The sequence below is a fragment of the Salmo trutta genome, chromosome 29, assembly GCF_901001165.1.
Source record: "Salmo trutta chromosome 29, fSalTru1.1, whole genome shotgun sequence".
Lineage (NCBI taxonomy): Eukaryota > Metazoa > Chordata > Actinopteri > Salmoniformes > Salmonidae > Salmo > Salmo trutta.
In genome coordinates this window covers 35,718,500-35,971,321 of record NC_042985.1, presented here as the reverse complement: position 1 = coordinate 35,971,321, position 252,822 = coordinate 35,718,500, and the positions used below count along the sequence as shown (strand labels likewise).

The window sequence follows — 252,822 nt, the reverse complement described above, 5'->3', positions numbered from 1 at the left end:
TGCAAAAATGGTTCTGGAAGGTTCTCCCATCTCCACAGAGGAACTCTGGAGCTCTGTCAGAGTGACCATCAGGTTCTTGGTCACCTCCCTTCTCCCCTGATTGCTCTGTTTGGCCCGGACAGCCAGCTGTAGGAAGAGTCTTGGTTGTTCCGAACTTCTTCCATTTAAAAATGTTGGAGGCCACTGTGTTCTTGGATACTTTCAATGCTGCAGAAATGTTTTGGTACACTCTGTGCCTCGGCACAATCCTGTCTCGGAGCTCTACGGACAATTCCTTCAACCTCACAGCTTGGTTTTTGCTCTGATATGCACTGTCAACGTTGGGACCTTATATAATGTAGACAGGTGTGTGCCTTTCCAAATAATGCCCAATCAATTGAAACAGACTGCACCTGTGCTCAATTTCGCGTCTCATAGCAAATGGTCTGAATACTTATGTAAATAAGGTATTTCTGTTTTTAACCAGTTTTTGCTTTGTCATTATGAGTTATTGTGTGTAGATTTCTAAGTTAAAAAAAAGCATTTTAGAATAAGGCTGTAACGTAACAAAATGTGGAAAAAGTCAAGGGGTCTGAATACCTTCCGCAGACACTAAGTATGATTTATTTAGAACTGCTAAAATAGTGATTTTGTCAGATAGCACATGACCTTGCTGGAAAGCTTCACAATCTTCTCAAGTCTGTTCTTGTTGCACACGTTCAAATGACTAAACCAGGCCACCATAGAGAAAGAGTGAGTACATAAACACAACAGTAAGGAGAGATTGCTACTTTAAAACTTTTTTACTTCTCTCCACAACATTTGACTCTTTCATTACGCTATGTGTTCAGGTAAATGTAATATCTATGTTGAATGAGAGAACCCACTGACACGTGATTGAGTGTTTGGGCTGCCATCAAAGAGTTCACAGCAGCCGATATTACATCAGAAGTATTCACAAGGTGTTATTGTGGTCCCTTGCGGCTCAATTGGTGTAGCTTGCACTTGAAATGCAAAGGTTGAGGGGTTTAATTCCCACGGGGGACGAGTGCGAACTAATAAGTTTGCACTCACTTCTGTAAGTCGCTCTGGATAAGAGCTTCTGCTAAATTACTAAATGTCACACCCTGATATATTTCACATGTCTTGTGCTTGTCTCCACCCCGTTCCAGGTGTTGCACATTTTCCCCATTATCCCCTGTACCTTTATACATGTGTTTTCTGTTTGTCTGTTGCCAATTCGTCTTGTCTCGTCTGGCCTACCAGCGTGTTTTTTCCCGTAATCCTGTTCTCTCCAGTCCCTGTTTTCTAGGTTCTTCTGGTTTTGACCATTCTGCCTGCCCTGACCCTGAGCCTGCCTACTGTTCTGTACCTTACTGACTCTGCTCTGGATTACTGACCTCTGCCTGCCCTTGACCTGTTGTTTGACTGCCCCCTGTTTTGTCAATAAACACCTGCAATTCGAACTGTCTGCATCTGGGTCTTATCCTAAGTAGTGATACTAAAATGTTATTTGAGGGGACTTTTGGAGACTGCCAACATGTGATTTTGATTTAAAAAAATCAATTGTTCAATAAGAAAATTACAAAATAATCCATCAGTACATTTGTACACTTATAACACAACTGTCACACCTCAATGTATAGCTAATATTTCTGAATGTGAATAAATAGAATGAATAAAACCAGAAGAAAAATCTAACATTAAATATGAGGCTTCATTAATTGAATTACTTATATGCATCCTGAAAAGGAAGAATGACACACAGAGAAGGGGACACCTGTTTGGAAATTCTCAAGGTCATACATATTTAGCCATGATATGATGTCATGGTACAAAATGTTTACATGCACAACTCACACGTCATGTTTCACACACGTTTCAAGGATTTCCTACAGATCTCCCACCTGATTTGCAGCAACCTCGACTCAAGCCAAAATGTCCTGACCTGTCAGCATATTTTTGTGCCCGTATTCACTTATTTGGGGGTCCGTTATCTACTTGTATATGCCTGATGAAAGAGTATAAAAAACAAGCCTAGCTACTGCTATTTCACCCATTCCTTGTCAGAGCTCTGAGGTAAGCGCTGTGCTCAGTATTCGTACTGTATGTGTGTGAGCTGCAATGACTAACACTATAGCTGGTTTTAACGGTTTTCCCTTTGTGTTTGCATGTATCCTACAGTCCTTTTATCCTACAGCCAGGGTCTCCTGGCTCTGATGATGGTGTCCTCTGCCTGGGTTGAGAAACTGACTGAGGTGCGATGTAGTAGGGAGTTGTAGTTTCCAACAGGCCAGAATTCTACATATTTTAGCACAGGAAATGTGGTAATTAACTACAATGACCATAATCCATTGCGTGCCCGCTTAAACTTGTTTGGTCTTTGAGGAGCAGACTCGGAGACTGAGAGAAGAAAGAACAATAGATGGAGAGGCTTAGAAAGCAGTTGCTTCCTGAGCCTGAAAATGCCTGATCCATGTGATTGATAGTTGGTATTCCGCAGTCATATGAGTATGCTTATTTACTTTGAAGAACTACTGAAATTGTGATTTTGTCAGAAAGCATAGGCAGTAGTTGTGTAGAGATGAGATGACTTGGAATGAAATAATAAAGTCAACTAATGTGAATAAATTATGTTTAATAAGTGATAAATCAAATCAAATCAAATTGTATTGGTCACATACACATATTTAACAGATGTTATTGTGGTTGTAGCAAAATGCTTGTGTTCCTAGCTCCAAGAGTGCATTACTATCTAACAATTCACAACAATACACACAAATAAGATGGCGCCAACAGATGTGGCAGCTCTGCTTCTAGCTCCTAAGCAACTTTGCAGTATTTTGTTTCTTATATTAGTGTATAGGAGATGTTGTATCCACTGTGACTATTAAAACCTACCCAATGCATGTGCAGACCAGCTGGCTGCACACTGCCCTATCCAATCTGGATTTGTGTTCCATTATTAAAGTGAGCAGTGATTCCTTGTCTATGTATATAGAGCAGTAGTCTCTAATGTGCAGGGTTGAGTAGGGTGGGAGCTGGCAAGTGATGGCTATTTAACAGTCTGATGGCCTTGAGATAGAAGCTGTTTTTCAGTCTCTCGGTCCCACCTTTGATGCAGCTGTACTGACCTTGCCTTCTGGACGATATCGGGGTGAACAGGCTGTGGCTCGGGTGGTTGATGTCCTTGATTATCTTTTTGGCCTTCCTGTGACATCGGGGCTGTAGGTGTCCTGGAGGGCAGACAGTGTGCCCCATGTGATGCGTTGGGAGAGCCCTTCCCTCTGGAGAGCCCTTCGGTTGCGGGCGGTGCAGTTGCCATACCAGGCGGTGATACAGCCCGACAGGATGCTCTCAATTGTGCATCTATAAAAGTTTGTGAGGGTCTTCTTCACCACACTGTCTGTGTGGGTGGACCATTTCAGATTGTCAGTAATGTGTACGCAGAGGAACTTGAAGTTTTCCACCTTCTCCACTGCGGTCCCGTCAATGTGGATAGGGGTTTGCTCCCTCTGCTTTTTCCTGAAGTCCACCATCAGCTCCTTCGTTTTTTTTTTTACGTTTGACGTTGTTTTCTCTGCTACAGCACTGGTACAGGTGCATCAATTTCTACACCAACAGGCTCTTGAGCGGCTTCTATCCCCAAGCAATACGACTAATAAATAGATAACAAAATTGCAACACGGGTAGCATCTTTATTGATATTTTATTTAAATATTTGCACTGTCTTTATGCAAACTCACAGGGCTCTACAGTACATACTCACACACACTGTCACTCGAACACATACACAAACACCCACTCCATCACTTGCTCACTCACACATAATATGCACATACAATTTATACTGACTCTACAGACCCGCACACCCATTCACAGGCAAGCTGCTTCTACTCTGTTTATCTTAAATCTTGTTGCCTAGTCCTCTAACCCCCATACATACTGTATCTACCTCCATCACTCCAGTATCCATACACATGTAAATTTGGTATTGGAATTGACTTTTTAAATACTTCCTGTGTATAGTATATTTGCTTACTTACTTTATTGTGTATTTCATATTTCCTTGTGTGTTTTTTCCAAATAATACAGTGTTATTGACTGCGTTATTGGGTTTTAAGTTTGCAAGAAAATCATTTCCCTGTACTTGTACATGTGACATTAAAACCTATCCAGCAACTTCACACAGCCATTGAAGATGAGTGGGACAATATTCCACAGGCCACAATCAACAGGCCACAATCAACAACAATCAACTCTATGCAAAGGAGATGTGTCGCTCTGCATGAGGCAAATGTTGGTTACACCAGATACTGACTGGTTTTCTGATCCACGCCCCTACTTTTTTTTAAAAGGCTACTTCCTGAAAAGTGAAGCGCCACTTTCATACAGTATAGTGCCTCATATGGTTACCAGCTATGGGGCCCAATGTGGAAGAAAATGTAACTTTGTGATGTCTGAGATTAGTGTGGGAAACACTGGGCTAATGTTATTTGAGGGCCATCTCCGCAGATGAGAATAAAGTACAAAATCAATACAGTTATTTTGAGTTGCCTACTGCAGAATATTGCTTTGTTATTGGACAAATTCAGTATCCCCCCGTTTCACACAGTTTCAAACCGTTTTGTCAATACTGAACACAACTCTGTTCTCAATTGGTGCAGAAGGTGGTAGTGTTGGACCTAACAGATAACAATGTTTGATCATTAGTCTACAGGTGGGATACCCAGTTGGGAGACAGGATTTTCTCTATGGGGATTTTTTCTTAATCTTCAATAGTTATTATTATACTGTGCTCTATTCTAGATGTTCTGCTACTACACTGTAGGCTACATTTAATTTGTAGGCTACAATGACTCCACACATCATATGTCCCATAATCCAATCCGGACAGCAAGCACCGTAAACACTTAATTAACAGAAAAAGTAAAGGAGACTGAATTACTTGGTGTTACCTTAGATTATAGACTGTCACGGTGAAAACATTGATTCAATGGTTGTAAAGATAGAGAGTCTGTCCGTGATAAAGAGATGCTCTATTTTTTGACACCACACAATGCAAGTTCTGCTGGCTCTAGTTTTATCTTATCTTGGTTATTGTCCAGTCATAAGGTCAAGTGCTGCAAAGAAATACCTAGTTAAGCTACAGCCTGCCCAGAACAGAGCAGCACATCTGATTGTAGTCAGAGGGCTAATATTTATACTATTCATGCCAGTCTCTCTTGACTAAGAGTTGAGGAAAGACTGACCGGGTCACTTCTTGTTTTTTTATAAGAAACATGAATGTGTTGGAAATCCCAAATTGTTTGCATAGTCAACTTACACACAGCACTGACACAAAGCACTGACACGTACACCATACATGCCACCAGGGGTCTTTTCACAGCCCCCAGGTCCAGAACAAATGAAAGGAAACGTATAATACTATACAGAGTCATGAGTGCATGGAACTCCCTTCCTTCTTATATAGCGCAGGTGAACCGCAAACTTGTTTTAAAAAATATATATATAAATCAACACCTCACGGCACAACGCCTCTCCCCCATGTGACCTACTTGTGTGTATTTACTGACATGAATGTGTAACTGATAGATGCCCACACACTGCATGTTCATGTGTTTAAATGTATGTAAATTGTAAAGTCTTTTGTCTGTAATGTATTTTTGTTACATGTCGGACCCCAGTAAGACTAGCTGTTGCCATTGGCGTCGGCTAATGGGGATGCTAATTAATCAAATAAAAAATTAATAAGAAGGGCATTCTAATTGTGGCTTTGATGGGCTTGTGGTTATAAATAAAACATTAATAAATGTCTCAGAAACACAAGACAATGGAGAAGACACATGGACTGTTAGTTAGACATCAACAAGCAGGAAGGTAACACGTTTCAATTTGTTTTGCTCAGACACTCGAAACGAACTGATCACAATTAAATGTTTTTTTTTTGTGTGTGTTTGGGAATGTAGGTTGGAGTTGGGGCGGGATTTTGTGAAGGGGTCAAATGTACAACTATTTACTTCCAGTGGATGATTGATTGAAAACAATGAATAAAAGCCCTGTGATTTGATTAGTGTAACGGCCGTCGTAGGAAGTGGACCAAAATGCAGCGGGTACGTGAATGCTCATATTTACTTTATTACAAACACCACACAAAAACAACTAAACGAAAACACGATTGACAGCCAACAGTTCTGCAGGCTAAACATAGCAGTGCACGAATACAACTTCCCACAAAGGGACAGGTGGAAACAGGGCTACCTAAGTATGACTCTCAATCAGCAACAATGATGTACAGCTGTTCCTGATTGAGAGCCATACCAGGCCAACACAAAGAAATACACAACATAGAAAACCATAGAAATACAAAACAAGAACATTATTCAAAAACCCTGGAACACAAATCAAACACCCCTCTTACATAAATACATATCCCATTAAACCCCGAACCACATAAAACCAATACCCCCTGCCACGTCCTGACCAAAATACAATAACCAATAACCCCTTATACTGGTCAGGACGTGACAGTACCCCCCCCCCTCCCCCAAAGGTGCAGACCCCGGATGCACTTCACACAAAATAAACCCCCCAAACTAAAGGGAGGGAAGGTGGCTGCCGTCACCGACGGTTCCCGTGCTACACCCCCCCTCCCTAATCCTCCTACTGTGGAGGTGGCTCAGGCCTTAGTCCACCACCTAACCTGTCCAGCCCCGCAGAATACCTCTGGCTGAGGCACGTCGCTGTAGACCTCAGGCAGAAGGACGATTCTGGGAGCTCCGGACGGTAGGGCGACTCTGGGAGCTCCGGACTGTAGGCCGACTCTGGGAGCTCCGGACTGTAGGCCGACTCTGGGAGCTCCGGACTGTAGGCCGACTCTGGGAGCTCCGGACTGTAGGCCGACTCTGGGAGCTCCGGACTGTAGGCCGACTCTGGGAGCGCCGGACTGTAGGCCGACTCTGGGAGCGCCGGACTGTAGGCCGACTCTGGGAGCGCCGGACTGTAGGCCGACTCTGGGAGCGCCGGACTGTAGGCCGTCTCACTCGGTTCCGGACTGTGGGCCGTCTCACTCGGTTCCGGACTGTGGGCCGTCTCTAGACGGGGCACTGTCGTCGGACACTCTGGACGGGGCACTGTTTCCAGACACTCTGGACGGGGTACTGTTGCCGGAAGCTCTGGACGAGGCACTATTGCCGGAAGCTCTGGACGGGGTACTGTCGTCGGAAACTCTGGACGGGGACAGCGCACTGAAAGCCTGATGCGTGGGGTTGGTAGTGGAGGTACCAGACTGGAGACACGCACCCCAAGGCTAGTGCGAGGAGCAGGAACAGGACAAGTTGGACTGGACTGACGCACTGGAGGCCTGGTGCGTGGGGCTGGTACTGGAGATGCCAGACTGGATACATGCACCCCAAGGCTAGTGCGGGGAGCAGGAACAGGACGAGTTGGACTGGGCTGACGCACTGGAGGCCTGGTGCGTGGTGCTGGCTTTGGATGTGCGAGACTGGAATCACGCACCTCAGGGCTAGTGCGAGGAGCAGGAACAGGACGAGTTTGACTGAGCTGACGCACTGGAGGCCTGATGCGTGGTGCTGGCTTAGGAGACGCCAGAATGGATACACGCACCTCAGGGCTAGTGCGAGGAGCGGGAACAGGAAACACTGGGTCGTGAAGGCGCGCTGGCGGTTTTGAGCGCAGTACTGGCACCAGCCTTACTGGCTGGATGCCCGCTTCCCCCTGGCAAATGCGGGGCGCTGGCACGGCGCACACCGGCCTGTGAATGCTCGGCCTCGACGCCATGCACATCACCCCATAGCACGGGGCCTGACCAGTAACAAGTTGCCTCCGATAAGCACGGGGAGTTGGTTTGGGGCTTAACCCTGGCCCAGCCAAACTACCCATGTGCCCCCCCCAAAAATATTATTGGGGCTGCCTCTCATGCATCATACGTTGGGCCCGCTCTTTGTTCCACATTCGCCGTTCCTCCCTCACTGTCTCCACCTGTTTCCATGGCAGGGTCTTGTCCCCTGCCATTACCTCCTCCCATGTTCAAAATGTCCTCCACTCCCTTCTCTCCCTGGCCCAGGATCCTTCCTCTTCCTGGGCCCGCTGCTTGGTCCGTTGGTGGTGGGAAGTTCTGTAACGGCTGTCGTAGGAAGTGGACCAAAATGCAGCGGGTACGTGAATGCTCATATTTACTTTATTACAAACACCACACAAAAACAACAAAATGAAACCACGAATGACAGCCAACAGTTCTGCAGGCTAAACATAGCAGTGCACAAATACAACTTCCCACAAAGGGACAGGTGAAACAGGGCTACCTAAGTATGACTCTCAATCAGCAACAACGATGTACAGCTGTTCCTGATTGAGAGCCATACCAGGCCAACACAAAGAAATACACAACATAGAAAACCATAGAAATACAAAACAAGAACATTACCCAAAAACCCCGGAACACATAAATCAAACACCCCTCTTACATAAATACATATCCAATTAAACCTCGAACCACATAAAACAAATACCCCCTACCACATCCTGACCAAACTACAATAACCAATAACCCCTTATACCGGTCAGGACGTGACAATTAGATTGATGTTTTAGTTCCTTTGTGGAATTATTTTTAGCATCAAATAGGAGAGTTGCCATTCCTAATGTGTGTAGATGGGCAGATACATTTCCAACACAAATACAAGCAAGTAATGAAGATAGAAAAATAGCTTAAAGTATGCATTTTTTTATGACTATTACTTCATGTACAGTTCTGTTTAGTTTTTACATTGTATTTTCAACACTTTAGGTTTCACCTTTATTTTACTAATTAAACTAAACTTAACTGTGTCACGCCCTGATCTGTTTCACCTGTCCCTTTGATTGTCTCCACCCCCTCCAGGTGTCGCTTATTTTCCCCGAGAGTGCCTGGAATCAGGGTCTCTTCGATACTTTTCTTCACGGATTATCTGAGGAGGTAAAGGATGAGGTAGCTGCTCGGGAATTGCCGGTGGACCTCGACTCCCTTATCGCCCTAACGAGCCAACAAGACCTGGAAACCACCTTGAGATGCCTGGTCTCAACCAACCCCACTACCTGGAGCCGTCAACTGGTCTGGGTGGAGTATGCCCAGAACACCCTTTTCTGCCTCTGGACTCTCCCCTTTCGAGTGCTCCATGGGGTATCCGTCTCCACTCTTCCCAGAAAAAGAGCAGGAGGTCAGCGGACCCTCGGCCCAGATGTTTGTCCGCCGCTGTCGACGTACCTGGAGAAGAGCCAGGGCGGTTATTCTCAAGACCAACTCCAGGTATCGTCGACAAGCGGACCGTTGCCGGACCCCAGCTCCCCGCCACCGCATTGGGCAGAGGGTATGGCTTTCCACTCGGGACCTGCCCCTGCGGTTAGAGTCCTGCAAACTGTCTCCCCATTTCATTGGTCCTTTTCTCATCTCTAGAGTCCTTAGTTCCACTGCTGTCTTGTGTTACCCCATACCCTCCGTATCCACGCTACTTTCAATGTGTCCTTAATTAAGCCCGTGTCTCACTGACCTTTGTCTTCTGTTTCCAGGCCCATCCCTCCCCCAGGGTAATCGATGGCCTGCCAGCGTATACGGTGAGATGCCCCCTGAGGGTTCGACCACGGGGCAGGTGTTTCCAGTACCTGGTTGACTGGGAGGGTTATGGCCCGGATCTGGATTCCTGCTAAAGACATCTTGGACCCGGCACTCATCGCCAATTTCCTCCGCCGTCAGCCAGGTATGCACCCAGGTAGGACACCAAGTGGCATCCCTGGGGGGGGCAATACTGTCACGCCCTGATCTGTTTCACCTGTCCCTGTGATTTTCTCCACCCCCTCCAGGTATCGCTGATTTTCCCAGTGTATTTATCCCCGTTTCCTTTCTCTCTGTGCCAGTTCGTCTTGTATGTTTAGTCAATAATTACATTTACGTAATTTAGCAGACACTCTTATCCAGAGCGACTTACAAATTGGTGCATTCACCTTATGATATCCAGTGGAACAACCACTTTACAATAGTACATCTATATATTTTTTTGGGGGGGTGGGGAGGTTAGAAGGATTACTATATCCTATCCCAGGTATTCCTTAAAGAGGTGGGGTTTCAGGTGTCTACGGAAGGTGGTGATTGACTCCGCTGTCCTGGCGTCGTGAGGGAGCTTGTTCCACCATTGGGGTGCCAGAGCAGCGAACAGTTTTGACTGGGCTGAGCGGGAACTGTGCTTCCGCAGAGGTAGGGGGGCCAGCAGGCCAGAGGTGGATGAACGCAGTGCCCTTGTTTGGGTGTAGGGCCTGATCAGAGCCTGAAGATACGGAGGTGCCGTTCCCCTCACAGCTCCGTAGGCAAGCACCATGGTCTTGTAGCAGATGCGAGCTTCAACTGGAAGCCAGTGGAGTGTGCGGAGGAGCGGGGTGACGTGAGAGAACTTGGGAAGGTTGAACACCAGATGGGCTGCGGCGTTCTGGATGAGTTGTAGGGGTTTAATGGCACAGGCAGGGAGTCAAGTCAACCAGCGTGTTTCCCCCTGTACTCCGTTTCTATTTTCTTTTGCTAGTCTTTCTGGTTTTGACCACTGCCTGACCATCCTGCCTGCCCTTCGGTATCTATTGGACTGTACACAACCATTCTCTTGCCTACCCCTTTTTGGATTAATAAACATTGTAAGACTCCAACCATCTGCATCTGGGTCTCGCCTTGACAAACGGTTTTAATTTAGATTTCATGTGATCTTTAATGCATCTTCTATATTTTATTTGGTCTTTGATGTACCTTTGTACAAGATCAAGAGCATCTCGGGACAGTTACTGTCTGTGTTTTGTCTGGAGTTTCTTCATGTGAGTGTGCAAAGACACCAACATTGTGCAAATAACTGAAGACATTCACTTACATTTTGTAAAAAAAAAATGTTTGTCTCTCACATGGTAGAGGTTTGATATGATGACAACATAATGTGCTATCTTTTTCAGTCTGTGTTAACAAACTCCCATGGTCAGATAACATGCCTTATCAAGCGTAAAACATAACCTCCTAACATTATGCAACAGTTTCCATGAAAACAATACAGGAACAAAGCAAAAAGGTATTTCAACATTGATTTCATAACATAAACCACCTTTTGGGAGTTTGCTTAAGTCTCAACCTGCCACAGGCCATCTGTCATGTCTGCTTAACGTTCACTGATACGGTCACGGGTGTCGTATGAATTGGACCAAAATGCAGCGGGTACGTGAATGCTCATAATACTTTTATTAGAACATTTACACAAAACAAGAAAACGAACGACAGCTAAACAGTATTGCAGGCTAACCCTAGCAGTGCAAAAACAACTTCCCTCAAAAGACAGGTGAAAAAGGGCTACCTAAGTATGACTCCAATTTAGCAACAACGATGTACAGCTGTTCCTGATTGAGAGCCATACCAGGCCAACACAAATAAATACACAACGTAGAAAAAAAACAGAACAATGACCGACAACCCAAAACAAACACACCCCTGCCACGCCCTGACCGAACTACAATAACAAACAGCCCCTTTACTGGTCAGGACGTGACAGATACCTACGTAACCTGCAAACTAGACTGCAATAGAGTTTGTATATGTTAATGACCAAGTCCTTAAGTGACTATATAATGAAAACATATATAGCTGCCAGTAAAACAGGATCAACATATTTAATCACGTACAATGGCCAACTTCACTGCATCAAAACTACATCCCCATCAGCATCCTCAGGAACTCTGGTTCTTCTGTCCAAATATCAGACATGGGGCATATGGAATGTCCACCTGAGAAATCGGGTAGGTTACTATTCTGTCCTCTTACAAGTGAAAATAAAATGACACATCTCATTACTGTGTGACCTGAGTGCACTTATTCCTTTACACATGCACTTTAGTTTTCAATATTTGAGTTCAGTGGCATCTGTACGTTATTGTACAGTTGTATAGTATTTCACTTATTAATTACCAATGACATGTAGGCGTATGCAATATTATCACACTCACTGTACATCACAAAACCACACTCCCCCATGTTTGAGAAATTTTTGAAGCAAGACTTTGGTTGACATCTGATGCTTTTTTGAAATGTACCAATATTCTGAGGAACGACCGCATCTGTCTGCCTACAGTATAAAAACTGCACGTCTATCATGTTCACAACAGACTGATCCTGGGCATCCTGCAGTCATTCACCATGGCACCCGTCTTTGTGCTGACCATTTTCATCGCCGTTCTCTGCTCAGTTCAGGGCCGATCTACAGGGGTAAGTGTCTATCTGAGACTATTGGGAAAACCCTGTGCATGATGAATTATTTGCGTTTTAAACATTTTAACCTATTTTGTTGCATATTTCCTTCTGCTGTTGGCATACAGAAAGCTTCACTTGAAAGGAGTGAAGAGGACATGGAAATTGGTGTGTTCATCCTGTCTTTATAAACATTTAGTTGCTGACATTGTATTATGTATCTAAATATCATGTTCCATAAATTAAACCTGGTTTTATTAATCATTCATTGTTAGAATGTATATGACGTACAGTACCAGTCAAAAGTTTGGACACACCTACTCTTTCAAGGCTTTTTCTTCATTTGCACAATTTTCTACATTGTAGAATAATAGTGAAGACATCAAAACTATGAAATAACACATGGAATCATGTAGTAACCAAAAAGTGTTAAACAAATCAAAATATATTTGAGAATCTTCAAAGTAGCCAACCTTTGTCTTGATGACAGCTTTGCATACTCTTGGCATTCTCTCAACCAGCTTCATGAGGTCGTCACATGGAATGCATTTTGAAAAACTGGTGTGCCTTGTTAAATACATTTGTGGAATTTCTTTCTTAATGCGTTAGAGCCAATCAGTTGTGTTGTGACAAGGTAGGGGTGGTATACAGAAGATAGCCCTATTTGGTAAAAGACCAATTCCAATTAATGGCAAGAACAGCTCAAACAAGAAAAGAGAAATGACGAAGTTTCTTCAAGTGCAGTCGCAAACACCATCAAGCGCTATGATGAAACGGGCTCTCGTGAAGACCCCCACAGGAAAGGAAAACTCAGAGTTACCTATGCTGCAGTTAATTAGAGTTACCAGCCTGAGAAATTGCAGCCCAAATAAATGCTTCAGAGGTCAAGTAACAGAGGAGACTGCATGAAACAGGCCTTCATGGTTGAATTGCAGCAAAGAAACAACTACTAAGAGACCCCAATAAGAAGAGCCTTGCTTGGACCAAAAAGATGAGCAATGGACAATAGACCGGTGGAAATCTGTCCTTTGGTCTGAGTCCAAATTTGAGAATTTTGGTTCGAACCGCTGTGTCTTTGTGAGATGCAGAGAAGGTGAACGGATGATGTCTGCATGTGTGGTTCCCACCGTGAAGCATGGAGTAGGAGGTGTGATGGTGTGGGGGTGCTTTACTGGTGACACTGTCAGTTATTTATTTAGAATTCAAGGCACACTTAACCAGCATGGCTACCACAGCATTCTGCAGCAATACGCCATCCCATCTGGTTTGCGCTTAGTGGGACTCATTTGTTTTTCAACAGGACAATGACCCAACACACCTCCAGGCTGTGTAAGGGCTATTTGACTAAGAAGGAAAGTGATGGAGTGCTGCATCAGATGACCTGGCCTCCACAATCCCCCGACCTCAACCCATTTGAGATGGTTGGGATGAGAGTGAAGGAAAACCAACAAGTGCTTAGCGTTTGTGGGAACTCCTTCAAGACTGTTGCAAAAGCATTCCAGGTGAAGCTGGTTGAGAGAATGCCAAGCGTGTGCAAAGCTGTCAAGACAAAGTGTGGCTACTTCGAAGAATCTCAAGTATAAAATATGTTGAACAATCTTTTTGGTTACTACATGATCCCATATGTGTTATTTAATAGTTTTGATGTCATCACTATTATTTTACAATGTAGAAAAGAGAAAAATAAAAACACTTGAATGAGTGGCTGTGTCTAAACGTTTGACTGGTACAACATATTATCTTATTGTAATATTAGGGACACAGTTGCATTTAAGCAATTTTTTTTATCCCATTCCGCAGACAGCACCCGCACCAATAGCATTGAAGAGGAGGATTTTTCTGCTTCAACGCTCATTGAGAAGGCCAACAGAAATCTTGGTAAGGCAGCCTGTATATTCCTACCCTGCATTTAATGACACCGAGAATGAAACACAGATAATAACCTTCACTTGGTGTTGTTTTCTAGGGAAAAGACTTGACGAGCCACTAGTCATGTTTGGGGATATTGCAGTAAATACTGGGTTCATGAACGCTGACCCCTGCACAGCTCACACCTGCAAATGGCCGAAGTCCTCTAATGGGAACGTTTACGTGCCCTATGTGATCTCTAATCAATACTGTAAATATTTTCTTCTCTGAAATTATTTTCTTCTGAGCTTAATGGTTTGGTTTTACTATACTATATGAGTCTGTGTGTGCGTGTGTGTATTGAGTTTCTGACTTTCTTGTTGCTCCATTGAGCAGCGCCCCGGGAGAGGTCCGTTATTGAAGGTGGGCTGCAAACCTTTGCAGCATCAACCTGCGTCCGATTCTTTCCCCGAACCAATCAGAGGGACTTTGTGGACATCCAGTCTCTGTCAGGGTATGACCGCTGCACATTACGAGACCTGTTATACTTGTCTTCTGCCACTCTTATTTACTTAGTGTTTACATGACAATTTACTTTACTGTTATTGCTACAAAAAACAACACTTTATTACTTTTAGAAATGACCTTTATTTCTTCCGTATACACTCTTGTTTGTAGCTGTTACTCGTATGTTGGACGCCAGAAAAATGGCCAGGTGGTGTCTCTGAATAGGAACGGATGTGTCCATCTGTCTGTGGTGCAGCATGAACTGCTGCACGCCTTGGGCTTCAACCACGAGCATTCGCGCATTGACCGTGACAGCCATGTTCAAATCCTGACTCAGAACATTTTGCCTGGTTAGTGCTTTCTACATCCACAGATGCTGAATTTATAATATATATTTTTAAATAACTTTGTAGGTAAATAATAAATACTATTGTTTACAAGATATGTAAATATTATTCCTGCCCATTTTGAGTAAGACATATTAGTAAAACTTTAATAACTTGAATGTAAACTTTAGTGTACTACTATCTGATTATAATAATACATTAGTATTTCATTATTTGTAAACATGTAGAAACACTGACATGGATTTATAAGCTTTTCAATTAATAAGCATTTATAACATTCATAATAATCTGTAAAGCATTTCTTTATAAGCGTGACTTATTCATGAAAGTTATTATACTGTGTAAGAAAATGATTTATCATGCATTTTCCATCATAGGAATGGAATCCAATTTCGACAAGGTCGACACGATAAACTTGGGGACTCCATATGACTATAATTCTGTCATGCAATACTCAAGGTAAGTTGAGGACATAATGGAAAGGTTTTCTTTACTGCAATAACAGCTATAATGTTGTATGGCTAAAATAATTTGACCTTTCATAGTCTACTCATGTCATCCTTTAATTGCAATTGATGGTGTGCGAGCTTTCTGCCCAATGTTGTCTGGTTCCAGGTTTGCCTTCTCCAAGAACAATCAGCCCACCATTCTTCCAATCCCTGACAATAATGCAGTTATTGGCCAGGCAACTCAGATGAGCCCTATGGACATTCTGCGGATCAATCGTCTCTATAAATGCTGTAAGTGATTTTCTAAGGAGATCTGTTTATCATAACTGTTGTGATTATTATACCTGCCTGTATGCTTCACGATACCGTTGCTCAATCAATTTGAGATATTTGGGAATCTAGTATTTGAATTGAATTGAGTGATATTCTGTATTTATACTGTTATAAATTGGTGTACAGATTATTTTTTAAAGCCTTGAGCACCATCAACTCAAAAGGCAGAAATACAGCATGTCAATTCTAAAAATATTTTATTTTTCCCTTCTCTTTTATTAGGAAAGCAGGTGGACTGATTTGAAAAGTGCGACGGTAGAGCGTCTGCTGAGGATTGTAACTGCAGTTATAGCTTGCTTTTCAACTTTGAACATGAATATAAGAAACAAATGATAATTTATGCTGATAGAATGAATTGAGATGCAGATCTGTATCCGTATATCAGATCTGTTATGGCTTATCATAGATAGAACATTGGTATGGCAAAGCAAAGTACTGTAGTCTACTGAAACATTATCACAATAAACATGTGTAGCAACGTGTATTTGATAGCCCGTTCTACGTTTGTTATGGTTTATGTTTATTTTTCTGATTGCAAAGGGTACATTGATGGTGATTATCCTATAACGTGCACAGGTGTGCAAGTGGATTAGTGGGTAAAACAAAAACCTTCTGTATATTTTTAGGGGAGTTAACAAGGCTATCTCACCTAAGACTACAGTAATAACACATGTCCCAACTCCCACACGCACAGAATATCGTGTATTATACAGCAAATTTAACACTCTGTTACTTTTGCATTTTGGAAGTCTGAAACAACGACATGAGCTTAAAATCGTTGTAGAGTGAGTGTCCAGTAATACTTTACAACATGGTTCCATTTGTAAAAGGTTTATAAAGGGCGTATAATTAGGTTATTAATGATTATTTCAGCATTTGTAAATGCATTTTTTTGCATTATAAACCATTAATTAAGATGAACCTTTATATATTGTCATGCAACTTTATTTCTCACTTTTTGGTGTGATGCATTGGTGTTCTGTTCCATGAACAGAGGAGGATGGTTTTAATGATGTGTCTTGATCCACTTTTGATGCCCTGGTCAAATGTACATTATTCAATCATTCCTAATATATTACCTCTTACCAGATGATATAAACACAGGTAATACCTTTGATTGGTGAAACAGTGGAGGAGGTATCCTCTCACAACGTTGAATATTATTGTTATCACACCCACCACGCACTGACTGAATATGTTTAACAAAGTGTTGAATCTTCTCTCATGTGTGTCGCGATGATTACCCAATACTGCCTATAAGTACAGTATATCTAAGCTCTGAGTGAACTCTAAAATCATCTAGAAATGACTTACTCACATGTACCTAATAAGGTATATCTTATTTTAAAGTGACATACCTATGAATATTTATAACTGATTCATCAACATTTATAACTGCTAAAAGTATACCTTGTTTTAAAGTGGCAATCCACTGACCAGGAACAAATGAGTTACCAACATTTATAACTGCTGAAAATATATATTTAAAGAAAGTATAAACCTACTGACAATTTATTAAAGAGTTAGGTGGACTAATATTTATACCTTCTAAAAACATACTTTAAAAGGCAGTGGAAACCTTCTGCCAACTTGTGAATGAGTTGCAAATATTTATAACAGCATTTAATCTCCTCAAACAAGCAATACATAGTAAGAACAAAATGTAATTTAATAGAATGACACTTTGGGAAAACAATTTTAGCCTATCATTGGTATAGTGAGTAGCCTAGCTAATTCAGATAAACAGGGGGTTTGTTTTACTCCCCTTTTTAACATTACAAGTCAGAATATAAATTGGAAACAGATGAACTATTTAAAAATACAACATTAACATAGATGGTCCTCTTCTGTGTCTTTCTTGTCAAGCATTTTCCCATCCTGGAGTTTGAGACCTCATGGGAATTTAGCAATTTAGCAGACACTCTTGCTACACATAACTGTACTATCATCATTATCATGATTTATTCAATTTATGCTTAGCTAGTTATGTTATCCACTGCTAGCTAATAATAATAATAGCTAGCTAGTGTTTAACATTACTTGCTAACACTAATAGCTAGTTACCACAGATTAAAGGGGTTAGCTAATTATCACAATTTTTGCTAATACACTAGCTACTAATTAAGAGTCTGAGCGAAGAAAGCAGGCGATCATAAACAGTGCCTCTGGAAAGTATTCAGACCCCTTGACTTTTTCCACATTTTGTTATGTTACAGCCTTATTCTAAAATTGATTACATCGTTTTTTTCTCATCAATATACACAAAATACCCCATAATGACATCGCAAAAACAGGTTTTTAGTAATTTGAGCTAATTTATAAAAAAATGAAAACTGAAATAGCACATCTACATAAGTATTCAGACCCTCTGCTGAGTAATTTGTTAAAGCAGATCTTCTCAAGCTTTGTCAGGTTAGATGGGGGAGCATTGCTGCACATCTATTTTCAGGACTCTCCAGAGATGTTCGATTTGGTTTAAGTCCGGGCTTTGGCTTGGCTGCTCAAGGACATTCAGAGACTTGTCCCGATGCCACTCCTGCGTTGTCTTGGCTGTGTGCTTAGGGTCGTTGTCAGGTTGGAAGGTGAACCTTCACCCCAGTCGGAAGGCCTGAGCGCTCTGGAGCAGGTTTTTCTCTCTGTACTTTGCTCCGTTCATCTTTGCCTTAGTCCTGACTAGTCTGCAAAATGGTTCTGGAAGGTTCTCCCATCTCCACAGAGGAACTCTGGAGCTCTGTCAGAGTGACCATCAGGTTCTTGGTCACCTCCCTGAGCTAGGCCCTTGTCCCCTGATTTCTCTGTTTGGCCCGGACAGCCAGCTGTAGGAAGAGTCTTGGTGGTTCCAAACTTCTTCCATTTAAAAATGATGGAGGCCACTGTGTTCTTGGATACTTTCAATGCTGCAGAAATGTTTTGGTACCCTTCTGTGCCTCGGCACAATCCTGTCTCGGAGCTCTACGGACAATTCCTTCAACCTCATGGCTTTGTTTTTGCTCTGATATGCACTGTCAACTGTGGGACCTTATATACTGTAGACAGGTGTATGCCTTTCCAAATAATGTCCAATCAATTGAATTTACCACAGGTGGACTCCAATCAAGTTGTAGAAACAACTCAAGGATGATCAATGGAAACAGACTGCACCTGTGCTCAATTTCGAGTCTCATAGCAAATGGTCTGAATACTTATGTAAATAAGGTATTTCTGTTTTTAACCAGTTTTTGCTTTGTCATTATGAGTTATTGTGTGTAGATTTCTAAGATAAAAAAAAAATGCATTTTAGAATAAGGCTGTAACGTAACAAAATGTGGAAAATGTCAAGGGGTCTGAATACCTTCCGCAGACACTGTAAGTATGATTTATTTACTTTGAAGAACTGCTAAAATAGTGATTTTGTCAGACAGCACATGACCTTGCTGGAAACCTTCACAATCTTCTCCAGTCTGTTCTTGTTGCACACGTTCAAATGACTAAACCAGGCCACCATAGAGAAAGACTGAGTATATAAACACAACAGTAAGGAGAGATTGCTACTTTTTTTTTAACTTTTTTACTTTTCTGCACAACATTTGACTCTTTCATTACGCTATGTGTTCAGGTAAATGTAATATCTATGTTGAATGAGAGAACCCACTGACACGTGATTGAGTGTTTGGGCTGCCATCAAAGAGTTCACAGCAGCCGATATTACATCAGAAGTATTCACAAGGTGTTATTGTGGTCCCTTGCGGCTCAATTGGTGTAGCTTGCACTTGAAATGCAAAGGTTGAGGGGTTTAATTCCCACGGGGGACGAGTGCGAACTAATAAGTTTGCACTCACTTCTGTAAGTCGCTCTGGATAAGAGCTTCTGCTAAATTACTAAATGTCACCCCTGATATATTTCACCTGTCTTGTGCTTGTCTCCACCCCGTTCCAGGTGTTGCACATTTTCCCCATTATCCCCTGTACCTTTATACATGTGTTTTCTGTTTGTCTGTTGCCAATTCGTCTTGTCTCGTCTGGCCTACCAGCGTGTTTTTTCCCGTAATCCTGTTCTCTCCAGTCCCTGTTTTCTAGGTTCTTCTGGTTTTGACCATTCTGCCTGCCCTGACCCTGAGCCTGCCTACTGTTCTGTACCTTACTGACTCTGTTCTGGATTACTGACCTCTGCCTGCCCTTGACCTGTCGTTTGACTGCCCCCTGTTTTGTCAATAAACATCTGCAATTCGAACTGTCTGCATCTGGGTCTTATCCTAAGTAGTGATACTAAAATGTTATTTGAGGGGACTTTTGGAGACTGCCAACATGTGAATTCGATTTGTTTTCAAATTTGTTCAATAAGAAAATTACAAAATACTTATAACACAACTGTCACACCTCAATGTATACCTACTATTTCTGAATATGAACAAATGCAATGAATAAAACCAGAAGAAATAAAAATCTAACATTAAATATGAGGCTTCATTAATTGAATTACTTATATGCATCCTGAAAAGGAAGAATGACACACAGAGAAGGGGACACCTGTTTGGAAATCCTCAAGGTCATACATATTTAGCCATGATATGATGTCATGGTACAAAATGTTAACATACACAACTCACACGTCATGTTTCACACACGTTTCAAGGATTTCCTATAGAACTCCCACCTGATTTGCAGCAACCTCGACTCAAGTCAAAATGTCCTGACCTGTCAGCATATTTTTGTGCCCGTTTTCACTTATTTGGGGGTCCGTTATCTACTTGTATATGCCTGATGAAAGAGTATAAAAAACAAGCCTAACTACTGCCATTTCACCCATTCCTTGTCAGAGCTCTGAGGTAAGCGCTGTGCTCAGTATTCGTACTGTATGTGTATGAGCTGCAATGACTAACACTATAGCTGGTTTTAACGGTTTTCCCTTTGTGTTTGCATGTATCCTACAGTCCTTTTATCCTACAGCCAGGGTCTCCTGGCTCTGATGATGGTGTCCTCTGCCTGGGTTGAGAAACTGACTGAGGTGCGATGTAGTAGGGAGTTGTAGTTTCCAACAGGCCAGAATTCTACATATTTTAGCACAGGAAATGTGGTAATTAACTACAATGACCATAATCCATTGCGTGCCCGCTTAAACTTGTTTGGTCTTTGAGGAGCAGACTCGGAGACTGAGAGAAGAAAGAACAATAGATCGAGAGGGTTAGAAAGCAGTTGCTTGCTGAGCCTGAAAATGCCTGATCCATGTGATTGATAGTTGGTATTCCGCAGTCATATAAGTATGCTTATTTACTTTGAAGAACTACTCAAATTGTGATTTTGTCAGAAAGCATAGGCACTAGTTGTGTAGAGATGAGATGACTTGGAATTAAATAGTAAAGTAAACTAATGTGAATAAATTATGTTTAATAAGTGATAAATCAAATCAAATTGTATTGGTCACATACACATATTTAACAGATGTTATTGTGGTTGTAGCAAAATGCTTGTGTTCCTAGCTCCAAGAGTGTATTACTATCTAACAATTCACAACAATACACACAAGTAAGATGGCGCCAACAGATGTGGCAGCTCTGCTTCTAGCTCCTAAGCAACTTTGCAGTATTTTGTTTCTTATATTAGTGTATAGGAGATGTTGTATCCACTGTGACTATTAAAACCTACCCAATGCATGTGCAGACCAGCTGGCTGCACGCTGCCCTATCCAATCTGGATTTGTGTTCCATTATTAAAGTCAGCAGTGATTCCATATCTATGTATATAGAGCAGTAGTCTCTAAGGTGCAGGGTTGAGTAGGGTGGGAGCTGGCAAGTGATGGCAATTTAACGGTCTGATGGCCTTGAGATAGAAGCTGTTTTTCAGTCTCTCGGTCCCACCTTTGATGCAGCTGTACTGACCTTGCCTTCTGGACGATATCGGGGTGAACAGGCTGTGGCTCGGGTGGTTGATGTCCTTGATTATCTTTTTGGCCTTCCTGTGACATCGGGGCTAGAGGGCAGACAGTGTGCCCCATGTGATGCGTTGGGAGAGCCCTTCCCTCTGGAGAGCCCTTCGGTTGCTGGCGGTGCAGTTGCCATACCAGGCGGTGATACAGCCCGACAGGATGCTCTCAATTGTGCATCTATAAAGGTTTGTGAGGGTCTTCTTCACCACACTGTCTGTGTGGGTGGACCATTTCAGATTGTCAGTAATGTGTACGCAGAGGAACTTGAAGTTTTCCACCTTCTCCACTGCGGTCCCGTCAATGTGGATAGGGGTTTGCTCCCTCTGCTTTTTCCTGAAGTCAACCATCAGCTCCTTCATTTTTGTGACGTTGGGGGAGAGGTTATTTCCTGGCACCACTCCACCAGGGCCCTCACCTCCTCCCTGTAGTCTCTCGTCATTGTTGGTAATGGTTGTGTGGTCTACAAACTTGATTGAGTTGGAGGCGTGTGTGGCCACGCAGTCATAGCTGAATAGGGAGTACAGGAGGGGGCTGAGTGTGCACCCTTGTGGGGGCCTTGTGTTGAGGATCAGTGAAGTGGAGGTGTTGTTACCTCCATTCAACACCTGGGGGCAGCCTGTCAGGAAGTCTAGGACCCAGTTGCACAGGGCGGGTTTCAGACCCAGGGCCCCAAGCTTGTTGATGAGCTTGGAGGTACTATGGTGTTGAAGTTTGAGCTATAGTCAATGAACGCCATTCTTACATAGGTATTCCTCTTGTCCAGGCACAAGCATTTCACTACACTCGCATTAACATCTGCTAACCATGTGTATGTGACCAATAACATTTGATTTGATTTAATGCATAGTACATTTAAAGTAAAAAAAATGTTTACCCTACGTTCAAAGGTTAGATAACTAGTTAGCTACAGTGCTAATCCAAGAAGCTAGCGAAACGAATTGCATGGAAATTCTAGCATGTTGATGTTATCTAGCAAAGCTACCTAACCAGCAAACATGATATTCTTAGCTAGATAACTATATAATGCAAAAGATTATCTCATGCTAAATCGTCTAGCAACAACTTTTTAGGTTTTCACCTAATGCTAGCTAGCTAGCTAACGATTCCTAGCTAGCTAGGTAGTTTCTTTTGCACAATCTCTTCTGTCTGACCTTTACACACTTCTGTCCATCCTTTTACGACACACTGTCACTTCATGTCAGTGTCAACAAAATACTCGGCACGTTCCAGGCCGTCTTTTTTTCAAGTTTGTTTCACAGATGGGCAGATCACACAGATTCAGGGGAAATCCGCAAATACCAATAATATGGCTTGAAATCTTCAGATGAAGTCTTCATTCCTGGAATAAATAAGTGTACCAATGCAACATCAGAGTTTCAAACGTGGAGCAAGGCACATCATGGGAGTTGACCATTGGTCTGAAAACCAACCATTTCTGTTCCTGCAGAAGGCCGCAGTTCCCTGACAGTACTCCAGGGCACGTTCTCAGAGCTTGTGGGGAAACACCTTGCAGGCATATTCACGGTAATTTTCAATCTCTCCTTGTCCCAATCTGTAATATTTTGGGATGTGAGCACTCAGTTTGTTTGTTTGACCTGACGCAGATCAGTTTCTGATCTAAATGTTTTCATTAAAATGGTGAATTGCGAGCTTTAACAGTGTGCAGGCCTTAACGCGACAATCCCAGCCGCACTATACCCTCTCCCATTTGCATGCTCCTTCAACAGATCCCTAGACGACACGATCTCAATTGCTCTCCACACTGCTCTCACCCACCTAGATAAGAGGAATATCTATGTGAGTACGCTGTTCATTGACTACAGCTCAGTGTTCAACAACTTTATCCCCTCCAAGCTCGTCACCAAACTTAGGACACTGGGTCTGAACACCTCCCTCTGCAACTGAATCCTAGTTTCTTGACAGGCCAACCCCAGGTGGTGAGGGTAGGGAACATCACGTCCACACCGCTGACCCGTAACACAGGGGCTCCACAGGGGTGTGTGCTTAGTCCCCTCCTGTACTCCCTATTCAACCACAACTGTGTGGCCACGCACATCTCCAACACCATTATCAAGTTCGCTGACGATGCAACGGTGGTAGGCCTGATTACCGGCGGAAATGAGTCAGCCTACAGGGAGGAGATCAGGCCCTCTATATCAAACGGTGGAAAAGAAGGCCCAGATAATCGTCAAACACCCCAACCACCCAAGCCATAGACTGTTTTCTCTGCTACAGAACGGCAACAGGTACAGGTGCATCAATTTCTACACCAACAGGCTCTTGAACGGCTTCTATTCCCAAGCAATATGACTAATAAATAGCTAACAAAATTGCTACACGGACTTGCAGCTTTATTGATATTTTATTTAAATATTTGCACTGTCTTTATGCAAACTCACAGGGCTCTACAGTACATACTCACACACACTGTCACTCCAACACATACAAACACCCACTCCATCACTTGCTCACTCACACATAATATGCACATACAATTTATACTGACTCTACAGACCCGCACACCCATTCACAGGCAAGCTGCTTCTACTCTGTTTATCTTAAATCTCGTTGCCTCGTCCTCTAACCCCCATACATACTGTATCTACCTCCATCACTCCAGTATCCCTGCACATGTAAATTTGGTATTGGAACTGACTTAAATATTTCCTGTATATTTGCTTACTTACTTTATTGTGTATTTCATATTTCCTTGTGTGTTTTTTTTCTAATAATACAGTGTTATTGACTGCGTTGTTGGGTTTTCAGTTTGCAAGGAAATCATTTTACTGTACTTGTACATGTGACATTAAAACCTGTTTAGGATAGGGGGCAGTATTTTCACGGCCGGATGAAAAAACGTACCCGATTTAAACTGGTTAGTACTCTTGCCCAGAAACGAGAATATGCATATTATTAGTAGATTTGGATAGAAAACAATCGAAAGTTTCTAAAACTGTTTGAATGGTGTCTGTGAGTATAACAGAACTCACGTGGCAGGCAAAAACCTGAGACAATTCCAAGCAGGAAGTGGACTGTCTGAGAATTGTAGTTCTTCTTTTGATTCTCTATCGAAACTACAGTATCTGTGGGGTTACGTTGCACTTTCTAAGGCTTCCATTGGCTGTCTAAAGCCTTCAGAAAGCGGATTGAGCCGTCTCCTGTCTCTGGGCAGAGTATAGTAGCTCAGTTTCTCAGTGGTCTGCCTGGGGACAAAGAGATTGGATATGCGCATTCCCGCGAGCATACTGTTTTTTTCTTTTCCTCCTTGAATGAATACACTACAGTCCGGTTGGAATATTATCGCTATTTTACGAGAAAAATACCATAAAAATTGATTTTAAACAGCGTTTGACATGCTTCTAAGTACGGTAATGGAACATTTTGAATTTTTTGTCTCGAAATGTGCTCGCGCGTTACCCTTTGGATAGTGACCATAATGCACAAAGAAAACTGAGGTATTTGGACATAACTATGGATTATTTGGAACAAAAACAACATTTCTTGTGGAAGTAGCAGTCCTGGGAGTGCATTCTGACGAAGATCAGCAAAGATAATACAATATTTCTAATACTAATTCTGAGTTTAGTTTGCCCCGAACTTGGCGGGTGTCAAAATAGCTAGCCGTGATGGCTGAGCTATGTACTCAGAATGTTGAAAAATGTGCTTTCGCCGAAAAGCTATTTTAAAATCTGACGTAGCGATTGCATAAAGGAGTTCTGTATCTATAATTCATAAAATAATTGTTGTGTATTTTGTCAACGTTTATGATGAGTAATTTTGTAAATTCACCGGAAGTTTTTGGTGGGAATACATGTTCTGAACATCACACGCCAATGTAAAAAGCTGTTTTTGGATATAAATATGAACTTGATTGAACAAAACATACATGTATTGTATAACATAATGTCCTAGGAGTGTCATCTGATGAAGATCATCAAATGTTAGTGCTTCATTTAGCTGTGTTTGGGTTTTTGTGACATATATGCTTGCTTGGAAAATGGCTGTGTGATTATTTTGGTCTATGTACTCTCCTAACATAATCTAATGTTTTGCTTTCACTGTAAAGCCTTTTTGAAATCGGACATTGTGCTTAGATTAACAAGAGTCTTATCTTTAAAATGGTGTAAAATAGTCATATGTTTGAAAAATGGAAATTATTGCATTTTTGAGGTTTTTGTATTTTGCGCCACGCTGTTCCATTGGATATTGGCTAGGGCTTCCGCTGGCGGAACGCCTAGATGCAACCGGTTAAAACCTATCCAGCAACTTCACACAGCCATTGAAGATGAGTGGGACAATATTCCACAGGCCACAATCAACAGGCCACAATCAACAACAGTCAACTCTATGCAAAGGAGATGTGTCGCTCTGCATGAGGCAAATGTTGGTTACACCAGATACTGACTGGTTTTCTGATCCACGCCCCTACTTTTTTTTAAAGGCTACTTCCTGAAAATCGAAGCGCCACTTTCATACAGTATAGTGCCTCATATGGTTACCAGCTATGGGGCCGAATGCGGAAGAAAATGTACATTTGTGATGTCTGAGATTAGTGTGGGAAACACTGGGCTAATGTTATTTGAGGGCCATCTCTGCAGAGTACAAAAGTAAGTACAAAAGCAATAGTTATTTGGACAAATTCAGTATCCCCCCGTTTCACACAGTTTCAAACTTTCGTCAATACTGAACACAACTCTGTTCTCAATTGGTCCAGTAGGTGGTAGTGTTGGACCTAACAGATGACAATGTTTGCTCATTAGTCTACAGGTGGGATCCCCAGTTGGGAGACAGGATTTTCTCTATGGGGATTTTTTCTTAATCCTCAATAGTTGTTATTATACTGTGCTCTATTATTGATGTTCTGCTTCTACACTGTAGGCTACATTTAATTTGTAGGCTACAGTGACTCCACACATCATATGTCCCATAATCCAATCCGGACAGCAAGCACCGTAAACACTTAATTAACATAAAAAGTAAAGGAGACTGAATTACTTGGTGTTACCTTAGATTATAGACTGTCACGGTGAAAACATTGATTCAATGGTTGTAAAGATAGAGAGAAGTCTGTCCGTGATAAAGAGATGCTCTATTTTTTGACACCACACAATGCAAGTTCTCCCGGCTCTAGTTTTATCTTATCTTGATTATTGTCCACTCATTAAGGTCAAGTGCTGCAAAGAAAGACCTAGTTAAGATACAGCCTGCCCAGAACAGAGCGGCACATCTGATTGTAGTCAGAGGGCTAATATTTATACTATTCTTGCCAGTGTCTCTTGACTAAGAGTTGAGGAAAGACTGACCGGGTAACTTCTTGTTTTTTTATAAGAAACATGAATGTGTTGGAACGTGACAATTAGATTGATGTTTTAGTTCCTTTGTGGAATTATTGTTAGCATCAAATAGGATAGTTGCCGTTCCTAATGTGTGTAGATGGGCAGATACATTTCCAACACAAATACAAGCAAGTAATGAAGATAGAAAAATTGTTTAAAGTATGCATTTTTTAATGACTATTACTTCATGTACAGTTCTGTTTAGTTTTTACATTGTATTTTCAACACTTTAGGTTTCAGCTTTATTTTACTAATTAAACTAAACTTAACTGTGTCACGCCCTGATCTGTTTCACCTGTCCCTTTGATTGTCTCCACCCCCTCCAGGTGTCGCTGATTTTCCCCAGTGTATTTATCCCTGTTTCCTTTCTCTCCGTAACAGTTCCTCTTGTATGTTTAGTCAAGTCAACCAGCGTGTTTTCCCCCGTACTCCGTTTCTATTTTCTTTTGCTAGTCTTTCTGGTTTTGACCACTGCCTGACCATCCTGCCTGCCCTTCGGTATCTATTGGGCTCTGAACGGGTTTTGACCTTTCGCCTGTACACAACCATTCTCTTGCATTTACATTTACGTCATTTAGCAGACGCTCTTATCCAGAGCGACTTACAAATTGGTGTATTACCCTTATGATATCCAGTGGAACAACCACTTTACAATAGTACATCTATATCTTTTTTTGGGGGGGGGGGGGGTTAGAAGGATTACTATATCCTATCCCAGGTATTCCTTAAAAAGGTGGGGTTTCAGGTGTCTACGGAAGGTGGTGATTGACTCCGCTGTCCTGGCGTCGTGAGGGAGCTTGTTCCACCATTGGGGTGCCAGAGCAGCGAACAGTTTTGACTGGGCTGAGCGGGAACTGTGCTTCCTCAGAGGTAGGGGGGCCAGCAGGCCAGAGGTGGATGAACGCAGCGCCCTTGTTTGGGTGTACGGCATGATCAGAGCCTGAAGGTACGGAGGTGCCGTTCCCCTCACAGCTCCGTAGGCAAGCACCATGGTCTTGTAGCAGATGCGAGCTTCAACTGGAAGCCAGTGGAGTGTGCGGAGGAGCGGGGTGACGTGAGAGAACTGGGGAAGGTTGAACACCAGACGGGCTGCGGCGTTCTGGATGAGTTGTAGGGGTTTAATGGCACAAGCAGGGAGCCCAGCCAACAGCGAGTTGCAGTAGTCCAGATGGGAGATGACAAGTGCCTGGATTAGGACCTGCGCCGCCTCCTGTGTAAGGCAGGGTCGTACTCTGCGAATGTTGTATAGCATGAACCTACAGGATCGGGTCACCGCCTTGATGTTAGCTACCCCTTTTTGGATTAATAAACATTGTAAGACTCCAACCATCTGCATCTGGGTCTCGCCTTGACAAACTGTTTTAATTTAGATTTCATGTGATCTTTAATGCATCTTTTATATTTTATTTGATCTTTGATGTACCTTTGTACAAGATCAAGAGCATCTCGGGAAAGTTACTGTCTGTGTTTTGTCTGGAAGAGTTTCTTCATGTGAGTGTGCAAAGACACCAACATTGTGCAAATAACTGAAGACATTCACTTACATTTTGTAAAAAAAAAAAAATTATGTCTCTCACATGGTAGAGGTTTGATATGACGACAACATAATGTGCTATCTTTTTCAGTCTGTGTTAACAAACTCCCATGGTCAGATAACATGCCTTATCAAGCGTAAAACATAACCTCCTAACATTATGCAACAGTTTCCATGAAAACAATACAGGAACAAAGCAAAAAGGTATTTCAACATTGATTTCATAACATAAACCACCTTTTGGGAGTTTGCTTAAGTCTCAACCTGCCAAAGGCCATCTGTCATGTCTGCTTAACGTTCACTGATACTGTCACGGGTGTCGTATGAATTGGATCAAAATGCAGCGGGTACGTGAATGCTCATAATACTTTTATTAGAACATTTACACAAAACAAGAAAAGAAAACGAAAGACGAACGACAGCTAAACAGTATTGCAGGCTAACCCTAGCAGTGCAAAAACAACTTCCCTCAAAAGACAGGTGAAAAAGGGCTACCTAAGTATGACTCCAAATCAGCAACAACGATGTACAGCTGTTCCTGATTGAGAGCCATACCAGGCCAACACAAAGAAATACACAACGTAGAAAAAACATAGAAATACAAAACATAGAACAATACCCAAAAACCCCGACAACCCAAAACAAACACACCCCTGCCACGCCCTGACCAAACTACAATAACAAACAGCCCCTTTACTGGTCAGGACGTGACAGATACCTACGTAACCTGCAAACTAGACTGCAATAGAGTTTGTTTATGTTAATGACCAAGTCCTTAAGTGACTATATAATGAAAACGTATATAGCTGCCAGTAAAACAGGATCAACATATTTAATCACGTACAATGGCCAACTTCACTGCATCAAAACTACATCCCCATCAGCATCCTCAGGAACTCTGGTTCTTCTGTCCAAATATCAGACATGGGGCATATGGAATGTCCACCTGAGAAATCGGGTAGGTTACTATTCTGTCCTCTTACAAGTGAAAATAAAATGACATCTCATTACTGTGTGACCTGAGTGCACTTATTCCTTTACACATGCACTTTAGTTTTCAATATTTGAGTTCAGTGGCATCTGTACGTTATTGTACAGTTGTATAGTATTTCACTTATTAATTACCAATGACATGTAGGCGTATGCAATATTATCACACTCACTGTACATCACAAAACCACACTCCCCCATGTTTGAGAAATTTTTGAAGCAAGACTTTGGTTGACATCTGATGCTTTTTTGAAATGTACCAATATTCTGAGGAACGACCGCATCTGTCTGCCTACAGTATAAAAACTGCACGTCTATCATGTTCACAACAGACTGATCCTGGGCATCCTGCAGTCATTCACCATGGCACCTGTCTTTGTGCTGACCATTTTCATCGCCGTTCTCTGCTCAGTTCAGGGCCGATCTACAGGGGTAAGTGTCTATCTGAGACTACTGGGAAAACCCTGTGCATGATGAATTATTTGAGTTTTAAACATTTTAACCTATTTTGTTGCATATATCCTTCTGCTGTTGGCATACAGAAAGCTTCATTTGAAAGGAGTGAAGAGGACATGGAAATTGGTATGTTCATCCTGTCTTTATAAACATTTAGTTGCTGACATTGTATTATGTATCTAAATATCATGTTCCATAAATTAAACCTGGTTTTATTAATCATTCATTGTTAGAATGTATATGACGTACAGTACCAGTCAAAAGTTTGGACACACCTACTCTTTCAAGGCTTTTTCTTTATTTGCACAATTTTCTACATTGTAGAATAATAGTGAAGACATCAAAACTATGAAATAACACATGGAATCATGTAGTAACCAAAAAGGTGTTAAACAAATCAAAATATATTTGAGATTCTTGAAAGTAGCCACCCTTTGTCTTGATGACAGCTTTGCATACTCTTGGCATTCTCTCAACCAGCTTCATGAGGTCGTCACATGGAATGCAATTTGAAAAACTGGTGTGCCTTGTTAAATACATTTGTGGAATTTCTTTCTTAATGCGTTAGAGCCAATCAGTTGTGTTGTGACAAGGTAGGGGTGATATACAGAAGATAGCCCTATGTGGTAAAAGACCAATTCCAAATAATGGCAAGAACAGCTCAAACAAGAAAAGAGAAATGACGAAGTTTCTTCAAGTGCAGTCGCAAACACCATCAAGCGCTATGATGAAACGGGCTCTCGTGAAGACCCCCACAGGAAAGGAAAACTCAGAGTTACCTATGCTGCAGTTAATTAGAGTTACCAGCCTGAGAAATTGCAGCCCAAATAAATGCTTCAGAGGTCAAGTAACAGAGGAGACTGCGTGAATCAGTCCTTCATGGTTGAATTGCAGCAAAGAAACCACTACTAAAGGACACCAATAAGAAGAGACTTGCTTGGACCAAAAAGATGAGCAATGGACATTAGACCGGTGGAAATCTGTCCTTTGGTTTGAGTCCAAATTTGAGAATTTTGGTTCGAACCGCTGTGTCTTTGTGAGATGCAGAGAAGGTGAACGGATGATGTCTGCATGTGTGGTTCCCACCGTGAAGCATGGAGTAGGAGGTGTGATGGTGTGGGGGTGCTTTACTGGTGACACTGTCAGTTATTTATTTAGAATTCAAGGCACACTTAACCAGCATGGCTACCACAGCATTCTGCAGCAATACGCCATCCCATCTGGTTTGTGCTTAGTGGGACTAATTTGTTTTTCAACAGGACAATGACCCAACACACCTCCAGGCTGTGTAATGGCTATTTGACTAAGAAGGAAAGTGATGGAGTGCTGCATCAGATGACCTGGCCTCCACAATCCCCCGACCTCAACCCATTTGAGATGGTTGGGATGAGAGTGAAGGAAAACCAACAAGTGCTTAGCGTTTGTGGGAACTCCTTCAAGACTGTTGCAAAAGCATTCCAGGTGAAGCTGGTTGAGAGAATGCCAAGAGTGTGCAAAGCTGTCAAGACAAAGGGTGGCTACTTTGAAGAATCTCAAGTATAAAATATGTTGAACAATCTTTTTGGTTACTACAGGATCCCATATGTGTTATTTAATAGTTTTGATGTCATCACTATTATTTTACAAAATAAAAAAATAAAAACACTTGAATGAGTGGCTGTGTCTAAACGTTTGACTGGTACAATATATTATCTTATTGTAATATTAGTTATTAGGGACACAGTTGCATTTAAGCAATTTTTTTTATCCCATTCCGCAGACAGCACCCGCACCAATAGCATTGAAGAGGAGGATTTTTCTGCTTCAACGCTCATTGAGAAGGCCAACAGAAATCTTGGTAAGGCAGCCTGTATATTCCTACCCTGCATTTAATGACACCGAGAATGAAACACAGATAATAACCTTCACTTGGTGTTGTTTTCTAGGGAAAAGACTTGACGAGCCACTAGTCATGTTTGGGGACATTGCATTAAATACTGGGTTCATGAACGCTGACCCCTGCACAGCTCACACCTGCAAATGGCCGAAGTCCTCTAATGGGAACGTTTACGTGCCCTATGTGATCTCTAATCAATACTGTAAATATTTTCTTCTCTGAAATTATTTTCTTCTGAGCTTAATGGTTTGGTTTTACTATACTATATGAGTCTGTGTGTGTGCGTGTGTATATTGAGTTTCTGACTTTCTTGTTGCTCCATTGAGCAGCTCCCCGGGAGAGGTCCGTTATTGAAGGTGGGCTGCAAACCTTTGCTGCATCAACCTGCGTCCGATTCTTTCCCCGAACCAATCAGAGGGACTTTGTGGACATCCAGTCTTTGTCAGGGTATGACCGCTGCACATTACGAGACCTGTTATACTTGTCTTCTGCCACTCTTATTTACTTAGTGTTTATATGACAATTTACTTTACTGTTATTGCTACAAAAAACAACACTTTATTACTTTTAGAAATGACCTTTATGTCTTCCGTATACACTCTTGTTTGTAGCTGTTACTCGTATGTTGGACGCCAGCAAAATGGCCAGGTGGTGTCTCTGAATAGGAACGGATGTGTCCATCTGTCTGTGGTGCAGCATGAACTGCTGCACGCATTGGGCTTCAGACACGAGCATTCGCGCAGTGACCGTGACAGCCATGTTCAAATCCTGACTCAGAACATTTTGCCTGGTTAGTGCTTTCTACATCCACAGATGCTGAATTTATAATATATATTTTTAAATAACTTCGTAGGTAAATAATAAATACTATTGTTTACAAGATATGTAAATATTATTCCTGCCCATTTTGAGTAAGACATATTAGTAAAACTTTAATAACTTGAATGTAAACTTTAGTGTACTTCTATCTGATTATAATAATACATTAGTATTTCATTATTTGTAAACATGTAGAAATACTGACATGGATTTATAAGCTTTTCAATTAATAAGCATTTATAACATTCATAATAATCTGTAAAGCATTTCTTTATAAGCGTGACTTATTCATGAAAGTTATTATACTGTGTAAGAAAATGATTTATCATGCATTTTCCATCATAGGAAAGGAATCCAACTTCAACAAGATCAACACGATAAACCTGGGGACTCCATATGACTATAATTCTGTCATGCAATACTCAAGGTAAGTTGAGGACATAATGGAAAGGTTTTCTTTACTGCAATAACAGCTATAATGTTGTATGGCTAAAATAATTTGACCTTTCATAGTCTACTCATGTCATCCTTTAATTGCAATTGATGGCGTGCGAGCTTTCTGCCCAATGTTGTCCGGTTCCAGGTTTGCCTTCACCAAGAACAATCAGCCCACCATTCTTCCAATCCCTGACAATAATGCAGTTATTGGCCAGGCAACTCAGATGAGCCCTATGGACATTCTGCGGATCAATCGTCTCTATAAATGCTGTAAGTGATTTTCTAAGGAGATCTGTTTATCATAACTGCAAAGAATAAGAGTTGTGATTATTATACCTGCCTGTAAGCTTCACGATACTGTTGCTCAATCAATTTGAGATATTTGGGAATCTAGTATTTGAATTGAATTTAGTGATATTCTGTTTTTATACTGTTATAAATTGGTGAACAGATTATTTTTAAAAGCCTTGAGCACCATCAACTCAAAAGGCAGAAATACAGCATGTCAATTCTAATAATATTTTATTTTTCCCTTCTCTTTTATTAGGAAAGCAGGTGGACTGATTTGAAAAGTGCGAGGGTAGAGCATCTGCTGAGGATTGTAACTGCAGTTATAGCTTGCTTTTCAACTTTTAACATGAATTTAAGAAACAAATTATATTTTATGCTGATAGAATGAATTGAGATGCAGATCTGTATCCGTATATCAGATCTGTTATGGCTTATCATAGATAGAACATTGGTATGGCAAAGCAAAGTACTGTGGTCTACTGAAACATTATCACAATAAACATGTGTAGCAACGTGTATTTGATAGCCCGTTCTACGTTTGTTATGGTTTATGTTTATTTTTCTGATTGCAAAGGGTACATTGATGGTGATTATCATATAACGTGCACAGGTGTGCAAGTGGATTAGTGGGTAAAACTAAAACCTTCTGTATATTTTTAGGGGAGTTAACAAGGCTATCTCACCAAAGACTACAGTAATAACACATGTCCCAACTCCCACACGCACAGAATATCCTGTATTATACAGCAAATTTAACATTCTGTTACTTTTGCATTTTGGAAGTCTGAAACAACAACATGAGCTTAAAATCATTGTAGAGTGAGTGTCCAGTAATACTTTACAACATGGTTCCATTTGTAAAAGGTTTATAAAGGGCGTATAATTAGGTTATTAATGATTATTTCAGCATTTGTAAATGCATTTTTTTGCATTATAAACCATTAATTAAGATGAACCTTTATATATTGTCATACAACTTTATTTCTCACTTTTGGGTGTGATGCATTGGTGTTCTGTTCCATGAACAGAGGAGGATGGTTTTAATGATGTGTCTTGACCCACTTTTGATGCCCTGGTCAAATGTACATTATTCAGTCATTCCTAATATATTACCTCTTCCCAGATGATATAAACACAGGTAATACCTTTGATTGGTGAAACAGTGGAGGAGGTATCCTCTCACAACGTTGAATGTTATTGTTATCACACCCACCACGCACTGACTGAATATGTTTAACAAAGTGTTGAATCTTCTCTCATGTGTGTCGCGATGATTACCCAATACTGCCTATAAGTACAGTATATCTAAGCTCTGAGTGAACTCTAAAATCATCTAGAAATGACTTACTCACATGTACCCAATAAGGTATATCTTATTTTAAAGTGACATACCTATGAATATTTATAACTGATTCATCAACATTTATAACTGCTAAAAGTATACCTTGTTTTAAAGTGGCAATCCACTGACCAGGAACAAATGAGTTACCAACATTTATAACTGCTGAAAATATAAATTTAAAGAAAGTATAAACCTACTGACAATTTATTAAAGAGTTAGGTGGACCAATATTTATACCTTCTAAAAACATACTTTAAAAGGCAGTGGAAACCTTCTGCCAACTTGTGAACGAGTTGCAAATATTTATAACAGCATTTAATCTCCTCAAACAAGCAATACATAGTAAGAACAAAATGTAATTTAATAGAATGACATATTGGGAAAACAATTTTAGCCTATCATTGGTTTAGTGAGTAGCCTAGCTAATTCAGATAAACAGGGGGTTTGTTTTACTCCCCTTATTAACATTACAAGTCAGAATATAAATTGGAAACAGATTAACTATTTAAAAATACAACATTAACATAGGGTCTCATGGTCCTCTTCTGTGTCTTTCTTGTCAAGCATTTTCCCATCCTGGAGTCTGAGATCTTATGGGAATTTAGCAATTTAGCATAGACACTCTTGCTACACATAACTCTACTATCATCATTATCATGATTTATACAATTTATGCTTAGCTAGTTATGTTATCCACTGCTAGCTAATAATAATAATAGCTAGCTAGTGTTTAACATTACTTGCTAACACTAATAGCTAGTTACCACAGATTAAAGGGGTTAGCTAATTATCACAATTTTTGCTAATACACTAGCTACTAAGTAAGAGTCTGAGCGAAGAAAGCAGGCGATCATAAACAGTGCCTCTGGAAAGTATTCAGACCCCTTGACCTTTTCCACATTTTGTTATGTTACAGCCTTATTCTAAAATTGATTACATCGTTTTTTTCTCATCAATATACACAAAATACCCCATAATGACATCGCAAAAACAGGTTTTTAGTAATTTTAGCTAATTTATTAAAAAAATTCAAATTTAAATAGCACATCTACATAACTATTCAGACCCTCTACTGAGTAATTTGTTAAAGCAGATCTTCTCAAGCTTTGTCAGGTTAGATGGGGAGCATTGCTGCACATCTATTTTCAGGACTCTCCAGAGAAGTTTGATTTGGTTTACGTCCCGGCTTTGGCTTGGCCGCTCAAGGACATTCAGAGACTTGTCCCGATGCCACTCCTGCGTTGTCTTGGCTGTGTGCTTAGGGTCGTTGTCAGGTTGGAATGTGAACCTTCACCCCAGTCGGAAGTCCTGAGCGCTCTGGAGCAGGTTTTTCTCTCTGTACTTTGCTCCGTTCATCTTTGCCTTAGTCCTGACTAGTCTCCCAGTCCCTGCCACTGCAAAATGGTTCTGGAAGGTTCTCCCATCTCCACAGAGGAACTCTGGAGCTCTGTCAGAGTGACCATCAGGTTCTTGGTCACCTCCCTGAGCAAGGACCTTCTCCCCTGATTGCTCTGTTTGGCCCGGACAGCCAGCTGTAGGAAGAGTCTTGGTGGTTCCAAACTTCTTCCATTTAAAAATGATGGAGGCCACTGTGTTCTTGGATACTTTCAATGCTGCAGAAATGTTTTTGTACCCTTCTGTGCCTCGGCACAATCCTGTCTCGCAGCTCTACGGACAATTCCTTCAACCTCATGGATTGGTTTTTGCTCTGATATGCATTGTCAACTGTGGGACCTTATATACTGTAGACAGGTGTGTGCCTTTCCAAATAATGTCCAATCAATTGAATTTACCACAGATGGACTCCAATCAAGTTGTAGAAACAACTCAAGGATGATCAATGGAAACAGACTGCACCTGTGCTCAATTTCGAGTCTCATAGCAAATGGTCTGAATACTTATGTAAATAAGGTATTTCTGTTTTTAACCAGTTTTTGCTTTGTCATTATGAGTTATTGTGTGTAGATTTCTAAGATTAAAAAAAATGCATTTTAGAATAAGGCTGTAACGTAACAAAATGTGGAAAAAGTCAAGGGGTCTGAATACCTTCCGCAGACACTGTAAGTATGATTTATTTACTTTGAAGAAGTGCTAAAATAGTGATTTTGTCAGACAGCACATGACCTTGCTGGAAACCTTCACAATCTTCTCCAGTCTGTTCTTGTTGCACACGTTCAAATGACTAAACCAGGCCACCATAGAGAAAGACTGAGTATATAAACACAACAGTAAGGAGAGATTGCTACTTTTAGCCCCCATCCATACTATATAATCCCTATTACGATCTGCACAACATTTGACTCTTTCATTACGCTATGTGTTCAGGTAAATGTAATATCTATGTTGAATGAGAGAACCCACTGACACGTGATGGAGTGTTTGGGTTGACATCAAAGAGTTCACAGCAGCCGATATTACATCAGAAGTATTCACAAGGTATTATTGTGGTCCCTTGTGACTCAATTGGTGTAGCTTGCACTTGAAATGCAAAGGTTGAGGGGTTTAATTCCCACGGGGGACGAGTGCGAACTAATAAGTTTGCACTCACTTCTGTAAGTCGCTCTGGATAAGAGCTTCTGCTAAATTACTAAATGTCACCCCTGATATATTTCACCTGTCTTGTGCTTGTCTCCACCCCGTTCCAGGTGTTGCACATTTTCCCCATTATCCCCTGTACCTTTATACATGTGTTTTCTGTTTGTCTGTTGCCAATTCGTCTTGTCTCGTCTGGCCTACCAGCGTGTTTTTTCCCGTAATCCTGTTCTCTCCAGTCCCTGTTTTCTAGGTTCTTCTGGTTTTGACCATTCTGCCTGCCCTGACCCTGAGCCTGCCTACTGTTCTGTACCTTACTGACTCTGCTCTGGATTACTGACCTCTGCCTGCCCTGCCTGCATCTGGGTCTTATCCTAAGTAGTGATACTAAAATGTTATTTGAGGGAACTTTTGGAGACTGCCAACATGTGAATTCGATTTGTTTTCAAATTTGTTCAATAAGAAAATTACAAAATAATCCATCAGTACATTTGTACACTTATAACACAACTGTCACACCTCAATGTATACCTACTATTTCTGAATATGAACAAATGCAATGAATAAAACCAGAAGAAAAGTCTAACATTAAATTAGAGGCTTCATTAATTGAATTACTTATATGCATCCTGAAAAGGAAGAATGACACACAGAGAAGGGGACACCTGTTTGGAAATCCTCAAGGTCAAACATATTTAGCCATGATATGATGTCATGGTACAAAATGTTAACATACACAACTCACACGTCATGTTTCACACACGTTTCAAGGATTTCCTATAGATCTCCCACCTGATTTGCAGCAACCTCGACTCAAGTCAAAATGTTCTGACCTGTCAGCATATTTTTGTGCCCGTTTTCACTTATTTGGGGGTCCGTTATCTACTTGTATATGCCTGATGAAAGAGTATAAAAAACAAGCCTAACTACTGCCATTTCACCCATTCCTTGTTAGAGCTCTGAGGTAAGCGCTGTGCTCAGTATTCGTACTGTATGTGTGTGAGCTGCAATGACTAACACTATAGCTGGTTTTAACGGTTTTCCCTTTGTGTTTGTATTTATCCTACAGTCCTTTTATCCTACAGCCAGGGTCTCCTGGCTCTGATGATGGTGTCCTCTGCCTGGGTTGAGAAACTGACTGAGGTGAGTGACACAGGATACGGAGCAACCATGCCATAAGATCACTGATTTGCTAAACTCAATCGAACAGTGAACTCATATTCAAAGCAACACTGGGACCTACTGGGACCCCAGTAACATTGGGGCCTTAAAAATACTTCAAACAATAAATAGTGATGTGCAGTTTCTTTAGACACTAGTTGTGTAGAGATGAGACGACTTGGAATTAAATAATAAAGTCAACTAATGTGAATAAATTATGTTTAATAAGTGATAAATCAAATCAAATTGTATTGGTCACATACACATATTTAACAGATGTTATTGTGGTTGTAGCAAGATGCTTGTGTTCCTAGCTCCAAGAGTGCATTACTGTCTAACAATTCACAACAATACACACAAATAAGATGGCGCCAACAGATGTGGCAGCTCTGCTTCTAGCTCCTAAGCAACTTTGCAGTATTTTGTTTCTTATATTATTATCCCAGAACCTTTTTTGTGTGATTACATACAGCCGGAAAAAACTTTTAGATATCAGAGTGGCGGTAAATCACCAGCATTACAACCAGGAATACGAATTTCCCGAATTGGATCTTTTGTTCGTATCCCCCAGGGCAATTTAACTCATTACAGAGGTTGCTTTGAGGGCCGATACCACGACGGCCCTCAAAGAACTACACTGGACTTCATGCAAACTGGAAGCCACATATCCTGAGGCCGCATTTATTGTAGCTGGGGATTTTAACAAAGCAAATTTGAGGAAAACGGCACCGAAGTTCTACCAACACATTGACTGTAGTACTCGCGCTGGTAAAACATTGGACCACTGCTACTCAACTTTTCGAAATGCCTTCAAGGCCCTCCCCCTGCCCTCCCTTCAGCAAATCTGATCACGATTCCATTTTGACCCACCGTTCCAATAGGCAGAAACTCAAACAGGAAGTACCCGTGCTAAGGTCTATTCAACGCCGGTCTGACCAATTGTAATCCATGCTTCAAGATTCCCACGGGGGACCAGTATGGAGAAGAAGAAAAAAAATGTATTAAATGAAATGTATGCATTCACTACTGTAAGTGGCTCTGGATAAGAGCGTCTGCTAAATGACTAAAATGTAAATGTAAAATGGGTAGCCTCTGAGAATAACATTGACGAATACATGGATACGGTGACTGTGTTCATCAGGAAGTGTATAGGAGATGTTGTATCCACTGTAACTATTACAACCTACCCAATGCATGTGCAGACCAGCTGGCTGCACGCTGCCCTATCCAATCTGGATTTGTGTTCCATTATTAAAGTGAGCAGTGATTCCATGTCTATGTATATAGAGCAGTAGTCTCTAAGGTGCAGGGTTGAGTGGGGTGGGAGCTGGCAAGTGATGGCTATTTAACAGTCTGATGGCCTTGAGATAGAAGCTGTTTTTCAGTCTCTCGGTCCCAGCTTTGATGCAGCTGTACTGACCTTGCCTTCTGGACGATATCGGGGTGAACAGGCTGTGGCTCGGGTGGTTGATGTCCTTGATTATCTTTTTGGCCTTCCTGTGACATCGGGGCTGTAGGTGTCCTGGAGGGCAGACAGTGTGCCCCATGTGATGCGTTGGGAGAGCCCTTCCCTCTGGAGAGCCCTTCGGTTGCGGGCGGTGCAGTTGCCATACCAGGCGGTGATACAGCCCGACAGGATGCTCTCAATTGTGCATCTATAAAAGTTTGTGAGGGTCTTCTTCCCCACACTGTCTGTGTGGGTGGACCATTTCAGATTGTCAGTAATGTGTACGCAGAGGAACTTGAAGTTTTCCACCTTCTCCACTGCGGTCCCGTCAATGTGGATAGGGGTTTGCTCCCTCTGCTTTTTCCTGAAGTCCACCATCAGCTCCTTCGTTTTTTTTACGTTGGGGGAGACTGTTCTCTGCTACAGCACGGGTACAGGTGCATCAATTTCTACACCAACAGGCTCTTGAACGGCTTCTATCCCCAAGCAATACGACTAATAAATAGATAACAAAATTGCTACACGGGTAGCATCTTTATTGATATTTTATTTAAATATTTGCACTGTCTTTATGCAAACTCACAGGGCTCTACAGTACATACTCACACACACTGTCACTCTAACACATACACAAACACCCACTCCATCACTTGCTCACTCACACATAATATGCACATACAATTTATACTGACTCTACAGACCCGCACACCCATTCACAGGCAAGCTGCTTCTACTCTGTTTATCTTAAATCTTGTTGCCTAGTCCTCTAACCCCCATACATACTGTATATACCTCCATCACTCCAGTATCCCTGCACATGTAAATTTGGTATTGGAATTGACTTTTTAAATACTTCCTGTGTATAGTATATTTGCTTACTTACTTTATTGTGTATTTCATATTTCCTTGTGCGTTTTCTCCAAATAATACAGTGTTATTGACTGCGTTATTGGGTTTTAAGTTTGCAAGAAAATAATTTCCCTGTACTTGTACATGTGACATTAAAACCTATCCAGCAACTTCACACAGCCATTGAAGATGAGTGGGACAATATTCCACAGGCCACAATCAACAGGCCACAATCAACAACAATCAACTCTATGCAAAGGAGATGTGTCGCTCTGCATGAGGCAAATGTTGGTTACACCAGATACTGACTGGTTTTCTGATCCACGCCCCTACTTTTTTTTAAAAGGCTACTTCCTGAAAAGTGAAGCGCCACTTTCATACAGTATAGTGCCTCATATGGTTACCAGCTATGGGGCCCAATGTGGAAGAAAATGTAACTTTGTGATGTCTGAGATTAGTGTGGGAAACACTGGGCTAATGTTATTTGAGGGCCATCTCCGCAGATGAGAGTAAAGTACAAAATCAATACAGTTATTTTGGGTCGCCTACTGCAGAATATTGCTTTGTTATTGGACAAATTCAGTATCCCCCCGTTTCACACAGTTTCAAACCGTTTTGTCAATACTGAATACAACTCTGTTCTCAATTGGTCCAGTAGGTGGTAGTGTTGGACCTAACAGATGACAATGTTTGATCATTAGTCTACAGGTGGGATCCCCAGTTGGGAGACAGGATTTTCTCTATGGGGATTTTTTATTATTATACTGTGCTCTATTCTAGATGTTCTGCTTCTACACTGTAGGCTACATTTAATTTGTAGGCTACAATGACTCCACAAATCATATGTCCCATAATCCAATCCGGACAGTAGTCTCAGCAAGCACCGTAAACACTTAATTAACAGACAAAGTAAAGGAGACTGAATTACTTGGTGTTACCTTAGATTGTAGACTGTCACGGTGAAAACATTGATTCAATGGTTGTAAAGATAGAGAGTCTGTCCGTGATAAAGAGATGCTCTATTTTTTGACACCACACAACGCAAGTTCTGTCGGCTCTAGTTTTATTTTATCTTGATTATTGTCCAGTCGTAAGGTCAAGTGCTGCAAAGAAAGACCTAGTTAAGCTACAGCCTGCCCAGAACAGAGCGGCACATCTGATTGTAGTCAGAGGGCTAATATTTATACTATTCATGCCAGTCTCTCTTGACTAAGAGTTGAGCAAAGACTGACCGGTTCACTTCTTGTTTTTTTTATCAGAAACATGAATGTGTTGGAAATTCCAAATTGTTGGCATAGTCAACTTACACACAGCACTGACACACTTACACACAGCACTGACACGTACACCATACATGCCACCAGGGGTCTTTTCACAGCCCCCAGGTCCAGAACAAATTAAAGGAAACGTATAGTGTTATACAGAGCCATGAGTGCATGGAACTCCCTTCCTTCTTATATAGTGCAGGTGAACCGCAAACCTGTTTTAAAAAATATATATAAATCAACACCTCACGGCACAACGCCTCCCCCCCATGTGACCTACTTGTGTGTATTTACTGACATGAATGTGTAACTGATAGATGCCCACACACTGCATGTTCATGTTTTTAAATGTTTGTAAATTGTAAAGTCTTTTGTCTGTAATGTATTTTTTGTTTTATGTCGGACCCCAGTAAGACAAGCTGTTGCCATTGGCGTCGGCTAATGGGGATGCTAATTAATCAAATTAAAAAATTGATAATAAATTAAACAGAAGGGCATTCAAATTGTGGCTTTGATAGGCTTGTGGTTATAAATAAAACATTAATACATGGCTCAGAAACACAAGACAATGGAGAAGACACATGGATTGTTTTAGACATCAACAAGCAGGAAGGGAACAAGTTTCAATTAATTTTTGCTCAGACACTCGAAAAGAACTGCTCACAATTAAATGTTTTTTTTGTGTGTGTTTTGGGAATGTAGGTTGGAGTTGGGGAGGGATTTTGTGAAGGGGTAAAATGTACAACTATTTACTTCCAGTGGATTTTTGATTGAAAACAATGAATAAAAGCCATGTGATTTGATTATTAGGTTGATGTTTTAGTTCCTTTGTGGAATTATTGTTAGCATCAAATAGGATAGTTGCCATTCCTAATATGTGTAGTTGGGCAGATACATTTCCAACTGTCACGTCCTGACCATAGAAAGCTGTTATTTTCTATGGTAGAGTAGGTCAGGGCGTGACAGGGGGGTTTTCTAGTTTAGATTTTAAATGTTGTTATGTTCTAGTTTTTTATTTCTGTGTTGGGTTTTGTTTGGGATGATCTCCAATTAGAGGCAGCTGGTCATCGTTGTCTCTAATTGGAGATCATACTTAAGTAGGTGTTTTTCCCACAGATTCTTTTTGAGTTAGTGTATGTTTCACCTCTGCGTCACGGGTTGTTGTTGTTGTTGTTGTTGTTGTTGTTGTTGTTGTTGTTTGTTGTTTAGTTTTTTTGTATGTATTGCATAGTTACACAGTTTAATAAAGAAAATGTGGAACGATATACACGCTGCGCTTTGGTCCGCTCCTTCATCATCCTACGACAACCATGACACCAACACAAATACAAGCCAGTAATAAATATAGAAAAATAGCTTAAAGTATGCTTTTTTTTACTTCATGTACAGTTCTGTTTAGCTTTATTTTACTAATTAAACTAAACTTAACTGTGTCACGCCCTGATCTGTTTCACCTGTCCCTTTCATTGTTTCCACCCCCTCCAGGTGTCGCTTATTTTCCCCAGTGTATTTATCCCTGTGTTTCCTGTCTCTCTGTGCCAGTTTCGCTTGTATGTTTAGTCAAGTCAACCAGTGTGTTTTTCCCCTGTCCTCCTTTTCTATTTTCTTTTGCTAGTCTTCCTGGTTTTGACCACTGCCTGACTCTGGACTACTTTCCCACCTGCCTGATCATCCTGCCTGCCCTTCGGTACCTATTGGACTCTGAACTGGTTTTGACCTTTTGCCTGTACACAACCATTCTCTTGCCTACCCGTTTTTGGATTATTAAACATTGTAAGACTCCAAACATCTGCCTCCTGTGTCTGCATCTGGGTCTCACCTTGTGCCTTGATAGTACGAACGGGCCATGACAGACCCAGCAGACTTGGACCAGCTCCGCCACGTTGTCTCCATGCAGGGAGCCACCATTTGGAGACATGGGGAGTTGTTACAGGGCCTTTTGGAACGGCTCAGTTCCTTGACGGAACGCCATGGGTTAAAGGCTGTTATGGAGCAAATCAGGGAGTTGACTGAGGCTCCCTGCCACCTCTGAAAAAAAACATCACTCAGGCTCAGAAGGTAGGATATGCATATTATTAGTAGATTTGTATAGAAAACACTCTGAAGTTTCTAAAACTGTTTGAATGATGTCTGTGAGTATAACAGAACTCATATGGAAGGCAAAAACCTGATAAAAATATCACGGCGAAAATCAAAAAATTCTATATATGTTCGTAGAAATATGTCAAACGATGTATAGCATCAATCTTTAGGATGTTTTTAAACATAAATCTTCAGTAATATTCCAACCGGACAATTCCAATATCTTCAGAAAAGAAAAGGAACACAGCTAACTCTCACATAAGCGCGTGCCTCTGAGCTCATGTCATTTTCTCACTCATCTGACTCCAGGACCTCTTATTCTCTCCATATTCACAGTAGAAGCATGAAACAACGTTCTAAAGACTTGACATCTAGTGGAAGCCTTAGGAAGTGCAAAATGAACCCTAAGTCACTGTATACTGTATAGGCAATCACTTGAAAAACTACAAACCTCAGATTTCCACACTTCCTGGTTGGATTTTTCTCAGGTTTCTGCCTGCCCTATGAGTTCTGTTATACTCACAGACATCATTCAAACAGTTTTAGAAACGTCAGTGTCTTCTATCCAAATCTACTAATAATATGCATATCCTACCTTCCGAGCCTGAGTAGCAGGCAGTTTAATTTGGGCACGCCTTTCATCCGGACGTCAAAATACTGCCCCCTACCCTAGAGATGTTTTATGAAGTGTATCTTTAATTCTATGTATCTTATATCAACGTTTATGATGATTATTTCTGTAAATTGATGTGGCTCTCTGCAAAATCACTGGATGTTTTGGAGGCAAAACATTACTGAACATAACGCTCCAATGTAAACTGAGATTTTTGGATATAAATATGAACTTTATCGAACAAAACATACATGTATTGCGTAACATGAAGTCCTATGAGTGCCATCTGATGAAGATCATCAAAGGTTAGTGATTAATTTTATCTCTATTTCTGCTTTTTGTGACTCCTCTCTTTGGCTGGAAAATGGCTGTATGTTTTGTGACTAAGTGCTGACCTAACATAATCGTTTGGTGTGCTTTCGCTGTAAAGCCTTTTTGAAATCGGACACTGTGGTTGGAAAAACAAGAAGGTTATCTTTAAAATGGTGTATAATACATGTATGTTTGAGGAACTTTAATTGAGATTTCAGCTTGAATTTGGCGCCCTGCACTTTCACTGGCTGTTGTCAAATCAATCTCGTTAACGGGATTTGAGCCTCAAGAAGTTATGGAGCAAATCAGGGAGTTGACTGAGGCTCCCTGCCACCTTTGAAAAAACCCCATAACCCAATAATTTTCTTCCCTATCTGTGGTGAGTTTGTACAGCCTATCCAGGCTCCCCGAGAACCCCACTTACCACCTTCGGAGCGATATTCGGGGAATGCTGGTTGTCTTTGTCAGTGCTCGCTATTTTTTTAGCTACAGCCATCTGTTTCCTTTAGACCGATCAAAGATCGTGAATATTATTACGCTAATATCGGGAAGGGCACTCTCCTGGGCTAAGGCAATTTGGGAGCAACAATCTGCCATTTGTGGTCATCTGGAGGTATTCATGGCAGAGGTGAGAAAGGTATGAGTCTCCGGTATCCGGGAGAAAGGCGCCCAGTAAACTGCTTGACTTACATCAAAACTCCCGTAGTGTGGCAGACTACGAGGTTGATTTTTCACATGTTGGCTGCCGAGAGTGCCTGGAATCGGGGTCTCTTCAATACTTTTCTTCACGGATTATCTGAGGAGGTAAAGGATGAGCTAGCTGCTCAGGAATTGCAGGTGTACCTCGACTCCCTTATCGCCCTAACGAGCCAACAAGACCTGGAAACCACCTTGAGATGCTGGGGTCTCAACCAACCCCACTACCTGTAGCCGTCAACTGGTCTGGGTGGAGTATGCCCAGAACACCCTTCACTTTCCTGCCACGGGACTCTCCCCTTTGGAGTGCTCCATGTGGTATCCGTCTCCACTCTTCCCAGAAAAAGGGCAGGAGGTCAGCGGACCCTCGGCCAAGATGTTTGTCCGCCGCTGTCGACGTACCTGGAGAAGAGCCAGGGTGGTTATTCTCAAGACCAACTCCAGGTATCGTCGACAAGCGGACCGTTGCCGGACCCCAGCTCCCCGCCACCGCATTGGGCAGAGGGTATGGCTTTCCACTCGGGACCTGCCCCTGCGGTTAGAGTCCTGCAAACTGTCTCCCCATTTCATTGGTCCTTTTCTCATCTCTAGAGGCCTTAGTTCCACTGCTGTCTTGTGTTACCCCATACCCTCCGTATCCACGCTACTTTCCATGTGTCCAGAATTATGCCCGTGTCTCACTGACCTTTGTCTTCTGTTTCCAGGCCCATCCCTCCCCCAGGGTAATCGATGGCCTGCCAGCGTATACGGTGAGACGCCTCCTGAGGGTTCGACCATGGGGCAGGGGTTTCCAGTACCTGGTTGACTGGGAGGGTTATGGCCCGGAGGAGAGGTGCTGGGTTCCTGCTAAAGACATCTTGGACCCGGCACTCATCGCCAATTTCCTCCGCTGTCAGCCAGGTATGCGCCCAGGTAGGACACCAAGTGGTGTCCCTGGAGGGGTACTACTGTCACGCCCTGATCTGTTTCACCTGTCCCTGTGATTGTCTCCACCCCCTCCAGGTGTCGCTGATTTTCCCCAGTGTATTTATCCCTGTGTTTCCTGTCTCTCTGTGCCAGTTCCTCTTGTATGTTTAGTCAAATCAACCAACGTGTTTTTCCCCGTACTCCTTTTCTATTTTCTTTTGCTAGTCTTCCTGGTTTTGACCACTGCCTGACCATCCTGCCTGCCCTTAGGTATCTATTGGACTCTGAATGGGTTTTGACCTTGTCTGTACACAACCATTCTCTTGCCTACCCCTTTTTGGATTAATAAACATTGTAAGACTCCAACCATCTGCATCTGGGTCTCGCCTTGACAAACGGTTTTAATTTAGATTTCATGTGATTTTTAATGCATCTTCTATATTTTATTTGATCTTTGATGTACAAGATCAAGAGCTTCTCGGGACAGTTGCTGTCTGTGTTTTGTCTGGGAGTTTCTTCATGTGGATGTGCAATAACTGAAGACATTCACTTACATTTTGAAAAAACAAAAGGTCTGTCTCTCACATGGTAGAGGTTTGATATGATGACAACCTAATGTGCAATTCTGTTAACAAACTCCCATTTTTATTTTTTAACATTTTTATTTCACCTTTATTTAACCAGGTAGGCTAGTTGAGAACAAGTTCTCATTTGCAACTGCGACCTGGCCAAGATAAGGCGTAGCAATTTGACACATACAACAGCACAGAGTTACACATGGAATAAACAAACATACAGTCAATAATACATCAGAACAAAAGAAAACAAAAGTCTATATACAGTGAGTGCAAATGAGGTAAGTTAAGGCAATAAATAGGCCATGGTGGCGAAGTAATTTCTATAAAGCAATTAAACACTGGAATGATAGATGTGCAGAAGATGAATGTGCAAAGTAGAGATACTGGGGTGCAAAGGAGCAAGATAAATAAATAAATACAGTATGGGGATGAGGTAGATAGATAGAGCTGTTTACAGATGGGCTATGTACAGGTGCAGTGATCTGTGAGCTGCTCTGACAGCTGGTGCTTAAAGCTAGTGAGCGAGATATGAGTCTCCAGCTTCAGAGATTTTTGCAGTTCGTTCCAGTCATTGGCAGCAGAGAACTGGAAGGAAAGACGACCAAAGGAGGAATTGGCTTTGGGGGTGACCAGTGAGATATACCTGCTGGAGCACGTGCTACGAGTGGGTGCTGCTATGGTGACCAGTGAGCTGAGATAAGGCGGGGCTTTACCTAGCAGAGACTTGTAGATAACCTGTAGCCAGTGGGTTTGGCAACGAGTATGAAGCGAGGGCCAACCAACGAGAGCGTGGTCAGATAACATGTCTTTTCAGGCGTAAAACAACCTCTTAACATTATGCAACAGTTACCATGAAAACAATACAGGAACAAAGCAAAAAAGTTTTTCAACATTGATTTCATAACAAACCACCTTTTGGGAGTTTGCTTAAGTCTCAACCTGCCAAAGGCCATCTGTCATGTCTGCTTAACGTTCACTGATACATACGTAACCTGCAAACTAGACTGCAATAGAGTTTGTATATGTTAATGACCAAGTCCTTAAGTGACTATATAATGAAAACGTATATAGCTGCCAGTAAAACAGGATCAACATATTTAATCACGTACAATGGCCAACTTCACTGCATCAAAACTACATCCCCATCAGCATCCTCAGGAACTCTGGTTCTTCTGTCCAAATATCAGACATGGGGCATATGGAATGTCCACCTGAGAAATCGGGTAGGTTACTATTCTGTCCTCTTACAAGTGAAAATAAAATGACATCTCATTACTGTGTGACCTGAGTGCACTTATTCCTTTATGCATGCACTTTAGTTTTCAATATTTGAGTTCAGTGGCATCTGTACGTTATTGTACAGTTGTATAGTATTTAACTTATTAATTACCAATGACATGTAGGCATATGCAATATTATCACACTCACTGTACATCACAAAACCACACTCCCCCATGTTTGAGAAATTTTTGAAGCAAGACTTTGGTTGACAACTGCTGCTTTTTTTGAAATGTACCAATATTCTGAGGAACGACCGCATCTGTCTGCTTACAGTTTAAAAACTGCACGTCTATCATGTTCACAACAGACTGATCCTGGGCATCCTGCAGTCATTCACCATGGCACCTGTCTTTGTGCTGACCATTTTCATCGCCGTTCTCTGCTCAGTTCAGAGCCGATCTACAGGGGTAAGTGTCTATCTGAGACTATTGGGAAAACCCTGTGCATGATGAATTATTTGAGTTTTAAACATTTTAACCTATTTTGTTGCATATATCCTTCTGCTGTTGGCATACAGAAAGCTTCATTTGAAAGGAGTGAAGAGGACATGGAAATTGGTAGTGTGAAGAACTGCTAGTGAAGACATCAAAACTATGAAATAACACATGGAATCATGTAGTAACCAAAAAGTGTTAAACAAATCAAAATATATTTGAGATTCTTCAAAGTAGCCACCCTGTGTCTTGATGACAGCTTTATGTACTCTTGGCATTCTCTCAACCAGCTTCATGAGGTCGTCAGATGGAATGCATATCGAAAAACTGGTGTGCCTTGTTAAATACATTTGTGGAATTTCTTTCTTAATGCGTTAGAGCCAATCAGTTGTGTTGTGACAAGGTAGGGGTGGTATACAGAAGATAGCCCTATTTGGTAAAAGACCAATTCCAAATAATGGCAAGAACAGCTCAAATAAGAAAAGAGAAATGACAGTCCATCATTACTTTAAAACATGAAGGTCAGTGAAAATGGAAAATTTCAAGAACTTTGAAAGTTTCTTCAAGTGCAGTCGCAAACACCATCAAGCGCTATGATGAAACGGGCTCCCATGAGGAACCCCACTGGAAAGGAAAACGCAGAGTTACCTATGCTGCAGTTAATTAGAGTTACCAGCCTGAGAAATTGCAGCCCAAATAAATGCTTCAGAGTTCAAGTAACAGAGGATACTGCGTGAATCAGGCCTTCATGGTTGAATTGCAGCAAAGAAACCACTACTAAAGGACACCAATAAGAAGAGACTTGCTTGGACCAAAAAGATGACCAATGGACATTAGACCGGTGGAAATCTGTCCTTTGAGTCCAAATTTGAGAATTTTGGTTCCAACCGCCATGTCTTTGTGAGATGCAGAGAAGGTGAACGGATGATGTCCGCATGTGTGGTTCCCACCGTGAAGCATGGAGTAGGAGGTGTGATGGTGTGGGGGTGCTTTACTGGTGACACTGTCAGTTATTTATTTAGAATTCAAGGCAGACTTAACCAGCGTGGCTACCACAGCATTCCGCAGCAATACGCCATCCCATCTGGTTTGCGCTTAGTGGGACTAATTTGTTTTTCAACAGGACAATGACCCAACACACCTCCAGGCTGTGTAAGGGCTATTTGACTAAGAAGGAAAGTGATGGAGGGCTGCATCAGATGACCTGGCCTCCACAATCCCCCGGCCTCAACCCATTTGAGATGGCTTGGGATGAGTTGGACTGCAGAGTGAAGGAAAACCAACAAGTGCTTAGCGTTTGTGGGAACTCCTTCAAGACTGTTGCAAAAGCATTCCAGGTGAAGCTGGTTGAGAGAATGCCAAGAGTGTGCAATGCTGTCAAGACAAAGAGTGGCTACTTTGAAGAATCTCAAGTGTAAAATATGTTGAACAATCTTTTTGGTTACTACATGATCCCATATGTGTTATTAATAGTTTTGATGTCATAAATTATTTTAAAATGTAGAAAAGAGTAAAAATAAAAACACTTGATTGAGTAGCTGTGTCTAAATGTTTGACTGGTACAATATATCTTATTGTAATATTAGTTATTAGGGACACAGTTGCATTTAAGCTATTTTTTTTATCCCATTCCGCAGACAGCACCCGCACCAATAGCATTGAGGAGGAAGATTTTTCTGCTTCAACGCTCATTGAGAAGGCCAACAGAAATCTTGGTAAGGCAGCCTGTATATTCCTACTCTGCATTTAATGACACCGAGAATGAAACACAGATAATAACCTTCACTTGGTGTTGTTTTCTAGGGAAAAGACTTGACGAGCCACTAGTCATGTTTGGGGACATTGCAGTAAATACTGGGTTCATGAACGCTGACCCCTGCACAGCTCACACCTGCAAATGGCCGAAGTCCTCTGATGGGAACGTTTACGTGCCCTATGTGATCTCTAATCAATACTGTAAATATTTTTCTTCTCTGAAATGATTTTCTTCTGAGCCTAATGGTTTGGTTTTACTATACTATATGAGTCTGTGTGTGTGCGTGTGTGTATTGAGTTTCTGACTTTCTTGTTGCTCCATTGAGCAGGGTACTGGGAGAGGTCCGTTATTAAATGTGGGCTGCAAACATTTGCTGCATCAACCTGCGTCCGATTCTTTCCCCGAACCAATCAGAGGGACTTTGTGGACATCCAGTCTCTGTCAGGGTATGACCGCTGCACATTACGAGACCTGTTATACTTGTCTTCTGCCACTCTTACTTACTTAGTGTTTACATGACAATTTACTTTACCGTTACTGCTTCAAAAAAATAATACTTTATTACTTTTAGAAATGACCTTTATGTCTTCCGTATACACTCTTGTTTGTAGCTGTTTCTCGTATGTTGGACGCCAGAAAAATGGCCAGGTGCTGTCTCTGAATAGGAACGGATGTGTCCATCTGTCTGTGGTGCAGCATGAACTGCTGCACGCCTTGGGCTTCAGACACGAGCATTCGCGCAGTGACCGTGACAGCCATGTTCAAATCCTGACTCAGAACATTTTGCCTGGTTAGTGCTTTCTACATCCACAGATGCTGAATTTATAATATATATTTTTAAATAACTTCGTAGGTAAATAATAAATACTATTGTTTACAAGATATGTAAATATTATTCCTGCCCATTTTGAGTAAGACATATTAGTAAAACTTTAAGAACTTGAATGTAAACTTTAGTGTACTACTATCTGATTATAATAATACTTTAGTATTTCATTATTTGTAAACATATAGAAACACTGACATGGATTTATAAGCTTTTCAATTAATAAGCATTTACAACATTCATAATAACCTGTAAAGCATTTCTTTATAAGCGTGACTTATTCATGAAAGCTATTATACTGTGTAAGTGTTATAAGAATTTTATATCTTTATGATAATAATCAATAATCAATTCGCCTTGACTAATGCCCAAGGTTTGTAAGACAATGGGTTAAAATAATTAGGCAAGGACTCAGCTTTCTGCAAAAGGTTTCTGTGGCTTTATTCAGAGAACGTTCTGAGGTCAGGATAACAAAACAGTCATTATATAGTTCTTGCTTACTTACGCACATGCATTTACACACAATCCGTTGGTGACCTGCAACCACCATAAACTTCTCACACTGTTTATCACTATCCAGAGCTCAGCCTGTTCTTTTCCCTCAAGGTTAAGAACTCTTTGAAGCTTTTACTCCCTTGACCATCTGTCCCTCTATCTCTCTATACTAATTGTATACACACATTTCTTTCCCTCTCCAGTGGTTCCTGGACTTTCCGGAACTAATCAGACTAATCGATCCCTACATTGATCATTACATTGATTATTCATTAAACCTGCTGTATGACTAATAATTCATCATGGTTTATTGATTCATTTACATTTATTAGATAATTCTCTTATCAGTAAGAAAATGATTTATCATGCATTTTCAATCATAGGAAAGGAATCCAATTTCAACAAGATCAACACGATAAACCTGGGGACTCCATATGACTATAATTCTGTCATGCAATACTCAAGGTAAGTTGAGGACATAATGGATAGGTTTTCTTTACTGCAATAACAGCTATAATGTTGTATGGCTAAAATAATTTGACCTTTCATAGTCTACTCATGTCATCCTTTAATTGCAATTGATGGCATGCGAGCTTTCTGCCCAATGTTGTCTGGTTCCAGGTTTGCCTTCTCCAAGAACAATCAGCCCACCATTCTTCCAATCCCTGACAATAATGCAGTTATTGGCCAGGCAACTCAGATGAGCCCTATGGACATTCTGCGGATCAATCGTCTCTACAACTGCAGTAAGTGCCATTTTAAGAAGATCTGTTTATCATAACTGCAAAGAATAAGAGTTGTGATTATTATACCTGCCTGTAAACTTCACGATACTGTTGCTCAATCAATTTGAGATATTTGGGAATATAGTATTTGAATTGAATTGAGTGATATTCTGTATTTATACTGTTATAAATTGGTGTACAGATTATTTTTTAAAGCCTTGAGCACCATCAACTCAAAAGGCAGAAATACAGTATGTCAATTCTAATAATATTTTATTTTTCCCTTCTCTTTTATTAGGAAAGCAGGTGGACTGATTTGAAAAGTGCGACGGTAGAGCGTCTGCTGAGGATTGTAACTGCAGTTATAGCTTGCTTTTCAACTTTGAACATGAATATAAGAAACAAATGATATTTTATGCTGATAGAATGAATTGAGATGCAGATCTGTATCCGTATATCAGATCTGTTATGGCTTATCATAGATAGAACATTGGTATGGCAAAGCAAAGTACTGTGGTCTACTGAAACAGTATCACAATAAACGTGTAGCAATGTGTATTTGATAGCCCGTTCTACGTTTGTTATGGTTTATGTTTATTTTTCTGATTGCAAAGGGTACATTGATGGTGATTATCATATAACGTGCACAGGTGTGCAAGTGGATTAGTGGGTAAAACTAAAACCTTCTGTATATTTTTAGGGGCGTTAACAAGCTATCTCACCAAAGACTACAGTAATAACACATGTCCCAACTCCCACACGCACAGAATATCCTGTATTATACAGCAAATTTAACATTCTGTTACTTTTGCATTTTGGAAGTCTGAAACAACGACATGAGCTTAAAATCGTTGTAGAGTGAGTGTCCAGTAATACTTTACAACATGGTTCCATTTGTAAAAGGTTTATAAAGGGCGTATAATTAGGTTATTAATGATTATTTCATCATTTGTAAATGCATTTTTTGCATTATAAACCATTAATTAAGATGAACCTTTATATATTGTCATGCAACTTTATTTCTCACTTTTTGGTGTGATGCATTGGTGTTCTGTTCCATGAACAGATGAGGATGGTTTTAATGATGTGTCTTGACCCACTTTTGATGCCCTGGTCAAATGTACATTATTCAATCATTCCTAATATATTACCTCTTACCAGATGATATAAACACAGGTAATACCTTTGATTGGTGAAACAGTGGAGGAGGTATCCTCTCACAACATTGAATGTTATTGTTATCACACCCACCACGCACTGACTGAATATGTTTAACAAAGTGTTGAATCTTCTCTCCTGTGTGTCACGATGATTACCCAATACTGCCTATAAGTACAGTATATCTAAGCTCTGAGTGAACTCTAAAATCATCTAGAAATGACTTACTCACATGTACCCAATAAGGTATATCTTATTTTAAAGTGACATACCTATGAATATTTATAACTTATTCATCAACATTTATAACTGCTAAAAGTATACCTTGTTTTAAAGTGGCACTGACCAGGAACAAATGAGTTACCAACATTTATAACTGCTGAAAATATATATTTAAAGAAAGTATAAACCTACTGACAATTTATTAAAGAGTTAGGTGGACCAATATTTATACCTTCTAAAAACATACTTTAAAAGGCAGTGGAAACCTTCTGCCAATTTGTGAATGAGTTGCAAATATTTATAACAGCATTTAATCTTCTCAAACAAGCAATACATAGTAAGAACAAAATGTAATTTAATATAATGACACTTTGGGAAAACAATTTTAGCCTATCATTGGTATAGTGAGTAGCCTAGCTAATTCAGATAAACAGGGGGTTTGATTTACTCCCCTTTTTAACATGACAAGTCAGAATATAAATTGGAAACAGATTAACTATTTAAAAATACAACATTAACATAGGGTCTCATGGTCCTCTTCTGTGTCTTTCTTGTCAAGCATTTTCCCATCCTGGAGTCTGAGATCTTATGGGAATTTAGCAATTTAGCATAGACACTCTTGCTACACATAACTCCACTATCATCATTATCATGATTTATACAATTTATGCTTAGCTAGTTATGTTATCCACTGCTAGTTAATAATAATAATAGCTAGCTAGTGTTTAACATTACTTGCTAACACTAATAGCTAGTTACCACAGATTAAAGGGGTTAGCTAATTATCACCATTTTTGCTAATACACTAGCTACTAAGTAAGAGTCTGAGCGAAGAAAGCAGGCGATCATAAACAGTGCCTCTGGAAAGTATTCAGACCCCTTGACTTTTTCCACATTTTGTTATGTTACAGCCTTATTCTAAAATTGATTACATCGTTTTTTTTCTCATCAATATACACAAAATACCCCATAATGACATCGCAAAAACAGGTTTTTAGTAATTTTAGCTAATTTATGAAAGGTTTTTCTCTCTGTACTTTGCTCCGTTCATCTTTGCCTTAGTCCTGACTAGTCTGCAAAATGGTTCTGGAAGGTTCTCCCATCTCCACAGAGGAACTCTGGAGCTCTGTCAGAGTGACCATCAGGTTCTTGGTCACCTCCCTGAGCTAGGCCCTTGTCCCCTGATTTCTCTGTTTGGCCCGGACAGCCAGCTGTAGGAAGAGTCTTGGTGGTTCCAAACTTCTTCCATTTAAAAATGATGGAGGCCACTGTGTTCTTGGATACTTTCAATGCTGCAGAAATGTTTTGGTACCCTTCTGTGCCTCGGCACAATCCTGTCTCGGAGCTCTACGGACAATTCCTTCAACCTCATGGCTTTGTTTTTGCTCTGATATGCACTGTCAACTGTGGGACCTTATATACTGTAGACAGGTGTATGCCTTTCCAAATAATGTCCAATCAATTGAATTTACCACAGGTGGACTCCAATCAAGTTGTAGAAACAACTCAAGGATGATCAATGGAAACAGACTGCACCTGTGCTCAATTTCGAGTCTCATAGCAAATGGTCTGAATACTTATGTAAATAAGGTATTTCTGTTTTTAACCAGTTTTTGCTTTGTCATTATGAGTTATTGTGTGTAGATTTCTAAGATAAAAAAAAAATGCATTTTAGAATAAGGCTGTAACGTAACAAAATGTGGAAAATGTCAAGGGGTCTGAATACCTTCCGCAGACACTGTAAGTATGATTTATTTACTTTGAAGAACTGCTAAAATAGTGATTTTGTCAGACAGCACATGACCTTGCTGGAAACCTTCACAATCTTCTCCAGTCTGTTCTTGTTGCACACGTTCAAATGACTAAACCAGGCCACCATAGTCTTTCTCTGAGTATATAAACACAACAGTAAGGAGAGATTGCTACTTTTAGCCCCCATCCATACCATGTAATCCCTATTATGATCTGCACAACATTTGACTCTTTCATTACGCTATGTGTTCAGGTAAATGTAATATCTATGTTGAATGAGAGAACCCACTGACATGTGATTGAGTGTTTGGGCTGACAAAGAGTTCACAGCAGCCGATATTACATCAGAAGTATTCACAAGGTATTATTGTGGTCCCTTGTGACTCAATTGGTGTAGCTTGCACTTGAAATGCAAAGGTTGAGGGGTTTAATTCCCACGGGGGACGAGTGCGAACTAATAAGTTTGCACTCACTTCTGTAAGTCGCTCTGGATAAGAGCTTCTGCTAAATTACTAAATGTCACCCCTGATATATTTCACATGTCTTGTGCTTGTCTCCACCCCGTTCCAGGTGTTGCACATTTTCCCCATTATCCCCTGTACCTTTATACATGTGTTTTCTGTTTGTCTGTTGCCAATTCGTCTTGTCTCGTCTGGCCTACCAGCGTGTTTTTTCCCGTAATCCTGTTCTCTCCAGTCCCTGTTTTCTAGGTTCTTCTGGTTTTGACCATTCTGCCTGCCCTGACCCTGAGCCTGCCTACTGTTCTGTACCTTACTGACTCTGCTCTGGATTACTGACCTCTGCCTGCCCTTGACCTGTCGTTTGACTGCCCCCTGTTTTGTCAATAAACATCTGCAATTCGAACTGTCTGCATCTGGGTCTTATCCTAAGTAGTGATACTAAAATGTTATTTGAGGGGACTTTTGGAGACTGCCAACATGTGATTTTGATTTAAAAAAAATAATCCATCAGTACATTTGTACACTTATAACACAACTGTCACACCTCAATGTATACCTACTATTTCTGAATATGAACAAATGCAATGAATAAAACCAGAATAAAAATCTAACATTAAATATGAGGCTTCATTAATTGAATTACTTATATGCATCCTGAAAAGGAAGAATGACACACAGAGAAGGGGACACCTGTTTGGAAATCCTCAAGGTCATACATATTTAGCCATTATATGATGTCATGGTACAAAATGTTTACATGCACAACTCACACGTCATGTTTCACACACGTTTCAAGGATTTCCTACAGAACTCCCACCTGATTTGCAGCAACCTCGACTCAAGTCAAAATGTCCTGACCTGTCAGCATATTTTTGTGCCCGTATTCACTTATTTGGGGGTCCGTTATCTACTTGTATATGCCTGATGAACGAGTATAAAAAACAAGCCTAGCTACTGCCATTTCACCCATTCCTTGTTAGAGCTCTGAGGTAAGCGCTGTGCTCGGTATTCGTACTGTATGTGTGTGAGCTGCAGTGACTAACACTATAGCTGGTTTTAACGGTTTTCCCTTTGTGTTTGCATCAAATCAAATCAAATCAAATTTATTTATATAGCCCTTCGTACATCAGCTGAAATCTCAAAGTGCTGTACAGAAACCCAGCCTAAAACCCCAAACAGCAAGCAATGCATGTGAAAGAAGCACGGTGGCTGGGAAAAACTCCCTAGGAAAAACTCCTGAGAAAGGCCAAAAACCTAGGAAGAAACCTAGAGAGGAACCAGGCTATGAGGGGTGGCCAGTCCTCTTCTGGCTGTGCCGGGTGGATATTATAACAGAACATGGTCAAGATGTTAAAATGTTCGTAAATGACCAGCATGGTCAAATAATAATAATCATAGTAATTGTCGAGGGTGCAACAAGCACGTCCGGTGAACAGGTCAGGGTTCCGTAGCCGCAGGCAGAACAGTTGAAACTGGAGCAACAGCATGGCCAGGTGGACTGGGGACAGCAAGGAGTCATCATGCCAGGTAGTCCTAGGGCTCAGGTCCTCCGAGAGAAAGAAAGAAAGAAAGAAAGAGAGAATTAGAGAGAGCATATTTACATTCACACAGGACACCGGATAAGACAAGAGAATACTCCAGATGTAACAGACTGACCCTAGCCCCCCGACACATAAACTACTGCAGCATAAATACTGGAGGCTGAGACAGGAGGGATCAGAAGACCTGTGGCCCCATCCGATGATACCCCCGGACAGGGCCAAACAGGCAGGATATAACCCCACCCACTTTGCCAAAGCACAGCCCCCACACCACTAGAGGGATATCTACAACCACCAACTTACTTATGGACGGCATGGAAGAACACCAGTAAGTCAGTGACTCAGCCCCTGTAAAAGGGTTAGAGGCAGAGAATCCCAGTGGGAAGAGGGGAACCGACAAGGCAGAGACAGCAAGGGCGGTTCGTTGCTCCAGCCTTTCCGTTCACCTTCACACTCCTGGGCCAGACTATACTTAATCATAGGACCTACTGAAGAGATAAGTCTTCAGTAAAGACTTAAAGGTTGAGACTGAGTCTGCGTCTCTCACATGGGTAGGCAGACCATTCCATAAAAATGGAGCTCTATAGGAGAAAGCCCTACCTCCAGCCGTTTGCTTAGAAATTCTAGGGACAATTAGGAGGCCTGCGTCTTGTGACCGTAGCGTACGTGTAGGTATGTACGGCAGGACCAAATCGGAAAGATAGGTAGGAGCAAGCCCATGTAATGCTTTGTAGGTTAGCAGTAAAACCTTGAAATCAGCCCTTGCCTTAACAGGAAGCCAGTGTAGGGAAGCTAGCACTGGAGTAATATGATCAAATTTTTTGGTTCTAGTCAGGATTCTAGCAGCCGTATTTAGCACTAACTGAAGTTTGTTTAGTGCTTTATCCGGGTAGCCGGAAAGTAGAGCATTGCAGTAGTCGAGCCTAGAAGTAACAAAAGCATGGATTAATTTTTCTGCGTCATTTTTGGACAGAAAGTTTCTGATTTTTGCAATGTTACGTAGATGGAAAAAAGCTGTCCTTGAAGCAGTCTTGATATGTTCTTCAAAAGAGAGATCAGGGTCCAGAGTAACGCCGAGGTCCTTCACAGTTTTATTTGAGACGACTGTACAACCATCCAGATTAATTGTCAGATTCAACAGAAGATCTCTTTGTTTCTTGGGACCTAGGACAAGCATCTCTGTTTTGTCCGAGTTTAAAAGTAGAAAATTTGCAGCCATCCACTTCCTTATGTCTGAAACACAGGCTTCTAGCGAGGGCAATTTTGGGGCTTCACCATGTTTCATTGAAATGTACAGCTGTGTGTCGTCCGCATAGCAGTGAAATGTAACATTATGTTTTCGAATGACATCCCCAAGAGGTAAAATATATAGTGAAAACAATAGTGGTCCTAGAACGGAACCTTGAGGAACACCGAAATTTACAATTGATTTGTCAGAGGACGAACCATTCACAGAGACAAACTGATATCTTTCCGACAGATAAGATCTAAACCAGGCCAGAACTTGTCCATGTAGACCAATTTGGGTTTCCAATCTCTCCAAAAGAATGTGGTGATCGATGGTATCAAAAGCGGCACTAAGATCTAGGAGCATGAGGACAGATGCAGAGCCTCGGTCTGACGTCATTAAAAGGTCATTTACCACCTTCACAAGTGCAGTCTCAGTGCTATGATGGGGTCTAAAACCAGACTGAAGCGTTTCGTATACATTGTTTGTCTTCAGGAAGGCAGTGAGTTGCTGCGCAACAACTTTTTCTAAAATTTTTGAGAGGAATGGAAGATTCGATATAGGCCGATAGTTTTTTATAATTTCTGGGTCAAGATTCGGCTTTTTCAAGAGAGGCTTTATTACTGCCACTTTTAGTGAGCTTGGTACACATCCGGTGGATAGAGAGCCGTTTATTATGTTCAACATAGGAGGGCCAAGCACAGGAAGCAGCTCTTTCAGTAGTTTAGTTGGAATAGGGTCCAGTATGCAGCTTGAGGGTTTGGAGGCCATGATTATTTTCATCATTGTGTCAAGAGATATAGTACTAAAACACTTTAGTATCTCCCTTGAGCCAAGGTCCTGGCAGAGTTGTGCAGACTCTGGACAATGAAGCCCTGGAGGAATACCCAGATTTAAAGAGGAGTCCGTAATTTGCTTTCTAATGATCATGATCTTTTCCTCAAAAAAGTTCATAAATTTATTACTGCTGAAGTGAAAGCCATCCTCCATTTGCGAATGCTGCTTTTTAGTTAGCTTTGCGACAGTGTCAAAAAGAAATTTCGGATTGTTCTTATTTTCCTCAATTAAGTTGGAAAAATAGGATGATCGTGCAGCAGTGAGGGCTCTTCGATACTGCACGGTACTGTCTTTCCAAGCTAGTCGGAAGACTTCCAGTTTAGTGTGGCGCCATTTCCGTTCCAATTTTCTGGAAGCTTGCTTCAGAGCTCGTGTATTTTCTGTATACCAGGGAGCTAGTTTCTTATGACAGATGTTTTTAATTTTTAGGGGTGCAACTGCATCTAGGGTATTGCGCAAGGTTGAATTGAGTTCCTCGGTTAGGTGGTTAACTGATTCTTGTCCTCTGACGTCCTTGGGTAGGCAGAGGGAGTCTGGAAGGGCATCAAGGAATCTTTGGGTTGTCTGAGAATTTATAGCACGACTTTTAATCTTCCTTGGTTGGGGTCTGTATCCTACAGTCCTTTTATCCTACAGCCAGGGTCTCCTGGCTCTGATGCTGGTGTCCTCTGCCTGGGTTGAGAAACTGACTGAGGTGAGTGACACAGGATACGGAGCAACCATGCCATAAGATCACTGATTTGCTAAACTCAATCGAACAGTGAACGCATATTCAAAGCAACACTGACCTACTGGGACCCCAGTAACATTGGGACCTTAAAAATACTTCAAACAATAAATAGTGAGCTCCAAAAGTATTGTGACAGTAACTAATTTGTTGTTGTTTTGGCTCTGTACTCCTGCATTTTAGATTTGAAATTATACGACTATGAGGTTAAAGTGCAGACTGACAGCTTTAATGTGAGGGTATTTTCATCCATATCCCAAATATTATACCCCTAAGACAAGCTAACCTCTCACCATTGCAATAACGTGAGGTTAGCATTTTTGGGGGGTGTATGATATCTGTAACTTTCTCACTCATCATTATGCCCGATTCATTCAGGATTATCCGTAATCATGGTAGCCTCCTCATTAATATATTAATGTAGAAACATATTTTATGTCATTTTCGTCGTAAAAAGTGGACCAAAACGCAGAGGGTACATGAATGCTCATCTTCCTTATTTATTTGGAAAAACGTGAACACTTAACAAAAAAAATAAACAACGACAAAAACAGTCCTGTAAGGCTAACACAGCTATACACGGAAAAACTACCCACAAAACCCATGGAAAAAACACCCCTACTAAATAGGACCTTCAATTAGAGGCAATGAGGAACAGCTGCCTCCAATTGAAGGTCAACCCAATAAACTAAACATAGAAATAGAAGACCTAGAAAGAACATAGAAATATACTAACATAGAACATTAACCCAAAACCCCGAAACACATAAAAGAAACACCCCCTGCCACGCCCTGACCAAACTACAATAACAAATAACCCCCTTACTGGTCAGGACGTGACATTTTACTCTTATTTACAATAAAAGTAACTCCAAAATGACAGATACATTTCTGTTGGGTACAGAATAATTTGAAACACAACCATAACAAACAGCAAATGCATCCAACAAATGTGTAGAGTCACAAGCTTGATGTAGTCATTGTGTGCTAGGAATATGGGACCAAATACTTGGACATGATTTGGAAAGGAACACATCCCTCCACAGTTGACAGCAAATGTCAGAGGAAAAACCACGCCAAGAGGTTGAAGGAATTGTCCTCAGAGCACCAAGACAGGATTGTGTCAAGGAACAGATCTGGGGAAGGGTACCAAATCATTTATGCAGCATTGCATGTCCACAAGAACACAGTAGCCTCCATCATTTTTAAATGGAAGAAGTTCCTAGAACTGGCCGCCCGGCCAAACTGAGTAATTGGGGGAGAAGAGCCTTGGTCAGGGAAGTGACCAAGAACCCGATGTTCACTCTGACAGAGTTCCTCAATGGAGATGGGAGAACCTTCCACAAGGATAACCATCTCTGCAGCTATCCACCAATCAGGCCTTTATGGTATTGTCCAGACGGAAGTCACTCCTCAGTAAAAGGCATATGACAGCCTGCTTGGAGTTTGACAAAAGGCAACAAAAGGACTCAGACAATGAGAAACAACATTCTCTGGTCTGATGAAACCAAGATTGAACTCTTTGGCCTGAATGTCAAGATTGACGTCTGGAGGAATCCTGGCACCATCCCTACAGTGAAACTTGGTGGTGGCAGAATCATGTTGTGGGGATTTCTTTCAGCGGCAGGGACTGAGAGACTAGTCAGGATCAAGGGAAAGATGAACGGAGCAAAGTACAGAGAGATTCTTGATGAATACCTGCTCCAAAGTGCTGAGGATCTCAGACTGGTGCAAAGGTTCACCTTCCAACAGGACAACGACCCTAAGCACACAGCCAAGACAATGCAGGAGTGGCTTCGGGACATGTCTCTGAATGTCCTTGAGTGGCCCAGCCAGAGCCCGGAATTGAACCCGATCTAACATCTCTGGAGAGAGCTTAAAATAGCTGTGCCGCAATGCTCCCCATCAAACCTGACAGAGCTTGAGACAATATGCATGGAAGAATTGGAGAAACTTCCTAAATACAGGTGTTACAAGCTTGTAGCGTCACACCCTAGAAGACTCTAGGCCGTAATCAACATACATTTGCAAAAATGTCTAAAAACCAGTTTTTCCTTTGTCATTATGGTGTATTGTGTGTAGATTAGTGAAGGAAAAAAACAATTTAATGCATTTTAGAATAAGGCTGTAACGTAACAAAATGTGGAAAAAGTCAAGGGGTCTGAATACTTTCTGAATGCACTGTAAGTGAATTTGTTCCAATATTTTATGGTCTCTTAAAATTGGGGGACTATGCACAAAAAGTGATGTAATTTCTCAACAGTTCACCCAATATTTCCAAACGGGTAAGAACATAGTAAGAACACAATGTAATATAATAGAAAGATACATTGGGAAAACAATTTTAATTGCATTGTCTCAAAGTCGGTATTCTATCATTGGTATAGTGAGTATCCTACCTAATTCAGACACATGGGGGTGTCTTTTTCTCCCCTTTTTAAGATTACAATCAGAATACAATTGACAGCAAATGAACTATTTAAAAATACAACATTAAACCTATTAAGGTTTTTTTTCAATTTTTGCCTAAAATGACATACCCAAATCTAACTGCCTGTAGCTCAGGCCCTGAAGCAAGGATATACATTTTCTTGGTACCATTTGAAAGGAAACACTTTGAAGTTTGTGGAAATGTGAAAGGAACGTAGGAGAATATAACACATTAGATCTGGTAAAAGATAAGACAAAGAACAAAAATTGTTTTTATTATATTGCAGTCTGGATAGAGGAACTCTGCCTAGAATGCCATTATCCCTGAGTCGCCTCTTCACTGTTGATGTTGGGTGTGACGCATTGGGGCTCTGTCACGGGAACAGAAGAGGTTGGTTTTAATTATGTGTCTTGAACCACCTTTGAAACCCTGATGACCCTGGCCAAATGAACATTCAGGACAGTATGACATTATCGTTCCTAATATATTACCCCTTTCCAGATTATATCAACCCACTTACCACTGCTCTGTGGTAGTCCAAGTAGGGTGAATGCTCTGGTGTGAAATAGTAACTGTAATACCTGAAGAGGTGACTCTGGGAAGCTGGCCTACAAGGCAGAGTTCCTCTGTCTAGTGTCTGTGTTCTTTTGCCCATCTGACATATGTCTTTTTTTCTGTAACCCTGCCTAGAAGGCCAGCATACTATTTAATGAAGCTGCCAGTTGAGGACTTGTGAGGTGTCTGTTTCTCAAACTAGACACTCTAATGTACTTGTCCTCTTGCTCAATTGTGCACCGAGGCCTCTCACTCCTATTTCTATGTTGGTTAGAGCCAGTTTGCGCTGTTCTGTGAAGGGAATAGCACACATCTTCAGTTTCTTGGCAATTTCTCACATGGAATAGTCTTCATTTCTCAGAATAAGAACAGACTGACAAGTTTCAGTAGAAAGTATATTGGTTCTGGCCATTTTGAGCCTGTAATCCAACCCACAAATGCTTATGTTCCAGATAATCAATTAGTCTAAAGAAGGCGGGTTTTATTGCTTCTTTAATCAGGACAACAGTTTTCAGCTGTGCTAGCATAATTGCAAAAGAGTTTTCTAATGATCAATTAGCCTTTTAAAATGATAAACTTGGATTAGCTAACACAACGTGCCATTGGAACACAGGAGTGATGGTTGCTGATAATGGGCCTCTGTACGCCTATGTAGATATTCCACTCAAAATCAGCAGTTTCCAGCTACAATAGTCATTTACAACATTAACAATGTCTCCACTGTATTTCTGATCAATTTGATGTTATTTTAATGGACAGAAAATTTGATTTTCTTTCAAGAACAAGGACATTTCTAAGTGACCGCAAACTTTTGAACGGTATTGTGTATGTCGTGATGATTACCCAATACTGCCTTTAAGTACAGTATGTTTAAGCTCTGAGTGGACTCTCAAATCATCTATAAATGATTTACCCACATGTATAACTGCTAAAGGTATACCTTATATTAAAGTGACAGACCTACAAACATGTCTAACTGAGTTGTTAACATTTATAACTGCAAAATTTTACCATATTTTAAAGTGGCAATCCACTGACCATTAACAAATGAGTTACCAACATTTAAAACTGCTGAAAAGAAACCTTTCAAGAAAGTGGAAACCTACTGACCATTTGTTAATAAGTTGCAAATATTTATAACATCATATAATCTCCTCAATCATGCAATACATAGTAAGAACAAAATGTAATTTAGTTAATAGAAGGATACATTGGGAAAACAATTTCACAGTTTTTCCCAATTGTTTACACACTAAAATTGGAACTTGAAACACAATCACCGAAACCTGAAACTCATGTACCAAATCCCTAAACCAAGTCTGCAAAATTGTAAGCACAATTCCTGCTTTACGCTCAGTTTTCAATTCCATATCACACGTTTTGCAAAACACTACACACAGTTCTCTACATTAGGCACAACATTCCAAATGAATATCTCTTTAGCCCCTTTGGAAAGCAACGCCAATCACAATGCCAAGCTCTATACACCAGTTGGCAACACCCACTCCTCACAGGTGTGAACACTAGTTGCTGAATTGTTCACTTGTTCACTTATGAATTGAGTATGAGGGAGGCTAACCTTGAGCCGCTACACAGTTACATCTATCATCCGTACATTTATAAATTACAACCGGTAAGTTACCTACCATCTACACTATGCTCTTTATGTATGTATATTATAGTATACTGCAGTCCGACATATCAGTAGGCCTATGTTACTCAGTGATTGTTGGCCAATGTTACAGTAATGCCATTTCATATTGAAAAAATATATATTATTTTAGCTTACTGTAACCAATCATATCATATTTGTGAATCTCCTGCAGAACTGAGAGACGGCCACGCCATAGTGAAAGACACTGGCTGTTCACACCAGAACAGGGGACTGTTATTGTGAACATGGTGGTGGCAAACGACGCCATTAGACTATAAGAAATCCTGAACCACATAATTGCAGACAACACAATATTCAATAACATTCACCAGGTGGGCTTCTCTACATTGGACCGTGTATTACAGCGCAACCGAATCCAGATGAAACAGGTCTACAAGGTGCCATTTGAGTGAAACTCAGAGAGGGTTAAAGAACAGCGCTGTGAATATGTGCAAGTACTATACTGTGAATTTACTATCATATCAGCACTGTAGAGACACATTACAGTACTGTAATCCAGTGTATTGTGCCTCACCATATTGACTGCTCTAGGTCTATATTGTCTTGTTGTCTGTTTCAGAGAGTCTTGGAGCTAGATGCTGCTGCAATTCAGCACGTTTATATTTACATTGATGAGGCTGGCTTCAGCCTAGCCAAAAGAAGGGGACAGGGAAGGAAGATTATTGGCCACGGTGTCATTATGAATGTCCCTGGACAGCATGGAGGGTGTATCACCATGTGCACAGCCGTTAGCCATGAAAGCGTCCTCCATCACCATGCCAACCTTGATCCCTACAACACCGCCCTTCTCATCACATTCTTGGATACACTACATGGCATCCTCATTCCAGCCGAGTAGAAGGGTGGACCAGGGCAGCCCAGGTATGTTGTCATCTGGGACAATGTGAGTTTCCACCGGGCTGCGCTGGTCCGCAACTGGTTCATCGACCACCCACAATTTATTGTTCTATACCTCCCACCATATTCCCCATTCCTAAACCCAATTCAAGAGTTTTTTTTCGGCACGGCGATGGAAGGTGTATGACCACCATCCCCTCGCGCGCAAGTATCTTCTCCAGGCAATAGAGGATGTATGTGGTGAAGTTGATTTGGGAGCTTTCGGCGGCTGGATCCGTCACTCCAGAAGATTCTTTCCCTGCTGTTTAGCCAGGGAGAACGTACCTTGTGATGTAGATGAGGTGCTGTAGCCAGACCAAAATAGATTGGGGACATTGACTGGTGTAGGGTGCTGTCTTTTGGATGGGATTTTAAATGAGTGTCCTGACTCTCTGTGGTCACTAAAGATCCCATGGCACTTATTGTAGGGGTGTTAACCCTGGTGTCCTGGCTAAATTCCCAATCTGGATCTCATATCAGACGCTTTACTTATTTAAATATTCAGACAATTTTCTTATTTGTTGAAGCACCTTTGGCAACGATTACAGCCTCGAGTCTTCTTGGGTATGACGCTACAAGCTTGGCACACCTGTATTTGGAGAGTTTCTTCCATTCTTCTCTGCAGATCCTCTCAAGCTCTGTCAGGTTGGAGAGCGAGCATTGCTCCTCATCTCCAGGGATGGTCGATCAGGTTTAAGTCTGGGCTTTGGCTGAGCATTCAGAGACTTGTCCCGAAGCCACTCTTGCTTTGTCTTCGCTGCGTGCCTAGGGTCATTGTCCTGTTGGAAGGTAAACCTTTGCTGCAGTCTGAGGTCCTGAGAGCTCTGGAGCAGGTTTCCATCAAGGATCTTTCTGTACTTTGCTACGTTCATCTTTTCCTCGATCCTGACTAGTCTCCCAATCCCTGCCGCTGAAAAACATCCCCACATCATGATTCTGCCACAACCATGCTTCATCATAGGGATGGTGCCAGGTTTCCTCCAGACGTGATGCTTGGCATTCAGGCCAAAGAGTTCAATCTTGGTTTCATCGGACCACAGAATCTTGTTTCTCATGGTCTGAGATGCTTTAGGTGCCTTTTGGCAAACTCCAAGCGGGTTGTCAGGTGCCTTTTACTGAGGAGTGGCTCCCGTCTGGCAACTCTACCATAAAGGCCTGATTGGTGGAGTGCTGCAGAGATTGTTGTCCTTCTGGAAGGTTCTCCCATCTCCACAGAGGAACTCAATAGCTTTGTCAGAGTGACCATTGGGTTCTTGGTCACCTCCCTGACCAAGGCCCTTCTCCCCAGATTGCTCAGTTTGGCCGGGCGGCCAGCTCTAGGAAGTATCTTGGTGGTTACAAACTTCTTCTATTTTAGAATGATGGAGGTCACTGTGTTTTTAGGGACCTTCAATATTGCAGAAATATTTTGGTACCCTTCCCCAGGTCTCGACACAATCCTGTCTCGGAGCTCTACGGACAATTCCTTCAACCTCATGGCTTGTTTTTTGCTCTGACATGCATTGTCAACTGTGGGACCTTATATAGACAGGTGTGTGCCTTTCCAAATCATGTCCAATCCATTGAATTTACCACAGGTGAACTCCAATCAAGTTGTAGAAACATCTCAAGGATGATCAATGGAAATACAGTGAGGGAAAGAAGTATTTGATCCCCTGCTGATTTTGTACGTTTATCCACTGACAAAGAAATGAACAGTCTATAATTTTAATGGTAGGTTTATTTGAACAGTGAGAGACAGAATAACAACAAAACAATCCAGAAAAACGCATGTCAAAAATGTTATAAATTGATTTGCATTTTAATGAGGGAATTAAAGTATTTGACCCCCTCTCAATCAGAAAGATTTCTGGCTCCCAGGTGTCTTTTATACAGGTAACGAGCTGAGATTAGGAGCACACTCTTAAAGGGAGTGCTCCTAATCTCAGTTTGTTACCTGTATAAAAGACACCTGTCCACAGAAGCAATCAATCAGATTCTAAACTCTCCAGCATGGCCAAGACCAAACAGCTCTCCAAGGATGTCAGGGACAAGATTGTAGACCTACACAAGGCTGGAATGGGCTACAAGACCATCGCCAAGCAGCTTGGTGAGAAGGTGACAACAGTTGATGCGATTATTCGCAAATGGAAGAAACACAAAAGAACTGTCAATCTCCCTCGGCCTGGGGCTCCATGCAAGATCTCACCTCGTGGAGTTGCAATGATCATGAGAACAGTGAGGAATCAGCCCAGAACTACACAGGAGGATCTTGTCAATGATCTCAAGGCAGCTGGGACCATAGTCATCAAAAAAACTATTGGTAACACACTACGCTGTGAAGGACTGCAATCTTGTAGCACCCGCAAGGTCCCCCTGCTTAAGAAAGCACATATACATGCCCGTCTGAAGTTTGCGAATGAACATCTGAATGATTCAGAGGACAACTGGGTGAAAGTGTTGTGGTCAGATGAGACCAAAATGGAGCTCTTTGGCATCAACTCAACTCGCCGTGTTTGGAGGAGGAGGAATGCTGCCTATGACCCCAAGAACACCATCCCCACTGTCAAACATGGAGGTGGAAACATTATGCTTTGGGGGTGTTTTTCTGCTAAGGGGACAGGACAACTTCACCGCATCAAAGGGACGATGGACGGGGCCATGTACCGTCAAATCTTGGGTGAGAACCTCCTTCCCTCAGCCAGGGCATTGAAAATGGGTCGTGGATGGGTATTCCAGCATGACCCAAAACACATGGCCAAGGCAACAAAGGAGTGGCTCAAGAAGAAGCACATTAAGGTCCTGGATTGGCCTAACCAGTCTCCAGACCTTAATCCCATAGAAAATCTGTGGAGGGAGCTGAAGGTTCGAGTTGCCAAACGTCAGCCTCGAAACCTTAATGACTTGGAGAAGATCTGCAAAAAGGAGTGGGACAAAATCCCTCCTGAGATGTGTGCAAACCTGGTGGCCAACTACAAGGAACGTTTGACCTCTGTGATTGCCAACAAGGGTTTTGCCACCAAGTACTAAGTCATGTTTTGCAGAGGGGTCAAATACTTATTTCCCTCATTAAAATGCAAATCATTTTATAACATTTTTGACATGCGTTTTTCAGGATTTTTTGTTGTTGTTATTCTGTCTATCAATGTTCAAATAAACCTACCATTAAAATTATAGACTGATCATTTCTTTGTCATTGGGCAAACGTACAAAATCAGCAGGGGATCAAATACTTTTTTCCCTCACTGTAGGATGCACCTGAGCTCAATTTCAAGTCGCATAACAAAGGATTTGAATACTTATGGAAATAAGATATTTCTGTTTTAAATGTTTTATAAATTATATATATATATATATATGCCTTATTTACTTTGAAGAACTAGGCAGCAGCTCTATAGAGGTGAGATGACTTGGAATGAAATCATAAAGTCATCAAATAAGTTTGATGGTTAAGCAAGTAATGTGAATAAATTATAGTTAATAAGTGATAAGCAGTAATGGACAGTCACTACCATCATGAGACTTTTATTAATTGTTTTATTCAATGTTCTTACAGCATTCAACCCACATAATGCATAGCGCATTTAATGTCTAAAAAAAGATTTGAAACCTAAGTCAAAAACATTATTTTTTAATAATCAAACCGAAACCAAACTGACCTCAAAAGGCACTCATCGCTCAGCACTACTGTGCTGACCAATGATGCAAGCTAGCTAATTTACCAGCTACCTAGCTAGACAGTACCTGAGTTCACAGGTTAGATAACTTCGCTAGCAGGCGTGCTAATCCAAAAAAGTTGGATAAACAAATTGCATGGAAATTCTGTCATGTTGACGTTAGTTAGTAAAGCTACCTAGCCAGAAAACATTATATATTTAGCTAGCTAACTATGTCATGCCAAAGATTATATCATGCTAAATCGTCAAGCATTTCTATATTCAAAAATACATTTCTGGTTTTACCTAATGCTAGCTAGCTAACATTTCCGAGCTAGCTAGGTAGTTTCTTTCGCACAACTCTTCTGTCTGGCCTTTGCACACTTCACTTCATCCTTTCACAACACACTGTCACACGATGTCAGTGTCAACACAACATTCTGGGCACATTTCAGCTTGTCTTTATTTCAAGAGTGTTTCATAGATGGGCAGATCTCACAAATTTGGGGTAATTTCTCCTAATCCAGCAAACCACACCTATAATATGCCTTGAAATCTTTAGATGAAGCCTTCATTCCTGGAATAAGTAAGAGTACCAATGCATCAGAGTTTCACACGTGGGACAAAACACATCATTGGAGTTGAACATTGGTCAGAAAACCAAACATTTCTGTTCCTGTGACAGCAACAGTTCATCACACACAAAAGAGAGACAATAACTATTGTTCAACTGTGCAACCATAAAAAAATAAGGTTGCATGAGGATACATAAGGGTTCAATATTATACGCATTTGTAAGTGCATTTATAAATGAGTAATAGCTGGAGGTAAATAGTGGCTCACTATTTGGCAAGCACTGACTGGCTTTCACACTATTTTGACCAATTAATATAACCCATTTATTAATAGTTTATAATGCATTTACAAATGATTAAATAACTGTTAATGACATAATTACAAACCCTTTATAATCCCTTTTAAAATGGAACCTTATTGTAAAGTGTTACCATTCTTTCTCACTACTTAGGTCTATTTCTTAAAATAACTCTGATAATAGTGTCGGTTGACCTTGCTGGAAACCTTCACAATCTTATCCAGTCTGTTCTTGTTGCAGACGTTCAAATGACTAAACCAGGCCACCATAGAGAAAGACTGAGTATATAAACACAACAGTAAGGAGATACAGCTACTTTCAGCCCCCATCCATACTTTTATAAGCCCTATTATAAACTGCACAACATTTGCCTCTTTCATGACGCTATGTGCACAAGAGTAATGTAATATTTAGGAGAAATTACCCTGAATTTGTGAGACCTGCCCATCTATGAAACACTCTTGAAATAAAGACGAATGAGAGAACTCACAGACATGTGACAGAGTGTGTGGGCTGCCAACAAAGATTTCCTAGCAGCAGGTATTACATCAGAAGATTTCACAATGTGTTATTGTGGTCCCTTTTGGCTCAGTTGGTTTTACTGGCATTTTCAATGCCAGGGTTGTGGGTTCGATTCCCACGGGGGACCTGTGTGAACAAAAATGTATGCACTCATTACTGTAACTTGCTTCGGATAAGAGCATTTGCTAAATTACTCAAATGTAAACATTTTATTTGAGGGGCCTTTGGAAGATTGTCAACATGTGTGTGTGTATATATATATATATATATATATATATTTTTATTCTGTTCAATGAGAAAAATCACAAAATAATTCATCAATAAATGTTAACACGTAACACACCTGTCACACCTTAATGCACAGCTACTATTTCTGAATGTGAATAAATGCAATGAATAAAACCAGAAGAAAATTCTAACATTAAATATGAGGCTTCATTAATTGAATTACTTATATGCTCCTGAAAAGGAAGAATGACACACAGAGAAGGGAACACCTGTTTGTAAATCCACAAAGTCAAACATATTTAGCCATGACATGATGTCAATGTTACAAAATGTTTACATGCACAACTCACACATGTCATGTTTCACACACACGTTTCAAGGATTTCCTACAGAACTCCCACCTGACTTTCAGCAACCTCGACTCAAGATAAAATGTCCTGACCTGTCAGCATATTTTTGTGTCCATATTCCCTTATTTGGGGGTCCGTTATCTACGTGTATATGCCTAAGGAAAGGGTATAAAAAAAACGACCCTAACTACTGCCGTTTCACCCATACCTTCTCGGGGGCTCTAAGGTAAGCGATGTGCTCGGCATTTATACTGCTTGTGTGTGAGCTGCAATGTCTAACACTTTGTCTGGTTTTTAATGATTTTCCCTATGTGGTTGTATTTATCCTACAGTTCTTTTGCTGCTATGTTTGTGTTGAAGTTCACTGTGGGTCTCCTGACCCTGATGCTGGTGTCCTCTGCCTGGGTTGAGGAACTGACTGAGGTAAGTGACACAGGATACGGAGCTACCATGCCATAAGATGGCTGCTTTGCTAAACTCAGTCAAACAGTCTGCATACTCAAAGTAACTCTGGGACCTACTGGGACACCAGTAACAGTGGGAACTTAAAAATCCTTCACACAATAAATATAGTGAGCTCCAAAAGTATTGGAACAGTGACACATTTGTTGTTGTTTTGGCTGTGTACTCCAGCATTCTGGATTTGAAATGATACAATGACTATGAGATGAGTGAGTGAGTGCAGACTGTCAGCAAAAATTTTAGGGTATTTTCATCCATATCGGGGGAACCGTTTAGAAATTGCAGCACTTTTTGTACATAGTCACCCCATTTTAGGGGAACAAACATGTATTATGTGTATTAAAGTAGTAAAATGTTAAGTATTTGGTTCCATATTCCTAGCACACAATGACCACATCAAGCTTGCGACTCCACACATTTGTTGGATGCATTTGCTGTTTGTTTTGGTTGTGTTTCAGATTATTTTGTGCCCAATAGAAATTAATGGTAAACATATATTGTGTCATTTTGGAGTGACTTTTATTGTAAATAAGAATATAATATGTTTCTAAACACTTCTACATTAATGTAGATGCTACCATGATTACGGATAATCCTGCATGAATCGTGAATAAGACAGTTAGGAAAGGCAGTTAGGAAAGCCAAGGCTAGCTTTTTCAAGCAGAAATTTGCTTCCTGCAACACAAACTCAAAAAAGTTCTCTGGGACACTGTAAAGTCCATGGAGAATAAGAACACCTCCTCCCAGCTGCCCACTGCACTGAGGCTAGGAAACACTGTCATCACCGATAAATCCACTATAATTGAGAATTTCAATAAGCATTTTTCTACGGCTGGCCATGCCTTCCACCTGGCTACCCCTACCCCGGTCAACAGCTCTGCACCCCCCACAGCAACTCGCCCAAGCCTTCCCGATTTCTCCTTCTCCCATATCCAGTTAGCTGATGTTCTGAAAGAGCTGCAAAATCTGGACCCCGACAAATCAGCTGGGCTAGACAATCTGGACCCTTTCTTTCTAAAATGATCTGCAGAAATTGTTGCAACCCCTATTCTGCAACCCCTGTTCAACCTCTCGTGTCGTTTGAGATTCCCAAAGATTGGAAAGCAGCTGTGGTCATCCCCCTCTTCAAAGGGGGGGACACTCTTGACCCAAACTGCTACAGACCTATATCTATCTTACCCTGCCTTTCTAAGGTCTTCGAAAGACAAGTTAATCTTACATCTAGATGTTCCGCTAGCGGAACGCCTCGCCAATATCCAATGATAGGGCGTGGCACGAATTACAAACTCCTCAAAAATCCAAAAACTTCAATTTCTCAAACATATGACTATTTTACACCATTTTAAAGACAAGATTCTCCTTTATCTAACCACATTGTCCGATTTCAAAAAGGCTTTACAACGAAAGCAAAACATTAGATTATGTCAGGAGAGTACCCAGCCAGAAATAATCAGACACCCATTTTTCAAGCTAGCATATAATGTCACAAAAGCCAAAACCACAGCTAAATGCAGCACTAACCTTTGATGATCTTCATCAGATGACACTCCTAGGACATTACGTTATACAATACATGCATGTTTTGTTCAATCAAGTTCATATTTATATCAAAAACCAGCTTTTTACATTAGCATGTGATGTTCAGAACTAGCATACCCACCGAAAACTTCCGGTGAATTTACTAAAATTACTCACGATAAACGTTCACAAAAAACATAACAATCATTGTAAGAATTATAGATACAGAACTCCTTTATGCAATCGCGGTGTCCAATTTTAAAATAGCTTTTCGGTGAAAGCACATTTAGCAATATTCTGAGTAGATAGCCCAGCCATCACAGGCTAGCTATTTTGACACCCACCAAGTTTGCCACTCACCAAACTCAGATTTACTATAAGAAAAATTGGATTACCTTTGCTGTTCTTCGTCAGAATGCACTCCCAGGACTTCTACTTCACACCCAATGTTGTTTTGGTTCCAAATAATCCATAGTTATATCCAAATAGCGGCGTTTTGTTCTTGCGTTATGGACACTATCCGAAGGGTGATGCGCCGGCGCATATCGTGACATTTTTTTAAAAAATATTCCATTACCGTTGTCATGGATTTCTTCGTCGTCAGACGATATGGCGAAATCATCGTCGGAAAATGAGGACCAATATGCAGCAGAGTTGAGATTGTTCATTTTGAACCTTTAATAAACTCAAAAATGAACATACAAAATAACAAAACGAACTCACGATCTACTAGACAGTCTTGAAAGGCTCACTCAGCAAAACAAGAAACAATCTCCCACAATTACACAGACAAACACACCCAACTAATATAGGACTTCCAATCAAAGGCAACACCACACAGCTGCCTTCAATTGGAAGTCCACCCCAATTAACCAAACATAGACATACAACTAACTAGATCAACAGAAATACGTAAACAAGGAACAGTGCCCAAAAACCCCGGAATACTTAAATCAAATGCCCTTTTAGAAAAAACACCACCCCGAACCACATAAACCAAATACCCTCTGCCACGTCCTGACCAAACTACAGTAACAATTAATCCTTATACTGGCCAGGACGTGAGAACCGTACTTCGAAGCATGTCAAACGCTGTTTAAAATCCATTTTTATGCGATTTTTCTCGTAAAATAGCGATAATATTCCGACCGGGAGACGTTGTTTTCGTTGAAAGGCTGAAAGAAGAAAATGCTGACTTCATGTGCACGCGCGCACCCGTGTCATTGTTCTCAGATCGACCACTATCCAAATGCGCTACTGTTTTCCGCCCAGGGACTGCAGAGTCATCATTCCCCGTTCTGGCGCCTTCTGAGAGCCTATGGGAGCCTTAGAAAATGTCACGTTACAGCAGAGATCCTCTGTTTTCGATAAAGAGGCTATAGAAGGCCAAGAAATGGTCAGACAGGGCACTTCCTGTATAGAATCTTCTCAGGTTTTGGCCTGCCATATGAGTTCTGTTATACTCACAGACACCATTCAAACAGTTTTAGAAACTTTAGGGTGTTTTCTATCCAAATCAAACAATTATATGCATATTCTAGTTTCTGGGCAGGAGTAATAACCAGATTAAATCGGGTGCGTTTTTTATCCGGCCGTGAAAATACTGCCCCCTATCCTAAACAGGTTAACAAACAGATTACCGACCATTTCGAATCCCACCGTACCTTCTCCACTATGCAATCTGGTTTCAGAGCTGGTCATGGGTGCACCTCAGCCAAGCTCAAGGTCCTAAACGATATCATAACCGCCATTGATAAGAAACAATACTGTGCAGCCGTATTCATCGACCTGGCTAAGGCTTTCAACTCTGTCAATCACCACATCCTTATCGGCAGACTCAACAGCCTTGGATTCTCAAATGATTGCCTCGCCTGGTTCACCAACTACTTCTCCGATAGAGTTCAGTGTGTCAAATCGGAGGACCTGTTGTCCGGACCTCTGGCAGTCTCTATGGGGGTGCCACAGGGTTAAATTCTTTGGCCGACTCTCTTCTCTGTATACATCAATGATGTCGCTCTTGCTGCTGGTGAGTCTCTGATCCACCTCTACGCAGACGACACCATTCTGTATATTTCTGGCCCTTCTTTGGACACTGTGTTAACTACCCTCCAGACGAGCTTCAATGCCATACAACTCTCCTTCCGTGGCCTCCAACTGCTCTTAAATACAAGTAAAACTAAATGGATGCTCTTCAACCAATCACTGCCGCACCTGCTCGCCCATCCAGCATCACTACTCTGGACGGTTCTGACTTAGAATATGTGGACAACTACAAATACCTAGGTGTCTGGTTAGACTGTAAACTCTCCTTCCAGACTCACATTAAACATCCCCAATCCAAAATTAAATCTAGAATTGGCTTCCTATTTCGCTACAAAGCATCTTTCACTCATGCTGCCAAACATACCCTCGTAAAACTGACCATCCTACCGATCTTCGACTTCGGCGATGTCATTTACAAAATAGCCTCCAACATTCTACTCAACAAATTGGTCTATCACAGTGCCATCCGTTTTGTCACCAAAGTCTCATATACTACCCACCACTGCGACCTGTACGCTCTCGTTGGCTGGCCCTCAATCATACTCGTCGCCAAACCCACTTGCTACAGGTCATCTACAAGACCCTGCTAGGTAAAGCCCCGCCTTATCTCAGCTCGCTGGTCACCATAGCAGCACCCACCCGTAGCACGCGCTTCAGCAGGTACATCTCACTGGTCACCCCCAAAGCCAATTCCTGCTTTGGCCGCCTCTCCTTCCAGTTCTGTGCCGCCATTGACTGGAACGAACTACAAAAATCAATTAAACTGGAGACACTTATCTCCCTCACTAGCTTTAAGCACCAGCTGTCAGAGTAGCTCACAGATCACTGCACCTGTACATAGCCCATCTGTAAATTAGCCCAAACAACTACCACATCCCCTACTGTATTTATTTATTTATTTATCTTGCTCCTTTGCACCCCAGTATTTCTACTTTGCACATTCATCTACTGCACATCTACCATTCCAGAGTTCAATTGCTATTTTGTATTTACTTCACCACCATGGCCTATTTATTGCCTTACCTCCCTTATCTCACCTCATTTGCACACATTGTATATAGACTTGTTTTTGTACTGTATTATTGACTGTATGTTTGTTTACTCCATGTGTAACTCTGTGTTGTTGTGTGTCGAACTGCTTTGCTTTATCTTGGCCAGGTCGCAGTTGTAAATGAGAACTTGTTCTCAACTTGCCTACCTGGTTAAATAACGTTGAAATAAAAATAAAATTTCAATAAAATAAAATAATGATGAGTGAGAAAGTTAGACGCATGAATATCATACCCCCCAGAAAATGCTAGCCTTCTGTTATTGTAACGGTTAGTAGTTAGCATGCCTTGAGGGTATAACATTTGTGATATGGATGAAAATACCCTCAAATTAAAGCTGTCAGTCTGCACTTTAACCTCATAGTCATTGTATTATTTCAAATTCAAAATGAGTACAAAGCCAAAACAACAAGAAATGTGTCACAGTTCCAATACTTTTGGAGCTCGATGTATATTCATGTATTTATATTCTCTGTATTCATTTTATATGTATTCTCCGTTGTCGCCTGTCTTTTTTCACATTGTCATCCAAAGTTTGAAGGTGAGAAAAAAACAGTTTTGGCACCATCTCACATTACCAAGCATATAAATAATAAAAACCATGTCATGATTAAGCAGACTTAATGGATCCAATGTTCTTTCTTACAGAGAATGTTGTGGAAGAAGACACCTCTGGTGAGCTCTCTGTTGGTGAGCTGCTGACCAGAGCCAACAGGGACCTCAGTAAGTTGATTCAATGCTCAAGGAATTAAGAGGATGCAGATGAATTATTTTGGACTAGCCCCCAGAGTAACCTGTTCTACATGTTCTTTACTCAAGCCCCCGAAGCCGATGAGCCTACTCTGATGGGAGACATTGCCATGCCCTCTGAGAAGAACGCTGACCCCTGCACCGCCACCGGGTGTCTGTGGCAAAAGTACAGTGACGGAAACATCTGGGTGCCCTACGTCATTGCCAACCACTTCTGTAAGTGTTCACTTTCGTGTACATTTAATTTCATATGTTGAGATATTGTACAAGCGATGCAACAATTTCACTATCTGTTGTTGTTCATCTACAACAGCATCTCGCGAAGTAGCCATCATCCAGCGTGGTCTTGACTCCTTCGCCGAAACCACCTGCATCCGCTTCTTCCAGCGTCAGAATGAGAGGGACTACCTCAGCATTGAGTCTCGCAGCGGGTGAGCCTGAATTTAAATAACATTACTAAACAAATTAAACATTATTAGTTTATGTAACCTTTACTTAATAACCTCTTATGGCTAGGGGGCAGTATTTTCACGGCTGGATAAAAAACGTACCCGATTTAATCTCATTATTAGTCCTGCCCAGAAACTGGAATATGCATATAATTATTAGCTTTGGAGAGAAAACACTCCAAAGTTTCTGAAACTGTTTGAATGGTGTCTGTGAGTATAACAGAACTCCTATGGCAGGCAAAAACCTGAGATGCTTCTGTTCAGGAAGTAGCCTGTCTGAACATTTCTTGCCCTTCTTTATTATCTCTATCGTTTACAAAGGATCTCTGCTCTTACGTGACACTTCGCACGTCTCCAATGAGGTCTCATAGCCCGGGAAAAACAGGAATGACGTAATTCAAAGCCCTGGCTGAAACAAAGGAGAGCAAAAGCTAAGTGGTCACTCAATGGACTAAGCCTTAGGCGCGTGACACGCCCCGCCCCCGGCTTTCAGTTTTTTCCTCAGTTTACAGACAGGCAGATTCCCGGTCGGAATATTATCGCTTCTCTACGAGATAAATTGCATAAATATTGGTTTTAAACAGCGGTTGACATGCTTCAAAGTACGGTAATGGAATATTTAGAAATTTTTTGTCATATTTTGCGTCATGCTCGTGGCCGAGATTTAGCGTTGGGATAGTGTCTAGAACGCACGAACAAAACGTCGCTGTTTGGATATAACGATGGATTATTTGGGACCAAACCTACATTTGTTATTGAAGTAGAAGTCCTGGCAGTGTATTCTGATGAAGAACAAGCAAGGTAAGAACATTTTTCTTATAGGAAATGTGATTTTGGTGAAGGCTAAACTTGCAGGGTGTCTAAATAGCTAGCCCTGTAACGCCGGGCTATGTACTTAGATTATTGCAAAATGTGCTTCATCCGAAAAGCTATTTTAAAATCGGACATATCGAGTGCATAGAGGAGTTCTGTATCTATAATTCTTAAAATACTTGTTATGCTTTTTGTGAACGTTTATCGTGAGTAATTTAGTAAAATCACCGGAAGTGTTCGGTGGGAATGCTAGTTCTGAACGTCACATGCTAATGTAAAAAGCTGGTTTTTGATATAAATATGAACTTGATTGAACAGACATGCATGTATTGTATAACACAATGTCCTAGGTGTGTCATCTGATGAAGATCATCAAAGGTTAGTGCTGCATTTAGCTATGGTTTGGGCTTATGTGACATGATATGCTAGCTTGAAAAATGGCTGTGTGATTATTTCTGGCTGGGTACTCTGCTGACATAATCTAATGTTTTGCTTTCGCTGTAAAGCCTTTTTGAAATCGGACAGTTTGGTTAGATAAAGGAGAGTCTTGTCTTTAAATAGCTGTAAAATAGTCATATGTTTGAAAAGTGTAAGTTTTCGGATTTAGAGGAGTTTGAATTTCGCGCCCCGCCCATCATTGGATATTGGAGCAGACGTTCCGCTAGCGGAACGTGTAGATGTAAGAGGTTTTAAGTAGGCAAGTCACATCAATATGCATGTAACTGAATTTCCCTTTGAAGATTATAATCCATACAATAATAGTTTTTGATCCCCACCACCATGTATCTCTTATGAACCCATTACCCCGAGGTTTCCTAAAACCCTTACAACGAACTAGATGATTAGGTTAGGCCTTATTTCTGGCATTGGATTGGTGCACCTTGACCCTCTGCTCTTCTTCCCAGGTGCTACTCTTATGTTGGCCGTCAGGGTAATGCCCAGACTGTGTCTCTGGCCCGTCAGGGCTGCCTGTACCACAGCACCGTCCAGCATGAGCTCCTCCACGCCCTGGGCTTTAACCATGAGCAGACCCGCAGCGACCGTGACAACCACATCCATGTCTACTGGGAGAACATCATTGATGGTCGATACCATTCATTTATCCTGTTTCCCTTTAACTTACTTTCACTTTACATGATAAGAAACTGCCTCTATCTCTAACTGCTAATTCTAACATAAGAGAATATTTTGGGGGCTGCATAATACTGTACTTGTCAGCATGCCCGCTTTTTGTTTTTCAAGCTGTAGTGTAATCTATAGTTCTATAGTTGTTAATGTCTGTTTAATATTGTAACTGATTGATCTTGCTCATAAAGTAGGGTGAAACACAGCCTATCAGCTCTATGAACATTTTGTCTTTAATATGTTTATCCCAGACATGAAGTACAACTTCGACAAGATCGCCACCCTGAACCAAGGAACTCCCTATGACTACAACTCTGTCATGCAGTACGAGAGGTCAGCTACGTGATGTCTTTCTAAGAATTACAAATATTTCTGGAATGGACCCCAATTATACGTAACGTTCCATCCCTTCCTCAGTGTCCTTTCATTCAGGCCAAGATATACAGTACTGTAGCTTCAGCAGTGACATTGTTGAGTAGGCCTAAATTGTGTTGCATTGTGATTTGGTGTGGTTACAGGTACGCCTTCTCCAAGAACAACCGCCCCACCATGGTGCCCTTCCCCGACAGCAACGTGTCTTTCGGCGAGGCCACTCAGATGAGCAAGAACGACATAGACAGGCTGAACAGGCTGTATGGCTACTGTGGGTATTGCCACACTGAACAACTTACTGTACTTGGGATTGGATGATTAAAATATAGGCCAAGGCTGCTTGACTGGATCAAATCTCCTCGTTCCGACCTCCTGGATGCCTCTTCCCCAGAGCTAATGTAGCTCTAATATATCTAGAGCTTAATAACGGTGAGAATTGTGACATTGAGGGTGGGAGGATATATCACACTGGACATAGCTTTATGTGTATGATTAAATAATCACTATTGTTTTCTCCTTTGCCCCCAATAGAAACCTGTGGTCCCACTTCCGATGAACTCAAGATCACTCCGCTGAAGGAGTAGAGTGACCTCGAGTGGTAGAACTATTAGAATTCAATTTGCCTCAAAACATCAAGGCTGTGCAACCTCTAATAATCACAATAAAAATATGATCAACTGAAATCAAAAGCTAATCTGTGTTGATCCTTCCACTTCAGTACGGTTCTCCAAATATGTGTCCATACATGCTTTACTCAACATAAGTATTCTAATGCTTTGAACAAGTGTTACAGCTATGGAACATCTTCACAATAACCCTAAACCGAAACATTTGTGGACTGTGTTGAATAACAAATACAATCATAAAAGTATTTTGTTTACTTCTACGTTAGAAAAGTATTATAACCAGTTTGAGGAAAACATAAAGTGACGGTCTACATAGTAGGAATGTAGACCGTGAAGCTGTGTTTAATTTTGCTCTGTACTCCAGCATTTTGGATTTGAGATCAATGTTTAATATGAGGCGACAGTACCGAAATTCACATTTTATTTGAGGGTATTTTCATTCATATCCGTTTTACTGTTTAGAAATTAAAGCACTTTACGTATCTAGTCCCCCGCATTTAATTTAGTCAAAAGTTTAACATTTGGGCCCATATGTGACAAACCCGTCCTATTGTAAACTAAGGAGAGTAAAATCTAATTTATGAATAACTTTCAACTGAATACATTCTGACATTTTGTCCAATTATTGGAAATAATATACAACCATATCTTCGTATCTATCTCACATTGTAAATCCCTTTGCCATACAATTCTCACGTTGTGGCGCAATTGTGTAGAGGTAGGTGAAGGAGTCAAGCGCAGGAGAGCAGAGATGTCTGAGATGCGTATTTAATAGGCAAGTCCCACAAACATACAGGTCAGGTACAATACCAAAACAAACGCTCTTGACAACAGAGAAAACCAGTTACTCACGGAAGGAGGGAAACAAAAAACAATGCTGCTAAACTTATACACACTGTATAATACGTGAGAACCAATAAGGCACAACCTTCTTTTTACAGAAGGCGATAGCCAAATCGGCATATTCTGAGGGAATGCGCACGGTGGAGATATGGTCTGGACTCTCCGCCGTCGTTGCACCAATGGAAACCCCTACACACCTGCCTGAGCACTCCTCTGACCACCCCTTTAGAGCCCTCTGTTGCCACAAAATCTTAGGGTTGTCACAGGCCAACCAGGGGATCCCCAGCACCACCGGAAACGCAGGAGAATCAATGAGGAGGAGACTGATTCTCTCCTCATGACCCTCCTGCGTAACCATGCCCAGTGGAGCCGTGGCCTCCCTGACCCTAATGGTCGGCTAGCTAAGGCGTGCACTGGGAAGGGTTTATCAATCTGAACAAGGGGGATCCCTAAACTATGCGCAAAACCGCGGTCAATAAAATTCCCTGCTGCGCCTGAATTGACTAGCGCCTTATGCCGGGAATGAGGGGAAAACTCAGGAAAAGAAATCAACACATACATCTGACCAACAGGGGACTCTGGGTGAGCCTGGTGCCAACTCACCTGGGGTGTCCGAGCAGTGCTCGGCCTGGCATCTCGACTCCCAGAAGAGCCCCTCCAGCACCGGCCAGCAGTGTGCCCTCTACGACCACAGCTGGTACAGGAAAGGGCTCCTCCTCCGGTCGCCCTCGCTGCAGCACCTCCTAGCTCCATGGGCGTCGGAGCGGAGGGGCTGGGGGAGGAAACTGACAGGACCCGATCCGGACGTCCGCAGGTCGCCAGCAAGTTGTCCAGCCGAATGGACGTCTACCAGCTGGTCCAAGGTGAGGGTGGTGTCTCGACAGGCTAACTTCCTGCGGATGTCCTCGCGCAAACTGCACCTATAGTGATCGATCAAGGCCCTGTCGTTCCATCCCGAGCCGGCGGCCAAGGTCCGGAACTATAGGGCGAAGTCCTGTGCGCTCCTCATCTCCTGCCTTAGATGGAACAGCCGTTCACCTGCCGCTCAGCCCTCAGGTGGGTGGTCGAACATGGCCCGGAAGCGACGGGTGAACTCTGGGTAGTGGTCCCTCGCCGAGTCTGGATCGTTCCACACCGTGTTGGCCCACTCCAGGGCTTTGCCTGAGAGGCAGGAGACGAGGGCGTTCACGCTCTCACCTCCCAAAGGAGCCGTGTGAATGGTTTCCAGGTATAGCTCCATCTGGAGTAAGAACCCCTGGCACCCGGTCGCCGTCCCATCATACTCCCTCGGGAGCGCAAGCCGAATTCCACTTGGACCAGGCGACGAAGGAGAGGGTTGTGGGACTGAGTGTGGCTGGTGGAGGAAGGCCACCTCTCTCCCATCTTTCCATCGTCGCTATCACCTGATCCATTGCGGTCCCCAGACGGTATAATACTGCCGTGTGGTGTTGGACGCGCTCCTCCATAGATATCGGAAGCGCGTCAGCTCATGCTGACTCCATCAAGAACTGGTGCGGGATTCTGTGACGCAATTGTGTAGAGGTAGGTGAAGGAGTCAAGCGCAGGAGAGCAGAGATGTCCGAGATGCGTATTTAATAGGCAAGTCCCACAAACATACAGGTCAGGTACAATGCCAAAACAAACGCTCTTGACAACAGAGAAAACCACTTACTCACGGAAGGAGGGAAACAAAAATCAACGCTCCTAAACTTATACACACTATGTATAATACGTGAGCACCAATAAGGCACAACCTTAGCGAACAACGTCACAGGAACAATCCCGCACCAAGCTAGGCAGGCAAACAGGGGTAATTATACAAACAGAAATTAAGGCAAATGAAAACAGGTGTGAAAGAACCACAGACAAAACAAATGGAAATGGAAAAAAGGGATCGGTGACGACTAGTAGGCCGGCGACGCCGACCTCCGAGCGCCGCCCGAACAGGGAGAGGAACCACCTTTGGTGGAAGTCGTGACACTTTTTTCACGTGTCATTATTAACTTTTAAAAGCATTTTGTGTCATAAGGGAACTGATTGTACAGCGATGGCAGTGGGAAAAAATATTCTACAACATTGTTGTCTTTTGACACAACTGCCCCTCCTAGTTGGTGTGTACCTGGTTGGGGTTATATTGTGTTAAAAACCTATGTGCAGCCTAGAATTAGCCATTCAAGTGCATACTTTTCCTCTTTATTGTGGAATTATTGTAGAGGGAAATCCGGCCTGTTGGAGAATATCTCCACAGTTTTCCTTAGAATAGATCGAAGTTCATGGCATCCTACAAAACCAACAAAATAGTCATCATTAATTAGCAAAAACTATTCACTTGAATGGCTAATTCTAGGCAGCACAAATGTTTTTAACACAATATATAACCTTAGTCAGCTACATACCAACTAGGATGCCCATACCAGCCAGCCAACCAGCACCATGGCGAGAGGCATAAGCACTGTTAGTTTTAGTTTGTTTTTATATTGTGTTATCATCGTCCTATCATCTGTTATTTTTGTAACCAAGTTCAGCCTAGTAGCTATAGTTGAAGTCGGAAGTTTACAAACACCTTAGCAAAATACATTTAAACTCCGTTTTTCACAATTCCTGACATTTAGTCCGAGTAAAAATTCCCTGTCTTAGGTCAGTTAGGATCACCACTTTATTTTAAGAATGTGAAATGTCAGAATAATAGTAGAGAGAATGATTTATTTCAGCTTTTATTTCTTTCATCACATTCCCAGTGGGTCAGAAGTTTACATACACTCAATTAGTATTTGGTAGCATTGCCTTTAAATTGTTTAACTTGGGTCAAACGTTTCGGGTAGCCTTCCACAAGCTTCCCACAATAAGTTGGGCAAATTTTGGCCCATTTCTCCTGACAGAGCTGGTGTAACTGTGTCAGGTGTGTAGGCCTCCTTGCTTGCACACGCTTTTTCAGTTCTGCCCATACATTTTCTATAGAATTGAGGACAGGGCTTTGTGATGGCCACTCCAATACATTGACTTTGTTGTTCTTAAGCCATTTGCCACAACTTTGGATGTATGCTTGGGGTCATTGTCCATTTGGAAGACCCATTTGTGACCCAGCTTTAACTTTCTGACTGATGTCTTGAGATGTTGCTTCAATATATCCACATCATTTTCCTACCTCCTGATGACATCTATTTTGTGAAGTGCACCAGTCACTCCTAAAGCAAAGCACCCCCACAACATGATGCTGCCACCCCTGTGCTTCACGGTTGGAATGGTGTTCTTCGGCTTGCAAGCCTCCCCCTTTTTCCTCCAAACATAATGATGGTCATTATGGCCAAACAGTTCTATTTTTGTTTCATCAGACCAGAGGACATTTCTCCAAAAGTACGATCTTTGTCCCCATGTGCAGCTGCAAACCATAGTCTGGCTTTTTTATGGCGGTTTTGGAGCAGTGGCTTCTTCCTTGCTGAGCGGCCTTTCAGGTTATGTCGATATAGGACTCGTTTTACTGTGGATATAGATACTTTGTATCTGTTTCCTCCAGCATTTTCACAAGGTCCTTTGCTGTTGTTCTGGGATTGATGTGCACTTTACGCACCAAAGTACGTTCATCTCTAGGAGACAGAACACGTCTCCTTCCTGAGCGGTATGACGGCTGTGTGGTCCCATGGTGTTTATACTTGCATACTATTGTTTGTACAGGTGAACGTGGTACCTTCAGGCTTTTGGAAATTGCTCCCAAGGATGAACCAGACTTGTGGAGGTCTACAATTTTTTTCTGATGTCTTGGCTGATTTCTTTAGATTTTTCCCATATGTCAAGCAAAGAGGCACTGAGTTTGAAGGTAGGCCTTGAAATACATCCACAGGTACACCTCCAATTGAATCGAATGATGTCAATTAGCCTATCAGAAGCTTCTAAAGCCATGACATAATTTTCTGGAATGTTCCAAGCTGTTTAAAGGCACAGTCAACTTAATGTATGTAAACTTCTGACCCACTGGAATTGTGATACAGTGAATTTTAAGTTAAATAATCTGTCTGTAAACAATTTTTGGAAAAATTACTTGTGTCATGCACAAAGCTAACCTGACCTGCCAAAACTATAGTTTGTTAACAAGACATTTTTGGAGTGGTTGAAAATGAGATTTAATGACTCCAATCTAAGTGTATGTAAACTTCCGACTTCAACTGTAGGTGCTGTGTGTAGCCTAACCTAGGAACTATGTTAATGTTATTTATTTATTTTCTGAACCACACCAAAAAGAAGTTCCCTTGCGGGAAAAATAAAGTTATTTTATTCTATTCTATCTTATTTAACTCTGATGTCAATAAAATCTCCAGATACCTCATACAGGATAGCGTTGACTTTAAATTAAAACGGGTAAGTAACCATGGCTGATGCCATATTGTAGAGAATGGCATACTCACTCACTCACTCACTCACTCACTCACTCACTCATCTTTGCTCGCTCCTTGGAGCGTGGCACCTCAACATATGGATCTCCACACCATCCTATTCTGGGCCAGGTCCCAGGCTGATGTGGTGCTGAGTCCGAGGTGGTGTAGGTCGTCATCCAACTGGATGGGACCATCTCTGGCTCTTGGTCTTCCTCTTTGGTGTGGCCAGTTGGGGCATGGCTCCTTGAGGATAAGGGCAGGCTCCAAAGGTGGGTTAGATTGGCCAGGTGATCAAACAGTCGGAGACGGGAGAATCTAACCAGGGTGGAGACAGGTGGTTGGTTGGTCTTTTGGAGTATTATAGAGTTTGGGATGTGGTCGCGCCATGTACTACCCAGTACTCTGCGAAGGCCCTTGCAGTCAAAGGCGTCCAGGTGACGTGTGAGGTCCAAAGTGAGAGTCCATGACTCTGATCCGTACATCAGGATGCAGATGACCATGCTATTGTAAATGCAGAGTTTTGTTTTCAGAGAGAGGGTCCGTTGTTTCCAGATGTTGTCGTGGCTGGTCATGTTTGAGGCTGCCCGGCCAATGAGTACTGTGGTTAGATGTCAGTGTTGCTCCTTCAGTTAGTTGTTAGGGTGCTTCCAAGGTAGCAGCACTTAGGAACAACACCAAGATGGTAGGTATCCATAACAGGCTTTTTGGAGGGGGGTTCAAAGTCACTTAAAGTTACACTCTCAAACTTTTGTATAATTTCAGCCAGTGGTTTTGAAATTGGTGTTCACGAGCCAGAAGTGGTCCCATTTTTGTGGATTATGTCATCTAATTGTGTACTATGTCATCCATTTCATGGGATATTCTACAAAATGTGTTGTTCTTAAGATCCCAGAGTGTATCTTTAAGGACTGGATTTTTGTTTTGTCCAGGCTGATCATGTGCCTGAGTGGGTGTCCTCATCCATGATTTCAAGTGCAAGATGTAACATGTCAATGGGTTTAGCCAGGATCGCAACATTGTCTGCATAGTCCAGGTCAGAGAAGCTGAGATTCCCATATCTGGTACCACACATACTTCAGGCAGCAGTCCTTCCCATGACAAAGTCGATGGCTGTGTTGAAGATGGTAGGTGCTAAAATACAGCCTTGCCTCAAGCCACTGTTGATATTAAATGTGTGAGGGGTTCGGCCGTTGACGAGGACACAGGAGAGGGTATTCCTGTATAGCAGGGACAGCAGGCTTGTCAGCTTCCCTGGAACTTCCTAGGATCCTAAAGGCTTTCCAAAGGGCTTGCTGCTTTGTTCACAACACTGTTTTTGCAGAAGAAGGAGGTGTATGCGTTTGAAGAGTATGTGGGGAGTATTTTTCCTGGGATGCTGAGGAGTGTGACGCCTCTGTAATTGCGGCACTGGTCCTTGGGTCCCTTCTTCCAGAAAAGTAGAATGACTCCCAGGAGCCAGTCTTTGGGGATTGTCATCGTCTGCCAGATGGAGTTGATAAGGCTGGGGGGGGGGGGGGGGGTTGTTGTCTGCGCCTGCTGCTCGGGCCTAGCTTCAGTTTTCCTAGGGCCTTCTCAACCTCTTCTTCAGAAGGTGCCTCTGACTTGGCTGTGTAGTCTTCCAATGTGGAGAAGGAAAGCTCATCTAGGTGGAGAGGGAGATTGAGGACTGTGGGGAAGTGTTTACTTCAGACCCATCAAGCGCCTTTGTTATTTTGTGACCAAATATCTTTGCAGCTGCTTCAGTGATTTCGTTCTTGAAGATCCCCTCTGGATTTGCTGGGATATTGTGGGCGAGAACAGAGAAGCGGTTCTGCAGCTTAAGCTGGAAGATCTGTTTTACAACAGGGAACTGTACTTTAGCAACATCAAACCTGGGTTGATTGGAGGAGGATGCATTGCGTTTTAGGTAAAGATGGAGGGTCATGGATAGAAGCCTGTGGGATATGTGTTTGCAAATTCCGCACTGCGGTAGACCCAGCAGTTTGAGGAGGTATGCCAGCGGGGGTTCGTGAATATGTGATCAATATATTTGATTTTGAGGCCATCATTACTAATCTGGAATGTATGTATTTATGAGAGTAGAAGGATTGTTCAGTCCTTAGACTGTGGCTGGTTAAAAATTCCAGGAGTCCATTACCATTGTCTTTTCGGATGCAAGAGGCATGTTGTCCTAGTGTGTTATCAAAGCCATTGCTGTCCGAGCCAGTAGTTCAATTGGTTAGGATTTCCAGCTGTGTGTAAAATAAGTAATTTTCATCTTCTGAGGCCACAGCTGTTGGATCACGTGAGGGTGGTGTCTCTGCAGGCCAACTCCCGACGGACGTCCTTGCGCAGACTGCAATGATAATGGTCGATCAGGGCCCTGTCGCTCCATCCCGCGCCGGCAGCCAGGGTAGAAACTCCAGAGCGAACTCCTGGGCGCTCCTCGTCCCCTGCCTCAGATGGAAGAGGCGCTCACCCGCCGCTCTACCCTCGGGCGGGTGGTCGAAGACCGCCCGGAAATGTCGGGTGAACTCTTCAAACTGGTCCAACACCACATCTCCCTCTCTTACACGGTGTTGGCCCACTCCAGGGCTTTCCCGGTGAGGCACGTGACGAGGGCGGGCACCTTCTCACAGCCTGAAGGAGCCGGGTCGACGGTTGCCAGGTATAGGTCCAGTTGTAATAGGAACACCTGGCAGTTCGCAGCAGTTCCATCATATTTCTGGGAAAGGGAGAGACGAATCCCACTGGGACCAGGAGAATGAGGGGCGCGTAGTGGAGACCCCGTTGTGCTGGTGGAGGCGCTGGGAGAACTCCCTGTCTCTCCCAGCGGTCCATATTCTGGACAACGTGGTCCATAGCGGTGCCAAGATGGTGGAGCATTGCTGCGTGCTCCCGGACGCGCTCCTCCACCCCTATACCCAGGGTACCTGCTCCTGCTGACTCCATAAGTTTGGTCCGGTATTCTGTAATGTGTGCGTACTGGCGGCAGAGAAGTCAGGCGCAGGAGAGTAAAGACTATGTACAACGGTGCAGTTTAATAATAAAATCACCGTGAACAAACACAATAAATGAATACAATGGGAAAAAACCCATCGCACGCCAGACATAATGTGAACAAACTCTTACAATCAACAATACCGGATAAGGACATGTGGGGAACAGAGGGTTAAATACACAACATGTAATTGATGGGATTGAAACCAGGTGTGTGGGAAGACAAGACAAAACCAATGGAAAATGAAAGGTGGATCGGCGATGGCTAGAAGACCGGTGACGTCGACCGCCGAACGTCGCCCGAACAAGGAGAGGGACCGACTTCGGAGGAAGTCGTGACAGTCACACTTTAACTGTCCACCATTGGCTTTAAGTTTTTCAAGTTCTGTCTGTATCAGATCAGCAGTGTAGTTCTGATCACAGGAGCGAAGGGCCTTTATCATTGTGTCTGTTTTGGCCTCAGCTTTCTGCATTTCCGCCATTCCTTCAAAAGCTCCACCACTTGCTCCTTCAGGTCATTAGGGTGCTTCTGTGAGATATGGTCCAGTTTGGCCTCTGGCAGGCCAAGTTTACGGCCATATGCTCGCCACTTCCTTCCAAGGTTGATTACTTTGGTTGCAATGTCAACTTTTGCTGGGAAAAGAGAAGGTACCAGCGATGTAAATGTACTTTACATCACCAGCACAAAAAAAAACATTTCAGAGACATTCTTGATAAACGAATAAAATGATATGTTCCATCTTTATTTTTTATTTTATTTGACAGGTGCTTTATTTACACGGGCAAACATTTACTGTATGGGAGATCAAAACAAAAGATTATCTCTCATAGTGGTTGTGAAAGGGTTCCATAATAGCAACTCCCACACCCACAGGCAGAAAATCCTTTATTACACAGGATAAAGGAAATGTAACGTTGTTCTCTTACTTTTGCATTTTGGAAGTCTGAAACAATGACATGAGGAGAGGAGGTTACAATCACTGTAGAGGTACAGTCCAGTACACTCAAGGATGGTAGCATATTTGTTTTCCCAACTACTTAAGTCTATTTGTGAAAAACCTCTGATAATTGTGTCGGTTGCCTCTCTATGACCTTCCTGGAAACCGTTACAATCTTATCCAGTGTGTTCTTGCACACGTTCAAATGACTAAATCAGGCCACCTTAGAGAGAAATAAAGTTAACAAATCCAACAATAAGGAGATAACAAGCTACTTCTAGGCCCATCCATGGGCCTACAGTATAAGAGACAACATTTGATTACGCTATGTGCACAAGAGTAATGTAACATCTATGTTGAATGAGAGAACACACTGACACCTAATGGAGCGCGTGGGCTGCCAACAAAGATTTCACAGCAGCAGATATTACATCAGAAGATTTCACAGTGTGTTATTGGAGCAGTCTTTCGGAGATTGCCAACATGTTGTGTATTTAAAAATAAGTTGATTTCTGTTCAATGAAAAAATGACGAAAAAGATCCATCAACTTTTTGAGAAAAAAAAATGTACACCTCAAAGTATAACTACTATTTCGGAATATGAAAAAAAGCACCTGCTTTGAAGTCCTCAAGGTCGAACATAAGAACGCAAAAAGTTTACATGCACACCTCACACATGTCACGTTTCACACCCTTTTCAAGGACTTCCTGCAGAATTCCCACCTAATGTCCTCAACTGTCAGCCTATTTCTGTGCTCATATTCCCTTATCTGGGGGTCCGTTATCTACGTGTATATATGCCTGAGGACAAAGTATAAAAAACAACCCTAACTACTGCCTTTTCACTCATACTTTCTCGGAGCTCTGAGGTAAGCAATGTGCTCGGTATTGTGTGAGTGAGCTTCAATGACTAACACTATGGCTGGTTTTAATGATTTTCACTATGTGGTTGTGATTATCCTGCAGTCCTTTTGCTGCCATGTTTGTGTTCAAGTTCACTGTGGGTCTCCTGGCCCTAATACTGGTGTCCTCTGCTTGGGCTGAGGAACTGACTGAGGTGAGTGACACAGGATACAAAGCTACCATGCCATAAGATCGACTGCTTTGCTAAACTATCGAACAGTCAATGCATATCCAAAGTAACACTGGGACCTACTGGGATCCCAGTAACACTGAGATCTACTGGGACCCAGAGAATGGCAGTATTTCCATTACCTTTGAGTATTTTGTAATATACAGTGCCTTCGGAAAGTATTCAGACCCCATTACTTTTTTCACATCTTATTACGTTACAGCGTTATTCTAAAATTGATTAAATATTATTTTCTCAGCAATCTACACAATACCCCATAATGACAAAACAATAACAGGTTTTTAGAAATTTTGGGAAATGTATTCAAAATAAAAACAGAAATACCTTATTTACATAAGTATTCAGACCCTTTGCTATGAGACTCGAAATTGAGCTCAGCTGCATTCTGTTTCCATTGATCATGATCATCCTTGAGATGTTTCTACAACTTGATTGCAGTCCACCTGTGGTAAATTCAATTGGTTGGACATGATTTGGAAAGGCACACACCTGTCTAAGGTCCCAAAGTTGACAGTGCATGTCAGAGCAAAAACCAATCCATGAGGTCGAAGGAATTGTCCGTAGAGGTCCAAGACACGATTGTGTTGAGGCACAGATCTGGGGAAGGGTACCAAAAACTTTCGGCAGCATTGAAGGTCCCTAAGAGCACAGTGACTTCCTGTCACGACTTCCGCCGAAGTTGGTGCCTCTCCTTGTTCGGGCTGCGTTCGGCGGTCGTCGTCGCCAGCTTTCTAGCTGCCACCGATCCACGTTTCTTTTTCCATTTGTTATGTCTTGATTGTTCACACCTGGTTCCCATTCCGTTATTATTATTTCCCTATTTAACCCACTGGTTCTCATTATGTTTTGGTGCGTGATTGTTTCCTGGTTGTTGTGTTAGTCTTTTGTGTTAGGGTTTGTTATCCCTGCGTGAATTTATTGGCTGATAATTCTTTCTGAGTAAAGTACGTTATTTTACTCAGTTCTGTGTCCTGCGCCTGACTCCGTCCTCACCTCTGCACAACTGACACTTGACAGAATCACGCACCAAAACATAATGAGAACCAGAGGGTTAAATAGGGAAATAATAATAACGTCGGTGGCAGCTAGAAAGCAGCTAGAAAGCCGGTGACGACGACCGCTGAACGCCGCCCGAACAAGGAGAGGCACCAACTTCGGCGGAAGTCGTGACAGTATCCCCCCCCCCCCCCCCGACAGAATCACGCATCTCTTTTATGGAGTCAGCAGGTGCACCCAGTCCTCCGGTACCAGTGGAGGAACGCATCCAGCAGCACGCGACGATGCTCCAACATCTTGGCACAGCCATGGATCGCGTGCTGCTCACCATGGAGCGATGGGAAAAAGGGGGTTTTCCCACAACCCCATCAACTTCCCTCCAACCAACACCACAACCCACACCACTGTCCACCCCTCCGTCACCTGGACCCAGTGGGATTCGGCTCTCGCTCCCGAGCGCTTATGATGGGACGGTTACCGGGTGCCAGGGGTTCCTGATCCAGTTGGAGCTCTACCTGGCCACCGTCCACCCGGCTCCCTCGGGATACGAGAGCGTGTCCGCCCTCATCTCCTGTCTGTCGGGGAAGGCGCTTGAGTGGGCCAACGCGGAATGGGGAAATATTGACGCAACATTGGTCCGGTATGAGGATTTCACCCGCTTCAGGGCGGTCTTCGATCATCCACCTGAGGGGAGAGTGGCGGGGGAACGCTTGTTCTATCTCAGACAGGGGATGAGGAGCACACAGGAATTCGCACTAGACTTCAGGACCCTGGCTGCCAGCGCGGGATGGAATGAGAGGGCCCTGATACCTAAAGACTCTCAGACCATGAGAAACAAGATTCTCCTGTCTGATGAAACCAAGATTGAACCCTTTGGCTTTAATGCCAAGCGTCACATCTGGAGGAAACCTGGCACCATCCCTACGGCGAAGCATGGTGGTGGCAGCATCATGCTGTGGGGATGTTTTTCAGCGGCAAGGACTGGGAGACTTGTCAGGATCGAGGCAAAGATGAACGTAGCAAAGTACAGAGAGATCCTTGATGAAAACATGCTCCAGAGCGCTTAGGACCTCAGACGGGGGCGAATGTTCACCTTCCAACAGGACAACGACCCTAAGCACACAGCTAGGACAATGCAGGAGTGGCTTTGGGACAAGTCTCTGAATGTCCTTGAGTGGCCAAGCCAGAGTCTGAACTTGAACCCGATCGAACATCTCTGGAGAGACCTGAAAACCTGAGCTTGAGAGGATCTGCAGAGAAGAATGGGAGAAACTCCCCAAATACAGGTGTGCCAAGCTTGTAGCGTCATACCCAACAAGACTCGAGGCTGTAATCGCTGCCAAAGGCGCTTCAACAAAGTACTGAGTAAAGCGTCTGAATACTTATGTAAATATGATTTTTCAGTTTATACATTTTTTTATTAGCAAAAAATACATGTTTTTGCTTTGTCATTATGGGGTATTGTGTGTAGATTGATGTGTAAAAAACCCGATTTCATCCATTTAAGAATATGGCTGTAACATAACAAAATGTGGAAAAAGTCAAGGGCTCTGAATGCTTCACATTCACCTGATTTTACAAGAACGTTCCCAGAACACATTTCGTCTGTTCTTTAAAGGTTTCCCAGAATATATCTTTAGGTTGTGGGAACAGTCTGGTGGGATCATTGTGGGGACATCAGAAAAGATATTTTCCCAAAACACAAAAACTGTTCAGTTGTGTGGATGATTTTCTTTTAGTGTACAAAAAAACATTCACCTGGTGTTAAGAACATTCCCAGAACAAATTTTTGTATGTTTTTTAAAAGTGCCTTAAAAATGCCTCCCAAGTGGCGCAGCGGTCTAAGGCACTGCATCACAGTGCTAGAGATGTCACTACAGACCCGGGTTGGATCCCGGGGTGTATCACAACTGACCGTGATCGGGAGTCCCATAGGGTGACGCACAATTGGCACAGCGTTGTCCGCGTTAGGGGAGGGTTTGGCCGGGGCGGCTTTACTTGGCTCATCGTGCTCTAGTGACTCATTGTGGCCGGCCAGGCGCCTGCAGGCTGACCCCGGTCATCAGTTGAACGGTGTATCCTCCTACACATTGATGCGGCTGACTTCCGGGTTAAGCGGGCGGGTGTTAAGAAGCACGGTTAGATGGGTCATGTTTCAGAGGACGCATGACTCGACCTTTGCCTCCCGAGCAGTTGGGGAGTTGCAGCGATGAGACAAGATCGAAAAAGGGGGTAAAAATATGAAAAATCTACAAAACAAATCCTAAACATCACTTTAGGTTGTGGGAATAATCCGCACAACTGTCCAGTTGTGCGGATGATTATACAATATTTATTTTAGGGAGACTGTGTTACGGAGGAGTGTAAATGCTTTTTTTAGGCTGGATCATGTTGTATTGTATTGTATTGTTGTATGTTTTAATTATGTCATGTATAGATTGTTGCTGCCTTCTTGGCCAGGTCTCCCTTGAAAAAGAGACTCTGGGTCTCAATGGGTTTTTCCTGGTAAAATAAATGTTAAATTTACAAAAAGGGTGCAAAAAAACATTAACCTGATGTTACAAGAACGTTCCCAGAACAAATAATGTGTAGCTATGACAAGAGATAGGTTCCCAAAACACAAATTATGCTCAGTTGTGATGACATTCACACAATGTTAAAGTTGGGTTGCACAGGATATTACGCTAATGTTGTAAAAATGTTGACAGAACACTTGGTCTAAGTTATTTAATGGTTTGCAGAAGATTAAGTTATGGGACTTGTCTGGGATGTTGCTAAAATATTATTGTGATATTCACGCAGGTTGCACAAACATTACCATAATGTTCCACAATTTTGAAATAAGTCATGCAGTTTTTATGATGTTCATAGCATATTTGTTGTAGGTTTAACATAATATTCTATTGACGTTCACGCAATATACATTTTACTTTTTCTCGGATGTCCTCAGAACATTTCAAGAACATTTAGAAAATGTTATATTTACCACAGCATTCTCAGCATTCAAATTTCTAGCTCCTTAAAGCATGTTGGAATACCAGTGCTGTAAAGTACTTAAGTAAAAATACTTTAAAGTACTACTTAAGTAGGTTTTTGGGGCATCTGAACATTACTTTACTATTTATACTTTTGACAACTTTTACATTTACTCCAATACATTCCAAAAATGAAATAACGTACTTTTTACTCCTTACATTTTCCCTGACACCCAAAAGTACTTGTTACAGTTTGAATGCGTAGCAGGACAGGAAAATTGTCTAATTCACACACTTATCAGGAAAACACCCATGGTCATCCCTACTGCCTCTGATCTGACAGACTCATTAAACACAAATGCTTCCAATTGTAAATTATGTCTGAGTGTTGAACTGTGCCCCTGGCTATCCGTAAATTTAAAAACTTCAGAATCGTGTCATCTGGTTTGCTTAAATTATTTTACTTTTGGTACATTTAAAACGAAATACATTTAGACTTTTACTCAAGTAATATTTTACTGGGTGACTTTCACTTTTACTTGAGTCCTTTATTTGAAGGTAGCTTTACTTTTATTCAAGTATGAAAATTGGGTACTTTTTCCACCACTGTGGAATACCTCCCCATTAAGTTTTAACATTTTTTATACCTCACATGTTGACAATCTGCAGCTTATTTAATTCATAGGACATTTGAACAGCATAATTTGGGCTCCCAAGTGGCGCAGTGGTCTAAGGCACTGCATCTCAGTGCAAGATGTGTCACTACAGTCCCAGATTCAATTCCAGGTTGTATCACATCTGGCTGTGTTTGGGAGTCCCATAGGGCGGCAGACAATTGGCTCAGTGTCGTCCGGGGTAGGCTGTCATTGTAAATAAGAATTTGTCTCAACTGACCTGCCTAAATATATTATTTTTTACATCATACAAACACAATCATATTTTTTACACTTCATATGTTGACAATCTGCACATGTGGGGTTTCTTTCCCAAGCCAGGTCTTTCAGCCTCTGCACCACCAGGGAAGGTCTCTAACATCTTCTTTTTCAGTATATAGCCATGGCAATATGTGACCCGTTTCAGGAAACTATGCGCGTCACTACTTCACAGGAGAGGCATTTGAACTTAATGTATATATATTCTTTAATCCAAATGCGTTTTGGCAGAAATACCTTCTGGAGCATGTAAACTCTGATGTGCCTTAAACACAAACTTGTATGCCATCTGTAAATAAGAATAAAATTGTTAAATTACGAGCCTAGTTGGTTTAGCTATGGAAAAAGACTTGAAACTTCCTGCTAATCATGATTGGCTGAGATAATGGCTGGTCTGGACATGCCGAGAGATGAGTTTGGATTGGTGGTCAGCCGCAAGGCACTGGCAGCATTGGGGACGGGGTAAATTAAATATCTGGTAGGTAGAACGCACTTGTTTGTAATTAGCAGAGGTGGGACCAAGTCAATGTTTTACAAGTCACAAGTAACTCTCAAGTCTTAGCACTCAAGTCCCAAGTCAAGTCAAGACAGGCAAGTCCGAGTCAAGTCTCAAGTCAAGACCATCAAGTCTCAAGTCAAGTCTCAAGTCCTAAACTTTGAGTTTCGAGTCCTAAACGAGTCATAACGTGCTCTTCACCAAATGTAATACCGTTTCATATTTTTAACAAGAGTAATAGTTAGTATATTACATTTACGCAAATCATGAATGCTTTTAAAAACATCTATATATTTATTACTTTCCAAATAAACGTTATACGTTATATTTCCATGGAAATACATGGGTAGCCATGAGAAAGATCCCCCCCAATAGGGATCAACTATCGAGGATCGCGATGGGGTTCAATCTCTCTCTCTCTCTCTCTCTCTCTCTCTCTCTCTCTCTCTCTCTCTCTCTCTCTCTCTCTCTCTCTCTCTCTCTCTCTCTCTCTCTCTCTCTCTCTCTCTCTCTCTCTCTCTCTCTCTCTCTCTCTCTCTCTCTCTCTCTCTCTCTCTCTCTCTCTCTCCTCTCTCTCCTCTCTCTCTCTCTCCTCTCTCTCTCTCTCTCTCTCTCTCTCTCTCTCTCTCCTCTCTCTCTCTCTCTCTCTCTCTCTCTCCTCTCTCTCTCTCTCTCTCTCTCTCTCTCGTGACAGTAGACTAACATATATATATATACAGTAGACTAACATATATATGCATATCAACATATCAACTTTCCCACAGTACATTTTTTTAAATGCTGTGCCATTATGCAGAATTTTTATTGAACAACCTTTTAACTTGTAGGGATGGGCACTCTCAAATGTCTTATTTATAGGCTACCCTGAGTTCCTCTGTTTCATATTTCTATCATATTTAATATTAGCCACTGTCAATTTCGACTGTCGGTAGGCCTAACCATGCATATTCAACTGCTAATTCACTGTTAGTTCCCTTCAGTCGTATTGCCTACATTATCATTCAATTTAATTACATTGTTTGGTTTAACTTGATTTGCTTCCTTGCTGAGGACCATTAGTAACAGTTGATAATATAAAAAAAGGCATGTTGTCTTAAAAAAAAAACGCACACCAAACAGTTTGGACCTTACGCATGGTGCAATACTTGCCGTGTCATCACACAGTTCCATGGTTAGTGCAGGCGATAGACAAGGATATAGCCTTCTATTGTACACTATTCTCCCTATTATAATTATATGTACACTAACCTTCCTACCAGGGGTTGGAACCGGTTCAGGGAACAGAACAGAAAACCGTAACAGAAAGACATTTTCAGAGGAACAGAATCACAACCTGGAATGCAAGTGATCTACAGTCGTGACCAAAAGTTTTGAGAATGACACAAATATTAATTTCCACATATTTTGCTGCTTCATTGTCTTTAGATATTTCTGTCAGATGTTACTATGGAATATTGAAGTATAATTACAAGTATTTCATAAGTGTCAAAGGTTTTTATTGACAATTACATGAAGTTGATGCAAAGAGTCAATATTTTCAGTGTTGACTCTTCTTTTTCAAGACCTCTGCAATCCACCCTGGCATGCAGTCAATTAACTTTTGAGCCATATCCTGACTGATGGCAGCCCATTCTTGCATAATCAATACTTGGAGTTTGTCAGAATTTGTGGGGTTTTGTTTGTCCACCCGCCTCTTGAGGATTGACCACAAGATCTCAATGGGATTAAGGTCTTTGGAGTTTCCTGGCCATGGACCCAAAATATCGATGTTTTGTTCCCCGAGCCACTTAGTTATCACTTTTGCCTTATGGAAAGGTGCTACATCATGCTGGAAAAGGCATTGTTCGTCACCAAACTGTTCCTGGATGGTTGGGAGAAGTTGCTCTCCTAGGATGTGTTGGTATCATTCTTTATTCATGGCTGTGTTCTTAGGCAAAATTGTGAGTGACCCCACTCCCTTGGCTGAGAAGCAACCCCACCCATGAATGGTCTCAGGATGCTTTACTGTTGGCATGACACAGGACTGATGGTAGCGCTCACCTTGTCTTCTCCGAACAAGCTTTTTTCCGGATGCCCCAAACAATCGGAAAGGGGATTCATCAGAGAAAATGACTTTACCCCAGTCTTCAGCAGTCCAATCCCTGTACCTTTTGCAGAATATCAGTCTGTCCCTGATGTTTTTCCTGGAGAGAAGTGGCTCCTTTGCTGCCCTTCTTGACACCAGGCCATCCTCCAAAAGTCTTTGCTTCACTGTACGTGCAGATGCACTCACACCTGCCTGCTGCCATTCCTGAGCAAGCTCTGTACTGGTGGTGCCCCGATCGCGCAGCTGAATCAACTTTAGGAGACAGTCCTGGCGCTTCCTGGACTTTATTGGGCAGCCTGAAGCCTTCTTCACAACAATTGAACCGCTCTCCTTTAAGTTCTTGATGATCCGATAAATGGTTGATTTAGGTGCAATCTTACTGGCAGCAATATCCTTGCCTGTGAAGCCCTTTTTGTGCAAAGCAATGATAACGACACGTGTTTCCTTGCAGGTAACCATGGTTGACAGAGGAAGAACAATGATTCCAAGCACCACCCTCCTTTTGAAGCTTCCAGTCTGTTATTCGAACTCAATCAACATGACAGAGTGATCTCCAGCCTTGTCCTCGTCAACACTCACACCTGTGTTAACGAGAGAATCACTGACATGATGTCAGCTGGTCCTTTTGTGGCAGGGCTGAAATGCAGTGGAAATGTTTTTGGGGGATTCAGTTCATTTGCATGGCAAAGAGGGACTTTGCAATTAATTGAAATTCATCTGATCACTCTTCATAACATTCTGGAGTATATGCAAATTGCCATCATACAAACTGAGGCAGCAAGACTTTGTGAAAATGAATATTTATGTCATTCTCAAAACTTTTGGCCACAACTGTATACTGTTCTGGAACAAAACCATTATTTTAAAAGCATGGAAAACAGTTAATAGCGTTATTTTCCATTTCTTGCATTTTTTTCCAGTCCCACAAAAAACACAACAAAGCTCCCATGCAAAGCCCTCACTCTTGCCACTCATAAACTTATTCCATTGTCTGCCTACCAGCTGAAAATCTTTGCCAGTGGGTGTGTGTAGGCTACCTTCCCCTCCCCCTCTGAAGCATAGGCTACTGTAGCCTACTGACATTACAAGTGTGATTCAGAAATTAGGGAGAGAGATATTTAATTAGAGAAGAATGGATTTACTTTTTTTAATGCTAGTTAAGGATACTATCGTTATCATGTTTAACACCTCCTCCACCCTCTCTTGCTCTCTCCCAACCTGCAAAATTGCAGCCGCATCTCACACCCTACACTTGTCTGTCCAATGCATGTAAACAGCTATAGCTTGCCCGCTCCAGCAAGCTGCCCTATCCACACTGATTGGTGAAGAAATGTAATGGTGAGCTAAATGTAAAACTATATATACTTCAGAGGTTTAAAAAGGAACAGAAAGGAATTATATAAACCGTTACATTTTTGGGGTTCAAACGGTTTCCTAACTTTATTTTGCTGGTCGGAATGCGTAATGTCTGAATATTCGTTCAACATCCCCAGACAACTCCCATAACTTAATTAAATGTTCTAAGAACATTTAAAGAACAAGGACCAGGTGTTCTGTCAACATTCTTACAACATCATAGGAATGTCTTGTGCAATCTAACTTAAACATTGCATGAATATCATCACAACTGAGTATATTTTGTAATGTACCCACACTGTTCCCACAACCTAATTAAATGTTCAGGCAACCTTTAAAGAACTCAGAAAGGCTGTTCTGTTAACATGCTTGCAACATCAAAGGAATGTTTTGTGCACCCTGATATGAACATGATCTGAATGTCAGCACAACTGGAAAGGAACATATCTTTTGTGATGTTCCAAAAATCTTCTCACAGGACTGTACCCACAACCTAATAAAACATTCTGGGAACCTTTACACAACAGACAAAATGCGTTCTAGGAACGTTGTTGCAACATCAGGTGAGTGATTTATACAAACATTATATAATTATCAGCACAACTGGACAGTTTTTGCGTTATGAGAACTTGCACAGAACCAGTTTTGGTTTGCTTGGATGGCACTATATTGTGGGATGTCTGTTAAATGACCAAAATGTTCATGTTGATGTAGAAATGAACACTTGCAAAGCATACCTAGTATTATTCTTATGAGCTTTGCCCTGTAACAAGGCCAATACAAAAACGGTCTGCTTTTCAGTTGTTCATTTGTACATTTACATTGGAATCATTTAGCAGACACTCTTATGCAGAGCGACTTACAGGTAGTGGATTCAACTTAAGTAGATAAAAAACACAATCACAGTCATAGCAGGTAAAACATATCTGTAACCATTACTGAGAATGTTGTTGTTAAGGGGGCTACTTGCTAAAATAATGAAAACGTATGTTGTAATTTATTTTGTTGGTCTTTAGGGTATTTTGTAATTGTATTTTGTCATTTTTGTCCATCCCTGCTGTGACCTTAAAAAAACTTCACACAATAAATATATTCATGTAATGTGCTCTTTACGAGTTCATACACTTTACATTCATTTCATTTGTATTCTACTTTGTCATTGTCTGTCTTATTTCATGTTGTTCCCCGAAGTCTGAAGGTGAGAAGAACAAAAACTATTTTGGCACTATCACACATTTCCAACCATATGAAAAATATTAACAATGTCATGTCATGATTTAGCAGACTTAATGGATCCAATGTCCTTTTTACAGAGAATGTTGCTGAAGAAGACACTTCTGCTGAGCTCTCTGTTGGTGAGCTGCTGGCCAGAGCCAACAGGGATCTCAGTAAGTTGGCACTATGTTCAATGCTCAAGGATTAAAGAGCATTTTTTGACTAGCCCTCAGAGTAACCTGTTCTACGTGTCCTATTCTCAAGCCCCCGAAGCCGATGAGCCTACTCTGATGGGAGACATTGCCATGCCCTCAGAGAAGAACGCTGACCCCTGCACCGCCCGCGGGTGCATGTGGCAAAAGTACAGTGACGGAAACATCTGGGTTCCCTACGTCATTGCCAACCATTTCTGTAAGTGTTCACTTTCGTGTACATTTAATTTCATATGTTGAGATATTGTAACAGCGATACAATAATTTTACTATCTCTTCTTCTTAATTTGATCTCTACAACAGCATCTCGCGAAGTAGCCATCATCCAGCGTGGTCTTGACTCCTTCGCCGAAACCACCTGCATTCGCTTCTTCCAGCGTCAGAACGAGAGGGACTATCTCAGCATTGAGAATCGCAGCGGGTGATCCTGAATTTAAATAACATCGTTAAACAATTAGAATATTACATCAACACATTATTCATTGAATTTCCCTTTGAGGATCATTCATACAATAATTGTTTTTGCAAACCTGCCCGTTTCCTTTATCCTTCATGATTTACCTTTATCTTTCATTAGCCTGAAGTTTTCTGAACGTTATGCTGCGTTCGTAACCAAGTGGGAAGTGGAGACGACAAAACGTTATTTATAAAAAGCAATCTATGAATATGGTTTTTGAACACTATAATTAGTTTACAAGCATGATATCTGGACTTTTACTTTATGGTTTACACAAGTTGTTGGCCATTAGCAAATCAGGGTGTCTCAACGAGTTTCATGACTTCACAACTGGTAAATTCCAACCTCCCACTTGATAACGAACGCAGCATTACTGAACTGACTACATACATAATTAGGATATTTTCTGCCATTGGATTTAATGGTCTGCCTTGATCCTCCGCTGCCTTATATCCTCTGCTCTAGAATTTCAATAACATCCTTAAACAATTATAATGTCACATCAACACATTGTTCATTGAATTTCCCTTTGAAGATCATAATCCATACAATAGTTGTTTTTGCAAACCTGCAATGTCAGGTGATCCCAACCACCATTCATCTCTTATGAACCCATTACCCTGAGGTTTCCTAAAACCCTTACAATGAACTAGATGATTGGGTTAGGCCTTATTTCTGGCATTGGATTGGGGCACCTTGACCCTCCTCTGCTCTTCTTCCCAGGTGCTACTCTTATGTTGGCCGTCAGGGTAATGCCCAGACTGTGTCTCTGGCCCGTCAGGGCTGCCTGTACCACAGCACCGTCCAGCATGAGCTCCTCCACGCCCTGGGCTTTAACCATGAGCAGACCCGCAGCGACCGTGACAACCACATCCGTGTCGCCTGGGAGAACATCATTGATGGTTTGATACCATGCCTTTATTCTGTTTCCTTTTCACTGACATTCATTTCTGATGATAAGAAATGGAGTGCCTCTATCTCACTGATAATTCTAACAATAGACACTGGGGTTTTCAATGTGTGACTTCTTTGGGGTTGCATATGACTTGTCAGTATGCCTGCTTTTACTTTTTGTTTGTCCAGCTGTAACATTAGTGTAATCTATAGACTCCAAATTTGAGACCTATAGATGATATTACAGTTGTTGTTCATTTCTGTTTAGTACACAGGTAGCTGCTGAAGCCGTCTGAGTGGTTGGCTCCTAGTCCCTCGGATGGACTCCACCTTTCCCAATCAAATAAAATATAATACAACAGGTGTAGTACAACACCTTACCGTGAAATGCTATACTTACAATCCATTAACCAACAACGAAGTTTTAAGAAATATAAGAGTGAATAAAATCTTTACTAAATAAACTAAAGTAAAAAAATATAAAAACAGAAGAAAAAAATGCAGCACAATAAAATAACAATAACGAGGCTATATACAGTGTACCGGTCCCGAGTCAATGTGCCGGGGTACAGGTTAGTCGAGGTAATTGAGGTAATATGTAGATGTAGGTAGGGGTAAAGTGACTTTGCATAGATAATAAACAGTGAATAGCAGCAGCATAAAAAAAGGGTGGGTCAATGAAAATAGTCCCGGTAGCCATTTGATTACCTGTTCAGCAGTCTTATCGGCCTTCCCTGTGGCTCAGTTGGTAGAGCATGGTGTTTGCAATGCCAGCATGGTGTGTGCAACGCCAGGGTTGTGGGTTCGATTCCCACGGGGGGCCAGTACAACAAAAAAAAATGCATGAAATGAAATGTATGCATTCACTACTGTAAGTCGCTCTGGATAAGAGCGCCTGCTAAATGACTTAAAATGTAAATTGCTTGGGGGTAAAAGCTATTAAGGAGCCTTTTGGACCTAGACTTGGTGCTCCGGTACCGCTTGCCGTGCGGTAGCAGAGAGAACAGTCTATGACTAGGGTGGCTGGAGTCTTTGGCAATTTTTAGGGCCTTCCTCTGACACTGCCTGGTATAGAGGTCCTGGATGGCAGGAAGCTTGGCCCCAGTCATGTACTGTGCCGTATGCACTACCCTCTGCAGCCCCTTGTGGTCAGATGCTGAGCAGTTGCCATACCATGCGGGGATGCAACCAGTCAGGATGCTCTTGATGGTGCAGCTGTAGAACTTGATAATCTGAGGACCCATGCCAAATATTTTCAGTCTCCTGAGGGGGAATAGGTGTAGGTCGTGCCCTCTTCACAATTTTTTCTCTCGACCTGCTCCACTACAGCCCCGTCCATGAGAATGGGGGGTGCTCGGCTCTGCTTTTCCTGTAGTCCACGATCATCTCCTTTGTCTTGATCACGTTGAGGGAGAAGTTGTTGTCCTGTCACCACACTGCCAGGTCTCTGACCTTCTCCCTATAGGCTGTCTCATCGTTGTCTGTGACCAGGCCTTTCCCATGACCAGCCTTTCAAAGCACTTCATGGCTACAGACGTGAGTGATTGTCACGACTCCTGCCGAAGTCGGTCCCTCTCCTTGTTCGGGCGGCATTCGGCAGTCGGCGTCACCGGTCTTCTAGCCATCACCACTCCCCCTTTCATTTTCCATTTGTTTTGTCTTGTTTTCCCACACACCTGGTTTACATCCCCTCATTACTCTATGTGTATATTATCCTCTGTTCCCCCCCATGTCTGTGTGTGGTATTGTTTGATCATTACGTGTGTGACGCTACAGGCTAGTTTTGCGCCGGGTATTGTTGTAACCCGTGGTTTTGCTATCGCCTTTTTCCTTGGACCGGAGTGTTGTGACGCAGTTGCGTCCGGCTGTTTTCCTCTGCCTGAATAAAGTGTGCCTGTTCACTCATCTCTGCTCTCCTGCACCTGACTTCCTTCGACCAGTTGCGCACACTTTGACAGAATACCACACCATCTTATGGAGTCAGCAGAAGCAGGTACCCCTGTTGTAGGGGGCGAGGAGCGCGATGCTCCACCATCTCGGCGCCGTTATGGACCGCGTCGTTCAGACTATGGACCGCTGGGAGAGACAGGGAGTCCCTCCAGCGCCTCCACCAGCACAACAGGGGTCGCCACTACTCGCCCCTCTTGCACCCGGTCCCAGTGGGATTCGTCTCGCCCTTCCCGGGGAGTATGATGGGACGGCGGCACGCTGCCAGGGTTTCCTGCTGCAGCTGGACCTGTACCTGGCGACCGTCTACCCGGCTCCTTCGGGACATGAGAGGGTGTACGCCCTCGTCTCGTGCCTCTCGGGGAAAGCCCTGGAGTGGGCTAACGCCGTGTGGGTAGAAGGAGATGTGGAGCTGGACCACTTCGAATTCCCAGCATACGGCGCTCATCGATTCAGGCCCAGCTGGAAATTTTATAGACAGAGCATTCACCCATAGGTTAGGGATCCCTATTGTTCCAGTGGTTAGGCCCTTCCCAGTTCACGCTCTGGACAGTCGACCATTAGGGTCTGGGTTGATTAGGGAGGCCACCACTCCCCTGGGCATGGTGACGCAGGGGGGGTCACGAGGAGAGAATCAGTCTCTTCCTCATTGACTCTCCTGAGTTTCCCGTGGTGCTAGGCCTACCCTGGTTAGCTTGTCATGACCCCACTATTTTATGGCAACGGAGGGCTCTCACGGGGTGGTCGCGAGAGTGCTCGGGGAGGTGTTTAGGGGTTTCCGTTGGTGCTACTACGGTGGAAAGTCCAGACCAGGTCTCCACCGTGCGCATTCCCCCCGAATATTCCGAATTTACTCTCGCCTTCTCTATGAAGAGGGCGACTCAATTACCACTCCATCGTTGGGGGGATTGTGCGATACACCTCCAGGTAGACGCCGCACTTCCCAGGAGTCATGTGTATCCCCTGTCACAGGCGGAGACGGCGGCTATGGAAACATATGTCTCCGAGTCCCTGTGTCAGGGGTACATTCAGTCCTCCACTTCACCTGCCTCCTCGAGTTTATTTTTTGTGAAGAAGAAGGAGGGAGGTCTGTGCCCATGTATTAACTATCGAGCCCTAAACCAGATCACTGTGAAGTACTGTTACCCGCTACCTCTCATAGCCACAGCGATTGAGTCAATGCACGGGGCGCGCCTCTTCACCAAACTAGATCTCAGGAGAGCTTACAACCTGGTGCGTATCCGGGAGGGAGACGAGTGGAAGACGGCTTTCAGTATCACCTCAGGGCACTATGAGTACCTCGTCATGCCATACGGGTTGATGAATGCTCCATCAGTCTTCCAATCCTTTGTAGACGAGATTTTCAGGGACCTGCATGGGCAGGGTGTAGTGGTATATATATTGATGACATTCTGATACACTCCGCTGCATGCGCCGAGCATGTGTCCCCTGGTGCGCAGGGTGCTTGGTCGACTGTTGGAGCATGACCTGTACAGCACGTCAAGGCTGAGAAATGCCTGTTCTTCCAGCAGTCCATCTCCCTCCTAGGGTACCGCATTTCCACCTCAGGGGTGGAGATGGAGAGTAATTGGCCGACTCACCCACCACGGTAAAGGAGGTGCAGCGGTTTCTAGGGTTTGCCAATTACTACCAGAGGTTTATCCGGGGTTTTGGTCAGGTAGCGGCTCCCATTACCTCCCTGCTGAAGGGGGGCCCGGTACGTTTGCAGTGGTCGGCTGAGGCGGACAGGGCTTTTGGTCACCTAAGGGCTCTGCTTACCTCGGCTCCAGTGCTGGCCCATCCGGATCCCTCTTTGGCGTTCACAGTGGAGGTGGATGCGTTCAAGGCTGGGATAGGAGCTGTGCTCTCCCAGCGCTCGGGCATGCCACCTAAGCTCCGCCCCTGTGCCTTCTTCTCGAGGAAGCTCAGCCCGGCGGAGCGAAACTATGATGTGGGGGACCGGGAGTTGTTGGCTGTTGTCAAGGCTTTGAAGGTGTGGAGACATTGGCTTGAGGGGGCTAAACACCCTTTTCTCATCTGGACTGACCACCGCAATCTGGAGTACATACGGGCAGCAAGGAGACTGAATCCTCGTCAGGCAAGGTGGGCCATGTTTTTTACCCGTTTTGTTTTCACCCTTTCCTACAGACCAGGTTCCCAGAACGTGAAGGCAGACGCACTGTCCCGGCTGTATGACACAGAGGAGCGGCCCATGGATCCTATCCCCATTCTCCCTGCCTGGTGGCGCCGGTAGTGTGGGAGCTGGACGCGGACATTGAGCAGGCGTTACGTGCAGAGCCCGCTCCCCTCCAGTGTCCCGCTGGGCGTATGTACTTTCCATCTGCTGTCCGTGACCGGTTGATCTATTGGGTCCACACGTCACCCTCTTCTGGTCATCCAGGCATCATTCGGATGGTGCGCTGTTTGAGTGGGAAGTACTGGTGACCTACCTTGGCCAAGGACGTGAGGGTTTATGTTTCCTCCTGCTCGGTGTGCGCCCAGTGTAAGGCTCCTAGGCACCTGCCCAGAGGTAAGCTACACCCCTTACCCGTTTCATAATGGCCATGGTCGCACGTGTCGGTCAATTTCCTTACCGATCTCCCCCCCTCACAGGGGAACACTACGATCCTGGTCGTTGTGGATCGTTTCTCTAAGTCCTGTCGTCTCCTCCCTCTGCCCAGTCTCCCTACGGCCCTACAGACTGCGGAGGCCTTGTTTACGCACGTCTTCCGGCACTACGGGGTGCATGAGGATATAGTGTCTGATCGGGGTCAGAATATAAGTGAAGACATCAAAACTATGAAATAACACATATGAAATGATTTAGTAACTAAAAAAGTGTTACACAAATCAAAATATATTTTGGATTTTAGATTCTTCAAAGTAGCCACCCTTTGCGTTGATGACAGCTTTGTACACTCTTGGCATTCTCTCAACCAGCTTCATGAGGTAGTCACCTGGAATACATTTCAATTACAGGTGTGCCTTGTTAAAAGTTCAGTTGTGGAATTTCTTTCCTTCTTAATGCGTTTGAGCCAATCAGTTGTGTTGTGACAAGGTATGGGTGGTATACAGAATATAGCCCTATTTGGTAAAAGACCATGTCCATATTATGGCAAGAACAGCTCAAATAAGCGAAGAGAAACGATAGTCCATTACTTTAAGACATGAAGGTCAGTCAATCCGGGAAAATTTCAAGAACTTTTAAAGTTTATTCAAGGGCAACCACAGAAACCATCAAGCGCTATGATGAAACAAGCTCTCATGAGGACCGCCACAGGAAAGGAAGTTTCCTTTACTGCAATAGATAAGTTTGATGTGTGCGTGCTCAGTCCCCTCCTGTACTCCCTGTTCACCCACGACTGCATGGCCAGGCACGACTCCAACACCATCATTAAGTTTTCAGACGACACAATAGTGGTAGGCCTGATCACCGACAACAACGAGACAGCCTATAGGGAGGAGGTCAGAGACCTGGCAGGGTGGTGCTAGAATAACAACCTATCCCTCAACGTAACCAAGACTACGGAGATGATTGTGGACTACAGGAAAAGGAGGACCGAGTACATCACTGGGGCTAAGCTGCCTGCCATCCAGGACCTCTACACCAGGCGGTGTCAGAGAAAGGCCCTAAAAATTGTCAAAGACCCCAGCCACCCCAGGCATAGACTGTTCTCTCTACTACCGCATGGGAAGCGGTACCAGAGTGCCAAGTCTAGGAAAAAAAGGCTTCTCAACAGTTTTTACACCCAAGCCATACTGTAAGACTCTTGAACAGGTAATCAAATGGCTACCCGGACTATTTGCATTGTGTGCCCCCCCAACCCCTTGTTTACGGTGCTGCTACTCTCTGTTTATCATATATGCACAGTCAGTTTAACTATACATTCATGTACATATGTACATACTTCCTCAGTTGGCCCGACCAACCAGTACATTGGCTAACCGGGCTATCTGCATTGTGTCCCGCTACCCAGCACCCGCCAACCCCTCTTTACGCTACTGCTACTCTCTGTTCATCATATATGCATAGTCACTTTAACCATATCTACATGTACATACTACCTAAATCAGCCTGATTAACCGGTCTCTGTATCATCAACATCCGATGATACCCCCGGACAGGGCCAAACAGGCAGGATATAACCCCACCCACTTTGCCAAAGCACAGCCCCCACACCACTAGAGGGATGTCTCCAACCACCAACTTACCGTCCAAAGACAAGGCCGAGTATAGCCCACAGAGTTCAAGTAACAGACACATCTCAACATCAACTGTTCAGAGGAGATTGCTTGAATCAGACCTTCATGGTCGAATTGCTGCAAAGAAACCACTACTAAAGGACACCAATAAGAAAAAGAGACTTACTTGGGCCAAGAAACACGAGTAATGGACATTAGACTGGTGGAAATCTGTCCTTTGGTCTGATGAGTCCAAATTTTTGATTTTTGGTTCCAACCGCTGTGTCTTTGTGAGACGCAGAGTAGGTGAACGGATGATCTCTGCATGTGTGGTTCCCACCGTCAAACATGGAGGAGGTGGTGTGATGGTGTGGGGTGTGCTTTGCTGGTGACACTGTCAGTGATTTATTTAGAATTTGAGGAACACTTAACCAGCATGGCTACCACAGCATTCTGCAGCGATACGCCATCCCATCTGGTTTGCGCATAGTGGGACTATCATTTGTTTTTCAACAGGACAATGACCCAACACACCTCCAGGCTGTGTAAGGGCTATTTGACCAAGAATGAGAGTGATGGAGTGCTGCATAAGATGACCTGGCCTCCACAATCACCCGACCTCAACCCAATTGTGATGGTTGGGATGAGTTGGACCGCAGAGTGAAGGAAAAGCAGCCAACAAGTGCTCAGCATATGTGGGAACTCCTTCAAGACTGTTGGAAAAGCATTTATCATGAAGCTGGTTGAGATTAATGCAAAGAGTGTGCAAAGCTGTCATCAAGGCAAAGGGTGGCTACTTTGAAGAATCTAAAATATAACATGTATTTTGATTTGTTTAACACTTTTTTTTGGTTACTACGATTCCATATGTTTTATTTCATAGTGTTGTCTTCATTACTATTCTACAATGTAGAAAATAGTAAAAATAAAGAAAAACCCTTGAATGAGTAGTTGTGTCCAATCTTTTTACTGGTACTGTACATGTAGGTAGGGGTAAGGTGACTATGCATGGATAATAGATAATGAACAGCGAGTAGCAGCAGTGTAAAAAAAATGGGCGGGGGGGGGTCAATGCAAATAGTCCAGGTAGCCATTTGATTAGCTGTTCAGCAGTCTTATTGCTTGGGGGTAGAAGCTGTTCAGAAGCCTTTTGGACCTAGACTTGGCGCTTCTGTACTGCTTGCCGTGCGGTAGCAGAGAGAACAGTCTATGACTAGGGTGACTGGAGCTCCCAAAAACACTTTGTTGATCATGAAACATACTCCAACAAGAAACGAGGGATTATTAAACTACTTATCTTCATCAACAACTTTGATCCTTTTTGCAACTTTCCTCTTTATCTGCTGACAAGACAACCACTCTGACCTTCAGTGGGATGGGCCAGAGTCCAAATTTACATTCGGACATGCTGATTGGCTGAAAGGAATGGCCTTTTCTACAAATGAGGGGATTCAATTTAGCTAGCCCGGGTCGCACCAGGCTATGGCCAGTCACGTTACTGGGTGAAGCTGGTCTGGGAGGCCAGAGAGGAAGAGAAGAGTCTTCTCCTGCATGTGGCGAGTTCTTGTATGGAGGTTAATGAGAGTGTCGAATTTGGTTAACAAAAAATGTAATTTCTTATTTGCTATGCGTTGTTTATTTGATCAAATAGAAGTTGTGTAATGTTTAGGTTGTTATTAGTGTAATGATATACGTAGGACACATGACATCCTGGCAACTTTGAGAAAAAACACTTTACATCAGAGTTGTCCCTGTTGTCACACTTGTATCTGCCTTCTCATTGGCTAGAATGGCAGCCTGGTCTCATAGACTAGGCGTAACATAGTAAATGCAATTCAGGGACACTCAAATTAGTATGACATGTTATGTTTGGTATGGTTACATAAGACAGAAGGTACTTAATGCAAAAACGAAAGGAGGGTGTTTGGTCGGGTGGATGGGGTGGGTGTGTAACGCAAACGTCTAGCAACCCAAAGGTTGCGTGTTTGAATCTCCTCACGGACAACTTTAGCATTTTAGCACCTTTTTAACTACTTACTTATATTTAGCTAATTTGCAACTTGTTAGCATGTTAGCTACCCCATCCCCTAACCATTTTAGCTAACCCTTTTCCTAACCTTAACCATTTAATCTAACTCCTGAATTTAGCCTTAACCTTAACCCTAACCTCAAAACCCTAGCCTAGCTAGAGTTAAGAGTGGCAAATGGAGTAGCCTATCTGGCCAATATAATGGATAATCGGTGGGGAGGCGTGACCTGCTGAAATCGAACCATAATCTGAGCCTCTTGACTTATTGTCAACAGGGCAGCATGATGCATCGTTCAGAAACATAGGCCTACATCTCTTTTCCATAAAATATGTTTGAATTGTCAAACTAGTTTTTATTGGGAAGGCAGATCTTGGCCTCTATTCAATCTGTATAGCTGAAGCATTATAGATTGATTTATAGAAATGTCATGGTCATTTCCGATTGAGCCGACATATGTGAATCCAGTCTCCCCTAACACAGGAATATTGCCTTTACATTTAAATGATGCTGTACTTCCGCAATACGGACTGAATAGAGCCCAAAACTGTTTTACTAAAAGCAATCACCTTTGCATGTTAAAACACAGAATCCTACATTACTCCACGTGCTTAACATGCTCCACTTTTGATTTGAGCCCAATTCGCCATTGGCCAGAGTAGAGGCAGTCCGTTTCCAAAATGAATGCAATCACTTTACACCCGGGCACCAGGGCCATCTTAATCTAATCCCCTTACTGACCTTGCTCATGAAGTAGATTGAAACACAGCCCATCAACTCTCTGAACATTTTGTATTATGTTTTCCCAGAGTATAAGTACGCATTCGAAAAGATCGCCACCCTGAACCAGGGAACTTCCTATGACTACAACTCTGTCATGCAGTACCACAGGTCAGCTATGATGTCTTTATAATCATTACACATATTTCTGGAGTGGACCCCTATTGTATTGCAAGCGCTAATACACCATCCATTCCTGTGAGCTTTCATTCAGGCCAAGCTATATCGTACCTTCAGCAGTGACATTGTTGAATAGGCATGTATTGTGATTTGGTGTGGTTCCAGGTACGCCTTCTCCAAGAACAACCACCCCACCATGGTGCCCTTCCCCGACAGCAACGTGTCTTTCGGCGAGGCCACTCAGATGAGCAAGAACGACATCGACAGGCTGAACAGGCTGTATGGCTGCTGTGAGTACTGCCACACTGAACAATTTACTGTACTTGGGTTTGGATGATTCAATCTAGGCCAAGGCTGCTCGAATGGATTATACATCCTCGTTCCGACCTCAGGGTTTGTCTCTTCCCCAGAGCTAATGTAGCTCTAATATATCTAGAGCTTAATAACGGTGAAAATTGTGACATTGATGGTGGGAGGATAAATTACGATGGACATAGCTTTATGTGCACGAGTAAGTAATCAACAAAGGTATCATTTTCCCCCAATAGAAACACTTGGATACCTGTGGTCTCACTTCCGATGGACTCAAGATCATTCCGCTGAAGGAGTAGAGTGACCTCTAGTGGTAGAACTGTTAGAATGTAATTTGCCTCAAAACATCAAGACTGCAACCTCTAATAAATCACAATAAAAATCTGATCAACTGAAATCAAAAGCTTAATCTGTATTGATCCTTCCTTTCAATACAGTTCTCCAAATATGTGTCCATTCAACATGCTTTACTCAACATAAGTATTCTAATGCTTTAAACAAGTATTAAATAAGTAGACAATTATTTTTACCAGCAAGACTTCTTTCAACAAAATTTTACTAATCTCAACAGTGGATACATCAATATCAAATTTGAATGCACATTATCTATACAATTTCATAATATCCATAGTTCAATCAAGTTTCTCCCAAATTCCCTTACAGTACCTAGTAGGAATGTATGTACCCAGAGTGCACTGGGCTACTCTGCATAAAATTATACTGGTCCATGAGTATACTGGTATACCAATATTGCCAACAAATTGTGGTGATTTACTGAATCTTATAAAAGTACCAAAATCACTGTGAAAGCAATGAATAAATAATCCATTGGGTAAATAAGAAAATAACAGAGGCCTGAGAAGAGATGAATATTGTTTGTCACACTTTCACTGTCCACCATTGGCTTTAAGTTTTTCAAGTGCTGTCTGTATCAGATCAGCAGTGTAGTTCTGATCACAGGAGCGAAGGGCCTTTATCAAAGTGTCTGTTTTGGCCTCAGCTTTCTGCATTTTTCGCCATTCCTTCAAAAGCTCCACCACTTGCTCCTCCAGGTCATTAGGGTGCTTCTGTGAGATATGGTCCAGTTTGGCCTCTGGCAGGCCAAGTTTACGGCCATATGCTCGCCACTTCCTTCCAAGGTTGTCAGTGATCACTTTGGTTGCAATGTCAAGTTTTGCTGGCAAAAGAGAAGATGCCATGGAATGTAAATAAGTCCCCTATAAAAGTCATATTTCCAACACACTGCACTATATACAGTAGGCTATACATTATCTGAGGCATACAGTTGCATTTCATATTTTATATTTTCCCTCAGAGGAAATATTCTATTTACACTGGCAAACATTTACTGTATGGGAGATCATGTCAGAAAGATAGTGACAATGTAGCCTAATATCTTTCATAACAATTGTGACAGGGTTCCCCAAATAACATGAAGTCATGTTTCCTGAAATATTCTTACATTCAACAAGACATAGGGCACTTCCCTCTGTAGAATGACAAAGCAACGCCTCCCATTTAACTGTTGAAACAGGCGTCACAGCCCAATAAAAAATGGCCTATGCTATGTCAACATTTTGCCATCAATATTCGGGAGTAGGGATAACCACTTCATTTACCTTGCTCCTCGTCGTTAGGAAGATCATTAGGTGACCCAGCATATTGACTTTCACAGTTGGTCATTTTGTCTGCAAGATCTAGGCGCCCAATGTCATTCAAAAGCGAAACTAGAAATACTGTGTTGTCAGGTCCAAGTTTATTTCGTTCCATTAAACCCGTGAAAAGTTGTAAACCATTGGTCATCTTCTCGAGACGACTTTTCCCGATTTCATTGATGCAAAGGAACTTCATTTTCTCCAATTGATCACCAACAAGTTCACCTGAAATCTTCAGCAAAAAGCTGTTAAATGCGCTCATCTTGGCAGTAGTAAACCAAGTAACTTCCTCACACACACACACGACAGCCAGTCTTCTTTGGGATTGGGTTGGCGGATCGCATTCAACTTTCAAGGTGTATACATCGCCACCTACTGTACTGGATTGGGAGGCCAGGCACGGCCAAACCACATTAAATTCTCTTCATTAGTCCTGTTCCTCTAAGAAAGTGAAATAGACCCCTAGACACCACTTCCCTCCTCTCGTCTCCCCCCACTACACCACCCGAACATGCCTTTCTAACCCTGTCACACAACCTCTCCCTGTCTACTTCATACAATTCACAAAATAACCAACACATGTTCCACCGTTTCCTCCGGTAAACACACACACCCGTTTCATGTCTCCCTATCATCCACAACGTGGCATTCAAACCTGTGTGCCCAAACTGTAGTCTACTCCACACAACTTCATCTCTCCTGCATCCCATACTCCCCACCTTTACTGACCAATGCATGCCATAAAATTGCCTCCCTCTATTACTAGCATCCCACTCCCTTTGACAAAGATCGAGCCCTTTTTCCCGGATCAAGGACTTGACTTCTCTGCGGCCATGCGGGACCTGAATATCTACCCCCTCTCTCCTCACAGCACTCTTAGCCACCACGTCGGCCTTCTCATTACCCCTCCACACCCACGTGGCTGGGAACACAACAAAAGATGACCATCACTCCCATCCTCTCCAATCCCATTAACAGCACCGTCATCTCCACAAAACAAGTCTCCCCAATTCAACTTGCCCTTCTTCACACTACTCAGCACTGCAGCCGAGTCAGAGCAGACCGCCACTCTGTGGTTTCACCTCCTCCACCCATCTCAAACCTACAATCGTGGCCATCACCTCTGCCATATACACAGACACAATCAGTTCACCGCTTACATACTCTAACATTAAAATCTGGGATATATACCCCAGCCCCCACCCTTCCACTCACTGGATCCTTTGAACCATCTGTATATATCCTTAAATACAAATAAAACGGATTCTCTCTATATCTCTCCACACACCTTCTCACATCCTCACCCCATTCTCTCCTGGCGTCAGTCACGTCCCCATAGGCCCTCTGCTTAGCCCCTCCTTGCCACACACACACACACACGACAGCTCTTGCCAATGTTTCGCTTTTGATTAACACTAGTGGCGCTTTTGTTCCATGTTCAGGGTGAAAACATTGTATTGCTAACATGAGACATCGATTATATAAACAACACATGACACGCATACATACATACAGTATACTGTACACTTCTCATAACTTGTATTCTTTTATTGGAATTCAAACATCCCCCAAAAATGTCATTTTAGGCTGACAGAGACCTCTAGTGTAAATATAAGCCCTGCTGTCAAAAAAAAAAATCTACCGAAATATGAAATAAATGTAGTACTATCCTAATCAAATATAGTTGTGAGGTTGCTGTACAATTCAGGTAAATATTTAAAAACACCAAGTTGTTCTCTACTGCTCCAGTTAAATCTATATCAAGAGGAATATCAAGGACTGAAATATCTAAGGATCAGTTGGGAATAAGATGCCACTCGAATCAAAAACAAGGTATTGTGGCTGCAATTCAGCGTCGGCCTATAACTCATACAATGAACATACCATATTAAAGGTCGATTAGTAGTTGAAAAAAACAAAAACAAAACAAGAACATGTCCTTGCATCAGAAATTAAAATATGCAGTGTCCTAACAAATACATTTTAGACTATGTTAATGGTCAGAGTTCTTTCTATAAGCAAAATGAAAGACATCTTATATAATCAGTATCATCCAGGCGTAATGTAATATTCCAAACATATTATATTGCAAGAGGTCGATGTGATACATTTCAATACCGTAGACACACAAAACAGAAGTTTAAGACGGTTAAATATTGTACATATCATTGAAAATATAAAATATATCATAATTGTTAATTGTGAATAATGTAATTCATTCCAACAGTCGGTGTGGGGGGGGGGGGGGGGGGGGGAGTCTTATGGCACAAAAAAGGGACTAAATCAAAGGTCTGTCACGTTCCTAAACACAGATTTACAGATCATATAAAAACAGTGGTCACAAACAAGCAAAACAGGGACATGGTACCACAAAGGATAGAAATAAAATGTTTCTCTTCTCGTTTGTTTTTGTGCTTCATTTGTAAATATGGCCTTGGTTTGATCATGCGGTTTTAAAAAGGCTTTTAATGATGTTTTTTAACTTGTGTTAAGATTTTTTTAAATTAAATTGAGTATACAAAACATTAGGAACACCTGCTCTTTCCACGACAGACTGACCAGGTGAAGCCGGGTGAAAGCTATGATCCCTTATTGATGTCACCTGTTAAATCCACTTAAATCAGTGTAGATGAATGGGAGTAGACAGGTTAAAGAATAATTTTTAATCCTCGAGACATGGATTGTTTGTGTGCCATTCAGAAGGTGAACGGGCAAAACAATAGATTTTAGTGCCTTTGAACGGGGTATGGTAGTAAGTGCCAGGCGCACTGGTTTGAGTGTGTCAAGAACTGCAAAGCTGCTGTTTTTTTTTTTTACACAACAGTTTCCTGTGTGAATCAAGAATGGTCCACCACCCAAAGGACATCCAGCCAACTTGACACAACTGTGGGAAGCATTGGAGTAAACATGGGCCAGCAACCCTGTGGAACGCTTTCAACACTTTGTAGAGTCCATACCCTGATTAATTAAGGCTGTTCTGAGGGCAAAAGAGGGTGCGACTCAATATTAGGACAGTGTTCCTAATGTTTTGTAGACTGTGTATATTGATAGGATTCAATATTGACTATGTATTGGATATGCATTAAAAAGTATAGTTTACTTACAAATGATATACAAAATGAGCTGACAAAATACCTTCTTCCTCTCCTTGAAATAGTTGTCTGTGCATGGGATCCATTCAAATTTTTGTTAATCAGAAAATAAACTCCTTCAAAATAATTAGTGCTTATGAAACAAATGTAGGCCACTGTCCCCATCTAAATGTTTGACAGAGCATTGCTAGAATTTTATTCACAACATGGCTATTCTAAAGTTTCTGTAACCAGGTTTCCATCTAACCTTTTTATGCTAGTAAAGTACATGTCAGGGTAAAAAAAAATGTCATGACAGGTCTGATGGAAACAGGAAAATGTTTAATAAACTTTGCAAATGTTGACAAAATACGATCGACAAGGTGGGTTCTTTTTGTGTAGGTAAAATTAATTATGCGAGAAATAATCGGTGGAATAACCATCATATCGAAGTAAACTTGGGAGTCACGCGATGACGTGTGTGGTCCTGCCACTACGAATCGTCGGGAAAGCAAGCAGTTTATTAGGCTACAGATTAAATAAATGATGATGAACTTCACATGGTGGTGAAAGTGCTAGGTGATGAGCTTGATGCTCCTTTCCAATAAATATCGAGGATCTTATTCTGGTGATATGATCATCGATGCTTGGCTGCTATTTGACCAAAAAAATAATCTCGCTCTTTTGTCCATAATATCATCACGTAGGCTATATGCGCACTCTAGCCAATAGCGCGCAGATACGTTGGCTAGAGCGCACTTGCCAATACCAGAGTGGGCACACTCGCTATATAACGTTAAAAAAAATTGTGAGAAAACCATCAGTAAATTTGAAAATGTGATGGAAACCTTTAACTTGTAGGCTATTTTTTTATTCAGTACGTGGGAATTTAATTGCAAAAGGTATTTTTATGTGTACTACGTCATCATGCACATACTTTTATCTGCAACATGTCAATTTGATGGAAACATCTCTGGTGGGAAAATGTGCATATTGTTTTTATGCAGATTTTAGAATATTTGCATGAAAATCTGTCCAATTGGATGGAATCCTAGCTCATGATAGTTATGAATTAGTATAATAACAAACAGGACATAAACATGACATAAGGGAAAATTGGCATGGTAAACAGGCAGAATTGCAAGCTCCTTTACCTGATCTTAGTGTCTTAAAAAGGCAAAAGTTACAAAATAAAAACATTAGCTAGCAAAATTGCATATTCAAAAAAGATCTACATGTTTTCCTGCATTGTACTATTTTTGTGCAAAAGAGAAAAAAAGCACTGAGCCTTCTGCCTGATACCTGGTTCACCAAAAAGATGGGCAATGACTTGCTACAAGTCAGAAGGGGTGCAGGTGCAGAAGCCAGCCAATAACTGCCTCCCTCTTTTCTTGAGTAGGCCGCTGTGTGTGTGTGTGTGTGTGTGGAGTGTGCAAGTCCAGACAGAGGGGCTGAAGGTTTTTAAAACAGACCAGATGAACGGACAGATGGAGCCGCCCCCTAGGGCACTAGCAGTTAGAAGGTGTATGCGAGGCAGGGCGAGAGCGGGGCTGAAAAGGACTTTGGTTGGTGTGGTTGTCTCGGAGGAGCTTCTTGCCCTCTTCCTCCTTCATGAAGAGCTCCACCATGAGGATCTTCTCCTTGTGGATCTGCAGACTGATGTCCTTGGGGATGTCTGGGATCAGCCAGTCAACAAAGTCACTCATCAGCATCACCACATTCTAGAAGAGAAAACAGATGGTAGAGATCGAGGCATTTCTTTCACAATTCCTTCAATACAACTCTAAAAACAGTCATTCAAAAGGATATGATAAAATGCTTTCAGCATAAAAAGATTGAACCCTCAATGACTGATAGGTTTGTTTTTGTGTAGGCATCTGACCTGAAAAACAATGACAAAGGCCAACCGGCAAGCCAGTATAGCCCAGAACTCCTTGGAGAGGTCATAGGGGGTGTTGGACCATAGTGTCTCTCTGTAGTCTTTGTATCTGGAGAGAGGATAAAATTGGCAAAATTATTTACTATAAATGACAACGCATCCAACGAGAATGATAGACTGCACACACATTCTCATGATGTAATACCTATTTGAAAACAAGGCACAGTAAACATGTCGGCCCCGCACGAATGATGCAACCCCCCCCCACTCCCACTCCCACTTGGGACAATTAGTGGCAACAATTCAAAAACGGGAGAGGCTATCCGGACACGCCTGGTGCCCAAATTGAGAGTCGAGTGGAGACGAACGGCTTCGGTTCAGTCAGTTGTCCTGATGAGCCCTTCCCAGCTAGCTAGTTAATTGCTAGCTAGCTGGGAACAACAGCAGCATGGCTCTTGTTAAAACTTGTAAAATAAAGTGATTATTTCGATGGGCGAGGGAGAAATAACTTGTAGTTTTGGTCACCATCTGGATGTCACCGTGACATGGCAACAAGCTATCGCAATGACAAATTGGACATTTTCTTTTTTTTTTACAACGGTGGGTTAGCGCCAAGACGGACGGATGTGCGGTGGCTTCAAAACAGCGCACTCTGTCAGTCATCTAGTGTAAGCAATGAACAAACATTTTAACGCAACATGCAACAACTTCAAAGATTTTACTAAGTTAGAGTTTATAAGGAAATCAGTCAATTGAAATAAATTCATTAGGCCCTAATCTATGGATTCCACAACTGGGAATACAAATATGCATCTGTTGGTCAAATATACCTTAAAAAAAAAAAGTAGGGGCATGGATCAGAAAACCAGTCAGTATCTGGTGTGCCTCATGCAGCGCGATACATCTCCTTCGCATAGAGTTGATCAGGCTGTTGATTGTGGCCTGTGGAATGTTGTCCCACTTCTCTTCAATGGCTGTGTGAAGTTGCTGGATATTGGCGGAAACTGGAATACACTGTCGTAAACGTCGGTCCAGAGCATCCCAAACATGCTCAATGGGTGACATGTCTGGGGAGTATTCAGGCCATGGAAGAACTGGGACATTTTCAGCTTCCAGGAATTGTGTACAGATCCTTCTGACATCGGGCTGTATATTATCATGCTGAAACATGAGGTGATGGCTGAATGGCATAACAATGGGCCTCAGGTATCTCTGTGCATTCAAATTGCCATCGATAAAAATGCAATTGTGTTCATTGTCCGTAGCTTATGCCTGTCCCTACCATAACCCCACTGCCACCATGGGGCACTCTGTTCACAACATTGACATCAGCAAACCGCTCCCCAACACAACACCATACACACTGTCTGCCATCTGCCCGGTACTTTTGAAACTGGGATTCATAATTTGCCCACTGAAGTAGGTTACGACGTCGAACTGCAGTCAAATCAAGACCCTGGCGAGGACTACAAGTATGCAAATGAACTTCCCTGAGACGGTTTCTGACAGTTTGTGCAGAAATTCTTCGGTTGTGTGAACCCACAGTTTCATCAGCTGTCCAGGTAGCTGGTCTCAGATTGTCCTGCAGATGAAGAAGCTGGATGTGGAGGTTCTGGGCTGGCGTGGCTACACTTGGTGTGCGGTTGTGAGGCCGGTTGGACGTACTGACAAATTCTCTAAAACAACGGCTTATGGTAGAGAAATGAATATTGAAATATCTGGCAACAGACATTTACATTTACATTTAAGTCATTTAGCAGACGCTCTTATCCAGAGCGACTTACAAATTGGTGCATTCACCTATAATATCCAGTAGAACAAACACTTTACAATAGTGCATCTAAATCCTTTAAAGGGGGGGGGGTTAGAAGGATTACTTTATCCTATCCCAGGTATTCCTTAAAGAGGTGGGGTTTCAGGTGTCTCCGGAAGGTGGTGATTGACTCCGCTGTCCTGGCATCGTGAGGGAGATTGTTCCACCATTGGGGTGCCAGAGCGGCGAACAGTTTTGACTGGGCTGAGCGGGAACTGTGCTTCCTCAGAGGTAGGGAGGCGAGCAGGCCAGAGGTGGATGAACGCAGTGCCCTTGTTTGGGTGTAGGGCCTGATCAGAGCCTGAAGGTACGGAGGTGCCGTTCCCCTCACAGCTCCGTAGGCAAGCACCATGGTCTTGTAGCGGATGCGAGCTTCAACTGGAAGCCAGTGGAGAGAGCGGAGGAGCGGGGTGACGTGAGAGAACTTGGGAAGGTTGAACACCAGACGGGCTGCGGCGTTCTGGATGAGTTGTAGGGGTTTGATGGCACAGGCAGGGAGCCCAGCCAACAGCGAGTTGCAGTAATCCAGACGGGAGATGACCAGTGCCTGGATTAGGACCTGCGCCGCTTCCTGTGTGAGGCAGGGTCGTACTCTGCGAATGTTGTAGAGCATGAACCTACAGGATCGGGTCACCGCCTTGATGTTAGTGGAGAACGACAGGGTGTTGTCCAGGATCACGCCAAGGTTCTTAGCACTCTGGGAGGAGGACACAAGGGAGTTGTCAACCGTGATGGCAAGATCATGGAACGGGCAGTCCTTCCCCGGGAGGAAGAGCAGCTCCGTCTTGCCGAGGTTCAGCTTGAGGTGGTGATCCGTCATCCACACTGATATATCTGCCAGACATGCAGAGATGCGATTCGCCACCTGGTTGTCAGAAGGGGGAAAGGAGAAGATTAATTGTGTGTCGTCTGCATAGCAATGATAGGAGAGACCGTGTGAGGATATGACAGAGCCAAGTGACTTGGTGTATAGCGAGAATAGGAGAGGGCCTAGAACAGAGCCCTGGGGGACACCAGTGGTGAGAGCACGTGGTGCGGAGACAGATTCTCGCCACGCCACCTGGTAGGAGCGACCTGTCAGGTAGGACGCAATCCAAGCGTGGGCCGCGCCGGAGATGCCCAGCTCGGAGAGGGTGGAGAGGAGGATCTGATGGTTCACAGTATCAAAGGCAGCAGATAGGTCTAGAAGGATGAGAGCAGAGGAGAGAGAGTTAGCTTTAGCAGTGCGGAGAGCCTCCGTGACACAGAGAAGAGCAGTCTCAGTTGAATGCCCAGTCTTGAAACCTGACTGATTAGGATCAAGAAGGTCGTTCTGAGAGAGATAGCAGGAGAGCTGGCCAAGGACGGCACGTTCAAGAGTTTTGGAGAGAAAAGAAAGAAGGGATACTGGTCTGTAGTTGTTGACATCGGAGGGATCGAGTGTAGGTTTTTTCAGAAGGGGTGCAACTCTCGCTCTCTTGAAGACGGAAGGGACGTAGCCAGCGGTCAAGGATGAGTTGATGAGCGAGGTGAGGTAGGGGAGAAGGTCTCCGGAAATGGTCTGGAGAAGAGAGGAGGGGATAGGGTCAAGTGGGCAGGTTGTTGGGCGGCCGGCCGTCACAAGACGCGAGATTTCATCTGGAGAGAGAGGGGAGAAAGAGGTCAAAGCACAGGGTAGGGCAGTGTGAGCAGGACCAGCGGTGTCGCTTGACTTAGCAAACGAGGATCGGATGTCGTCAACCTTCTTTTCAAAATGGTTGACGAAGTCATCCGCAGTGAGGGAGGAGGGGGGGGGAGGGGGAGGAGGATTCAGGAGGGAGGAGAAGGTAGCAAAAAGCTTCCTAGGGTTAGAGGCAGATGCTTGGAATTTAGAGTGGTAGAAAGTGGCTTTAGCAGCAGAGACAGAAGAGGAAAATGTAGAGAGGAGGGAGTGAAAGGATGCGAGGTCCGCAGGGAGGCGAGTTTTCCTCCATTTCCGCTCGGCTGCCCGGAGCCCTGTTCTGTGAGCTCGCAGTGAGTCGTCGAGCCACGGAGCAGGAGGGGAGGACCGAGCCGGCCTGGAGGATAGGGGACAGAGAAAATCAAAGGATGCAGAGAGGGAGGAGAGGAGGGTTGAGGAGGCAAAATCAGGAGATAGGTTGGAGAAGGTTTGAGCAGAGGGAAGAGATGATAGGATGGAAGAGGAGAGAGTAGCAGGAGAGAGAGAGCGAAGGTTGGGACGGCGCAATACCATCCGAGTAGGGGCAGAGTGAGAAGTTTTTGATGAGAGCGAGAGGGAAAAGGATACAAGGTAGTGGTCGGAGACTTGGAGAGGAGTTGCAATGAGATTAGTGGAAGAACAGCATCTAGTAAAGATGAGGTCAAGCGTATTGCCTGCCTTGTGAGTAGGGGGGGAAGGTGAGAGGGTGAGGTCAAAAGAGGAGAGGAGTGGAAAGAAGGAGGCAGAGAGGAATGAGTCGAAGGTAGACGTGGGGAGGTTAAAGTCACCCAGAACTGTGAGAGGTGAGCCATCCTCAGGGAAGGAACTTATCAAGGCGTCAAGCTCATTGATGAACTCTCCAAGGGAACCTGGAGGGCGATAAATGATGAGGATGTTAAGCTTGAAAGGGCTGGTAACTGTGACAGCATGGAATTCAAATGAGGAGATAGACAGATGGGTCAGGGGAGAAAGAGAGAATGTCCACTTGGGAGAGATGAGGATTCCAGTGCCACCACCCCGCTGGCTCGATGCTCTAGGGGTATGCGAGAACACGTGGCCAGACGAGGAGAGAGCAGTAGGAGTAGCAGTGTTATCTGTGGTGATCCATGTTTCCGTCAGCGCCAGGAAGTCTAGGGACTGGAGGGTAGCATAGGCTGAGATGAACTCAGCCTTGTTGGCCGCCGACCGGCAGTTCCAGAGGCTGCCGGAGACCTGGAACTCCACGTGGGTCGTGCGCGCTGGGACCACCAGGTTAGAGTGGCAGCGGCCACGCGGTGTGAAGCGTTTGTATGGCCTGTGCAGAGTGGAGAGAACCGGGATCGACAGACACAGCTCTCGTGGACATTCCTGCAGTCAGCATGCCAGTTGCAGACTTTCTTAAAACTTGAGACATCTGTGGCATTGTGTTGTGTGACAAAACTGCACATTTAGAGTGGCCTTTTATTGTCCCCAGCAGAAGGTGCACTTGTGTAATGACCATGGTGTTTAATCAGCTTCTTGATATGCCAGACTTGTCAGGTGGATGGATTATCTTGGCAAAGGAGAAATGCTCACTAACAGGGATGTAAACACATTTTTGCAACATTTGAGCGAAATAAGCTTTTTGTACTTATGGAAAATTTCTGGGATCTTTTATTTCAGCTCATAAAACATGGGACCAACAGTTTACATGTTGCATTTATATTTTTGTTCAGTGTATATAAATCATTTGGCAGCGTTTCCTTCGCTCCCGCTTGCAGAGCACTGCTGGGGGAAGTAGCTCGATAGTGTAGCCAATATCATCACGCTGGTGTGACAACTAAAACACATTTATTGGAGTGATTTTCACCCAAAATGTACAACTACGGCATTAACATCTATGTTTTGGGAAGAAAAAAAACAAACAATTACTCTGATAAAAACAGAATGATTCTGAACACTCTCCAAAGTCCCAGCTAAGGCAGACAAGTTTTAAAATTCTCACTGAATCGTCTAGCCACAAGCATAAACTAGCTAGTTGGAGAAGGCTCATTGGGGTGACTGATGGATTGGGTTCAGTCAGTTCCGTTTGTCCCCACTCAACTCTCCCTGCATGACATAAGTCAACAATATTGGGAACCAGGCATGTCCATATATCCTCTCCCAATTCAACCTAGACTATACTGAAAGTAACAAAACATGTGCCCGTTATAGTGCCATTGTGTGGTCGATATGAATGTGATTGCATATGTTGAGTCTTGAGAATGGTTGCAAAGGGACGATATATTACTGGAAACTTGTGAAGTTTACAAGTAAAACAACCAGAATTTTGGTTTCTTTCAAGGATTTTATGTAATCTAATCACAAGACAGATTATTACAGGTGTCTGTAATTATCTTTGGCCCACTGTGTGGCCTTATCACATGTAAAATATATGAAATAATATAAAATGACAAAGCTGTAAAACATCCTAAACCATCAACTTTGTGAATACCATTGGTGTTTAATATGAGGGTTTCAGCATGATCCCTTTTATTATACACTTGTATTTATTTTACTATGTCAATATGTACACTATATATAAAAACGTATGTGGACACCGCTTCAAATTAGTGGATTCGGCTATTTCAGCCACACCCATTGTTGACAGGTGTATAAAATCGAGCACAAAGCCATCCAATCTCCATAGACAAATATTGGCAGTAGAATAGCCTTACTGAAGAGCTCAGTGACTTTCAAAGTGGCACCGTCATAAGATGCCACCTTTCCAACAAATCAGTTCGTCAAATTTATGCCCTGCTAGAGCTGACACGGTCAACTGTAAGTGGTGTTATTGTGAAGTGGAAACGTCTAGGAGCAACAACGGCTCAGCTGCAAAGTGGTAGGCCTCACAAGCTCACAGAACGGGAGCGCCGAGTGCTGAAGCGCATAACGTGTAAAAATCGCTTGTCCTCAGTTGAAACACTCACTACCGAGGTCCAAACTGCCGCTGGAAGCAATGTCAGCACAATAACTGTTCGTCAGAGCTTCATTAAATGGGTTTCCATGGCCGACAAGCCTAAGGTCACCATGTGCAATGCCAAGCATCAGTCGGAGTGGTGTAAAGCTCACCGTCATTGAACTCTGGAGCAGTGGAAACGCATTCTCTGGAGTGATGAATCATGCTTCACCATCTGGCAGTCTGACAAACGAATCTGGGTTTGGCGGATACCAGGAGAACACTACCTGCCAGAATGCATAGTGCCAACTGTATAATGGTCTCAGGCTGTTTTCCATCGTTCGGGATAGGTCCCTTAGTTCTAGTGAAGGGAAATCTTAACACTTAAGCATACAATGACATTCTAGACGATTCTGTGCTTCCAACTTTGTGGCAACAGTTTGGAGAATCCCCTTTCCTGTTTCAGCATGACAATGCTCTCCGTTTACACAGCGAGGTCCATACAGAAATGGTTTGTCGAGATCGGTATGGAAGAAATTGACTGACCTGCACAGAGCCCTGACCTCAATGCCATCGAACACCTTTGGGATGATTTGCAATGCCAACTGCGAGCCAGGCCTAATCGCCCAACACCAGTGCCCGACCTCCCTAATGCTCTTGTGGCTGAATGGAAGCAAGTGCCCGCAGCAATGTTCCAACATCTACTGAAAAACCTTCCTAGAAGAGTGTAGGCTGTTATAGCAGCAAAGGGGGGACCAACTCCATATTAATGCCCATAATCTTGGAATGAGATGTTTGACATTTTGGTCTTGTAGTGTATTTGTTGTCAATGTTTTGTCGTCAAACTGGCGGAAGTTGTGAAAAAGTCATTAGTTAGAAGAGTTGCAGAGTTTATTGAAAATAATGCCATTGTTGATTAGATGCTTTTTTCATTAATTATGCTATTTTTGTCTTGAACCATATGATCTATCGAATATAAACTCATGGACACAGATATAACAAAAATAAAAGTTATTTAAGTATAAATGACAAAAGTTACCATAGATTATGTTAATTGACCAAATTATTGAAGACTCCGGATACTTTGGTAAATTACCATTAGCTTTGGTCAATAGCGGCCATGTTGTTTTAATTACTAGTCTGGAAAATATTGCATTGAGACCTTTCGTGCAAGTTTCGTGCAAATCGATAATTTCGGTACCAGAGTAGCGTTTTTAGTGTTTTTCACAACATTCAAAATGGCGGAAGAATCCATCATGGTGGACCTTATGGGTCGCTGAGGCAAACTTGTTCCTTGTGAGGAGAGGTACCTATGTTGCGAATTTCATGACATTATGTCAGAGTGAGGAGCGTGACCTTTCAAAGTTGTAATTTTCAATCGCTTGTTATAGCACCACCATCTGGCCAATCAGTGTCATTTTGTAAATGCCGGACCTCTATGGCAAGACATCATTCACCCAAGTTTCGTCAAAATCGGGCCAGTGGTGACGTACACACGGAGACAGATTCATAGTCCCCTTCCCCATTTCATCGCGGGGGGCAATAATATTTTCACTGTCTTACCTGCATATCTGCACTTCATACCCCAGGTGCATAGGCTGCAGAGGGGCTGTGCCAGGCTTGAAGTCACTGACGTTGAAGTAGGACAGAGTGTGATTGACAAAGCCGTGCATGGAGCCATCAGGGCTGTACATGTACTGGTAGACTAGTCGAGGGATGAAGTCTGACGTAAAGGAAATCACAAACGCCTGGAGAGAGCAGACAGCGGAGAGTGTTATGACCAAAATTATTTTCAAATGTCCACTAATGCAAATGACAAAATGTCAACATTGTATAATCTTGATGACAGACCTGGAAATAATGAGCACTTTAAATGTTTTTATTAAATGTGAAGGTATGCACTTACATTTACAATGACTGCTACTTTGCTGAGCCCTCTCAGAAGATTATACCAAATGCCTGAGAGAACAAAGAAGATATAGAGATATGCCCAAAACACCAATAACTGGGTAGACAAGCGGGCTTCATAACATGTACCTATTTTAATAAAAAATGGTAGATGCAATGGTTGATTCATTGGTTAAAGAAATGTAGAATGGTCACACCATCAATGTGCACCACCAGAAAAACATGAACATAAAAAGTATATCCCACTGATATACTGAATGGATTGTTAATAAGGGGTTAATAAGGAGTTTTAAGGATCATTAGATTTTACTGCATTATTGTAGGCTAAAAATGTACTGCATTCAAACCAAATAGCCACAGTATTTGGTCAAAGTCAGAGACTGACTCGATTATGTATTCACACAAACAAGACCAAAACATTTGTGAGGGACCTGTGTTTTCAGATGGGAAACTCCTGCAATCTAATTCAATTTGGTATCTATTGTGTGGGGTCAAGTCTAGGGATCTCCAATTATGTAAAAATGTTCCTTTTAGTATAGCATCAATAGACCAGTGCTGTTAAAGTGTGGAGATGGAAACCTCCTGTACCAATGTCTTTTGCTCTGGCTGCGATGGGCCTCCTGACCTCTGTGACAAACTTCTTAGCATCCAGACGGATCTCGATGATGTTGTTGAGCAGAGCAAAGAGTGGTGCCAAGGGAAAGGAGGCCACAAACAGGGTCACCATCCCAAACTGGATGACTGCAAGTAAAAAAATAAAAAGATATTCAAATGGACATTATAACCACAAGGAAATCAACACAAAGCATGCTGGGTAGATTAGATCTCAAATTAGATAACTGGAGCACGAGTATAGAGGGAAGTGGAAAGAGGAGCACAAGCCTATAACAGTCTACTCTTAATACCAGACTACGCTAGATATGCGTTTACATTTAAAATACACAGTACATACTACAAGGAGAACATATGAGAGACGAACGTGAACGAGATGGCGGAATGAGGACACGCCATGTTTCTGCACTTGCTTTCTGAAATGTACTGGGTAAAACTGAAATGTACTGGGTAAAACTTCCAGAGATCCAAGCAACAAAATATATACAAAAATGGCCCACTTCACACTCTGAATGAGTTCAAACACTCTGGCCTTTTGTGCCTGTGTGCAGGTTTTATGTCTGCTGCATCCATATATTAAACCTAGCTGGTTGTCAGTTGAGTACCCTTGAAAAAGCCACTTAAAAACAGGCTCGCCTACCAACCTAAAGATGGACTGAATCTTTGAGTCAGTGTATATAGGACTGCTATGCTACAATAATATGACTGTGCTTCTATAGCTGCTACCCAGAGATGAACTATTTCTAGTTGATAAAGTTGTACAGTATAAATAATAACTAGACATACTGAACTAACCCTGGAATCATTACCATAATCCTTCTTTATGGCTTCTGTGTATCAGGGTATGGAACTGCATTATAAACACTTTAGTTCAAAATACTGTGAATTAATTCCATACAGTAATTATTCAAGGTTTATCCACTGCACGGATAGTGAGAGGGAGCAGTAAGGCTTCTTATGACTGATATGGTGTGGGGAAAAGAAGGGAAAGTGGGATACCCCATTCAGTTGTATAACTGAATGCATTCAACTGAAAATGTGTCTTCCGCATTTAACCCCTCTGAATCCGAGAGGTGCGGGGGGGGGGGGGGCTGCCTTAATCGACATCCACGTCGTCGGCGCCCGGGGAACAGTGGGTTAACTGCCTTGCTCACGGGCAGAACAACAGATGTTTACCTTGTCAGCTCGGGGATTCGATCCAGCAATCTTTCAGTTACTGGCGCAACGCTCCTGGTATACAGTAAGTCATGTAGTAGTATCAGTATGTTATGGCACAGATGTACGGACGTTTGAGGTTTCCCCCCATCTCCGTCTTACACAACGCGTCTTTTCAATGAATATGCTTTTGAGATTGTCCAGTTATTCAGTCGGATGCTGCAATTATGAAAGAAGCCACTGATAACGACATCTAAGGACTAAAGTAAAATCGGGTCAACTAAATCCACTTACATTGACTACGTGGGCATCATAGACAAAACAGTTCTCTGCTTCTCCACTGGAGATGATCTCATGCAGAGAACAAGCATTTTAGAAAGGGTTCCACATCGGAGGTTTTACAACGAATCAGGATCTAATACCGTGAGCGGCATGAGGTAACGTTTCTTATCATGAAATCAAATGTCACGCCATGAGGTCGATAAAGTGATTACTGGAATTAGCAAGCAAGAAAATGTTACCCTCGGTAGCACCGCTCTTTACGCAGTAATCAGTGACATTTATAAAAGTTGCCAATTTCATACAAACACGGTTGTGTCGTCCCTGCATAAAACCCCCACAAAAGACCTGACCTCAATAGCAAGAGCTTAAAATAATTGGTCAACTAATGTGCATTAGTTGACCAATTATGTATGTAGTGCACAGTACATTAGAAGTAATTCATTGGCAGTAATTAGTTGACCTTAGAAGGGAAAACCCAATCAGACATGCTTATCACACCCCCTAGAATGAAATAGTATATCTATGATCTCTATGATCCTTTGCTCCAAATCTCTACTCACGGCACACTGCAGTAGTTCATTTCCCTTCTGCCTCGTGTGATAAGGACCATTTGGAATAGGGTGGGCTGAGGGCGGCTGATCCTCAGAAAGCTGTCAGGAGATTTACTGGACAGACTGACATATGACTCACTCATCTCCATGTACTCTGGGCTGAGGCCCACAAAGGGACCCAGGAAGTGGTCCTTCTCATGACGCTGTAGGGTCATGTTATAGTCCTCCTGCTGCTGAGAGTCCATTTCAGACTTCCGACGCCTGATCAGCTTCTTTATTTTACTGTTTTGAGCAGAGAAAAGAAACGGTAGTAATATGAATCTAGCCCTGAGCATCTTTCTTTTACTGCTTGGGTGTGTGTGTGTGTGTGTGTGTGTGTGTGAGAGTGGGTGTGTGATAATGTCCTAGTTTCATCCAGACAGAACGGCGCCTGCTCTGTACTGTACTTACGGGATGCCAATTTCAAACAGGTTGTTCTGGATGAGCTGTTTGCCAAGCATGGTGATGCAGAGCTGAATACACAGCTCCATCAGGCAACCTGCGTGGGCACACTGGTGTGCAGACGAGACAGCAGTCAACCTCGTCCGACACACAGATAACAGAGGTAATCTCAATCGAACAGGTTTGAAGTTTGGTTAGCTTTGATTTTATCTACAATGCAAACTGTCTTTAGGATAGGGCTCAAGGGCACCAGTCCTGGAACCTATACAACTGCCCTGGGATACCTACAGCGGATCTTGCCTCCGTTACTTCGTAAATGAGGGAGGGTTATAACCATTACAGCATAAGGTAATATTTCCATTGATTATCCAGCACTGAATGATTAGAACTTATTTTGGTCAACATTTAAAGGCATTCTGGTCAATGTTTAAAGATAAACAAAAGGTGAATACAGTTGATTACCTCCTCCATCCTGTATGACCCGATAACATACACATAGTCCCCAGGACGCCCAACCATTCTGTGGACATACAGGTTGAAAAATATTCATTGACCACTATCCTTAAGAGGTGTAAATCACACTACAAAACAAATTATTAAACATTAAAAATCAGGTTTTATGGCGAAAGTGTATCTACGGTCGAATATCTGTTACGATGTTTGAGTTGTGGAGAAGCTTATTAGTCAAATAGAGTAGAGGAGAGTTCAACCTGCCCCTGAAGAAGGCCAGGTAGACGATGGGGGAGAAGGCATTGGCAAACTTCAGCACAAAGGTCTTGATTATCAGCCTCTCCTCAAAACTCTTGTCAGTCTTTGGCACCTCTGAGAATAAAAACACAATGAGTTTATATCGCTTGATTGATAAAGAACTGAAGAGGTTTCAGTGGTCAAGGGGGTTATAATCCAGAACTGTAGCTTTTGTTGCCAACACCAAAAAGTAGTTAAAAATGTAGTAAAATAAAATTGGTAAATACAGTCAATACAGGTAGGACTCCCAGATAGACTGCAGGGTCTAATACAGGGAGAGCTTTGCTAATATGGTACAGTTGTGTGACCACAGCCTCCTTTTCATATTTGAGGGACTAACCAAGAACGGTGAGCCAGCGAGCTACGGCACCGTAGACCTCATCCATGATGATGATAATCACCAGGTTGATGACAGCAGCGGTGCCCTTGACAGTTGCCCGGATGTTGGAGCGAGCCGTGGGATTGGAGCTCATGTGTAAGGCAGCCTTGATGGAGATTCTGTACAGGATGACCCCGAACACTACAGCAAAGGTCACACCAATCTGCAGAGGAGACAAGAGAAGAAAACCTTTGACTTCATGAGCTGTTTAACCTGTTGGGGATAGGGGGCAGTATTTGCACGGCCAGATAAAAAAAACATACCCGATTTAATCTGGTTACTACTCCTGCCCAGTAACTAGAATATGCATATAATTGTTTGATTTGGATAGAAAACACCCTAAAGTTTCTAAAACTGTTTGAATGGTGTCTGTGAGTATAACAGAACTCATTTGGCAGGCCAAAACCTGAGAAAATTCCAAACAGGAAGCGCTCTCTCTGACTATTTCTTGGCCTTCTTGATCATCTCTATCCAAAACAGGGGATCTCTGGCATAACGTGACATTTTCTAACGCTCCCATAGGCTCTCAGAAGGCGCCAGAACATTGAATGATGACTTTGCAGGCCATGGCTGAAAAACAGTAGCGCATTTGGAGAGTGGTCGATCTGAGAACAATGAGACTGGGGGGCGCGTGCACGAGCCGACACCATGTTTTTATTTTTCCGTCTTTGAACGAAAACAGGGTTTCCCGGTCGGAATATTATCACTTTTTTCCGAGAAAAATCGCATAAAAATTTATTTTAAACAGCGTTTGACATGCTTCGAAGTACGGTAATGGAATATTTTGAATTTTTTTTGTCACGAAACGCGCCGGGCGCGTCACCCTTCTTTACCCTTCGGATAGTGTCTTGAACGCACGAACAAAACGCCGCTATTTGGATATAACTATGGATTATTTGGAACCAAACCAACATTTGTTATTGAAGTAGAAGTCCTGGGAGTGCATTCTGACGAAGAACAGCAAAGGTAATCCAATTTTTATTATAGTAAATCTGAGTTTGGTGAGTACCACACTTGGTGGGTGTCAAAATAGCTAGCCTGTGATGGCCGGGCTATCTACTCAGAATATTGCAAAATGTGCTTTCACCGAAAAGCTATTTTAAAATCGGACATAGCAATTGCATAAAGGAGTTCTGTATCTATAATTCTTAAAATAATTGTTGTTTTTTGTGAACGTTTATCGTGAGTAATTTTGTAAATTCACCGGAAGTGTTCGGTGGGAATGCTAGTCACATGCTAGTCACATGCTAATGTAAAAAGCTGTTTTTTTTATATAAATATGAACTTGATTGAACAAAACATGCATGTATTGTATAACATAATGTCCTAGGAGTGTCATCTGATGAAGATCATCAAAGGTTAGTGCTGCATTTAGCTGTGGTTTTGGTTTTTGTGACATTATATGCTAGCTTGAAAAATGAGTGTCTGATTATTTCTGGCTGGGTACTCTGCTGACATAATCTAATGTTTTGCTTTCGTTGTAAAGCCTTTTTGAAATCGAACAGTGTGGTTAGATTAACGAGAGTCTTGTCTTTAAAATGGTGTAAAATAGTCATATGTTTGAGAAATTGAAGTAATAGCATTTCTAAGGTATTTGAATATCGCGCCACGGGATTCCACTGGCTGTTGAGTAGGTGGAACGCTTAGCCCATAGAGGTTAAAGGCCAGGCACCACACCCTAATAAGGTATATATATTTTTTAATCTTAATCATATCACAATTCAACTTTTACCAGTTGAATGTAAACACAAATTAAATACTTTTTTGTATTACAATGTTTCTGAAATATTGTGTTAAATTATGCAAATTAGGCTATATCTAATTAAACATGCACATATTTGCATACCATGCAAATACATTTTTCTGTACACTGGATGAAGTCAACCTAAATATTTTTTTGTTTTCTTTTGTCAGGACACTCCAGGACCGGACTTGTCCACAGCTGCTTTCAAAATACTTTGTATCCCTCATTTACTGAAGTGTTTCCATTATTTTGGCAGTTACCTGTAGGCCTAATTGTGTGTGTCCAGAAGATCTGCATTGCTTTCAATTGCTAGAATAATGATCATGAGCACTCACTTCAACTTAGCTAAAGTTTCCCAGCCTAATTGTGTAACCAAATATACAAATGGAGATTCAGTGAAAACAAAAATCAGACATTGATTTATCAAGACGAGTTCCTGTGCTTGTCTCAAGGCAGCACAACGCCAACGTCCCAATTAAAATGGTGCTGAAATTACCATCTAGTTGACCACACACGGCAAATGCTTTACGTTTATTATAACGGTTGGATGACTTTGGGAAATTTACGTAACCTCCGGCTCTACGAACTAAGCGACGCATTCAGTTGACTTTTTAAAAAATTTTTACACCATCGCAGCAGCGCAAAAGACTTGAGGCTAACCCAAAATCATTCAGGGCTAAATCCCTGAAAGCCCGATCCTAGTGACATCCCTGGATCTAATACCACAGACTAACATGCTGTGTGGGCCTTGGGCACATCAACTTACCATAAAAAGCATTAGGAAAAGTCCCATCATATATGCTGGTGCACGGTCTGTACACGTCAGTTTCACTTTTTTATCCTGAAACAGAGTAATTAATACATAAATCAGGTGAGAAATAGGAGCAAACCGAAACAACTATCTGACAGCGATTTGTGTCCTCAGCCGTGATTGTTTATGCTGACAGCCATTTCCAAACAAGTCAGGGCGACTCTCGCCCCGAGCGGACTAACACCGCTCCAACCAAGCACACATAATCTGAGCTCCTGGACACGAAACTGTGCAGTCAAATCGCATCTCAATGTGTCTAAAAAAAAATCAGAAATACTAAAATAAAAAGGAGGGTCAGCAACTTCAGACCGTGTTTCCAGATGAGAAAGGGAATGTGATGACCCCTTCGTCGTCTGACGAGAAAGGAGCTGACATGCACGAGATGCGGTTCAGAGGAAGCCAGATATAAACAACCACCCTGGCATGTGTTGATATCCAACATGTGCTAACTGTTGTTATGCAGGAGTAAATAGAGACAGTGAAGGTTGTTCAGTTTACTATAGACTGCAGAGCATCTAAGACTAATAAAATAGCTGGTAGGAGTATCTGAGGGTGGTGGTATGGGTTGTGGACAAATCCAAGATACATTATATTTTAGAGCCTAGGAGAAGATAATGGCGGCAGGGTAGCCTAGTGGTTAGAGCATTGGGCTAGTAACCGAAAGATTGCAAGTTCAAATCCCCGAGCTGACAAGGTACAAATCTGTTGTTCTGCCCCTGAACAAGGCAGTTAACCCACTGTTCGTTCCTAGGCTGTCATTGAAAACAAGAATTTGTTCTTAACTGACTTGCCTAGTTAAATAAAGGTAAAATAAAAAAAAGATGAGACGTGCATGTGGAGACAGTAGAATTGAGGTAATCTATATAAGAGTCCAACTTTAGGTTGGCATTCTTCGGTGACATTGAATAAAGTTCTGGACTGTGACGATAACTTTACAATGGTGCAGTTCACGAGAGAACAAAAAGTGGAGGCGACAAACGCCATGTGTTACGCAACGGTGCCTTTACTCATAGTGCATGTGTGTTCGCGAATAGGAAATGTCGACGAGAGAGAGAGAGAGAGGTGAAGCAGTCTGTGTGCTTCCATTAGGATGGTTCCAGTCCCCATCTCTGACACTATAAGTCAAGAGCACCAGCACAACAGACACTTGATGCAGCAAAATAATAGACAGAGAAACACTGAACACCATAAATAATCTTCAATAATTTATTCTATGCATGGATGCATAGACTGAAATAAATAATGTAATAATATTTATGGTGTGTTGTTTGACAGCCCACCAAGAGGCACATGAGTGATAGGAAAAGGCCTACCTTGGGATACATATCCTGTTTCTTCAGGGTCTTCTGCATGACTTGGATCTCATACTCAGCCCTATGGTGGTCCTAGAGCGGACAGATGCACATTAATAAACAAGCTCGACACATTTCACTCAAAACGGAGGAACTGACATCATCCAGGTCAAATGGCGTTTTTAACCAGTTGTCAAGTACATAGCAACACCCACACAACAAAACTCGTCATCCGCTAGGTGTTTCAGCGCAGTGCGGCGGGGTACACCACCAACATTTCTAGCATACAGGAGGAAATGTGTGACAGAACAATACTAGCAGTACAGTATCTGTAAGAGGGGATGCAGGCCTTCAAAAATCGGTTTGGCATTCATGCATTTGGAAATGTTTACTTCACCCTCATATTGATTAGGAGACCCATTAGAATACCTCTACATGTTATATTCATTATCTTGCCTGTCTACTTAACAACCTTACCCCATCTACCAGTAAACAGTCATTGCAGTCATTTGATATGTAACAGAAACAAGCCCATAACTGTGCGAGCAGACAGAAACGGAGAAGGCTAAGCAAGTGTCTTTTAACCATCTCTGACATGCAAAGAGCCGAGGGAGAACTGGGGCAGGCAGTCATGAAGCACAGTTTACCAGACGCCCTGGTGGTAAGGCAGGTATGAGGGAAACAACTGTCAACTCTGCTAACATCAGTAGGTGCTTCCTAGTGACTAAATATTGTTTTTTAAAGGACAGGGGATGTTAAGAAGCACCTTAGTGAGAGAGACAAAAAGAGAGAGAACAGATATTCCTTCCATATCTAGACAACAAAAAAAACACCTTTACACTGTGTCTTCTTTATATTTAAAAAGGGGTGGGGGTAAAAAAAGTGGTACATTAAATTCCGCCTCAAGACCTAGTAATTGTTGCAGTATTGTCTTGATCTTATCTCATATTTCTTGTGTTTTTATTTGTTATTTTATGTTATCTATATTATTACTTTCATCACTACACTGTTGGGAAAGGGTTCACAAGTAAGCATTTCACACCCGTTGTAACATGTGGTGAATAAACTTTGAAACTTGAAACTATGGCCAGATCGCCACTAGGCTACTTCCACCCCTCACCCCTCACCCTTCAAAGTGGCAAATAAGGGACTGTTTGAAAGGGGGTCACGTAAACAATGCCTTACTTTTTTTTTTATATATATTTTTTTTTACAGGTAACATACTATGAATTCTGTCTGAAATAGATAAGAATGTCAGAGTGAGGGAGAGTGATATAAACCTTGCCGGGGGAAGTTGGTTAGTATTGAGTAACAGTAGCTGTAGAGAAAGCTGCTAGAAAATTAAGTTAATAAATAAAATCAATTTCAAACCTTGTGTGCCTGCTTCAGGAACCACCATAATATAAAACATAAAAAACATGATTAAGAGGAGAAATCATTTTTCATTGTATTAGACGTTCATGTCCAAATTGGCCAAACAGGTCCAAAACAAGGGCATAGGCTCACCTCTTCCTCTTCAAAGCCAGTCAAATCCCAGATGTAATTGAGTCTCATTTGCCTTCTCTTCCAGTGCTCCATGAACATGGTAGCTGGGAAACAAAACACAACCCATCCTTAAAATCAGTCCCTCCAGGTTTTTGCGATCAAAATTAGTTTTTGCAAAATCAACAATAGCCAGCATATTATGCGTAGTCTCGAAATCCAGACACTAGGCAACAGTGACCAGGGTCTGGTTTCAACGATGGACTCTTTTGGCATAGAGGAACTACATCTCTGACTACATCACTACTCTATCCAGGGTGGGTCCTATTGAGACAGAAAACCCGACCAACATATCACGAGGCAGACATGCCAGGACGTCGCGATTCAAACCAAAAGTTTGAAGGCAAAACCTTTGCAGTGGTTTTTAGAAAGGTAATTGATGTAAAACTAGCCACTTGTGAAATGCACTCATTAAAAAAAAAACTCTGATCTCCAATGTTGAAGTTCCTCTATGCCAGGGGTATTCAACCTTTTCTTGCCCAGGGATCCCCTCCCAGGCAAACCGGAGGCCCAGGGACCCCCCATCATACGTTAGCAAAATATTATATTAATATGGCAAGGAGAAATGATTAATATATTAAAATGTATTGGTTTGGTAGATAGTTATTCATTATTTTGATCTCCCAACATAATTGGAAGAGAAAGTGTAAACTAGCATAGCCCATAAGCTAGAAAGGTAACTCAGAACTCCTAAGAGCAGCTGTTTAAACAAAGGTTAGCCATGTGTTGGCAACAATGTATATCCAAGTCAAGAAAGCTGACCAGCAGCCACACTGTAGCCTATTCGCAGATGATTTTTTAAAGTCTGTCAGATACTCCAGTTAGTATAATTGGCTCCAATGAGTGTTATTTGCTCAACATTAGGAGTTGAGAAATAAAGTTGACACCATTAGAAATAAGATATTGTCCTATTTTCTACTGTAGGTCTGCAATTCAAAATTCCTTTATTCTGTTGGTGCTAGCAATACATTTGGAAAAAATGCGGACCCCCTGCAGTACCTCCACGGACCCCTGGTTGAATGCCCCTGCTCTATGCCAAAAGAGTCCAACATTGAAATCAGACCCTAGGTCTTGTTACTGCCAAAGGTTTGGTTTTCAAAACTATTATGCAAGGGCTTGCAAATTTGACCAATTACTGCAATTTTACCACATAAAACAGTCAAATCATTGCAGTAATATGTCATTAAAACTGACCGATCACAGCATAACAAAGAGGACTCACAATTTCAACCAATCACGGCACATTTACCGCATAATATGGTTCAATCAAGCCACATGTCAAACTTTTTCCCTCAGCGTATGTGACAAATTGGACAAAATCATCGCATTTTGCAATGAACAGTATCAGAATTGCCGCAGTATTTTTTATAACCACCCCTGCTTAATGACTACAGTACGAGAAAGACAAAGCGAAAAGACCAGGGTTTATACTTCAAATATAGTCAAAAAGCTCAACATCTCTGAAACTCAAACCGGTTACGATTTTATCTCCTCCAAATATAGGAACCTACAATCCAAACCATTATCATAATTTTAACTCAAAAGACTGTCTTCTAATGGCAACTGACACTGGTCTCCTGTGGCTCCTGCACTTCCTGGTCTCATAGACTAGACGTAACATAGTAAATGTAAATCCGGGACACTCAAATTAGTATGACATGTTATGTTTGGTATGGTTACATAAGACATATGGTTATTTAAGTCATAAACAAAAGTAGGGTGGCTCTGAGACCAGGTTGCTCTGCAGGACTCTGCCTGGTCCTGTGGTCTGTAGCAGATGGCATTATTTTATTGGCAGAAGATGAGGTAGAGAACATGGGAGGGGCGGCTCACCCCAGAGGGCCATGAAGATGGAGAAGAAGACGGTGGCCGGGTTGTCAAAAAGATGGCTGGCCCTGGCCGTGCCGCATGCGGTCTTCAGCTTCCAGTAGCTGCAAGCGCGGTCACACAGTGGGCACATGGTGATGTTGTTTCTTGGATCACAAATCTCCATGCTGAGTGGAGGGAGAAGAACATTAGTGGAAAGCCTCAGCTAAAGAGATCTTACCAGAATGGTCAGCATAAACTCAATTACCAGTTTGAGAAGCTATAGAGTCCAAAAGCAATGAGGAATAAAAAAAAACCGTAATAGTGCACAAAATAAAAGACTAAACCTTGCATGCGCCAGTTCCCGCAAAAGGTTGGTATTTATCAAAATGTTGAACTTGACGGGAAAGTGTGCGTATCTCCACGCAAATCTCAGACCACGCGTACGCACAACTTCTAGTGGTTGAGCAACTGTATTGCAAGCAAATACTGTCATTTTGGGAAATGGAGGTGGTTGACGAACAGTAATTCTGGTAGGCTAATAAAAACATAGGTCTAAACGATAAAACGGATGCATTTGCCATTGGTAAGAAGATGGCATAGCAGCATTTATTTACTGATACACAACAAATATTAGGCTACCATTCCGTCGCTCATTTAATAGCCAACCATGTTCGAAAGTAAATAGACCGGTAGCCTATGACAGTATGGGTAGGCTACAGTATTCCTGGGCCTGTTTCATCTCAGAGCCTATACCAAGGTAGGAGACAGAAACACAATCGTGTACTGATAAACAAAACATTGAACGGCAATTAGTATTTTGATTAGAAGTGTTGGCTGTAGGCAGCGTTTACTTTTAAATTGTTCAATAGAAAATCAGTCTTGTAGAATGTGCGGCCAGTGTTTGGCACTAGGTATAGGCAGCATTAATTTTTTTTGGTTTTAAAAAAAACTACTGCAAAAACATTCTGCCCACGCCTTTACAGAAATGTGATCCACTTTGCCATTGCGCTCTCCTTTATAATCTGTCATGGTCTAGTTTCGACGTCTCCAAATTATACAGCAAATAAAGGCATTTTTATTACCATAAAGGATGAATAGAGGGTGTTTTCCAGGTAGGGCTGTAACGCTCGTTAACGAGCACAGAAATACAGTATGGGTGTGAACTATCAATAAAAACGTGTATATGTGTCACGTCCTGACCAGTAAAAGGGGTTATTTGTTTTGTTTATAGTGTGTCAGTATAATAAATACAAATATGAGCACTCAACATGCTGCGCCTTGGTCTACTCCCTTCAACAGCCATTACAGAACCACCCACCACAAGCGGACCAAGCAGCGTGGAAAAGAAGACTGGACATGGGAGGACATCCTGGACGGCAAGGGATCCTACCACTGGGAAGAGATCCTGGCCGGAAGGGATCGCCTCCCATGGGAACAGGTGGAGGCAACCAGGAAGGATTGGGCCAGTCCTACTCTCCAGACCTCCAGTGCGTCTCCTCGGGCCAGGATATCCTGCGCCGGCTCTGCGCACTGTGTCTCCAGTGCGTCGGCACAGCCCAGTGCGTCCTGTGCCTGCGCCCCGCACGTGCCGTGCCAAGGTCACCATCCAGCCAGGACGTGTTGTGCAGGCTCTCAGCTCGAAACCTCCAGTGCTCCTCCATGGCCCAGGGTATCCAGTGCCTCGGTCAAGGACAAGGCCTCCTGCGTGTCTCCCCAGCCTGGTGCGTCCTGTGCCTGCTCCCAGAGCCAGTCCGGCGCAGCCAGAGTCGCCCGCCAGTCTGGCGTCGGCAGCGAGGGACCCCGCTCTAGAGGCGCCACCAAAGTGGGGTGAGCCTGTGGTGGAGTGGGGTCTGCGACCCACTCCTGAGCCAAATCCGTAGGGGGGAGGATTGGGAAGGGGGGGGGGGTGTAGCACAAGAACCGTCGTTGACGGTGGCCACCTTCCCTTCCCTCCCTTGTTTTTGTTTGAGGTGCATTTCAGGGTCTGCACCTTTGGGGGGGGGGGGGGTACTGTCACATCCTGACAATTAAAAGGGGTTATTTGTTATTGTAGTTTGATCAGGGCGTGGCAGGGGGTGTTTGTTTTGGGTTGATCTATGTTATTCTATTTCTATGTTTATATATCTAGTTTTTCTGTTTCTATGTTGGAATTGTTTGTGGTTGGTCTCTAATTGGAGGCAGCTGAATCTCATTGCCTCTGATTAGAGACCATATTTATGTAGGGGTTCTCTCATTGTGTTTTGTGGGTGGTTATTTTCTGTTTACTTCATGTTAACCTGACAGAACTGCTGGCTGTCGTTTTCTTGTTTTGTTTATAGTGTTTCAGTATATTAAAAACAAATATGAGCACTCAACACGCTGCGCCTTGGTCTACTCCCTTCAACAGCCATTACAATATGTTGCTTGCAACAGCTTGTTGAGCACGCAAATCCTAGAATGTCCACAGACGCCAGAATCTAGTGAGAAATGTATGCATGGTTGACAAACGAGGCCACTGGAGAGCTACCGTACTGCAGGTTTACTCCAGCCCTAATCTAGCGCGCCTGATTCTAATAGTTAGCTGGTTGATTAGCTGAATCAGGTTTGTTACAACTGGGGTTGGAGGATAGGGAATGTCCTGATGGGATATGTGATCATAAAGTGGGTCTGCCGCCCAATCGTTCTGCTCTAGGTAGACTGTGTGGCGGCAAAATCCACAGGAGCATTGGTTTATGGCCAAGGTGACACACTGTCCTAACTGGCAGTGTCTCTTAACTCAGGCCAACAGACTGTTAGAAGGCCCTACACAGGTAGGGTCGCTTATAGATACATACAGGAAAAAAAACACCAAGAACGCACAGACTCAAAATGAAAAGCAAATAACAAATCACAGCATGTCTGTGCAAGGCAACTGTTACAACACTGTGTTTAGCAGCTCTTGGGTTATTGATAATCCATCACTTGTGCTTCCATGTCGTTCGGAATCTAACCATGTAAGTTGTGGATTTAACTGTAGTTGTAAGAGGTCAATGCACCTGGGAATGTCATTGTCCACAGTGGCACAGCCGTACAGGAACACTATGACCCCCACTATGGCAGCAGGGATCAGCATCTGGGTGTAAACCCCCAGCCAGGCAAAGTATAGGCCAATCTTCTCCCCAAAGTACTTCCTGCAGGAGAGGAAGGAAAGCAGCACTGAGTACATACATCAGGAATCAGTTCAGATATGGTGATTAACTAACATTAACTCAAGCCAATGATGTAATGCTTTGTCTTTTTGATTGCTACAATACAGTATAGTATATAGTCTCTGCATTATCATGTCTTGGAGTTTAGAGCAGGATTCTCTCACCTGATTAACCCAATTGGTTGGTACTTGTAGAAGACACTGTAGCTTGCCCATTCTTCATACAAGATCTGATGAGACAATAACGGGTAAAACAACATCTTAAATTAAACAATACTTAGAGGCAAAACCATGATGGAAGACTACATTTAATATAGCTTATCTTACTTCTGAGTCTCATTATAGAACAGAGGAAAAGTCCGTTTTTGCTCATAAATTATTGAAATTCATCATGCAAATTATTCATTTAAACAATACTGATAAGAAAAGGTCAGTCCCATTACAAAGCCCTTATGAAATATTGCATAGCCATTACTAGTCACAGCTGTGCTGTGATCTCAATTGTAACAATGTGCTTCAGAGTCGGGAAGCAAGTTCAGGGAGTGAGTGTTTTAATAAAATAAACGGAACATAATACAAAAACAAGAAACACTAACAGCACACAGACATGAAACAGAAACAATGACGCCTGGGGAAGGAACCAAAGGGAGTGACATGTATAGGGAAGGTATTCAGGGAAGTGATGGAGTCTAAGTGAGTCTGACGACACGCAGGTGTGCGTAACGATGGTGACAGGTGTGCGCCATAACGAGCAGCCTGGTGACCTAGAGGCCGGAGAGGGCGCACACGTGACATCACAATGCTATATTTACAGCCTGAGTTTTGCCAAAGAAATCAGTGCCATTAAGGCCCAGGGGCTGGTTGCATAAAACCCCTTAAGTTTATTTTCCCCTGATGTTTTCCCTTAAAGTTTCCTTAACTTTAGTCAGTTGCAGAACACATTTTAAGGTGAATTCCCCCTTAAATTAAGTAAAAAATTGAAGGGTGCCTATGAAGTCCCTTAACTGTTTCATTCTGTGTGGATATCAATGTAAACAGCATTTGTGGAGGTGAATGTTGCTTTTATCTGCCCTGGTTACAATAGGAAAACATCAACCAGCTAAGCTACCTAGCTAAACAATGGAAGATGCACAATCCATAGCTTTACAGCTAGTAGAAACTAATAGAAACAATTTGAGAAAGAAGTAACTACAAGAAATGTGGTTCATCATCTTCGGAAGCAATTTGGCTATTCTGTCTTGATTGTAGAAGTTCTATTTTGCTAGCTCACAAAATAAATGTGATCTCTTTGATGAGATGTTCAGTCAGTGAATCAGGCCATCTCCATGGTAACCAGATACTATTTCTACAGTACATGCCTTCAAACTACCATAAAACCCCCTTAACCTGTTAAACTCTGACCCTCTCTGGTGGCATTTTCTAAATTATGCATAATCGTGTATACTACCCTCATTTAGTAGAAGGTAAGAACTGTGGGATTCCGATAAAGGTGTCAGAAATAATGTTACTGGGCCTCCCTAGGGGACCCAGGTTCGATCCCGGGCTGTGTCACAACCGGCCTTGATCGGAAGTCCCATAGGGAGGCACAGAATTGGCCCAGCGTCGTCCGGGTTAGGGGAGGGTTTGACCGGGGGGGGGCTTTTCTTGGCTCATCATGCTCTAGTGACTCTTTGTGGCGGGCCGGGAGCCTGACCTCGGTCGCCAGTTGAATGGTGTTTCCTCCGACACATTGGTGCAGCTAGCTTCCGGGTTAAGTGGGCGGGTGTTAAGAAGCGCAGTTTGGCGGGAGGACGCATGACTCAACCTTAGCCTCACGAGCCCATTGGGGAGTTACAGCGATGAGACAAAATTGAAATAGAGGAGAAAAGGGGGGTAAAAAAAAAATCTAAAATCAAAATATTATTATTAATGTGACTACTGCAGAGCCCGAGATACTAGCCAGCTAACAAGACTACCTAGGTAGCTCGCTCGCTCACTCACAAGACCAGCCAAGTTATCTGCGTTGTTGCTTGCATGCGATTGGCTGTGGTCTTTGGGGTGGCACTCGGCCTGGGAGACGGAGCTGCCTGTCAGGCATCATTCAGGGCTTAAATACCCCACGAGCTCAGAAGCTCTTAGGTCAAGTTAAGGAACATTTAGCCTGCTAACATTCTAACTTATAAACTGATAATGAGCGCCAGACACAAATGAAAGCATGATGTTAGCGTGAAATGTACCATCCCTTAGTGTAGCAATCAATAAAAACGCATGCGCCGATCCACTGTGGGCTCTGCCGCCCAGCCACACTGACAATCTATCATCATTACGTCCACTCCTATTTATAGAGTTTCTCGTGATCTCCGCAAAACAACTTTTGGTATGTCGTGATCATGGGATAAATAAGTTGTGATCTCGATAACGAGGGAATTATTTGTATTCATTTGTCCTCTCTGGACATTCGTACTTAAGGGAAACACTTCAGATGTTTTATGCAACTGGGCCCAGGATCAGCATGTAGGGACAGGGTGCTGTGGTCTGTGTCGTCTGACAGGTCAAGGTCATCCTTGAGCATCAAATGTTATTTAGATTACGCTTAGATTGCCCCTCAGTAGTCCCTAGCGTGCATCTGCATGAAATAATATAAGTGAATTTCACTGTTGGTCTCATGTTGCACTCCTCTGCCTGTCCTACATGAGGTTTCACTAATGAAGTGGCATCACTGTCAGGCTGGGAAATGGGCACCCAGGGGTCATGCCATCAGAGCCTCACAAATATTTGTTTTTTTACTGAACACTGAACAGTAGTCCCAATGGCACATCACTGAACAGAGCTTCAGTAGGTTACTATCCCCCACCCAAATGGCCCTGTCTGTTCCCAAACAGAGCTCCCACTTTGCAAGACAAATTAGTGATGCTCGTGACTCATCATAGACCAGCCTAGCGTAGCAGAACACAGGACTGGAAAAACAACAAACCATGGAACAACTCATAACGACGTCGCTTCTGAAATGTAATCATGCCGTCATCTCAAGGACATAAGTCATTTCTGTGACAGAGCACTCGATTTGCTCTGTGCACGGACTACACCAGATGGGTGGGAAGAAACATACCACTGCCGTACGGCAGCTTGGAAATTGAGGATTTCTCTGAGGATTTAGATTTCCTTTGCTCTGGGCTTAAATCGCTTAGATTCGACCAGACTGGTTGTCGTACAATGCTTGAGGATGGTAAAAAGGGATTAAGCCTGTTGCCGTGGTGACACTTTCAATACACACAGTATAATTATTATCTAAGCCAAAGGGGGCTTTTCCTCTCCAGCGTTGCTGACGGCTTGTGTTTAGAAAGCGTTTGAATTCTGTGCTTTAACCTTTTCAATATGCTCCGACGCTGTCGACAAGACTTTCCTGTCCTCACAAAAAGAAAATGGTTTATGAGAATCGCTAACAGTGACACAAATAATGGATTGGTTTGTAGTTTCATTGATTGCTTATTGACATGACCGATGATTTGCTCGTCTCACCTTTCTGTCATTGGCCTCCGCCCCCATGCCGTCAACATCCCCCTGCAAGACAAGTAATGACACAATGATATCTGGTTACAGAGTACATGGCTTCGCATGGGTATTGATATGTGTGGTAATATGCTCACATCGTGAAGAGGGTACGCAGCAGTGTAAACACCGTTGCCAAGGAGACTGGTGATTCCTGTAAACGTCATTTTCAAGAGATCAAATTTACTATCAAACAGAAGGCACGCAATAGCAATAATATTCTACTACAGCATACTACATGTAGTGCTGTCTAGAAAGATGAGACAGATGTCATTTACATCCCTAAAGGATCCAAATTCATTGTAATATCCCTAAGAGATAGGGGACATGGCTTGGCTTACCCATGGTGTATTTGGCTTTAGTGCATCTTGTACGTTTCAACACTTCATATACCTAAATGGGTAAAAAACATGAAAATAAATACAAAAATACTTCTGCAATGTATTAAGATGACCTCAGGTAAGAATCCCATCCAAATAGGGCAGAAATCCTGTCTTGTGCCATGAATTTGTTAAGAAATGGACCTCAGCTCCTGGCCATTAATGAACAACTCTAAATGCATTGATGGACAAGTTGTTTTCAAACTTCACAGCAATCTCCAAAAGTCATTTTAGCTCAGTACTGATGTTTCTGTTGAGCAGTAAAGTTCTACACCATCTCCGCTGGGAGCATTATATGCTGATTGAGAAGGAATCCAATGAAAAGTCAATTACATGAACAAATCATACATTTACTTGTGGTGCGAAGGGCTTTTTATTGACTTGCCCATCATTCAAGCAGATCTATAGTACTTACTATTGAGGCCCTGGTTTTGCTGTCGAAGAAAGACTCTCTGTCTGAGAGATCAAACCTGTTAATACAGAAGAGCCTTCTGTCAGCGGTTCATTTAAAGAGCCATGTACTCAACCAGGAGAAAGTATGTTAGTTTTGTAGGTACGTGGAGAGCAGTTTTTTTTTGTGGCCAAGATGTCACACACATTGTCATTATTTAGACCAAACATACAACACAGGGTGGCTACAGGGATAATACGGTTGCAACATGTCTTGGTAGCTAGTGTTAGTCAGAGGCCTGGCCTACACAGTGTTCATTGAGAGTCAGGAGCTCAAAATAGCCTGTAACCTCTATGCCCACTCTCTTGAATAAAACCTAGCTTGTTTACTAGCCTCCCTCAAAACACATTCAAATGTTGTGCTTTTTACAATACATAATATTCTAACATCCAAACGCAGATGAACTATTCCCGGAACATCAGAGGATAAATCTCGGATTAAAAATAATATTTAAATCGCAGTGTGGATGTCTTCCAAACAACATCATGGTTCAGATTTTGTTTCTGTTGATTTTGTATCCGTTGGTTTTGTGCCTGGTGATTTTGTGCCTGTTGATTGCACCTCTACATTATTACTGTCAAGGCACAGTGGGGCCATTAGCCATGTCAAAAATGACAAAGAGCTCAAGACTGGTGTAGACTGCGGGTAGAAGAACAATTTAAATTCCATTTATTTCAACTCAGCCAGATCACATTATGGAGAAATGCACCTACTGAGATGAATAATTACAGGTAGCAGCCAGTATTAATAATACATAATCACATCTTCTGCACATAAAGCATCCAGCTCACTAATTAAAATATTTTAACATTAAAACCACTGGGCCTAGTGGGACCCCCCCTTCAAGCTAATGATCAGTCATTTTGACTGCAACACTAACAGTGTAATTAATATATTTCATATATGCGATCGCAAAAAATTATAATTTGATTGTGTCTAATGACGAAAACATCAGTAGCCTAAACATCATTATAAGCCCAAATGTGCTTAATAAATAGTGAAAATCAGCACATAAGCAATAATGGCATTATAAGAAGTGTCGATATGACAGCAGTGAAAAATAGTCCATTATTTATACGTCGGATACCATGGCATATGTGTTTGTTACTTTGTTATCAAAATGCAGGTAACGCATGATCTCTCTGAAGCGATCCCGTGACATGTTTTCTCCAAATAAAAGTATCCCATACAAGTCTGACCAGAAGCTCTCCATATGCACACTCTTTCCACCGAATGCTCCACGGACAAACAGGATTAAAATGAACGCTTTCAGCTCAACAGACAGATCCCAGGCAGTGTCTTCTTACCCCATAATGACATTTTGAGTTGATAATCGCCGTGTAGCAAATGTCATCGGCTTGTTCTATCTAAATGGTGCCATCCTTTCCGCTCTCCTGTCTCACTGTTACATTTGGTAATGGCGGGGGAACCTACGCAGTGCCCACCATTCAGGCTTTTTTTTGCGCTTAACTCTAGAAGGTGTAGGTTATTCAGGCTGAGGCTCAGAATCAGAAGAATATTCATCAGAGATGTCATGATTAATTTCCTCCCGCCATCTGAGTCGTTTTCAATCGGATCTTGTAGCATCGCTAACGCAACATGCGCATCCATTCATCTTGGTCGTCTCGCCATTGTAAATTACGCACCCTCTCACTGTGTACTCCACCCAATGATTATTTTTATGGCATGTCCTCATAAAACTGGTTAAGAACTCCAGTTCTGTTTGTCATATTGAGATTCTAACGACGGCAGTGTGTTATATATATTCTTATTTAGGAAAAGTCAAGGACTGAGGCGGCAAAACTTTAAAAAAATGGCAGAGTAATAATTGTTTTAAACTCATGCGCAGTCAAAATGACTGCTTTAGCGGTTATAGTGTTAATATCGCCACAACCAGTACTGTAATAATTTCAATAGCTATACTTTTGCATTGTACCCATGTCTTGAATTGCAAATACATTTCTTTCCTATTGCATCACAAACATTTCAAGCCACTTTGAATTTCTCACATGCATAGTATTGGAAGTAGACCCATTAACCTTTGAGCTCTGCGTCATTGATCACTTGTCAGAATGTGTTCAATGGTGAGCCTAAACCCCTCAACCCATGCCACAGGTCTCAGTGCTACTACTGTACTCACAGGTGCTGCTTTTCCCGGGAGAACGGGTGAGAAAGATGCTTCACATTTTGGGGTCTATTTGGCTCCACTTTAGGATGAAGTGGCGCAGTCACTTTGTGAATGAACAGATTGATCCTCTCCACCACATTACTTCCCTGTTTGACCTCGTACACCTGAAGGGAAAGGGAAAACAGGAAGAAGACATGTTGAGAAATGAGTGCATGAAAGGCTATCAGTTACATTATTCTTATTTTAAAACTTTTTTTTTGTCAATTAGCAGACGCTCTTATCCAGAGCAACTTACATTTACTGCATTCATCTTATGATAGCTAGGTGAGACAACAACCCATCACAATCGTATCAAGGACATGTTCCTTCAACAATGTGTTTATCAGCAACGTCAGTGCTAGTAGAAAAAGTCCCTTTTTTACTTTTTTGGGGTGGGGAGATATTCTTCAAAAAGAGTTGTACATGTTTTCGGAAGTTGTGCAGGGACTTCGCTGTCCTGACCTTAAGGGGAAGCTTGTTACACCATTGGGGTGCTAAGAGAGAGAAGAGCTTCGACTGGGCTGAGCGGGTGTTGCCCTCCCATAGAAACTGACCAGTGATCCATCTAAAGGCAGGCCATACCTTTTTGGTGGGCAGCTTGAGCTTCATGAATTCTGCCTCCCGACAGAGCACATTCCAGGGAGCATGGATCTTCAGGAAGCCAATTCCTGGGATTTTGTTCTGGAAAACAGAGAATGTGATGTTGAATAAAATAATAACAATAATAAATCAGGCAAAAGGTTTTCATGGATATTTAATGTGTATTGAAATAAGTTTCCCCTGTTTTATCTGGGTGATACATGCATACCTAGAATAAAGCTACTGTCACGTCTCTAAGGACTACAGTAAGTCTTTCCAAGGTAAAGCACAGAAATGCTACTGCAGCATTGCAACTGAAAAGAAGTCGCAATGCTACAGTAGCAAGGATTGTTGTTGGTTAGTGTCAGTCAAAGGCTGTATCCACTTGAATACAAAACAATGTCTGATAGTCTAATATATACCACAATCTCCTCTATAAAAAAACAACAGTGGTTATGTAAGTCCCTCTCATATGCTCCTGACATACTTCCTCATACCTCCCAGCCCACTTCAGGGTCCTGGCCCTGTCTGTTGAGAACACCGTGGCAGACTACACTTTCCACAGCAATATCAAGCAGAAAAGATCCTGCCAATTCTATTTTGGGGCTCTGGTTCGATTTTCCACAAACAACCCTCATTCATGGACAAAGTAAGTTAATAAAAGAAAACAAGGAGGGTTGAATAAACTATGTTCAGACTTACTCAACAATGCATAAGGATGTTGTCAACAAGTATGAAATCATTTTGAATTTGCCTTAATTAATATCACTCAAAACAGAACTTCTCCTTTGTTAGCAACACTCACTAAATGGTTTGAGACCTCTTCATGCACGCAATGGGAAACCAACCCCCACAGAACCACATGCCTCCTACCATTTAACAGACATTACGAAACACATAAACGATAAAAGATAGAACAGCAAACACATGTCAAATCTTTTTTTAAGTGGTTTCAGTAGTGGTCTGCAAAATGGAGTGGTTAGAAACTAGGCCTTACCATTACTCTTTCATACAGGGCAGTTTCCCATGGATTTGAAATACCAAATATGTTTTACGCTGTAAAGGTCTTTCAATCTGAATGGGACACACAATGTATCTTGTGTCTTGATCAATGCAATGATTTATGATGAATGAGTAATGATTAATGGGTCAATAGCCACTCTAGGGGGTACAGTATGTAATTACCTATAATAATAGGCCTCTTTTTGCTTGTAAGGCTGAAAATAATTACTATTGCACATTATGGTGGCAAAATTGCAATATTATCTTATAATACTTTTATTGCATCAAATGGTTGTTTTATTCAACAGAATAGAGTATTCTTAACTATTGTGTGTGTGTTCTACTGAGGATGGGCCTCTGGCAGAGAACTCTGACCGGAGATTTATGATGTCTTTTGGGTGATAAAACCTAAAGAACATTCCAGAGCATGAGTTAATGTTTCTGTTCTATACCGTACCAGGGAGAGGTGGCTCCAGTTTGGAGTCGGAGCGCTCAACACAATGAAAACTGTTGACACAGAAAATACCTATAATACATAGCAGACAGTATCTTTCATACAAAGCTTAACCTTATGACCCATTCTATATATCGGTTGTTCGTCATGTCGGTTGAAAGGGGTGTATCTTGGCTATAAAAAAATACCTTTGTCTCAGGGCTCTCAATGAATTATCAAAGACGATGATTCATCAACCAGCCATCGCTATTGCAAAGCTCTCACTAATAAAGATTCAGTTTAAGTATAACTCTGACTTGTGTAATAAGTTTGTCTCTCCTCATTTGATAGTACAGAAATTAACCACCACATTTGGCGACGAGGATGGGAATCTTCACTTGGTGACCACTCCTAACGACATGGGTAAATCGTGCACGAGGGATCCCTCAAATTTGGGATATCACCTTTGATCTGATACCACATCTCAAACATAGTTAAAAACATTTTTAAAAGAGGTGAGCGAACAGCACGCAAAGTTGAGTTTTTAAGAAAAGCCTCTGTTACGTAGGCCCTGAGTGTGTATTCCTGTGTGAGGGGGGCATCTTGCAGGTGTAAACAGGGCCGAGTCAGTGGAAGATGATCTGAGATTTAGTCGACTCAAAGACACCCATCATTGGTCGGTTGCGGGCGACCTAGAGCCGTCCTGACACTGAATTGATCACAGTGGGGATTGGTGTGGTCTGTAGGGGTGAGAGGCCAGGGTGACTGTGGGTTCTGTGTGAAGCACGGTACCTGGAGAAACCCTATTTGAAGAAGAACCTCATTCTGAAAAGTGTCTGTGTGACTGACCCTCAGAAGTGGTGAATTCCAATTATTTTAAATGTGCTAGCCAGGTATGCCCTGGGTTTGGTAATTTAGCGTTAAATATCTAGAATCTGTGTGAACTAGTTTTGACCATTTAATGTTAAACAATCCGGAATCTGTGTGAACTAGTTAAGACCATGTATGATAAAGTATAAGATAGTAAGGTGAACCTGTATTTGTTTTAAACCTGTAATTGTTTTAAACCTATACCCCATTTTAGAAGTATTGAAAGATGTAAATGTATGAGTTGCATTATCCTATGTACTAATCATGATAGAAAATATTCCTGCAGGTTAAATTATTGTTCAACAACAACTAATTGATTGGGTATGTTTGAGAATAGCATTGTGTGACTGTGATATGAGAGTTGTGTGAAAATGTAAATTAGTCTTAATCTGACGTTTGGATAGTAACATATAGAAATATGCTTAATCAGATTATTGAAATTTGGATAATAAGCTTTGATATAACGTTATCTTGGGGTTCTGTTCCTTCACTGCCCATCATAGAATATCACGGGGTGATATTGAGAGCGGGATGATATTTTAGAAAGCAGAGGAAGGTCTATAGTTCCTGAGAGGCTTGATTTTGCAGTGGTCCCAGGGAGGTTAGAGAACCGTTGAGGATTCCATGATCATTGTCCGGGAAACAAAAGTAGATTTTTTTGGTTCTGCTTCGTAGCTGTGGAGAGTCCTTGAAAAAGCAAATGGAATGGTTGTCGTGAGTACCTAAGAATTTCTTACGTTTTATTTGGATTCTGTGAATATATGAAAATATGATAAATTGTACGTGTATAATCGATTACTATAGATTTGATAAAGTAATACTGGGAATATAATTAGATACAATTTAAACCACCCATTCGTAGACGTACGTAGGTTTTGAGTTGGTATCTTTAATGGATAATTTGATAAAGATGAGGTTTAAGCGCTATTAAACTGTCTACAAAGTCTGGGCAATTGTCTAAAAACTGATTGGAGTGTGTCCACTTTTGGTTAACTTACCCTAATGATGTAAGTAATAAACGCTTATTGGATTTTCTCCATCTGGGTACTACATTTGAAATAAAACTGCCCTTAAGGCCTGAAAATGTGTTTTATTTTTTTCTTCCCAGTATGAGAGGAGCTGGATTTATTGAATAAACCTTTTTCCATAAAGTTAGAGCGATTTAAGATGGAATCTCGACTTAATTTATAACGTCGTACAACGCCTAGGGTATCCATCAAACTAATTATCATTGTGTGATTAATGTGATGTAGTAAAGTAATTGTTCTCTCATGCAACGTATTTCAATCTAGTTTTATTAAAAATCGCAAGATCTGTTTCCAAGCCAATGAATGTCGATTTAACTCTGACTGCTAATCTATTCATTTGGCATGTGGGAATCATCGCCGGAAAAACGCTTGGACTTTTAATTAAGGCTTTTTTCTGGGAATTGTGTCGTTAATATGTGCCTGATTTTATGACTACAGACAATTATAAAATTGGGTTATTTGTGGGGTTTCTTCGTCATTTCAATAGCATTGGGTATATGGTATTGACTAAAATCTGGGTTTCTGATTGTAATTCAACTATTGGTATGTTTTGCCTGGAAAGATACGGTCGCTAGTGTTTGTTTAAGATATAAAGTGAACATTTTAACAGCTTGCTTAGTTCAAATTGAAAGACTAATTCATTCAACATAAATAGCGAGGCGATTTCGATATAATACGTTGTCTGTTGCCTAAATGGTCTGCTGGGAATAACATATTGAGAATGGAGTCGAATTTAAATAACTGAATCAAAGAAGAGACAGTTACCTCAATCTAATGAATTCTAATAATAAGCGGATAGGTAATTGCGATAGAGTTGTGCCCACTGAAATGTGTTTTTTATTCTTATGGCTTGACTGATGTTTTTTATACATTTAGCACATTACATGTTATTTTTAAAGTCTTGGACATTTCATAAGTGTGAAGCCAAAAGAGAAGAGAAGGTTGTAAAGTTTGTTTTTAATTTTACGATAGAGTTAAGGCAGAACGTTGTTTGAGTATGGGTTATATTGTTTCCTACTGGTAAGAATAGGAGAGTTGGTTGTGCTCGCTGGGCTATATTGGGCTGTAAGGGATTCAGGTCTGAATAGTTGAATCGGAAACGTTTTGTGACAGTTTCTGATTATTGTTGCTCGGTTTTATAATTTAGGTAACACCAGTGAATTTGAGCAGGAAGTTAATGTATTCTAACATTATAATCTGTTTCCATTACGTGGAAAAATGTCAGCTCATTAAAGTGGATTGCAGTTTGAGTTTGATTTTATTTTTATAGGGACAGTGCACATTAATCACAGTTGTGTGTATCTAATGGCAGGGTATTCCAGACATGGGAAGCTCTCACAGAGTAAGCAGATTGACTAAAGGTGCTTTTCCTTAAGGGAACTATACAGTCACCTCTCATGGCGGACCTTGTGGATCTGCTGCCATAAGGTTTGGGTTTTCTGTTTAACAAAAGTACTGAGTGGAGGGGGAGCCTGGCCATTTAGAATCTTGAATACAAGACATGCGTCAGTGTACTGCACAAGATTTTTTCAACTCAGGAGCTCATGCTTTCTGAGAATGTAAGTGATGATAGCTATTGGGCTTCCTATCAAGCACTTTGAGAGCCTGTTTGCAGACAGACTGAATGGGTTTTAATGTTGTAAAGCAAGCTTGGGCCCAACTAGTCAAGTAGTATGTTAGGTTGGGGAGTATCCGATTTGAAGTACAGTTTTGTTACCTCTGTAGTCAAACAATTTCATACGATTTGGAATTTAGCTCGGTTGAATTTGGTTATTTGAGTTACCTTTTTCATTTGCTTTTTAAAAGAGAGGTTGGAATCAAGTATGATGACAAGGTACTTAAAATCGGATATCACCTGGAGCTTTTCCCCTGACACATAAACATCTGGCTCAGTGGCATCAGTTGTCCTCTGTGAGGAAGATGCAGACTGTTTTTTTTACATTTAGATGCAAATATGAGTCCCTGAGCAACTTTGTCACCTGGACCATTACAGTAGGGGGTTCTTGTGTAACTTGTTTGCTATTTGCATGCATATATCACTGTATCATCTGCATACATTGGAACTTCTGACCCAGTACAGACAGAAGGTTGATCATTAATGTACAAGCTGAACAGTATTGACCTTTGGGGCATGCCAACATTGTGGCTAAGAGTGGGAAAAAGTTAGTTTTGACTATTACGCTGATGAGACAGCAAAAACTTTTTAAAGGTTTCAGATTTGTTAAACAACATGCTTGTTTTTACTAAATGTATGTAACAGGTTGAAATGTATAGATTACTGGAAAGGGGTTATTTATTGTTTATTTTCGGTGTCAAGTTCACTTAATGAAACACTGTATTATCTGATGAGTTTTGAGTAGGATTCCTCCTTCTGGGACTGATGGACGTCACCCAAAGTATGTATGTTAAAGGAGACATAGGAGAACACGTCTCAAACAACATTTTATTAAATGCCTGGGATTAAATATCACTGATTCCTTACGCTGAGAAATGTACCACAATTGCGACAGAAAACAATGTTACATTTAGAGGGATAACAGGAACAATCTAAGGAGAAACAGCTATCCCATATTTGTTGGTAATTGGTCTAGTAATGATACCAGGATAATTGTATCTAAGGGTAGCACATGCTAAATTAAGCACATATAAAACATATAGGAAATTTAAAACTAATGATTAATGATTTGAGGGAGTACAGTGGACTTTTGTTTCTAGTTACAAGTTTTGGCTTGCTGAATCAGTGTAGTATAATGAATGCTAACAAAGTGTTTTGTGGGTATTTTTCTGGGAAAATGGGGGTTTCATTGTCTCTCTTTGAAATGTTTCCTGGGACTATAATCTTGGGGAGAGTGAGTGAGATTAAGGCCGTAAACTACCAAATTAAATAAGGCCTGGCCATTTTTTGTTTGTTTTTACCTTAAGGTTTGCAAATACCCACACGCAACACACTTATGACAATTTGTTGGCGTTTAAAATACTATGTTTGATTTGTGTGTTCTATTTCCTTTGGGTTTAGTAAGTTTTCCATTTGTCTTAGTGCCAAGGTATCTTAAAGGGGCACACACACACACATGGAATTTTCAGAAGTTTTTATTTCCTGAGTTTTAATTAAACACGTGAATTATTTTGATAAAGGAATGTACTGGAAACCTGAGATACAACATGTATGAAATGTTTGACTGTTTTTCATTAAATTTGTCCAATATAGTAAGAAGCACTTCTTTGAAGAGTTTATATGACCTCTGACCTCTGTCATGACTTTCCATTGTGGTTTGATCACCCTCATTGGAAAGCCATTTGGATAATGAATTTAAGGTCATTTGTAATATTGTTAATTATGATGAAGTTTATAGTTCTTAGCCATATTTCTGATTTGGATGAATGTGAAGAAGGTGAGGGCGTTGCCTTTGACTAAGGGTAGGCAGCCTTAAGTCTATTTTCCTATGACCATATGGGTAGAATAATTTCTCTTTATGGAGTTCTTAAGACTAGTGATTTTAATTTGATTTTGCTATTTGAAATTTTGTTTTATTTTTTGACCAGTAGTAGTGTTTTTTTTTTTTACACATTACTCACATGGATAGTTGTGTCATAAATTGGGGAGGGTACAGTCCTTTGAGGTTTTGGATTGAAGTTTACACACCTTGAGTGATGTGTAGGAGTGTATGGAGTTATATGTGAAGGAGTGTATTGTTGTGTTTGTTCTGTTCCATTCCTGATGGGTTATAGGTCACACTTCCTGATCCTGTGGCTCTGTGATGAAGTTGACAGTGTGATGGGGAGTATAAGCCAATTTGAAAGAATAGTCTCAATAGAATGTTTTGTTATTCTCTTTGACATATGTTTAGACATTTGTATTAAGAATAATTGGTAAAATAAATAATTTATCATATAGTTAATGAACTGAACTGTTCTATCCTTTCGAGGTTATCATGAAAAGTGACATCAGCCGGTATCTTAACGCATGGAAGAGATAATTGGACCGAACAGTGCGTGTACCTCAAACCCCCCTCTAACTGACTGAAGAGTGACAAAGGCGTTCAATACTGCCCTGTCCGCACCACTTCTACCGAGAGAAATGAGTCCGAGCCAGCAACCGGTGTACAGCATCCAATCCAATCTAAGCTATCAACTGCTCTTCTCTCATGTTTTTCTCAGGAGTGTGAGGGGAGTCCACGTGGAGTGAGCATGGGAAGAAATCTGTTCTAAACGTATCTTATGTTGCTGGTATACTGGTTGACGAATGGACAAGACATAATGGGTGGTAAAGGTGATGGCGGCTCAGGTGAGACATTATCATGGCCATCCACTTTGAACTGTAAAGCTATCTGAAGAAGATGAAAAGGACGCCAGAAGAATCAGTGCCTGAAGGGGGGGTTGGTCAACTGTGCCCAAAATTGTTTTAGACTTTTGCGGTATCAGGTTGATTGTAGAGGTCTACACAACACATCAAATTATTGTAATTTAGATTAAAGAATGCATTGAGATACTGATCTGTATTATAATCGTGATAAAAAAGTTAATAGTAGAATTATGGGATAATTATACTGGATGTTAATATAAATGTACATTCTGCCAATGTTGATGTGTGTTAAATTGAGTTTTTTTTTTTTACTTTGAGTGATAGGACCAATTTGAATCACTGAGCAATGTCATTCTAAATATTTGGTTGGATAATTAAATTGGGTTTTTAATTATGATTTGGAAAGTGAATGATTTTTAAAACTCAAGGATTGATTTGAGTTTAGTATGGTAATAACTATATGAGTGAAGCCATTCATGTATTAGGGATTGATTGTTTTGATTGTTGTTATGAACTAAAGATGTTGACACTATTCTCATCATGCCATGGTGAATGGAGCGGGTGAACTCTGATCTGTAGAGTGAAACTGATCCTAATTCATCTTGTAGGTTGAAAGGGGTGTATCTTGACTATAAAAGACCTTTGTACTTTTGTCTCGGGGCTCTCAACGAATCATCAGAGACGGTGATTCGTCGGCCAGCCATGACTATTGCAAAGCTCTCACTAATAAAGATTCAGTTTAAGTATAACTCTGACTTGTGTGATAGGTTTGTCTCTCCTCATTTGATAGTACAGAAATTAACCACCACAACATGTTGTCCTTTCTTATCAGATATATATTTGGTGAAAGCTGTTCATTTGATAAAGATCAATAATGTGACGAATGCAGGTCTATTGTAGATTTGAAAAATCATAATTGATCACAGTAAACCCTCAACGCTTTGTTCCAGTATGAAAAAGATACAGGATACAATCGCTACATGAAAAATAGATGGACAAATGCCAACCAGTAAGGAGGAATGGAGAATTAAGTCGTGTTCAATAGAACAACCTGACCTCAAAGACAACATCTGAACATTGATTGCCAAGATGTGAAAGAATGCAGCTACAAGCAAGCATTTAGGCTAAATGCACCACCACACCAGGGCTTGAATATTACCCCAGAGTCTACTACAGAATAGTTTGATCAACATTTTTGTATCAGTTAGGTTAAGGAGTCTAATTGCTAGGTTATTCCAAAAAGACCTCTTGAGATGTTCTACTGTTGAGGTCTTCCAAACTGTGGGGAAAACAAACAGTCCAAGGCCACTAACTCACCCCCTCATCCTTCTCAAGCTCCAGTCCCATCTCTCGAAGGTTATCCTCAAACTCAGTCTGGCGGAAGCGCTTGTCATCCTCATGGTAGTCAAGGCGATGCTTGTGGGCAGCAATCTCAGGGTCTTCTTTGGAAGGTGGCGTGTCCCCACTTCTCATCATGCTCAGACTGCGGCGCAGGCTCCTGAGGATGTGGTAATCTGCAAACCGGGATGTCTTGCGGCAAACACTCTGGGGTTTCTGGACATGATATGTGAGAACATAGTCCACCCGCCGCTGGCCGTCCTGGAATGTAGGCCCCTGCTTTGGGCCTGAGGCTGCCTCATCTGACTTGAGGGAGTTCAATGGCTGAGAAGAGAGAGAAAGGAGATTGTAGTTTTAATGGAGACATGTTGGCAGATCATGAGGAGAAGGCATGTGTGTTCTAGCCTGTGAGAGTTTGTTGTATGTACATTTGCTTATCTTTTAAATTGCAAAAGCTTAAGCCTTGTGGATAGTCAAATCCCCTCTCTCCACAGTGATAAATCAGTGCACTCAACCCCATCTCTGCTACTGCCTTCTTCAAGGAGGGGAAATTTAATCATTCTGTACAGATTAAAATGATGCCCCTCAAAAGATGACAAAATAATCTTTGCACCCTTCAACACATTACGTTAGACTTTCTCATAATACTACATGTCCTAATCCAACTCATAAGGACATACTGTACAGGAAGACCAGTGACCAAATCAATTAACCGCTATTTTACAGTACGACTCAGAGGAACATATGGTAACAAAGTGACTCTGGTGTTTGTCTTCGCCTGTGACCTAAAAACATTTTTGCTCCATTATCCTTAAATACATGATTTGTATAAGTTGTTTAGTTGGGGGGGGGGTTATTTAGTTGTGCTATGTAGGCTTGTTGTTTGTGCGTGATTGTTTTATGTCATGAAGTTTCTCGTCTGAGGAACAGGTGTTTCCCTCTGCCTGTGGTTTTCGCAGAGTTTATTGTGGACTGCGTCCCTGCATTGTGTGGGGGCTGGTATTTTGGGCATTTGTTTTATGCGCCCTGCACTACCTAGTTTTGGACTGAGTGAATACCAATTAAACGGGTGTTCACAGATGTGTCTCCTGCGCTTGACTTCACCCCTCCTGCTTTCGTGTGCAAACCTGACAGGTATAGTGACACACATTGATATATAATAGGGATATAGTTATTTTTACTTTAAAATAACTCATTCAAAATGGATTGTATGCATTAACACTCATGACATTGCCCTCTTTGGGTTTTCTATGTACCATCCCCCTACCCCCCCCCCTACCTAGGCCCTGTTTGAGCGGTCGTAAATTCCTAAGAAAATGTCCCGCCTCATGGCCACAGTATAAAGACAGGGTGTTTTCATAGAGAGACAAAGGAATTATTCCACCTCACAGGACTGGAGAACTGAACGACATTTATGTTCAGGAGAAGGTATAAAAGATCGGTGAAGAATCCAGCTACGAACTGGTCCGTTTGGTAAAATTTTGTGAAACTCATGAGAGACAATACGGCCACATTGCCATGGCTCTGTTTATATAATAGCCTCAGTTGTGAGACTTATATCTAATGGTTGTATAAAATGAAGGAATAAGGATGGAACTGTTTGTGAAATTGTGTAAATGTGATTTTGGACTGTTTAATGAAGAAAACTCAAATTCCCTTTGGAGTCTTAACTAAGTCCTTGGCACGCCCCCAGGGACACAGACAGGACCTGGCATCATGAGACAGCCTTTTCTATGTTCCGAATATAAACCCCACCCAGATTTTCTATCACCAGACCAGCTTACCTCGAGAAGAGAGAGCCAAGGTTTGACCATGCATTCCTCGTTCTGAACTTTAACCATACCACGTGGTTAAACTCTTAGACTATTGATACCGACAGAATAATAACAAGTCTTTGATATTCATTACTAGTCTGCAGCTAGGAATTCGGTATCATTGAACGCGAAGACCGACGAAACATCCGTCCTATAACGACATTAATGAATGTCACTCTGAACTACATATTCTAACCACGACAGACAGACAGACAGACAGACAGACAGACAGACAGACAGACAGACAGACAGACAGACAGACAGACAGACAGGACAGACAGGACAGACAGGACAGACAGGACAGACAGGACAGACAGGACAGACAGACAGACACACTCTCCAACAGAACAAAACTCTCCAACAAAGATCCCGACGACACACTGAGCGTAAATAATATATATATTTTGATTGCAATTGTTCCCGAATGAGTGAGCATTCGTATGCAAAGGATTAGCATTTCAATTGTTAATATTTATCAACTCTGTAGTGCCTTCTCAGCTGACCCACACTCCCCTTTTGTCTAACAAGCCGCCATGCCGGTTTAGCCCACTAGGGCACATTCTCCTATCATTTCCTTGTAACCATATCCGTTTGTTATGCTTTTCTGTGAATTACTTAGATTAGTAAATAAATTATTTTAAGACAATTGATGTATGGATGACTCATAGGGAAGACTGGGTTCGTGCAGATAACCAACAATTTACGACGTTTGGAATGAGACTGACCAAGGTAAATAACACATCATTAATCAGGAGACTAATCGATCAGATATTATAATATCTGAAAGTTATATTAGGAAAATTATAACTTTGTAATTTGAATATTTTCCTTGGTGCCCCGAACTCCTAGTTAATTACAGCTACACGATTAATCAGTTTAATCGCGTAATAATAATTACAGAAAGTTATTTGATAAACATGTCTTCCGTTTTAATGATGCCAAAGACACGACAACACAAACTAAATATTTGTAGATATTGTTTAAGGACTCTAGTTTGAATGGCCTCACCTGTATGTTCTCTCTACTGGTACGGCACACCCAAACACAATATTTGCTCTGCAATTATTTGCTTGAAATTCATCGCTTTTGTTGAGAGCAAACAGTTGTTTTCTTATGGAAAACAAACCTAATTGATAAATCGAGAGACAAAAGAGCTCTAGATGTGGGAAAAACATCTCAGTCCAAGCATCCCACTGGACGACAAGCCTCAGCCCCCTCAGAACAGGAAGTCACAGCAAAGGTCACTCCTCACAGGGAAAATAAGGATGTGGTTACGGCATGTTACAGATAAAGGAACGGAGAAAACCAGTACCCTTCCTTCAGCCACCCACCTCCTAGCTCCTGTGCTGTGAGTAAAACCAGCATGCATATCAAATCGTGTTATTACTCAGCCACAGGCCCCCTTATTCTAGAGAGGCATGCATATCTTCTTACACATTTGCATATCAACCTTTCCAGGTGTATGGCTACTGAAGCTAAGCCACCTAATTATCATGCCCATTCACTATCAGCTAAGTCCTGTGGGAGAGGGTTGAACATAACATCCGTAGGGTCACTATAGGATAGCTGAACAACAATACTGCATCATTTTAATATCAGAATGAATAGATAAACTAATTCTGGAAATAGGTCCTCACAACAAACAACAAAAATCCATCAGTGTCTGCTTTAGTAGTCACTTGATGCATAACAATACATCCACATTCCGCACTGATTTAATTGACTCTGTTTTCGAACAACGTACTTGACCTTTCTTAACTGCTTTAGGTGCGTATATCAGCTTGCTTAATCATTCCGGTGTGTCTGTGATTAGATAGACCAAGACCGCAATGACTGTCCAAATGACCCTCTGACCCAATGGAAGGTCCACAAGTTTGACCTAATGCAGTCTTCATAGTGATGGGGCAGTAGTCCTCATCAAGAGAGGAACACCAACTCTGACTTTTTAACCTTCTACACCGCTAACACAGGGCAGTACATGAGGGCGACTTCCTATGAGAATTCATTATTTGCACCATTTCTTTCTTCAAAAGCCAGTTGAACAGTGCTGAAGAGATTATTTTGAACAGTTTTAGGTTGTTAACATACAGTAATTATACACAGAACTTCATCTTAGTGTGGTACAAATGATGACTGAGGATCAAAACAAAGATTCCACCCAAGATTTGATACAGTTGAAGTTTACATACACTTAGGTTGGAATCATTAAAACTCATTTTTCAACCACTCCACAAATTTCTTGTTAACAAACTATAGTTTTGGCAAGTCAGTTAGGACATCTACTTTGCGCATGACACAAGTAATTTTTCCAACAATTGTTTACAGACAGATTATTACACTGTATCACAATTCCAGTGGGTCAGAAGTGTACATACACTAAGTTGACCGTGCCTTTAAACAGCTTGGAAAATTCCAGAAAATGATGCCATGGCTTTAGAAGCTTCTGATAGGCTAATTGACATCATTTGATTCAATTGGAGGTGTACCTGTGGATGTATTTCAAGGCCTACCTTCAAACTCAGTGCCTTTTTGCTTGACATCATGGGAAAATCAAAAGAAATCAGCCAAGATCTCAGAAAACAAATTGTAGACGTCCACAAGTCTGGTTCATCCTTGGGAGCAATTTCCAAACGCCTGAAGATACCACGTTCATCTGTACAAACAATAGTACGCAAGTATAAACACCATGGGACCACGCAGCCGTCATACCGCTCAGGAAGGAGACGCGTTCTGTCTCCTAGAGATGAACGTACTTTGGTGCGAAAAGTGCAAATCAATCTCAGAACAACAGCAAAGGACCTTGTGAAGATGCTGGAGGAAACAGGTACAAAAGTATCTATATCCACAGTAAAACGAGTCCTATATTGACATAACCTGAAAGCCCACTCAGCAAGGAAGAAGCCACTGCTCCAAAACCGCCGTAAAAAAGCCAGACTACGGTTTGCAACTGCACATTGGGACAAAGATCGTACTTTTTGGAGAAATGTCCTCTGGTCTGACGAAACAAAAATAGAACTGTTTGGCCATAATGACCATCGTTATGTTTGGAGGAAAAAGGGAGAGGCTTGCAAGCCAAAGAACACCATCCCAACCATGAAGCACCGGGGTGGCAGCATCATGTTGTGGGGGTGCTTTGCTGCAGGAGGGACTGGTGCACTTTACAAAATAGAAGTCATCATGAGGAAGGAAAATGATGTGGATATATTGTAGCAACATCTCAAGACATCAGTCAGGAAGTTAAAGCTTGGTCGCAAATGGGTCTTCCATATGGACAATGACCCCAAGCATACTTCCAAAGTTGAGGCAAAATGGCTTAAGGACAACAAAGTCAAGGTATTGGAGTGGCCATCATAAAGCCCTGACTTTAATCCCATAGAAAATTTGTGGGCAGAACTGAAAAAGCTTGTGCGAGCAAGGAGGCCTACAAACCTGACTCAGTCACATTATTTTGAATTATATCCCACAAGACATGCCATCAGCGGTCTCTTCACAATTCCCAAGTCAAGAACAGACTATGGGAGGTGCACAGTAGCACATAGAGGCATGATTACATGGAACTCTATTCCACATCAGGTAACTGATGCAAGCAGTAGAATCAGATAAAAAAGATACAAATACACCTTATGGAACAGCGGAGACTGTGAAGAGATACATACGCACAGGTACTGTACAGACACGCGCATACACACGCACTCTACACACGTACATTGTAATCTTGTTGTATGGTGTTATTATACATTTTGCATTGTAGATATGTTGAAGGAAAAAAGGAAACCGCACACTGCTCTTGATAGTATCACTGATATTTAATAAGCTTACGTATCGGCCTAACGGCCTTCGTCAGAGCTTTTGTGAATTTTCTGAAAACAGCACCTCTACGTAGACCAAGCCCCACCCACATCCGTTCCACGTATGGAAAGGAGTTGGAGGCAAAGGAAAAATAAATAAGTGCTACCAAACATAACAATATGCATTTCACAAATATTACAAAAGTGTATAAATAACACGCATCGAATACGTCCATAAAACCACAAATGATGACATAGCAAGTTTTCATTAATCATTGAGTACATCATACGAAAAACATCAGAGTAATCTTAAATAGGGACATATTTCAAATTCACAACATAACATACATAGGCATTTCATCATTAAGTCCTTTAGGAAATAATGTCTGGAGGGTGAAAATCCCAAAACATTATCTTTTGCTCAGAGTATTATTAATATCACCTCCCCTGTCTGATATCTTAACTTTCTCTATGCCACAAAATCTAAAGGTAGAAATGTCATGCTTCAGGTCATTAAAATGTACTGCGACTGGATAATCCGTGTCGTTTCTCCTGATTGAACTTTTATGTTCACTAATTCTCTGTTTGAGAGAATTCAGACTGCGCCGTATATTCCACTCCAAAGATGATTATCTAGAAAAAGCAGCGGAGATGCGCATTAGGTTTCTAAGAAGAGGCTATTCGCCACAATGTGTGGATGAAGCTCTTCATTTGGCATTGGGAAAAACACGAGATGAATTGTTACAAAAAAGACCCGCTAAAGCAAAAGAACACTCCGTAATGTTCACAACCACATATATTTTGAATTCGCGAAAAGTGGGAGGTGTGGTTAAGAAACACTGGCATATTTTATCATCGGACCCAGCTTTGCCGGCTGAATTTAAAAACCCACCACTCATTGTGTAAAGGAGAGGTTGCAATTTACGCGATAAATTGGTTCCTGCCAACTGCCAGCCACGATAGAAAATCAGCCAGGCTCTTTTACGCCCTCTACCAAATGGTAGCTATAAATGCAGAGGATGCGCACAGTGCAACAATATGATGAAGTGTGAATATTTCTGCCACCCCCACACAGGAAAACGGTTTCAAATAAACGATATCATTACGTGTACCACCACCCATGTTATTTACAATTATTAAATGTCCATGTGGGCTCTGCTATGTCGGTAAGACCTCCCGCTCTCTCAAACAGAGAATTAGTGAACATAAAAGTTCAATCAGGAGAAACGACACGGATTATCCAGTCGCAGTACATTTTAATGACCTAAAGCATGACATTTCTACCTTTAGATTTTGTGGCATAGAGAAAGTTAAGATATCAGACAGGGGAGGTGATATTAATAATACTCTGAGCAAAAGATAATGTTTTGGGATTTTCACCCTCCAGACATTATTTCCTAAAGGACTTAATGATGAAATGCCTATGTATGTTAAATTGTGAATTTGAAATATGTCCCTATTTAAGATTACTCTGATGTTTTTCGTATGATGTACTCAATGATTAATGAAAACTTGCTATGTCCTCATTGTGGTTTTATGGACGTATTCGATGCGTGTTATTTATACACTTTTGTAATATTTGTGAAATGCATATTGTTATGTTTGGTAGCACTTATTTATTTGTCCTTTGCCTCCAACCCTTTTCCATGCGTGGAACGGATGTGGGTGGAGCTTGGTCTACGTAGAGGTGCTGTTTTCAGAAAATTCACAAAAGCTCTGACGAAGGCCGTGAGGCCGATACGTAAAGCTTATTAAATATCAGTGATACTATCAAGAGCAGTGCGCGGTTTCCTTTTTTCCTTCATCCTGTTTCAACTGTTGCCATGCACCTGCAACAAGATGGCTCAGATGTGCGAGTGCCTTTTTGAATTTTGTATTGTAGATATGTAGTGGTGTAATAATGTTATATGATGTACTGTTTTATATTTTGTTTTAGGTGTGATGTAAGTGCTTTAATGTGTTTGGACCCCAGGAAGAGTAGCTGCTGCCTTAACAAAAACTCATGGGGATCCCTAATAAATACACATTCCCAATGTAGAGAAGACCACTTACGATGGAGTCATACTTGCTATATTGGCTAACGCCACCATCCTTAGTGTTCCCAAAGTCAGCTGCCTTCTCCTCGCCGGATACAGGGATATAATAGTCATTCCTCCTCATGGCGCCTCGCTCTTCCAACTCAGGGAGAAGACTACCAGAGAGGTCGTGTACTAGGAAAGTTTTACCTGTGTGGGAGGAAAGAGATATGATTAGTATGGAACAATATACTGTAAGTATTTGATACTCTGAGATGTGCTTCCAGGTCAAATGGTGCTAAGAGTGTACTGTCCAGCTCAATGGCATGAGAAGCATGAGAAGTATCCCACCATTGTGTATTATCTGATGAGGTTCTTGACAGCCACAAAAAAAATAACCAACATGCTTTGGGTATTCATTTCTAGGGTAAACCAACAATGTGGATGAGGAAGTACCTATATAGCCGACTATAATCACTGAGAATCTGACCGTAGTTAAATTGCACTCAACATCTACGTGCACGTTGTGTGAATGTTGAGCAAAAAAGGTTTTCAAAGAGCTAATGTAAAAGCACTGGTTGTGTGAGCACGTCCATGAATCTCTCATGGCCTAAAGGCTGATGTTGTTTCGGTTTACCGCTTAGTCTTTCGTTCATTTGTCACCCCACATGCCTGTATGACAATATTTCTATAAATATTTTAATATCTGAGCGTACCTAGACAACGTACAGATCTGGTCTTTGATTAGGAATCATTGAGATGCCTTTCACAGTACATTGAGAAAATCTTCTAGAGGGAATACAATGGAACCCCACCAAGTATCTGCCTTTTCTTGGGCAACGACGTACAAGGATTCCCCTACCATCGGCAATGCTAGGGACAGCTTCTGATGGTCAAAGACTCCTATATACTGTAAGTCAAATCCTTGTAATAACTTTTCACAGATAAGGGCCCTTGGGTGCTCTTTGAGGGAAAAAAGTATTTGATCCCCTGCTGATTTTCTACGTTTGCCCACTGACAAAGAAATTATGAGTCTATAATTTTAATGGTAGGTTTATTTGAACAGTGAGAGACAGAATAACAACAAAAAAATCCAGAAAAACGCATGTCAAAAATTGTATTAAATGATTTGCATTTTAATGAGGGAAATAAGTATTTGACCCCTCTGCAAAACATGACTTAGTACTTGGTGGCAAAACCCTTGTTGGCAATCACAGAGGTCAGACGTTTCTTGTAGTTGGCCACCAGGTTTGCACACATCTCAGGAGGGATTTTGTCCCACTCCTCTTTGCAGATCTTCTCCAAGTCATTAAGGTTTCCAGGCTGACATTTGGCAACTCGAACCTTCAGCTCCCTCCACAGATTTTCTATGGGATTAAGGTCTGGAGACTGGCTAGGCCACTCCTGGACCTTAATGTGCTTCTTCATGAGCCACTCCTTTGTTGCCTTGGCCGTGTGTTTTGGGTCATTGTCATGCTGGAATACCCATCCACGACCCATTTTCAATGCCCTGGCTTAGGGAAGGAGGTTCTCACCCAAGATTTGACGGTACATGGCCCCATCCATCATCCCTTTGATGCGGTGAAGTTGTCCTGTCCCCTTAGCAGAAAAACACCCCCAAAGCATAATGTTTCCACCTCCATGTTTGATGGTGGGGATGGTGTTCTTTGGGTCATAGGCAGCATTCCTCCAAACACGGCGAGTTGAGTTGATACCAAAGAGCTCCATTTTGGTCTCATCTGACCACAACACTTTCACGAGTTGTCCTCTGAATCATTCAGATGTTCAGATGTCTCGTGACCCCTCCTGTCTCAGCCTCCAGTATTTATGCTGCAGTAGTTTATGTGTCGGGGGGCTAGGGTCAGTCTGTTATATCTGGAGTATTTCTCCTGTCTTATCCGGTGTCCTGTGAGAATTTAAGTATGCTCTCTCTAATTCTTTCTTTCTTTCTCTCTCTCTCTCTCTCTCGGAGGACCTGAGCCCTAGGACCCTGCCTCAGGACTACCTGGCATGATGACTCCTTGCTGTCCCCAGTCCACCTGGCCGTGCTGCTGCACCAGTTTCAACTGTTCTGCCTGCGGCTATGGAACCCTGACCTGTTCACCGGACGTGCTACCTGTCCCAGACCTGCTGTTTTCAACTCTCTAGAGACAGCAGGAGCGGTAGAGATACTCTCAATGATCGGCTGTGAAAAGCCAACTGACATTTACTCTTGAGGTGCTGACTTGTTGCACCCTCGACAACTACTGTGATAATTATTATTTTACCATGCTGGTCATTTATGAACATTTGAACATCTTGGCCATGTTCTGTTATAATCTCCACCCGGCACAGCCGGAAGAGGACTGGCCACCCCTCATAGCCTGGTTCCTCTCTAGGTTTCTTCCTAGGTTTTGGCCTTTCTTGGGAGTTTTTCCTAGCCACCGTGCTTCTACACCTGCATTACTTGCTGTTTGGGGTTTTAGGCTGGGTTTCTGTACAGCACTTTGAGATATCAGGTGATGTAAGAAGGGATATATAAATTAATTTGATTTGATTCATTGGCAAACTTCAGATGGGCATGTATATGTGCTTTCTTGAGCAGGGGGACCTTGCGGGTGCTGCAGGATTTCAGTCCTTCACGGCGTAGTGTGTTACCAATTATTTTCTTGGTGACTATGGTTCCAGCTGCCTTGAGATCATTGACAAGATCCTCCCGTGTAGTTCTGGGCTTATTCCTCACAGTTCTCATGATCATTGCAACTCCACGAGGTGAGATCTTGCATGGAGCCCCAGGCCGAGGGAGATTGACAGTTCTTTTGTGTTTCTTCCATTTGCGAATAATCGCACCAACTGTTGTCACCTTCTCACCAAGCTGCTTGGCGATGGTCTTGTAGCCCATTCCAGCCTTGTGTAGGTCTACAATCTTGTCCCTGACATCCTTGGAGAGCTCTTTGGTCTTGGCCATGGTGGAGAGTTTGGAATCTGATTGATTGCTTCTGTGGACAGGTGTCTTTTATACAGGTAACACACTGAGATTAGGAGCACTCCCTTTAAGAGTGTGCTCCTAATCTCAGCTCGTTACCTGTATAAAAGACACCTGGGAGCCAGAAATCTTTCTGATTGAGAGGGGGTCAAATCCTTATTTCCCTCATTAAAATGCAAATCAACTTATAACATTTTTGACATGTGTTTTCCTGGATTTTGTTGTTGTTATTCTGTCTCTCACTGTTCAAATAAACCTACCATTAAAATTATAGACTGATCATTTCTTTGTCAGTGGGCAAACGTACAAAATCAGCAGGGGATCAAATACTTTTTTCCCTCACTGTAGGAGAAAAAAGGAGTGTGTGCTGAAATTTGGAGGAGCCTGATATGGACCATAATAGGCTTAAGAATTACATAATATAATTACACTGACAGCTCCATTCAAATCAAAATCTGACCTGATGTCTTGCACTGCAAAATTCTGTGTTGGAATTTACAATTCAGTAATGATACAAAAATATTTTGTATCTCTCCATAAAGATGCTATATGAATCAAAACGGCCAAATAGTCAAGTGAATTTATTCTGATTTAGAAGCTTGATATGCTATATCAACATGAAACAAACCTATGTGAAGTTATTGACAGCTGAATGAATATGATGTGATGGAGTAGCTACTGCAAAATGAAATCACACCAATTAGATGGACCTTTCTCAACTATGAACCAGCCAACTATGAACCAGCTTTCATGCTTATCAGAAAAAACACCTTTCTATGCTAATTCCATTCCTCATCCCATTCAACATTACAATAATTCAATAGCAGTCGTAGATAGATACCGTATATACCAAAAGCTGTCAGAAACTTATTTCTTAACATTTTTGTTTTTATGAATTCAAGCTGGAATGGTTTGAATGATAGTATAAGGCATGCTTGAATAGAGTCGTGCTTACATAAATATATCTGTCTGTGCGTCTCTATCAGCTACTGTAGCCTAGGGTAGTCCAACTCGTTCCACAATGAACACTTGTCTCAGAATACTGACATCCAGGTAAACAAACCTCTCAAAGCTACATTATAGTGAATGGTCATGATGAAAAATGTGTAATAAATCTTTTCAAACCCCCAAAATTGCCTACATTATAAACATGTACAAATAATGTGTTCAAACTAAATCGAGAGGGCTTATATATAGTTAATTGAAGGCTACAGCCTGCCTTCCTACATTTTACATTTACTTTAGTCATTTAGCAGACACTTATCAAGAGCGACTTAGAGGATCAATTAGGGTTAAGTGTCTTGCTCAAGGGCACATGGACATATTGTTCGCCTAGTCGGTTCGGGGATTCTAACCAGCAACCTTTCAATTACTGGCCAACGCTCTTAAACGCTAATCTGCCGCATATTCATCCATCAAATAAACTACTTTATGCAACCATAGACTACCTGTGGTGCGCTTTTTATTGGAGTTTATAGCCTACATTTAGAAAATAATTTCAAATGAACCATTATTCAAACAGAATTAACTTACCATATACTTTATCATGATTGTTTATGGCTTGCATCGGATCATCATCATCATCATCATCACCATGTCTCTGCATTTGAACAGACTATTTAAACCGGTGATCACAACAGATTTCCTCTCTCTATCCTCCACGCTCTGAAAACCATCTATCTAGCCGATGCCTTCACTGCGCCCGTGGGCTCAATGCTATGGTGTGGCATGGAAACGTTGGGTTTCCCACAAATGTCCCACTGCTTCCCCGCGAAGGCTAGCCTACTACAGAGGCTCACTCTCTCTAAACAAGACATCTAATCCATACGCGTTACGAACTATATAATGTGCATTATGTGCCCTCCTACAATACGTCGCGCAAAATAGCTGTAGTGCAGTTCATCACTAGGATGGTAAAAGTGGTGGTGAGAGTACCAGCAAAAGACAGCTGGTGCCGCCCACGCCACGATCTGATGTCTCCTCCAACATGGGTAGGTGTGAGGGTATCCGTCAAAATCAGATGTTTCATGCATTACGATACTCATTTGACTGAGCAACGTGGCAACATATTACATACAGTGCATATGGTTCTATGAGTTCTAATAATGTAATGATTTGACCTGCACTGTCATGCACTTGGCTTTTCATAACAGTATCAAATTATTGATTGCTGATTTGGTGAACCCCAAAAATGAGCACATCAATGGATTTATTTTTTCAATGAAAGAACCCAGTAGTTCGAATGAGGGCATTTCACCAAGTCAATACCTGGAGGCGACAGTTCGAACCCAGAGGGACAGTCACAGATGAAGCGATCAAGAAAAAGGTCAGAAGTACACTAGAACATGTACAGAATGTAAAATTTAGATGTCCAGTCGCACACGATATCTAACTTTTATGGGGGACATTCTGGATACCTTCGGAATTGGAATTGTACGTAGCCGGCGTGGGAACGACTTCGTTCTGTACGACGCTTACATTTGCCAGGAGCATGATCATGGTACAAAATGTAACTCTCCATAACAAAATATTTAAAAACGTGTTTTTATATGTAGAGACATTTCGTAGCCCTATATTTACATGTGGATAATCTGTTTTTCGAAACATTCCTGAAAATATACTCTTTACGATTAGGTTACCGGGATGCCACAGGGAAACCAGGGAAGCCACCACCGCGACAACCTAAACGCACCTGGGCTTTGAATGAACTTGGTAAAACGAAACAATATTTACTGAAATTACTGAAAGACAGCAATTAGGCCTACCTTAGTTCAGCACAATAAAAAACTGCACTTTCACACATGGTTCCAGTCTCACCTTTTTCTGCGACTCACCTGTGTCGAAGATTATATGTTATAATGACAAGATAGCCGACAAGAAATACGTGTCCTCAATGTTTAGGGTCAAACGAGATCAGGTGGGACCATTCTAGCCAATGAGAGGGCAAAACAACAGTGAAACAACTAAGTCGTTTTTCTCAAAGTTACCGGTATGCCACTTGCTTCCACTTATGTCAGTACATTTGTAACAGCCTAAACATTATGACATTTATATTTGATGAAATATGCCTTACGTAATTCGACACTCTCTTATAGACCTCCATACAAAAATTGGCTCATCTCACGCAGACAGATTTTGGGAAGGATAAATCCTCTCCCTTGGCTTCTTCCGCTCTGCCTGTGTCTACCTGCTCAGAAACCTCCCTGCTACTACTCCCTCCTCGAGGATGAATCAGGAAAAAGGTGTTGTTCTCATCACCTTAGTGCCACAACAAACAATAGCCTACAGAGTTTGACATTGGATTACCACTGAAGATTACAAATAGTCTTGCAAGTCTGTGATTCAGAATAATTATATATCAATATCCGGAAAGCCTAGGATGACAATAGGAAATGCAATTCAACACATTAGGAATGCTTTCAAAATCTCTGCACACACACATTCCAGCCTGGGCGTGTGGGGACTGGTATGCAGTAGGGAATAAGGTCCAACAGGATGGCACTCTTGGCTGTTCTCAGATCAGAGCCAGACAACCTGAGACTTCTAAATGCAGTAGGAAAGTGACAGTACATGCATAAAAAGTATTATATTGTGCATCATTCACATCTGGATTCAACCACCTGTTCTGTCACATCTTTAAAAAGCAGCCTGTGTCTGTGAATACAGTCTTGTTTAAAATGTTGAAAACACAGATGGGAAATGGAATAGAAATACCTGTTGAGGGGATGGATGTAATTAGGTTAAAAATAAATAATCATATTCAGCTGATGGACTTTTTTTAATGCAAATAATCAATGGACAATGAAAGGCCATCTGAAGATATTTTCCTACCAAATGCTTTTGCAACAACAGTGACTTTACATATGTAAAATGTTTCCTGCAGTGCTCTGGACAAATAGGTATGTTATTCTGGGCAGTAACAAAAATGATTTCTCCTTCCAATTTATCCAAGCATTGGTATCCTTGTATTGTTAATTTGATGAGTTGTCTGGGGCCTTTTCATGATGTCAGTCCTTTGGTAGAGGATGTGGTCTTCTCAAACCACAATCCCAATGAATGTATCCATGCAGAGCGTGCAACTACTCAGGAATTCTTCTTCATTCACTTTATGTAGTAATCAACTGTGTAACAATCAATGTGTGTTTTGCCTTCAGCTAACAGTTTGATATGGTGGTCTTCTTTCAAATACTAATTTTGGTCTCTCACTGTGGGTCCCACGCCATTTTAGGCAGCGTCACAGGAAGCTCCAATCACACAATGTCTGTCAGAGAACCCAACTACTTATAAGGCGCCACGCACCCATCCTCTACTTAATGATTTGTTTGCTTCCTTACAGCAAAGGCAAGATCTCTATCTCTCCTCAGCATGACTTGAACCACTTCTGTCCTGCTTAACTGTTCACAGGTGACCTGTTCAGCACTCGCCACTGAGTGTAGGATAACAGCATCCCGTTGTGAAGTTTGAGCACACTTACCGAAAAATGTACTTCTCAGTCTCCAGTCGAAGATAGCGCCACATCCTTCACCCCTCTAGCCTAGTTAGCTACCCGCTTCATGCTGCTTTTTTCTTCCATGGTGGAAGAGAGAAAAGAGACTTTTGAGATTTGGTTAGAACACGCTGCAAGGCTAACCTAGCTAGCTCACGAAGAACATGCTTTCTCTCTAGCTAGCGGTGTGCTAGCAATAGCTAGGATATTAACCCAAAGGGTGAATGCTAGCTAGCTAATGCCAGGACTAGCTCCACAGCTAACATTGGCCAGCACACCATTAGAATTCACTCTTTCTGCTAGCTATTTCTAACTACACTTGGTAGCATTACTTATCAACTCGTTTAGCTTATCAGCGCCCGCACTGGCTAGACTAACTGGTTTTGCCTCTCCATACTACAGTTGTGGGAGATTTTCAGCCTTTAGAGTATCACCCTCACGCGGTGCTCTCTGGCTAACGAAGTGATAACTACAGCTAGGCGTTTAGCCCACTAGGCTGCTATTAGCTAGCTAATCTTTACAGACCTCACGTTCAGGCTTTGAGTAGTACACACACAACCTGGCTGACAGAACAGTCTCTCTCGGAGTTATGGCTACTGCTTTCACTGTACTGGGCGAACTAAGCCAAGCACTCACATTTCTGGAATTACTAGTTACGGATAAACTGACCAGTTATACAGCAGGGAAGTATGGTCAAAAGAGGCTCTCTAGACCGAATAGCAACATGGTTCTCTTCAGCTAACACTGTGCTAGCTATAGCTAAGCTAGTAGTCCACTGGGTGACCAGTTATCATGATCCCCTTGGTACCGCTTTAAGTTCAAGCCGAGGCTAGACGGGTAAATATCAGTCGCCACCTAGCACTGTCTCCACTCCGTGGTAACTGCACCCTGTCTCCAGAAATATATAACTTAATGTCCCCTTGCCAAGGGGCACAGAGCCTTGTTATGTCTATAAAATCCTACCTCTGGTGTGCGTGAGTCATCAGGCTTGTGGACAGGTCTCAGCATCCAGGGACACCAGATCCCACCCACTTTGTCCTGGGGCAAGCGGTCCTTCACTGCAGCCTCTTTGAAGTCCTGACCTAGGGGTCTGTCCCCAGCGGCGGAGATGAGCAGGGCACGTCTCTTACAGTGAATGGCCCTGCCCCTTCTCAGGCAGAAGACAGACCACCCCCAAAGCGGAGGAGGGGTGCATCTGCTTTCTAGAGTTGGGCTTGACACGAGAACTGCTCTCCCTGCCTCCTGGGTGTCTCCCTAAGGGGCAGGGCGCCTCTCTCTCTTCCATTAAGTTGGCACTGGTATGCTACCCTGGTGAGTCTTGAGGGAACCACTCAAGGGCATCGCTTGCAGCATCTCTGTATAGAGACTTATTATCCGGTACGTTGGTTACCCCTCTTTTTTTTTAAAGCTTCTACAGAATGGATGTCTTTGCCCCTGCTCGGTGCAGATGTCTCTTAGTTCGGGGACTCTGAGAGATGGTTTTGTCACGACTACCTAGCTTCGGGGAATATATGAGTGCTACGGGATTGGCTATATCGCCATAGTGAGACAACAAAACAAGTATTTTAAAGCGAACTTAGGGTTACTTGCGTAGCCCCGGTTTTCTGACAATATGAGTGAGGTCTCTCACCAAGTTTCCCTTCACACTTGCTTAAGGAAGAAAACATATGCTTGATAATGAATTAGAGGATGGGACCGTGGCACCTTATAATGAATGGGGTTCCCCACTCTGTCTCTGACAGATGTTGTGTGGTTGGAGCTTCCTGTGACTCTGCCTAGAAGGGCGTGTCCCCATAGTGAGAGACCTCACTCATACTATCAGAGAACCAGGGTTACACAAGCAACCTTAAATTACAGCTATTAGGTGTCCATTGTCAGGGTACAATTCAACCTTCTTAAAGATGCGTTAAAGGTTTTGTATATAATTTCAGCCGGTAGATTTGGAAGTAGCACTCACGAGCCAAAATGGGTCCCCCAAAATTGTGCACAACTGTGTACAACATACGAGATGGATGACGTTGTACAAAGTTGTGCACAATTTTTGGGGACCTATTTTGGCTCGTGAGCACTACCGGCTGAAATTATACAAAACCTTAAATGCATCTTTCATAAGGTTGAATTATCATTTTTATATCCTGCAAAAAAAGAAGATAGATACACTGAGTATATCAAGCATTAGGAACACCTTCCTAATACTGAGTTCCACCCCCCCTTCCCCCTTTGAACAGCCTCAGTTTGTAGGGGCATGAACTCAACAAGGTGTCGAAAGCGGGGCCACAGGGATACTGGTCCATGTTGACTCCAATGCTTCCCACAGTTCTGTCAAGTTGGCTGGATATCCTTTGGGTGGTGGACCATTCTTGATACACAGGGGAAACTTGAGCGTGAAAAACCGAGCAGTGTTGCAGTTCTTGATACAACCCGGTGCTCCTGAATGAAAATGGAAAACTCATTGGATTTGCAAAATGTCATCTTCACCCAACTTTTAACCTAAATCCAATGACATGGTGACATTGTTTGTTCGTTTCTAGTTGAATTCACGTTAGTTGACAACTCAACCAAATGAAAATCAAAACTAGACGTTGAACTGACGTCTGTACCTAAGTGGGGTCCTCCATTCCCGAACATGAAGCCACCTGACCCTAGCAGGAAGGACCAGAGAAAAGTGTTGGCTTAATTCAAACTTCTTCAGGATTGGGTCTCCTGCGGGACGGTTGAGCTAACGTAGGCTAATGCGATTAGCATGAGGTTCTAAGTAACAAGAACATTTCCCAGGACATAAACATATCTGATATTGGCAGAAAGCTTAAATTCTTGTTAATCTAACTGCACTGTCCAATTTACAGTATCTATTATAGTGAAAGAATACCATGCTATTTTATTGAGGAGAGTGCACAGTTTTGAACATGAAAAGTTATTAATAAACAAATTAGGCACATTTGGGCAGTCTTGATACAACATTTTGAACAGAAATGCAATGGTTCATTGGATCAGTCTAAAACTTTGCACATACACTGCTCCCATCTACCAACTGTTGGTTTTTTCATTGTATTATCTTTTACCAGATCTAATGTGTTAAATTCTCCTACATTCCTTTCACATTTCCACAAACTTTAAAGTGTTTCCTTTCAAATGGTACCAATAATATGCATATCCTTGCTTCAGGGCCTGAGCTACAGGAAGTTAGATTTTGGTATGTCATTTTAGTCGAAAATTGAAAAAAAGGGGCTTAAGAGTTATGACTTAGTATTGAGTAAAATTAAGATCACTCATGTTCATATTTAGATTTGGAGTAACTGACAAGAATTGGATCATGACCAGCCTTAGTCTACACTCAGGTGGAAAAAGGGATATGTAATGCATTTGTTGTGCCAATTAATGCATATCACAATGGTCGAGAAGTGCGTACACACTGTAATCTACATCCGTTGTTAAACTTGAGTGATGACTAAGCCCAAGAAGATTTGTAACTTCACATGATTAAGCCTATGTCAATACAGATCTGAATGTTTGATATCCTTTTTACTGTACACTGTTGATAGTAGTTGATGCCAAAGTTAAAACCTGTTGAGTATCGGGGGCAGTATTTTCACGGCCGGATGAAAAACGTACCCAGATTAAACTGCCTACTACTCGGGCCCAGAAACTAGAATATTCATATTATTAGTAGATTTGGATGGAAAACACTCAGAAGTTTCTAAAACTATTTGAATGATGTCTGTGAGTATAACAGAACTCATATGGCAGGCAAAAACCTGAGAAAAATCCAACCAGGAAGTGGGAAATCTGAGAATTGTAGTTCTTCTTTTGAATCAGTAATCGAAACTACAGTGTCTGTGGGGTCACATTGCACTTCCTAAGGCTTCCATTGGCTGTCAACAGCCTTTAGAAAGTTTTTTCATCCTTCTTCTGTTACTAGGCAGAGAATAGTAGCACAGTCAATGAGTGGACTGCCTGAGGACAAAGGGCTTGGTGATGCGCGAGCCCGTGAGCATGCCGTTCCTTCTTTTTCTCCTGGAATGAATACGCTATTGCCCGGTTGGAATATTATCGCATTTTTATGTTAAAAATACCCTAAAGATTGATTGTAAACAACGTTTGACATGTTTCTATGAACGGTAATGGAACTATTTGACTTTTCGTCTCTGGTACTGCGCTCGCACGTTATGCTTTTGGATAGTGATCTGAACGCACAAACAAAACGGAGGTATTTGGACATAAATATGGAGTATTTCGAACAAAAACAACATTTCTTGTGGAAGTAGGAGTCCTCGGAGTGCATTCTGACGAAGATCAGCAAAGGTAAGAGAATATTTATAATTCTAATTAAGAGTTTTGTTGATGCCAGAACTTGGCGGGTAGCTGTATAGCTTGCTTCGATGGCTGAGCTATGTACTCAGAATATTGAACAATGTGCTTTCTCCGTAAAGTTATTTTGAAATCTGACAAAGCGGTTGCGTCAAGGAGTAGTGTATCTATAATTCTTTCAATAACTGTTGTAAATTTTATCAATGTTTATGATGAGTATTTTTGTAAATTGATGTGCACATTCACCATGAGTTTTGGTGGGAAAACATTTTCTGAACATCACGCGCCAATGTAAAATGCTGTTTTTGAATATAAATATGAACTTTATCGAGCAAAACATACATGTATTGTATAACATGAAGTCCTATGAGTGCCATCTGATGAAGATCATCAAAAGTTAGTGAATATTTTAGCTGTACTTTTGGTTTTTGTGATGCATGTCCTTGCTTGGAAAATGTCTGTGTGGTTTTTCTTGTGAAGTTTATGTCCTAACATAATCACATTTTTTCCTTTTGCCGTAAAGCCTTTTTGAAATCGGACAATGTGGTTAGATTAACGAGAGTCTTATCTTTAAAATGGTGTAAAATAGTTCATTGTTTGAGAAAATGAAATGTTGAGATTTTTGCTGTTTTTGTATTTCGTGCCATGCTACTTCACTGGCTGTTGAATAGTGTTTCCCGCAGGTGGGACGCTAGCGTCCCACGTAGCCCTGAGAAGTTCATTGAATGTCCTACTACAAGGACTCGGTCAGCTTGATAAACTTATGTGTCATATGAACTCACACACACCAGAGATTGCCAGGGCTGGTACACTGAGCAGTCTGGAAAAGCTAATATTGTGCATTTTGTGACTGAATGCAACAAAAAAGAAACAGCACAGCGACATGATCACACAGTTCACTCTTTGCCTCTCAATCACAGACTCACTCATGCACTCACTTACTCACGTAGTTTAGCTTTATGATTATTCTCATTTAAGATAATTGGATCTCTATTTCAGGAGAGGAATGACATGCATGACCTGGCTCTCCTCTCTGCTCAGGCCCCAGCAGAACAGGCCCAGCTCTAACAGTGGTCTTCTCTACAGGCTGTCCTGCTCCGCTCCCCTTTGGCACCAGCTCCTGCCACAACAAAAGAGGATTCCTCTGAAGAGTTCCTGCTGGATACAGATCATTTGAATGATATCACACACATACTTGTGTACACACACACACACACACACACACACACACACACACACACACACACACACACACACACACACACTTGATTTAGGTTAATGTATAGTAAAGACTTTGTCATTAAAATAATGTTGTGCCTCGTTCAGATCTTCCAAGCACACCTCTGCCAGCCACATCACCACTGCCCTTGATAGCTTCTCCACTGGACCCATCAAGAGATGAGGTTGCCTCTTCATCTTGGACCACGATCGATGGACAGAGCCCCTTAAAGCTGCCAGTGATGTCCTACTGGCCAAGCACCATGGGGAGGAAGAGATCCTGAAGTGGGCAGATTTGCTTTGCTCTCAACACCAGCCTAGAGAAGCTCCTAGGAACACACAGCTGTGACATTATTTTACTGCAGTTAGTAAAATGGTCAGTGTCCCAGTCACGTCCCCTACCACCTGCACTTACACAGCAGAAAGCCTCACCATTTCAAGGATGCCATTTCAGAATTTTGCTGCCGCTGCCTTCTTTCAATGGGAGCTGGAGGCCTCGAAGCAGAGGGAGGCAGTGAGGAAGGAGCAAACTGAGGAAGAGAAAATCCTTAGAGCAACATCCCTCTGTCCGTCTGTACAGGTTCTGCCACCAGTCGCTGAAACAAGGCTCCAACAGCCATCACACACATACCGGCTTTCCTTGAGTGGCAGGAAAATATCTACTGCCTAGCCAAAGTTTTTTCTCTGTACCTGACACAGGGCATTGGCGGATGCGCCAACAGTCTGCCTTTTATGAGACTGAAAAGTAGAGATGTATGGTGGGGAAGGGAGAGTAACTGAAATAAATAGGAGCTGAAGACTTCCATTGATGGAAGTGGTTTGTATTTATTTCACAGGTACTGTCCATTCTTTTACTTTACTGTACATATGTTGCTGTATATCACTGGATATATTATCAGGGCTGTAAAGTACTTAGGTAAAAATACTTTAAAGTACTACTTAAGTAGTTTTTTGGGGTGTCTGTACTTTACTTTATTATTTATATTTTTGACAATTTTTACTTTTACTTCACTACATTCCTAACATTTTTTATTGTACTTCTTACTCCATACATTTTCCCTGGCACCCAAAAGTACTCATTACATTTTCTATGCTTAGCAGGAAAGGAAAATGGTCCAATTAACACACGTATCAGGAGAATCTCTACTGCCTCTGATCTGGCGGACTCACTAAACACAAATTCTTCGTATGTAAATGACGTCTGAGTGTTGGAGTGTGCCCCTAGTTGTCTGTAAATTTGAAAAAAACACATTGTGTCATCTGGTTTGCTTAATATAAGGAATTTGAAATTATTTATACTTTGATACTTAAGTATATTTAAAACCAAATACTTTTAGACTTTTACTCATCTAGTATTTTACTGGATAACTCACTTCTACTGAGTCATTTTCTATTAAGGTAACTTTACTTTTACTCAAGTATGATTTCATTAAATTAAACCTCAACGTACAGCAATCTTCTCTTGTTTTTTCATGTTGTCTTTGTATATGCATTACAATGGCAGATGCAACGTCCTCCAAATGCACGATGTCCTCCAGCAATGTCTGAACTTTTACTTTTGAGCAATATCCCAACTATAAATACAGTAAAGTACACAGGTTACAAAATACATTTTTAACAAAATAATGTTTTTTTAGACACAACGTTTCAGTCATTCAAGGTGTTGGTCTGATGGGAATTTGTGATTTAATCTTGCTTGAGGAACAACAGAGGAACAATAGAGAACAAAAGAGGAAAGCCCCCACTTTTGCTATGTCATGACTTACTTGGAACTCCTATTGAGATGTGCCTCTTGTTAAGTAAATCAGGTGTTACATGAGGTGTAAAGGAGACGAGTCCCATTTTTAAGAAAAACAAAAGCTATGTGTTTATATTCCCATATCAAACCGTTTACACTAAACAGACCTAAAACAACTATCTAGGTTTGTTGCATGATGAAATTAATAAATAGGTGTTGATCATGAAGCATGTAACTGCCAAGGTAGAATATTGAAAGTGTGTTAACATCAGATTTTTTTTTCTTTACATCTCACAGGATATAGATGCCTTGCTCTAAAGAGGCACTCAGTTAATCACAGTGGGTACACTCCTCTTCTGTAAAACTAGTTAAAACCAACCATAGTTGGTTCCCTCCTCCTGTAATTCATGTGTCCTTGGGTGGGATCGAACCATGTCTCAAAACACGGCAGAAAAGGTCACCAAAATTGTGCTACGGTTATACACGACTGGCCGGCCCCCAAGGGCTGGTGTTGCCTATCCCTACTCTAAACAAACCAAGCTTTCTCTGCCACTCCTTTTGTCGTTGTCATATTTCCCTACACTTCCTTGTGTGACATTTGTTTGGACACACCCTTTATTGAACGATGAAAAAAAAAGAGCCATTTCTGCTTCCATTGAGTGCAGAACATCTTCCTGGGGCTGTGTGTGTAGTTGTGGGGGAGGGTAACTAGCAGACTGTTACGGGCTAATGTGATGTGTCAATAACCCTTACAGGATAGGTACTGTTTGGGGTAGCACAAAGAATTTTAAACCAACCTTAACTTGGTGATACTATCTTTGTTTTCGATTCGGCCAAACATATATCTTCTAAAATGTCTGTGTCCTGTTGCAGGTGTTTCGTTATTAAAATAAATAAATGTTTTGCTCCATGAGTAACACCTCCACTTTGAGGTGCACCCAAATGGTAAATGCTTAGTGGACTGTCATTTGCGCATGAAGGGCCAGATTAAGAAATCATACGCCCTGGGGCTTCGTTTTTTTTTCGTCCCTGAAAGTTACAAGGCCATCATTTCATAAACTTCACTGTGGAAAAGTTGATATGTATAGGAGGGGAAGACAAGCATGAGAGGAAGTTGTTTACACTTAATGAACCCCCCCCCACACACACACACACACACATACACACACACACACACACACACACACACACACACACACACACACACACACACACACACACACACACACACACACACACACACACACACACACACACACACACACACACACACACACACTCCCATGAGAATGCTGGACAAACAGAAGATTGGACAGTTTCACAAATGCTTCCTTCTGGTCAACATCTGTGTGTCTTGCTAGACATAGACCCTCCCAGCCTGAATTACTTTCTCCTCTATCTCTCTCTCTCGCTCTCTCTATCTCTCTCTCACACACACACACACACACACACACACACACACACACACACACACACACACACAGCAATGACTACAATTAACTTCACCAGCTCCGCTTCCACTTTTACCCATGCCCTGTGGCCTTTTGATTAGTGTAAGGGATCTCTTTGCATGGATGATCGTACTTCTGCTAAACAGGTCAAACAAAGAGATGGGTAGGGATTGAATGTTGTATGCTACCAGTGTTCCTCCTTTTTATACTCTGATGGTTGACATTCACAGATGGCAAAGAATGACATTGAAACATAACTGGAGTTTGTTTGAGAAGGAAGATCTATGTTCATATCTTATTCTGATAATCAGCTTATTTAGGTTTGGCTGAGAAACATTTACATTTACATTTAAGTCATTTAGCAGACGCTCTTATCCAGAGCGACTTACAAATTGGTGCATTCACCTTAAGATATCCAGTGGAACAACCACTTTACAATAGTGCATCTAAATCTTTCGGGGGGGGGGGGGGGGGGGGGGGGGGGTAGAAGGATTACTTTATCCTATCCCAGGTATTCCTTAAAGAGGTGGTGTTTCAGGTGTCTCCGGAAGGTGGTGATTGACTCCCCTGTCCTGGCGTCGTGAGGGAGCTTGTTCCACCATTGGGGTGCCAGAGCAGCGAACAGTTTTGACTGGGCTGAGCGGGAGCTGTGCTTCTTCAGAGGTAGGGAGGCGAGCAGGCCAGAGGTGGATGAACGCAGTGCCCTTGTTTGGGTGTAGGGCCTGATCAGAGCCTGAAGGTACGGAGGTGCCGTTCCCCTCACAGCTCCGTAGGCAAGCAGCATGGACTTGTAGCGGATGCGAGCTTCAACTGGAAGCCAGTGGAGAGAGCGGAGGAGCGGGGTGACGTGAGAGAACTTGGGAAGGTTGAACACCAGACGGGCTGCGGCGTTCTGGATGAGTTGTAGGGGTTTAATGGCACAGGCAGGGAGCCCAGCCAACAGCGAGTTGCAGTAATCCAGACGGGAGATGACAAGTGCCTGGACTAGGACCTGCGCCGCTTCCTGTGTGAGGCAGGGTCGTACTCTGCGAATGTTACAGCTTGAATGTGTTTTCAAGCCTATCTTTCATCATCAGTAAAACATTATTTATGTGACCTCAGAGTTAAGTCAAGGTTAATCTGTCAGTAACAAAGTCAAAACAAATACCCTAATATTTTGATTGTGGCAAAATCACCAGCCATGGTTTTGCAAAACACGGGTTCTAATTCTCTATGGGAAGCGTTTCGAGTGTCCTCCTCACACCAGCAAACACTCTAGTCTAAAATAAGTGCATTAACCATTTCCCATGCATTGTTATTTTCCTGTTGCCCCCTACACATCCTGTCATGACAAGGCTGAAATTAAAACAAGCTGGCAGATCCAATCCCTTAGAGCAGACAGTGAGAACATTTTCTCACAGATAAAGAGAGTGGCAACCGAGATTGATAGAGCACCGCTGGATGTCGGAGTGATTTTTTTCAACTGGAATGGAATGCTGTGTGTTTTATGTTATTTTTAAATCATCACTCTGTGTCTAATAAATCACAGTGTGTATTTATTTCATGAAAATTACAAAAAATATATTTTTAACATTTATTTCCCTGAGCCTCCTTTTGCCATTGAAATGCTCAGTTTGATCGTGTGGGCATGTTGATATAAAATTGAAATATACACTGTGCTCAAAAAAATAAAGGGAACACTTAAACAACACAATGTAACTCCAAGTCAATCACACTTCTGTGAAATCAAACTGTCCACTTAGGAAGCAACACTGATTGACAATAAATTTCACATGCTGTTGTGCAAATGGAATAGACAACAGGTGGAAATTATAGGCAATTAGCAAGACACCCCCAATAAGGAGTGGTTGTGCAGGTGGTGACCACAGACCACTTCTCAGTTCCTATGCTTCCTGGCTGATGTTTTGGTCACTTTTGAATGCTGGCGGTGCTTTCACTCTAGTGGTAGCATGAGACGGAGTCTCCAACCCACACAAGTGGCTCAGGTAGTGCAGCTCATCCAGGATGGCACATCAATGCGAGCTGTGGCAAGAAGGTTTGCTGTGTCTGTCAGCGTAGTGTCCAGAGCATGGAGGCGCTACCAGGAGACAGGCCAGTACATCAGGAGACGTGGAGGAAGCCGTAGGAGGGCAACAACCCAGCAGCAGGACCGCTACCTCCGCCTTTGTGCAAGGAGGAGCAGGAGGAGCACTGCCAGAGCCCTGCAAAATGACCTCCAGCAGGCCACAAATGTGCATGTGTCTGCTCAAACGGTCAGAAACAGACTCCATGAGGGCTCGACGTCCACAGGTGGGGGTTGTGCTTACAGCCCAACACCGTGCAGGACGTTTGGCATTTGCCAGAGAACACCAAGATTGGCAAATTCGCCACTGGCGCCCTGTGCTCTTCACAGATGAAAGCAGGTTCACACTGAGCACATGTGACAGACGTGACAGAGTCTGGAGACGCCGTGGAGAACGTTCTGCTGCCTGCAACATCCTCTAGCATGACCGGTTTGGCGGTGAGTCAGTCATGGTGTGGGGTGGCATTTCTTTGGGGGGCCGCACAGCCCTCCATGTGCTCGCCAGAGGTAGCCTGACTGCCATTAGGTACCGAGATGAGATCCTCAGACCCCTTGTGAGACCATATGCTGGTGCGGTTGGCCCTGGGTTCCTCCTATGCAAGACAATGCTAGACCTCATGTGGCTGGAGTGTGTCAGCAGTTCCTGCAAGAGGAAGGCATTGATGCTATGGACTGGCCCGCCCATTCCCCAGACCTGAATCCAATTGAGCACATCTGGGACATCATGTCTCGCTCCATCCACCAACGCCACGTTGCACCACAGACTGTCCAGGAGTTGGCGGATGCTTTAGTCCAGGTCTGGGAGGAGATCCCTCAGGAGACCATCCGCCACCTCATCAGGAGCATGCCCAGGCGTTGTAGGGAGGTCATACAGGCACGTGGAGGCCACACACACTACTAATGCCTCATTTTGACTTGTTTTAAGGACATTACATCAAAGTTGGATCAGCCTGTAGTGTGTTTTTCCACTTTAATTGTGAGTGTGACTCCAAATCCAGACCTCCATGGGTTGATAAAGTGGATTTCCATTGATTATTTTTGTGTGATTTTGTTGTCAGCACATTCAACTATGTAAAGAAAAAAGTATTTAATAAGATTATTTCATTCATTCAGATTATTTTTTAGGTTATTTTAGTGTTCCCTTAATTTTTTTGAGCAGTGTATTTGCATACAGTACACAGCCCGGATTGGCGGATAGGATTGTCTAGACTCTAGACTAGAGCCTTCCCCGCTTACCCCTTGAAAGTAGGAGGATACATATGCAAATTAAAGATGACTGGTCATTGGTCAGAATAATGAGATCAGATTGTGTCATGCTGTGGGCCAAAAACTCCATCCCACCTGAACAGGCTGAAATTCCAGTTGTTGTTTTTTTTAAAAGCTCTTACACTAAAAGAGCATTATCATAATTTTCACAATTTCAGAGTATTATTTCGACCACATAGTGTGATAATGTCATCAAAACACTGCACTGCCCCTTTAATAGAAACGTACTCTACAAGCCTCTAGTACAGGGGCAGTGTAGTGCATTGTGGCTATGATGCTTTGACTCTCATTTCTGGACTTGGAGGCAAATATCATAGGCTAATTCTCAGACACGACTTAATGATGTTAGATAAAGCCGTGCTCTAACGTGGGAGGCACACTTTTCAGGTTATTCGACCACAGTATACTGCCTCTCTAAAGTCCTCTTGCAGCCATAAAGGCAGATGAAAAACAAATACTCTAAAAGGCAACAACTGTGGATGAAATCAGTAATACATTTTAAACACTTCCCTATTGGAAGATAGTCTGTAAGAGACATCATAGTGCCTGGGCATTATGAATTAAGGTAACATTTTGACATACATTATTTTTTTTGCCATGATTGAGCCCAGTATGTTAGGGGTCATTATTAAATCATATTATCTACTGTTGTTAAGGCTTATTTATGAATGCATATTTGAATAACACACAGTTATAGTATGACTGTTTTCAGCTACCATTTTAACATAACTAAACAAGCTTATGTTTAGTTCACTTATAACCTCTAGTGGGGCAGTTAAGCTGATAAATCATTCACTTTTTGATAAAAGCACAACATTTGGCAGAGATGCTGTTTTATGTACCCTTAAAATAATTGAATATGGAGCCACCACATATTTGGCCCCCGTTTCACGTCAGAGAGACTGCTTCGAGGTAAGGGCACCAAATATGTCACAAAGTGTAATGGCTTCGGTAGTCGGGTAGGAGGAATGAGGCGCAGGAAGCAGCGAACACAGGGAGTGGTGTTTTTAATAACACTGAATAAACAAAAGTTCCCAACCATAGGGAATAAATACAGAATAGACGACCAGGTAAAGCCGACGAACAACACGTCGTCAAAGAACAAAATTAATCCCGCACAAACAACGGACGGGCCAGCTAAACTAAATACCCCCTCTAATAGCTAATTGGCCACAGGTGCCCAAAACCAAAAAAAGGGAAAACCAAAAAGGGGATCGGTGGTAGCTAATAGGCCGGTGACGACGACCGCCGAGCGTCACCCGAGCAGGAGGGGGCGCCACCGTCGGTGGGAATCGTGACACAAAGCTTGATTTATGGACCCTGAAAAGATTTAGATATGGAGATACCTCAGATTTGGCACATGGGGGCCGTGGCAGAACTATTTATCAGTTCAGAATATTTTTTTGTGACAAACACACCAAATGTGTTACAGAGCTATATTTATGTAGCCTGGAAACATTTAGATATGGCGCCATCACAGATTTATCCCCTTAGGGCCATGGCAGCCATCTTACAAAATGGCCACTGTTGGTAATACAATGTTACAGTTCTGAAGGCCTTTTTTTTATAAACACACCAAATTTGGCACAGAGGTAAATTTAAGTACCCTAAAAAGATTTAGATATGGAGCCACCACAGATTTGTCCCCTGGGAGCCATGGCAGCCATCTTACTAAATGGCCGCAGACTGTACCACTATTTTACAAACATTTAAACACTGGAGTGATAGATGTGCAGAAGATGAATGTACAAGTAGAGATACTGGGGTGCAAAGGAGCCAAAAAAAATTACAAAATAAATAACAATATGGGGATGGGGTAGTTGGATGGACTATTTACAGATGGGTTATGTACAGGTGCAGTGATCTGTGAGCTGCTCTGACAACTGATGCTTAAAGTTAGTGAGGGAGATATGAGTCTCCAGCTTCAGTGATTTTTGCAATTTGTTCCAGTCATTGGCAGCAAAGAACTGGAAGGAAAGGCGTTCAAAGGGGGAATAGGCATTGGGGGTGACTGGTGAAATATACCTGCTGGAGCGATAAGAATGTAGTGATTGACAAGTCGAAAGCCTTGGCCAGGTCGATGAATACAGCTGCACAGTATTGTCTATTGTCGATGGCGGTTATGATATCGTTTAGGACCTTGAGCGTGGCTGAGGTGCACCCGTGACCATTTCGGAAACCAGATTGCATAGCGGAGAATGTATGGTGGGATTCGAAATGGTCTGTGATCTGTTTGTTAACTTGGCCCTCGAAGACCTTAGAATGGCAGGGTAGGATAGATATAGGTCTGTAACAGTTTGGGTCTAGAGCGTCTTCTCCTTTGAAGAGGGGGATGACCGCGGCAGCTTTCCAATCTTTGGGGATCTCAGATGATACAAAAGAGAGATTGAACAGGCTAGTAATAGGGGTTGCAACAGTTGCGGCAGATCATTTTAGAAAGAGAGGGTCCAGATTGTCTAGCCCAGCTGATTTGTAGGGTTCCAGATTTTGCAACTCTTTCAGAACATCAGCTATCTGGATTTGGGTGAAGGAGAAATGGGGGAGGTTTGGGCAAGGTGCTGTGGGGGGTGCAGGGCCATAGAACGGGGAAGGGGTAGCCAGGTGGAAAGCATGGCCAGCCGTAGAAAAATGCTTATTGAAATTCTCAAGTATTGTGGATTTATCGGTGGTGACAGTGTTTCCTAGCCTCAGTGCAGTGGGCAGCTGGGAGGAGGTGCTCTTATTCTCCATGGACTTTACAGTGTCCCAGATTTTTTTGGAGTTTGTGCCACAGGATGCAAATTTCTGTTTTAAACAGCTAGTCTTTGCTTTCCTAACTGCCTGTGTATATTGGTTCCTAACTTCCCTGAAAAGTTGCATATCGCAGGGGCTATTCGATGCTAATGCAGTACGCCACATGATGTTTTTGTGCTGGTCAAGGGCAGTTAGGTCTGGAGTGAACCAAGGGCTATATCTGTTCCTGGTTCTACATTTTTTTAAATAGGGCATGCTTATTTAAGATGGTGAGGAAAGCACTTTTAAAGAATAACCAGGCATCCTCTACTGACGGAATGAGGTCAATATCCTTCCAGGATACCCGGGCTAGGTCAATTAGAAAGGCCTGCTTGCTGAAGTGTTTTAGGGAGCGTTTGACAGTGATGAGGGGTGGTCGTTTGACCGCAGACACATTACGGACGCAGACAATGAGGCAGTTAGATAGATGGAGGGCAATCAATTCACATATGGTGTCCAGGGCACAGCTGGGGGAGACTTGTTTCTGAAAGGTGGATTTTTAGAAGTAGAAGCTCGAATTGTTTGGGCACAGATCTGGATAGTATGACAGAACTCTGCAGGCTGTCTCTGCAGTAGATTGCAATTCTGCCCCCTTTGGCAGTTCTATCTTGTTGGAAAATGTTATAGTTTGGGATGGAAATTTCAGGATTGTTGGTAGCCTTCCTAAGCCAGGATTCAGACACGGCTAGAACATCCAATTTGTGTGCTAAAGCAGTGAGTAAAACAAACTTAGGGAGGAGTCTTCTAATGTTATCCTGCATGAAACCAAGGCTTTTACGGTTACAGAAGTCAACAAATGAGAGCGCCTGGGGAATGGGAGTGGAGCTAGGTGCTGCAGGGCCTGGATTAACCCCTACATCACCAGAGGAACAGAGGAGGAGTAGGATAAGGGTACGGCTAAAGGCTATAAGAACTGGTCGTCTAGTGCGTTCGGAACAGAGAGTAAAAGAAACAGGTTTCTGGGTGCGTAAGAATAGATTCAAGACATAATGTACAGACAAGGGTATGGTAGGATGTGAATACAGTGGAGGTAAACCCAGGCATTGAGTGACAATGAGAGAGGTTTTGTCTCTAGAGACATCATTTAGACCAGGTGAGGTCACTGCATGTGTGGGAGGTGAAACAAAAGGGCTAGCTAAGGCATATTGAGCAGGGCTGGAGTCTCTACAGTGAAATAAGACAATAATCACTAACCAAAACAGCAATGGACAAGACATATTGACATTAGGGAGAGGCATGCATAGCCGAGTGATCATAGGGACCAGTGGGAGGCTAGGCGAGCTGGAGACACGGCGATTCAGACAGCTAGCGGGCCGGGGCTAGCAGGCTAGCAGAAGGGCCTTAGGGGGGACGTCACGACGGAAGAAGTCTGTTGTAGCCCTCTCGGACGGTTACGTCGGCAGACCAGTCGTGTTGGATTGGCAGGGCTCCGTGTAGGCAGTAAAAGGGTCCAGGCCAATTGGCAAAATAGGTATTGTAGCCCAAGAAATTGGCTGATGGTCCTCCAGCTAGCAGTCCGATATGTTCTAGACAGCTAGCGGGCCGCAGCTAGCAGGCTAACAGATGGGCCTTCAGGGTACGTCACGATGAAGGAGCCTGTTGACACCCCTTGGGCGGATTACGTCGGTTGACCAGTCGTGGTGGAATCGGCGGGGCTAGGTGTCGGCAGTAAAAGGGGTCCAGGCCAATTGGCAAAATATGTATTGTAGCCCAAGGAGTGGCTGATGGACCTCTTCAGCTAGCCGGGGGATGGGCCTAGCGCGAGGCTAGTTCCCAGGCTCACTGGTGCTTGCTAGTAACCAAGCTGCGATGATCCAGGTGAAAAGGTTCAGAGCTTGCGGTAGGAAACTGGAGATGTGGAGATAGAGCAGTCCGGTAAGCTCTGGGTTGAAACGCGCTGTGCAGACTGGCAGGAGTTGACCAGGCTAAGGTTAGCTGATGACCGCTAGCCATGGCTAACTGACTATTAGCTAGTAGCTAGTTAGCTGGCTAGCTTCTGTTGGAGGTTCCTGTTCTAAAGTATAGAAAATAGCAGATCCATACCACATTGGGTGAGGCAGGTTCCAGGAGAGTATGTTGAAACTGAGGTTAAAATATTAAAAAAATACATACGAAGGGGGAAAAAAAGATATATACACGGGACACAACAAGACGAAGACAAAGACGTCTGAACTGCTATGCCATCTTGGAATCTAGAGGAACCGAGAGGAACCTGTGGTGGCTCCATAAATATAATGTGTCTACAATTTGGTGTGTCTACACGACTGCTGTATTTCCGTCTGACCCTCATTGTATTATACCGTCTGTAACTGCTAAACCTTTTGGTTTCCCGGAGATTTAGGCCAAGAAGTATAGGCCATAACGTTTTGTATATTAATTGCTAAATTGTAACTACTTCGCTACTACTGCCTATTTATTGCCTTACCTCCGTAATCTTATCTCATTTGCACACACTGTATAAAGATTTTTTTCCTATTTTGTTATTGACTCTAGGTTTGTTTATTCCATTGCTTTATCTTGGCCAGGTCGCAGTTGTAAATGAGAACTTGTTCTTAACTAGCCTACCTGGTTAAATAAAGGTGAAATAAAAAAATAAACAGAAATATGGGATTGCGTGTACAGCGGAGGTGAGTTAGAACATCCTGCTCTGAACCTTAGTCACTGTTACTAGCCGGCAACCACCCGGTACTCTACCCTTCACCTTAGAGCAGGAGTGGGCAAACTTTTTGGCTCAAGGGCCACATCGGTTTTTTGTTTTTAATACATTTCCACACATTTTCAAAGACCTGTTTTTGCTTTGTCATGATGGGGTATTGAGTGTAGATTGCTGAGGGAATTGTTTTACTTAATCAATTTCAGAATAAGGCTGTAACGTAACAAAATGTGGAAAAACTAAAGGGGTCTGAATACTTTCTGAAGGCACTACAGTACCAGTCAAATGTTTGGACACACCTACTCATTTAAGGGTTTTTCTTTAATTTTGACTATTTTCTTCATTGTAGAAAAATAGTGAAGAAATCAAATGATGTTTCATAGTCTTTGTAGGGAAGACTATGAAATAACACATATGGAACCATGTAGTAACCAAACAAGTTTTGAACAACTCTTCAAAGTAACCACCCTTTTCCTTGATGACAGCTTTGCACACTCTTGTCATTATCTCAATCAGCTTCACCTGGAATGCTTTTCTAACAGTCTTGAAGGAGTTCCCACATATGCTGAGCACTTGATGGCTGCATTTTCTTCACTCTGCGGTTCAACTCATCCCAAACCCTCTCAAATGGGTTGAGGTTGGGTGATTGTGGAGGCCAGGTCATCGGATGCAGCACTCCATCACTCTCCTTCTTGGTGAAATAGCCCTTACACAGCCTGGAGGTGTGTTGGGTCATTGTCCTGTTGAAAAACAAATGATAGTCCCACTAAGCACAAACCAGATGGGATAGCGTATTGCTGCATAATGCTGTGGTAGCCATGCTGGTTAAGTGTGCCTTGAATTCTAAATAAATCACAGACAGTGTCACCAGCAAAGCACCCCACACCTCCTCCTCCATGCTCCACGGAAACTTAACTTTTCTTTCCAAGACTTTAAAAATAACATGTAAATCGCCAAATTTAAAAAATGCATCAGTCAACTCTTTTAGAATAAAAAACACATTTCGGTGGGCACAACTCTATTGCAATTACCTATCCGCTTATTATTAGAATTCATTAGATTTAGATAACTGTCTCTACTTTGATTCAGTTATTTAAATCTGACCTCGCTATTATTTTGAATGAATTAGTCGTTCAATTTAAACTAAACAAGCTATTAAACCGTTCAGTTTATATCTTAAACAAACACCAACGACTGTATCTTCCCAGGCAAAACATACCAATAGTTGAATTACAATCAGAAACCCAGATTTTAGTCCATTGATGCATAGGCTGGGAAACAAACCCGAGCCTCCCACGTGGCAGGTGAGAATTCTACCACTGAACCACCAAAGCTATTGAAATGACGAAGACTCCCCCCCGAAAATAACCCTATCTATAATTGTCTATAGTCGTATAATCAGGCCCGTACTACCGAGACAATTCCCAGAAAATAGCCCTAATTTAAAGGTCCAAGCATTACTCCGGTGATGATTCTCATCACTCTTGCTCTCGTTGTCTCTTTCTTTTCTAACTTGTGTCCCTCTCTCTATCTTCTTCTCAGAATTTAGGAATAATTACTATTGTGACTTTTGATAAGTTATTAGGTCTCACACGCACATCATTTTTCCCCTGCTGGTATCCTACTAGAAACTTTCTCTCTCTCTCTCTCTTTCTCTACACTTGCCTTCTTGCCTTCTTTTCCGGGTTTCAGACAGCCACACCCTAGCCCTATCAATACCTTCTGCCTGTTGCTTCTCTGTCCTCACCATGAGTTCTAGTTTTTCTAGATTTCAACGTCCATCCAATTCGTACTTCTTTCTCCATTTCGGGCCAAAATAAATGTTTCTGTAACCTTGCCCTCCATCTATCTCTCATCTCCGGTTATTTTCCGGAATCCCCTTAGAGGATTTACTACCCATGTTTATTCAATTACTATTGTTGTTATTATGTTTCTTCTCACAATCTATGTGTTTGTTTCTATAATCTGTTATTATCCTTAATCTATGTGTGTGTGCTTTTACTTTCTATGGTTATAAATACCTCCCGTTAACTTCTAGGATCTTCAGAATAATTATTGGTATGACTTTTGATATATTACTTAGTTCTCACACGTATACAACAATAAGTTCTACTTTTATTTGTTGTTCCTTATGACTTTTGACTGATCAATATATCTATCTCGCATGCAAATAATTATCTTCTTATCCTTGTTTAAAACTTTCTATGTGTGTGCCTTTTTAAAAATCGGACTATTGTTTCTCACAATCTATGTGTTTCCCTTCTCACAATCTATGTGTGTTCTTTTCCTTTCTTTAAACTTTATCTATAGAGGTGTCTTTCGATCGGACATTAGGTCTCACACGTATACAACTATAAGCTATTTCCCATGGGTTGTAAGGTCCTAGTTGACAGCCCATTTTTCCGTTGTTCCTTGTGACTTTTGACTGATTAATATCTCGTATCTCACACTGCTATATTAGGTTTCCCTTCTTCACTAGATGTGCGCCTCCGAGAGATCTGACTATCCCCTTCTATTTAAACGTATTTAGACAGGCAACCTATATTAACCTCCCTGGGCAAGGTGGCGCGAAATACAAATACCTCATAAATGCTATAACTTCAATTTCTCAAACATATGACTATTTTACACCATTTTAAAGACAAGACTCTCGTTAATCTAACCACATTGTCCGATTTCAAAAAGGCTTTACAGCGAAAGCAAAACATTAGATTATGTCAGGAGAGTACCCTGCCAAAAATAATCACACAGCCATTTTCAAAGCATGCATATATGTCACAAAAACCAAAACCACAGCTAAATGCAGCACTAACCTTTGATGATCTTCATCAGATGACATTCCTAGGACATTATGTTATACAATACATGCATGTTTTGTTCAATCAAGTTCATATTTATATCAAAAAACAGCTTTTTACATTAGCATGTGATGTTCAGAACTAGCATACCCACCGCAAACGTCCGGTGAATTTACTAAATTACTCATGATTAACGTTCACAAAATACATAACAATTATTTTAAGAATTATAGATACAGAACTCCTTTATGCAATCATGGTGTCAGATTTTAAAATAACTTTTCGGCGAAAGCACATTTTGCAATATTCTGAGTACATAGCCCGGCAATCACGGCTAGCCAATTTGACACCCACCAAGTTTGTCCCTCACCAAACTCAGATTTACTATAAGAAAAATTGGATTACCTTTGCTGTTCTTCATCAGAATGCACTCCCAGGACTTCTACTTCAACAACAAATGTTGTTTTGGTTCCAAATAATCCATAGTTATATTCAAATAGCGCCGTTTTGTTCATGCGTTCAGGTAACTATCCGAAGGGTGACGCGCGAGCAATTTCAAAATATTCCATTACCGTACTTCAAAGCATGTTAAAAGCTGTTTAAAATCAATTTTTATGCGATTTTTCCCGTAAAATAGCGATAATATTCCAACAGGGCGACGTTGTACTCATTCAAAGGCTGAAAGAACAAAATGGAGAATTCTCATGAACGCGCATCTCCAGTGTCACTGTCCCCAGCCTGACCAGTAACAAACAGAGCTGCTGTACTTCGCCCAGAGACTGCAGACATCTCATTCCACTTTCTGGCGCCTTCTGAGAGCCAATGGAAGCCTTAGAAAATGTCACGTTACAGCAGAGATGCTGTATTTTCGATAGAGATGCAACAGAAGGATAACATATTGTCAGACAGGGCACTTCCTGTATGGAATCTTCTCAGGTTTTGGCCTGCCATATGAGTTCTGTTATACTCACAGACACCATTCAAACAGTTTTAGAAACTTTAGAGTGTTTTCTATCCAAATCTACTAATTATATGCATATTCTCGTTTCTGGGCAAGAGTAGTAACCAGTTTAAATCGGGTACGTTTTTTATCCGGCCGTGCAAATACTGCCCCCTAGCCCCAACAGGTTAATATAATCATGTTTCTAACCTCCTCTCTTATTATTATATTATTATATTTCGCCTTCCAATTTACGTTTTTCTGCCTACGTCTTTTGGCCCTATTATACGTTTTAGGTCTCACCATTAGCTATTTTAAATCGGCAGTGGCCACAGTTGCCTAGGGTCATTTCGCACCCTACTTCATTGTTGAATTTACACCTAATTCCTATCTTCCATTTGCACAGAATATTTGGTTCCCTTTAAAACATTTTTCTCCACACAAAATTCTAAAGACAGGTCACAAGATATAAACTCCTTCGGATATTTTAGTGTCTAACACCCAGAGTACATAAAAATCCTTTACATAATTTAATGCAATCATACAGATATTATCCCCTGAATCCGTGAATAAAGAGCACTGACCTTATTTTTTGCAGCTGGTTGGATTTTGGTTGGATCTTGTCACCGTTTCTGTCATATACCAGTTCGCCACCGGCCTGTAAAGAACCCTCAAACTGGTGCCAGGTCTTTAATCTACGGATATTTCATCCACCCGTGCATGGTTTCGGTGTCTACATGGACCGACAGAAGCAGATAATGAGATCTGGCTCGAAGGACTAAGCTGTCATGAGAATTTTCAATCCCAATGATGATAACTAACAATTATTTAAGCTTTGACCAATCCCCGAGGTTTGTAAGACCTTGGGTTTAATAATAATTAGGCAAAGACTCAGCTTATGCAAAAGGTCCGTACAGTTTATTCAGAGAATGTTCTAAAGTCCAGAATGCAAAGACATGACATTTTATAACTCCCATTTCCCCCACCTCCTTACACGCACATACAGACACACAAACAGTAGGTGGGATGTATCTTTCCCCACAGTCCGCATTCCTCGTCTATCACTACCAAGCTGGCAGTTCTATCCTCCCGAGATTAGAGGGACCTTGACAGGACTCCCTTCTTGTCGTAAGTTTCTTAGAGTTCTAACCAGGTTAGGTCATGAATAGTTTAATTGTCCTCTGTATTTTCTTAGTCACACACACACATTTCTCTCCCTTACTTGTTTCGGTCAAACCTTATTGGACTTAAGTTTATCACTCTAATTATTCATTATACATGTTACATAATCTAATAATTACTAATAGTTACGTTTGTCTAATTATTCATAATACATGTTACATAATCTAATAATTACGTTTCAGGGTGAAATTCTTTAGTCATTACCTTAAACATATACATTCCCTTATCAGTTATACTTGGACACATCATCAGTGATGTAACATGGGGTCAATTTGGTCTTTCGGGTCTTTCAACATCAGACACCCTCGCCCAGGTGACCCAGCCAGGGTTGATCAAGCCCAGACATGTGTCCAAGTAGCACTATGCCACTCACTGATCATTTCTCTTGATCCACAGCCACATAGAGGCTCTATCGGCTGCCTCTGTGGCAGTCTTGATGAAATTCTGCCTGTTGGCCCCTGCGATGACCACACTGACACACACACACACACACACACACAAACAAACACACGTTCTCTGGTAACACTATACTTGATTTGTTAACTTCACTAGGGTAGGGGGCAGCATTCGGAATTTTGGATGAAAAGCGTGCCCAAATTAAACTACCTGCTACTCAGGCCCAGAAGCTAGGATATGCATATAATTAGTAGATTTGGATGGGAAACACTCTAAAGTTTCCAAAACTGTTAAAATAATGTCTGTGAGTATAACAGAACTGATATGGCTGGTGAAAACCTGAGGAATATCCATCCAGGAAGTACTATTATTTTGAAAGGATGTTTTTCCATGAGGGAGATACAGCACTTTCAATGAGTGGACAGTGGGCATTTCCAGACATGAGCCCAGCGCGTGATCGGGAGCGCGCCTTTCTTGTTTCTCCTTTTCTATTGACGAAGCTTTTGTCGGGTTGAAATATTATTGATTATTTATGACAAAAACAACCTGAGGATTTTAAACATCGTTTGACATGTTTCTACTAACTTTTATTGTACTTTTTTGACTTTTTTGAACTAAACGCACCAACAAAACTGAGGTTTTTGGACATAAAGAGGGACATTATCGAACAAAACAAACATTTATTGTCTAACATGGAGACATGGGAGTGCCAAAGGTAAGTGATTCATTTGAACACTATTTCTGACTTTTGTGACACCTCTCCTTGGTTGGAAAATGGCTGTATGGTTTTCTGTGGCTAGGCGCTGACCTAACATAATCGCGTGGTGTGCTTTCGCCATAAAGCCTTTTTGAAATCTGACACAGTGTAACGCCCTGGCCGTAGAGAGGGGTTTTTGTTCTTTATTTTGATTAGGCCAGGGCGTTACATTGGGTGGGCGTTCTATGTTCATTTTTCTATGTTTTTGTATTTCTTTGTTTTGGGCCGTGTGTGGCTCCCAATCAGGCACAGCTGTAGTTCGTTGTTGCTGATTGGGAGTCACACATAAGGAGCCTGTTTTTCCTTTGGGTTTTGTGGGGGATTGTTTCTGTTTCGTGTTTGCACCTGACAGTACTGTTTGGCTGTCGGTTTTCTTGTTTTTGTATAGTGTTCACGTTGTTTAATAAATTCCTGAAGATGAACACTAACTCCGCTGCACCTTGGTCTACTCTCTCTTCAGACAGCCGTTACACACAGTGGCTGGATTAACAAGACGTTTATCGTTAATCCTATGTATAAAACTTCTATTTTTCATCAATATTTATGATGAGTATTTCTGTAATTTGGTGTGGCTTTCTGAAATTTCACTGGATGTTTGTTTGAGACAATGATTACTGTACATAACGCGCCAATTTCAACTGAGATTTTTGGACATAAAGATTAACTTTATCGAACAAAACACACATTTATTGTGTAACATGAAGTCCTGTGAGTGCTATCTCATGAAGATCATCAAAGGTTAGTGATTAATTTAAGCGCTATTTCTGACTTTTGTGAGCCCTCTCCTTGGCTAGAAAATGGCTGTATGGTTTTCTATGACTGGGCGCTGACCTAACATAATCACGTGGTGTGCTTCCGTAAAGCCTTTTTGAAATCGGACACTGTGGTTGGATTTACAAGAAGTTTATCTTTAAAATGGTGTATGATACTTGTATGTTTGAGGAATTTTAATTATGGGATTTCTGTTGTTTTGAATTTGGCGCCCTGCAATTTCACTTGCTGTTGTCGAGGTGGGACGCTACCGTCCCACTTATACCAGAGAGGTTAAGAGTGTGTATCGGAGGCGAAGTCAGGTGCAGGAGAGAAGAGCATAGTGAACAGGCACACTTTTTATTCCGGTCAAAATGACAGCACAAAAATAACATAAAATGTGCCCAAAACACTGAACATAGGAAAAAAGTAATGTGCGTAACAATATCCACAATATCAAAATATATGTAACACAAACAATCCTGCATAAAGACATGATGGGGAACAGAGGAATAAATACATATGAATTGATTGGGGAATGAAAACCAGGTGTGCAGGGAACAAGACAAAACAAATGGATACATGAAAAATGGAGCGACGATGGCTAGAAAGCCAGTCACGTCGACCGCCGAACGCTGCCCGAACAAGGAGAGGGGCCCACTTCGGCGGAAGTCGTGACATGATTATAGATAGGCATTCATAGCACCTTTATGAAATCAGTCATGACATCAGTGGATAGAGATTTTCTAAATAAAAGTTTCATTGTACAACTGGAACTTGCATTTTTCATGTCACATTATCCAACCCCTGACACACCAAACACAAAACAGGCTGTGTATCATGATGAGTCACCTTGCTTGAGACCCGGGTTAGATTCGAGTCTGTGCCAGGATGGGTCTCTTCTGTGTAACAGAGGTGGTTTGGTAGTTTCGTGTGGAGTATCCTTGTGTGATACCTGAAGACTTGCGTTAGTTCCCCTGAGATTAAGAAGATTACACCTTGGAACCATTTTGTGGTTGTACCTTGCTCAAGGGCACAACATTTTACATTTTAGCAGACATTCTAATCCAGAGCGAATTACAGTAGTGAATGCATACATTTTTAAAAAAAAATTTTTACTGGTCTCCATTGGGAATTGAACCCACAATCCTGACATTGAAAGCACCATGCTCTACCAACTGAGTTACAATGGCAGGAGATAGCATCTAAGATTAGATACCAGCAACCTTCCAGTTGCAGGGTCACATTCACTAGATTTTTCCCATCAGACCCAGAATTTAAACCAACATAGTTCAGCAAGGTAACAAGAGTCCCCAGGTTTGATAACACCAGCAATTGTCTCGTTCACACCCCCCAGATTATTTCTGTTAGCCATGGGATTCAAACTGGCAACCTTCCAGCTACTGGCCTGCCACTCTATCCTCTTTAGGTATCAAGACAGGCTACTCAACACAAAAGCATGCTTTACGCTCCACCACTCATTTCACCTCCTCCTCACAAATCTGGGTTACGTCACCAACGGGACAGACTGGTTTCTAACATAGGTCTTCTTCAGGCCACAAGACTGCATCACACTGATAAGCTTAAGTATAGGCATAATCTAGGTCTTCAGCTCTAAGCTCTCAGCCAAGTTTACTCCACACCTACATCACTTTTTTCAGGTGCCATCCCCTACCGCCATGAGTAAGTCACTTTGCCCCTAAACTGCTAAGGGCAATGCTGACCCTGTACTGCTCCAAGCATGTTATGTGTTTCGTGTGTCATAGGGTTTGGTACTGTGACCATTATACAATAGACTTTGTTTAGATATTTGTTTTGCCTTAGTATGTGTCTGTGTGATTTTGTCACATGCCTATTTGTACCTGTGACAGTGACTTGTATTCATGGATGCCAGGCTTCCCCAAAAAAATCGAACAAGCAAAAGACGATGTATCTTTCGTCTTTCTGTGTTGAATTATTTTCCTTAAACTCGCAACAGGCTGAATGTATCTCACCAGAGAAAGCATCCGAGCGAGTGAAACAGTGCCTGTCTGTCTCTGTATGTGTAGCCCATATATCTAATGCTGTCTGGTTAAAAAGAGTATGACATTGTTGCCGACCATAGCATTGAATGCAAAGGAAGCCAGTGAGCATTTGGCTTCCCTTGATAAAAAAGCATAAAATAATAGCCAGTCAGCATTAAGCTAAACTGAGTGAGTTCAACTGTGAATGGTCCTGGCACACCAAAAATAAGTGTCAAGGGAAGCCAGTTTGGATTTGGCTTCACACCAATCACATCAAAAGCAAAAAGTAATTGACAGAAAAAACTTGAATTCTTGCATCTCATTGTTTTGTTGTCCTCTAGTGGCTAACTAGGCAGATAAAATTGTCCCTTTCCTAAATTAGCCATGGATATGGATGGAAATAGGGATTTGGACTTGTGGTTTTACCTTAATTCTACATACTGGCCAATGATTATAATGGCGGTTCTGATCCAACCATAAATTCATACATTGTGTCCCTGGCCTGAGAGGATGGAAGTTCAATATGTAGCTAGATGTAGTAGGCTAATGTTAACTAGTTGGCTCATCGTTGCCCATGCAGCTAGGCTATTGAGCAAGCATTTTAGCCAGGTAGCCCAGGACAACAAAAACCAAAAGCATGTACTGTATGACAGAGTCATAGGCCCTTTTGTCAACATGAAAGAGAGGAGGATGACATTGGCAACATTGAAATGGGCTACTTCTATATAAATTAATGAGGAGGCGGAACACACCTCAATTCAAACTGTTGTTAGAAAATCATTTGAAATTGACAAGTTGAAACATAGCCTATAGATAATTAGCAGGCAGTGCGTGTTTACTGTCCTGTTGGAACAGTGAGTGCATTCTGATATCGCATGCATAAAATAACTCACGCTGGGGCGACCATTAGAAATATTTGGAACCCGTGTATGAAAAGGTTAAGGATCTCCTTTAGCACCTCGGACTCAGTGACTGCCTGCAGGGAGAAACTTTGTAACAGTGAAGGGGAAAAAGCGAGAGAAGCATCGGGGATAGTCACATTAGAAGGGGTGGGAGATGAGGAAATGTTGGACGGGCAAGGAGGCATGGCTGAGTCAAATAGGAATCCTGACTTAATGAAGTGGTGATTAAAGAGCTCAGAAAAGTGCAGCTTGTCAGTAACAACCACATCATCAACATTAAGGTACATGGGTAGCTGTGAGGAGGAGAATGTGAATGAAGGGAAGTGAATTATCGTAGACGACACACCCCCTTCAACATGCATACTATAAACAGACCAAACTCATCTTGTCTCTTATCTTGGTTGATGCGAGGAAGAAAAAAAACATGCTGGAGCGCACAAACTACCCATCGTCTAATTACTTTTGATTTCTAGAAAGTGTTTTACTCAATTATTTCGATCAATGGTGAGCTCACTCGTGATGTGATTAATTATAAATAGTAATTGCTATCAGCTAATTCATATTGTAGTTTCTGTCAGCTGAGAGTTATAAAAATATGACCGCATGTGTTACGTAAATCTGTCCTCAGTTAGCGCTAGGACAAATGTAGCCTACATTTTGCGGTTTGAATGATTGTGTTATGCTGTAGCAACTTCTGTGAATGTCTGAACATTGCATCCAAAAAATAAACTGGTCACATTCTGGACATAACTTTGTAAGGACTGTGTTTGTGAAAAAAAATGATGTGAAAAAAACTGTGTGGCCAGCTCATATGCTGATTGTTGCGTCAATTGAAACTGAACGTTCTAAATAAGCGTTCTAATCACACCGGTTTGATCATACGCTGTAGGGACCACTGTAGAATGATCACAGGCTTTTGTTGGTACATGTGAAACGGTTCAACTTGACCCCAAAAAAACATTTGTGTCAGATGGTTTAAACCCTTTCTTCATTAAGGTTGCTGCCCCTATCATCTCTGACCTTTTTAACCTGTCTCTCCTTTCTGGGGAGTTTTCCATTGCTTGTAAGGCAGCCATGGTTCATCCTTTATTTTAAGGGGGAGATCAAGCTGATCCTAACTGATATATACTTATTTCTAGTTTGCCCTGTTTATCAAGTGTTGGAAAAACTCGTCAATAACCAACTGACTGGCTGTCTTGATGTCTATAATATTCTCTCGGGTATGCAATCTGGTTTCTGCTCAGGTTATGGATGTGTCACTGCAACCTTAAAGGTCCTCAATGATGTCACCATTGCTCTTGATTCTAAGCAATGTTGTGCTGCTATTTTTATTTACTTGGCCAAAGCTTTTCATACGGTAGACCATTCCAATCTTGTGGGCCGGCTAAGGAGTATTGGTATCTCTGAGGGGTCTTTGGCCTGGTTTGCTAACTATCTCTCTCAAAGAGTGCAGTGTATAAAGTCAGAATCTGCTGTCTCAGCCACTGCCTGTCACCAAGGGAGTAGCCCATGGCTCGATCCTAGGCCCCATGCTCTTCTCAATTTACATCAACAACATAGCTCAGGCAGTAAGAAGCTCTCGCATCCATTTATATGCAGATGATACAGTTTTATACTCAGCTGGCCCCTCCCCGGAGATTGTGTTAAATACTCTACAACAAAGTCATGTGGTTTGGTAAGAAGAATGCCCCTCCCCCCACAGGTGTGATTACTACCTCTGAGAGTTTAGAGCTTTTCTTTTATTTAACCAGGCAAGTCAGTTAAGAATAAATTCTTTATTACAATGACGGCCTAGGAACAGTGGGTTAACTGCCTAGTTCAGGGGCAGAACGACAGATTTTTACCTTGTCAGCTCAGGGATTCAATCTAGCAACTTTTGGCCCAACGCTCTAACCACTAGGCTACCTGCTGTAGTCACCTCATACAAGTACTTGGGAGTATGGCTAGACGGTACACATTCCTTCTCTCATCACATATCAAAGCTGCAGGCTAAAGTTATATCTGGACTTGGTTTCTTCTATCGTAATCGCTCCTCTTTCACCCCAGCTGCCAAACTAATCCTGATGCAGATGACCATCCTACCCATGCTAGATTATGGAGACATCATTTATAGATCGGCAGGTAAGGGTGCTCTCAGATTTGCCACCAATGCTTCTTACTGGACACGTCACTGCACTCTATACTCCTCTGTAAACTGGGCATCTCTGTATACCCGTCGCAAGACCCACTGGTCGATGCTTATTTATAAAACCCTCTTAGGCCTCACTCCCCCCTATCTGAGATATCTACTGCAGCCCTCATCCTCCACATATAACACCCGTTCTGCCAGTCACATTCTGTTAAAGGTCTCCAAAGCACACACATCCCTGGGTCGCTCCTCTTTTCAGCTCGCTGCAGCTAGCGACTGGAACGAGCTGCAACAAACACTCAAACTGGACAGTTTTATCTCAATTTCTTCATTCAAAGACTCAATCATGGACACTCTTACTGACAGTTGTGGCTGCTTTGTGTGATGTATTGTTGTCTCTACCTTCTTGCCCTTTGTGCTGTTGTCTGTGCTCAATAATGTTTGTACCATGTTTTGTGCTGCTACCATGTTGTGTTACTTCCACGTTGTTGTTATGTTGTGTTGCTACAATGCTGTGTTGTCATGTGTTGCTGCCTTGATATGTTGACTTAGGTCTCTCTTTATGTAGTGTTGTCTCTCTTGTCGTGATGTGTGTTTTGTCCTGTATTTATATTTTATTTATTTTTTATTTTTAATCCCAGCCCCTGTCCCTGCAGGAGGCTTTTTGCCTTTTGGAAAGCCGTCATTGTAAATAACAATTTGTTCTTAACTGACTTGCCTAGTTAAATAAAGGTAAAAAAAAAAAAATAGAAGCTGTTTTTCAGTCTCTCGGTCTCAGCTTTGTTGCACCTGTACTGACCTCGCCTATGGATGGTAGCGGGGTGAACAGACAATGGCTCGAGTGATTGTTGTCCTTGATGATCTTTTTGGCCTTCCTGTGACATCGGGTGCTCTAGGTGTCTTGGAGGGCAGGTAGTTTTCCCCCAGTGATGTGTTGTGCAGACCGCACCACCTTCTGGAGAGCCTTGCGGTTGAGGGCGATGCAGTTGCCGTACCATGTGGTGAAACAGCCCGACAGGATGCTCTCGATTGTGCATCTATAAAAGTTTGTCAGGGTTTTAGGTGACAAGCCAGATTTCTTCAGCCTCCTGAGGTTGAAGAGGCGCTGTTCACCGCACTGTGTGGGTGGACAATTTCAGTTTGTCTGTGATATGTACACCAAGGAACTTAACTTTCCACCTTCTCCACTACTGTCCCTTCGACGTGGATAGGGGGTGCTCCCTCTGCTGTTTCCTAAAGTGATGTCTCTAAACATGTGATACCTCTAAACATAATTGACCAAAACACACACCACATAATTACATTAGGACAGGCCTAAGGTGGTATACCGAACCAGTCTGATGCTCAGGGGTGTCCAGTAAACCAATAGGCTCTCCCCTAGCCACAATAGGCTACCTGCTTACACTGGTAGTGGAAATCTATCAACATCACACCATATGGCAATGTGGGAGCTGGTGGTAGAGCCTAATACCCCACGTGTCTTCCATGCGGGCATAGTGAGACAGAGTCCATTGGGCTTTTGTTATGTGGTAGAAAAACCAGACAAGCAAGATGGCTGGAGGGAAACAGGTGGAGTGTGAAGGAGGGGGGTTGGGACACTAAAATCCCATGTCTGCTCATCAAAACAGAAGTGACACAGCACCACCTAGGGCTAGGCTATTAGTGACCATGTAACAATGCTGTGTTTATTTTGGTGCTGCTCTGCGTCGGTGTCATCCTACAGATTGCCTCCTTGATAGGCTATTTCTAGTAGAGGAGAATTCCATAGGGCAACAGCGACATCCCCAACAAGTTTGTAGTTTGAGTAAAAAAAATTGTGAAAAGGTAAATCCCATGAATGCAGTGTATTGATTTAGTTCAAACTAATAAAGCATTGCAGTGTCTGCATAAACGCAAATTCACAACTTTGTTAACTAAAATGTTCATTTAAATAATGTGCGTGAATGTTCTGTTTTATTGTGTAATTGAATTAAGTTAATTTAAGGATGTGAGTCTCAGTCAGTGTAATGCCTGTACCTTTTAAATCATGAAAGACAATAATTTAGCCTAGGCTACACCAGGTTTTTCCAACTTTTCTTCCACAGGGACCCCCGCCCAGGCAAACCAGCAACCTAGGGACCCCATCATATGTTAGCACAAAAGTAGTCTTGTCAAGTAGAAGTAATCCATTTTTAAATTAATAGATTTGTTAGACAGTTTCATTATTTGACCTCCCCACAGAACATTGGAAAAGGAAGTGTAAATTCTAACAGTCTATTAGCTAGAAAGGTATCATTGCAGTGGAGAGACATTTTGCTGTTTGTTGTAATGCTTAATGATCTGCAATTCTACAAATTTTTCGATTGAGCTGAGAGAACATTTCGCAGATTTGAAGCTAATTTCCAGCAATGCTACACAGTTTCGCATGGAGCTGAGAGACAATTTTGCGGTTTGTAAGCTAATTTCCTGCAAATCTATGCATTTTGCCATAGTTAATGCTGTGATCTTCTGCTCAAACAACAAAATCAATGAGCATGTGTTATGAATGCCCCTTTTTTTTTCATTTTCGATTCTCCCTGACTATCTAGTCTTTATTTGATTGTTAGTTCTCAAAGATGGTATTATAAAAAATATATATATAGTTTAATATCTTTTCTGCATGCTTTCTATCTGGCCGCAAATCTCAGTTGGATAACCCCTGGGCTACACTGTACTACAATGTAGGACCGGGAAGGGAGCATGGCAGTACCAGTGGCTAGATACTGAGTTTCCTGAAGTCCCACATGGAGATGGAATTCATGTTGGAGGCCCAGTCAAGGAAGAGGTCAGATGGCGAGAAGAAGCAGAAAGAAGAGCGCGAGGTGCAAACCCAAACCGACTGCGAAATACAAGCCGAGGACTTTCTCCTTTGGGTCAAGTTCAGGAGATAAAATTGCATGTTACACACTTAAACACTGAGCAGTCGACGGATAGTGAACTTGAAATTGAACCTGACAAGTGAGGAGAAAGAACCTGCGTCGCCAGGTCACCCCAATGATCAGGAAAATGCCCTGGATGACTCTGGCCCAGTGGGAGTACGATTTGTGGACAAAGTGGATCCATGCCTTTTGGATGATCCGTTTATGGAAGGAGTTGGGTTCGGTCAATTCAATCAAAGTATCCTGAGTGGGATTTCTTGTGTGTCTGCTGCTCAGAGGGAGAGGGCGTTTCAAGACTCGGGATGAAAGCAGTGTCATGCCACCGGTCCTGCTTTGCTCTCCGGAGCAGAGCGCCGCTGAAAGGAGTGATAACTGGGGTGGGGATGAGTGTTAAGTTGGATCGACGGAAGTTGGAAATCCCCATTGTCTGTGATGCGTGCCATTTGGTGCGACGCAGATGTTTGGTGCAACGCAGTTTCGGTGGAAAAAAATGTAGTGTTTCAATTGTGGGGGTGGCAATATTGCTGGAGATCAGAAATGTTCTGTTCGAGTGAGACAGATTGAAGTTTCCAGGGTGAGAGCAGTGCAGAATGTGTCATATGCTGAGGAAAGTAGAGGATGGTGGGCAAAGGGTGAGGGAGTCAGAGGATCCCTGTGAGTAGTAGACCAGAACAGAGTGACCCGAACAGTTTATTGGTGTTTATTGCTATGGTCATTATTTGTACCACACAGATGGAAAGGAAATCCCAGAAGATTGAATTGGTAGTAGCAGCAGCAGAGAACTTTTGGGGTGTCAGATATTTTAGTGCAGAAGAACTACATTTTCAGAGAAGGGGTTTCAGCCTTCCAGGCCAATGGCCTGGTGCAGGATCTGTTTGGGCCAAAGTAGTGGGAAGGGCTGGTGGGGTGTGTTGGGGATAGTGGTATATACACTGAGTATACAAAACATTAAGGACACCTGCTCTTTCCAGGACATAGACTGACCAGGTGAATCCAGGAGAAAGCTATGATCCCTTATCGATGTCACTTGTTAAATTAACTCAATATTAGGAAGGTGGCCCTTAATGTTTTCTACACTCAGTTAGATCAGGTCCTCAGGAGCCGGAGAGGTGTCAGTTTTTCCCCATCCCTAGAAAACAGCTGATTAAACGAATTGCATTCTAAACTGAAGATCATGAATAGTTGATTACTGGAGTTCGTGTGTTATCTGGGTCTGGGGCAAAAGTGTGACACCATCCAGGCCCCCGAGGACTTGAGTTGCCCATCCCTGGGTTAGATGGTGGTGCAATTTGTTTATTTTTTCATTTCCCTTTTCTTTGTGAACGAATGTGCAATGCACGTTCCAAACTGTGAGAGGCAGCAATACGCAACATAGTGTCTACTCTGCCGGAAAGCACAGGAAGAAGAGGCGCAGTTCAGACACACAAGCAGCCCTGGGCACTTGAACAACCCACTGTTTATTTCCGTGTTACTTCCTTGTTCTGTCTAGTCTCTGGTGTTTTTCCGGAGAGAAATATGTAAACAGCGATAACATTTTTTGATTCGTCTACTTAAGTCTAATCGTTTTTTTCTTTAGATCCCCGGCTTGCGGTTACTGATTGGGACAGACCCGCTGAGGAGATCAGGAGCTGTAGGACTTCTTCGCCCCAGTACTTCTCGTCGATGGCAGACTCCCGAGAAAGAAGGAAAACTGGCGAAGATGAGCCTCAGGGTGCAGTCGGGGGTGAAGGTAAATATGAATAGGCGCATGAGACTTTGAAAGGTCGTCACCTAAATGTCTTAAAATCTAAAATATTGTCAACTAACAAACTATGGGCTCCCGTCAGAATCCTTACTTGCGGTCGAAGCTAGACTTCATGTTGTTCTCTGCTCTTTCAGCATGTAGGCCTAGTTCTAGACTAATTAGCGAAATGGTGAAAACAGTCTTAGTGAGGTCGGCTATTTAAAAAAAAAAAAAAAAATCTAGCACTAACAATCTAGAACTATTTTGGCCTACACACTTTGGGCTTGGAAGTCCATGGGAATGTCCTCTGACGTCACTTCACTGTAACAAATGTGAAACAAAAAGTGTAGTACGAGGTCGGAACTCTAGAAAGAGGCCAGAGTTGGAATTCCAAGTTGTATGACTGTTCAAATAGATGTTTTCCCCCGACTTCCCAGTGGTTTTGAATGCACTGAAGTTGGAAGTCAGATTTCCGAGTTCCCAGTTGTTTTGAACGCGGCATAACTCTAACCCCCAAGTACAGTGAAGTATAAAGTCTACATCATAAAGTAAACATGTAGGTCCTGGGAGTGAGAAAGTATATACCAATTGAATTGGAGCACAATGCGTGATTAAACACGTCTATCGAATCACCACAATAAACTGTCATGTCATTAAACATTGATAATAAAAACATAAAATCACTAACAAAATCTTTGTAAACAGATGTCAACGACGACAGAATTATGGAACAAGGAGCTATTGTTTTAAGAGGGTAAATAAACTTGCCACTATTACCATTAGTATCCATCCTGATTATCACATTATCCATTTTCACACAAAAATATTTTTTCATCCATGAAGGTATGTCATAGAGAGGATCAGTGCAGAAAACCCAGCGAGGCATTTGGCTCCAGAGGACCTTGGTGGCAGACCCAACGAACAAGAGGACCACCAAGTCAAAGACGTGGTACACCAGCTGCTGCTGATCGCTGATGACCTGAACAGAAATGCTGAGCTACAACAGTATGACATTATTTTCTTCTGAATTAGCATATTAGCTACAATGCCTTCAGAAAGTATTCATAGCCCTTGACTTATTCAAAGTGTTGTGTTTCAGCCTGAATTCAAAATGGGTTACATTTTTGTTTTTCTCACCCATCTACACATAATATCCCATAATGACAAAAGTGTGTGTATATGTATGTATGTATATGTATGTGTATATGTATGTGTGTGTATATATATATATATATATATATATATATATATATATATATATATATATATATATATATATATGTATATATGTTTGCAAATTGATTGAAAGTTAAATACAGAAATAGCTCATTTACATAACTATTCACACCCTTGAGTCAATACTTTGTACAATCACCTTTGACAGTGATTACAGCTGTGAGTCTTTCTGGGTAAATCTCAAAGTGCTTTCCACACCTGGACATTTCCCCATTATTGTTTTCAAAATTCTTTAAGCACTGTCAAATTGGTTGTTGATCATTACTAGACAACCATTTTCAGGTCTTGCCATAGATTTTCAAGTAGATTTAAGTCAAAACTGTAACTCAGCAACTCAGGAACATTGACTGTCTTCTTGGTAAGCAACACCAGTGTAGACTTGGGTTTGTGTTTTAGGTTATTGTCCTGCTGAAAGATGAATCCATCTCCCAATCCTCTAGTATTTTGCCTGTGCTTAGCTCCGTTCCATTCCATTTCTGTTTTATCTTGACAAACTCCCCAGTCCTTAACGATTACAAGCATACCCATAACATGAGGCAGCCACCACTATGCTTGAAAATATGGAGAGTGGTACTCTGTAATGTGTTGTATTGGATTTGCCTTAAAAATAACACTTTGTATTCAGGACAAAATGTGAATTGCTTTGCTACATTTTTTTGCAGTATTACTTTAGTGCCTTGTTGAAAACAGGATGCATGTTTTGGAATATTTGTTTTCTGTACAGGCTTCCATCTATTTAAATCAAATCCAATTGTATTTGTCACATGCACTGATAGAACAGCAGTAAAGTAACAATTGCGAGGCTATATACAGGGGGTACCGGTACAGAGTCGGTGTGCGGGGGCACCAGTTAGTCGAGGTAATATTTACATATATGTAGAGTTATTAAAGTGACTATGCATAGATAATAACAGTGTAGCAGCAGTGTAAAGGGGGGGGGGGGCAATGCAAATAGTCTGGGTATCCATTTCATTAGATGTTCAGGAGTCTTTATGCCTTGGGGGTAGAAGCTGTTTAGAAGCCTCTTGGACCTAGACTTACCAATTGCCGTGCAGTAGCAGAGAGAACAGTATGACTAGGGTGGCTGGAGTCTTTGACAATTTTTAGGGCCTTCCTCTGCACCGCCTGGTATAGAGGTCCTGGATGGCAGGAAGCTTGGCCCCAGTGATGTACTGGGACGTACGCACTACCCTCTGTAGTGTCTTGCTGTCGGAGGCCAAGCAGTTGCCATACCAGGCAGTGATGAAACCCGTCAGGATGCTCTCGATGGTGCAGCCGTAGAACCTTTTTGAGAATCTGGTTAGTATTGTGGAGTAACTATAATGTTGTGGATCCATCCTCCGTTTTCTCCTATCACAGCGTTTAAACTCAGTAACTGTTTTAAAGTCACCATTGGCCTCATGGTGAAATCCTTGAGCAGTTTCCTTCCTCTCTGGCAACTGAGTTAGGAAGGAAGCCTGTATCTTTGTAATGACTGGGTGTATTGATACACAATCCAAAGTGTAATTAATAACTTCACCATGCTCAAATGGATATTCAATGTCTTGTTTTGTTTTTTACCCATCTACCCTTTGCGAGGCATTGGAAAACCTCCCAGGTCTTTGTGGTTGAATCTGTTTGAAATTCACTGCTCGACTGCGGGACCTTACAATTATCTGTACGTGTGGGGTACAGAGATGAGTTAGTCATTGAAAAATCATGTTAAACACTTATTGCACACAGTGAGTTCATGCAACTTCTTATGTAACTTGTTAAGCACATTTTTACTCCTAAACTTACAGTATTTAGGCTCCCCATAACAAAGGGGGTGAATACTTAGACTCATTCCATTTCAGCTTTTAAGTTTTAATTAATTTGTAAACATTTTGAAAAACAGATTATGGGGTATTGTGTGTAGGCCAGTGACCAAACAAATCTAAATGTAATCCATTTTAAATGCAGACTGTAATACAACAACATGTGGAAGAAGTCAAGAGGTGTGAATACTTTCTGAAGGCACTGTATTTGGCTGGTCTATGTGATGGTGGTTTTATGTACTATTATTTTACTCAAACAACAAAGATTGTAAGCCTGGATGTGAACACAAATGAGTATATTCCCATATCCTATTGTAGTGGTCTGGCAAATTTTCATCAAATTAAGAACTTTATTATTTTGTCATTGTTTCATTTCCTTGACAACAAGAAACATGGAAAAAGAAACTCTTCCTCAGTTTCTAATGATTTGTCTCTCCTTCCTCTGACAGCCTAATAAGCAGAGTCCAGGTAAACTGTGCCAAGGATGTGTTCTTCTCAGTGGCCAGGGAAATCTTTGCAGATGGTATCAACTGGGGCAGAGTGGTCTCCCTGTTTCACTTGGCCTACAAGCTTATTTACAAGGTAACACCCAGAATGTGCATGTCACTGAATATGAAATCATTGAAACGTTCAAATGTGAAGCAGAATGAATCTCCCCTCACTAAATATGTATTTATTTGTTATCCCCCTTTCCAAGGCACTGACACAGAACCACTTAGAAATCATCAAGAAGGTTATTAGCTGGGTATTACAGTTCATCAGGGAAAATGTCTCCGCTTGGATCCGACAGCAAGGAGGATGGGTGAGTACCCTGCTGGAGTATGCCAACATACCTACCCATGAAGACTCCACCGCCAGATTTACAACGAGACCATATTTTATTTATTAATACCACAAGAGCAGAGACACTGTCACAATCAGTACATACATGCAGTAAAGAGATCAATTGAAAACAGACCGTGGGGGATAGAGGAAGGACGCCGTCATTGATGCCCATTCAAAAAAAAAGCTGATCTGACAAAGTAGATATTCGTCAAATCTGTCATGATGTCCTAAATGTTAACCACTGTTCGGATAAGCTGATAGCATAGCTAGCCATATAGCAATCAGTGTTGGTATTTTAAGTTGTCTTTAAGTGTAATGCAATTGATTGGTAAAGATTACGTGAACATGTATAAACAATAACCTAAATGTAGGCTAACTTTGGACGGTAATGAGGAGATTCTGGATCTATCCCCCACAGCGTTTCCATGGCCTGTCCATTGTTTTGGACGTACTCTTAACTGGTGCATTCTTGAATGCACATCTGACAAGTATAGACATAAGTCACACGCCCATCTGACAAAACAAAAATGTAAAGGATGCTAGTTGAAACGTTCTTGTACATACTGCGTATGGTGACTCACATGCACATGCACGCATATCAAGAGAAGGAGCACTCACTCCTACTGAAATACGACCATGCACATATGTGTACTCAAGACAGCATTGTGTGCACATGTAATGCGGAGGCTCCGGAAGGAGGTCCTGCTTGGGGGGGGTTGTCAGTTTTAAAACACAGATGGAGTTCTTAAATGCAGCTGCACCAGGGGTTGGAGGGGGTGTTGGAGAGAGACTTCAAACGTCGCACAGCACATTGGGGCCATTGGCCTATGCAGGCAGGTGAGGTAGTTCCAATGTGGGCAGCACCGAGTGCAACTACCTGGGCCAAGTCACAGTACTGTTAGTTCATAAAGCTAAGCCTGTTTGATGCGTAACCGTGCCTCACACCTATAGATCCCAGAACTAGCACTAGGCTTTAGCTCAGCAGGCTGAATGGTATTGGAGTCCATCCTATGACTATGGTTAGTAGGGACAATGTAATGGTGGTTGATTTTTTTCTTTTTGCTCGCAGGAGGCGGTTGTTAGCACTGTGTCACATTGGCGCACGGTGTCACTTGTGGCTGCAGTGGCTTTCGTGACGGTCATGGTTTACTGGAGGAAAACACGCTGACATCTCAGGAAGTGCCCTCGGTGAAATCAAAGTGCTCTTAAAATGTGGACATTTCTCTGGGAACGGGTTAATGTTAAACGGGTTCATATGTTATGTCCTGTGCAGTAGATTTGACTTTGGGGGCAATGGTGACATAGTAATCTTGTTTTATATGTTGAATTGATCTGAGAAGGAACGGTTGGTGCCTTTTGGTACAGTACTCCACACTGAGAAAGTATTTATTAGTACCAATGTGAAACTGTATTTTTCTATTGCGCAAAAAAAATAACCTTGTAAGGTGTTTTATTGAACAATGTTTTTTGAACATTAGATGTTTTATTGAATCCCTAATTTTCTATTGATTTGGAATTAAAAGTAAGCCACTACAATTTTTTCACAGCTCTAAGTCTATATAATTTTTATGTATCTGAATGGAACAAATGTCTTTTAAATCGTGGCAAACATGCACACACGTTTAATAAAAATACTTTTGCCAAAGCAAAGTAATATTGAATTTGTAATTTACTGTTTTGAACTCCACTTCCTGAGTAAAGTTTAGTTTTGTACCGTGCTTCCTTTATCATTGTTTGGCCAGACCCCTCTTTCGCTAATATGTTTTATGACAGAAGTTTAGGTTCTTCTCATTAAACCTGAAAGAATTGCCCAATCTCAAGGGTGGGCAATCTTACCCAGCAAAGGCTTTTATTCCAGCCTAGAGGTAACACACCTGATTCCACTAATCAATCTTGTATAACGGAATGACATGCAGTACTATGCTTAAACCACAAGATGTCGTAGTACTCTTATGAGAAACATGTCGGCGTATTCTAAACAAAATTGAAATTGTACATTTGTTTAGAATATTTCACAAACCCAATTTAGTCTGCGATTATAAATTGATAGAAGCCTTTCACCCAATCCTTTCTTGCTTCTTCTAACCAAGGCCATGATGACCATTGTAGATATGTTTTATTATAACAAGTTTACCTGAGATGCAGGTGCAAGACTCTAGCCCAGACACTAAAAGCAAATTGAGGTGCGGGTGGGATTACAGATATTTTACCCCCCACATTTCCCTCCCCCCTCATCACTGATGTTTTATTGTATTGATATTACCAACAATATGGTGTTGTCATTTTTTTTATTTTACCTTTATTTAACTGGGCAAGTCAGTTAAGAACAAATTCTTATTTTAGAATGACGGTCTACCCCGGCCAAACCCTCCCCTAACCCGGACGACGCTGGGCCAATTGTGCGCCGCCCTATGGGACTCCCGGCCACGGCCAGTTGTGATACAGCCCGGGATCGAACCAGGGTCTGTAGTGACGCCTCTAGCACTGAGATGCAGTGCCTTAGACCGCTGCGCCTCTCAGTCGTCCCAGTGTTGGCACAGCTGTGAAAGATTGTGCTGGTTGATCCTCAATGTGAGTGACAATGATGAAAGTCATGTAGGGAAGGTTGTCTGACCACTGGTTGTCACATGTCACAGGTGTGGCGTAATTTGTAGTATGGAGCACAGTGAAGGGGTGTCATTGAGATACAGCACATTTCCTCAAACATACAGTAAGGCAAACTGCCTTCATACAAGATGTATCATTAATGTCTGCCTCCCCAGAACTGTTGTACCTTTTAGGAGCTTGTGAGTACAACCTATCCTGGCCAGGACTTAGAATGTTTTTTATTCTACTCTGCAGCGTGTATGCACTGTTAGTGATTCTGTTAGTCCTTTACCTGTCTGACAAAATGAACCTGCTGGTGTTCTACTGAACATGATCAATGATATTACAAAACAAATGCCTCTCAATGAACCTTATTAGACTGCTCTGATCGCTAAAAGGAAATGGTGAACATGTATTAATCGTCTCAGTGGAAGTGTAATTAGCTTTATTCTCAACCAAGGGCCGGATTCAATCAGAACCGCAGGAAACAGACACTAATGAAACATTCTGTTGTTCCCTGCTCAAGGGAAGGTTTATTTACGTTGACGGCCAAACCCGGACGACGCTGAGCCAATTGTGCGTCGCCCTATGGGACTCCCAATCACGGTCGAATGTGATACAGCCTGGATTCGATTTCATTGTGTACACACTCTCCAATAAGTGTGTAATTATTATTTTTTTAAATGCCAATGGTGCAATGTGATTTTTATTCAATGCAGGTTCCTGCGGTGTGAGTCTGATTGAATTCTTCAATGCCAAGTATTTTCGATTGCGTCCCATTGGCAGTGTCCCTTGCACGTGACGATTCGCCACTGTCTGCACCTGTGTACTGCTTTGCCTGGCCCATCTCCAACAGACACAGCTGTGCAAATTGAACCAGTCTGAGCACAACATACAGGAGAAAAAAAAGCGTGGGGATATGATAGAGCTCCCAAATGTTGCTCAGCAGATCAAAGGAGAACTCCTCCACAGTCGTTACACAATGTGTGAGTGCCTGACATGTGCATGGCATCCTCCTCTTCTACAACGTTCATTATTTGGGAAGTATTATTTACAAGGATGCAGCATTCAATGATTTTGAAGAATATTGGGTGTGCACGTTTTTTTTTCTACCTCATGATTAATATCTTTTACAATTAGTCATCGACTGTCCAACGGTAACCGTGGCGCCGATTTCTGGGCCCGGGAAAAGATTTAACTTTAATTTCCCCCCTCCCTATTGGTAACATACATTCTGCATCAAACCATGAAACACCTGCTAAATCACATGCTCGACGGGTGTCTGTCATCTCACTCTAATTAGCCGACATCTTTAGCCAATCTGCTGAAAATGGCTGTCGCTATTGGTAACATACATTCTGCATCAAACCATAAAACACCTGCCAGATCACATGCTCGACAGGCATCTGTCATCTCGCTCTAGTTAGCCGACATCTTTAGCCAATCTGCTGAGCATGGCTGTCACTGGAAATCTCAGCCACGTGGTAAACACATGGCTAATAACCAGTGATCCACACAACCTCTAAAAAGTGAAGGCAACCAAATAACACTCAGTGGTGCAGTAGATAGAGGAGAAACCCAGAGTGGCATCAGCCCAGTCATCACTGTGTCGTCAGAGAGGCTAACACACTGATGGTGGACTGGTCGCTGCACTCCTGCTATACATGCGCCATTTGTAAATGGATGGTCGTTTATGATTTAGGTCATTTCTATAAAATATCCGTTAGTACCACATGTGAACTTTGAACCACAGTTACCCCCTCATATGACATCAGAGGGTTAATAGTTATCATGTGGTGGCAGCTAAAGCAAATTGAGAACTTCTAAAAGACTGCAATAGGGAAGGATTGCTCCATGACACTGAACAAAAGTTGGTGTGACCCCATGTGGTCCTCTGTAGCTCAGTTGGTAGTGCATGGCTCTTGCAATGCCAGGATAGCGTTGGGACCACCTAAAAATCAAAAATGGATGCACGCGTGACTGAGTTCGCTTTGGATAAAAGTGTCTGCTAAATGGCATATATTATATATTATCATGGTAGGTTATGGCATACTGATGTAAGTAAGGAAACAAATACCATTTCATGAAGTGCCGTACTTCAAGCTTCAAGGTCCCCAACTCAAAGGTGAATGGCATTGCTGTGATAGTCAAAGCAAACAGAAATGGGCCAATTCTATTTGCCCGTTTCTCTGACTTTCAGAGCAGATACACATCTTAAGGGGTTATTTAGGATCACTTAGTCATCTCGGTGAGAGTCAACCACCTATGGGTTCCCTTCTGCACCTGTTCAAACCCCAGGGTCTCCTGACCACCGTGGATACCAGGGGGGAAGAATACAACGCAAACCACTGGCACGTAGTGAGGGCAATGTACTGGAAGAAAACAAACACAGAAAAGGACACAAAAAAAAGCTGAGCACATGTTTAGAATTATATTATCAGAAAAGCTGCTTTACTATGAACAAACAGGCCAACTTTGCTTAAATCCCAACTGGACAATGTCATTAAGACAATTCACTCTACAATAGTCTTCATGTGGACATATTACATTAAAGCATTATCCATGATCATCATTGAAACAAGCTTGGCAATGGAAGAGTACGCTGGGGATAGCTAACCTCTCCATTAGGAAAAACTCAAATAGAATGAGATTATGCAATCTAGTAACAGATGGTCTAATACCATCATAATGAGCGTCTACATCAAAGGATGTTGTAAGACTGTTGATAAGGTGATATTTTGTGCAAAGAGAGAAGACTTTTGGTCTGAAGCCCGGTATGTGCCCTGTGTTTGTGTCACAGCACCTGGCCATTCATTTACCCTTTTTTTCAATGGATAAAATATCGTTTTTTGTGTTCAACTTTTTGTAAATGATATTTCTACAAACTTACACAAAGAGCAAAGTAAATTAGGTCCCACTTTAAACAAACAACATCACCAGGCTTAATGAAGCATTCATAAACTGTTTTTTAAGGCCTATGCATCATATTGTTTATAAGCATATGTCATACTATATAGAGGGTAAGTGGATGAGACTATAAAGGGTGGCAAAAGGCTTATTTGGAAAAGCAGCAGATGTGAGGGCCTTTTATCACCCATTATGCTCGATGACTTATAAATGATTTGGGAGGCATATGTATATAGTGCCGATGAACACTTTATGAATCTACTGTAACGGACATTAGACTTCTTGGCAGTATAAGGGCAAAAGTTTCTGAGAGTAAAAAAAAGTGGCCCTCTAACATTTCTTTGTAGTTAGATTCTATCCCACCAGATGTCAGTATTCTTTGTTTGTAACTGTTCGGTAACTTCCTATTTTTCAGAAGAGACTATTCATGTGCTATGCAAGATAGCATTGTTGCAATTATAAACAAAGTATTGTCACATTTGAGAATAAATCATTTTTTTATCACTGGAGAACACAGCTTAGAAAGAATCTCAGAGCCAATACTTAGCAGTATCTTAGTTCTCTTCTTGAGTTTTAAAAAATGTGCAACTTTTCATTACCCATCATTTGAATATTTTTGATTACCACTGACATTGCGTGTATATCTGAAAAATATTTAATAAGTGTCAGTATCATTGGTAGATCGATACATTATATGAAATCTTAATGTGCATACCAATAATATATTATTATATCATTGCAAGGAGAACGTGTTCTCCTGGACAGAGAAAAAGGAGACAATGCCATTATAACAAATTTCTATGTTCAGCTTTCTGAAACATTTAGAAACACAAAAATGGTGCGCTAGATATGACAATGTATAAATATCCCTCTTATCTTTATTAATAGGGAACCAGTGAATGGTTGTGCCACTGTTCCATGGTCACTTCAAATTCCATTCTGACAGCAAGGGCACTTAAAGCACTCTCAAGTGTTCATTCATGATCAACCTACAGCAATGTGAGGTTCAGCCAAAGCTTTTTTTTTTTCTTAAGTTGAGCGGTTCACGGCAGTTATTCGAGACAAATTATCAACACTGAGGGATCCTTCAACTCTGATGTCGTCTAAGGAGGAACCTTTAACCCATTGTGTGCCTCTAATCCTCAACTCCCACCCCCGTGACCCCTGTTCACGTCTCTGCTGCAGGGGAGGCCGACGACATGGCAGCCAGACTCCACACTCATTAGATAAATCCTCATCACTCGTTGTGATTATATTTGACGATATAGACACGTGTACTGAGCAAGACAACGCCAAGAAAAACATTGTCCCAACATTATTCCCTAAAGGAAGTAAGGCATCAGACCAGTGCATGGACCAGGCTGCTGTGCAGTGCCGTTCAGCATCACCTAGTGTTTCCGTGGTTGGTTGGGTTAAAGCTTAGAGGGAGTTAATGCTCCTCCTGTGTGACCTATAATCCGCTGCTCCCTCTAGCTGGCTCTCCTGTTCAACTGAATGGAGAACTTGGGAGGTGGGTGAAAGGGAACAATTGTTATAGCTGGGGTGAACCTGCCTTTCAGACACTGTCTGTCTGCCCCTTGCCAGCTGTGCAGTTAGTGTTAGGGGATTTGTGATAATTTTCCCCACAGGGCCCTGTCCTCAACTTTGGTGAGGGAGTACTAACGGCTAGACTATGGGGAAAATGACCCCCTGCCTCTTCCAATAGATCTCCATGGGGCTTGCTGGGAGGCAACACTGCTCGGTGGTCTTACCCAACCCGAGGCCCCTCTTAAGGAATGCCTGAGAGAAGAGCCTTCATTGGTGATACAGCTCACTTTTTAAATGAGTGCATTTACAATGCAAACCATAATTGAATAACCTTTTCCACAATTGTAAGATTGTTGACTGCCAAGTGAAATCATTACATTATCCCAGTTTGAACATATAGATAGATAGATGTGATGTCAGATGTCTTCCACCAGATAGGAAATTGGACCAAGCTACCCTCTGTGACTATAGTTTTGCTGTGATTATTTGCTGCAGCCGATTTTGCTTGGGAAAGGTCGACTTGCGTCAACCACCTCAAATAGGATACATGTCGTTGTGGTAGGGTTCTTAAACACGTTCTTTCTAGTTCCCATCTGATACGATCCTAGCCTCTAGATCCACCTGTCTCACATCTGGTCAGTCTTATCTCCAGTGACTGACCAGGTCAAGGACTGACCTCTTGTCCCACACCGACATACTAAGATAACTTTGTTTTCCCTGGTGGTAAAATGAGTATTTATAGAAATGCCAGCTTCACATGTTAAAACACCCTAGGCCTTCTGACAGGACTGGACCGGGCCTGTAAAGCATCTGTCTTATTTATTTTAACACTGCTGGCCGCCCGGCTCGGCATGCTCTCAGTCTGTCCTGCAGCAGGCAGCACACAGGACAGTTCTCAGGATTACAGAGGGAACTTAAGGTGTCCCTCAGATATTTTGTCAGCTAAGGGATCACTGGAGCTGGCATCTGACTGAGTGTAAGTATGTCATGACTGTGGTCGACATTCTAGGAGGCTCCATGAATGAGAGAGATTGATTATCGCCCCAGAATGTGGAGTGAGCATTCGGATTTCCATGAAGAGAGGCACTAATGTTTTATTCCTCCTTATTGAACTGTTGGTCATAAGAGCAGTCACATATTTCATCACGGGCATTCACTGCTGGGATATTTATGGTGTTTAAATTTAGAGAGGGCTGTGAAGAAAAAAAATGCCTCCCTCTGAACACTGGCAGACAGTATATCACTGAACCCCAGCGATGGTGGCCCTCAGATCTCTGTAACAAACTGACGCTGAGCCTCCCCATGAACATTTAGAACATGTAAAGTCAGCAACGCAACATAAAACGTACTTGTTTCTTTGAAGACAACTGACGTCTTCAGAGAACAAGACACAAGACAGTGGTGGAAACGCTCAGCTGCAGCTCTTGTGGGATCATTTACAACATCCCTCCTCCTCCCCCCTGAGCCACCACTACCAACCAACAGCTTACTTACGTATCTGTGAGTGACAACGCTGCGTGGTTCACTGATATAATAATGTAAGCCGTGGTGATGGATTGGATTTTGTTCACCAGATATGTTTATCTTGTTGCTTTCAAAGCATCTGCCTGACCCGCTGACATGGATGAAGGTGGCACCGCGTGCACTGGCTACCACCAAATACTAACAGGTCGCGACCTTGACAAGATCCAATGAGAGACTGAGAGTTCAGATCACAACCCTTACTCACCAAGATACTAACCCCCCCAACAAAGGCTCGCCGCTCAACAAAGACGACACAATTGGAAAACAGGAATGCAGGGGCTAAAAAGGGGGGGGGATAAGAAACAAATCCCATTTGATGCAAAGTTGGTCAATGGCTATTTAACTCAGAGCATGCTTTGAGGAGTATATGGACTGTGACTTTCAGGCCCTGTTTGCACAAAAGTGATGCACCTTTGAAAAGGATCTGAATTGACAGCTTTTTCTCGCTCTGTGTGGTTCAGGCCAGCCCTGAGACACTCATATCACTCGGGTGTGACGGCAGAGAGAGGAGTTACACTTTGAAAACACACACAGGGTCCTCGGCCCTGGCTTTTGTTCCCGGTTGCGGTCCACTGTTCCTGCTCGTCGCAAAAAGACAATAAGGGGGGCAGCCACTGGATTGGCTGCCTCCGAATCAAATAGCGAACAGCCGTCGATGCAGAACTAATCTGTGAAGAGGTCTTTCCTGTGTGATAACCCCCCCTACCCTTCAACCCTCCCTCCTCAAACCAGAAACCTAATCTTTGATGGGAAATGACAAAAAAGTAACCAGCTTTAAGCATAGCTAGATTTTTTTCATTAGTTTGAAGGCTCCCATTTGGGATGTTCCTACTTATTTGATGTGGCAGCAATTAGTGAGAGACTTTTGTGCTCCGTGAAGATGGAGCGGCCCACTTCAGTGATCACGTTTATGCTCTGAATAGAAAACAAAAAACCCAATTGGACAGATATACGGCTCGCTTGTCTTTTATGGTGACGAGAAGCAGTGTTACTTTTCCCATGAGAAGGCTCGTCGGTTAGCAGAGTGACATCATAGGGTGCCCATGGTCTGAGCCCACCTCCAGACACTAGGGCGCTCCCATTTCTGTGTGCACCTACGTCCATCACTGCCTGCTGCTTTGATTTCTCCTCGCTTTAATGGACCCATTGAGCAATAACAGCCATTAGGAGCCATGTTGGAGGCCATGCTTTCACTGGCTCAAACTGGGTGGCGATCTTTCATATAACCAAAAGGCACAAGGTTGCACCTCTGCCCTCAATCTACTGGACACAAATTCATACAATAGGCCAACTAACTGTCATACTTGTAGCCTACATGTGAACATGTATCTCAAACTCTGCATCTATTGACTGATACTTGATGATCAAAAATGTAATATTAACTATCCATATTATATCAACGCTTCCTAACTCCTATTTAGCTGGTCTAAGTCTCCAAAAAATGTGACAGTAGTTGTTTTCGGTGAGTTATGTTAGAAACATGCTAGTTGTTCGAATCACTCTGGATCCAATTACAGCCACTGAGTGAAAAAGACAACTCTGTTTCAGAGGCACATGCCCAAAGATTCATTTGGCTCGTTAGAACATGTTCCCTGCCTTTGTTTTAGCTGACAGAAGTGTGTATTCTCTTACCACTGGGTGCTCTGCTCATTGTAGAAGTGATTTGTTAATGGACACACAATGTAAGAGCTGGTGATTATGAGAGTGAAAGACGTTGGGTGAAATAAGAAACTATTCACACCCCTTGACTTTTTCCACATTTTGTTGTGTTACAGCCTGAATTTACAATTTATTAAATTTAGATTTTTTGGGTCATTTGCCTACACACAATACCCTATAAGGTCAAATATTTTTACAAATGTATTAAAAATGAAAAGCTGAAATGTCTCGAGTCAATAAGTATTAAACCCCTTTGTTATGGCAAGACTAAATAAGCTCAGGAGTAAAAATTTGCTGAACAAGCCCCATAAATTGAACATGATTTTGGAATTACTACTTCATCTCTGTAGCCTATTCATACAATTATCTGTAAGGTCCCTCAGTCGAGCAATGAATTTCAAACACAGATTCAACCACAAAGACCATGGAGGTTTTCCAATGCCTCGCAATGAAGGGCACCTATTGATAGATGGGAAAAATGAAAAAATAGACATTGAATATCTCTTTGAACATGGTGCAGTTTTTAATTACACTTTGGATGGTGTATCGATACACCAGTCACTACAAAGATACAGGCGTCCTTCCTAGCTCAGTTGCTAAAGAGGAAGGAAACCGCTCAGGGATTTCACCATCAGGCCAATGGTGACTTTAAAACAGTTAGAGTTTAGTGGCTGTGATAGGAGAAAACTGAGGATGGATCAACAACATTGTAGTTATTAATCTAATTGACAGTGAAAAGAAGGAAGCCTGTACAGAATACAAATATTTAGGATAAGAAATAAATGGGATGGAGCTAAGCACAAGCAAAATCTTAGGAAAACCTGGTTCAGTCTGCTTTCCACCAGACACTTTCAGCAGGACAATAACCTAAAACACAAAGCCAAATCTACACTGGAGTTGTTTACCAAGAAGACAGTGAATGTTCCTGGGTGACCGAATTACAGTTTTGACTTAAATCTACTTGAACATCGATGGCAAGACCTGAAAATGGTTGTCGATCAACGATCAACCAACTTGACAGAGCTTGAAGAATTTTGAGAATAATAATGGGCAAATGTTGCACAAGTGTGAAAAGCTCTTAGAGACTTACCCAGAAAGACTTGCAGCTGTAATTGCTGCCAAAGGTGCTTCTACAAAGTATTGACTCAGTGGTGTGAATACTTATGTAAATTAAATCTTTCTATATTTCATTTTCACTACATTTGCAAAAATCTCTAAAAACATGTTCTCTTTGTCATTGTGGGGTATTGTGTGTTGATGGGTGAGAAAAAAAATCAGTTTAATCCATTTTGAATTCTGGCTGTAACACAACAAAATGTGGAATAAGTCAAGGGGTACGAATACGATCTGAAGGCACTTGTGGCTCTAACACTGTATTTCTAATGTTCTTGTTGACAGAGAACATGATCACTGCTGCAGAAACAGTATCATTTACAATAAGTAGGCAATCCTTTATTTGGAATTTATCAGCATCTACTGTGCATAATACCTTGAAGTCTGATGAATGTCCTTGCATGGTTTTCATAAAACTGCCTGGTGATTTGTACAAACTAAAGTAGATTTTTGACATGGACGGAGAAGGATGAGAGTTTGAACCATTTCATATGGATGTTTAGAGTACAACAGCAAACACCTTAAAGGCCCAATGCAGCCGTTTTTATATAATTATCAAATAATTTCAAAGTAACAATTAAGTACTTTAGTGTATTCGTTTAGGCAAAAATAGACAGTACCCGTCAAAAGTTTGGACACACCTGCTCATTCAAGGGTTTTTCTTTATTTTTACTATTTTCTACATTGTAGAATAATCGTGAAGGCATCAAAACTATGAAATAACACATATGGAAACATGTAGTAATAAATCAAACTATATTTTATATTTGAGATACTTCAAAGTAGACACCCTTTGCCTTGATGACAGCTTTGCACACTCTTGGCATTCTCTCAGCCAGATTCATGAGGTAGTCCCCTGGAATACATTTCAATTAACAGGTGTGCCTTGTTAAAAGTTCATTTGTGGAATTTCTTTCCTTCTTAATGCGTTTGAGCCAATCAGTTGTATTGTGACAAGGTAGGGGTGATATACAGAACATAGCCCTATTTGGTAAAAGACCAAGTCCATATTATGGCAAGAACAGTTCAAATAAGCAAAGAGAAACAACAGTCCACCATTATTTTAAGACATGAAGGTCAGTCAATACAGAAAATTTCAAGAACTTTGAAAGTTTCTTCAAGTGCAGTCGCAAAAACCGTCAAGTGCTATGATGAAACTGGCTCTCATGAGGACCGCCACAGGAAAGGAAGACCCAGAGTCATGTCTGCTGCAGAGTGTAAGTTCATTAGAGTTACCAGACTCAGAAATTGCAGCCCAAATAAAATGCTTCACAGAGTTAAAGTAACAGACATATCTCAACATCAACTGTTCAGAGGAGACAGCGTGAATCAGGCCTTCATGGTCAAATTGCTGCAAAGAAACCACTACTAAAGGACACCAATAAGAAGAAGATACTTACTTGGGCCAAGAAACACGAGCAATGGCCATTAGACCAGTGGAAATCCCTCCTTTGGTCTGATGAGTCCAAATTTGAGATTTCTGGTTCCAACCACCGCATGGTGGAGGATTTGTGATGGTGTGTGGGTGCTTTGCTGGTGACACTGTCTGTGATTTATTCAAGGCACACTTAACCAGCGATACGCCATCCCATCTGGTTTGCGCTTAGTGGGACTATCATTTCTTTTTCAACATGACAATGACCCAACATACCTCCAGGCTGTGTAAGGGCTATTTGACCAAGAAGGAGAGTGATGGAGTGCTGCATCAGATGACCTGGCGTCCACAATCACCCGACCTCAACCCAATTGAGATGGTTTGGGATGAGTTGGACCGCAGATGTAGAAAATAGTACAAATAAAGAAAAACCCTTGAATGAGTAGGTATGTCTAAACGTTTGACTGGTACTGTATTTTGAGCAAAACATTTTTGCTAGGGCCCGCTGGTGATGCCACCAGGCAAGCCGAAACGCCCACCCCATTCAATCAGGCTGATTAGAAGGTCCTGTGTAGATTGTATTTATTTTCACACTTTTACAGTGTTAGTTTCATCAGCTGTTGTACAATATGACACAGGATGCAGGAAAAAAAAAAATGTTTTACTGCACTGGGCTTTTAAAGACCCTGTTGATAGATGCTTTCATAGAATCCACCTCCTTCCTATGGAGATGAAGTCAGAACCATTGACTTAAGTGAGAAAAACAGAGTCAGTTATCAGCCCAGTAAAGAGGAGAAACACAAGTCTTCAAACGCTTCAGGGAAATAAATGGCAAGTCAGCGAAAACTTGTCCTAGCTGATCAATAAAGTGGGTTGCAGTATTGTTGTTTTACAGTTAGCAGGGGGTTATAGGGATGGGGCAGGGCCTTAAACACCTTCCTTGACAAGGAGATATCTGCAGGGAGCCTCTCCAGCATGATTTAGAACAACAATTTGCCACCTCATTACCAGCTGGATTCACATAGACAGTTCGACTAGCTCTCTGTGTGTCAGTTTGGGCCTGGCTGTCCTCTCTCCAGCTCCCATGATGGATGACTGGAAATGAGGGATAATACAATGCTTAACAATGGGCCCTGAGGATTATCCTGCTGTTTCTCCTGAAAATAGATGGAAATGTCTAATTTCTCAATGAGAATATTGTAACGATGTAAGACATCACCTACAGTACTTTATATTCATAACATTCAACATACATTAAACATTTTAGCAGTAATTCTCAGTAGGGTTTTGAGCCAAACCATTTGCATCTACAATGTACATTGTTGATTCGTGTTCCTTTTTGCTGTACAGGAAACTTACAAAAACACTTCTCAGCAGCCACCCCCTTACAAAATATAAAAATATAATAGGAATTCTGTACAAAGTAGGTACACTATAGTTCAGTGAATTTAATTGAATTTTGCAACAATGGCAGCCATGAAGCATGTGGAGGGTCTGGACACAAACAATAGCACAGTTCTCAGCGGCCATCAGAAAGTGTTATTATTTTTGAACAAAATGTACTGTATTTTTCTCCTCACAAAATCATAATGTGAGATCTGCATGTGTATCTAAGACTTTTGTGTAAATAATACATTGATTTCAAAATGGGAGTGTTGCGCTGTAATAGTCCATGATCACAAGAATAGCGGACCACGTGCAGCCACAAAACAGCCGTCGTCTCAATGCACTAGCAGCAGCCAGCAGACAACAAATTCTGTCCATCATCAGTACAAATTAAGCCTGGCAGCCTCAACATAGAGTCAACACTCCACTAAAAGTGGCTGGCATACTTCTATGGCAGGATACAAGAGCAAATGAAGGACTTGAAGAATAAGAACATGATTGAGCCTATCAGAGCATCTGTAATGAGGGCCATATGATCCCAAGTTTACCCCTAAGTGTTTCTCAACTGCTGCAACAGCCGTGCCTCAGCTGTATGGGCATGGCAAAACACAAGTGGATCACAAAATGTGTACAGCACACTGGGAAATGACATGAAACAGATTTTTTAATTGAGCTCAACTTAAATCAAATCAATAACGACTTGGCCTTTGGCTTGTTATGGATACAGTGTACATGTTAAACACGATGATTCTAATTACACTACTACTACTACTACTACTACTACTACTACTACTACTACTACTACTACTACTACTACTACTACTACTACTACTACTACTACTACGTCACAAGAAAAGGATCCTCATTGGGAGTCAGTGGGAGATTCACGTGAAATGGTGCACACTTAAATCAAGACCGAGCTCTCGTGGCTTCGCTACGGATCTCCTTAGATGTCACAGGATATTGACATGCTGGGGTTGACAGGACAACATACTGACGTTTCTAATTACAGTCCTCTATACCAACCAACACACTGCCATCAGTATGACAGCTTCCCCAAATGATGAAATGGACGAGTACATAGACTGAGGGGGCCTGGTGGCTGCTCACATCAAACGAGTGCTGAGCACACACACACACACACACGCATGAGATGTCTGGATCTTGGCTGTTTTGTTTGGGCCCCATGATGCATGTTTGGTTCTGAGGTTTAAGTTGCTTTACATCTGAGGTCAGTTAAGGGCAGCTGGAAACACGTTCTAGAGGCATTGATTGCATCAAGTTAGTCAGTCTTGCTGTTCCTCCCCCTTGCTCAACAATAGAAGCCGCTGATTATAAGGCACAGGAAAAAAAAACGTGGGAGTATCTCCCATGTTTCCGTATTTTCCGAATATTTTGCTCGAGTCATTGAATTAATCGGCTGTAGGGTACTATCTGCGCATTCACGTCATGTCAATACCCAACATTTAACGGAGAGTTGCATGACAAATGAGGACTTCACTAGAGTAAAAGTCAAAGCAGAGAAATGCATCTCAGCGTGACTCGCATTAGTTCTTAAATTTCTGTACTTTTCATTATTCAAAACGTGGCCTCTGTCTCCAATAAAGACGTGTGAAGTCATTCAGTATGTTCTAGTACTGCTTGAATAATCCCACCAGGTCTTTCTATAGCAGACAATGGAAGTTGGGAAAAAATGGCATCGAGTTACAGGTGGTCGCATCTGAACTCCTTTGATGAATAGTAAGTATAGGGCTACCTTTGAACACAGATAAAAAGGAGAAGAGATATCTGGCTGGGTGCCAAAAAGGGACACACTCATTTCTCCATTGGCAGTAGTGCGTGAAAATGGGAAGCTATGTCAGGAATCTCCTACTTTGTTGTCCCCTCTTTCTTTCTCCCATTGATGTGGAAAGAGGACCCTTTCGTGGGCTGACACGGTCACTCTCCCATGCTAGCTGGGTGTGAGGCATCTTGTAGGACAAGACTGATGACACGGCGAGGGGCGCCAGGGTGGGTGGGGGAGAGGATATGGGGTGCACCATGACCATTCAGCCCATGTCAATGCAATCTGCTGATCGATTAGTGAAACAAGAGGCACACCAACTCAACTGTTTATAGTCCCCTTCGCCCACAACACAATCTCATCCTTCTCACACATTCAAACCAATCCCACATGAGGTAAACATCCTTAAATCATAAAGATCAGACATGAAGCTGCACTCAATTACCATTGCAGCTTAACATTTCTCTTCAAAGGACTACCATCAGTGGTGTAAAGTACTTAAGTAAAAATACTTTCAAGTCCTACTTAAGTCGTTTTTTGGGGTATCTGTACTTTACTATACATGTTTGACTACTTTTACTCATACTACACTCGATAAGAAAATATTTATCTTTTTACTCCATACATTTACCTTGACACCCAAAAGTACTTTTTGAATGCTTAGCAAGACAGGAAAAACAGAACATCCCTGGTCATCCCTACTGCCTCTGATCTGGTGGACTCACTAAACACACAAGCTTTGTAAATAATGTCTGAATGTTGGAGTGTGCCCCTGGCTATCCGTAAATTTAAAAAAATTATAATAATAAAAATGGTGCCATCTGGTATGCTCAATATATGGAATTTGAAATGATTTAAACTTTAAGTATATTTTAGCAATCACATTTACTTTTGATACTTAAGTATATTTTAAACCAAATACTTTTAGACTTTTACGCAAGTAGAATTTTACTGGGTGACTTTTACTTTTGCTCGAGTCATCTTTACTTTTACTGAAGTATGAAAATTGGGTACTTTTCCCACAACTGGCTACCATAATGAAAATGTCTGAGGGCTTTATACAAAAAGTATATGATGGGAAAAATAAAATAAATGCTACTCCGCTGTGGTATCAGCGCTCTACTCACCTCTAACAAATCAATATACTTAAAAAGATACAATAGTCAATGTCCAATGCTCATCATAATGAATTATTAAAAACAACTTTTGTCCTTAAAATCAAATATTAGCAAGGCCTATGGATTAATAAGCATTGATTAGCCATTACTATGCAGTGCAGAGGAGCAAGGGTAAGTTTAAAATGTTTTCCTAAGCTTGTGTACAGAATACCACCCCTTTGATCTTCCCTGAGGTGTTTTCTTGCAGGCTGTGGTCGCTGGATGCAAAGCAGATCCAGTTCTGGAGTTTGCGTTCCCAGGCTCGGCTGGTTAGCATTGCTTAGCGCTCGCTCATCGCTAAAACTGTAACACAGCGACATCAAACACAAGCCGCAAAATTGCAACGCGATACCAAGCTGCCTCCCTGCAAATGACCTCTCTCCACAGAAGTTAGGGGCACATAGCAGAATGTGCTCCTCTGTGCTCCACTGGGAGAGGAAGAGGGGAAAATAGAACGAGTGGACCTAAGGGTAGTGTGTGTGTGAACATGTATTATAAATCAGTGGTGCTTATTTCCAGGCCTTTGGTCTTGGAGATGTCAACAGTTTTGGCTGCATCCATGGCTTAGTTGTGTGCAACATTTCCAGCAACATTAGGAGTGATAACTGTGGGTACAATGATCATGGGTTAAAAGGAATATAACAAATGAACACTTATAGTGCATTGACATTTGTGCACACAAGCTGGGCATGGGGGATCTCCCCACCAGTCCCACCCCCACTTCTTCGGCTTCCCTTGCTGACTGCATTTCAGAGTTTCAGATTTAATTGCATGTGCTGTTGCCAAGCACATTTCTGGATTGTGGCGAATGGCCTGAGGATTCTGCTCTTTTCAAATTGTCAAGTAGTTTCTTGGGTTTTGGCAGACCCCCAGCTCAAATGTGGCGTATCTGGGATCAGAGAGGCCAGTGACTCCAGCAGCCTCAAGCAGAACACTGCAATGTTTTCACAGAGGCTGGATGTCACAAGGAAGGCCAACCCAGGTTAACGTTTTTCTTGTTCTGGAGGCAGCTCCGCAGTGTGGTCACTAGCTGGCACAGCCACAGTCATAAAATCAGATTTTAAATCTAACCCTAACCACACTGCTAACCCTAATGCCTAACCTTAACCACACTGCTAACCCTAATGCCTAACCTTAAATTAAGAACAAAAAGTTAATTTTACATATAGCAAATTTTGACTTTGCAGCTTGCCTGTCTAAGGGCAAATCACTCCATTCTGCCTACAGAACAAGACTCATGACAATAAACGTCAACCTGCAAAGCCAACAGGAGAGAGAAAAAAAACCTTGTTCACTGGCTTGTGAAATGGTCTTTAACTGTGTACTTATGAAGGAGGTCGGGTTATGTGGTCTATACATTTAAAAAGCTAAACAGACGCATACTACCCCATTGTAGCATGGTGAAGTGGGGGGGCGCCTTAGCGCCTGGCCACAGGCGTGGGACACACAGCCTTTACCTCAGTACGCAGCCAGGGAGAGGAAGAAACAAAACCCTGCTGGTAGAACAATCCTGTCAGTCAGAGTGGGGAGAAGATGGTCCTCTTAAACAATGTGCTCTGATCACCAGATGAGACAAAGATGTGCAGAGCAGACACCAAAAGGGGACGGAAATGAGTCCCCCTCTAGTATCTTGCATCTTCAGTCAGTGATCCACTTACAACTTTGTCTAAACTATTCAGAACCTTTGAAAGTGATTTTTTTTTCATGTGAGAGTACAATTGAATGAAAAGCTGTAGAGTAAATTGTAAATGATCTATAGCTGACACAATCCATCAGTAAACAGATCCAATCAGTTGTCTTTCCATGAACAATTCTGTCCTTCCCTCACCTCGAAACAGAGCAAGAGCTGTGCGACAGAGCAGTTAAGGGCATGTCACTGAAGGGTGTCCCACTCTGTGTCTCTCTAGTCTTTCTCTCTGTAAGATAACACAGTGTCCCAGTGATGGAGTACTCCCCATGTCGGCAGCCTTTGTTCCTTTGTGTATTTGTTCACTTCTCTGTAGATGTTTATACAAAGATCTCGGATCCCTCACTTTCAAAGAGCCATGTCAGTTTTTGCCACGGTAAATAGGTAACCGAAACACAGGGAGGAAGAGGGGTTTTCAGTCGAGCAACACTTTTGTGGACACATGACCCCATAGTCTGAGTGGATGGAATAAGGGCAGCACCTTGCAGGGAGGAAACGTGAATATTAATACATTCCTGGATACATTCCTAGATAGCTTTCTGTTAAAGGTCAAGCTTTTTGGATGGCTTTTCTGGGTGGTTATAGCAAAGAAAATGAGATTCTAGGGGTCACGAACGATATCAAGGATCTGGATTCTGTACGGAGGAATGGTCTATCCCTCCCAATGTGTTCTCCATCTCATAAAACATTTTAGAAAAAGGCTCAGTGTCACACCCTGACCTGAGAGAGTCGTTTTCTCTGTTTGGTTAGGTCAGGGTGTGACATGGGGTGGGCATTCTGTGTGTTGTATGTCTATGTTGTTTTTGTATTTCTTTGTTTTGGGCCGAGTATGGTTCCTAATCAGAGGCAGCTGTCTATCGTTGTCTCCGATTAGGAATCATACTTAGGCAGCCTGTTCACCACCTGTGTTTGTGGGTTATTGTTATTTCTGTGTGTGTACGGGGCAGTGCGTTACGTTTCTTGCTGCGTACCTGTTTATTGTTTTTGGTTTCGGTTTCCCTCAATAAAGATGTGGAATTACCGGCACGCTGCGCCTTGGCTCCTTTATGACAGGGAATTTGAAGACAGCACTTGTGACACTCAGTGACGTTATCATCACAAAGAGGGGTGTTGAAAGGTATTGAAAACAGGGGTGTCTTTCTCTGAGCAATAATATAATTTCCCAATTATTTTATTTCACACAATATAGCTCAGTATTTGAATTATTTTACAGTCATTTTTGCTCATCTTTATCACAGGTGTCAATAATTTCAGACCATACTGTATATTATGCAAAGCTTATAATACTCAATGAAACATCTACAATATGAGAAAATGTAACTACCAACTCAACTGACCGTGAACAATACATCCAAAGCAAACTAATATGGCAGAAGCAGCATACTATTTGTCAACCAGAAAGAGGCCCCGTTTCAATATGAATAATGAAACTAAGGAACACCTTATACTCACCCACAGAGAGAAAGAGAGTGAGGGAGGGAGGAAGGGAGCGAGAGGCAGAGAGAGAGAATGTTTACTGTTCATTTTTTGTTTATTTTACTTTTGTTTATTATCTATTTCACTTGCTTTGGCAATGTAAACATATGTTTCCCATGCCAATAAAGCCCCTTGACTTGAATTTTGAGAGCGAGAAAAGGTCTTGGAGGTCTTTGCTTTCAGTCATATCACAACTGGTGCCAGCTAGCAAACTAAAATCTATTTGTTTACTGTCTATGGTGGCCATCAAGGTCGGGCAGTGCAGTAGTGATGTATGACCCCACCCCCCACCCCCCCCCCCCCCTGCTGACAAACACAGTCTCGGCAAAGATGTTTGGCAGCGGGAACAGCAGGGAGGGAGGATCCGTCTCTGGATCAGGGCCCTGTGATTTAAGCGGCGGGCGGCTGCCAGAGAGACGTCTGCCTTCAGTAAGCTGGCCAGCGTCCAGTTGTTTTATATCACATTACACAGCGCCTAAACACGGCAGGCAGGGCCCGCTGCTCATCCTGTCTGGGATGTTGCTTTGAGGAGTGCTGCCTGAGAGCCCCCGACAATGTCTGACAGGACAACTTCTTTTGTCTGGGGATGTAGCAGGATTAGGATTATCAAACGTGTTGGGTGTTAGAAGTAACAGAGACCAAAGAGGGATGTGTAAGGGCAGATCAGAAAGAGTGTGTGGTGAAGAAAATGTTGTCACCCTGCCCCACTTGAAAAACCCACATGGTAGTGTCCAACCATTCTGCCTGTGGGTTGGCAAAAGCCCATACCACCACCCTTTTCTTCTAAGATTGCCTTACGTGTGACTTAAACTCACGTATCCCTCCTCAGTGACGCAGGGATTTCCTATGAGGTGATGACATCAGAGCATTTATAACTCAGACCACAAAGAAGGCTCCCAAGCCCAAATGCCTTTTACAATCAGCCATTCTTTGAGTGTGGCCATTCTTTACAGTAAAGAGCATGTTTGAACATCTAAAATTATCAAATAAAACAGACGAAGAAACAATAGGGACAAAAAAAAGGTTTTGGAGACGATTTCTATGAGAGAGTGTGTGTGTCAGATTGGCACCAGCCCAAACAATTCCCAACATTCTTGTTGACATTTTCAAAATACACCCTGTATTATTCTTATGCCCTTCGTGTTCGTCTCCAGTGCCAGCCATTTGTGGAATCTACGGCACTGAGAAAGAAAACACTACACACTTGAACCACAGAGCCAGAGACCTAGACAAACTGTTGTGAAGAGTGGTTTCCTTACAAAAGCACACGTTTGGCATAAATAGAATCCGTAAATGTTCCTACTGAGATTGGCCAAGTGAGGTGTTTTTTCTCGTAACTGTTTGAGCAAGGAAACGCAGGGGAGACTCGTTGATTGAGCTATTGAGCAAAGTCTGGCTGCAAAAAAACAAGAACATGTAATTCTCTGTAACTGTAGACACCCTGTAGGTGGCATAGTGGGTTTACAGTGAGGCTGCCCGTCTTACACCAAAACTCTTCTATAAAGTATCCATACAACCTACCAATATACAGTTGAAGTCGGAAGTTAACGTACACCTTAGCCAAATACATTTAAACTCAGTTTTTTACAATCCCTGACATTTCATCCTAGTAAAGATTCCCTGTCTTAGGTCAGTTAGGATCACCACTTTATTTTAAGAATGTGAAATGTCAGAATAAAAGTAAAGAGAATGATTTTTTTCAACTTTTGTTTCTTTCATCACATTCCCAGTGGGTCAGAAGTTTACATACACTCAATTAGTATTTTGTAGCATTGCCTTTAAATTGTTTAACTTGGGTCCAATGTTTCGGGTAGCCTTCCACAAGCTTCCCACAATAAGTTGGGAGAATTTTGGCCCATTCCTCCTGACAAAGCTGGTGTAACTGAGTCAGGTTTGTAGGCCTCCTTGCTCGCACACGCTTTTTCAGTTCTGCCCACAAATTTTCTATAGGATTGAGGTCAGGGCTTTGTGATGTCCACTCCAATACCATGACTTTGTTGTCCTTAAGCCATTTTGCCACAACTTTGGAAGTATGCTTGGGGTCATTGTCCATTTGGAAGACCCATTTGCGACCAAGCTTTAACTTCCTGGCTGAGGTCTTGAGATGTTGCTTCAATATACCCACATCATTTTCCTACCTCATGATGCCATCTATTTTGTGAAATGCACCAGTCCCTCCTGCAGCAAAACACCCCCACAACATGATGCTGCCACCCCCGTGCTTCACGTTTGGGATGGTGTTCTTTGGCTTGCAAGCCTCCCCCTTTTTCCTCCAAACATAACGATGGTCATTATGGACAAACAGTTCCATTTTGTTTCATCAGACCAGAGGACATTTCTCCAAAAAGTAAGATCTTTGTCCCCATGTGCAGATGCAAACCGTAGTCTGGCTTTCTTTATGGCGGTTTTGGAGCAGTTGCTTCTTCCTTGCTGAGCGACCTTTTAGGTTATGTCGATATAGGACTGTTTGTACCTTTTGAACCTGTTTCCTCCAGCATCTTCACAAGGTGTATGTAAACTTCCGACTTCAACTGATATATATATATACATACACACACACACACACACACACACACACATACATACATACATACAGTTGAAGTCGGAAGTTTACATACACTTAGGTTGGAGTCATTAAAACTCATTTTTCAACCACTCAGTAAATTTCTTGTTAACAAACTATAGTTTTGGCAAGTCGATTAGGACTTCTGACCCCCGATTATTAACTTCTGACCCCCTGGAATTGGGATACAGTGAATTATAAGTGAAATCTGTCTGCAAACAATTGTTGGAAAAATGACTTAGGACATCTACTTTGTGAATGACACAACTGACTTGCCAAAACTATAGTTTGTTAACAAGACATTTGTGGAGTGGTTGAAAAATGAGTTTTAATGACTCCAACCTAAGTGTATGTAAACTTCCGACTTCAACTCTACCTACCTACCTACCTACCTACCTACCTACACATATATATATATATATATATATATATATATATAGTACCAGTCAAAAGTTTGAACACACCTACTCATTCAAGGGTTTCTTTATTTTTACTATTCTCTACATTGTAGAATAATAGTGAAGACATCAAGACTAGGAAATAACATAAATGGAATCGTGTATTTCTATTTGAGATTCTTCAAAGTAGCCACCATTTGCCTTGATGAAGGCTTTGCACATTCTTGGCATTTTCTCAACCAGCTTCATCTGGAATGCTTTTCCAACAGTCTTGAAGGAGTTCCCACATATGCTGAGCACTTGTTGGCTGATTTACCTTCACACTGTGGTCCAATTCATCCCAAACCATCTAAATTGGATTGAGGTCGGGTGATTGTGGACGCCAGGTCATCTGATGCAGCACTCCATCACTCCCCTTCTTGGTCAAATAGCCATTACACAGCCTGGAGGTGTGTTGGATCATTATCCTGTTGAAAAACAAATGATAGTCCCACTAAGCACAAACCGGATGGGATGACGTATTGCTGCAGAATGCTGTGGTAGCCATGCTGGTTAAGTGTGCCTTGAATTCAAAATAAATCACCGACAGTGTAACCGGCAAAGCACCCACACACCATCACACCTCCTCCTCCATGTTTCACAGTGGGAATCACACATGTGGCAGTCCTCATGAGAGCAAGTTTCATCATAGCACTTGATGGTTTTTGCGATTGTACTTGAAGAAACTTTCGAAGTTCTTGAAATGTTCCAGATTGACTGAACTTCATGTCTTAAAGTAATGATGGAGTGTCATTTCTCTTTGCTTATTTGAGCTGTTCATGCCATAATATGGACTTGGTCTTTTGAAGCTGGTTGAGAGAATACCAAGAGGGTTCAAAGATGTCATCAAGACAAAGTGTGGCTACTTTGAAGAAACTCAAATAATGGTCAGTAAGAGTGTCCCTGATTGAGTCTTTGAATGAAGAGATTGAGATAAAACAGTCCAGTTTGAGTTTTTGTTGCAGCTCGTTCCAGTCGCTAGCTGCAGCTAACTGAAAATACTAGCGACACAGATTTGTGTGTGCTTTGGGGACCTTTAACAGAATATGACTGGTAGACCGGGTGTTGTACGTAGAGGATGAGGGCTACAGTAGATATCTCAGATGGGGGGAGTGAGGCCTAAGAGGGTTTTATAAATAAGCATCAACCAGTGGGTCTTGTGACGGGTATACAGAGATGCCCCATTTACAGAGGAGTATAGAGTACAGTGATGTGTCCTATAAAGAGCATTGGTGGCAAATCTGATGACCGAATGGTAAAGAACATCTAGCCCCTCAAGAGCACCCTTACCTGCCGATCTATAAATTACGTCGCCGTAATCTAGCATGGGTAGGATGGTCATCTGAATCACGGTTAGTTTGGCAGCTGAGGTGAAAAAGGAGTGATTACAATTGAGAAAACCAAGTCTAGATTTAACTTTAGCCTGCAGCTTTGATATGTGCTGAGAGAAGGACAGCCATACTCCCAAGTACTTGTATGAGGTGACTACCTGAAGCTCTAAACCCTCAGAATTAGTAATCACACCTGTGGGGAGAGGGGCATTCTTCTTACCAAACCACATTACCTTTGTTTTGGAGGTGTTCAGAACAAGGCAGAGAAAGCTTGTTGGACAGTAAGAAAGCTTTGTTGTAGAGAGTTTAACACAAAATCGGGGAGGGGCCAGCTTGAGCTACGTTGTTGATGTGAATTGAGAAGAGCGTGGGGCCTATGATCGAGCCTTGTGGTACTCCCTTGGTGACAGGCAGTGGCTGAGACAGCAGGTGTTCTGACTTTAGCCACTGTACTCTGAGAGAGGTAGTTAGAAAACCAGGCCAAAGACCCCTCAGAGACACCAATACTCCTTAGCCGGCCCACAAGAATGGAATAGTCTACCGTATGAAAAGCTTTGGCCAAGTCAATAAAAAGAGCAGCACAACATTGCTTAGAATCAAGGGCAATGGTGACATCATTGAGGACCTTTAAGGTTGCAGTGACACATCCATAACCTGAGCGGAAACCAGATTGCATATCTGAGAGAATATTAGACATCAAGAAAGCCAGTCAATTGATTATTGACAAGTTTTCCCAACACTTTTGATAAACAGGGCAAACTATAAATAGGCCTATAACAGTTAGGATCAGCTTGAGATCCCCCTTAAAATAAAGGATGTTCTGGTCTACCGTGGCTGCCTTCCAAGCAATGGGAACCTCCCCAGAGAGAAGAAACAGGTTAAAAAGGTCAGAGATAGGCTTGGTGATGACAGAGGTACCGACCTTAAAGAAGAGTCCAAACCATCTGACCCAGATGGTTTTTGGGGTCAAGTTTATTAAGGAGCTCCTTTAGCACCTCATACTCATTGACCGCCTGCAAGGAGAAACTTTGTAGCGGGGCAGGGGAAAAAGAGGGAGGAGCATCGAGGTTAGTCGCATTAGAAGGGGTGGGAGATGAGGAAATGTTGGATGGGCAAGGAGGCATGGCTGAGTCAAATAGGAGTCTTGACTTAATGAAGTGGTGAATAAAGAGCTCAGCAATGTGCTTCTTGTCAGTAACAACCACATCATCAACATTAAGGGACATGGGCAGCTGTGAAGAGGAGGGTTTATTCTCCAGGTCTTTAACCGTTTTCCAGAACATCTTGGGGTTACACCCACAGAGAGAGAACTGCTCCTTAAAGTAACTAACTTTGGCCTTCCGGATAGCCTGGGTGCACTTAGAGCCAGTCAGTCTGAATATGCTTTTGCCGAGCCTTTCACCAAATGCGATTCTTGAGGTGGAGTAACTCTGCAAGATCACAGTCAAACCAGAGGCCGAACCTGTTTTTAATTCTAATTTTCTTTATGAAGGTCCAAGCGTCTTCGACGGAGAGGATCAAGCTGATTCTATACCATTTACAGAGGCCAGGTCATGAAGGATGGCTTACTCATTAAAGTTTTTTAGGAAGTGTCTATGACAAATCAGGACAGGTCGTTTCACTGAGCAGCCATTATGAACACAGGCTGTAAAACAGTGATCACTAAGGTCATTACAGTAAACACCAGTCTGATACCTAGCAGGATTATTTGTGAGGATAACATCGAGGAGAGTAGCCTTTACTGGGTGTTTGGAGTCATACTTTGTGGGATTGGTAATAATCTGATAAAGATTTAGGGAGTCCCATTGCTTTAGGCCTTGGTCAGATGGTTTAAGCATGTCCCAGTTTAGGTCACCTAGCAGGACAAATTCAGACTTAGTGTAAGGGGCTAGGAGAGAGCTTAGGGCATTTAGGGTACAGGCCGGTGCTGATGGAGGATGATAGCACCCAGCAACAGTCAACACAGAGCCATTTGAAAGTGTAATGCTTAAAACCAGCAAATCAAATTGTTTGGGGACAGATTTGGTGGAGACAACCGAGCACTGAAGGTGATCCTTGGTAAAGATTGCCACTCCCCCACCTTTGGAAGATCTGTCTTGCTGAAAAAAAGGTTATAACCAGAAAGGTTAACATCAGTATTCAAAACACTTTCCTTAACCACGTCTCAGTAATGACCAACACATCTGGATTGGAGCTGTGAACTCACACTTTCAATTGATCCATTTTAGGTAATAAGCTTCTAGTGTTAACATGCAGAAAACCCAGGCTTTTAAGAGAACAGAAATCAGTGATGCAGATATCAGAGCACAAGTCAGAATTTGGGCTAGCAACAGTAGATGGGCCAGGGTGTACATGCAAATTTCCAGATATCATCAGCAGTAATACAATCAAGGCATGGCAGAGGACAGGGAGAGCTCTGCAGTGCTGATTTATGACATTTGACTGTGCATTAGATAGCAACAAGATCATATTGTACAGCAATTTCATCAAGTAACATGAATACAAAGCCGGCGAGAGGTGGTTAGAATAGGATGGGAGGCCAAAAGTCAGTGTAACTAATAGAGTCCCGAGTGTGGGAACAAACATAGTCTGTCCCACAGTTGGGTAAAGAAAGTTTGTAGTTAACAAAGCATGCAGGAGTCATGAGGCAAATAGCAAAATGCTAAATAATAAAAAAAATATATAACGAGTTGGGGCTAGCCATTATAAGTTCAGTCACTTGCCCCAACAGTGCCTGTGTGCTGGAGGCGAGCGAAAGCTCGGGAGAGAGAGGGGTGAGTGTGGTGGGGGTACCTGTACCAGACAGGGGGAGACAGGCCAGGGCAGACGGTGAACAGATCGTCAGGTGGAATCCAAGCAGCAGTGCAGCAGGCAACGGGAGTAGGTGTCACACCCAGAAGCTTTTATGTCTGGAGGCAGATTTCTTGTAGAAAATAGAGAGCCAGAGTCCCGAGTGTGGAAACAAACAGTCTATCCCACAATTGGGTAAACAAGAAAGTTCATAGTCAACAAAGCATGCAGGAGTCATGAGGCAAATAGAAAAATATATCATTGTAATGTCCTTTATTTTTATTAATGTTTTTATCTTTTTCTTAGCTTTCAAAATAGCATCAGACAAAACACTACTCACTCAGTCTCAAATTGGATGGTGTCCTCAGGTCTCTGCTGTCTGTTTGCCAGAGCACCCTCCATATAGCTTGGAAGGGTAGCATCCTGCATATGTCCCTGCTGAAAAATCCAAGTTTATGTAACTCCAAATCTATCCTTTTGTAAAAAAAACATGTTGAAAAATGTGAGCGCTCACATGTAGCTGTGTCTCACTCTCCCTAGCCTCTTCATTAATGCAGTTTGAACCTCTTAAAGTGAAGATTCACCCATTTTTTATGTTATATTGTTTTTGTGCATCTATGAGCAAATGTTCTGTTGATTCCCTGGTTCAGTTCATGTTGTCATGTGTATCTGAGATATTGCCATTCAAGCAGGCAGACATTCGGCCGGAATGACGTAGCATTGTGATAAAGCCGCTCTCACTACACTGGAAGTTAATAGGAATACGACTTTTAGATCGCAAAAATATCTATCATACATGTCAGATTTCAATACTGGCCGATGTCATAACGTGGTAGGTTGTCTTCTGTCTAATGAGCCATTGATCTTATTTTTGCGATATTCCTACCTCAAGTAATTTAACAGAGGGTCTAACACATTTCTCCGATTTGTCTGCCTCTTCAGTCCAAAGTGCATTTTATGGTGGTATTGTGAATGTCAGAATCCAGTCTGAGGCACATTGATCTACAGGTTTAACATAATGAGATTGTAGGCTCCTAAATTGATAGTGCAGTTTGTTTAGACGATTTTACAGCTAACTAGCTACTTCACATGCTGATATTGACTTTGGTATTATTGTGTGTAGCTACGTTTGCTACATAGCTAGCTAGCTAGCCAGCCAGCCAGCCCATATAGAGAGCATTGCATTGTGGGTTTTGTAGTTGACTTGAATTGCAGCAGATTTCCACCAGAATTTTCACGTTGCTACCAACCTTATTATAATGATGAAATAAAAAATTGGTTCACAAAAAATATTGTTCTCACATATTAATGTTATGTAGCACTGTAAATGATAGGAATTAGTGTGTCTGGGAGGATTTTTTTTCCATTAAGTGTGTATCCACAACAGCTACTGCCAGAAATATCAATTATAACAGATGCTGTTATAGCTCTATAGGAACTGTTATAGCCCTACCATGAATACCCAAAAGTCATACCAGAGCATAAACTTCAGCCCAACTTTTAATCAAACAAACAGTCTCATCCTCTGGTTAAAAAAAACCCTGTGCGGTGTAGCAATATGGGATGACTGCTAGTGGCAGACCAAACTTAAAAATAGTAACACCTGCTATAAACCACAAAGCTCAGGCCCAAGGACAACACACAAACGGTAGAGAGAGAGAGGGAGAGGCTGTCTCCTGGAGATGAAAGACACCACCGAGAAGGCTTTTCTTCTTTTGATGGAAACAAGAATCAGACGACAGCAAAGAGAACCTGCCAAATCGTTTCTACGTTCAAAAGCCACACCTGCTGTTTGCAGTGGTTGTCTCTTCACTCCTGGTGCACAGACGAAACAACACACACAAAAAGTTCACTTCAAACAGTCCACTGTGTCCTGCACCCAGTGCCACACCCACAAAGAGAGACAATATATTTTGACAAAGCATAGAAATCAATCATTTTTTATTTCCATGTTACGTATACGGAGGGTTGAAACAAGTATTTAGCAAGTTAGATAATTCATGGCATCTGTAGTTTCATAAACCTTTTAAAATCAATAACAACCATAGGAGATCTAGGAGTTGGAATAACTTTGGACCAATGGAACAGCCCAAGGGTGATGACAAGGAGTAGACCATAGGTCATCTACAACTGGAGGGGCACTAAAAGTAGGGGTGAGGGGCCAAACACCCTGCTAAGTGAGGTTCATATGATTATTTTTAGCTGGCCACGTCCTTGTCCCCTTTGAGGTGTCACAGCACCCAGTCAGGCCAATTGACATGCACACACCAACTCCACAGTGAGGCCACAAAGCCACGTATACCTGAAAAACCTACCTGATGCACTTACAAGTTTGTCTACAGTCTTTAGTTGACAGCACTCACCTTGTAGGATTCATCCCATCAAGTCACTTTACGCGAGAGAACAAATTAAACAGTATTCTTCAGCAGGAAATCATTTGGGAGGAAAACACAAAAACACACACACCACACATACACACCCAAACACACAAAGAGTAAGGTCATGTTGCAGACATCAGAACACACATTCTTACAGCGCTGCTGTGACCACATCAAGAGGCCAACAGACAGCCAACTCCAAACAAAGTGCTGCCGTAAAGGGAGTGGAGACGTCAGAGATTAGCGCTCTACAAGGTGCCCCAGTAAAACAGCAGGTTCACAACAACAGTGTCTATATACAGGACAGTATGCCTCCATCTACAGACTGCTGGAGTCCACACAAACGCAGGAGAACGTTTCTAATCATGTTCACCTAGAACACCTCAGAACACGTCAACCCCTGGTCACCTACAGACCAAGATTCAAATAAGAACAGATCAGTAGGTCATAAATTTTCCCAAAAGTAATATTTCCTATAAAATGTATTACATCCAAACAAAAACACCCATACTATTTTGTTTCTGAATGACAAAGGGTAAGATTCTCTGAAATACAAATTCTCTGATACTTCTCCAGTGCAAAGGCGTGCTGTCTAACACAAGCAACAGCTAAGCCTGGGACGGTCTCCAAACATGTTCCTCACCATCCTCTCACTATATATGTGCCCATGTCAAGCCTACAATGATCACACACAGATCCCTCCCCCTCCAGCCCTGATGTAATTGTTTGTGTGTGTACCCAGCAGGAGAGGAGAACAATTTAAGAGGGAGGCTGGAGGATGCCTTGCTCTTTCTTTTGAGTGGTGGTGTCTGAAGGGGTTCCGCTTGCCTTCGGGGAGGGAAATTAATTTGTAGACTGCACACACTCCTGCACACTTTGAAACTAGAGTGGGCCTGGCACTGTGAATGGCCTGAGGCCTTCACCAGTCTACCCCAGCCCACTGCAGCTCTGCTCAACCCCGGTCTGGTCAGTCTAAACAGAAATGGCTGGCCAATCCAGTCCACATAGCTGATCTCCCAATGGTTACCAGAGCAGGAAGTAGAAACTAGTTGTATTCTGGGTTTGCCGTGTTTCAACAATCTCTCTGGCCCCATTCCCTCTGTTTGGGCGCTTCTGATTTTTTTTTCTCCTTACAAAGCTTTCCTTTTTGTTCTGCCTCAACCATGTCAGCCATTGATGTCCCAACCCAAGTTTTTTTTCTTTTGATTCCTTTTTTTTTTTATCCAGGGATACCTGCATAGAGCTCTGTAAAGAGTGGGAGCGAGAGAGGGAGGGGTGGGGACTCTGCGTTGACACATAAAACCTGAGTTTCTCAGTTTTCAAATGTTTCATTGAGCCTCTCGATGCTTTGATATTTTAAGTAGGTATCACAACAAAAGGAGCAACAAATGGCTGGAAAGGTAATTCAGAATATTAAGGCTGCTAATGGCCCAGGCCCTCTGGAGCAGATCTGCCCCGAAAGGAGAGCCCTGTCCCATGGGTCCTATTTGGTTTCCAAGGGGAGGGCCATCCTTCCTCCTGGTTACACCGGGCTACCCTCTGCATGACAAACATTCAGGCATTTTTCCTGTGTTGTGAGGGGCTGCTGACTAATATAGCAATCAACCAAACCTCACATACTTAGCTAATTTGACAGGTTATGTTCTGCAAATGTTACGCCTTTAATAATCAGTTTAAGATTATTCTGTGTGTATCTTCCTTATCTCCCCCCCAAAAAAACCCTTGCATTTGAAAGTTGCCCTCTAATACAATGTCTTAGCAAAATGTTATTGTACCCCCGAGACATTGTTCAGGGAAAGGTGTCATTTTTTCTTTGTTTACGATCAAATCGATAATCTCTGACTCATGTATATCTGTATACCAAGCCTTAACCATTACTAAAGCCACTTCTGAATATTTTTATTGTTTTATTTTCCCTTTATTTAACTAGGCAAGCCAGTTAACTGCCTTGTTCAGGTACAGAATGACAGATTTTTACCTTGTCAGCTCGGGGATTCGATCTTGCAACCTTTCGGTTACTAGTCCAAAGCTCTAACCACTAGGCTACCCACCGCCCCAATATCTAAAATATATATAATTTGAAGGTGGGGCATCCTATCTCAAAAGGCATTTGATCAGAAAATGTATGCACAAACATCTGAGGTTCAGCTCATCAAACAAACCACTAAACACACAGCACCGCCAAACATGTCCCAAACACAGATGAGGAGCAGAGGACTACCGTCATCCTGGGGCTTAGTACCTCTCTTCAACAAATCAGTCTTATCTAGACTGACCTGGAAGCCTGCCAATTTGCCACCTCAACTCACACCAGGGATTAGAAGAGGAATCCGTAGAGCAAGTCGAAGGGAGCCTGTGCTTTAGATTCCACCCCCAACTCACCAAGGTTGCCAACTGGATCATGTTAAAAAGGTTAACTTCTGGTGTCATTTCCCAATGGAGGATCCCCCTTTAGTCAAGGTATCAATCTGATTCAATTTTGAGACAGTGTCTTGCATTTTTGTTGTTGTAAAATGTTTGTCTGGGGGGTAACTAGAGGTTAACAATTTTTTCCCACATACCACAAACGTTGCCCATTTCCAGAAGGTCTGGGTGCCATATTGGCCTTTTGAATGTCATGTCTGGATACCCTCTAGGTGTGTTTATAGCACACTCACAATAAAAATGGGTGAATATCCAAATATGGGGAAAAACATTGAACATCAATGATTACTTCTGCCCGGGCTGTCTTCATGCAGGTGGAAACACACTATGAAACTGGGAAGAGAGTCTTCAAACAGGATGCCGTCGGCTTTATTGGGGTATGCTAAGCATTATTGCATCACGCTTCCTAACTGAAGCATATTGAGCAGAGCTCTGCTATTCACTAAGCAGCCGACCACCCTCCTCTGCTGCACCTATTCAGTTCTGTCTGCGACTAGCACCCCTGGATGATTAGTGTGTTTGAATGTGTGTTTGGGTGAGAGGTGTTCTACAGCTAGCCTGTTTGCCTGTCGGAAATTTTAATTTCACACCACTCAGGCTGGAAGCCACTCGATTGAGTTAGGATTTATCAAAGCATAAGAGAGGGAAATGTGTAGCCAACATTCAATGAGTGGGGTTAGCAATTACTGAGAATTGGCAATCCTTGCTAAGTTCCAGGACAGAAATGTAAATTCAGAGAGCAGATGTATCATGATGTTTCTGACTGAATTTACATTTCTGTCCTGGAACTTAGCAAGGATTGCCAATTCTCAGTAATTGCTAACCCCACTCATTGAATGTTGGCTACACATTTTTCAATTTTTGCCTAAAATGACATACCCAAATCTAACTGCCTGTTGCTCAGGACCTGAAGCAAGGATATGCATATTATAGAAACCATTTGAAAGGAAACATTTTGAAGTTTGTAGAAATGTTAAAGGAATGTATGAGAATATAACACATTAGATCTGGTAAAAGATAATACAAAGAAAAAAAAACATGCATTTTTTAGATTTTTTTTGTACCATCATCTTCAAAATGCAAGAGAAAGGCCATAATGCATTATTCTAACCCAGGCGCAATTTCGATTTGGGCCAGCGCTCTGTGTGTGTGTGTGTGTGTGTTTTAGACTGATCCAAATGAACCATTGCATTTATGTTAAAAATTTTGTATCAAGACTGCCCAAATGTATTAATAAACCAATTAGGCACATGTTCAAGTTCATAACTGTGCACTCTCAAACAATAGCATGGCATTATTTCACTGTAATAGCTACTATATATTGGACAGTGCAGATAGAGTCACAAGAATTTAAGCTTTCTGCCAATATCAGATATGTCTATGTTCTGGGACATTTTTTTGTTACTTACAACCTCATGCTAATCACATTAGCCTATGTTAGCTCAGCCAATGTGAACTTTTTTTATTTTGGGCTATGGCAGTCAATTGCAAAACATTCTAACAGTGTTTGATTGCCTTAACTCACGATCACATACTTTTAATATGTGGGGCTATGACAGTCAATTTCAAATTAGTCTGATATAATTTCTCTAATGCCATATTCAAAACTACTGACAACCCCTTCACAAGTGTAAATTACTATTTTGATGGATTGGCTACCATTAGCACCAACAATTCCACAATGTCACCTCATGTCATTACAAAAAACAATAGTCTCTGCCTGGAAAAAAAATTCTGAGACCCATCACATACTAAATCAATCTAGAATCAATGATTTAGTCTGAGCAGTGGGAGATTGATAAATCATTGAGTGTTTTCAGTGACAAATATTTAGAAGAACAACCTGGTCTCAGAGCATTTTGTATTATTCTGTACATAAATCTGAGACACTCCATTTGGTATTGTTACATATGGTATTGTTACACAAGACAGATATTTACTTAACCCTTTTAGCTAACACTTCTCAACCTAAACTTAACCTTTTTAGCTAACCATTTCCCTAACATTAACCCTTTAACCAAACTGCTCAACTTAACCCTAACCCCTAGCATAGCTAACATTATCGAGCTAGCTAACGTTAGCCACCAAGCCGCCTTGCTAGAATTCGTAACATATATGTTTTTGTAAATTAGTAACATATTGTACATTTTGAAAATGCATAATATATTGTACATTTTGCAAATTCGTAGCATATAATACGAATTGTAATTCGTAACATATCATACGAAATGGATGATGAACGTCCACAAATTAATACTTACATACAGAATCATTTGAAAAGCTCTGAGACCAAGTTGAGGAGAAGGTTGTAAATGGAAAACGTTATCATTGCAACTGTACTGTCTAATCTCATCTGCATGCTTCCTGCAACCAGCTACAGCTCGTTAACTCTTTGTTTGATGTGTGCACTCTTAATTATCATTATGGCAAAACTATACACACCTGTGACATTTCCATGAAACATTGGTAGAACGTTGAAATAGAAACCAAGAACCCTTTCTTTGCTCCTAATACAAATAGTTGTTATTCCCTAAGGGGGTGGATACAAGCTGGGTAGCTTCTCTGACCACGAAGGAAGAATGCGTGTGCGCACATACGTATTCTAGAGTTACCACCCAGCATGTCAGAAGTAGCGACAGTCTCCACATTCAGACAGGCAATACTCTCCCAGTGGCCATAGGCTGTGCCGGGCCACATAATAGGAACCCCCCCCTTCTGTCCCCTGAAATCAGAGAGCAAGACCACTGGCCTCTAGCTTTACAGTCTGCAGCTCCGTAACACCTGTTCTCAGTCTGACTGACAAACAATTGTGTCTTTATTCATCACTAAAAGAAGCCAGGCCAAATCGGCCACAACCCCCTCGACCAGTCTAGCCCCTAACCCCAATCTTGCATCTGAACAGGTTCTAAAGAGCTACATCACTAAAATCTTGCGTTTGTGTTGTTTGTTTGACGCATATCATTGTATATTTTAATGGAGAATCATGAAGACATTTTCTTTTCACACTGAACAAAAGTTCCATGGCTAAACCCTGCAATAAGTGTTTCATTTATTTATGACCATCACAATACTGCATAAACTATAAAATACCACTACACAAACCCATTTTATAAGTTACGTATTCATACACGTTGTCAGTGCATTATTGCAGAAACGCTAATTCCATTGCTTTTGACAAGAGTTTACGCTCCCTCTTAGAGCTCTAGGTTAAATCTTTGTTGTATGGTGAATTCAATGATAATCCTAATCCCCTCTTCACAAACAAGAGTTAAGAGGGGGAGAGAGAGAGAGCAAAAGCCAGGCCTTACCACATGCTTCAGTGTTATCACTAATTGCGATGTTGTATGATGTCCTTTATAAATGGCCTCAACATTTACATATATTGCAGAGCATACAATTGGAAGTATGCAAGGAATATATGTGGCATTTCACCTCGTTTGGCAGGCTTTTTCACAACCACTTCTAATAGAGGATCAACTTCAGTCCCTGGGTTGGAATGCTTCTACATTCGATTCAGAATTTTGACTAATTCAAATCAAATCATTGGTTGCCCACACATATTTAGCAGATGTTATTGCGGGTGTAGTGAATTGCTTGTATGTGGCAGTTTTTTTTCCTGATGTATACTATGACTGAGTACAGAGAAGAGTAATCATCCACTTGTGTCCATGTATGCTGTAACTATTGTCTGATTCCTAGGAACAGCAGCACATATGCCCTCTCCCCATCTTAAAGGTACTATATCCAGCAGGGTGATGAATTATGTGGAACCACTTCACACACACACAGACAAGGTGCTATTTTGGGTCACTCAGAACCCATCAGAAAGAATGGAATTAACATAGCTCAGCCTTGTCGGCTGAAAGACATCAGCAAACAGTGCAGTGGTGCTAAGTACCTGCAGGACAGAGATCTGTCAGTGGGCCATTTTGCTCAAATAGTGAGTCAGAGCTGTCTGAGGAGAGAATGTGACCAGGGAGAGACACTCTCAGAAGATGGCCCAGTTCTAGGGCAGAAGCCTACTGTACGTATGGGTACACTCATTGAAAAAAGGTTCCCAAAAGTGTTCTTCGGCTGCACCCATAGGAGAACTCTTTTGGGTTCCATATAGAAACCTCTTTGGAATTGAATTGGATTGTGTGAAGACAAAAATCCCAACCATCGTCCTTCCTTGAGTCATGTCATAAGTCATCCTGGTCTCTTCCTTGGATCAGCCAGGTGTTGATGGATACCAGCCCACCCAGAAACGCTGCAGCACGTGGCCCTCCCACAGGTCAATTGCAAACTCCACAGACACGCCAGCCAACTGCTCTATGTTGCCATCACCTTCACACTTGGGTTGATTTTGTTGCCAAAACTGATTCTAAAAATTCCCATCCACAAAAAAAAAAAAAAAACACAAACATGATCAAGTCTCATCAAGCGCCTTCCATCCTCAAATAAACGTTACATTTTTTTTTTACATATATCTAAAATGCATACATCAATTTAATGAAGTATAACAGCTTAACCATTAAGCGTGAAGCTAGGGCCATACTCATGTAGCCTCTGTGGTGTGTTCTTGGGTTTCTATCGTGGGTCTCTCTGGAGGGGGTCACAAAAGAAGGCCAGAGTAAAAGTCCACCAAGGGTCCATATAAATGTCGCGGTGAAGCTTTGAAAAGGAAACCTGAGAACAATACACCATGCTGTAAACACTCCTCTATCATCCATCTTTTACACTATAAACATGCAGCTTTCTTATGCAGTGGTCCCCGTGGAGCACCCCACCCCTTGTGTCAATGGCCTTATATTAAAAGGGAAATTAGGTGACATTGAGGTTTAAATGAGTTCCCGACATCTGTTCCGTTGCTGTCACTCCAAACCATTAATCTCACTGCGACAAGGGGACGGCATTGCCCACCTCCCAAGCCCTGATGGTAAGTCCAGCCACTTGAGGGGGAAGCAAATGGTGGGAACCACAGAGGAACTTCTCTAGAACCGGTGAGAGGAGGGCTGTTTGACAGATAAACTAAATCCAATCATCATCTAGTTGTATTGCAAAATGAATGGGTTTAAATGGAGCAATGGTTATGGGTATGTTAATATATGACTGTGGCTATCTTTTTCATCAAACAACTAGATGCCTTTTGAGTGAGTTTAACGATTTTAGGACATCTGAATTTGTTATCAACCTGTGACAAGAAACAGGCTAATGTTTTTGTCCCTCCCACAGGCTAACCCTTGCCCCGTGACTGTTTGGTGTGTGACAGCCATTGATGGCTTATAGAGTTACAACCCACCACAATCATTTTACTGTTGGAAGGTGCAGTGCACTCCACTGTCCCACCGAAAGGTATCTGAGATCTGCAGGTAGGAATCAAAGGGCTAGAAGTATAGGACAGCCCTATCCGGTTTCAAGCGGGGCAGAGTGAAAGAGCGAGAGAGAATCCTCTTACCAGGACACAACTTGAAGTACTGCTGTTTAAAAATCAGGCACAGAACACAGATCTGTACCTGTCTCTCACAAAAGGTACGTGGATGAAGTCTGCTCACCCCTCAAGCCATCCATGCTTGCATAATCAAATCTGGGTAGCCATTTGATTAGCTGTTCAGGAGTCTTATGGCTTGGGGGTAGAAGCTGTTCAGAAGCCTCTTGGACCTAGACTTGGCGCTCCGGTACCGCTTGCTGTGCGGTAGCAGAGAGAACCGTCTATGGCTAGGGTGGCTGGAGTCTGACAATTTTTAGGGCCTTTCTCTGACACCGCCTGGTATAGGAGGTCCTGGATGGCAGGAAGCTTGACCTCGGTGATGTAATGGGCCATACGCACTACCCTCTGTAGTGCCTTGCGGTCGGAGGCCGATCAGTTGCCATACCAGGCAGTGATGCAATCCGTCAGGATGCTCTCGATGGTACAGCCGTAGAACCTTTTGAGGATCTGAGGACCCATGCCAAATCTTTTCAGTCTCCTGAGGGGGAATAGTTTTTATCGTGCCCTCTTCACGACTGTATTGGTGTGCTTGGACCATATTAGTTTGTTGGTGATGTCGACGGCAAGGAACTTGAAGCTCTCAACCTGCTCCACTACAGCCCCGTCAATGAGAATGGGGGTGTGCTTGGTCTTCCTTTTCCTGTAGTTCACATTCATCTTCTTTGTCTTGATCATGTTGAGGGAGAGGTTATTGTCCTTGCAATGCACGGTCAGGTCTCTGACCTCCTCCCTATAGGCTGTTTCATCGTTGTCGGTGATCAGGCCAATGACTGTTGTGTCATCTGCAAACTTAATGATGGTGATGGAGCTGTGCCTGGCCGTGCAGTCATGAGTGAACAGGGAGAACGGGAGGGGACTGCGCAAGCACCCCTGAGGGGCCCCCATGCTGAGGATCAGCGTGGCAGATGTGTTGTTACCTACCCTTAACACCTGGGGGCGGCCCGTCAGGAAGTCCAGGATCCAGTTGCAGAGAGAAGTGTTTAGTCCCAGGGTCCTTAGCTTAGTTATGAGCTTTGAGGGTACTATGGTGTTGAAGGCTGAGTTGTAGTCAATGAATAGCATTCTCACATACAGTTGAAGTCGGAAGTTTACAAACACTTAGGTTGGAGTCATTAAAACTTGTTTTTCAACCACTCCACAAATGTCTTAAACTATAGCTTTGGCAAGTCGGTTAGGACATCTACTTTGTGCATGACACAAGTAATTTTTCCAACAATTGTTTACAGACAGAATATTTCACTTACAATTCATTGTATCACAATTACAGTGGGTCAGAAGTTTACATACACTAAGTTGACTGTGCCTTTAAACAGCTTGGAAAATTCCAGAAAATGGTGTCATGGCTTTAGAAGCTTCAGATAGGCTAATTGACATAATTTGAGTCAATTGGAGGTGTACCTGTGGATGTATTTCAAGGCCTACCTTCAAACTCAGTGCCTCTTTGCTTGACATCATGGGAAAATCAAAAGAAATCAGCCAAGACCTAAGAAAACAATTGTAAACCTCCACAAGTCTGGTTCATCCTTGGGAGCAATTTCCAAACGCCTGAAGGTACCATGTTCATCTGTACAAACAATAGTACGCAAGTATAAACACCATGGGACCACGCAGCTGTAATACCGCTCAGCAAGGAGCGTTCTGTCTCCTAGAGATGAACGTACTGGTGCGAAAAGTGCAAATCAATCCCAGAACAACAGCAAAGGACCTTGTGAAGATGCTGGAGGAAACAGGTACAAAAGTTTCTATATCCACAGTAAAACGAGTCCTATATCGACATAACCTGAAAGGCCGCTCAGCAAGGAAGAAGCAACTGCTCCAAAACCGCCATAAAAAAGCCAGACTACGGTTTGCAACTGCACATGGGGACAAAGACTGTACTTTTTGGAGAAATGTAATCTGGTCTGATGAAACAAAAATAGAACTGTTTGGCCATAATGACCATCGTTATGTTTGGAGGAAAAAGGAGGAGGCTTGCAAGCCGAAGAACACCATCCCAACCTTAAAGCATGGGGGTGGCAGCATCATGTTGTGGGGGTGCTTTGCTGCAGGAGGGACTGGTGCACTTCACAAAATAGATGGCATCATGAGGTAGGAAAATGATGTGGATATATTGAAACAACATCTCAAGACCTCAGCCAGGAAGTTAAAGCTTGGTCGCAAATGGGTCTTCCAAATGGACATTGACCCCAAGCATACTTCCAAAGTTGTGGCAAAATGGCTTAAGGACAATAAAGTCAAGGTATTGGAGTGGCCATCACAAAGCCCTGACCTCAATCCTATAGAAAATTTGTGGGCAGAACTGAAAAAGCATGTGCGAGCAAGGAGGCCTACAAACCTGACTCAGTTACACCAGCTCTGTCAGGAGGAATAGGCCAAAATTCACTCAACTTATTGTGGGAAGCTTGTGGAAGGCTACCCGAATTGTTTGACCCAAGTTAAACAATTTCAATGCAATGCTACCAAATACTAATTGAGTGTATGTAAACTTCTGACCCACTGGGAATGTGATGAAAGAAATAAAAGCTGAAATAAGTCATTCTCTACTATTATTCTGAAATTTCACATTCTTAAAATAAAGTGGTGATCCTAACTGACCTAAAACAGGGAGGTCAGTTGGATTAAATGTCAGGAATTGTGAAAAACTGAGTTTAAATGTATTTGGCTAAGGTGTATGTAAACTTCTGACTTCAACTGCAGGTGTTCCTTTTGTCCAGGTGGGAGAGGGCAGTGTGGAGTGCAATGGAGATCATATCATCTGTGGATCTGTTGGTGCGGTATGCAAATTGGAGTGGGTCTAGGGTTCCTGTGATAATGGTGTTGATGTGAGCCATGACCAGCCTTTCAAAGCATTTTTATGGCTACAGATGTGAGTGCTACGTGTCGGTAGTCATTTAGGCAGGTTACCTTAGTGTTCTTGGGCACAGGGACTATGGTTGTCTGCTTGGAACACGTTGGTATTACAGACTCAGTCAGAGAGAGTTTGAAAGTGTCAGTGAAGACATTTGCCAGTTGGTCAGCGCATGCTCGGAGTACACGTCCTGGTAATCCGTCTGGCTCTGCGGCCTTGTGAATATTGACCTGTTTAAAAGGTCTTACTCACATCAGCTGCGGAGAGCGTGATCACACAGTCGTCCGGAACAGCTGATGCTCTCATGCATGTTGCAGTGTTACTTGCCTCAAAGCGAGCATAAAAGTGAATTAGCTCGTCTGGTAGGCTAGTGTCACTGGGCAGCTCTCGGCTGTGCTTCCCTTTGTAGTCTGTAATAGTTTGCAAGCCCTGCCACATCTAACGAGCGTCGGTACCGGTGTAGTACGATTCAATCTTAGTCCTGTATTGATGCTTTCCTGTTTGATGGTTCGTCAGAGAGCATAGCGAGATTTCTTATAAGCTTCCGGGTTAGAGTCCCGCTACTTGAAAGCGGCAGCTCTACCCTTTAGTCAGTGCGAATGTTGCCTGTAATCCATGGCTTCTGGTTGGGGTATGTACATACAGTCACTGTGGGGACAACGTCTTTGATGCACTTATTGATAAAGCCAGTGACTGATATGGTGTACTCCTCAATGCCATCAGAAGACTCCCGGAACATTTTCCAGTCTGTGCTAGCAAAACAGTCCTATAGTTTAGCGTCTGCTTCATCTGACCACTTTTTTTAATAGACCCGAGTCACTGGTTATTCCTGCTTTAATTTTTGCTTGTAAGCAGGAATCAGGAGGATAGAATTGTGGTCAGATTTGCCAAATGAAGGGCAAGGGAGAGCTTTGTACGTGTCTCTGTGTGTGGAGTAAAGGTGGTCAAGAATTTTTTTCCACTCTGGTTGCACATTTAACATGCTGATTGACCAAATTTCTAACTGATTTAAGTTTCCCTGCTTTAAAGTCCCCGGCCACTAGGAGCACTGCCTCTGGATGAGTGTTTTCCAGTTTGCTTATGGCAGTATACAGCTCATTGAGTGTGGTTTTAGTGCCAGCATCAGTCTGTGGTGCTATGTAGACAGCTACAAAAAAATACAAATGAAAACTCTAGGTAGATGGTGTGGTCTACAGCTTATCTTGAGATAGCAAAACCTAGAGACTTCCTTAGATATTGTGCACCAGCTGTTTACATATTTGCATAGGCCCCCGCCCCGTGTCTTACCAGAGGCTGCTGTCCTATCCTGCCGATAGAGTGTATAACCCGCTAGTTGTATGTTCTTAATGTCGTCGTTCAGCCACGACTCGTGAAACATAAGAAATTACAGTTTTTAATGTGCCATTGGTAGGATATACGTGCTTTCAGTTCGTCCCATTTATTTTCCAGTGATTGAATGTTAGCTAGCAAGACGGAAGGCAGATCAGTCACTCGTCGCCTGATCCTCACAAGGCACCCTGATCTTTTTCCACAAAATCTCAGTTTCCTTCTCCAGCGAATGACGGGGATCTGGGCCTGGTCAGGTGTCGTGTCTCCCTCCCATCAGACTCATTGAAGAAAAACTGTTGATCTAATCTGTGCGTGAGTAATCCCAGTTCTGATGTCCGGAAGCTCTTTTCGGTCATAAGAGACAGTAGCAGCAACATTATGTACAAAACAAGTTTCGAACAAGGCGAAAAAAATAACAAAATAGCATGGTTGGTTAAGAGCTGACAAGACGGCAGCCATCCCCTCCTGCGCCATCTTTCTAATGCTCACATTAGAAAGATTAGCTAACCTGCACAAGGGAAAATGTGCACGAAAGTAA

The 252,822-nt window shown here is 42.1% G+C and overlaps 8 protein-coding genes and 1 long non-coding RNA gene across 16 annotated transcripts; 7 read left to right on the top strand and 2 right to left on the bottom strand.

Annotated features, from left to right (window-relative positions):
- Window positions 1–12,163: 12,163 nt before the first annotated feature.
- On the top strand, window positions 12,164–16,222 carry LOC115167506 (low choriolytic enzyme-like). Of its 2 annotated transcripts, XM_029721961.1 has the most exons (9): window positions 12,164–12,259; window positions 12,370–12,409; window positions 14,042–14,119; window positions 14,208–14,360; window positions 14,486–14,603; window positions 14,768–14,946; window positions 15,321–15,402; window positions 15,559–15,683; window positions 15,948–16,222. In XM_029721961.1, coding segments are annotated over exons 1-9 (846 nt in total). In that variant the 5' UTR covers window positions 12,164–12,190; the 3' UTR covers window positions 15,950–16,222. The 2 variants fall into 2 exon arrangements, with proteins under 2 accessions (XP_029577821.1, XP_029577820.1); XM_029721960.1 differs by lacking the exon at window positions 15,948–16,222 and having other exon boundaries at window positions 15,559–15,691.
- Window positions 16,223–29,737: 13,515 nt separating this feature from the next.
- LOC115167504 (low choriolytic enzyme-like) lies at window positions 29,738–33,353 on the top strand. The gene is made up of 8 exons (XM_029721957.1): window positions 29,738–29,918; window positions 30,029–30,068; window positions 31,702–31,779; window positions 31,868–32,020; window positions 32,148–32,265; window positions 32,430–32,608; window positions 32,983–33,064; window positions 33,221–33,353. Exons 1-8 carry the CDS (start codon window positions 29,850–29,852, stop codon window positions 33,351–33,353), a joined length of 852 nt encoding a protein of 283 aa, XP_029577817.1. The 5' UTR covers window positions 29,738–29,849.
- A 15,379-nt stretch (window positions 33,354–48,732) lies between these two features.
- LOC115167503 (low choriolytic enzyme) lies at window positions 48,733–53,659 on the top strand. Of its 2 annotated transcripts, none has more exons than XM_029721956.1 (9): window positions 48,733–48,837; window positions 48,948–48,987; window positions 50,502–50,579; window positions 50,668–50,820; window positions 50,949–51,066; window positions 51,286–51,410; window positions 52,325–52,406; window positions 52,563–52,687; window positions 52,965–53,659. In XM_029721956.1, the coding sequence occupies exons 1-9, from the start codon at window positions 48,769–48,771 to the stop codon at window positions 52,979–52,981; spliced, it is 807 nt and encodes a 268-aa protein (XP_029577816.1). In that variant the 5' UTR covers window positions 48,733–48,768; the 3' UTR covers window positions 52,982–53,659. The 2 variants fall into 2 exon arrangements, with proteins under 2 accessions (XP_029577816.1, XP_029577815.1); XM_029721955.1 differs by having other exon boundaries at window positions 51,232–51,410.
- Window positions 53,660–71,952: 18,293 nt separating this feature from the next.
- Window positions 71,953–80,985, top strand: LOC115167746 (low choriolytic enzyme-like). The gene is made up of 10 exons (XM_029722384.1): window positions 71,953–71,964; window positions 72,071–72,161; window positions 77,345–77,351; window positions 77,459–77,533; window positions 77,630–77,776; window positions 77,874–77,991; window positions 79,728–79,906; window positions 80,199–80,280; window positions 80,466–80,748; window positions 80,851–80,985. Exons 2-9 carry the CDS (start codon window positions 72,084–72,086, stop codon window positions 80,635–80,637), a joined length of 858 nt encoding a protein of 285 aa, XP_029578244.1. The 5' UTR covers window positions 71,953–71,964; window positions 72,071–72,083; the 3' UTR covers window positions 80,638–80,748; window positions 80,851–80,985.
- A 9,879-nt stretch (window positions 80,986–90,864) lies between these two features.
- LOC115167500 (low choriolytic enzyme) lies at window positions 90,865–112,542 on the top strand. The gene is made up of 10 exons (XM_029721953.1): window positions 90,865–90,944; window positions 91,042–91,132; window positions 101,201–101,207; window positions 101,323–101,397; window positions 101,489–101,635; window positions 101,740–101,857; window positions 102,617–102,795; window positions 111,753–111,834; window positions 112,009–112,133; window positions 112,392–112,542. Coding segments are annotated over exons 2-10 (813 nt in total). The 5' UTR covers window positions 90,865–90,944; window positions 91,042–91,054; the 3' UTR covers window positions 112,394–112,542.
- A 152-nt stretch (window positions 112,543–112,694) lies between these two features.
- On the bottom strand, window positions 112,695–114,129 carry fadd (Fas (tnfrsf6)-associated via death domain). Its single transcript, XM_029721954.1, has 2 exons — window positions 113,775–114,129; window positions 112,695–113,332 (listed from the first exon to the last, which is right to left on the bottom strand). The coding sequence occupies exons 1-2, from the start codon at window positions 114,070–114,072 to the stop codon at window positions 113,043–113,045; spliced, it is 588 nt and encodes a 195-aa protein (XP_029577814.1). The 5' UTR covers window positions 114,073–114,129; the 3' UTR covers window positions 112,695–113,042.
- Window positions 114,130–117,203: 3,074 nt separating this feature from the next.
- LOC115167498 (anoctamin-1) lies at window positions 117,204–171,703 on the bottom strand. Of its 6 annotated transcripts, none has more exons than XM_029721950.1 (26): window positions 171,321–171,703; window positions 165,320–165,492; window positions 157,645–157,989; window positions 148,695–148,793; window positions 148,086–148,237; window positions 145,910–145,964; window positions 145,456–145,507; window positions 145,213–145,268; window positions 145,085–145,126; window positions 141,752–141,816; window positions 141,435–141,569; window positions 138,445–138,605; window positions 136,576–136,658; window positions 136,441–136,452; window positions 135,091–135,162; window positions 133,733–133,807; window positions 131,184–131,385; window positions 130,807–130,918; window positions 130,559–130,616; window positions 130,106–130,206; window positions 129,795–129,937; window positions 127,644–127,796; window positions 127,054–127,106; window positions 126,711–126,895; window positions 118,764–118,869; window positions 117,204–118,602 (listed from the first exon to the last, which is right to left on the bottom strand). In XM_029721950.1, the coding sequence occupies exons 2-26, from the start codon at window positions 165,425–165,427 to the stop codon at window positions 118,390–118,392; spliced, it is 2,838 nt and encodes a 945-aa protein (XP_029577810.1). In that variant the 5' UTR covers window positions 165,428–165,492; window positions 171,321–171,703; the 3' UTR covers window positions 117,204–118,389. The 6 variants fall into 6 exon arrangements, with proteins under 6 accessions (XP_029577810.1, XP_029577811.1, XP_029577812.1 ...); XM_029721951.1 differs by lacking the exon at window positions 171,321–171,703 and adding an exon at window positions 171,082–171,259; XM_029721952.1 differs by lacking the exon at window positions 171,321–171,703 and adding an exon at window positions 171,065–171,085.
- Window positions 170,249–171,047, top strand: LOC115167499 (uncharacterized). Its single transcript, XR_003870497.1, has 2 exons — window positions 170,249–170,747; window positions 170,882–171,047. It is a non-coding gene; the product is annotated as an uncharacterized LOC115167499 (long non-coding RNA).
- Window positions 171,704–206,336: 34,633 nt separating the features above from the next.
- LOC115167497 (apoptosis regulator BAX) lies at window positions 206,337–212,188 on the top strand. The gene is made up of 6 exons (XM_029721946.1): window positions 206,337–206,683; window positions 207,383–207,431; window positions 207,521–207,682; window positions 210,159–210,291; window positions 210,407–210,511; window positions 211,604–212,188. Exons 1-6 carry the CDS (start codon window positions 206,617–206,619, stop codon window positions 211,700–211,702), a joined length of 615 nt encoding a protein of 204 aa, XP_029577806.1. The 5' UTR covers window positions 206,337–206,616; the 3' UTR covers window positions 211,703–212,188.
- Window positions 212,189–252,822: the final 40,634 nt, after the last annotated feature.

What these genes read in the sequence shown, in the direction of transcription:
- LOC115167506 (XM_029721960.1), top strand. Translation starts at nt 12,191, where the DNA reads ATGGCACCCGTCTTTGTGCTGACCATTTTCATCGCCGTTCTCTGCTCA. An exon ending in TGAAGAGGACATGGAAATTG is followed by an intron (nt 12,410 to 14,041) that starts GTGTGTTCATCC and finishes CCCATTCCGCAG; the next exon opens with ACAGCACCCGCACCAATAGC. An exon ending in TCTGTCATGCAATACTCAAG is followed by an intron (nt 15,403 to 15,558) that starts GTAAGTTGAGGA and finishes GTCTGGTTCCAG; the next exon opens with GTTTGCCTTCTCCAAGAACA.
- LOC115167746 (XM_029722384.1), top strand. Translation starts at nt 72,084, where the DNA reads ATGTTTGTGTTGAAGTTCACTGTGGGTCTCCTGACCCTGATGCTGGTG. An exon ending in CTGGGAGAACATCATTGATG is followed by an intron (nt 79,907 to 80,198) that starts GTCGATACCATT and finishes TGTTTATCCCAG; the next exon opens with ACATGAAGTACAACTTCGAC. An exon ending in TCTGTCATGCAGTACGAGAG is followed by an intron (nt 80,281 to 80,465) that starts GTCAGCTACGTG and finishes GTGTGGTTACAG; the next exon opens with GTACGCCTTCTCCAAGAACA.
- LOC115167504 (XM_029721957.1), top strand. Translation starts at nt 29,850, where the DNA reads ATGGCACCTGTCTTTGTGCTGACCATTTTCATCGCCGTTCTCTGCTCA. An exon ending in GAAGGCCAACAGAAATCTTG is followed by an intron (nt 31,780 to 31,867) that starts GTAAGGCAGCCT and finishes GTTGTTTTCTAG; the next exon opens with GGAAAAGACTTGACGAGCCA. An exon ending in TCTGTCATGCAATACTCAAG is followed by an intron (nt 33,065 to 33,220) that starts GTAAGTTGAGGA and finishes GTCCGGTTCCAG; the next exon opens with GTTTGCCTTCACCAAGAACA.
- fadd (XM_029721954.1), bottom strand. Translation starts at nt 114,072, where the DNA reads ATGAGCGCATTTAACAGCTTTTTGCTGAAGATTTCAGGTGAACTTGTT. An exon ending in TCCTAACGACGAGGAGCAAG is followed by an intron (nt 113,333 to 113,774) that starts GTAAATGAAGTG and finishes CTCTTTTGCCAG; the next exon opens with CAAAACTTGACATTGCAACC.
- LOC115167497 (XM_029721946.1), top strand. Translation starts at nt 206,617, where the DNA reads ATGGCAGACTCCCGAGAAAGAAGGAAAACTGGCGAAGATGAGCCTCAG. An exon ending in CCTACAAGCTTATTTACAAG is followed by an intron (nt 210,292 to 210,406) that starts GTAACACCCAGA and finishes CCCCTTTCCAAG; the next exon opens with GCACTGACACAGAACCACTT. An exon ending in TCCGACAGCAAGGAGGATGG is followed by an intron (nt 210,512 to 211,603) that starts GTGAGTACCCTG and finishes TTTTGCTCGCAG; the next exon opens with GAGGCGGTTGTTAGCACTGT.
- LOC115167500 (XM_029721953.1), top strand. Translation starts at nt 91,055, where the DNA reads ATGTTTGTGTTCAAGTTCACTGTGGGTCTCCTGGCCCTAATACTGGTG. An exon ending in CTGGGAGAACATCATTGATG is followed by an intron (nt 102,796 to 111,752) that starts GTTTGATACCAT and finishes ATGTTTTCCCAG; the next exon opens with AGTATAAGTACGCATTCGAA. An exon ending in TCTGTCATGCAGTACCACAG is followed by an intron (nt 111,835 to 112,008) that starts GTCAGCTATGAT and finishes GTGTGGTTCCAG; the next exon opens with GTACGCCTTCTCCAAGAACA.
- LOC115167498 (XM_029721947.1), bottom strand. Translation starts at nt 169,853, where the DNA reads ATGCAGAGACATGGTGATGATGATGATGATGATGATCCGATGCAAGCC. An exon ending in AGCCAGAGCAAAAGACATTG is followed by an intron (nt 127,107 to 127,643) that starts GTACAGGAGGTT and finishes TTGTTCTCTCAG; the next exon opens with GCATTTGGTATAATCTTCTG. An exon ending in TATGAAGTGCAGATATGCAG is followed by an intron (nt 118,870 to 126,710) that starts GTAAGACAGTGA and finishes TCCTCTCTCCAG; the next exon opens with ATACAAAGACTACAGAGAGA.
- LOC115167503 (XM_029721955.1), top strand. Translation starts at nt 48,769, where the DNA reads ATGGCACCTGTCTTTGTGCTGACCATTTTCATCGCCGTTCTCTGCTCA. An exon ending in TGTGATCTCTAATCAATACT is followed by an intron (nt 50,821 to 50,948) that starts GTAAATATTTTT and finishes TCCATTGAGCAG; the next exon opens with GGTACTGGGAGAGGTCCGTT. An exon ending in TCTGTCATGCAATACTCAAG is followed by an intron (nt 52,407 to 52,562) that starts GTAAGTTGAGGA and finishes GTCTGGTTCCAG; the next exon opens with GTTTGCCTTCTCCAAGAACA.